General features: G+C 69.5%; 11 protein-coding genes and 1 long non-coding RNA gene across 20 annotated transcripts in view; 5 read left to right on the forward strand and 7 right to left on the reverse strand.

Moving 5' to 3' along the window:
- Nucleotides 1-23,285: 23,285 nt before the first annotated feature.
- OLFM2 (olfactomedin 2) lies at nucleotides 23,286-94,178 on the reverse strand. Of its 2 annotated transcripts, none has more exons than XM_075902506.1 (6): nucleotides 93,963-94,178; nucleotides 49,219-49,368; nucleotides 45,432-45,587; nucleotides 40,433-40,652; nucleotides 26,578-26,684; nucleotides 23,286-24,172 (listed from the first exon to the last, which is right to left on the reverse strand). In XM_075902506.1, exons 1-6 carry the CDS (start codon nucleotides 94,017-94,019, stop codon nucleotides 23,495-23,497), a joined length of 1,368 nt encoding a protein of 455 aa, XP_075758621.1. In that variant the 5' UTR covers nucleotides 94,020-94,178; the 3' UTR covers nucleotides 23,286-23,494. The 2 variants fall into 2 exon arrangements, with proteins under 2 accessions (XP_075758621.1, XP_075758620.1); XM_075902505.1 differs by lacking the exon at nucleotides 93,963-94,178 and adding an exon at nucleotides 85,340-85,764.
- A 10,590-nt stretch (nucleotides 94,179-104,768) lies between these two features.
- LOC142818972 (collagen alpha-3(V) chain-like) lies at nucleotides 104,769-127,715 on the reverse strand. The gene is made up of 16 exons (XM_075902507.1): nucleotides 127,620-127,715; nucleotides 123,751-123,804; nucleotides 120,894-120,947; nucleotides 119,401-119,454; nucleotides 119,172-119,279; nucleotides 118,936-118,989; nucleotides 118,747-118,800; nucleotides 117,505-117,612; nucleotides 116,138-116,191; nucleotides 112,764-112,799; nucleotides 112,243-112,296; nucleotides 111,944-112,157; nucleotides 109,728-109,840; nucleotides 109,488-109,556; nucleotides 107,182-107,418; nucleotides 104,769-105,667 (listed from the first exon to the last, which is right to left on the reverse strand). Exons 5-16 carry the CDS (start codon nucleotides 119,244-119,246, stop codon nucleotides 105,521-105,523), a joined length of 1,215 nt encoding a protein of 404 aa, XP_075758622.1. The 5' UTR covers nucleotides 119,247-119,279; nucleotides 119,401-119,454; nucleotides 120,894-120,947; nucleotides 123,751-123,804; nucleotides 127,620-127,715; the 3' UTR covers nucleotides 104,769-105,520.
- A 1,315-nt stretch (nucleotides 127,716-129,030) lies between these two features.
- LOC102458630 (uncharacterized) lies at nucleotides 129,031-159,940 on the reverse strand. Its single transcript, XM_075903390.1, has 21 exons — nucleotides 159,376-159,940; nucleotides 158,799-158,843; nucleotides 156,694-156,747; nucleotides 146,007-146,051; nucleotides 145,715-145,768; nucleotides 144,514-144,567; nucleotides 144,381-144,434; nucleotides 143,199-143,306; nucleotides 141,432-141,521; nucleotides 141,301-141,354; nucleotides 140,989-141,096; nucleotides 138,811-138,918; nucleotides 138,023-138,076; nucleotides 137,817-137,870; nucleotides 137,392-137,499; nucleotides 135,298-135,351; nucleotides 133,124-133,177; nucleotides 132,917-132,970; nucleotides 130,348-130,401; nucleotides 129,524-129,637; nucleotides 129,031-129,045 (listed from the first exon to the last, which is right to left on the reverse strand). Exons 8-21 carry the CDS (start codon nucleotides 143,280-143,282, stop codon nucleotides 129,031-129,033), a joined length of 1,005 nt encoding a protein of 334 aa, XP_075759505.1. The 5' UTR covers nucleotides 143,283-143,306; nucleotides 144,381-144,434; nucleotides 144,514-144,567; nucleotides 145,715-145,768; nucleotides 146,007-146,051; nucleotides 156,694-156,747; nucleotides 158,799-158,843; nucleotides 159,376-159,940.
- A 4,449-nt stretch (nucleotides 159,941-164,389) lies between these two features.
- Nucleotides 164,390-204,642, reverse strand: LOC142818973 (collagen alpha-1(XI) chain-like). Of its 2 annotated transcripts, XM_075902508.1 has the most exons (30): nucleotides 204,420-204,642; nucleotides 200,013-200,180; nucleotides 198,735-198,948; nucleotides 198,444-198,606; nucleotides 196,606-196,728; nucleotides 196,109-196,246; nucleotides 194,252-194,383; nucleotides 193,852-194,172; nucleotides 190,910-190,957; nucleotides 190,562-190,603; nucleotides 190,338-190,400; nucleotides 190,150-190,224; nucleotides 189,087-189,170; nucleotides 188,260-188,316; nucleotides 186,380-186,433; nucleotides 185,831-185,884; nucleotides 180,077-180,130; nucleotides 179,499-179,552; nucleotides 178,807-178,860; nucleotides 178,686-178,730; nucleotides 177,711-177,764; nucleotides 177,590-177,634; nucleotides 176,331-176,384; nucleotides 175,443-175,487; nucleotides 169,109-169,162; nucleotides 168,766-168,810; nucleotides 167,724-167,777; nucleotides 167,433-167,477; nucleotides 165,877-165,930; nucleotides 164,390-164,612 (listed from the first exon to the last, which is right to left on the reverse strand). In XM_075902508.1, the coding sequence occupies exons 1-30, from the start codon at nucleotides 204,508-204,510 to the stop codon at nucleotides 164,499-164,501; spliced, it is 2,598 nt and encodes an 865-aa protein (XP_075758623.1). In that variant the 5' UTR covers nucleotides 204,511-204,642; the 3' UTR covers nucleotides 164,390-164,498. The 2 variants fall into 2 exon arrangements, with proteins under 2 accessions (XP_075758623.1, XP_075758624.1); XM_075902509.1 differs by lacking the exon at nucleotides 196,109-196,246 and having other exon boundaries at nucleotides 164,391-164,612.
- A 3,872-nt stretch (nucleotides 204,643-208,514) lies between these two features.
- Nucleotides 208,515-227,212, forward strand: RDH8 (retinol dehydrogenase 8). Its single transcript, XM_075902510.1, is given in 7 exon segments — nucleotides 208,515-208,746; nucleotides 211,712-211,873; nucleotides 213,024-213,203; nucleotides 214,322-214,415; nucleotides 225,509-225,692; nucleotides 226,599-226,632; nucleotides 226,635-227,212. Coding segments are annotated over 7 exon segments (948 nt in total). The 5' UTR covers nucleotides 208,515-208,640; the 3' UTR covers nucleotides 226,823-227,212.
- A 5,572-nt stretch (nucleotides 227,213-232,784) lies between these two features.
- On the forward strand, nucleotides 232,785-238,042 carry SHFL (shiftless antiviral inhibitor of ribosomal frameshifting). 2 transcript variants are annotated; one of them, XM_075902513.1, is made up of 9 exons: nucleotides 232,789-233,124; nucleotides 234,495-234,636; nucleotides 234,735-234,784; nucleotides 234,986-235,030; nucleotides 235,213-235,251; nucleotides 236,710-236,865; nucleotides 236,932-237,035; nucleotides 237,116-237,264; nucleotides 237,465-238,042. In XM_075902513.1, exons 1-9 carry the CDS (start codon nucleotides 233,098-233,100, stop codon nucleotides 237,665-237,667), a joined length of 915 nt encoding a protein of 304 aa, XP_075758628.1. In that variant the 5' UTR covers nucleotides 232,789-233,097; the 3' UTR covers nucleotides 237,668-238,042. The 2 variants fall into 2 exon arrangements, with proteins under 2 accessions (XP_075758629.1, XP_075758628.1); XM_075902514.1 differs by lacking the exon at nucleotides 234,495-234,636 and having other exon boundaries at nucleotides 232,785-233,124.
- A 248-nt stretch (nucleotides 238,043-238,290) lies between these two features.
- LOC142818977 (uncharacterized) lies at nucleotides 238,291-238,695 on the forward strand. Its single transcript, XR_012896672.1, has 2 exons — nucleotides 238,291-238,369; nucleotides 238,445-238,695. It is a non-coding gene; the product is annotated as an uncharacterized LOC142818977 (long non-coding RNA).
- Nucleotides 238,380-245,977, reverse strand: ANGPTL6 (angiopoietin like 6). 2 transcript variants are annotated; one of them, XM_075902511.1, is made up of 7 exons: nucleotides 245,798-245,976; nucleotides 245,433-245,499; nucleotides 242,276-242,865; nucleotides 240,650-240,785; nucleotides 239,973-240,166; nucleotides 238,814-239,090; nucleotides 238,380-238,712 (listed from the first exon to the last, which is right to left on the reverse strand). In XM_075902511.1, exons 3-7 carry the CDS (start codon nucleotides 242,852-242,854, stop codon nucleotides 238,519-238,521), a joined length of 1,380 nt encoding a protein of 459 aa, XP_075758626.1. In that variant the 5' UTR covers nucleotides 242,855-242,865; nucleotides 245,433-245,499; nucleotides 245,798-245,976; the 3' UTR covers nucleotides 238,380-238,518. The 2 variants fall into 2 exon arrangements, with proteins under 2 accessions (XP_075758626.1, XP_075758627.1); XM_075902512.1 differs by lacking the exon at nucleotides 245,433-245,499 and having other exon boundaries at nucleotides 245,798-245,977.
- A 2,420-nt stretch (nucleotides 245,978-248,397) lies between these two features.
- PPAN (peter pan homolog) lies at nucleotides 248,398-255,805 on the forward strand. Of its 3 annotated transcripts, none has more exons than XM_075902518.1 (12): nucleotides 248,398-248,577; nucleotides 251,017-251,187; nucleotides 251,276-251,377; nucleotides 251,799-251,849; nucleotides 252,091-252,261; nucleotides 252,349-252,425; nucleotides 252,892-252,999; nucleotides 253,268-253,391; nucleotides 254,229-254,307; nucleotides 254,382-254,511; nucleotides 254,591-254,751; nucleotides 255,354-255,805. In XM_075902518.1, exons 1-12 carry the CDS (start codon nucleotides 248,560-248,562, stop codon nucleotides 255,728-255,730), a joined length of 1,569 nt encoding a protein of 522 aa, XP_075758633.1. In that variant the 5' UTR covers nucleotides 248,398-248,559; the 3' UTR covers nucleotides 255,731-255,805. The 3 variants fall into 3 exon arrangements, with proteins under 3 accessions (XP_075758633.1, XP_075758632.1, XP_075758631.1); XM_075902517.1 differs by lacking the exon at nucleotides 248,398-248,577 and adding an exon at nucleotides 250,321-250,473; XM_075902516.1 differs by lacking the exon at nucleotides 248,398-248,577 and adding an exon at nucleotides 250,321-250,473 and having other exon boundaries at nucleotides 251,022-251,187.
- A 105-nt stretch (nucleotides 255,806-255,910) lies between these two features.
- On the forward strand, nucleotides 255,911-258,974 carry P2RY11 (purinergic receptor P2Y11). The gene is made up of 2 exons (XM_014570856.2): nucleotides 255,911-256,042; nucleotides 257,950-258,974. Exon 2 carries the CDS (start codon nucleotides 257,951-257,953, stop codon nucleotides 258,905-258,907), a length of 957 nt encoding a protein of 318 aa, XP_014426342.2. The 5' UTR covers nucleotides 255,911-256,042; nucleotide 257,950; the 3' UTR covers nucleotides 258,908-258,974.
- A 221-nt stretch (nucleotides 258,975-259,195) lies between these two features.
- Nucleotides 259,196-264,361, reverse strand: EIF3G (eukaryotic translation initiation factor 3 subunit G). The gene is made up of 11 exons (XM_075902519.1): nucleotides 264,203-264,361; nucleotides 263,770-263,816; nucleotides 263,128-263,247; nucleotides 262,958-263,046; nucleotides 262,303-262,362; nucleotides 261,921-262,025; nucleotides 261,538-261,727; nucleotides 260,078-260,185; nucleotides 259,581-259,717; nucleotides 259,388-259,494; nucleotides 259,196-259,288 (listed from the first exon to the last, which is right to left on the reverse strand). The coding sequence occupies exons 1-11, from the start codon at nucleotides 264,220-264,222 to the stop codon at nucleotides 259,273-259,275; spliced, it is 999 nt and encodes a 332-aa protein (XP_075758634.1). The 5' UTR covers nucleotides 264,223-264,361; the 3' UTR covers nucleotides 259,196-259,272.
- Nucleotides 264,362-266,959: 2,598 nt separating this feature from the next.
- The window catches only part of DNMT1 (DNA methyltransferase 1), a 29,059-nt gene continuing 27,642 nt past the window's right edge, over nucleotides 266,960-268,376 (reverse strand). For all 3 annotated transcript variants that reach the window (XM_075902523.1, XM_075902521.1, XM_075902520.1), the window contains exons 31-34: nucleotides 268,303-268,376; nucleotides 268,071-268,187; nucleotides 267,713-267,803; nucleotides 266,960-267,308 (exon numbers count right to left, since the gene is read on the reverse strand). The exon at nucleotides 268,303-268,376 is cut by the window's right edge and continues 90 nt beyond it. In XM_075902523.1, coding sequence (XP_075758638.1) covers nucleotides 267,271-267,308; nucleotides 267,713-267,803; nucleotides 268,071-268,187; nucleotides 268,303-268,376 — 320 coding nt within the window. In that variant the 3' untranslated portion in view covers nucleotides 266,960-267,270. The remainder of the gene's footprint in view (nucleotides 267,309-267,712; nucleotides 267,804-268,070; nucleotides 268,188-268,302) is intronic.

A 268,376-nucleotide genomic window follows, 5' to 3' on the forward strand; every position in this document is an offset into this window, starting at 1 on the left:
TTTCTACTGGTGGTGCACATCCTCAGATGCCTCCGTGCACATAACACATTCTATTCCACACATGTATGGGAAAGATTAGCGGGAGCATCGGCCCTGATCCCGGCTGGGCCCCTGTATCGTGCGCCCGTGCCCCATTGCACCAGGTGCAGCGCAGCATCCCGACAGAATGGGGGACCCAACCGACCCTGAGCGGGCGGAAGCAGGGGTGGGTACCTGCACTCCGGTTCAGGCCAGTCTCTTCCTCCTTCAGTGCCGCTCCATGGGGCGGGGGCAGGGGCCATGAAAACCCTGCACGGAGCTACCTAACAGAGCTGCCTCTAGGCACCGACGGGCGCAGAGCACCGGCAGGATGGACGCCTCGGGCCCAGCGATGGCGCCCAGGCGAAGAGGGGCCGGGGTGCAGAAGAAATCCCCAGAAAGCCCACACCCCACAGAGCACAGGGCCCCCAGCCTCTGCCCCACAGCACCCCTCAGCCCAGGCATTAAATACTGCAGGAGCCAGAATTAGAAGCGTTGCAGTTTACTGACTGGGCTGGCGCACTGCACGGCTATTTATCAGCCGCCCCTTCAGCCAAAGCGCTGAGCAAGTAATTACTATTCTGAGTCACTGACCCAACCAAGCACTGGCAGCCGGGGAGGGGGAGGGCGAGGGGGAGGGGGCGAAACGGGGTTGGTACCAGTTCTGAATTCTCTAAACGTTGGGAATCAAATGGAATTCCAGGTTAGGCCTTGGCCAGGAAGCCCCCAACCGTGTCCTTAGCAAAACGCCAGCAGGAGCCCGGGGCTCGGCCGTCTGCGCCAAGACAAGCAGCCCCCCAACACCAGGCTGCACAATGGCTCCTTGGCCTCAATCGGCATTTTCTGGCAAAAAAATAAAAGCGCTTTGGCCGAGACTTTGCCCAGCTGTAGCTCCGGCACGTGAGCGGGGCTCTGCGAGGGCAGGGCATTTGGACCAGGCTGCGCAATGCTCGCGCTCACGAGCACAACGGATCCTCCCTACACAGAACACTCCCGGGACCCCAGGGCCGTGCGCTCTGCACGCGGGGGGGGCCTGGAGCCGGCGGGGCCGTGCGCTCTGCACGCGGGGGGGGCCAGGAACCGGCGGGGCCGTGCGCTCTGCACGCAGGGGGCCTGGAACCGGCGGGGCCGTGCGCTCTGCACGCAGGGGGGCCTGGAACCGGCGGGGCCTTTGCGCTCTGCACGCGGGGGGGCCTGGAACCGGCGGGGCCTTTGCGCTCTGCACGCGGGGGGGCCTGGAACCGGCGGGGCCTTTGCGCTCTGCACGCGGGGGGGGGGGGGCAGGAACCGGCGGGGCCGTGCGCTCTGCACGCGGGGGGGGGGGCAGGAACCGGCGGGGCCGTGCGCTCTGCACGCGGGGGGGGGGGGGACTGGAACCGGCGGGGCCGTGCGCTCTGCACGCGGGGGGGGGGGGGGGGGACTGGAACCGGCGGGGCCGTGCGCTCTGCACGCGGGGGGGGGGGGGGGACTGGAACCGGCGGGGCCGTGCGCTCTGCACGCGGGGGGGGGGGGGGGGGGACTGGAACCGGCGGGGCCGTGCGCTCTGCACGCGGGGGGGGCCCGGATCCTCAGGGGCTGTGGCGTAGTGGGGGTACCTGGCTGGTTTCTATGCTGCTGGCTCTGGGGTAACCCCACTGGCTGCAGTTGGTACCACGACCCAGCAAAACAGGATGAGTCATTATGCAAAGGGTCTCTCAACCTGTCTGACCAGCCACCCCCCATGGAGAGGAACAAAGGAAGGTGGATGCTGCCCTGGCTGGGGGGCAGGGCTGGAAGGGGGTTAGTTAGTTCCTGGCTGGAAGGCAGGGAATAAGGAGCTGGGGAGGGGGCTGGGACTCCCCTATCTCAAGGGGGGCACTGAGGCCTCTTAGCCCCAGTTCCTGTAACCAGATTACATCTGTGCTGGAGGAGCAATAAACCACCCTCAATTCCACTGGCTGGTGCAGTCTGTTTGTACCATTTCGGGGTGCAGGAGAGGGGAACCCCCAACGTGCCGTCACAGGGGCCACCGGCAGGATGTTCTCAGGGAATCAGCGCCACTGACGGCGTTTGTCGCTTGTCTCTAGCGCCGGGGCAATGGCCCGACGTGCTGCATTAGCTCAGGCAGCGGATCCGCCCCTCCAGGTCTTTGCTTCGTCGCCAGCCCCCCGCTCGCCCCTGCCCCAGTTGCTGGGCTGGCGGCCTCCTGAGAGAGCCAGGACCAAGGAGCCAGAGGGCGGGGGCGGGTTAAGTGGGGCCAAGGCTAAGGGTGCGTGGTGCCTCGGGGGAAGGGCCCTGCTCCCAGGGGCCGGCTGCCCTCCTGGGGCCCAGCCTGTGGGGCCCACCGGGAGCCGACACCCCGGCAGCGGCCTGGCAAACGGGGAGCCCCGTGTAGTCACTGTGGACGAGGGCCGGGGACCCCGATGTGGGGATTCGCTGGGGGGCCGGGAGCGGCTGCTGTGCCCAGCGTTTCGGGGCGGGGGACGGGGGCGCTGCTGGGCTCCGTGCGGGCCGGGGCCAGTCCCGCAGCCCCGGGCAGGCGACACAAGGAGGGGCCCAGGGAGCCGCTGCCGCCCCCGGCGTGCATGGGGGGTAATCAGCCCCCGCCGGCTTGGGACAGCCGCTCCGGCAGGGCCCCGGGAGCCTGCCCGCCCCGGCGAGTCCAGGGGCCGGGTCTGTCTGACCCGGTGCAACGCTGCTAATTAGCGCCCTGCGCCCCTCCCAGCCAGGCCGCCGGCTCGCGCTTGTCCGCATCACTAATTGCCTGCCGCTAACCAGCCTTTCCCGCCCCATGGCCGTGGGTGGGGGGCAGAGCGCCGGGTCCGCGCGTGGCCGGGGGACCTGTCCCGCCGGGCCCGTTCCGTGTGCACAGCGGGAGCGAGCCCTCGGGGACTCGCCCCCGCCAGGAGCTGGCTCCCAAGCGCCCCCCCCCCGGGCTCCTTCCCACGCACGGAGACGCGCAGGGGCCTGGGACCCCCGGAACTGGGTCCTGCGGGTACCGCGCCCGGCGCCGGGCCAGAGGCAGGACGGAGCCGCTCGCGCCCTGTCTCAGGAGAGGCCGCAGGGTGCCGAGAAACGCCCCTTCCCAGCGGCTCGTTAGCACCCCCGGCCCAGCCCCACGCAGCCCGGGGGGGCGGCTCCGGCCGGGTCTTGGGTTCGAGCCTTTAGGGGTTCAGCCCCCCCCATGTAGAAGTTGAACCGAACCCGGGATCTCAGGACCCGGCAGGAGAAAAGACGAACACGCCCCAGCGGCCACGCGGCCTGTGCTTTGTGGCACCTGTCCCACGCAGCTAGCGGCACTCGCTGCCCCCCACGGGGTCTCCCCTGCCAGCCTGGCTGCCTCGCGGGCCGTGTGGCTGGTAGCAGGGGGAGTGTGTGTGTGTGTGTTGGTAGCGGGGAGCAGAGCGCATGTATGTGCATGTGACGGCGCGTTGGGGGGTCCCCCGTCTCCTGCACCCCGAAATGGCACAAACAGACTGCACCAGCCGGTGGAATAGAGGAAGTTTATTGCCTCTCCAGGATACAGCACAGCACAGATGTAATCTGGTCACAGAGCTGGGCTAGGATGCCTCAGGCCCCCTTGAGATGGGGGAGACTGGGCCCCTAAACTCCAGCCCCTTCCCTAGGCTGTCTCCTCCATGCTCCCAGCCAGCAACTCACAAACTCTCTTCCAGCCCTGCCCCCCAGCCAGGGCAGCATCCACCTTCCTTTGTTCCTCTCCATGGGGGGTGTCTGGCCACTGGTTTGCATAGTGACTCATCCTGTTGTGCTGGGTCGTGGTACCCACGGCAGCCAGTGGGGGTTACCCCAGAGCCAGCAGCATAGAAACCAGCCAGGGACCCCCACTACGTCACAGTGCATCCGTGCTGTGTGTGCGCATGTGTGCTGTGTGCATGTGCGTGTGCATTTGCTGTGTGTGCACATGTGTGTGCATCCTTGTATGTGTGTGTGCTGTGCATGTATGAATTCTCTGTGTGTATGCTGTGTGTACATGTGTGCGTATGAGTGTATGTGGATGTGTGTGTACACGTGTGTGCAGAATGCTCTGCATCTGTGTGCATGCATGTGTGCGTGTGCATGTTCTGTGTTTGCGCGTGTGTATGTGCGTGCGCACGTTTGTGCGTGCAGCACCCCAGTGCTGCACTGGCAGCAGGCGTCTGAGCTCAGCAAGTTCGCGGTTGATGGATTGGAACATCCGCTCTTGCCCCCTTGGCCCGGAGCCGCAGGACAGACGGGAGCGGGACGATCTGTCACCCGCTCTCTGATGAGCTCCACGTCCATATTTAATCTGTTTGGCTGTTCTGCAATATATTAGGCCGGGCAACTTGGCCATAAAACACGCCTGGGCCATGCGCCTCACTGGCTTGGGAAATTACATCCGAGCGCTGTTCCAGCCGCGTCGCAGGCGAGCCCATTGCGGATTCTCCCCCAACCCTTTTCATTCTTGGAAGGCTGGGTGGGAAGGGCCCTGACCGGGAAGCGGGACGGGGCCTGTCGATCACTTACGAGAAGGGGCGGGCTCCTACAGCCAAGCAGGGCCCGAGCGCGTTCCTCAGGCCAACCACAGCAAAAAAAACACTTTGGGAAGATTTTTTAAACTCCGTTTTAACTTCGTTCATTAACAGCCACCATGAATTGTGGATTGGGTTAATTTCCAAACGCTGCTGTGACATGGGGATGGGCCCAGGGACCCTGGCGCCGCGTGGAAACGTGACGATTTTATTACCCTGACGTAATTCATTAAAGATGAAGGGAAATTGTTTTGCCTTTGCCGGACGGCTTTGTCAGGCACCCTCAGCAAAGATCGTTATTCCTCGGGACAGTCCCGTCTCCCAGCCTCCCCGGGACGGCGCAGACCTCCAGCCTCTCTCGGCTGCCTGGGCCTGGCCGTGGTTCGCAGACACGCTGCCTGGCCGACTCCTGCCGGGGCCGCTCCGCCCGAAGGGCCTCTCCAGGGCAGGGCATCTGTGCGGGTGGGCTGGGCTGGGCATTCCCAGCTGACCCTGGTGTGAGGAAGGGGGGAGTTTGGGGATTCGGGGGGGTTGCACACAGGGGGGTCGGTGCCCAGCAGTTACTGGTTCAATGTGACAAGGGGGGGGGTTGTGGTTTCAGGGAACAGCCCAGAGTCGGAGCCGGGGTGTCTGGGCCCTGGTGCCCCCCCCCACCCGGCTCAGAGGACACGGCCGGGTCTGGCCAGACACAGACAAGGGGCTGCAGGGGGGACCCCGGCAACCGGCCCAGCTGACCCCAGCGAGGGGGGAACATTGGACGGGGAGGGGGCGAGAGGAGGGGCCGGGCGACCCTCTTACCTGGGGAGAAGACACTGGCCGGGGGAGGGGCTGTGGCTGGGGGTATTGGAGGCTCTGCCGGGCGACGGGGGCTGTTTTGGGCACTGAGGGCAGGGCAGGCAGGACTCAGCTGGCTGCGGGGGGGCTGACGTGGGGCTGGGGGGGGGCCCAGGTCGACTGGCCTGAGGGTCCTTTGCTGTTCAAAGCTCCATAACCCTCCTGCTTGGTGCTGGCTGGGAGTCGCTCTGGCTGGGGAGCAGGGGGGCGCTAGGCCCTCTGGGAGGGGAGGCCCCGGGGGCCAGAGGGAGGGGACCCTGAGGGGCTCACAGTGGAGGAGGCGGCTGGAGGCCCTGAGAGGCGCCGTCCCGGAGGTGGAGGGGTGGCCCCCCCAGGTGAGGGGGGCCCCCAAGAGAGGGTCACCCCACTGGAGCAGACTCCCCAGGAAGGGGCTGTCTCACTGCCAATGGAGGGGGCTCCCCGGGAAGGGGGTCCCTGGAGAGGGGGGTGCCACCCAGGAGCCGAGGGGCCACGTGTGGGCACCACCTGTGAGCCGGGACACCTGGCAATGAGGGGTAGCCTGGCCCTGGCCGACTGGGTTGTAGACCCTCCTCTGCTGGTGCCCTGCGGGACATGGGGTCCGGCCTGAGACCTCTGCACAAGGAGGGGCAGATCCCTGCACCCCTCTTACTGCTGCAGGGAGCAGCGCTGGCGAGAGAGCTGGGGGGCGGGGGCCAAGCCCGCAGGCTGCAGCCCAGCTGCTCGCCCGGGGCTGGACGTGCCGGGTGGCCAGCGGGACGGTCCCTGGCCTGGCAGAGCAGGGTCTAGTCGGGTCTCTGACCTGCGGGGAGACCCCTGGCAAACTCCCCCCGGGCTCGGTTGGCTCCCCTGCCTGGCTCGGGTCTGGCGCGGCGGCCGAGTGGCCCAGAGGGACTGGCGGATCTGCGCGGGGCGAGGGGGGCACCGGCGTTGCCCTGGCCCGACGCCTGAAGCACGTTCCCTTGTTCCTCGCGCCCGAACCATTCTCCCGGCGACGGGCCCTGCATCCCGACCAGGCAGCGGGGAGGCTGGGAGCCAAGCGGCCGCGGGTCGGGGGGGGAGCTGTTTTGGGGAGAGGGGGGTCTCTGCAGCCAGGCGCTGACTCAGGTGCCGCTCGCCAGCCCTCCCAGCCTCCGTGCTCCGGTCTCAGGCCCAGGGCGCTCGGTGCCGGGCAGGCGGGGCCACACCCCTCCCCTTTGCCACCTCACGGACGAGAGGCAGACGGGCCCAGAAGGGCAGGGCGGTGGCCATTCCCCACTGGCGTGCCAGGTGCACGCAGAAGGCCCGGTTGAGCGGGGGGGCACCTTGCTCGGGGGCAGCAGCCAGCGCTCATATGACGACCAAATGGCCACAAACCCAGGCTCGGGTCAGGGCTCGGGGCTGGGAAAGGCCCATTCCCGCGGGCAGCCACTCGCAGGCGCGCTCGCCCCAGCCAGACCTCCCTGCCCCGGGCTGCCACACGGCTGGGCTGAGCCTGCCTGGGGGCGCGAGCCCCGGCCCTGGCTATGGGGAAGTGCGCAGCTCTGTCCTGGGAAGGGCCCCTCGCAGGCAGTCCCAGGGCTCAGCCCCCTGCGCGCGTGGCTCCGCGTTGAGGGTTTCCGCACGCACATCGCCTGGGGACACCAGCAGGCGCCACGGCGCTGCCTGTCAGGACAGCATCCCCAGCACAAGAGCCCCCCGGGAAAGGCTGACGCTTCTCGGAGCCCAGCGGGAGATCAGCTGCAGCGGGGAGAGCATCACAGCCAATACACTGAGCCATGGGGGGGTGACATCCATAGGGACAGTCGGCGTGTGTGTGTAAGCGCTGAGTGATGACACTGTGTCTGTGTGTGTGAGCACCGTTGGGGGGGTGACTGTGTGTGTGTGTGTGTGAGACATCCATGGGGACAGTCAGGGTGTGTGTGTGTGTAAGTGCCATAGGGCTCACAGTGTGTGTGTGTGTGTGTGTGTGTGTGTGACATCCATGGGGACAGTCAGGGTGTGTGTGTGTAAGTGCCATAGGGCTCACAGTGCGTGCGTGTGTGTGTGTGTGTGTGACATCCATGGGGACAGTCAGGGTGTGTGTGTGTAAGTGCCATAGGGCTCACAGTGCGTGTGTGTGTGTGTGACATCCATGGGAACAGCCGGCGTGTGTGTATGCGCCATTGGGGTGACAGTGTGTGTGTGTGTGTGTGTGTGTGAGAGTCATCCATGGGGACAGTTGGGCTGTGTGTGTGTGTGTGTGAGTAATACATGGGGACAGTTGGGCTGTGTGTGTGTGTGTGTGTGTGTAAGCACCGTACGGGTAACAGTGCGTGCGTGTGTGTGTGCGTGTGCGCGCGCGTTGGCTCCAAACCCATCAGTGGGGCAGGTACGCGGCGGCACAGATCTGCTCGGCTGGGTCATGCGCGCAGCCGGGCGTCGCGGGAGGGGCTGGAGCTAATTGCTGGGTTTAGCTAAGGGCCCCGGCGCTCTCCCCGGCCCCTAGGCCTGCCCGGGCTGACCAGTCCTTCCCGCGACTGGTGGCCGGGGCCCTAAGGAGCACGCCGAGGCCGGGGGCAGCCTGGCGAGTGACTGACAGACCCTCTGGGGCCATGGCCTGTCGCTCAGGGCCCCGCTTCAGAGGTGGCAGTTCCGGGTGCTGGCGCGCCCGGCTCCCTGCCGTAAACAAGCCGCAATTACCCGGCTGGCAGGCAGCTTGGGAGGGGAGGGCCGGTCCCTGGCGGGCCGTGAAGGAAGCAGCGGCTGCAACCGCCACACGCTCTGCTGTAAACGGGATTAGTGCTGGGCCCAGCTGTGACGGGCCGGGCCAGTCTGGGCACCGCTGAGGGCGTCCGCTCAGGGCGAATTGCTCGAATCCGGGCTCCTCACACCCCCCCGACTGGTGACCTCTCCACACAGGCCACAAACCAGTCCCACAGAGCGCTTCAGCAGCCTGCCTGAAGCCTCCCGAGCAAAACCCCTCCGACACCCCAGCAATATCCGTGCCCCAGATGGCCCCGGGCCTGTACACAGGTGGGGGGTCCTAGCACCCAATCCCACCTCCCCCGAACAAGTTCTGTCTGGTTCCAAGAAACCAGCCACAGATCCCTGGTCAATTTACCCTCTGGACCTTACCCACAAATCACGCTGGGCCAATCCTTTAGAATCTAAAACTAAAGGTTTATTATTACAAGAAAGAAAAGCCTGAGAGTGAGGTTATTAAAGTACAGTACGTTACATGCACCGAATCTCCCAGTCCTCGATGCAGGCTCTAGCAGAGATGTCGCAGCTGCTGGTTTAAAAGTTCTTATTGCACATCCTGCGATCAGGATGGGTTCACAGGTCTTCCGGGCTCTTCAATCCCTGCAGTGCTGCCTCTGGGATGAAGTGCTGAGCTGAAGACAAAATGGCATCGACCACATGGCCTCTTTATACCCCCTTCCTGGCCTCTTCCTGTATGCAGCAAGTCACCTGGTCAGAGGCCAATCTCTATGTTCCCTGCTGGATGCCCTCAGGTGACAAATCCCATTCTTTAGGTGTGTCTTTGGCCCATCAAGTGCCATTGTCCCACAGGGCCTGGCTACTCAGCCTGTCCATAGCCATGCTTAACCACATTCACAGAAATATTCAGCTTCCACACAGATTACAGATTCCTACCTACACACACAGACATTATACACTCACATAAACAGTGTACACAGGATCAGAAAACAACAAGCTCCCATTCAATACCCCACATGGCTCCCTTTTATACCAATTTCTGGGGCCAACACCCCCACCTAGGGGTGCAGCAGCGATCTGGCTGCTTCCCTCCACTTCGGTAATGTGACACCAGCGCTGGCGGGCGCAGAGGCAGATCCGGCGCTGCTTGCTGATGAAGCCAGGTGTTAACGGGCTGGGATTCCAGCCGGGCTCCCGGCCCGCGTCACACGAGCACTGGACCGAGTTGGCCAAGTCCCCAGCCCAGGCTGCCCAGTGTGTGCGCTGCAGCGGGGCAGGGAGGGAACGCGGCGCTGGCGATGTGGGTGCCCTGCTGCAGGGGGGCTGTTACCACAGGCCCACAGGTGCCCGGGAGGGTGATGTGCAGCGACACCGTCTCTGCCCCACGGTTCGAGCAGCAGCAGCTAAAGGGAGCGACGGGCTGGCTGCATTCGACAGGGGAACCGTCCTGCCGTGTCCCAGGCCTGCGCACGGGCTGCCAGCTCCTCCGTCGTGACTGGTGAAACGTGCAACATAGTGCGGGGCCCAGAGGCCAGCAGGTGGCTCCTTTGGGCTCTGGCCACATCCCAGCCTCACTCACGGGTGCCCATCCAGGGCTGGGGGAATCACCAGGCAGCCCGGGCTCCGCCAGGCCCCAGAGATGTGGGGGGTCGCCCCTGTGCAAAGCCCCAGTGCAGCGCAGGAGGGCAGCTGGGAAGGAACAGCCGGGGCGCTGTGCTTGCTGGGTGTGTCGGGCGGTCGCCACCTGCGTCCTCGTCTGGAAAACCAGGGCCCAGGAGCGAGCGGGGGCCGGTTGGCCGGTTACTGGCAAGGCAGATGGGTGCTGGGCGTCCGGTTACCCGGTCACACCCTTAGTACTCATTAGCAATCCTGCGTGCACACGTATGGACACCACCAGGGCGTACGTATTGTGCATGTATGCGTGACCCCCCCCAAAGGCACACTGGGGACACACCCACATACATTGTGTGCACACAGGGACACACAACCACACAGGGGACACACCTCCCACTCGTGCATATACACACACATTGTGTGCACCCGGGGACACATGCCTGTGCACACACCCACACGTGCACAGAGGGGACACACTATATGCATTGTGTGCACACAGGAAACACGCGTGCACACCCGCACAACGGACACACCCACATTGTGTGCACATGAGGAGACACACATGCACACCCATACACTAGGGACACACCCACATTCCGTGCACACGGGGAGACACGCATGCACACCCATACACTAGGGACACACCCACATTGAGTGCACACGGGGAGACACGCATGCTCATCCATACACTAGGGACACACCCACACTGCGTGCACACGGGGAGACATGCATGCTCATCCATACACTAGGGACACACCCACACTGCGTGCACACGGGGAGACATGCATGGTCATCCATACACTAGGGACACACCCACACTGTGTGCACACGGGGAGACATGCATGCTCATCCATACACTACGGACACATCCACATTGAGTGCACACGGGGAGACATGCATGCACACCTATACACTAGGGACACACCCACACCGCGTGCACACGGGGAGACATGCATGCACACCCATACACTAGGGACACACCCACACTGCGTGCACACGGGGAGACACACCCACACTGCGTGCACATGGGAACACACGCACGCACACGGGGGAGCCCCTCTCCTGCATGGTGCTTTGCAATCACCAGCTTGCTCAGAGCAGCCGTTTCCTCTCCCCCGGGCTCGCAGGTACCAGATTCCAGCTCCCTGGAACTGAAGAGCAGCTGCTGCGGCTGCAGCCAGATTCGGATTAATATTCATGCCCACAGCTTGTTTAGCTCCTGCAATTACCGAGCGAGGGAGTTTCGGCTGGGGCCTAATTGCTAAACAACTGTCTGGGGGCGGCTTGTTTACCGTGCGGCCCGGGAGCAGGTGCCGATGGCGTTTGGAATCTGCCCTCCCCCGAGCAGGCTGCAGCGGCTCGCCGGGCTCCGGGCGCGGGGCCGGACAGGGAGCACGTTCGCCCTGCAAACCCTGCAGCCTGGCAGCCCCGTCCCCGGCAGGACGCAGAGTCCGTACGGGCCAGGAGCCCTGGGGCTGGGGGGCACGCCCCCCGCCTGGTAGATCTCGCTTGCCCCCGTGCGCCTCCCTCGGCCGCCCATCCCATCCCATCCCCCGGCGCCTCGCTCCACAGAGCCACTCGCCGGCCTTACGTTCTGGCTGGGTAGCCGTGGCCCTGCTGATGGGCGCTGAGGCGGTGGGGGACAGGCGCCGGGTTTGGACCACACAGCAGGGACACGGACCATTGCGTGACAGCGATGCCCAGGCGTCGAGTGCGGCCTCCAAGTGCTGGCAGCCGCGCCAGGCCCTTCGCACGGGACAGAGGCCAGGGAGCGCCGGGAGGGATTTTCAAAGGCCTCCGGGCCACTCTCAGAATCTCACCTCGCCTGTGCGCAGGCCAGCGCTTCCTGCATTTCCCGGGCAGAGCCACAGCCGCAAAGCCCGTGTCCTGCAGCGCCCAGAGCCACAGCCGCAGAGCCCGTGTCCTGCAGGGCCCAGACCCGCAGCCGCAGAGCCCGTGTCCTGCAGGGCCCAGACCCGCAGCCGCAGAGCCCGTGTCCTGCAGGGCCCAGACCCGCAGCCGCAGAGCCCGTGTCCTGCAGCGCCCAGACCCGCAGCCGCAGAGCCCGTGTCCTGCAGCGTCCAGACCCGCAGCCGCAGAGCCCGTGTCCTGCAGCGCCCCAGACCCACAGCCGCAGAGCCCGTGTCCTGCAGCGCCCCAGACCCACAGCCGCAAAGCCCGTGTCCTGCAGCGCCCAGACCCACAGCCGCAGAGCCCGTGTCCTGCAGGGCCCAGACCCGCAGCCGCAGAGCCCGTGTCCTGCAGGGCCCAGACCCGCAGCCGCAAAGCCCGTGTCCTGCAGCGCCCAGACCCGCAGCCGCAGAGCCCGTGTCCTGCAGCGTCCAGACCCGCAACCGCAGAGCCCGTGTCCTGCAGCGCCCCAGACCCACAGCCGCAAAGCCCGTGTCCTGCAGCGCCCAGACCCACAGTCGCAGAGCCCGTGTCCTGCAGCGCCCCAGACCCGCAGCCGCAAAGCCCGTGTCCTGCAGGGCCCAGACCCGCAGCCGCAGAGCCCGTGTCCTGCAGGGCCCAGACCCGCAGCCGCAGAGCCCGTGTCCTGCAGGGCCCAGACCCGCAGCCGCAGAGCCCGTGTCCTGCAGCGCCCAGACCCGCAGCCGCAGAGCCCGTGTCCTGCAGCGTCCAGACCCGCAACCGCAGAGCCCGTGTCCTGCAGCGCCCCAGACCCGCAGCCGCAAAGCCCGTGTCCTGCAGCGCCCCAGACCCACAGCCGCAAAGCCCGTGTCCTGCAGCGCCCCAGACCTGCAGCCGCAGAGCCCGTGTCCTGCAGCGCCCCAGACCCACAGCCGCAAAGCCCGTGTCCTGCAGCGCCCAGACCCACAGTCGCAGAGCCCGTGTCCTGCAGCGCCCCAGACCTGCAGCGCTCCAGACCCGCAGCCGCAAAGCCCGTGTCCTGCAGCGCCCAGACCCGCAGCTGCAGAGCCCGTGTCCTGCAGCGCCCCAGACCCGCAGCCACAAAGCCCGTGTCCTGCAGCGCCCCAGACCTGCAGCGCCCCAGACCCGCAGCCACAAAGCCCGTGTCCTTCAGCGCCCCAGACCCGCAGCCGCAAAGCCCGTGTCCTGCAGCGCCCAGACCCGCAGCCGCAAAGCCCGTGTCCTGCAGCGCCCCAGACCTGCAGCGCCCCAGACCCGCAGCCGCAGAGCCCGTGTCCTGCAGCGCCCCAGACCTGCAGCGCCCAGACCCGCAGCTGCAGAGCCCGTGTCCTGCAGCGCCCAGACCCGCAGCCGCAAAGCCCGTGTCCTGCAGCGCCCAGACCCGCAGCCGCAGAGCCCGTGTCCTGCAGGGCCCAGACCCGCAGCCGCAGAGCCCGTGTCCTGCAGTGCCCCAGACCCGCAGCCGCAGAGCCCGTGTCCTGCAGCGCCCCAGACCTGCAGCGCCCAGACCCGCAGCTGCAGAGCCCGTGTCCTGCAGCGCCCAGACCCGCAGCCGCAGAGCCCGTGTCCTGCAGCCCCCAGACCCGCAGCCGCAGAGCCCGTGTCCTGCAACGCCCAGACCCGCAGCCGCAGAGCCCGTGTCCTGCAGCGCCCCAGACCCGCAGCCGCAGAGCCCGTGTCCTGCAGCGCCCCAGACCCGCAGCCGCAAAGCCCGTGTCCTGCAGCGCCCAGACCCGCAGCCGCAAAGCCCGTGTCCTGCAGCGCCCAGACCCGCAGCCGCAAAGCCCGTGTCCTGCAGCGCCCAGACCCGCAGCCGCAAAGCCCGTGTCCTGCAGCGCCCAGACCCGCAGCCGCAGAGCCCGTGTCCTGCAGCGCCCAGACCCGCAGCCGCAGAGCCCGTGTTCTGCAGCGCCCCAGACCCGCAGCCGCAAAGCCCGTGTCCTGCAGCGCCCAGACCCGCAGCCGCAGAGCCCGTGTCCTGCAGCGCCCGAGACCCGCAGCCGCAAAGCCCGTGTCCTGCAGCGCCCAGACCCGCAGCCGCAAAGCCCGTGTCCTGCAGCGCCCAGACCCGCAGCCGCAAAGCCCGTGTCCTGCAGCGCCCAGACCCGCAGCCGCAGAGCCCGTGTCCTGCAGCACCCAGACCCGCAGCCGCAGAACCCGTGTCCTGCAGCGCCCAGACCCGCAGCCGCAAAGCCCGTGTCCTGCAGCGTCCAGACCCGCAGCCGCAGAGCCCGTGTCCTGCAGCGCCCCAGACCCGCAGCCGCAAAGCCCGTGTCCTGCAGCGCCCAGACCTGCAGCCGCAAAGCCCGTGTCCTGCAGCGCCCAGACCCGCAGCCGCAGAGCCCGTGTCCTGCAGCACCCAGACCCGCAGCCGCAGAACCCGTGTCCTGCAGCGCCCAGACCCGCAGCCGCAAAGCCCGTGTCCTGCAGCGTCCAGACCCGCAGCCGCAGAGCCCGTGTCCTGCAGCGCCCCAGACCCGCAGCCGCAAAGCCCGTGTCCTGCAGCGTCCAGACCCACAGCCGCAAAGCCCGTGTCCTGCAGCGCCCAGACCCGCAGCCGCGAAGCCCGTGTCCTGCAGCGCCCCAGACCCGCAGCCGCAGAGCCCGTGTCCTGCAGCGCCCAGATCCGCAGCCACAAAGCCGCTGTCCTGCATCGTCTGCTCCCAGCTGCGTGTCCAGACTGTGGGGGATGTTTGACGGCCCAAAGCCCCAGGAAGAAGTGACAGACACAGTCTGGCTCCCGCCCCCGCCCCTGCCCCGCCGTCTGTAAGGACGGTTTCCCCCAGACGGTGTTTCTCTCGCTCGCTGTCGCCCGCCCACGCACTCCTGGCAGCAAGTCAAACTCCCTGCCGCCAGGGAACCCAGCCCTGGTGAGAACGGAGCCAGCGTCAGGGGCCTCGGCGGGTTCTGTGCTCGCAGGTGGGCAGGGGCAGCCCGGGACAGCTGAGCTAGGATAGCAGGGGGCACAGGCAGCTTGGGCCGGGCCCTTCCCGCACCCACGTTAACCCTTTCCCTGCCCCGAGTGCGCACACCACAGCGGGGGCTGATCATGGTCCTTGTGTTTAGAATAGCTTCTCTCCCCTTCCTCCGCCTGCTGCAGCCCAGAGCTTTGACCTGTGCCGCCCCGGAGCGCGCGGCGTCGAGGGGCGCCCCCTTCCTCCCTGCCGTCCCGGAGCGCGCGGCGTCGAGGGGCGCTCCCTGCCCCCTGCCGTCCCGGAGCGCGCGGTGTCGAGGAGCGCTCCCTGCCCCCAGCCGTCCTGGAGCGCGCGGCATCGAGGGGCGCTCCCTGCCCCCTGCCGTCCCGGAGCGCGCGGCCTCAAGGGTCTCTCCCTGCCCCCTGCCGTCCTGGAGCGCGCGGCATCGAGGGGCGCTCCCTGCCCCCTGCCGTCCCGGAGCGCGCGGCCTCAAGGGTCTCTCCCTGCCCCCTGCCGTCCCGGAGCGCGCGGCGTCGAGGGTCTCTCCCTGCCCCCTGCCGTCCCGGAGCGCGCGGCGTCGAGGGTCTCTCCCTGCCCCCTGCCGTCCCGGAGCGCGCGGCGTCGAGGGGCGCTCCCTGCCCCCTGCCGTCCCGGAGCGCGCGGCGTCGAGGGTCTCTCCCTGCCCCCTGCCGTCCCAGAGCGCGCGGCGTCGAGGGGCGCTCCCTGCCCCCTGCCGTCCCGGAGCGCGCGGTGTCGAGGGTCTCTCCCTGCCCCCTGCCGTCCCAGAGCGCGCGGCGTCGAGGGGCGCTCCCTGCCCCCTGCCGTCCCGGAGCGCGCGGTGTCGAGGGGCGCCCGCTACCCCCTGCCGTCCCGGAGTGCGTGGCATCGAGGGTCTCTCCCTGCCCCTTGCCGTCCTGGAGTGCGTGGCATCGAGGGTCTCTCCCTGCCCCCTGCCGTCCTGGAGTGCGTGGCATCGAGGGGCGCCCCCTACCCCCTGCCATCCCAGAGCGCGCGGCGTCGAGGGTCTCTCCTGCCCCCTGCCGTCCCGGAGTGCGTGGCATCGAGGGTCTCTCCCTGACCCCCCAGCCCCCAAGACCCAGCCCCCCTAGCGCAGCCCCCGAGACCCAGCCCCCCCAGTGCAGTCCCCCAGCCCCTGAGACCCAGCCCCCGAGACCCAGCCCCCCCAGCGCAGCCCCCGAGACCCAGCCCCCGAGACCCAGCCCCTCCAGCGCAGCCCCCGAGACCCAGCCCCCGAGACCCAGCCCCTCCAGCGCAGCCCCCGAGACCCAGCCCCCGAGACCCAGCCCCTCCAGCGCAGCCCCCGAGACCCAGCCCCCGAGACCCAGCCCCTCCAGCGCAGCCCCCGAGACCCAGCCCCCGAGACCCAGCCCCCCCAGCGCAGCCCCCGAGACCCAGCCCCCGAGACCCAGCCCCCCCAGTGCAGCCCCCGAGACCCAGGCCCCCGAGACCCAGCCCCCCCAGCCCCCGAAACCCAGCCCCCCGAGCGCAGCCCCTTCCAGCCCCCCCGCCCTGCAAGCAGCCAGAGCAGCCCCTGTTGCTCGGAAGGGACCCAGACCTGCTGGGCTCCCCCCCCCCCTCGAGTCTGGGCCAGGTTGGCGATTCCCCAGCCGCCCCCCCACCGCTAATTGTTTTGTCAATAATTAACCCTTTGCCTGGAATGATTCCCAGCCCCCGGCCTGGCAGCGGCAGGAGAATCCATCGCCCTTGACAAGCCAGCTCCTGGCCCCCGGGCTGCATCGCACCGACCGGGCAAAGTGCCCTTCCCTCACAGCGCCCAGCACCCCAAGCACCCGAGGAGGCACGAGAGCGAACCCGGCCTGGCCAGGAGCCAGGAGCCCCCCAGCCCGGTCAGCGCGGCCCCTTCGCTTTGTGGCTTTGGCATTTATCCCGCTGGGCCTCGTGCTGGGGGCCTTTGGCGCTGGACGAATGACCTTCTGCGACCCCTGGCGCCGTCCCTGCCCCCCGCTCGCCCTGCAGCCCCCGGCGCCGTCCCTGCCCCCCGCTCGCCCCGCACCCCCCGGCGCCGTCCCTGCCCCCCGCTCGCCCCGCACCCCCCGGCGCCGGCCGTCCCTGCCCCCGCTCGCCCCGCACCCCCCGGCGCCGTCCCTGCCCCCCGCTCGCCCCGCACCCCCCGGCGCCGGCCGTCCCTGCCCCCGCTCGCCCTGCAGCCCCCGGCGCCGTCCCTGCCCCCCGCTCGCCCTGCGGCCCCCGGCGCCGTCCCTGCCCCCCGCTCGCCCTGCGGCCCCCGGCGCCGTCCCTGCCCCCCGCTCGCCCCGCACCCCCCGGCGCCGTCCCTGCCCCCCGCTCGCCCCGCACCCCCCGGCGCCGTCCCTGCCCTCGCTCGCCCCGCACCCCCCGGCGCCGTCCCTGCCCCCCGCTCGCCCCGCACCCCCCGGCGCCGTCCCTGCCCCCCGCTCGCCCTGCACCCCCCGGCGCCATCGCTGTGCCTCGCTGGTGGAGCCCTGTCCAGCTGCTGAGTGGCAGCGACCCTGTTCGGCTGCAGACGTTTGCAGCAGTCGCAGTCTCATGAGCAGCTGTCCCAAAGCTGCGTATGGCGCCACACAGCAGCGAATCATAGAATAATAGGACTGGAAGGGACCTCGAGAGGTCATCGAGTCCAGCCCCCCGCCCTCAAGGCAGGACCAAGCTCCATCTACACCATCCCTGACAGATGTCTATCTAACCTGTTCTTAAATATCTCCAGAGAGGGAGATTCCACCACCTCCCTTGGCAATTTATTCCAATATTTGACCACCCTGACAGTTAGGAATTTTTTCCTAATGTCCAATCTAAACCTCCCCTGCTGCACTTTAAGCCCATTACTCCTTGTCCTGTCCTCAGAAACCAAGAGGAACAAATTTTCTCCTTCCTCCTTGTGACACCCTTTTAGATATTTGAAAACCGCTATCATGTCCCCCCTTAATCTTCTTTTTTCCAAACTAAACAAGCCCAGTTCATGAAGCCTGGCTTCATAGGTCATGTTCTCTAGACCTTTAATCATTCTTGTCGCTCTTCTCTGTACCCTTTCCAATTTCTCCACATCTTTCTTGAAATGTGGCGCCCAGAACTGGACACAGTACTCCAGCTGAGGCCTAACTAGTGCAGAGTAGAGCGGCAGAATGACTTCACGAGTTTTGCTTACAACACACCTGTTGATACAACCTAGAATCATATTTGCTTTTTTTGCAACAGCATCACACTGTTGACTCATATTCAACTTGTGGTCCACTATGACCCCTAGATCCCTTTCCGCCATGCTCCTTCCTAGACAGTCGCTTCCCATCTTGTATGTATGGAACTGATTGTTCCTTCCTAAGTGGAGCACTTTGCATTTCTCTTTATTAAACCTCATCCTGTTTACCTCTGACCATTTCCCTAACTTGCTAAGGTCATTTTGAATTATGTCCCTATCCTCCAAAGAAGTTGCAACCCCACCCAGTTTGGTATCATCTGCAAACTTAATAAGCGTACTCTCTATCCCAATATCTACATCATTGATGAAGATATTGAACAGTACGGGTCCCAAAACAGACCCTTGCGGAACTCCACTTGTTATCCCTTTCCAGCAGGATTTAGAACCGTTAACAACAACTCTCTGACTACGGTTATCCAGCCAATTATGCACCCACCTTATCGTGGCCCTATCTAAGTTATATTTGCCTAGTTTATCAATAAGAATATCATGCGAGACCGTATCAAATGCCTTACTAAAGTCTAGGTATATGACATCCACCGCTTCTCCCTTATCCACAAGGCTCGTTATCCTATCAAAGAAAGCTATCAGATTAGTTTGGCATGACTTGTTCTTCACAAACCCATGCTGGCTATTCCCTATCACTTTATTACCTTCCAAGTGTTTGCATATGATTTCCTTGATTACCTGCTCCATTATCTTCCCTGGGACAGACGTTAAACTGACCGGTCTGTAGTTTCCTGGGCAAGGGGTCAGGGAGGGGCCGGGCGCGCGGTACTGGAACGCCGGGCCGGGCCGAGAGGGAGGGGCCGGGCGCGCGGCGCTGGAACGCCGGGCCGGGCCGAGAGGGAGGGGCCCTGGCTCCGTGGCCCCGCAGGATTATGGCTGCAATCATGCCTCACTGCGCCGGAGCCGGTGCCTTTCACACCCTGCGCGCGGAGGGAGCTCTCTGCTGCGCTCAGACGCGGGCAGGGGGCAGGCCCGGGCGCCACTCCCCCCGAGAGTCTTTTAGCTGCACAGGGATCCCACCTGGTCCCACTGCGCGTCACTGGTGCGTTCCAGTCGCGCCAGAAGTCCCGGTCGCAGGCCAGCCCTCGCCGCGTGGGCCCCTCTGCCCAGAATACGACAATTAGGACAAGCAGCGAGGGGCTCAAATTGCAGCCAGGGAGGTTGAGGTTGGACACTAGGAAAAGCTCCCTGCCTGTCGGGTGGGAAACACCGCAGTAAACGGCCCAGGGAGGTCGTGGGACCTCCCTCACCGGAGAGATTTACAAGGTTAGACAGACACCCGTCAGGGATGATCTAGTCCAGGGGTGGGCAATAATTTTGGTGGGGGGGCCACTCCAAGATTTTGGAAAGTGATCAAAGGCCGCACTTTTCTGGGCAGGGGGTGCAGGGTCTAGGGTGGTGCAGAAGGGTGCGTGGGGTAAGGGACTGGGGTGCAGGAGGCAGTGTGGGGTCTGAGAGGCAGTGTGGATGGAGGAGGGTTGTGACCTGGGTCAGGGGATTGGGGTGCAGGGTCAGGGAGGAGGTGTGGGTGCAGAAGAGGATTCTGGCCTGGGGGAGGGGATCTAGGAGGAGGTGCAAAGTCTGGGAGGGAGCTGTGACCTGGGAGAAAGGCAAAAGGGGGTTCAGGCTGCAGAGGGTTTGGATGGTGACCTGGGGGAAGGGATTGGGGTGCAGGGTCTGGGAGGGGTAGGGGGGTACAGAGGGTTTGGATGGTGACCTGGGGGAGGGGATTGGGGTGCAGGGTCTGGGAAGGGCATGGGGGTACAGGGGGTTTGGATGGTGACCTGGGGGAGGGGATTGGGGTGCAGGGTCTGGGAGGGGCAGGGGGGTGCAGAGGGTTTGGATGGTGACCTGGGGGAGGGGATTGGGGTGCAGGGTCTGGGAGGGGCAGGGGGGTACAGGGGGTTTGGATGGTGACCTGGGGGAGGGGATTGGGGTGCAGGGTCTGGGAGGGGCAGGGGGGTACAGGGGGTTTGGATGGTGACCTGGGGGAGGGGATTGGGGTGCAGGGTCTGGGAGGGGCATGGGGGTACAGGGGGTTTGGATGGTGACCTGGGGGAGGGGATTGGGGTGCAGGGTCTGGGAGGGGCAGGGGGGTGCAGAGGGTTTGGATGGTGACCTGGGGGAGGGGATTGGGGTGCAGGGTCTGGGAGGGGCAGGGGGGTACAGGGGGTTTGGATGGTGACCTGGGGGAGGGGATTGGGGTGCAGGGTCTGGGAGGGGCAGGGGGGTGCAGAGGGTTTGGATGGTGACCTGGGGGAGGGGATTGGGGTGCAGGGTCTGGGAGGGGCAGGGGGGTACAGGGGGTTTGGATGGTGACCTGGGGGAGGGGATTGGGGTGCAGGGTCTGGGAGGGGTAGGGGGGTACAGAGGGTTTGGATGGTGACCTGGGGGAGGGGATTGGGGTGCAGGGTCTGGGAGGGGCAGGGGGTACAGGGGGTTTGGATGGTGACCTGGGGGAGGGGATTGGGGTGCAGGGTCTGGGAGGGGCAGGGGGTGCAGAGGGTTTGGATGGTGACCTGAGGGTGGGGATTGGGGTGCAGGGTCTGGGAGGGGCAGGGGGGGTGCAGAGGGTTTGGATGGTGACCTGGGGGAAGGGATTGGGGTGCAGGGTCTGGGAGGGGTAGGGGGGTACAGAGGGTTTGGATGGTGACCTGGGGGAGGGGATTGGGGTGCAGGGTCTGGGAGGGGCATGGGGGTACAGGGGGTTTGGATGGTGACCTGGGGGAGGGGATTGGGGTGCAGGGTGTGGGAGGGGCAGGGGGGTACAGAGGGTTTGGATGGTGACCTGGGGGAGGGGATTGGGGTGCAGGGTCTGGGAGGGGCAGGGGAGTGCAGAGGGTTTGGATGGTGACCTGGGGGAGGGGATTGGGGTGCAGGGTCTGGGAGGGGCAGGGGGGTACAGGGGGTTTGGATGGTGACCTGGGGGAGGGGATTGGGGTGCAGGGTCTGGGAGGGGCATGGGGGTACAGGGGGTTTGGATGGTGACCTGGGGGAGGGGATTGGGGTGCAGGGTCTGGGAGGGGCAGGGGGGTACAGGGGTTTGGATGGTGACCTGGGGGAGGGGATTGGGGTGCAGGGTCTGGGAGGGGCAGGGGGGTACAGAGGGTTTGGATGGTGACCTGGGGGAGGGGATTGGGGTGCAGGGTCTGGGAGGGGCAGGGGGGTGCAGAGGGTTTGGATGGTGACCTGGGGGAAGGGATTGGGGTGCAGGGTCTGGGAGGGGTAGGGGGGTACAGAGGGTTTGGATGGTGACCTGGGGGAGGGGATTGGGGTGCAGGGTCTGGGAGGGGCAGGGGGTGCAGAGGGTTTGGATGGTGACCTGAGGGAGGGGATTGGGGTGCAGGGTCTGGGAGGGGCAGGGGGGTACAGGGGGTTTGGATGGTGACCTTGGGGAGGGGATTGGGGTGCAGGGTCTGGGAGGGGCAGGGGGTACAGGGGGTTTGGATGGTGACCTGAGGGAGGGGATTGGGGTGCAGGGTCTGGGAGGGGCAGGGGGTGCAGAGGGTTTGGATGGTGACCTGAGGGAGGGGATTGGGGTGCAGGGTCTGGGAGGGGCAGGGGGGTACAGGGGGTTTGGATGGTGACCTGGGGGAGGGGATTGGGGTGCAGGGTCTGGGAGGGGCAGGGGGTACAGGGGGTTTGGATGGTGACCTGGGGGAGGGGATTGGGGTGCAGGGTCTGGGAAGGGCATGGGGGTACAGGGGGTTTGGATGGTGACCTGAGGGAGGGGATTGGGGTGCAGGGTCTGGGAGGGGCAGGGGGGTACAGGGGGTTTGGATGGTGACCTGGGGGAGGGGATTGGGGTGCAGGGTCTGGGAGGGGCATGGGGGTACAGGGGGTTTGGATGGTGACCTGGGGGAGGGGATTGGGGTGCAGGGTCTGGGAGGGGCAGGGGGGTGCAGAGGGCTTGGATGGTGACCTGGGGGAGGGGATTGGGGTGCAGGGTCTGGGAGGGGCATGGGGGTACAGAGGGTTTGGATGGTGACCTGGGGGAGGGGATTGGGGTGCAGGGTCTGGGAGGGGCAGGGGGTGCAGAGGGTTTGGATGGTGACCTGGGGGAGGGGATTGGGGTGCAGGGTCTGGGAGGGGCAGGGGGTACAGGGGGTTTGGATGGTGACCTGGGGGAGGGGATTGGGGTGCAGGGTCTGGGAGGGGTAGGGGGGTACAGAGGGTTTGGATGGTGACCTGGGGGAAGGGATTGGGGTGCAGGGTCTGGGAGGGGCAGGGGGGTACAGGGGGTTTGGATGGTGACCTGAGGGAGGGCGTTGGGGTGCAGGAGGGGCAGGGGTGCCAGAGGCAGGCCCTGTGTGACGTAGTGGGGGTACCTGGCTGGTTTCTATGCTGCTGGCTCTGGGGTAACCCCACTGGCTGCCGTTGGTACCACAACCCAGCAAAACAGGATGAGTCATTATGCAAAGGGTCTCTCAACCTGTCTGACCAGCCACCCCCCATGGGGAGGAACAAAGGAAGGTGGATGCTGCCCTGGCTGGGGGGCAGGGCTGGAGGGGAGTGAGTTAGTTTTCTGTCTGGGAGCATGGAGGAAGCAGCCTCAGCAACAGGCTGGGGGGGGGGGGGTTTAGAGCGGCGCGGCCAGGACGGGAAGGAGAAGGGTTTAGAAGCCCAGACCCCCCCATATCAAGCGGGGCTGAGGCATCCTAGGCCTGCCCTGTAACCTGGTGACATCTGTGCTGTGCAATAAACCACCTCTGTTCTACTGGCTGGTGGGGTCTGTTTGTGCCATTTCGGGGGTGCAGGAGGCGGGGGCCCCAACGCGCCGTCACAGCCTGGCTGGGAGAAGTTTGCCTAAGTGTCTCCCGGCCAGCAGCCCTGCAGCACCCCAAGGCAGGCCGGGCTCCCTGCCTGCTGCAGCCCCAGACACTTAGAGCTGCCGGCTGCTCCCTCCACATGGTTCTCAGCTCTGGTGGGGGGAGAGGCTTGTGCTGCCCCCATCGCCCAAGCCAATCTCTCAGCTCCTATTGGCTGGTTGTTTCCAGCCAATAGGAGCTGAGAGATTGGCTAGGGTACATTGCTATTGGCCAGTTGTTTCTGGCCAATAGGAGCTGAGGATTGGGCTGGGGGCGGGGAGATCAGAGCAGAGAGCCGGGGGACTGGGCTCTAAACCCGGCAGCTGTGTGCTTGAGGGTCCCGGCAGGGCGGTCTGCGGCTGGGGCTGCCCACGGGCCGTATTTTGCCCTGCCCTGATCTAGCCGGTGCTGGGTCCTGCCGTGAGGGCAGGGGCTGGACTTGGCCTCTCCCAGTCCTAGTGTCTGAGTCACTAGTTCCCGTCTGGCCCAGCGCAGCCACAAGCAAGGGCTCTGGGCGAGGCCGGGGTGAAGGGAGGAGACAGCTGCCAGCCGTGGGGCCGCCTTGGCAGAGGGAGGCTGGCCCTGGCCGGCAGCGGAGCTGGGCAGCATTTTACCATCGGTCGTGCCTAACGCTCGCTGCCTGTCTCATTTGCCACAGTCCAGCTGCGGGTATTTTCTCTCTGCACTTTCCCACCGACCACTACTCCAGCGCTCGCCGCTATTTCCGGATTTCACGTCGGCTGCCCGCTTTCTGCCTCTGCCACCCGCTGGGACAGACGCAGTTCTATCCGCCCGGCAGAGACGGGAAGGAGAAGGCACAGGCACCACCCACTGTCAGATCATTTTTATTTGCCACCAAAATCAAATCAAATCCAGTAAGTGACCTTGGTCCAACGAAAGCAGACGAGCTCCATGCGCCACGTGAGCCACAGGAAGAGAGCGAACACAAAGGCCTTGCCCTGGGCCCCGCTTCCTAGACAGATCGGTGGATCCCGACGTGTAAAAAAGAAAGAGCCAAGGCCGAGTCCGGCAGCGGTGTCACACCTCGCCCGAGGTCTTTATGACGTGGAAGAGGGTGACGTTGTACACCACCTGGTGGCCATTGTTCCAGGTGTACAGCACCCGCTCCCGCGGGTTGTAGTCCAGCATGGAGATGTGGGAGTACTGGTTGTGGAAGGGGATGTCCGTGTACTCGTAGCTGGAAGTGTTGGTGTAGTAGGCAAAGTAGATCTTGGCCCCGGCTAGGTGGGAGTTTGTGACGTAGAGGGTGCCACAGATCATGAAGGACTCGCCGGCGCTGCGCTTGGGGTAGCCGGTGTCCCAGCTGCGCAGGATCTCCAGCGTCTGCGGGTCCACCCGGCTCACCACGATGTTGCCGGCGTTCTGGTTGGTGGTGTAGACGGCCCACAGCCCGTTCTCGTCCACCATGAAGTCGATGTCGGAGAAGCCGCCCCAGGAGTAGGGGAAGGTGTTGTTGTAGCCGGCGCTGGCCAGGCTGCGCTGCACCAGCACGCTGCGCGAGCGGAAGTGGTACTTCACCGCGATGTTGCTCTGGTACTTGTTGTAGTAGAGGGAGCCGTTGAAGACCACGTGGCCCGTGCCGGCCCAGGGGTGCGGCAGCAGGTGCTGCACAAAGTTCTGGCCCGTGACGAAGTCGTTCAGGGTGCGGAATTCCAGCACGCGGCGTCCCTTGTAGTAACCGTCCATGTACCACACCTGCTGGGAGAACAGCCACGCGGTCAGCGGGCCGCAGGTCCCAGGGGAGCCACCCCCGTGTGGGGCCGGGCCTGTGCCCCCCAACCCCTGGACCTGAGCCCCCCAAGCCCTCACCCCCGTGTGGGGCCGGGCCTGTGCCCCCCAACCCCTGGATCTGAGCCCCCCAAGCCCTCACCCCCGTGTGGGGCCGGGCCTGTGCCCCCCAATCCCTGGACCTGAGCCCCCCAAGCCCTCACCCCCGTGTGGGGCTGGGCCTGCACCCCCCAACCCCTCACCCCCGTGTGGGGCCGGGCCTGTGCCCCCCAACCCCTAGACCTGAGTCCCCCCAAGCCCTCACCCCCGTGTGGGGCTGGGCCTGCGCCCCCCAACCCCTCACCCCCGTGTGGGGCCGGGCCTGTGCCCCCCAACCCCTAGACCTGAGCCCCCCAAGCCCTCACCCCCGTGTGGGGCCGGGCCTGCACCCCCCAAGCCCTCACCCCCGTGTGGGGCCGGGCCTGCGCCCCCCAACCCCTGGACCTGAGTCCCCCCAAGCCCTCACCCCCATGTGGGGCTAGGCCTGCGCCCCCCAACTCCTCACCCCCGTGTGGGGCCGGGCCTGTGCCCCCCAACCCCTGGACCTGAGTCCCCCCAAGCCCTCACCCCTGTGTGGGGCCGGGCCTGCGCCCCCCAACCCCTCACCCCCGTGTGGGGCTAGGCCTGCACCCCCCAACTCCTCACCCCCGTGTGGGGCTAGGCCTGCGCCCCCCAACTCCTCACCCCCGTGTGAGGATAGGCCTGTGCCCCCCCAACTCCTCACCCCCGTGTGAGGATAGGCCTGCGCCTCCCCCAACTCCTAGGCCTGCGCCCCCCAAGCCCTCACCCCTGTGTGGGGCCGGGCCTGGGCTCCCCAAGCCCTCACCCCTGTGTGGGGCCGGGCCTGGGCCCCCCAACCCCTCACCCCCATGTGGAGCCGGGCCTGGGCCCCTCAACCCCTCACCCCTGTTTGGGGCTAGGCCTGCGCCCCCCCAACTCCTAGGCCTGCGCCCCCCAGCCCCTCACCCCTGTGTGGGGCTGGGCCTGGGCTCCCCAACCCCTTGCCCCCATGTGGATTCCCAACCCCTTGCCCCCATGTGGGGCCAGACCTATGCCTCCCAACCATTCTCCCTCATGTGGGCCAGGCCTGGGCCCCCCAGCCTCTTGCCCCATGCGGGGCCAGCGGAAGGCCTGCCCCCCATCTGCATAATGCCAGGGAGCAGCCGGGCAAAATGCTTTGAATTGCGGAGCATGGCGTGTCCCCCGTTCCACAGCGCCGGCTCCCCACGTCCCCAGCCCTGCCCCCGGCAGCCAGCCCCTAGCGGAAGTCCTGGAGCCCAGGGCAGGCTGAGCCAGCCGAGAGCCCCGCGGGACGTGGCCGCCGGCCTGTCAAACCGGCTGAAACCTTTATGCCCTCGCCAGTGTCTGTTCCCAGGGGCCTGCCCGCTTGGTGGGGCTGCCGACGGCTCCGAGCTGGGGCGGAAGCAGGAGGGAGATGGACGGACACCGGCTCTGGGACCGGCATCCCCGCAGGGCAGGGATGGGAAAGGTTAACCCGCAGCCAGTGGGGTGGAGCCAGGCCTTGGGGCCAGCTGGGTCTGAGCCCTTCGGACCAGGCGTGGCCCGCGCTCCGCTGCGCCCCAGGACTTGCTGCACCCCGCAGTGTGGGCGGGACGTGCCATAGAAGGCTAAGGAGAGACGTGGGACTGGCCCCAGGATCCTCTGCACCAGCTCGGTCTCCCCCGCAGCTCCCCGGCAGAAACGCGGCGCTTGCGGCAGGCCCGGAGCCGGCGCCGCGCACGTGGCGGGAAACATGGCACGGCCACGGTCGCCTCCCGCGAGCGCCAGGCTCTGCCGGAGGAACGTGCTGCGCCCCGCCAGGCGGCACCGTGTTTCACCAGCCCCTCCCCTTGGCCCACCGGGGCTGCCCAGCGAGCACTCGCTGCCTTCCCGCCGCGCTTGCCGGGCCCGGGTGCCGGACTGCGGAGCTGGCCTGGCGACGCTAAACGCCGCCCTGCAGACTGCGTCCTCTGCCCGCAGCGTCCCGGGGCCGGGCTGACCCCACTGGCCTGGCTCTGGCTCCACACGGCTGCTGCCCGGAAGTGGGACCAGCAGCTGTCGGCGGCCGAGAGCGGCCAGGCTCTCAGACGCGCCCGCCCGGCAGAGTCGAGCTGACGGCTGAGCCCTGGGCAACCGGGGACGCCAGGAGCGGAGGCGCCTTGTCCCAGGCCCCCTGCCCTGCGGCTCCGGGCTGGCACCCAATGTGCCCGGAACGGCTCGAGGCCTGGGGCGAGTCCGTGCGTTTCCAAGCTGAAGCCAGCAGGGGAGAGGAGCTCTGGAAAGGTAGAGCAGCCCCCCAAGTCCTCCCAGCCCCCCCCGGCCCCAGCACTCACCCTGCTGTCAGCGCTGGGAGCCATGGTGTCCGTCATCCACGATCCGAAGCGGGATCCCGAGGCCCGGATGGTGATGGGGTTACTGACGCCCGTCAGCCTCCCACAGCCTGCAGCAGGACAGAGAACGGCTCCAGGGGCCCACAGCCTGCAGCAGGACAGAGAACGGCTCCAGGGGAGAACCCAGCCCACGCAGGCACGGCAAGCGCAGGGGCAGAGACCCCCCTCGTGACCAGCAGCAAGCGCAGGGGCAGAGACCCCCCTCGTGACCAGCAGCAAGCGCAGGGGCAGTGACCCCCCCTCGTCACCAGCGACAAGCGCAGGGGCAGAGACCCCCCCTCGTGACCAGCAGCAAGCGCAGGGGCAGAGACCCCCCTCGTCACCAGCGGCAAGCGCAGGGGCAGAGACCCCCCTCGTCACCAGCGGCAAGCGCAGGGGCAGAGACCCCCCCTCGTGACCAGCAGCAAGCGCAGGGGCAGAGACCCCCCTCGTCACCAGCGGCAAGCGCAGGGGCAGAGACCCCCCTCGTCACCAGCGGCAAGCGCAGGGGCAGAGACCCCCCCTCGTCACCAGCGGCAAGCGCAGGGGCAGAGACCCCCCTCGTCACCAGCAGCAAGCGCAGGGGCAGAGACCCCCCTCGTCACCAGCAGCAAGCGCAGGGGCAGAGACCCCCCTCGTCACCAGCGGCAAGCGCAGGGGCACAGACCCCCCCTCGTCACCAGCGGCAAGCGCAGGGGCAGAGACCCCCCCTCGTGACCAGCGGCAAGCGCAGGGGCAGAGACCCCCCCTCGTGACCAGCGGCAAGCGCAGGGGCAGAGACCCCCCCTCGTGACCAGCGGCAAGCGCAGGGGCAGAGACCCCCCCTCGTGACCAGCGGCAAGCGCAGGGGCAGAGACCCCCCTCGTGACCAGCGGCAAGCGCAGGGGCAGAGACCCCCCCTCGTGACCAGCAGCAAGCGCAGGGGCAGCGACCCACCTCGTGACCAGCGGCAAGCGCAGGGGCAGAGACCCCCCCTCGTGACCAGCGGCAAGCGCAGGGGCAGAGACCCCCCTCGTGACCAGCGGCAAGCGCAGGGGCAGAGACCCCCCTCGTGACCAGCAGCAAGCGCAGGGGCAGAGACCCCCCTCGTCACCAGCAGCAAGCGCAGGGGCAGAGACCCCCCTCGTGACCAGCAGCAAGCGCAGGGGCAGAGACCCCCCTCGTCACCAGCAGCAAGCGCAGGGGCAGAGACCCCCCTCGTCACCAGCAGCAAGCGCAGGGGCAGAGACCCCCCCTCGTCACCAGCGGCAAGCGCAGGGGCAGAGACCCCCCCTCGTGACCAGCGGCAAGCGCAGGGGCAGAGACCCCCCCTCGTGTCCAGCGGCAAGCGCAGGGGCAGAGACCCCCCCTCGTCACCAGCAGCAAGCGCAGGGGCAGAGACCCCCCCTCGTCACCAGCGGCAAGCGCAGGGGCAGAGACCCCCCTCGTCACCAGCGGCAAGCGCAGGGGCAGAGACCCCCCCTCGTCACCAGCGGCAAGCGCAGGGGCAGAGACCCCCCCTCGTCACCAGCAGCAAGCGCAGGGGCAGAGACCCCCCTCGTGACCAGCGGCAAGCGCAGGGGCAGAGACCCCCCTCGTGACCAGCGGCAAGCGCAGGGGCAGAGACCCCCCCTCGTGACCAGCAGCAAGCGCAGGGGCAGAGACCCCCCCTCGTGACCAGCGGCAAGCGCAGGGGCAGAGACCCCCCCTCGTCACCAGCAGCAAGCGCAGGGGCAGAGACCCCCCTCGTGACCAGCGGCAAGCGCAGGGGCAGAGACCCCCCCTCGTCACCAGCAGCAAGCGCAGGGGCAGAGACCCCCCTCGTGACCAGCGGCAAGCGCAGGGGCAGAGACCCCCCCTCGTGACCAGCGGCAAGCGCAGGGGCAGAGACCCCCCCTCGTGACCAGCGGCAAGCGCAGGGGCAGAGACCCCCCCTCGTGACCAGCAGCAAGCGCAGGGGCAGAGACCCCCCCTCGTGACCAGCGGCAAGCGCAGGGGCAGAGACCCCCCCTCGTGACCAGCGGCAAGCGCAGGGGCAGAGACCCCCCTCGTCACCAGCGGCAAGCGCAGGGGCAGAGACCCCCCTCGTCACCAGCAGCAAGCGCAGGGGCAGAGACCCCCCCTCGTCACCAGCAGCAAGCGCAGGGGCAGAGACCCCCCTCGTGACCAGCGGCAAGCGCAGGGGCAGAGACCCCCCTCGTCACCAGCGGCAAGCGCAGGGGCAGAGACCCCCCCTCGTCACCAGCGGCAAGCGCAGGGGCAGAGACCCCCCCTCGTGACCAGCAGCAAGCGCAGGGGCAGAGACCCCCCCTCGTGACCAGCGACAAGCGCAGGGGCAGAGACCCCCCCTCGTGACCAGCGACAAGCGCAGGGGCAGAGACCCCCCCTCGTGACCAGCGGCAAGCGCAGGGGCAGAGACCCCCCTCGTCACCAGCAGCAAGCGCAGGGGCAGAGACCCCCCCTCGTCACCAGCGGCAAGCGCAGGGGCAGAGACCCCCCCTCGTCACCAGCAGCAAGCGCAGGGGCAGAGACCCCCCCTCGTCACCAGCGGCAAGCGCAGGGGCAGAGACCCCCCTCGTGACCAGCGGCAAGCGCAGGGGCAGAGACCCCCCTCGTGACCAGCGGCAAGCGCAGGGGCAGAGACCCCCCTCGTGACCAGCGGCAAGCGCAGAGGCAGAGACCCCCCCTCGTGACCAGCGGCAAGCGCAGGGGCAGAGACCCCCCTCGTCACCAGCAGCAAGCGCAGGGGCAGAGACCCCCCCTCGTCACCAGCAGCAAGCGCAGGGGCAGAGACCCCCCCTCGTGACCAGCGGCAAGCGCAGGGGCAGAGACCCCCCCTCGTCACCAGCGGCAAGCGCAGGGGCAGAGACCCCCCCTCGTGACCAGCGGCAAGCGCAGGGGCAGAGACCCCCCCTCGTGACCAGCGGCAAGCGCAGGGGCAGAGACCCCCCCTCGTGACCAGCGGCAAGCGCAGGGGCAGAGACCCCCCCTCGTCACCAGCGGCAAGCGCAGGGGCAGAGACCCCCCCTCGTCACCAGCGGCAAGCGCAGGGGCAGAGACCCCCCCTCGTGACCAGCGGCAAGCGCAGGGGCAGAGACCCCCCTCGTCACCAGCGGCAAGCGCAGGGGCAGAGACCCCCCCTCGTGACCAGCGGCAAGCGCAGGGGCAGAGACCCCCCCTCGTGTCCAGCGGCAAGCGCAGGGGCAGAGACCCCCCCTCGTCACCAGCGACAAGCGCAGGGGCAGAGACCCCCCCTCGTGACCAGCGACAAGCGCAGGGGCAGAGACCCCCCCTCGTGACCAGCGGCAAGCGCAGGGGCAGACACCCCCCTCGTGACCAGCGGCAAGCGCAGGGGCAGAGACCCCCCTCGTCACCAGCGGCAAGCGCAGGGGCAGAGACCCCCCTCGTCACCAGCGGCAAGCGCACGGGCAGAGACCCCCCCCTCGTGACCAGCGGCAAGCGCAGGGGCAGAGACCCCCCCTCGTGACCAGCGGCAAGCGCAGGGGCAGAGACCCCCCCTCGTCACCAGCAGCAAGCGCAGGGGGAGAGACCCCCCCTCGTCACCAGCAGCAAGCGCAGGGGCAGCGACCCCCCTCGTGACCAGCGGCAAGCGCAGGGGCAGAGACCCCCCTCGTCACCAGCAGCAAGCGCAGGGGCAGAGACCCCCCCTCGTGACCAGCGGCAAGCGCAGGGGCAGAGACCCCCCCTCGTGACCAGCAGCAAGCGCAGGGGCAGAGACCCCCCCTCGTGACCAGCAGCAAGCGCAGGGGCAGAGACCCCCCCTCGTGACCAGCGACAAGCGCAGGGGCAGAGACCCCCCCTCGTGACCAGCGACAAGCGCAGGGGCAGAGACCCCCCTCGTGACCAGCAGCAAGCGCAGGGGCAGAGACCCCCCCTCGTGACCAGCAGCAAGCGCAGGGGCAGAGACCCCCCCTCGTGACCAGCAGCAAGCGCAGGGGCAGAGACCCCCCCTCGTGACCAGCAGCAAGCGCAGGGGCAGAGACCCCCCCTCGTCACCAGCGGCAAGCGCAGGGGCAGAGACCCCCCCTCGTGACCAGCGACAAGCGCAGGGGCAGAGACCCCCCCTCGTGACCAGCAGCAAGCGCAGGGGCAGAGACCCCCCCTCGTGACCAGCGGCAAGCACAGGGGCAGAGACCCCCCCTCGTCACCGGCAGCAAGCGCAGGGGCAGAGACCCCCCCTCGTCACCAGCAGCAAGCGCAGGGGCAGAGACCCCCCTCGTCACCAGCAGCAAGCGCAGGGGCAGAGACCCCCCTCGTGACCAGCAGCAAGCGCAGGGGCAGAGACCCCCCTCGTGACCAGCGGCAAGCGCAGGGGCAGAGACCCCCCCTCGTGACCAGCAGCAAGCGCAGGGGCAGAGACCCCCCCTCGTGACCAGCGGCAAGCGCAGGGGCAGAGACCCCCCCTCGTGACCAGCGGCAAGCGCAGGGGCAGAGACCCCCCCTCGTCACCAGCAGCAAGCGCAGGGGCAGAGACCCCCCTCGTCACCAGCAGCAAGCGCAGAGGCAGAGACCCCCCCTCGTGACCAGCGACAAGCGCAGGGGCAGAGACCCCCCTCGTGACCAGCGGCAAGCGCAGGGGCAGAGACCCCCCCTCGTGACCAGCAGCAAGCGCAGGGGCAGAGACCCCCCCTCGTGACCAGCGGCAAGCACAGGGGCAGAGACCCCCCCTCGTGACCAGCGACAAGCGCAGGGGCAGAGACCCCCCCTCGTGACCAGCGACAAGCGCAGGGGCAGAGACCCCCCCTCGTGACCAGCGGCAAGCGCAGGGGCAGACACCCCCCTCGTGACCAGCGGCAAGCGCAGGGGCAGAGACCCCCCTCGTCACCAGCGGCAAGCGCAGGGGCAGAGACCCCCCTCGTCACCAGCGGCAAGCGCACGGGCAGAGACCCCCCCTCGTGACCAGCGGCAAGCGCAGGGGCAGAGACCCCCCCTCGTGACCAGCGGCAAGCGCAGGGGCAGAGACCCCCCCTCGTCACCAGCAGCAAGCGCAGGGGGAGAGACCCCCCCTCGTCACCAGCAGCAAGCGCAGGGGCAGCGACCCCCCTCGTGACCAGCGGCAAGCGCAGGGGCAGAGACCCCCCTCGTCACCAGCAGCAAGCGCAGGGGCAGAGACCCCCCCTCGTGACCAGCGGCAAGCGCAGGGGCAGAGACCCCCCCTCGTGACCAGCAGCAAGCGCAGGGGCAGAGACCCCCCCTCGTGACCAGCAGCAAGCGCAGGGGCAGAGACCCCCCCTCGTGACCAGCGACAAGCGCAGGGGCAGAGACCCCCCCTCGTGACCAGCGACAAGCGCAGGGGCAGAGACCCCCCTCGTGACCAGCAGCAAGCGCAGGGGCAGAGACCCCCCCTCGTGACCAGCAGCAAGCGCAGGGGCAGAGACCCCCCCTCGTGACCAGCAGCAAGCGCAGGGGCAGAGACCCCCCCTCGTGACCAGCGGCAAGCGCAGGGGCAGAGACCCCCCCTCGTCACCAGCGGCAAGCGCAGGGGCAGAGACCCCCCCTCGTGACCAGCGACAAGCGCAGGGGCAGAGACCCCCCCTCGTGACCAGCAGCAAGCGCAGGGGCAGAGACCCCCCCTCGTGACCAGCGGCAAGCACAGGGGCAGAGACCCCCCCTCGTCACCGGCAGCAAGCGCAGGGGCAGAGACCCCCCCTCGTCACCAGCAGCAAGCGCAGGGGCAGAGACCCCCCTCGTCACCAGCAGCAAGCGCAGGGGCAGAGACCCCCCTCGTGACCAGCAGCAAGCGCAGGGGCAGAGACCCCCCTCGTGACCAGCGGCAAGCGCAGGGGCAGAGACCCCCCCTCGTGACCAGCAGCAAGCGCAGGGGCAGAGACCCCCCCTCGTGACCAGCGGCAAGCGCAGGGGCAGAGACCCCCCCTCGTGACCAGCGGCAAGCGCAGGGGCAGAGACCCCCCCTCGTCACCAGCAGCAAGCGCAGGGGCAGAGACCCCCCTCGTCACCAGCAGCAAGCGCAGAGGCAGAGACCCCCCCTCGTGACCAGCGACAAGCGCAGGGGCAGAGACCCCCCTCGTGACCAGCGGCAAGCGCAGGGGCAGAGACCCCCCCTCGTGACCAGCAGCAAGCGCAGGGGCAGAGACCCCCCCTCGTGACCAGCGGCAAGCACAGGGGCAGAGACCCCCCCTCGTGACCAGCAGCAAGCGCAGGGGCAGAGACCCCCCCTCGTGACCAGCGACAAGCGCAGGGGCAGAGACCCCCCCTCGTCACCGGCAGCAAGCGCAGGGGCAGAGACCCCCCCCTCGTCACCAGCAGCAAGCGCAGGGGCAGAGACCCCCCTCGTCACCAGCAGCAAGCGCAGGGGCAGAGACCCCCCTCGTGACCAGCAGCAAGCGCAGGGGCAGAGACCCCCCCTCGTCACCAGCAGCAAGCGCAGGGGCAGAGACCCCCCTCGTCACCAGCAGCAAGCGCAGGGGCAGAGACCCCCCTCGTGACCAGCGGCAAGCGCAGGGGCAGAGACCCCCCCTCGTGACCAGCGGCAAGCGCAGGGGCAGAGACCCCCCCTCGTGACCAGCGGCAAGCGCAGGGGCAGAGACCCCCCTCGTCACCAGCAGCAAGCGCAGGGACAGAGACCCCCCCTCGTGACCAGCAGCAAGCGCAGGGGCAGAGACCCCCCCTCGTGACCAGCGACAAGCGCAGGGGCAGAGACCCCCCCTCGTCACCGGCAGCAAGCGCAGGGGCAGAGACCCCCCCTCGTCACCGGCAGCAAGCGCAGGGGCAGAGACCCCCCTCGTCACCAGCGGCAAGCGCAGGGGCAGAGACCCCCCTCGTGACCAGCGGCAAGCGCAGGGGCAGAGACCCCCCCTCGTGACCAGCGGCAAGCGCAGGGGCAGAGACCCCCCCTCGTGACCAGCGGCAAGCGCAGGGACAGAGACCCCCCTCGTCACCAGCAGCAAGCGCAGGGACAGAGACCCCCCCTTCGTGACCAGCAGCAAGCGCAGGGGCAGAGACCCCCCCTCGTGACCAGCGACAAGCGCAGGGGCAGAGACCCCCCCTCGTCACCGGCAGCAAGCGCAGGGGCAGAGACCCCCCCTCGTCACCGGCAGCAAGCGCAGGGGCAGAGACCCCCCTCGTCACCAGCGGCAAGCGCAGGGGCAGAGACCCCCCTCGTGACCAGCGGCAAGCGCAGGGGCAGAGACCCCCCCTCGTGACCAGCGGCAAGCGCAGGGGCAGAGACCCCCCCTCGTGACCAGCGGCAAGCGCAGGGGCAGAGACCCCCCTCGTCACCAGCGGCAAGCGCAGGGACAGAGACCCCCCCTCGTGACCAGCGGCAAGCGCAGGGGCAGAGACCCCCCCTCGTGACCAGCGACAAGCGCAGGGGCAGAGACCCCCCCTCGTCACCGGCAGCAAGCGCAGGGCAGAGACCCCCCCTCGTGACCAGCGGCAAGCGCAGGGGCAGAGACCCCCCCTCGTGACCAGCGGCAAGCGCAGGGGCAGAGACCCCCCCTCGTGACCAGCGGCAAGCGCAGGGGCAGAGACCCCCTCGTCACCAGCGGCAAGCGCAGGGGCAGAGACCCCCCTCGTGACCAGCGGCAAGCGCAGGGGCAGAGACCCCCCCTCGTGACCAGCGGCAAGCGCAGGGGCAGAGACCCCCCCTCGTGACCAGCGGCAAGCGCAGGGGCAGAGACCCCCCCTCGTCACCAGCAGCAAGCGCAGGGGCAGAGACCCCCCTCGTCACCAGCAGCAAGCGCAGAGGCAGAGACCCCCCCTCGTGACCAGCGACAAGCGCAGGGGCAGAGACCCCCCTCGTGACCAGCGGCAAGCGCAGGGGCAGAGACCCCCCCTCGTGACCAGCGGCAAGCGCAGGGGCAGAGACCCCCCCTCGTGACCAGCGGCAAGCACAGGGGCAGAGACCCCCCCTCGTGACCAGCAGCAAGCGCAGGGGCAGAGACCCCCCCTCGTGACCAGCGACAAGCGCAGGGGCAGAGACCCCCCCTCGTCACCGGCAGCAAGCGCAGGGGCAGAGACCCCCCCTCGTCACCAGCAGCAAGCGCAGGGGCAGAGACCCCCCTCGTCACCAGCAGCAAGCGCAGGGGCAGAGACCCCCCTCGTGACCAGCAGCAAGCGCAGGGGCAGAGACCCCCCCTCGTGACCAGCGACAAGCGCAGGGGCAGAGACCCCCCCTCGTCACCGGCAGCAAGCGCAGGGGCAGAGACCCCCCCTCGTCACCGGCAGCAAGCGCAGGGGCAGAGACCCCCCTCGTCACCAGCGGCAAGCGCAGGGGCAGAGACCCCCCTCGTGACCAGCAGCAAGCGCAGGGGCAGAGACCCCCCTCGTCACCAGCAGCAAGCGCAGGGGCAGAGACCCCCCTCGTCACCAGCGGCAAGCGCAGGGGCAGAGACCCCCCCTCGTGACCAGCGGCAAGCGCAGGGGCAGAGACCCCCCCTCGTGACCAGCGGCAAGCGCAGGGGCAGAGACCCCCCCTCGTGACCAGCGGCAAGCGCAGGGGCAGAGACCCCCCCTCGTGACCAGCGACAAGCGCAGGGGCAGAGACCCCCCCTCGTCACCGGCAGCAAGCGCAGGGGCAGAGACCCCCCCTCGTCACCGGCAGCAAGCGCAGGGGCAGAGACCCCCCTCGTCACCAGCGGCAAGCGCAGGGGCAGAGACCCCCCTCGTGACCAGCGGCAAGCGCAGGGGCAGAGACCCCCCCTCGTGACCAGCGGCAAGCGCAGGGGCAGAGACCCCCCCTCGTCACCAGCGGCAAGCGCAGGGGCAGAGACCCCCCCCTCGTGACCAGCGGCAAGCGCAGGGGCAGAGACCCCCCCCTCGTGACCAGCGGCAAGCGCAGGGGCAGAGACCCCCCTCGTCACCAGCAGCAAGCGCAGGGGCAGAGACCCCCCTCGTCACCAGCAGCAAGCGCAGAGGCAGAGACCCCCCCTCGTGACCAGCGACAAGCGCAGGGGCAGAGACCCCCCTCGTGACCAGCGGCAAGCGCAGGGGCAGAGACCCCCCCTCGTGACCAGCAGCAAGCGCAGGGGCAGAGACCCCCCCTCGTGACCAGCGGCAAGCACAGGGGCAGAGACCCCCCCTCGTGACCAGCAGCAAGCGCAGGGGCAGAGACCCCCCCTCGTGACCAGCGACAAGCGCAGGGGCAGAGACCCCCCCTCGTCACCGGCAGCAAGCGCAGGGGCAGAGACCCCCCCTCGTCACCAGCAGCAAGCGCAGGGGCAGAGACCCCCCTCGTCACCAGCAGCAAGCGCAGGGGCAGAGACCCCCCTCGTGACCAGCAGCAAGCGCAGGGGCAGAGACCCCCCTCGTGACCAGCGGCAAGCGCAGGGGCAGAGACCCCCCCTCGTGACCAGCAGCAAGCGCAGGGGCAGAGACCCCCCTCGTGACCAGCGGCAAGCGCAGGGGCAGAGACCCCCCCTCGTGACCAGCAGCAAGCGCAGGGGCAGAGACCCCCCCTCGTCACCAGCAGCAAGCGCAGGGGCAGAGACCCCCCTCGTCACCAGCAGCAAGCGCAGGGGCAGAGACCCCCCTCGTGACCAGCAGCAAGCGCAGGGGCAGAGACCCCCCCTCGTCACCAGCAGCAAGCGCAGGGGCAGAGACCCCCCTCGTCACCAGCAGCAAGCGCAGGGGCAGAGACCCCCCTCGTGACCAGCGGCAAGCGCAGGGGCAGAGACCCCCCCTCGTGACCAGCGGCAAGCGCAGGGGCAGAGACCCCCCCTCGTGACCAGCGGCAAGCGCAGGGGCAGAGACCCCCCTCGTCACCAGCAGCAAGCGCAGGGACAGAGACCCCCCCTCGTGACCAGCAGCAAGCGCAGGGGCAGAGACCCCCCCTCGTGACCAGCGACAAGCGCAGGGGCAGAGACCCCCCCTCGTCACCGGCAGCAAGCGCAGGGGCAGAGACCCCCCCTCGTCACCGGCAGCAAGCGCAGGGGCAGAGACCCCCCTCGTCACCAGCGGCAAGCGCAGGGGCAGAGACCCCCCTCGTGACCAGCGGCAAGCGCAGGGGCAGAGACCCCCCCTCGTGACCAGCGGCAAGCGCAGGGGCAGAGACCCCCCCTCGTGACCAGCGGCAAGCGCAGGGGCAGAGACCCCCCCTCGTGACCAGCGGCAAGCGCAGGGGCAGAGACCCCCCTCGTGACCAGCAGCAAGCGCAGGGGCAGAGACCCCCCCTCGTGACCAGCAGCAAGCGCAGGGGCAGAGACCCCCCCTCGTGACCAGCGGCAAGCGCAGGGGCAGAGACCCCCCTCGTGACCAGCGGCAAGCGCAGGGGCAGAGACCCCCCCTCGTGACCAGCGGCAAGCGCAGGGGCAGAGACCCCCCTCGTCACCAGCGGCAAGCGCAGGGGCAGAGACCCCCCCTCGTGACCAGCGGCAAGCGCAGGGGCAGAGACCCCCCTCGTGACCAGCGGCAAGCGCAGGGGCAGAGACCCCCCCTCGTCACCAGCAGCAAGCGCAGGGGCAGAGACCCCCCTCGTGACCAGCGGCAAGCGCAGGGGCAGAGACCCCCCTCGTGACCAGCGGCAAGCGCAGGGGCAGAGACCCCCCTCGTGACCAGCGGCAAGCGCAGGGGCAGAGACCCCCCCTCGTCACCAGCGGCAAGCGCAGGGGCAGAGACCCCCCCTCGTGACCAGCGGCAAGCGCAGGGGCAGAGACCCCCCCCTCGTCACCAGCGGCAAGCGCAGGGGCAGAGACCCCCCCTCGTGACCAGCAGCAAGCGCAGGGGCAGAGACCCCCCTCGTGACCAGCAGCAAGCGCAGGGGCAGAGACCCCCCCTCGTGACCAGCGGCAAGCGCAGGGGCAGAGACCCCCCCTCGTGACCAGCGGCAAGCGCAGGGGCAGAGACCCCCCCTCGTGTCCAGCGGCAAGCGCAGGGGCAGAGACCCCCCCTCGTCACCAGCGGCAAGCGCAGGGGCAGAGACCCCCCTCGTCACCAGCGGCAAGCGCAGGGGCAGAGACCCCCCCTCGTCACCAGCGGCAAGCGCAGGGGCAGAGACCCCCCTCGTCACCAGCGGCAAGCGCAGGGGCAGAGACCCCCCCTCGTCACCAGCGGCAAGCGCAGGGGCAGAGACCCCCCCTCGTGACCAGCGGCAAGCGCAGGGGCAGAGACCCCCCTCGTGACCAGCGGCAAGCGCAGGGGCAGAGACCCCCCCTCGTCACCAGCGGCAAGCGCAGGGGCAGAGACCCCCCTCGTGACCAGCAGCAAGCGCAGGGGCAGAGACCCCCCCTCGTCACCAGCAGCAAGCGCAGGGGCAGAGACCCCCCTCGTGACCAGCAGCAAGCGCAGGGGCAGAGACCCCCCTCGTGACCAGCAGCAAGCGCAGGGGCAGAGACCCCCCCTCGTGACCAGCGACAAGCGCAGGGGCAGAGACCCCCCCTCGTCACCAGCAGCAAGCGCAGGGGCAGAGACCCCCCCTCGTCACCAGCGGCAAGCGCAGGGGCAGAGACCCCCCTCGTCACCAGCAGCAAGCGCAGGGGCAGAGACCCCCCCTCGTCACCAGCAGCAAGCGCAGGGGCAGAGACCCCCCCTCGTCACCAGCAGCAAGCGCAGGGGCAGAGACCCCCCTCGTCACCAGCAGCAAGCGCAGGGGCAGAGACCCCCCCTCGTGACCAGCGGCAAGCGCAGGGGCAGAGACCCCCCCTCGTGACCAGCAGCAAGCGCAGGGGCAGAGACCCCCCCTCGTCACCAGCAGCAAGCGCAGGGGCAGAGACCCCCCCTCGTGACCAGCAGCAAGCGCAGGGGCAGAGACCCCCCCTCGTGACCAGCAGCAAGCGCAGGGGCAGAGACCCCCCTCGTCACCAGCAGCAAGCGCAGGGGCAGAGACCCCCCCTCATGACCAGCAGCAAGCGCAGGGGCAGAGACCCCCCTCGTGACCAGCGGCAAGCGCAGGGGCAGAGACCCCCCTCATGACCAGCAGCAAGCGCAGGGGCAGAGACCCCCCCTCGTGACCAGCGGCAAGCGCAGAGGCAGAGACCCCCCTCATGACCAGCAGCAAGCGCAGGGGCAGAGACCCCCCCTCGTGACCAGCGACAAGCGCAGGGGCAGAGACCCCCCCTCGTCACCAGCAGCAAGCGCAGGGGCAGAGACCCCCCTCGTCACCAGCAGCAAGCGCAGGGGCAGAGACCCCCCCTCGTGACCAGCAGCAAGCGCAGGGGCAGAGACCCCCCCTCGTCACCAGCAGCAAGCGCAGGGGCAGAGACCCCCCCTCGTGACCAGCAGCAAGCGCAGGGGCAGAGACCCCCCCTCGTCACCAGCAGCAAGCGCAGGGGCAGAGACCCCCCTCGTGACCAGCAGCAAGCGCAGGGGCAGAGACCCCCCCTCGTCACCAGCAGCAAGCGCAGGGGGAGAGACCCCCCTCGTGACCAGCAGCAAGCGCAGGGGCAGAGACCCCCCTCGTGACCAGCGGCAAGCGCAGGGGCAGAGACCCCCCTCGTGACCAGCGGCAAGCGCAGGGGCAGAGACCCCCCTCATGACCAGCAGCAAGCGCAGGGGCAGAGACCCCCCCTCGTGACCAGCAGCAAGCGCAGGGGCAGAGACCCCCCCTCGTGACCAGCGGCAAGCGCAGAGGCAGAGACCCCCCTCGTGACCAGCGACAAGCGCAGGGGCAGAGACCCCCCTCGTGACCAGCGGCAAGCGCAGGGGCAGAGACCCCCCTCGTGACCAGCAGCAAGCGCAGGGGCAGAGACCCCCCTCGTGACCAGCGGCAAGCGCAGGGGCAGAGACCCCCCCTCGTGACCAGCAGCAAGCGCAGGGGCAGAGACCCCCCCTCGTCACCAGCGGCAAGCGCAGGGGCAGAGACCCCCCCTCGTGACCAGCAGCAAGCGCAGGGGCAGAGACCCCCCCTCGTCACCAGCGGCAAGCGCAGGGGCAGAGACCCCCCCTCGTGACCAGCGGCAAGCGCAGGGGCAGAGACCCCCCCTCGTGACCAGCGGCAAGCGCAGGGGCAGAGACCCCCCTCGTGACCAGCGGCAAGCGCAGGGGCAGAGACCCCCCCTCGTCACCAGCAGCAAGCGCAGAGGCAGAGACCCCCCTCGTGACCAGCGACAAGCGCAGGGGCAGAGACCCCCCTCGTGACCAGCGGCAAGCGCAGGGGCAGAGACCCCCCTCGTGACCAGCAGCAAGCGCAGGGGCAGAGACCCCCCTCGTCACCAGCGGCAAGCGCAGGGGCAGAGACCCCCCCTCGTCACCAGCGGCAAGCGCAGGGGCAGAGACCCCCCTCATGACCAGCAGCAAGCGCAGGGGCAGAGACCCCCCTCATGACCAGCAGCAAGCGCAGGGGCAGAGACCCCCCTCTCTCTTAGCAAAGGGATGGCCAGAGAAACGGGACGGGAAGGTGGCACGTCCGAAGGCAGGAAGAGGGAAACGCGTTTTCCGCGAGCCGGCGGAACTCCCTGCCACAAGGTGTCACGCACACAAGAGCGGAGCAAGGTTCACAGCTCGACTGAAGCTCCCTGCAGTGCAGCCTGTCCACGAACACCCAGGGGCTCAGGGAGGCCAGACCCCCTCCTGGGACCTGGATGGAGGGGTTTCCCTGAGGGTGGGAGACTCAAACCTCCATCACCTTCCTCAGCAGCGGGGCTGCACCTCCACCTGCCCCCCAGCCAGGAGTCCTGGCACCCATCCCCTGCTCTAACCTCCCAGCGCCTCGCCCCCAGAGTGGGGGCTGGAACCCCCGTCCCTGCGCTGACCCCTAACTCCATTGCTCTCTGTGCAGACCTGCAGGGAGGGAGACGAGCCGGAGCACGGAGGAACCCGCACCCCCAGGCGTGGGACAGGCCCTTCCTGGGGCTTTCGGCAGGGGGCTCTGGGGCGGGGGCGCTGGCCAGGCTGGGCCCGGTGTGTGTGTGTGTGTGCTCCATACCCAGTTTCTGCAGACAGCCGTGTAAACGGGCCTCCAGGACCAGCACCCGCTGCTGCAGCTCCTCATAGTCATACGCGCCCATCTCCTCCTGGATGGCCAGCAGGCGCCCCGAGGCGTTCCTCACCTCCGCCTTCAGCTGCACCACCAGCCGCGCGTCCGCCCTGTACTGCTCCAGCACCGGCGCCAGCGGCAGCAGCTCCGCCATCTTCTCCTTCAGCTCCTGCAACGGGCCGCACGCGGGAGGGGCCATGACTCCGGACTGAGCCAGAGCCGCTCCCTGGCCCCTTGGGATGGGACCCCCAGACACTGGCCCGGCTGGGCAACCCCCCCCCCAGACACTGGCCCTGCTGGGCACCCCCCCCCAGACACTGGCCCGGCTGGGCACCCCCCCGCCCTTCCCCCCAGACACTGGCCCGGCTGGGCACCCCCCCCCCGCCCTCCCCCCCAGACACTGGCCCTGCTGGGCAACCCCCCCCCAGACACTGGCCCGGCTGGGCACCCCCCCCCCGCCCTCCCCCCCAGACACTGGCCCTGCTGGGCAACCCCCCCGCCCTCCCCCCCAGACACTGGCCCTGCTGGGCAACCCCCCCCCCCAGACACTGGCCCGGCTGGGCACCCCCCCCCCAGACACTGGCCCGGCTGGGCACCCCCCCCGCCCTCCCCCCCAGACACTGGCCCTGCTGGGCAACCCCCCCCCCAGACACTGGCCCTGCTGGGCACCCCCCTGCCCTCCCCCCCAAGACACTGGCCCTGCTGGGCAACCCCCCCCCCAGACACTGGCCCTGCTGGGCAACCCCCCCCCAGACACTGGCCCGGCTGGGCAACCCCCCCCCCAGACACTGGCCCGGCTGGGCAACCCCCCCCCCGCCCTCCCCCCCAGACACTGGCCCTGCTGGGCACCCCCCCGCCCTCCCCCCCAGACACTGGCCCTGCTGGGCACCCCCCCGCCCTCCCCCCCCAGACACTGGCCCTGCTGGGCAACCCCCGCCTTCCCCCCCCAGACACTGGCCCTGCTGGGCAACCCCCCCCAGACACTGGCCCTGCTGGGCAACCCCCCCCGCCCTCCCCCCCCAGACACTGGCCCTGCTGGGCAACCCCCCCCAGACACTGGCCCTGCTGGGCAACCCCCACCCAGACACTGGCCCGGCTGGGCAACCCCCCCCCGCCCTCCCCCCCAGACACTGGCCCTGCTGGGCACCCCCCGCCTTCCCCCCAGACACTGGCCCTGCTGGGCGGGACCCCCCACCCTCCCCCTCAGACACTGGCCCTGCTGGGCACCCCCCCCCGCCCTCCCCTCCAGACACTGGCCCTGCTGGGCAACCCCCCCCCGCCCTCCCCCCCAGACACTGGCCCTGCTGGGCACCCCCCGCCTTCCCCCCCCAGACACTGGCCCTGCTGGGCAACCCCCCCCCGCCCTCCCCCCCAGACACTGGCCCTGCTGGGCACCCCCCCCCCGCCCTCCCTCCCAGACACTGGCCCTGCTGGACAACCCCCCCCCGCCCTCCCCCCCAGACACTGGCCCTGCTGGGCAACCCGCCCCCCTGCCCTCCCCCCCCAGACACTGGCCCTGCTGGGCACCCCCCCCCGCCCTCCCCCCTCAGACACTGGCCCTGCTGGGCAACCCCCCCGCCCTCCCCCCCAGACACTGGCCCTGCTGGGCACCCCCCCAATACACACACAGACACTGGCCCTGCTGGGCACCCCCCCAACACACACACAGACACTGGCCGTGCTGGGCACCCCCCCAACACACACACAGACACTGGCCCTGCTGGGCAACCCCCCCCGCCCTCCCTCCCAGACACTGGCCCTGCTGGGCACCCCGCGCCCTCCCCCCCAGACACTGGCCCTGCTGGGCACCCCCCCCCCAACACACACAGTCACTGGCCCTACTGGGCACCCCCCCCCCCAACACACACAGACACTGGCCCTGCTGGGTACCCCCCCGCCCTCCCCCCCAGACACTGGCCCTGCTGGGTACCCCCCCCCCAACACACACAGACACTGGCCCTGCTGGGTACCCCCCCGCCCTCCCCCCCAGACACTGGCCCTACTGGGCACCCCCCCCCCAACACACACAGTCACTGGCCCTGCTGGGTACCCCCCCCAACACACACAGACACTGGCCCTGCTGGGTACCCCCCCGCCCTCCCCCCCAGACACTGGCCCTGCTGGGCAGCCCCCCGAACACACACACAGACACTGGCCCTGCTGGGCAGCCCCCCAACACACACACAGACACTGGCCCTGCTGGGCACCCCCCCAACACACACACAGACACTGGCCCTGCTGGGCACCCCCCCAACACACACACAGACACTGGCCCTGCTGGGCACCCCCCCAACACACACACAGACACTGGCCCTGCTGGGCACCCCCCCAACACACACACAGACACTGGCCCTGCTGGGCAGCCCCCCAACACACACACAGACACTGGCCCTGCTGGGCACCCCCCCAACACACACACAGACACTGGCCCTGCTGGGCACCCCCCCAACACACACACAGACACTGGCCCTGCTGGGCAGCCCCCCAACACACACACAGACACTGGCCCTGCTGGGCACCCCCCCAACACACACACAGACACTGGCCCTGCTGGGCACCCCCCCAACACACACAGACACTGGCCCTGCTGGGCACCCCCCCAACACACACAGACACTGGCCCTGCTGGGCACCCCCCCAACACACACAGACACTGGCCCTGCTGGGCACCCCCCCAACACACACAGACACTGGCCCTGCTGGGCACCCCCCCCAACACACACACAGACACTGGCCCTGCTGGGCACCCCCCCAACACACACACAGACACTGGCCCTGCTGGGTACCCCCCCCCCAACACACACAGACACTGGCCCTGCTGGGTACCCCCCCCCCCAACACACACAGACACTGGCCCTGCTGGGCACCCCCCCAACACACACACACAGACACTGGCCTTGCTGGGCACCCCCCCCCCCAACACACACAGACACTGGCCCTGCTGGGCACCCCCCTGCCCTTCCCCCCAGACACTGGCCCTGCTGGGCACCCCCCCAACGCACACAGACACTGGCCCTGCTGGGTACCCCCCTGCCCTTCCCCCGACACTGGCCCTGCTGGGCACCCCCCCAACGCACACAGACACTGGCCCTGCTGGGCACCCCCCCAACACACACACAGACACTGGCCCTGCTGGGTACCCCCCTGCCCTTCCCCCGACACTGGCCCTGCTGGGCACCCCCCCAACGCACACACAGACACAGACACGGACCCAACCCGCCTGCCTCTACTTCCTGGCCAAGGTCCCTTCAAGTCTCAGGAATTTCCACATTGCTCCTTCGAGAGAGGGATGCAAATGCCGACAAACAGAATTGCAAGTGACCTGGTGCCCAGGTCTGGGAGGGGCTCTGCAGCGGCGCCCGGAGGTCCTGCGCAACAGCATCCGGCCAGACCTGGCCGACCCCGGGGGGTGAAGCGGCTTTGCCGCAGCCCGCTCTCGATTCCTGCAGCGAGCCCTGCGAGGGGGGACGGCCCGCCCCTCCCCAAACCCTCCGGCTCCTCATCCCTGGGCCCCCAGCCGGCCGCAGGATCTGCCTTCCAACGCACCTAGGCCATCTGCACACGCGCGTGCTCCACAGGGACGTTCCCTCCCCCTCGTGTCCCGCCCCGACACCAGGTGGCTTCAGACCTATGGGGGGGCTCCGGGGGGCCAGCGTGTATTGCCCCCTATCGGGGACAGCAGTTGGTGGCTCCTCCACGGAGCCGGGAGCACGGGCGTGTACCGGGCGCGCTTCCCCCCATCCCGGACACCTGCCCCTTCTGCGGCGGGAGGAAAACCTGGCGCACACGTGTCTGGAATGCACCAGGCGGCAGCCCCTGTTCTGGCTCCTCCAGAGCCTCTTCCTGAGGTCCTGGCTGCACTTCCCCCCTCCCCTTCCTATAGACGCACCCCCCATCCCTGCCCCACAGCCGCGGCACCTCGGCAGCCTCCTCCTTAAAACGACGGGGACTTTTCAGTTTAGAAAAGAGGAGACTGAGGGGGATATGATAGAGGTCTATAAAATCATGAGTGGTGTGGAGAGGGGCATAAAGAAAAGTTATTTATTAGTTCCCATAATAGAAGAACTAGAGGACACCAAATGAAATTAATGGGGAGCAGGTTTAAAACTAATAAAAGAAAGTTCTTCACACAGCGTGTTGTCAACCTGTGGAACTCCTTGCCAGAGGAGGCGGTGAAGGCTAGGACTATAACATAGTTTAAAGAGAAGCTGGATAAATTCATGGAGGTTAGGTCCATAAAAGGCTATTAGCCAGGGGATAAAATGGTGTCCTTGGCCTCTGTTTGTCAGAGGCTGGAGAGGGATGGCAGGAGACAATCATGGTCTTCGGTCCACCCTCTCTGGGGCACCTGGTGCTGGCCACTGTCGGTAGACAGGATACTGGGCTAGATGGACCTTTGGTCTGACCCACTATGGCCGTTCTTATGTTCTTATGCCTCCCTTCCCCTCCGTGCCCCGGCCTCCTCCCCCCGTCTCTCAGCGCCCGCCCAGTGCCCGAGGCTCCCCGCCTGGAACTGAGCACAGGGCTGCAGCACCACAGCCTCGGGCCAGGCAGCTCTGTGGCAAGAGAGGAGCTGAGACCAGGCCTCTGGGAGCCCTTTGGGCGGGGAGGCTCGCACGGGGTCTGCGGGGAGCATCACCGAGGCCTGGGCACCCCTTCCGGCCGCTGCCCACGCCCGCGCCCGCGCCCACGCCCACGCCCTCGGCCGCGCCCACGCCCTCGCCCTCGGCCACGCCCACACCTTCGCCCTCGCCCACGCCCTCGCCCGCGCCCTTGCCCACGCCCACGCCCTCGCCCTCGCCCACGCCCTCGCCCACGCCCTCGCCCACGCCCACGCCCACGCCCTCGCCCACGCCCATGCCGGGCCTCCCTGTGCTCCGGATGCTCCTGGCCTATCTCAGCTCCCGCCCTCCGGCCTGCCAGGGACGGGGCGGGGGCGGGGGCCGTACCTGGAAGCTTTTCGTGTTCAGGCTCCTCTGGCTTTCGGCAGCCACCCTCAGCCGGGCGTCCAGCCCCCTGAGCAGGGACTCGGTGTTGCGCACGTACTGCAGGTCCCGGTAGGTCCGCAGGTCCAGCACCTCCATGGACTGGGACAGGTTCTGCACCTGCAGGGGCGAGGGGGGGGTGAGAGCTCGGCCCCCTGCCCCCGGGGAGGCAGTGCCAGGAAGGCGAGGGCTGCGCCCCTCTGGGGCACACGGCACCGGGACCCCCGCCAGGCGTTTCGCCCGACCTGCAGGCAGCCGGCGCTCGAGTTCTGCCGCAGGCCACTGACAGACAGCATCAGCGCCCATAGCCCGGCCCCACAGCATCAGCCCCCCCCCAGCCCCCCAGCACAGCATCAGCGCCTATGGCCCATAGCCCGGCCCGGCCCCCCAGCATCAGCACCTACAGCCCCCCCAGCATCAGCGCCCCCCTCATCCACAGCCCGGCCCCGCCCAGCCCCCCAGCACAGCATCAGCGCCTATGGCCCATAGCCCGGCCCGGCCCCCCAGCATCAGCACCTACAGCCCCCCCAGCATCAGCCCCCCCCATCCACAGCCCGGCCCCGCCCAGCCCCCCAGCACAGCATCAGCGCCTATGGCCCATAGCCCGGCCCAGCCCCCCAGCATCAGCACCTACAGCCCCCCCAGCATCAGCCCCCCCCATCCACAGCCCGGCCCCGCCCAGCCCCCCAGCACAGCATCAGCGCCTATGGCCCATAGCCCGGCCCAGCCCCACAGCATCAGCACCTACAGCCCCCCCAGCATCAGCCCCCCCCATCCACAGCCCGGCCCCGCCCAGCCCCCCAGCACAGCATCAGCGCCTATGGCCCATAGCCCGGCCCAGCCCCACAGCATCAGCACCTACAGCCTCCCCAGCATCAGCCCCCCCCATCCACAGCCCGGCCCCGCCCAGCCCCCCAGCACAGCATCAGCGCCTATGGCCCATAGCCCGGCCCAGCCCCACAGCATCAGCACCTACAGCCCCCCCAGCATCAGCCCCCCCCATCCACAGCCCGGCCCCGCCCAGCCCCCCAGCACAGCATCAGCGCCTACGGCCCATAACCTGGCCCGCCCCCCCCCCCGGCCCGCTGGACATTCTGGGGTTCGGGGGCAAGTTGCTCGCCTTGGGCAGGGGCTGGTTGGCTCTGGGTCAGGCCGTGCCCAGCACGACAGACTGGCACCACCAGCTGCCACTGCCGCAGCAATCACCAGGGGAACCAACCGGCCCCCCAGCCCCCGGCCCCTCAACCCCATCTCGCTGCCAGATGGACTCACACCCCAACCCTGCACACGTCCCCTCCCCGCCAGCCCCCACCCTGCTGGCGCCAGCGTGGCCATAAATCCAGGGGCCTGCCCTGCCCCGAGCCGTCACCGATCCGCAGGGCTCGACAAGCAATACAGTCCGGTCGCCCGTGGCGAGTCGATTGTAACCCGAAGAGCCGGGTTCGGGCGCCGGACAGCGCGGCTGGCGAGCGGGTTCGGCGAGCCCTGCCGATCCGGTCTCTGTGACGGAGTTGGGTACCTTGCTGGTTGCTATGCTGGGCAGTGGGTTGTGAGTGACCTCCACTGGCTGCAGCAGGGCCCAGCAGGGCAGGGGATGAGTCATTATGCAAGGGGGCTCGGAACCTGTCTGACGAGTTACCTCCCAGGGAGCGGAACAATGGGAAGAAGGGGAGTGGAGCCCTGGCTGGGGGCAGGGCTGGAAGTGAGGGAGTTTGGTTTCTGGCTGGTATCATGGAGGAAGCAGCCTAGGCAACGGGCTGGGATTTAGGGGCCCAGGCTCCCCCATCTCCAGGGGGGCTGAGGCATCCTAGGCCTGCCCTGGAACCAGATGACATCTGTGCTGTATCCTGGAGAAGCAATAAACTCCCTCCATTCTACTGGCTGGGGGAGTCTGTCCGTGCCATTACGGGGGTGCAGGAGACGGGAAAACCCCAACGCGCCGTCACACCGGGATTAACTGCATTCAAATGAGCGGGGGATTTGCTGCTCAGCCTGCGACCTCATTTGCATGTCATTAGCGGCGGGAAGGGAACTCCTGCCTGGCTCCCCCTCCCCCGCTGGGGCTGCCAGTTCCAAGAGGTGCCCAGGCTGGAGAGAACCCGCTGCCCACCAGGCGCTGGGGAGGTGGGTGCTAAGGACACCCAGCGATGGGACATGTGCCTGGCAGTGCCACGCCAGCCCAGTGCCCAGGGCAGGTGGCTGCAGCTGGCACCAGCTGCCGGAGAGAGCCAGCGGGCCCGGCTTACCTTTTCCATCAGCTGCCGGAGAGAGCCAGCGGGCCCGGCTTACCTTTTCCACCAGCTGCCGGAGAGAGCCAGCGGGCCCGGCTTACCTTTTCCACCAGCTGCCGGAGAGAGCCAGCGGGCCCGGCTTACCTTTTCCATCAGCTGCCGGAGAGAGCCAGCGGGCCCGGCTTACCTTTTCCACCAGCTGCCGGAGAGAGCCAGCGGGCCCGGCTTACCTTTTCCACCAGCTGCCGGACAGAGCCAGCGGGCCCGGCTTACCTTTTCCACCAGCTGCCGGACAGAGCCAGCGGGCCCGGCTTACCTTTTCCATCAGCTGCCGGAGAGAGCCAGCGGGCCCGGCTTACCTTTTCCACCAGCTGCCGGAGAGAGCCAGCGGGCCCGGCTTACCTTTTCCATCAGCTGCCGGAGAGAGCCAGCGGGCCCGGCTTACCTTTTCCACCAGCTGCCGGAGAGAGCCAGCGGGCCCGGCTTACCTTTTCCACCAGCTGCCGGAGAGAGCCAGCGGGCCCGGCTTACCTTTTCCACCAGCTGCCGGAGAGAGCCAGCGGGCCCGGCTTACCTTTTCCACCAGCTGCCGGAGAGAGCCAGCGGGCCCGGCTTACCTTTTCCATCAGCTGCCGGAGAGAGCCAGCGGGCCCGGCTTACCTTTTCCACCAGCTGCCGGAGAGAGCCAGCGGGCCCGGCTTACCTTTTCCACCAGCTGCCGGAGAGAGCCAGCGGGCCCGGCTTACCCTTTCCACCAGCTGCCGGAGAGAGCCAGCGGGCCCGGCTTATCTTTTCCATCAGCTGCCGGAGAGAGCCAGCGGGCCCGGCTTACCTTTTCCACCAGCTGCCGGAGAGAGCCAGCGGGCCCGGCTTATCTTTTCCATCAGCTGCCGGAGAGAGCCAGCGGGCCCGGCTTACCTTTTCCACCAGCTGCCGGAGAGAGCCAGCGGGCCCGGCTTACCTTTTCCACCAGCTGCCGGAGAGAGCCAGCGGGCCCGGCTTACCTTTTCCACCAGCTGCCGGAGAGAGCCAGCGGGCCCGGCTTACCTTTTCCATCAGCTGCCGGAGAGAGCCAGCGGGCCCGGCTTACCTTTTCCATCAGCTGCCGGACAGAGCCAGCGGGCCCGGCTTACCTTTTCCATCAGCTGCCGGAGAGAGCCAGCGGGCCCGGCTTACCTTTTCCACCAGCTGCCGGAGAGAGCCAGCGGGCCCGGCTTACCTTTTCCATCAGCTGCCGGAGAGAGCCAGCGGGCCCGGCTTACCTTTTCCACCAGCTGCCGGAGAGAGCCAGCGGGCCCGGCTTACCTTTTCCATCAGCTGCCGGAGAGAGCCAGCGGGCCCGGCTTACCTTTTCCACCAGCTGCCGGAGAGAGCCAGCGGGCCCGGCTTACCTTTTCCACCAGCTGCCGGAGAGAGCCAGCGGGCCCGGCTTACCTTTTCCACCAGCTGCCGGAGAGAGCCAGCGGGCCCGGCTTACCTTTTCCACCAGCTGCCGGAGAGAGCCAGCGGGCCCGGCTTACCTTTTCCATCAGCTGCCGGAGCTGGCGGCTGCGCAGGTCGCGGGAGCAGGAGCCCTGCACGGGGATGACGGCCGTGCAGAGGCATTTGCCGTCAGGGGCCTGGGCCGAGGTGTACACTTGCCAGCCGTCGTCGGGGCTTTGGAAGAGTGTCTGCAACAGAGAGGGAGGGAGGGAGGGAGGGAGGACTCGTCAGCCTGGGCCCTGCCGTGGAACCGGGCCCCGCAGGACGCTGGCTAACCGCAAGGGGCTACTGGCAAGGACCTGGGGGTGTTGCACTCAGGGTCTGTGCCACGGCCCCGTGGGTTACCCCACATTCGCCGAGTGACCCCACCTGGCCGTGGGGAAGGGGCGTTACCCCAAGAGAAGCCGCAGACGCCTTGGGCAACCGGCTCCTGGCCCCTCGCCTGCTTCCCCAGCGCAGCGGGTTCCACCCAACACGGGCCAGGGGCAGCCCGGGCACCAGGCCAGAGTTGGGGCTCCGCTCCAGCAGCCCCCCGGGCAAGCCGGATTCTTCCCTGGCCCCTTTGCACCGGCGGGTTTTCCTGTGCCCTGCCCGCCCTTTCCGGGCGAGGGGCCAGGTGCAAATTCACCGATCGCGCCCAGCACCGGCACAGGCTGGCAAAGCGGCACCATCTGTCGTGATGGCACATTCCCCGCCTGGCAGACGCCCGTGCGACAGTTGTGGGCGTGGGGTGTCGGTGTAAATATTTATCCGTGCAAGTGCAGAGACCTCTAACGTGCGAACCCGCCCACGCTCCGTGCTGCAGGGCTGTGCGGGGGCAGGGGCAGGGCGAGCTGATTACCTACCAGGGTCACGCAGCGAGAGGGGCCCGAGCCAGGGAGAGCGCCAGGGCCCGGCCTTGCACGAGGGGCTTGGGGAGATGCAAAAGGTGCCTGAGTCCTGCCCCACCCCCTCCCTCCCGCCAGCCTGCAGGATGCCTGCAAAGCCGGGCCAGGGCCAGGGCCAGGGCCAGGGCCAGGGCCAGGGCCATGCATCCCGGAGCAGCAGCAGCTACATGGAGAAAGCTCCTTAAACAGCAGGATTCCAATTACAGATCGGCCACCCCCGACTGCCGCTGCTCGCTGGCCCCTGGGGCTCGTACTTGGCCCCGCCACTGGCAAACACCTGGCAGCTGCGCCTACCGGCGGGCTGCAGCTCCCCCGCACAACTCTCGCACGGCTCTACCGGCACCGGGGCAGGGAGCAGCTCCCCCGCACGGCTCTCACACGGCTCTACCGGCACCAGGGCAGGGAGCAGCTCCCCCGCACGGCTCTCACACGGCTCTACCGGCACCGGGGCAGGGAGCAGCTCCCCCGCACGGCTCTCGCACGGCTCTACCGGCACCGGGGCAGGGAGCAGCTCCTCCGCACAACTCTCGCACGGCTCTACCGGCACCGGGGCAGGGAGCAGCTCCTCCGCACAACTCTCGCACGGCTCTACCGGCACCGGGGCAGGGAGCAGCTCCCCCGCACGGCTCTCACACGGCTCTACCGGCACCGGGGCAGGGAGCAGCTCCCCCGCACGGCTCTCACACGGCTCTACCGGCACCGGGGCAGGGAGCAGCTCCCCCGCACGGCTCTCACACGGCTCTACCGGCACCGGGGCAGGGAGCAGCTCCCCCGCACGGCTCTCACACGGCTCTACCGGCACCGGGGCAGGGAGCAGCTCCCCCGCACGGCTCTCACACGGCTCTACCGGCACCGGGGCAGGGAGCAGCTCCTCCGCACAACTCTCGCACGGCTCTACCGGCACCGGGGCAGGGAGCAGCTCCTCCGCACAACTCTCGCACGGCTCTACCGGCACCGGGGCAGGGAGCGGCTCCCCCACACGACTCTTGCACGGCTCCCCCGGCCCCGGGGCAGGGAGTGGCTCCCCCACACGGCTCTCGCACGGCTCCCCCGGCACTGGGGCAGGGAGCGGCTCCCCCACACGACTCTTGCACGGCTCCCCCGGCACTGGGGCAGGGAGCAGCTCCCCCGGCACTGGGGCAGGGAGCGGCTCCCCCGCACGGCTCTTGCACGGCTCCCCCAGCACCAGGGCAGGGAGCGGCTCCCCCATATGGCTCCAGCGGCATCTGGGCAGAGAACAGCTCCCCCGGCTGAATACGAGCCATGGATCTGCCTGCACCCTGACGGCTCTGCTGCCCAAAGCCCCTGGAGCTGAACGAAGCCTTTCCCTGTGCCCAGAGCCCTGCCAACCCACAGCCAGGAAAAGCGTCGTGGCCCACGGAACCTGGCCTGTTGTGGGCTCTTAGGCTGGTCTGCACTACCCGGGGTTTCTCAGGCTCGAGGACCCGACCCCAAAGGGGGCTCCCAAGGCTGGACTGGGGGCTGCAATATTGCCACCCTCACTTCTGTGCTGCTGCCTGCGGAGCTGGGCGGCTGCTGGCTGCGAGCCCAGCTCTGAAGGCAGCACCCACCAGCAGCAGCGCAGAAGCCAGGATGGCCAAGCCGTGCCAGGCTGTCCCTACTTCTGTGCTGCCACGGACGGCAGCTCTGCCTCCAGACGGGGGTCCTGGACGGCAGCCGCCGCTCCCCAGCTGCCCGGCTCCGCAGGCAGCGCCTGCCACTAGCTGCAGCACAAAAATAAGGAAAGCGGCGGCCACAACCCCCCCCCACAATAACCACACAACGTGCCCCCCATAACCACACCCCCAATATCCATATAACCCCCCCAATAACCACACAATGCTCCCCAACAATCACACAACCTCCCCCAATAACCACACCCCCAATATCCATATAACCCCCCAATAACCACACAATGCTCCCCAATAATCACACAACCTCCCCCCAATAACCACACCCCCAATATCCATATAACCCCCCAATAACCACACAATGCTCCCCAACAATCACACAACCTCCCCCCAATAACCACACCCCCAATATCCATATAACCCCCCAATAACCACACAATGCTCCCCAATAATCACACAACCTCCCCCCAATAACCACACCCCCAATATCCATATAACCCCCCAATAACCACACAATGCTCCCCAATAATCACACAACCTCCCCCCAATAACCACACCCCCAATATCCATATAACCCCCCAATAACCACACAATGCTCCCCAACAATCACACAACCTCCCCCCAATAACCACACCCCCAATATCCATATAACCCCCCAATAACCACACAATGCTCCCCAATAATCACACAACATCCCCCAATAACCACACCCCCAATATCCATATAACCCCCCAATAACCACACAATGCTCCCCAACAATCACACAACCTCCCCCAATAACCACACCCCCAATATCCATATAACCCCCCAATAACCACACAATGCTCCCCAATAATCACACAACCTCCCCCAATAACCACACCCCCAATATCCATATAACCCCCCAATAACCACACAATGCTCCCCAATAATCACACAACATCCCCCAATAACCACACCCCCAATATCCATATAACCCCCCAATAACCACACAATGCTCCCCAATAATCACACAACCTCCCCCCAATAACCACACCCCCAATATCCATATAACCCCCCAATAACCACACAATGCTCCCCAACAATCACACAACCTCCCCCAATAACCACACCCCCAATATCCATATAACCCCCCAATAACCACACAATGCTCCCCAATAATCACACAACCTCCCCCAATAACCACACCCCCAATATCCATATAACCCTCCAATAACCACACAATGCTCCCCAATAATCACACAACATCCCCCAATAACCACACCCCCAATATCCATATAACCCCCCACAATAACCACAATGCTCCCCAATAATCACACAACATCCCCCAATAACCACACCCCCAATATCCATATAACTCCCCACAATAACCACACAACGTGCCCCCAATAACCACACCCCCAATATCCATATAACCCCCCACAATAACCACAATGCTCCCCAATAATCACACAACATCCCCCAATAACCACACCCCCAATATCCATATAACTCCCCACAATAACCACACATCGTGCCCCCAATAACCACACCCCCAATATCCATAACCCCCCACAATAATCACACAACATCCCCCAATAACCACACCCCCAATATCCATATAACTCCCCACAATAACCACACATCGTGCCCCCAATAACCACACCCCCAATATCCATATAACCCCCCCAATAACCACACAACGTGCCCCCAATAACCACACCCCCAATATCCATATAACCTCCCCAATAACCACACAACGTGCCCCCAATAACCACACCCCCAATATCCATACAACCCCCCCAATAGCCAAACAACCCCCTCACAATAACCACACAACAACCCCCCCCACACACACCTCCTTTTTGGGTCAGGACCCCTGCAATTACAGCCCTTGAAACGTCACATCGGACAAACCGAAATCACGACATTTGTGATTGCTAAGCCCCTAGGACAGTGGAACTGACCCATGGACGTGGATTTGGTCGGGTCCCGCCACTGCTCTTCTGCCAGCTGGCTCAGGGCTGGCAGCCAAGAGCTGGCCAATATTCCAGGAAGAATCCTGGGGAAGTTATGGCCTGGAATTAAGAACGCAAGAGCGGCCAGACGGGGTCAGAGCAAAGGTCCATCTGGCCCAGCGGCCAGGCTGCCCACAGTGGCCAGTGCCCCAGAGGGAGGGAACAGAGCAGGGAATCCTCCCCTGTTGCCCATTCCCAGCTTCTGGCAATCAGAGGCTAGGGACACTATCCCTGCCCAGCCTGGCTAGTAGCCTTTGAGGGACCTTACCTCCAGGAATCTATCTCGCTCTTTTTGAACCCTGTCATAGTCCTGGCCCTCACAACATCCTCCGGCAAGGAGTTCCACAGGTTGACTGCGCTGTGTGATGGAATACTGCCTTTTCCTTGTATTAAACCTGCTCCCTATTAATTTCATTGGCTGACCCCTAGTGCTCATGTTATGAGAACGAGTAAATAACTTTTCCTTATTCACTTTCTCCACCCCAGCTATGAGTTTACAGACCTCTGTCATATCCCCCCTTAGTCGTCTCTTTTCTTAGCTGAAAAGTCCCGGTCTTTTAAATCTCTCTCCATATAGGACCCCTTACAGACCCCTCAGCATTTTGTTGCCCTTTTCTGAATTTTTTCCAGTGCCAAGAGATCTTTTTTGAGAGGAGGAGACCACATCTGTCTGCAGTATTCAAGCTGCGGGTGTGCCATGGACTTACACAGAGGCAGGAAGCTAGTCTCTGTCTTATTCTCTATCCCTTTCCCAATGATTCTAGCATTCAGGTTGCTTTATGCCTACCGCTGCACACGGAGTGGATGTTTTCAGAGAACTATCCCCAATGACTCTGAGGTCTCTTTCTTTAGTGATAACAGCTCATTTAGTCCTCATCAGTAGATATTTATAGTTGGGGGGATGTTTTCCATTGTGCAGTACTTTGCATTTATCAGCATTGAATTTCATCTGCCATTTTGTTGCGAGATCCCTTTGTAGCTCTTCACAGTCTGCCTGGGATTTAACTTTTCAAGTAATTTTGTATCATCTGCAAATGTTGCCACCTCACTGTTTACTTCGTTCTCCAGATCTTTTATGAATGTGCTGAATAGGATGGGTCCCAGTATGGTCCTTTGGGGTCTCCACTAGTTACCTCTCTCGAGGCTGAAAACTGACCATTTATTCCTACCCTTTGTTTCCTGTCCTTTAAGCAGTTATCAGCCTCATTCCACGAGGAGTACCGGTACTTGGAATTAGGATCTCTAATTCGAACTCCCTACTCTGTGCCGCATGTAGCCGCGGGCACGGAGTTCGGACTAAGGGGGATTTAAAAATGGCGGCGCCTGGGAACATGCAAATGAAGCCCGGGATATTTAAATTCCAGGCTTCATTTGCAACTCTGGTTGCCCTAATTACCCTACCTAGCTGGAACTAATGAGCTAGTGTAGATATACCCGAGCAGATTAGTAAGGCCTGATTTCCCTTTACAGAACCCATGTCGACTTTTCCCCAACAAATTACGTTCATCTCTGTCTGACAATTCTGTTCTTGACAGTCGTTTTAACCAGACTGCTCAATGCTGAAGTTGGTCTTTGTGACGGATCAGGTGGGGTCTGGGCACAGCCGAGGGCGTCCGCTCAGGGCGAATTACTCACACTCGGGGCTCCGTACAGCCCCAGACTGGAGACCTTCCCAAACAGGCCACACACCAGTCCCACCGAGCGCTCCAGCTGCCTGCCTGGCCAGCCAGAAGCCTCATGAACAAACCCCTCTGACACCTCAGCTCTCCCTGTGCCCCAATCAGCCCTGGCCTAACACACAGGTGAGGGGCTATAGAACCCGACCTCACCTTCCCCGAACGGGTTCTCTGGTCCCAAGAAACCAGCCACAGGTCCCAGTCAATTTACACTCTGGACCTTACCCACAAACCACGCTGAGCCAATCCGTTACAACCTAACATCTAAAGGTTTATTATTAAAAGAAAGAAAAGCCTGAGAGTGAGCTTGTTAAAGGCTCATACATGACACGCATCGAATCACCAAGTCTCAATACAGGCTCTAGCAGAGATGTTATAGCTGCTGGCTTAAAAGTCTCTGGTTACATCCTATGTCAGGATGGGTCCAGGGTTCTTTCTGGCTCGTGGTTCCCTGCAAGGCTGCCTCTGGGATCAAGAGCTGAGCAGAAGACAAGATGGAGGGTGCCACATGGCCCTTATATCCCTCCTGGTCACACGGCCCATTGACCTCTCCTTGTGTCCCAAGTCAGTCCCTTCCTGAGGTGCGTTTTGGCACCTGGAGATCCATTGTCCCCTTGCTAACTAGCATAGCCACCAGCTGAGCTTTCCTTGCCTATTGCTCGGCCACAGACAGAGAATTTTCCAGCCTCCACAGAGTCCATGTTTCTAACTCCACACACAGACATTATACAAGTACACAAATAGCACACCCAGAATCAGGAGAACAGCAGCTTTCATGGGACCCCTCACATGGCCCCTTTGTACAGACTTTTGGGGCAAACACCCCCAGGGGTGCAGCAGTGACCTGGCTGCTCCCTTAACATCCAGTAACGTGACAGTCGGAGTGGCCTGTAATGGCCAGGGTCACCTCTAGAGCCCTTTTGAAAGACTGGCATCACATTAGCTACCTGCCAGGCCTTTGATACGAAGCTGGTTGAAAGGCAGGTTACAAGCCATTAGGAGCTCTGCAATTCCCCATTTGAGTTCTTCCAGGACTTTGGGTGATGCCGTCTGGCCCCGGTGACTTGCTACCGTAAGTATCAGTTTGTGCCAAAACCTCCTCCAATGACGCCTCAATCGGGACAAGTCCTCAGATTTGTCACCTAAAAAATGGGCTTCGCTCTGACCTGCTGCTCCAGGCACATGCTGACCTCTGACCCCAGCTGGGGGGGGGCTTCCACCGAGTGCAGGTTACCCCACTGAACTTCATGCCCTTTCCTTGCCGGCAGCAGAGCCCAGACTGCGCTGAGCCCCTCGGCTGAACCTCTGCTCCCCGCATCTCTAGGCTCCTCCTCCTTGTTCTGGGCTCCCGGCCACCCTGGGACATTTCCTCAGCTGTCAGCAGCCCACGGCTACTCCCCGTGGCCGCTTGTGGGCAGAGATGTGAGAGCCCCTTCCTCCCCGCCTGCCTGATTTGGTCAGCCACAAGCCGCCTCTCTGCACTGAGCCACGGAACAATTCCTGGGTAATTCAAATCACCAGCTGCTGCTGCACGGGGCCAGGCAGCGAGAACTGCCCCGTTCCCTGCACCGCGCTGGGCGCTGCTTGCCCTGCACACGGCAGCGTTACCCACGTTCATCAGAGCGACAAGACGGGGCCAGACCAACGGCCCATCCAGCCCAGCGTCCTGGCTGCCACAGGGAATCCTCAGCTGATCCCTTCCTCCCCTGTCACCCACCTGCAGAGAGAAAGAGGCCAGGGACACCGTTCCTACCCATCCTGGCCAGTAGCCACTGATGGGCCTAACCTCCATGAATCTAGCTAGCTCTTTTCTGAACCCTGGTAAAGTCCTGGCCTTTCCCACATCCTCTGGCGAGGAGTTCCACAGGTTTTGCACTGAGAGAAGAAAAACTTCCTTTGGTTTGTTTTCAACCTGCTGCCTGTTCATTTCATTTGGTTCTTATATTGTGGGAATAAGTAAAGAACTTTTCCTTAGTCACTTTTTCCATACCAGTCATGATTGCATAGACCTCTCTCATATCCCCCTTTGTCTCCTTTCTAAGCTGAAAAGCCCAAGTCTTCTTAATCTCTCTCCACATGGCGCCCACTCCTACCCCCGCATCAGGTCTCTTGCCCTTTTCTGAAACTTTTCCAACGCCAAGATCTTTTCTGAGATGAGGCGACCACGTCTGGACGCAGGATTCGCGTCGTGGGCGTCCCATGGGTTTATACAGAGGCGGTAAGATATTCTCTGTCTTATTCCAGCCCTTCCCTAAGGACTCCTAGCATTGTTGGCTCGTCTGACGGCCACTGCCCACGGACTGGACGTTTTCAGAGAACTATCCACAATGGCTCCAAGATCTCGCTCTTTCCAAATTGGTCCCCATCCTATTTCGCGTGGGAAGGGACTGGCCGGGCGCGGCGCAGGCTCTCCAAGCGCCAGCCCCGGGGATAGAAATCAGCAGGCAAGGAGGGGAGGGGAACCCTCTTGGAACAGCCAGAGAATTCCCACCGCCATGCCCTGCGCAGGGGCTAGCTCAGCCCTGCCTCCGCCGCCGGACCTGGCTGGAAATCAGCCCCGCACCCCCGCCAAGCAATGCTGGGACGAGCACCAATGGGATTCGACCCTGGGCTGAGCCAGCGCCACGCAATCAGCTCTCCTGCCCTCTGCTGCAGCACGGCCGGGCGGCGCACGGGCCAGGCGCTGGGCTGGGGTGCAGGAGACCCGGGTCCCCTCTGCACTGTGAACCTCAGGGCCAGGGCCATCGCTCCCCCGGCCGCACAGCGCCCAGCCTGATGGGGCCCCAGTCTCGGCCGCAGCCCAGGGTTCGAGGTGCCCTCACCAGCTAGCGATGGGCACGGCGCGAGCGGGGCTTTGACGGCAGCCCTGTCTGCCCCACCCCCGGCCGGGCGCGGCAGCAGGAACAAGCCAAGGGGTTTGCTTGTTCTCTGCGCCTGGACCGCCAGGGCTGGGCCCGGCCCCAGAATACGGGAGAGAGATTCCAACCCAGGGGAGCCGTTCTGTTTCCCACCCACCCGGCCCGTCTCTCGCCCGGGCGCCTCCCGGCTGGCTCCTGATGGCTCTGCAGTGTCACGTTGGATTGTGAGGGGAGCAGCCGGGTCACTGCTGCACCCATGGGGGGTGTTCGCCCCAAAAGTGGTACAAAGGGGCCATGGGAGGGGTCAAACAAAAGCTACTTTCTTCTGATTCTGTATCCGCTCTTCATAGATCTGTGTAATGTGTGTGGTTAGGGATCTGTATGGAGACTGGAAGTCTCTCTAAATGTGCTCGAGAATTGGGCAGAGCCCGGCCTATGGACATGCTAATCAGCGAGGCCCTGTGGGACAATGGCTCTCAATGGGCCAAGGACACACCTAAGGAATGAGGGCGGACACCTGAGGGCTGCCAGCAGGGAACACAGGGATAGGCCGCTGGCCAGGTGACCTGCTGCAGCCAAGAAGAGACCAGGAAGGAGGGATAAAGAGGCCATGTGGTCGACTCCATCTCGGTCCTCAGCTCAGCACTTCATCCCAGAGGCAGCACTGCAGGGATCGAAGAGCCGGAAAGACCTGTGAACCCATCCTGATCTAGGTTGTGCAACAAGGACTTTTAAACCAGCAGCTGTAACATCTCTGCTAGAGCCTGCATCGAGGACTGGGAGATTCGGTGCATGTAATGTAGGATCCTTTAACAACCTTACTCTCAGGCTTTGCTTTATTGTGATAATAAACCTTTACACGGTAGATGCTAAAGGATTGGCTCAGCGTGATTAGTGGGTAGGGTCCAGGGATCTGTGGCTGGTTTCTTTGAACCGGACAGAACTTGTTCGGGGTAGGTGAGATTGGGTTCTAAGACCGCTCACCTGTGTATGAGGCCCGGGGCCATCTGGGGCACAGATATTGCTGGAGTATCAGAGGGGTTTTGCTCGTGAGGCTTCAGGCAGGCAGCTGAAGCGCTCTGTGGGACTGGTTTGTGGCTTGTTTGGAGAGGTCACCAGTCTGGGGGCTGTAAGGAGCCCCGAATTTGAGCAATTCGCCCTGAGCGGATGCCCTCAGCTGTGCCCAGAACCGGCCCGGTCCGTCACACGGAGTCAGGCGCCGTATTGGGCAGCTCTGCTGGGCTGGGCATTGGCTCCCTTCACCCAGAGCAGGGGCAGCTGTGGGACCAGGGCCCACCCCGCACAGACACCGACCCCCCGTGGACGTGCCCACTTCAGTTCCAAGCAGGCCTCTTGGCCAGGGCCCGGCCAGCACCCACACTGCTGGGCCAACGCCATGGCTGGCAACGGAAGAGCCGTTCCGGGACACCGGCTGAGGGCTTGGGGGGCTCTACCCCCGAAGTCAGACCCGAGGGCTAGGCACAGAGCGCTTCACTGCAGCCCAGCCAGCAGGCAGGGCAAGGAGGGTCATTACGGTCCATCGAGGTGCACAAGATGGCCCCCGGCACAGCCAGGCCCTGCCGCCCACAGGCAGGAAGAAAGGGTGGGAAAGCAGAGGGCGAATGAGCCGTGTCCCCCAGGGGTGTGACCTGCCACGGCCCCACTCCCCCCACCCACCCGCCAGCGAGGGGGCAGCCCTCGCAGCGGACACAGCAGCTCAAGGCAGACGCCAGAGCTCCAAGGGGCTCTCTCAACCCCAGGGCAGCTGGAGTCGCCCTGAGAGGGGCAGGCTGATGCGCACGGCAGAGCACGCGCACAGAAGGGTGGGGTGCAGAGCAGCGCAACCCACCAGGGAGCCGTGGGGAGGTCTCTGGAAGCACCTGCCCCGCGTGCAGCGGCACGCCAACGAGCTGAGAGAATACTGGGACGCGTTAGCTAAGGGGCCAGACGAGCCTACAGCCGCCCCGAAATCCACGGGCAGCCACAGACTGAACCCTGCTTGGCCCATCCCCCAACGCAGCGACCGGGAGAGGAAAAGGCTCCGGAACGGGGGCAGAAACGACGAGGGGCGGGAACGGGTCCTGCAGGTGGAGCGACCGGGACAGTTCAGCTGCCCACGGGGGGCCAGGCCAGAGTGGGAACCTTGGGTCAGGAGGCGCCAGTTACCCCTTCTCAATGCGGGGACTAGGAGTCGCTCCAGGAAACACAAAGGCAGCAGAAAAGTATCCCCTCACCGGCAGCCTGTGGAACTCCCGGCCACTGGACGGCGCGAGCCAAAACTCCCCCAGGGCTCAGGACAGAGCCAGGTCAGCACGTGGAGAACAGGCCCCTCCATGGGGCCAAGGGGGTGGGGACCCAGCCCCACGTTCTGCGCGTCCCTCGCCTCTGCCAGAAGCTGGGAAAGGCGACTCAGGGTTTGCCTCCCTCCATGTGCCTGGCCCGGCCACTGTGGGCAGCCAGGACACGGGGCGAGATGGGCCTTGGGTTTGGCCCTCTGTGGGGAAGGGGGGAGTTTGGGGGGCTCAAAGGGGGGGTGCTGCACACAGGGGGGTCGGTGCCCAGCAGTTACTGGTTCAATGTGACAAGGGGGGGGGGTTGTGGTTTCAGGGAACAGCCCAGAGTTGGAGCCGGGGTGTCTGGGCCCTGGTGCCCCCCCCCCCCTGCTCAGAGGACACGGCTGGTTCTGGCCAGACACAGACAAGGGGCTGCAGGGGGGACCCCGGCAACCGGCCCAGCTGACCCCAGCGAGGGGGGAACATTGGACGGGGAGGGGGCGAGAGGAGGGGCCGGGCGACCCTCTTACCTGGGGAGAAGACACTGGGGGGGAGGGGCTGTTGGGGGGGTGTTGGAGGCTCTGCCGGGAGACGGGGGCTGTTTTGGGGGGCAGGGCAGGCAGGACTCAGCTGGCTGCAGGGGGGCTGACGTGGGGCTGGGGGGGGGCCCAGGTCGACCGGCCTGAGGGTCCGTTGCTGCTCAAAGCTCCATAACCCTCCTGCTTGGTGCTGGCTGGGAGTCGCTCTGGCTGGGGAGCAGGGGGGCGCTAGGCCCTCTGGGAGGGGAGGCCCCGGGGGCCGGGGGAGGGGACCCTGAGGGGCTCACAGCAGAGGCAGGCGGCTGGAGGCCCTGAGAGGCGCCGTCCCGGAGGCGGAGGGGGGCCCCCTGAGAGAGGGTCACTGCACTGGAGCGTACTCCCCGGGAAGGGGCTGTCTCACTGGGGGGGAGGGGCCCAGGAGCCGAGGGGCCACGTGTGGGCACCACCTGTGAGCCGTGACACCCTCCTCGTGTTCTTAGGTGGAGCCCAGATGTATCCCCCCCACGTAGCCCACTAGGCCTCACTCCCCTCCCAGAGCCCAGGCAGAGTCCGACGGGGTCTCCCCTCCTATGCAGAGCGAGTGGCAAAGAAAAGCCCCGGAAAACGTTAAAGCTAACGATGTCCTTAAGCGACTTGCCACGGCGCCTCGCAGGCCAGCGGAGCCGAGGGGCTCATCTTCCCTTCGTTTCCTTTCTGCATAGCAGAAATAGACACAGGGCCCGGCCGGCTACCAAGGCTAATCATCGACCAAAGCGCTAGAGCTCTGGCGCCTGCGTAGCCCCTGGAATCTCCTCCCAAATCGGGCGCCCGACCGCGACACGGAGCTGGACAGGACCGGCCCCGAGACAAGCGGCTGCAAACCAAACCGGCCCGGCTGCGTTACTCCTCCTTCCCGCCCTTGCAGGGATAACGCCCCCGGTCGCTCGCGGCCTCGTCCCTGCGCTGTCTCGCCGGGCGCCGGCGCATCGCTGGGCGCCGGCGCGTTTCCGGCCCCACGACGTTCACCTGCTCCCGTGACAGGTGGGTTAATCTGACCTGCGACCATCAGACGCACTTGTCAGGAAAGCCAGCGGCGTGCTGCCTGTCCAGTCCTCGCACTGACACGCGCCGCCGGGCCCCCGAGGGACGCGCCGCCGCCGGGCCCCCGAGAGACGCGCCGCCGCCGGGCCCCCGAGGGACGCGCCGCCGCCGGGCCCCCGAGGGACGTGCCACCGCCGGGCCCCCGAGGGACGTGCCGCAACCTCTCTGATGGACGCGCCGCCGGGCCCCCGAGGGACGCGCCGCCGGGCCCCCGAGGGACGTGCCGCCACCTCTCTGATGGACGCGCCACCGGGCCCCCGAGGGACGTGCCGCCGCCTCTCTGAGGGACACGCCGCAAGGCCCCCGAGGGACGTGCCGCCGCCTCTCTGAGGGACGCGCCGCAAGGCCCCCGAGGGACGTGCCGCCGCCTCTCTGAGGGACGCGCCGCCGGGCCCCCGAGGGACGCGCCGCCGCCTCTCTGAGGGACGCGCCGCCGGGCCCCCGAGGGACGCGCCGCCGCCTCTCTGAAGGACGCGCCGCCGGGCCCCCGAGGGACGCGCCGCCGGGCCCCCGAGGGACGCGCCGCCGCCTCTCTGAGGGACGCGCCGCCGGGCCCCCGAGGGACGCGCCGCCGCCTCTCTGAGGGACGCGCCGCCAGGCCCCCGAGGGACGTGCCGCCACCTCTCTGAGGGACGCGCCGCCGGGCCCCCGAGGGACGTGCCGCCACCTCTCTGAGGGACGCGCCGCCCGGCCCCCGAGGGACGTGCCGCCACCTCTCTGACGGACGCGCCGCCGGGCCCCCGAGGGACGCGCCGCCACCTCTCTGAGGGACGCGCCGCCGGGCCCCCGAGGGACGCGCCGCCACCTCTCTGACGGACGCGCCGCCGGGCCCCCGAGGGACGCGCCGCCACCTCTCTGAGGGACGCGCCGCCGGGCCCCCGAGGGACGCGCCGCCACCTCTCTGACGGACGCGCCGCCGGGCCCCCGAGGGACGTGCCGCCACCTCTCTGACAGACGCGCCGCCGGGCCCCCGAGGGACGCGCCGCCACCTCTCTGACAGACGCGCCGCCGGGCCCCCGAGGGACGTGCCGCCACCTCTCTGACAGACGCGCCGCCGGGCCCCCGAGGGACGTGCCGCCACCTCTCTGAGGGACGCGCCACCGGGCCCCCGAGGGACGTGCCGCCATCTCTCTGAAGGACGCGCCACAGCTGGGCCCCCGAGGGACGCGCCGCCACCTCTCTGACGGACGCGCTGCCGGGCCCCCGAGGGACGTGCCGCCACCTCTCTGAGGGACGCGCCGCCGGGCCCCCGAGGGACGCGCCGCCACCTCTCTGACAGACGCGCCGCCGGGCCCCCGAGGGACGCGCCTCCACCTCTCTGACAGACGCGCCGCCGGGCCCCCGAGGTACGTGCCGCCACCTCTCTGAGGGACGCGCTGCCGGGCCCCCGAGGGACGTGCCGCCACCTCTCTGACAGACGCGCCGCCGGGCCCCCGAGGGACGTGCCGCCACCTCTCTGAGGGACGCGCCGCCGGGCCCCCGAGGGACGCGCCGCCGCCTCTCTGACAGACGCGCCACCGGGCCTCGTGGGAGGCTGGAGCCCCGACGGCAAACAGGGGCCGTCGCCCTCACTCCCCGGTGCCGGGCGATGCTCACGGAGCGCGGCAGGTGGCCCCACTGCTCCTGAGCCCCGGGTGTGTGCTTTGCACCTGCCCTAGGGACGCTGGGGGGACCCGGCCTGGCCGATGCGGGTTACCCACCCAGCCAACCGGCCACCGAGGGCTGAGAGCAGAACCCAGCAGGCAGCACCGAGTCCAGGCCTCACCCTGCTCTAGCCACTAGATCCCACTGCCCTGGAGCTGGCCCTGCCCAGCCAGAGGGGCCACGGTGCCATCTCCATCACAGCTCTGGGCCAGGTCCCCGTGTGACCCTGGCTGAGTCCCAGAGGCCGGGCTGGAGTGGGACGTGGCGGGGGCTGAGCTCTCTCGTGGTCCCTGCATGCACCCGGGTGGCTTTGTTGTGCTGTGAGAGATTCTACTGCCCTGAGCTGTTCTGCAGTGGTGCCGTGTGCCTGCCTCAGTTTCCCCAGGCACTGCAGCGCTGTCTGCATGAGGAGGGGGAGGCCGGGCAGGACTCACTGGGGCAGGATGGTCAGTCGCTCACGTCCTGAGGCGCAGGTGACAGGAGATGCACCCTGGGCCTGGAAGCAGGACAAAGTAGGAGGAGGGGCTGCCGGGGGGCTGGGAGCAGCGGCCGTGTTAGTTTCTCAGCTGGCTGGGGGAGAAGGGAGCCTCGCTGCTTGGGGGGGGGCCCTCCCCAAGATGGAGCCTCGCTGCTTGGGGGGGGCCCTCCCCAAGATGGAGCCTCGCTGCTTGGGGGGGGCCCTCCCCAAGATGGAGCCTCGCTGCTTGGGGGGGGGCCCTCCCCAAGATGGAGCCTCGCTGCTTGTGGGGGGCCCCTCCCCAAGATGGAGCCTCGCTGCTTGTGGGGGGCCCCTCCCCAAGATGGAGCCTCGCTGCTTGGGGGGGCCCCTCCCCAAGATGGAGCCTCGCTGCTTGGGGGGGGGCCCCTCCCCAAGATGGAGCCTCGCTGCTTGGGGGGGCCCCTCCCCAAGATGGAGCCTCACTGCTTGGGGGGGGCCCTCCCCAAGATGGAGCCTCACTGCTTGGGGGGCCCCCCTCCCCAAGATGGAGCCTCGCTGCTTGGGGGGCCCCCCTCCCCAAGATGGAGCCTCGCTGCTTGGGGGGGGCCCTCCCCAAGATGGAGCCTCACTGCTTGGGGGGCCCCCCTCCCCAAGATGGAGCCTCGCTGCTTGGGGGGCCCCCCTCCCCAAGATGGAGCCTCGCTGCTTGGGGGGGGGCCCCTTCCCAAGATGGAGCCTCGCTGCTTGGGGGGGGGCCCTCCCCAAGATGGAGCCTCACTGCTTGGGGGGCCCCCTCCCCAAGATGGAGCCTCGCTGCTTGGGGGGGGCCCTCCCCAAGATGGAGCCTCGCTGCTTGTGGGGCCCCCTCCCCAAGATGGAGCCTCGCTGCTTGTGGGGCCCCCTCCCCAAGATGGAGCCTCGCTGCTTGGGGGGGCCCCCCTCCCCAAGATGGAGCCTCGCTGCTTGGGGGGCCCCCCTCCCCAAGATGGAGCCTCGCTGCTTGGGGGGCCCCCCTCCCCAAGATGGAGCCTCGCTGCTTGGGGGGCCCCCTCCCCAAGATGGAGCCTCGCTGCTTGGGGGGGGCCCTCCCCAAGATGGAGCCTCGCTGCTTGGGGGGGCCCCTCCTCAAGATGGAGCCTCGCTGCTTGGGGGCCCCCTCCCCAAGATGGAGCCTCACTGCTTGGGGGGCCCCCTCCCCAAGATGGAGCCTCGCTGCTTGGGGGGGCCCCTCCTCAAGATGGAGCCTCGCTGCTTGGGGGGCCCCCCTCCCCAAGATGGAGCCTCACTGCTTGGGGGGCCCCCTCCCCAAGATGGAGCCTCGCTGCTTGGGGGGCCCCCTCCCCAAGATGGAGCCTCGCTGCTTGGGGGGGCCCCTCCCCAAGATGGAGCCTCGCTGCTTGGGGGGGCCCCTCCCCAAGATGGAGCCTCGCTGCTTGGGGGGGCCCCTCCCCAAGATGGAGCCTCGCTGCTTGGGGGGGGCCCTCCCCAAGATGGAGCCTCGCTGCTTGGGGGGGCCCCTCCCCAAGATGGAGCCTCGCTGCTTGGGGGGGGCCCTCCCCAAGATGGAGCCTCGCTGCTTGGGGGGGGCCCTCCCCAAGATGGAGCCTCGCTGCTTGTGGGGGGGCCCCTCCCCAAGATGGAGCCTCACTGCTTGGGGGGCCCCCTCCTCAAGATGGAGCCTCACTGCTTGGGGGGGCCCCTCCCCAAGATGGAGCCTCACTGCTTGGGGGGGCCCCTCCCCAAGATGGAGCCTCGCTGCTGGGGGGGCCCCTCCCCAAGATGGATTGTCCTGGCGGCTCCTGGTTCCTGAGCTGCACTGTGGCCCTGTCAACGAACAACCCTTCCGCTCTACCTGCCGCCGGAGAATCACGCCTGGCTGAGGTGGGGGTGCAGGCCCGGGGGGCTGGTGCTGAGCCCCTGGACACCCCCCCGTGTGCTCTGGGGGTGCTGCAAAGGGAGTGGGCAGCACGGACAGACTGAGCTCTGCAGCAGCAGGGCTCCACCTTCCCGGGACGCCAGCGGCTCTCCCCCGCTCACCCAGCGGCCGCGCGGCTCGGCTCCTTGCGGGACGGGTGGGCAAGGAGCTGCACACAGGCCCTGCCCCGCCCGGCTCCGAGCCGCTCCGGGGCGATTAACCCCCGCGGCACAGCCGGCCTGCAGAGCCGGGAACGGCAGGAGCAGCGACTGCTCCTCCGCACACGCAGGCAGCAGGCAGGGCCCCTGCTCGCCGACTCTCTGGAGCAGCAGCAGAGCACAAGGGGCCCCTGCCCGAGTCACGTCACCAGGGTGCGCTGGCAGCTTCCCTGCAAAAACGCCTCCCCCAGCACGGGAGAGAAAACCTCCTAGCCCCAGTTCCTGGAACCAGATTCCATCTGTGCTGGGCTGTATCCTGGAGAGGCAATAAACCCCCTCTGTGCTACCGGCTGGTGGAGCCTGTCCCTGCCACTATGGGGGTGCAGGAGACGTAGAAATCCCAACGCGCCGTCACACAGACGCAGGCCTGTGCTGCAGCACCCGTGATTCCCAGGGGAACCCCTCAAGGGGCAGCCTCCTTAGGTGTCACAGCTCCCTGGGTCCAGATCTTAGGCCCCTCCGCTTCCCAGGACCCCCTCCCATGGTCCGCAGGGGAACCCCCTCCTGGGGGGGACACACCCCCTTTTGAGGATCACACTCGGGTCAGATCGTAGACACCTCTGCTTCCTGGAACCGCTTCTCACTGCCTCCAGTGCACCTAGCTCTCGCAAACCCTCCTTGTTTCTACTGCACCTCAGCGAGTTACCGACGGATGCTCCATCCCACCGCTGCCACCACTGCCTTGGGCTCTGCACCCCCATCCGCAGCCAGACGTGACTCTCAGCTGGCCAGTAGAGCAGAAGGGTTATTTGTTGACACAGCGTAGCTCAAATTTCTTGTTACAGGAACCAGGAGCCGTCATTACAAGGGGGACGCCCCCTCCCCTCAGGCCAGCTAGGCTCCCTTCTCCCCCAGCCAGCACAAAAACTAACTCACACACCCCGCAAAGGGTCTCAGCCCCCCACGCAGCCCTGCCTCCCGCGCTGTCCTGCTTCCAGGCCCAGGGTGTTATTTGCTGCCACCCAGTCCTCAGGACGTGAGCGACTGACCACAGCGCTGCAGCGCCCGGGGAAACTGAGGCAGGCACACACACGGAGCCACTGCAGAACCACACAGGGCAGTAGAATCGCAACCAGCACAACAAAGCCACCAAGTGATACAAACCAGAGTGAACACAGCAATGAACCCGTCACACCTTGGTCTGCAGGCACCCGGAACCCGCAGCGGAGCCAGCTCCACCCCGCCCTGCCCCACACACAGAGCCTGATGTGAGGGGACTGCCGCCAAGTCCCTCTGGGCCGGGGAAAGCAGCCTCGGCAGCCGGGCAAGGCCTGAGCCCAGAGCCGGGCGTGTGGGAGGGAGCATCCCCCTTGCACAGACGCCCCCTCCCACACGTGGGGCGTTCTCCTGGCCCCCAGCCAGGAACAGCGCCCCACGATCCCATGTCCCATTGAACCCCAGGGCGGGCAGAGCCCTCGGGAGCCACCGAGTCCACCCCCCGGCCCTGCTGCTCTCAAATCCCACATTAGAACTAACCCTGGAACTTTCCCTTGCAACGAACCCCGTTGCCAGCGGTGTCCACATATTTATCCTGGAGACACCCTCGCTGGACCTAACCGAGTCGGTTACACGATCAAGGGCTCATGTTCCCGTATGGCCAGCAAGGTGATCGGTGCCATCGGGGGCCAGCAATGCCCCTCTGCCGTGTGTATTGGACAAGCCAGAGAGTGAATGCTCACAAATCAGACATCCCCACCCAGAAAAGCCTGTTAGCCTAAAACCTGACAACGTGCGTCGTCCTACAAAGAGACCTTAACGCCGGATTAGAGACGCTTCCGAACTCCTTTTTATGCTAAAATTCGACATGTTGCCAATGGGCCTTAACTGAGATGCTAATTCCCTTACCCGTTACAAAGAGCCTCCCCGCCCTTTGACATTTGTAGTAACTCCAGATAAGCCACTTCATTGACGCTTACAATAAGCAATTTCCTCCCCCTCTCGCCCCCACCTTCTATGCTCTGGATCGGATTCATGACTTCCTCCTTGTATCCCTCTGCTCGCAATGGCTGTGCCTGTTCCCTTCCACAATCCGACCTGAGCAAGTGGGTCTGTCACCTAATAAACCGTCTTGTTAGTCTTTAAAGCGCGACACGACTTCTTTTTGTTTTACTCAAACCCTCCCTCACTCTTCTGGTCTGCAGACTGACCAAGCCCACGTCCCCCAGCCTCTCGCGTAGGTCGTGTGCTCCAGCCCCCTCAGCATTTTGGTCGCCCTCCGCTGGACCCCCCAATGCATCCACATCCTTTGGGTAGCGGGGGCCCAGAACTGGCCACAATACTCCAGATGTGGCCTCACCAAAGGCCCAGCACTCATCGGGCCAGGCCCCCAGGCCATAGAGGATGCCCAGGGCAGCTGGCAGCAGACGGGTCTCCTGCTGCCCAGCCGGGTGCCCTGCCCCCCTCCCCGCCTCACGGGAAACCGCTGCTCCACCCAGGCAGCCACGGGAACTCACTTCGTCAGCCTAGTTCGGGTGAGGGCACCATGTAAATACGTGGGGCCAGACCCCTCCCTCTGCTGCCCTTGCACTAGTGCAGAGGGTGCGTGTGCCTTGCACTAGTGCGAGAGGCAGCACAAGGCAGCTGAGAATCTGTCCGAGCTCAGGATGGTGCACTCTTGGGCACGGGGGTGAGACGGCCTGTTGCGGCCACTTCCACAGCATCACCTCGGCACGAGCCAGCTTTTCACGAGGGCTGCCCGCGGCACTGGGAGCGACGCTCACAAGCACCCGCCGGGAAGAGAGGGGCGGTTCCGCGTGGCACGCGCCAGCCCAGAGCCACAGGCGGACGTGACTGAGCACGTGGCGGCTGTGGGGGACGCAGGGCGGGTTTACGGGGGGGGCAGCAGGCGCTTGGGCTCCTGGAGAGCCAGCTGGGCCCTGGGGATGCTGCAAAGGGAGGGCTGCAGGCCCACAGCTGAACAACGTCGCTGGCAACCTTCCGACCAGCGCGGGAGCCACCGTCAGAGTCCTGCACGGACCAGCGCCGCCAGCGGGACGGGAGGGACGGGGGGGGGACCCAGCGCCGCCAGCGGGACGGGAGGGACGGAGGGGGGGACCCAGCGCCGCCAGCGGGACGGGAGGGACGGGGGGGGGACCCAGCGCCGCCAGCGGGACGGGAGGGACGGGGGGGGACCCAGCGCCGCCAGCGGGACGGGAGGGACGGAGGGGGGGGACCCAGCGCCGCCAGCGGGACGGGAGGGACGGAGGGGGGGGGACCCAGCGCCGCCAGCGGGACGGGAGGGACGGGGGGGGGGACCCAGCGCCGCCAGCGGGACGGGAGGGACGGGGGGGGGGGACCCAGCGCCGCCAGCGGGACGGGAGGGACGGGGGGGGGACCCAGCGCCGCCAGCGGGACGGGAGGGACGGAGGGGGGGGGGGACCCAGCGCCGCCAGCGGGACAGGAGGGACGGAGGGGGGGGGGACCCAGCGCCGCCAGTGGGACGGGAGGGACGGGGGGGGGACCCAGCGCCGCCAGCGGGACGGGAGGGACGGGGGGGGGACCCAGCGCCGCCAGCGGGACGGGAGGGACGGGGGGGGGACCCAGCGCCGCCAGCGGGACCGGAGGGACGGGGAGGGGACCCAGCGCCGCCAGCGGGACCGGAGGGACGGGGGGGGGGACCCAGCGCCGCCAGCGGGACGGGAGGGACGGGGGGGGGGGGGACCCAGCGCCTCCAGCGGGACGGGAGGGACGGGGGGGGGGGGACCCAGCGCCGCCAGTGGGACGGGAGGGACGGGGGGGGGGGACCCAGCGCCGCCAGCGGGACGGGAGGGACGGGGGGGGGGGACCCAGCGCCGCCAGCGGGACGGGAGGGACGGGGGGGGGACCCAGCGCCGCCAGCGGGACGGGAGGGACGGGGGGGACCCAGCGCCGCCAGCGGGACGGGAGGGACGGAGGGGGGGACCCAGCGCCGCCAGCGGGACGGGAGGGACGGGGGGGGGGACCCAGCGCCGCCAGCGGGACGGGAGGGACGGGGGGGGGGACCCAGCGCCGCCAGCGGGACGGGAGGGACGGGGGGGGGACCCAGCGCCGCCAGCGGGAGGGGAGGGACGGAGGGGGGGGACCCAGCGCCGCCAGCGGGACGGGAGGGACGGGGGGGGGGACCCAGCGCCGCCAGCGGGACCGGAGGGACGGGGGGGGGACCCAGCGCCGCCAGCGGGACCGGAGGGACGGGGGGGGGACCCAGCGCCGCCAGCGGGACCGGAGGGACGGGGGGGGGACCCAGCGCCGCCAGCGGGACCGGAGGGACGGGGGGGGGACCCAGCGCCTCCAGCGGGACGGGAGGGACGGGGGGGGGGACCCAGCGCTGCCAGCGGGACGGGAGGGACGGGGGGGGGGACCCAGCGCCGCCAGCGGGACGGGAGGGACGGGGGGGGACCCAGCGCCGCCAGCGGGACGGGAGGGACGGGGGGGGACCCAGCGCCGCCAGCGGGACGGGAGGGACGGAGGGGGGGACCCAGCGCCGCCAGCGGGACGGGAGGGACGGGGGGGGGACCCAGCGCCGCCAGCGGGACGGGAGGGACGGGGGGGGGACCCAGCGCCGCCAGCGGGACGGGAGGGACGGGGGGGGGACCCAGCGCCGCCAGCGGGACGGGAGGGACGGGGGGGGGACCCAGCGCCGCCAGCGGGACGGGAGGGACGGAGGGGGGGGACCCAGCGCCGCCAGCGGGACGGGAGGGACGGAGGGGGGGGACCCAGCGCCGCCAGCGGGACGGGAGGGACGGAGGGGGGGGACCCAGCGCCGCCAGCGGGACGGGAGGGACGGAGGGGGGGGACCCAGCGCCGCCAGCGGGACGGGAGGGACGGAGGGGGGGACCCAGCGCCGCCAGCGGGACGGGAGGGACGGAGGGGGGGGACCCAGCGCCGCCAGCGGGACGGGAGGGGGGACCCAGCGCCGCCAGCGGGACGGGAGGGACGGGGGGGGACCCAGCGCCGCCAGCGGGACGGGAGGGACGGGGGGGGGACCCAGCGCCGCCAGCGGGACGGGAGGGACGGGGGGGGGACCCAGCGCCGCCAGCGGGAGGGGAGGGACGGGGGGGGGGACCCAGCGCCGCCAGCGGGACGGGAGGGACGGGGGGGGGACCCAGCGCCGCCAGCAGGACGGGAGGGACGGGGGGGGGACCCAGCGCCGCCAGCAGGACGGGAGGGATGGAGGGGGGGGACCCAGCGCCGCCAGCGGGACGGGAGGGACGGGGGGGGGGACCCAGCGCCGCCAGCGGGACGGGAGGGACGGGGGGGGGACCCAGCGCCGCCAGCGGGACGGGAGGGACGGGGGGGGGGGACCCAGCGCCGCCAGCGGGACGGGAGGGACGGGGGGGGGGGACCCAGCGCCGCCAGCGGGACGGGAGGGACGGGGGGGGGGACCCAGCGCCGCCAGCAGGACGGGAGGGAGGGGGGGGGGACCCAGCGCCGCCAGCGGGACCGGAGGGACGGGGGGGGGGACCCAGCGCCGCCAGCGGGACGGGAGGGACGGGGGGGGACCCAGCGCCGCCAGCGGGACGGGAGGGACGGGGGGGGGACCCAGCGCCGCCAGCGGGACGGGAGGGACGGGGGGGGGACCCAGCGCCGCCAGCGGGACGGGAGGGACGGGGGGGGGACCCAGCGCCGCCAGCGGGACGGGAGGGACGGGGGGGACCCAGCGCCGCCAGCGGGATGGGAGGGACAGGGGAGGGACCCAGCGCCGCCAGCGGGACGGGAGGGACGGGGGGGGGACCCAGCGCCGCCAGCGGGACGGGAGGGACGGGGGGGGGGGGGACCCAGCGCCGCCAGCGGGACGGGAGGGACGGGGGGGGGGGGACCCAGCGCCGCCAGCAGGACGGGAGGGAGGGGGGGGGGGACCCAGCGCCGCCAGCGGGACCGGAGGGACGGGGGGGGGGACCCAGCGCCGCCAGCGGGACGGGAGGGACGGGGGGGGACCCAGCGCCGCCAGCGGGACGGGAGGACGGGGGGGGGACCCAGCGCCGCCAGCGGGACGGGAGGGAGGGGGGGGGGACCCAGCGCCGCCAGCGGGACGGGAGGGACGGGGGGGGACCCAGCGCCGCCAGCGGGACGGGAGGGACGGGGGGGACCCAGCGCCGCCAGCGGGACGGGAGGGAGGGGGGGGGGACCCAGCGCCGCCAGCGGGACCGGAGGGACGGGGGGGGGGACCCAGCGCCGCCAGCGGGACGGGAGGGACGGGGGGGGGACCCAGCGCCGCCAGCGGGACGGGAGGGACGGGGGGGGGACCCAGCGCCGCCAGCGGACGGGAGGGACGGGGGGGGACCCAGCGCCGCCAGCGGGACGGGAGGGACGGGGGGGGGGACCCAGCGCCGCCAGCGGGACGGGAGGGACGGGGGGGGACCCAGCGCCGCCAGCGGGACGGGAGGGACGGGGGGGACCCAGCGCCGCCAGCGGGACGGGAGGGACGGAGGGGGGGGACCCAGCGCCGCCAGCGGGACGGGAGGGACGGAGGGGGGGGACCCAGCGCCACCAGCGGGACGGGAGGGACGGAGGGGGGGGGACCCAGCGCCGCCAGCGGGACGGGAGGGACGGGGGGGGGGGACCCAGCGCCGCCAGCGGGACGGGAGGGACGGGGGGGGGTCCCAGCGCCTCCAGCGGGACGGGAGGGACGGGGGGGGACCCAGCGCCGCCAGCGGGACGGGAGGGACGGGAGGGGGACCCAGCGCCGCCAGCGGGACGGGAGGGACGGGGGGGGGGGACCCAGCGCCGCCAGCGGGGGGGGGGGGACCCAGCGCCGCCAGCGGGACGGGAGGGACGGGGGGGGGGACCCAGCGCCGCCAGCGGGACGGGAGGGACGGGGGGGGACCCAGCGCCGCCAGCGGGACGGGAGGGACGGGGGGGGACCCAGCGCCTCCAGCGGGACGGGAGGGACGGGGGGGGGGGACCCAGCGCCGCCAGCGGGAGGGGAGGGACGGGGGGGGACCCAGCGCCTCCAGCGGGACGGGAGGGACGGGGGGGGGGGACCCAGCGCCGCCAGCGGGACGGGAGGGACGGGAGGGGGACCCAGCGCCGCCAGCGGGACGGGAGGGACGGGGGGGGGGACCCAGCCCAGCGGGGGGGGGGGGGGACCCCAGCGCCGCCAGCGGGACGGGAGGGACGGGGGGGGACCCAGCGCCGCCAGCGGGACGGGAGGGACGGGGGGGACCCCAGCGCCGCCAGCGGGACCGGAGGGACGGGGGGGGACCCAGTGCCGCCAGCGGGACGGGAGGGACGGGGGGGGGACCCAGCGCCGCCAGCGGGACGGGAGGGACGGGGGGGGACCCAGCGCCGCCAGCGGGACCAGAGGGACGGGGGGGGGGACCCAGCACCGCCAGCGGGACCAGAGGGACGGGGGGGGGACCCAGCACCGCCAGCGGGACGGGAGGGACGGGGGGGACCCAGCGCCGCCAGCGGGACGGGAGGGACGGGGGGGGGGGACCCAGCGCCGCCAGCGGGACGGGAGGGACGGGGGGGGACCCAGCGCCGCCAGCGGGACGGGAGGGACGGGGGGGGGACCCAGCGCCGCCAGCGGGACGGGAGGGACGGGGGGGGGGACCCAGCGCCGCCAGCGGGACGGGAGGGACGGAGGGGGGGGACCCAGCGCCGCCAGCGGGACGGGAGGGACGGGAGGGGGGACCCAGCGCCGCCAGCGGGACGGGAGGGACGGGGGGGGGACCCAGCGCCGCCAGCGGGACGGGAGGGACGGGAGGGGGACCCAGCGCCGCCAGCGGGACGGGAGGGGGGGGGGGACCCAGCGCCGCCAGCGGGACGGGAGGGGGGGGGGGGGACCCAGCGCCTCCAGCGGGACGGGAGGGGGACCCAGCGCCGCCAGCGGGAGGGGAGGGACGGGGGGGGACCCAGCGCCTCCAGCGGGACGGGAGGGACGGGGGGGGGGACCCAGCGCCGCCAGCGGGACGGGAGGGACGGGGGGGGGGACCCAGCGCCGCCAGCGGGAGGGGAGGGACGGGGGGGGACCCAGCGCCTCCAGCGGGACGGGAGGGACGGGGGGGGGGACCCAGCGCCGCCAGCGGGAGGGGAGGGACGGGGGGGGACCCAGCGCCTCCAGCGGGACGGGAGGGACGGGGGGGGGGGACCCAGCGCCGCCAGCGGGACGGGAGGGACGGGAGGGGGACCCAGCGCCGCCAGCGGGACGGGAGGGACGGGGGGGGGGACCCAGCGCCGCCAGCGGGGGGGGGGGGACCCAGCGCCGCCAGCGGGACGGGAGGGACGGGGGGGGACCCAGCGCCGCCAGCGGGACGGGAGGGACGGGGGGGACCCCAGCGCCGCCAGCGGGACCGGAGGGACGGGGGGGGACCCAGTGCCGCCAGCGGGACGGGAGGGACGGGGGGGGAACCCAGCGCCGCCAGCGGGACGGGAGGGACGGGGGGGGACCCAGCGCCGCCAGCGGGACCAGAGGGACGGGGGGGGGGGACCCAGCACCGCCAGCGGGACCAGAGGGACGGGGGGGGGACCCAGCACCGCCAGCGGGACGGGAGGGACGGGGGGGGACCCAGCGCCGCCAGCGGGACGGGAGGGACGGGGGGGGGGGACCCAGCGCCGCCAGCGGGACGGGAGGGACGGGGGGGGACCCAGCGCCGCCAGCGGGACGGGAGGGACGGGGGGGGGACCCAGCGCCGCCAGCGGGACGGGAGGGACGGGGGGGGGACCCAGCGCCGCCAGCGGGACGGGAGGGACGGAGGGGGGGGACCCAGCGCCGCCAGCGGGACGGGAGGGACGGAGGGGGGACCCAGCGCCGCCAGCGGGACGGGAGGGACGGGGGGGGGACCCAGCGCCGCCAGCGGGACGGGAGGGACGGGAGGGGGACCCAGCGCCGCCAGCGGGACGGGAGGGGGGGGGGGGACCCAGCGCCTCCAGCGGGACGGGAGGGGGACCCAGCGCCGCCAGCGGGAGGGGAGGGACGGGGGGGGACCCAGCGCCTCCAGCGGGACGGGAGGGACGGGGGGGGGGGACCCAGCGCCGCCAGCGGGACGGGAGGGACGGGGGGGGGGGACCCAGCGCCGCCAGCGGGAGGGGAGGGACGGGGGGGGACCCAGCGCCTCCAGCGGGACGGGAGGGACGGGGGGGGGACCCAGCGCCGCCAGCGGGACGGGAGGGACGGGGGGGGACCCAGCGCCGCCAGCGGGACGGGAGGGACGGGGGGGGGACCCACCGCCGCCAGCGGGACGGGAGGGACGGGGGGGGACCCAGCGCCGCCAGCGGGACGGGAGGGACGGAGGGGGGGGACCCAGCGCCGCCAGCGGGACGGGAGGGACGGAGGGGGGACCCAGCGCCGCCAGCGGGACGGGAGGGACGGGGGGGGGACCCAGCGCCGCCAGCGGGACGGGAGGGACGGGGGGGGGACCCAGCGCCGCCAGCGGGACGGGAGGGACGGGAGGGGGACCCAGCGCCGCCAGCGGGACGGGAGGGGGGGGGGGACCCAGCGCCGCCAGCGGGACGGGAGGGGGGGGGGGACCCAGCGCCTCCAGCGGGACGGGAGGGGGACCCAGCGCCGCCAGCGGGACGGGAGGGACGGGGGGGGACCCAGCGCCGCCAGCGGGACGGGAGGGACGGGGGGGGGACCCAGCGCCGCCAGCGGGACCGGAGGGACGGGGGGGGGACCCAGCGCCGCCAGCGGGAGGGGAGGGACGGGGGGGGACCCAGCGCCTCCAGCGGGACGGGAGGGACGGGGGGGGGGACCCAGCGCCGCCAGCGGGACGGGAGGGACGGGGGGGGGGGACCCAGCGCCGCCAGCGGGAAGGGAGGGACAGGGGGGGGGACCCAGCGCCGCCAGCGGGACGGGAGGGACGGGGGGGGGACCCAGCGCCGCCAGCGGGACGGGAGGGACGGGGGGGGGACCCAGCGCCGCCAGCGGGACGGGAGGGACGGGGGGGGGACCCAGCGCCGCCAGCGGGACGGGAGGGACGGGGGGGACCCAGCGCCGCCAGCGGGACGGGAGGGACGGGGGGGGGGGACCCAGCGCCGCCAGCGGGACGGGAGGGACGGGGGGGGACCCAGCGCCGCCAGCGGGATGGGAGGGACGGGGGGGGACCCAGCGCCGCCAGCGGGACGGGAGGGACGGGGGGGGACCCAGCGCCGCCAGCGGGACCGGAGGGACGGGGGGGGGACCCAGCGCCGCCAGCGGGAGGGGAGGGACGGGGGGGGGACCCAGCGCCTCCAGCGGGACGGGAGGGACGGGGGGGGGGACCCAGCGCCGCCAGCGGGACGGGAGGGACGGGGGGGGGGACCCAGCGCCGCCAGCGGGAAGGAGGAACAGGGGGGGGGACCCAGCGCCGCCAGCGGGACGGGAGGGACGGGGGGGGGGGACCCAGCGCCGCCAGCGGGACGGGAGGGACGGGGGGGGGGGGACCCAGCGCCGCCAGCGGGAAGGGAGGGACGGGGGGGGGACCCAGCGCCGCCAGCGGGACGGGAGGACGGGGGGGGACCCAGCGCCGCCAGCGGGACGGGAGGGACGGGGGGGGGACCCAGCGCCGCCAGCGGGACGGGAGGGACGGTGGGGGGGACCCAGCGCCGCCAGCGGGACGGGAGGGACGGGGGGGGACCCAGCGCCGCCAGCGGGACGGGAGGGACGGGGGGGGGGACCCAGCGCCGCCAGCGGGACGGGAGGGACGGGGGGGGACCCAGCGCCGCCAGCGGGATGGGAGGGACGGGGGGGGACCCAGCGCCGCCAGCGGGACGGGAGGGACGGGGGGGGACCCAGCGCCGCCAGCGGGACCGGAGGGACGGGGGGGGGGGACCCAGCGCCGCCAGCGGGAGGGGAGGGACGGGGGGGGACCCAGCGCCTCCAGCGGGACGGGAGGGACGGGGGGGGGACCCAGCGCCGCCAGCGGGACGGGAGGGACGGGGGGGGGGGACCCAGCGCCGCCAGCGGGAAGGGAGGAACAGGGGGGGGACCCAGCGCCGCCAGCGGGACGGGAGGGACGGGGGGGGGGGACCCAGCGCCGCCAGCGGGACGGGAGGGACGGGGGGGGGGACCCAGCGCCGCCAGCGGGAAGGGAGGGACGGGGGGGGGACCCAGCGCCGCCAGCGGGACGGGAGGGACGGGGGGGGACCCAGCGCCGCCAGCGGGACGGGAGGGACGGGGGGGGGGGGACCCAGCGCCGCCAGCGGGACGGGAGGGACGGGGGGGGGGACCCAGCGCCGCCAGCGGTCCGGGAGGGACGGGGGGGGACCCCAGCGCCGCCAGCGGGACGGGAGGGACGGGGGGGGGGGGGACCCAGCGCCGCCAGCGGGACGGGAGGGACGGGGAGGGGACCCAGCGCCGCCAGCGGGACCAGAGGGACGGGGGGGGGACCCAGCACCCGCCAGCGGGACGGGAGGGACGGGGGGGGACCCAGCGCCGCCAGCGGGACGGGAGGGACGGGGGGGGGACCCAGCGCCGCCAGCGGGACGGGAGGGACGGAGGGGGGGGGACCCAGCGCCGCCAGCGGGACGGGAGGGACGGGGGGGGGGACCCAGCGCCGCCAGCGGGAGGGGAGGGACGGGGGGGGACCCAGCGCCGCCAGCGTGACGGGAGGGACGGGAGGGGGACCCAGCGCCGCCAGCGGGACGGGAGGGACGGGGGGGGGACCCAGCGCCGCCAGCGGGACGGGAGGGACGGGGGGGGGACCCAGCGCCGCCAGCGGGACGGGAGGGACGGGGGGGGGGACCCAGCGCCGCCAGCGGGGACGGGAGGGACGGGGGGGGGACCCAGCGCCGCCAGCGGGACGGGAGGGACGGGGCGGGGGACCCAGCGCCGCCAGCGGGACGGGAGGGACGGGGCGGGGACCCAGCGCCGCCAGCGGGACGGGAGGGACGGGGGGGGGGGACCCAGTGCCGCCCAGCGGGACGGGAGGGACGGGGGGGGACCCAGCGCCGCCAGCGGGACGGGAGGGACGGGGGGGGACCCCACCCCCACCCCCACCCCCACCCCCCACCCACAGTCCCTGAGGGAGGCAGCGGCAGAGCCGGGAATCAAACGAGGTTTCAAGCCAGGGGAGGCTCTGATCACATGGTCACGTCTGGCCGTAGAGACTTTGCCCAGCGTCTCCCACGTGCCAGGGCCGGCCCCTGAACCCGTCCCACCCGTGTCTTAGCCCCCTTGACTCCCCCTGCTTCCTGCTCTGGACTCTCAGACGGTGCCAAACGCTGCTAAGCAGCTGCCAGGGTCCGCCCCAGAGCTGGCTGCACCTCAGCGGTGGCCGGAGCTCTCCCGAAAGAGGCCTGCGCCCCGGGGAGCCAGCACGGCCGTGGGAACACACCCCGCCGGGGTTCCACTGCTGGTGCCGCTGCGCTGAGCCAGGTCTGACCCAACATGAAGCCAGGAATGAGACACGGCCCTCAGGCCTCCTGGGCTTTCTGCCCTGCTCTTTGCCTCAGTTTCCCCCAGGCTGTGTCTTCAGACTGTGAGCTTTTGGGGGCGGGGTCTCTGCAGCCCCCGTCCGCAGCCAGACGTGACTCTCCGCTGGCCAGCAGAACGGAAGGGTTACTGGTTCTCCGAGACACAGCGCGGCGCAGGAGCCAGGGCAGAGCCTTAGACCCCTTGGGGGGGAGGGTTCACAGGCCCCTGAGCCCCCCTGCCCTGGGCTTAGTCTGCTCCCTCCATGCTTCCCCCAGCCACCGGGCCCTGAGCCCCCAGGGGGCGAGACACTGACACACTTCCCCAGAGAGTCCTGCCTGGCCCCTCCCCCCTCATGCAGAGAGAGCTGCAAAGGGGGACCCCCCACCCCCACACACTACAGCAGTGACTGTAACCCCCACTACATCACACCCCCCAACCAGCGTCACTGGGATCTCCACAAACCGCCAGCTCCTGCGCTGAAGCGCCCAAGACGGGCTGTGCCCAGGATCTGCGCACAGAGGGGGGCCGCTACCCCCCCCCAGGGCCCCGCTCTGCCCCAGCTGCCCGGCTTCGCAATCGAGGTATTGCCGGGCGGAAGGGGGAGCCTGCAGGCTTTGCACAGCAGGAGCAGGCAGCTGCTCCTAGGGAAAGGCAGGCGCTGCCCAGGGACCCCCGCATCAGCTCTTCGGGGGGGAGGAAAATCTGCTGCAGGAGCAGGAGCCAGCTGTGCTGCGAGGTCTCGGCAGGGAAGCAGCCTGGCGCAGAGGCAGGACACCTGAGAGGTGAGGGGCCCTACGGCCGCCTTGCCCGTGTGCCCAGACAGCAGCGCTCCAAAGGCAGGAGCTGCAGCAGCTCCGGGAAGCGGGAATCACAGAGGCCTTTGCAGACAAGGCTCAGGATGCGGAGAACCTCCCCTGCCAGGCTCTGCACCTGGGGTGGCCCTAGCGGGGTTCCTGGCTTCTCTGAGCTCTGCCACCGACACTGTCTCTGGCCGTGGGCGAGTCACTCGACCTCTGTGCATGGAGGGCTCGGGATGAAGGTGCCTAAGCTACCAGGGCAGCAGGAACTGGGCTCCTAAATCTCCTCCACAGGCTCCTCTGGAAATCCCAGCCCCACAGCCCATCTCTGGGGGTCTCTGCCCCCCTGGGACAGGCAGGGCAGCAGCACAGAGCTCGGAGGAGCCGCTGGCCAGGGACCCCGCTGCCTGGCTTGCCTGACTACTGCCCCTGGATCTGGCCTCGCTGTCGGGCCCCCCTGCCAGTCCCCCGTGGGCTGGAGCACACGAAGTCGACGAGCCTGGGAGTGTGTGGAGCCTTTCTTCGCTGGTCGGGGCCACGCAGCGAGGGGTGAGCAGCCCCCGACTGCTCTTCCTGTGGCTCAGGGCCCCGGCCTAAACATTCGGAGCTAGGGGCCCGTGTGACGCAGTGGGGGGCTGTCTACCTGTAACCCGGTGCTCCCACCTGGCTGTGCGGCTCCCAGCGACTCTCCCCACATGCGGATTGGCCAGAGACCCCTAAGTCTCAGCCTGAGCAGGTAACAAGCCTGTTCCCAGAGAAAGAGATGGAGGAAGGGAGGCGGGGACGGCCCCAGGCTGGGGGCAGGGCCTGGGGGCAGGGTCGGTCTCGGCTGGGCCACGAGGAGTGAGGATGTTTTGGACCAAGGAAGGGGGTGAAGCCCCCCCCCAAGAGATCTGTGGCTCTGCCCCGGCTCCGGTGCTAACATTGTTCCGGCGCTGCGCTGGGCCTCTGAGCAGCAATAAAACCTTCCGCTCTACTGGCCGGCGGAGAGTCACATCTGGATGCAGCTGGGGGTGCAGGGTTGGGGGCTCCTCGTGCCGTCACAGCCTGTCATGCCAGGATAGGCCCCTCGGGCCGGGCGCCCCCAGACCCACGGCGACCGAGACGGGCCCCTCGGGCCGGGCGCCCCCAGACCCACGGCGACCGAGACGGGCCCCTCGGGCCGGGCGCCCCCAGACACACGGCGACCGAGACGGGCCCCTCGGGCCGGGCGCCCCCAGACACACGGCGACCGAGACGGGCCCCTCGGGCCGGGCGCCCCCAGACACACGGCGACCGAGACGGGCCCCTCGGGCCGGGCGCCCCCAGACACACGGCGACCGAGACGGGCCCCTCGGGCCGGGGGCCCCCAGACACACGGCGACCGAGACGGGCCCCTCGGGCCGGGGGCCCCCAGACACACGGCGACCGAGACGGGCCCCTTGGGCCGGGCACCCCCAGACACAGCGACCGAGACGGGCCCCTCGGGCCGGGGGCCCCCAGACACACGGCGACCGAGACGGGCCCCTCGGGCCGGGCGCCCCCAGACACACGGCGACCGAGACGGGCCCCTCGGGCCGGGGGCCCCCAGACACACGGCGACCGAGACGGGCCCCTCGGACCGGGCGCCCCCAGACACACGGCGACCGAGACGGGCCCCTCGGGCCCGGGCGCCCCCAGACACACGGCGACCGAGACGGGCCCCTCGGGCCGGGGGCCCCCAGACACACGGCGACCGAGACGGGCCCCTCGGGCCGGGCGCCCCCAGACACACGGTGACCGAGACGGGCCCCTCGGGCCGGGCGCCCCCAGACCCACGGCGACCGAGACGGGCCCCTCGGGCCGGGCGCCCCCAGACACACGGCGACCGAGACGGGCCCCTCGGGCCGGGCGCCCCCAGACACACGGCGACCGAGACGGGCCCCTCGGGCCGGGCGCCCCCAGACCCACGGCGACCGAGACGGGCCCCTCGGACCGGGCGCCCCCAGACACACGGCGACCGAGACAGGCCCCTCGGGCCGGGCGCCCCCAGACCCACGGCGACCGAGACGGGCCCCTCGGACCGGGCGCCCCCAGACACACGGCGACCGAGACAGGCCCCTCGGGCCGGGCACCCCCAGACACAGTGACCGAGACGGGCCCCTCGGGCCGGGGGCCCCCAGACACACGGCGACCGAGACGGGCCCCTTGGGCCGGGCACCCCCAGACACACGGCGACCCCGAGACGGGCCCCTCGGGCCGGGCACCCCCAGACACATGGCAGGGAGGGGAGCTGTCCAGAGCACCAGGTGCTGAAATGCCGACAGCCACCCAGCTGGCGCCGCTGCTCATGCAGGGCAGCACGGGACCAGCTCCCGCTCCGGGCAGAATCTGCGGTGGGGGGAATGTCTCTGTGAGTGGCTGCTCTGGGGTCTAGGGAGGGGGAATCTCCCCCTGGTCCCCTTGCTCCTGGTGCTTGCCCCCCCCCCAGGCAACCTGCCACTGGGGGAGCGGGGACTAGGCCTCGTTCCCCAAGGGGGACAGCGCTCGGTGAGGGGCACAGCCAGCAGTGAGGGCTTTGGGGACGGACAGAGGCAGCGGGACGAACAGACAGCAAGCAGGGCCTGTTGGCCCCCCGCTCTGCTGCCTGCTAGCGTGGCACAGCCCAGCGCGGTGCCCAGTCGGGTCTGAGCCGCGAGCGGGGCTGGCAGCTGCCTGTGGGCCCGGTTTGGGCTCGGCTCCGGCGGCCGGGGCACGGACCCGCACTGGACGCACAACCCAGGAGTCCTGCAGGCTGGCGACCGGCCCCAGCCTGTGCCAGACAGAACGACCTTCACCTGCCCTGCTGAGCCGACGCCCCCAGCTCCCCATCTGCCACCTGCAGGGCGACGCCTCCCACTTGGGGTCAGCCCCCCCACCCAATGGGGGGCCCAATCGCACCGGCACAGCCCCCCCCCCGACCAGACCAGCCGCTCGCACCGGCACAGTCCCCCCCGCCCCCCCCATTGCACCAGCTGCTCGCACTGGCACAGTCCCCCCGCCCCCCCCATTGCACCAGCCGCTCGCACCAGCACAGCCCCCCCCACACCAGACCAGCTGCTCGCACCGGCACAGCCCCCCCCACCAGACCAGCTGCTCGCACCAGCACAGCCCCCCCCCCCGTACCAGACCAGCCACTCGCACCGGCACAGCCCCCCCCCGTACCAGACCAGCCGCTCGCACCGGCACAGCCCCCCCCCGTACCAGACCAGCCACTTGCACCGGCACAGCCCCCCCCCCGTACCAGACCAGCTGCTCGCACTGGCACAGCCCCCCCCACCAGACCAGCCACTCGCACCGGCACAGCCCCCCCCCCGTACCAGACCAGCCACTCGCACCGGCACAGCCCCCCCCCTCGTACCAGACCAGCCACTCGCACCGGCACAGGCCCCCCCCCCCACTAGATGGAGCAGGCAGCTTGCACCAGAGACACAAAACCGCAAGGGAGGGCTGGGGTCTGGCAGGGGGGGCCCTAGCGAGAGGGGTCCCTGGAGGAAGCTCTTCCAATCCCTCCCCCCCCCCCCGGCCAGCCCAGAGCACTTTGCTCTCCCGGCTGTACTCTGCTCCCAGCCCCCCAGGCCAGCCCCTTAAGGGCGCTGCCCCCTCCCCCACACTCACTAGCATGGGGGTGGGGGACTCAGAAGGGTCTGGACCCACCTGGCTTCACACCAGCCACTTCCCATGTTGCTCAGACCCACGCAGAGGCAGGGCCACTGTCTTTCCCCCAGCAGCGGCGCCCGGCCCCTGGAAATGTAACGCAGGGCGCCCGGGGGCACAGATCCCACCCCCCGCAGCTCGCCCAGCTCAGCTCCACGCTGGGGGGGCCCTGCAGGCTGCAGGGGGTGGGGTCTGGGAGACACGTTCCCCAGCTGACACGTTCCAGACGCAGTAGCTGAGTGTGCGGGGGGGGGGCGGGTCCTGACACCCGGTGCGGGAGGGTGGGCGAGCCAAGGCAGCCCCAGCTCACCGCAAGGAGGCCCCAAGACGCACGGGCAGAGGGCAGGGCCGGTGGCTGAGCCCAGGGCTGCCCCGAGGGGCCGGTGGCCAGCAGGCAGGCAGGACTGGGGCGGAATTGGCTGGGACAGGAGCCACAGGGCCCAGCTGCCATGCTCGGAGGGGGGGCAGGCAATTACGGGGCCCCATGGGCCCTGCCCCGAGCCTGCTGCCCAGCCTGGGGGGCAGCGCAGCAGAGTCACTGGGGGGGGCTATTGCGCACTCGGCTCCTGCAGCAGCCGGCTCCCGGAGGGGCTGCAGGGACACAGGCACCGTCCCGCTGGCTCCCCTGCAGCAGCCCCTCGCCTGGTCTCCCGCGGGGCCGCGCCGGCTGCCCGGGGGTGGGGGCTGCAGGGACACAGGCACCGTCCTGCTGGCTCCCCTGCAGCAGCCCCTCGCCTGGTCTCCCGCGGGGCCGCGCCGGCTGCCCGGGGGTGGGGGCTGCAGGGACACTCTCTCCACCTTGCCACAGGCACAGGAGGGTCTGAAGGGAACCGGAGCCGAACGGGCCCAGAGGTCTCAGCGCTCGCAGGGACCGACGGGCGAGAACGCTGCTGCCGACACCCCCGGGGACCCGCAGCAAAGCACTCGGCTGCTCTCAGGCCCCCGCCCGGCTCAGTCCCAGCCCCCTGCTCGAGGGCTCTGTGCCAGGGGCAGGCAGATGGAGCAGAGCAGCTGGGACCCCCTTCCCCGGCAGGGGGCGGGGAGAGAGGTGGGGGGGGAATCGCCCATTGGAGTCCCTGCGCGAGCGGCTGGACCCAGACACTGACTCCCTCGTGCCAGCCTGGACAGACACACAGACACAGTCACAAAGAGACACGGCAGTTCCTGACAGCCGCCTGGCAGGGTGCGTGGGGACACACAGACCCCCCCCCCCACAGACAGACAGCTGGATACGGGCAGTGCCTGACTGGGGCCGGCTGGACACACAGACCCCCCCCCCCCCCCCCCCGCAGACAGACAGCTGGATACGGGCAGTGCCTGACTGGGGCCGGCCGGACACACAGACCCCCCCGCCCCCCACAGACAGACAGCTGGATACGGGCAGTGCCTGACTGGGGCCGGCTGGACACACAGACCCCCCCCCCCGCAGACAGACAGCTGGATACGGGCAGTGCCTGACTGGGGCCGGCTGGACACACAGACCCCCCCCCCCCCCCAGACAGACAGCTGGATACGGGCAGTGCCTGACTGGGGCCGGCTGGACACACAGACCCCCCCGCCCCCCCCCGCAGACAGACAGCTGGATACGGGCAGTGCCTGACTGGGGCCGGCTGGACACACAGACCCCCCCCCCCCCCCCGCAGACAGACAGCTGGATACGGGCAGTGCCTGACTGGGGCCGGCTGGACACACAGACCCCCCCCCCCCGCAGACAGACAGCTGGATACGGGCAGTGCCTGACTGGGGCCGGCTGGACACACAGACCCCCCCCCCCGCAGACAGACAGCTGGATACGGGCAGTGCCTGACTGGGGCCGGCTGGACACACAGACACCCCCTGCCCCCCACAGACAGACAGCTGGATACGGGCAGTGCCTGACTGGGGCCGGCTGGACACACAGACCCCCCCCCCCCCCCGCAGACAGACAGCTGGATACGGGCAGTGCCTGACTGGGGCCGGCCGGACACACAGACCCCCTCCCCCCGCAGACGGACGGACGCGGCCAGTCGCCGGTTCGCGGGCCCGGCCGGACACACAGACCCCCCCCCCCCCCGCAGACAGACGGACGGACGCGGCCAGTCCCCGGTTCGCGGGCCCGGCCGGACACACAGACCCCCCCCCCCCCCGCAGACAGACGGACGGACGCGGCCAGTCCCCGGTTCGCGGGCCCGGCCGGACACACAGACCCCCCCCCCCCCGCCCCGCAGACAGACGGACGGACGCGGCCAGTCCCCGGTTCGCGGGCCCGGCCGGACTCACGATTTTCTCGGAGGTACCGGCTCGGGGCCCCGCGGTGCCGTTCAGCCCCACCAGGGAGGGCAGCGTCTGCGACATCCAGTTGGTGACCATGGCCATGGTGCTGAGCACGGCGCCGATCTTGAGCAGCGGCAGGGTCATGTCGGCCCGGCCTCATCCCCCCGCGGGGCGCCAGCTGCTTCCGCGCCCCGGGCTGAGCCGAGAGAGCCGCGCTCCGCGCCCCGCGCCCGCCCTTATAAAGCGCCCGGCTGGAGCGCAGCCCGGCTCCGCGCGTCCCGTCCCTGCCCGCCGTGACGCAGCCGGGGCGGGGCAGCCGCGGCCCGGGGAGCCCCCGGCAGAGCCCTGGGCGCGGGCGCGGGCGCGGCGGAGCCAGCTCCCGGCCCGGCCCGGAGCCCCCCCGCTCCTCGGCCCGCATCGCGGGCAGGAAACGGCCCCGCTCGCTCGGGACCCCCCCGGCAGGCTCCCCGCCCCGCCTGTCCCACGGCCCGGGGCTCCCCGCCCGACTCGGAGCAGAGGCAGCGGCTTCACGAAGCGCCCAGACGCCACCGTGCTGGGCACCGGAGCAAAGCCAAAGACCAGAGCAGGCCACCTGCCCAGAGACCTGCCCCCCAGCCCCGCTGGTTCCCCTCGCTCCCACCCTGCCCCCAGCCCCGCTGGTTCCCCTCGCACCCACCCTGCCCCCAGCCCCGCTGGTTCCCCTCGCACCCACCCTGCCCCCAGCCCCGCTGGTTCCCCTCGCACCCACCCTGCAGCCCCTGCCCCCCAGCCCTGCCTGTGCCCCCCCCACCCCCGGGTGACCGGGAGTCACGGCGCAGGACAGGTGGGCCAAGTGCCCGAGGCCCTGCCCCTCCCCACTCCAGACGGTGGCCCGGGTGTGACACTTGCCCCCAGGGCTGCAGCTCAGAGGCAATGGGCCCTTTCCTACACCCCCTCTGCTGCCCCCTGCTGGCCACACACACACACACCCCGCCTCAGTTTCCCACCAAAGGGGGGGCAGCCAGAGCCGCTCCCTCCTCATGCTTCAAGGGCTCAGGAGTCTGAGCACCAGCCCCACTGCCCTAACCACTAGACGCCACTCTCCTCCCACACCCAGGACAGAAACCAGGCCTCTGGAACACGGCAAGACCAGAACTCGGCCCACAGGAAAGGGGGTTCGTTCAGTTCACATGCCTGGAACGTTTCTAATGGAAGCACGTGGCAGGGATGAATGTGTAGGTAACCCACCTCTCCCAGGCCCCATACGGAGACCCAGATGGGCCCCTCGGGCCAGGCGCCCCCAGACACAGCAACCGAGACGGGCCCCTCGGGCCAGGCGCCCCCAGACACAGCAACCGAGACGGGCCCCTCGGGCCGGGCGCCCCCAGACACAGCAACCGAGACGGGCCCCTCGGGCCGGGCGCCCCCAGACACACGGCGACCGAGACGGGCCCCTCGGGCCGGGCGCCCCCAGACACACGGCGACCGAGACGGGCCCCTCGGGCCAGGCGCCCCCAGACACAGCAACCGAGACGGGCCCCTCGGGCCGGGCGCCCCCAGACACAGCGACCGAGACGGGCCCCTCGGGCCGGGCGCCCCCAGACACAGCGACCGAGACGGGCCCCTCGGGCCGGGCGCCCCCAGACACACGGCGACCGAGACGGGCCCCTCGGGCCGGGCGCCCCCAGACACACGGCGACCGAGACGGGCCCCTGGGGCCGGGCGCCCCCAGACACACGGCGACCGAGACGGGCCCCTGGGGCCGGGCGCCCCCAGACACGGCGACCGAGACGGGCCCCTCGGGCCGGGCGCCCCCAGACACACGGCGACCGAGACGGGCCCCTCGGGCCGGGCGCCCCCAGACACACGGCGACCGAGACGGGCCCCTCGGGCCAGGTGCCCCCAGACACACGGCGACCAAGACGGGCCCCTCGGGCCGGGCGCCCCCAGACACACGGCGACCGAGATGGGCCCCTCGGGCCGGGCGCCCCCAGACACGGCGACCGAGACGGGCCCCTCGGGCCAGGCGCCCCCAGACACAGCAACCGAGACGGGCCCCTCGGGCCGGGCGCCCCCAGACACACAGCGACTGAGACGGGCCCCTCGGGCCGGGCGCCCCCAGACACAGCGACCGAGACGGGCCCCTCGGGCCGGGCGCCCCCAGACACAGCGACCGAGACGGGCCCCTCGGGCCGGGCGCCCCCAGACCCACGGCGACCGAGACGGGCCCCTCGGGCCGGGCGCCCCCAGACACACGGCGACCGAGACGGGCCCCTCGGGCCGGGCGCCCCCAGACACAGTGACCGAGACGGGCCCCTCGGGCCGGGCGCCCCCAGACACAGCGACCGAGACGGGCCCCTGGGGCCGGGCGCCCCCAGACACAGCGACCGAGACGGGCCCCTCGGGCCAGGCGCCCCCAGACACACAGCGACCGAGACGGGCCCCTCGGGCCGGGCGCCCCCAGACACAGCGACCGAGACGGGCCCCTCGGGCCGGGCGCCCCCAGACACAGCGACCGAGACGGGCCCCTCGGGCCGGGCGCCCCCAGACACACGGCGACCGAGACGGGCCCCTCGGGCCAGGCGCCCCCAGACACACGGCGACCGAGACGGGCCCCTCGGGCCGGGCGCCCCCAGACACAGCGACCGAGACGGGCCCCTCGGGCCGGGGGCCCCCAGACACAGCGACCGAGACGGGCCCCTCGGGCCGGGCGCCCCCAGACACACAGCGACCGAGACGGGCCCCTCGGGCCGGGCGCCCCCAGACACAGCGACCGAGACGGGCCCCTCGGGCCGGGCGCCCCCAGACACACAGCGACTGAGACGGGCCCCTCGGGCCGGGGGCCCCCAGACACAGCGACCGAGACGGGCCCCTCGGGCCGGGCGCCCCCAGACACACGGCGACCGAGACGGGCCCCTCGGGCCGGGCGCCCCCAGACACAGCGACCGAGACGGGCCCCTCGGGCCGGGCGCCCCCAGACACAGCGACCGAGACGGGCCCCTCGGGCCGGGGGCCCCCAGACACAGCGACCGAGACGGGCCCGTCAGAGCCTTGGTCCAGCACAATTGGCTGAATGGGGGCTTCCAGGTGCCTGGAGGGGCTGTGAGGGTTCCAGGGGCTGGGAGGACCCATGGGGCCGAGGGCCACTTGCTGCACATCCTTCCCGGGACCCAGCTGGGCCAGGTTGGCTCCTGTGCTGGGTGTCAGGCTTCCAGACCAGGCTGGCTGGCCAGTCCTGCAGTGCCACCTTGTGGGGCCTAGCAGTCACTGCATGCACAGTGTCCTGGCTCAGCCCATCTAGCCCGGTATCCCGGCTCCGACAGGGACCCCACCACTGGCGCAGGGCACCTGGAGCCCTGCAGGATGCGCCCGTGGGATTCCTGGCCCCGGGGCAGCTCCCTGGGAGTTAGGGGGCAGGATACAGGGAAGCTCTGGCTCGGGCAGGCCTCTTGGGCCCCTCAGTGCTCCAACTAGGGATGTTCTCGTTAGCCACGGAAACCACCGGCCCTGGCCATTTTCTCAACCCTGCCAGCTCTCAGGTGCACAGAGACCCAGCTCTTCGGGGCAGGGCCCAACTCGTGCACCCACTCAGGGCTCCTGGGCACTCCCATAGCACCAAGAAATAACACTCCTGAGCTAGTCCCCGTGGCACAGCACACACAGCACGCCCCACGACTTCCCCCGAGCCAGTCCCCGTGGCACGGCGCAGCCCCACGACTTCCCCCGAGCCAGTCCCCGTGGCACGGCGCAGCCCCACGACTTCCCCCGAGCCAGTCCCCGTGGCACGGCGCAGCCCCACGACTTCCCCCGAGCCAGTCCCCGTGGCACGGCGCAGCCCCACGACCTCCCCCGAGCCAGTCCCCGTGGCACGGCGCAGCCCCACGACCTCCCCCGAGCCAGTCCCCGTGGCACGGCGCAGCCCCACGACCTCCCCCGAACCAGTCCCCGTGGCACGGCGCAGCCCCACGACCTCCCCTGAACCAGTCCCCGTGGCATGGCACGGCACGGCCCACGACCTCCCGAGCCAGTCCCCGTGGCACGGCATGGCCCACGACTGCCCCTGAGCCTGAGCCAGTCCCTGCGGCACAGCACGGCCCACGACCTCCCGAGCCAGTTCCCGTGGCACGGCATGGCCCACGACCTCTCCTGGGCCAGTCCCCGTGGCACGGCGCAGCCCCACAACCTTCCCTGAGCCAGTCCCTGCAGCACGGATGGGCCCCACAGCCTCCCCTCTCTCGTTTGGAGCCTTCCAGCCTGTGACGTAGTGGGGGGGCCTTGCTGGGCTGTGGCGACCTCTGCTGTCTGGAGCAAGACCCGGCAGGGAAGGGGGGAGTCATTATGCAAAGGGGGCTCCAAACTGGTCTGACCAGCCACCCCCCATGGGGAGGAACAAAGGGAGGGGGATGCCGCCCCTGGCTGGGGGCAGGGCTGGAGGAGAGGGAGTTAGTTTCTGTCTGGGAGCATGGAGGACGCAGCCTCAGCAACAGGCTGGGGGGTTTAGAAGCCGAGACCCCCCTCCCCCATCTCAAGGGGGGCGGAGGCATCCTAGGCCTGCCCTGTAACCTGATGACATCTGTGCTGGGCTGTACCCTGGAGAGGCAATAAACCACCTCTATTCTACTGGCTGGGGGAGTCTGTTCGTGCCCTTTCGGGGGGGCAGGAGGCGGGGGGCCCCAACACACCGTCACACTAGCCTGAGCCAGTCCCTGCGGCACAGATGGGCCCCACAACCTCCCCTCTCTCGTTTGGAGCCTTCCAGCCTCACCAGCCAACCGGCCTCAGTCTTTGTCCTCCATGCAAATCTCTTTGCCAGGCATGGAGCAGGGACCCCGGCTCAGGGTCCTCCAGGGGTGGGCCCAGGCTAGGCTGTGGCAGGGCCCGGGGCCGCTGTGGGCCGAGGAACAGGCAGGGTGGGCACAGCCCCTCCTCCAGGGCTCCGGGCCCCAGTCAGACCCCCCACGGGGTGAGAGGGACCCAGTGTCTCCTGGCTCCTGCCAGCCCCTCCCCTGTGCCCCCGGGGCCAGCAGCCTGCCCTGTCTAACCCTCCTCATGTGGGTGCACGGGGCCCAGCTGCTGTGGGAGGCTCCTGGGACTGGCACCAGGAGGGTTGGACACGTGGGGGGGAGGCTCAAACCCAGGGGCCCCAGGACTGTCCTCTCTCTCCTGGCACCACACCAGGCTGCCGGCCCAGGGCACTGCCCCCGGCATGGCTGGCAGCAGCACCTGAGACCCTGAGATTGGGCGTCCCAGCGCCAGGGACGGGCACCACAGCCACTCGCGGGGTCTCCTCTCGTGTGCCCGCCCACTAACCACGGGAGTCCGCACGTCCCCTGCTGTTCAGGCCGGCTCACGGTGCAGCGCTGGGAAATGGCGCAGCCCGAAGGAGAGAATTGGCAGGGCGGTTCCCAGGGCAGAGGAGAGTCGGACACGCCCACGTGGAGGCCAGAGCCGGAGTGGGAGAAAGGCGCCATCAGGAGCCAGAGCAGGGCCTGGCATCCCAGCGGCTGATCTAGATAGAACGCGAGGGCAACAAGGTCGCCTGTTCCGCACGGTGCACCATGAGCCGGCGGAACTCCCTGCCTCAATGTAAGGGGACTGTTACCCCTTACTAAAACTCTGTGGGAGTTTTTTGGTTTACCAGCTTCAGAAGGGGAAGGGTTCATGAGACTGACAGACCCCAGAGACAATGGAAAGCAGTCAACACTCCAGCTCAGCCTGACTGACAGGTTGTAAGTGGGGATTGTTCTGGCTCTGTCTCTGAACAAACAAGCTGTGTGCAGAAGAGGTCCTGCAAAGACAGAGAGCTGAAAGAGGAGTACAAGAAGAAGTCCTGCAGCGACAGAACCAGACACAGACAGGCCAAGCAGTGCAGACCCTGTGTTGAGCAGCAGACTGGCAGTGCTCAGAAAGCCAAAAGGAACAGAGAAGCAACACAAGGAGCTGGAACTGGCCAAGCAGCACAGCCTGCAGCTGGATGTGGTGAGCTACTGGGACCTGCAAAGTGTGGGGAAAGGCTCTGGACTGGGAGAGGGGTCTGGCCACTTAGAGACTGAGGCTGTGCGGTCACTGCCAGTGCAAGCGTGTCCAGCCTGCAGCCCCTTGCAGCACATCCAGGGCTTCTAAGGAAGAGACTGTGAACTGTCCTTACACTCTGCAGACTGCTGTGTTGATGTCCCTGTGCTACAGAGCTGGGCTGTGTGTTCTCATTGAACCATTCTCATTGTTTCTTATTCTATTCTCTTTAATCAGTTGATGTTTAATAAATTGTATTTGCTTTGAACCTTATGAAGTGATCACTGGGCCAAGAAGGCCTGCACAGACCCGGACCGGGATCCCCCCCCTCGCCGCACAGACCCGGACCGGGATCCCCCCCCTCGCCGCACAGACCCGGACCGGGATCCCCCCCCCTCGCCGCACAGACCCGGACCGGGGTCCCCCCCCTCGCCGCACAGACCCGGACCGGGGTCCCCCCCCTCGCCTGCACAGACCCGGACCGGGATCCCCCCCCTCGCCTGCACAGACCCGGACCGGGATCCCCCCCTCGCCTCACAGACCCGGACCGGGATCCCCCCCCCTCGCCTCACAGACCCGGACCGGGATCCCCCCCCCTCGCCTGCACAGACCCGGACCGGGATCCCCCCCCCCCCTCGCCGCACAGACCCGGACCGGGGTCCCCCCCCCTCGCCGCACAGACCCGGACCGGGATCCCCCCCCTCGCCGCACAGACCCGGACCGGGGTCCCCCCCCCCTCGCCTCACAGACCCGGACCGGGGTCCCCCCCCTCGCCGCACAGACCCGGACCGGGATCCCCCCCCCTCGCCGCACAGACCCGGACCGGGATCCCCCCCCCTCGCCGCTCAGACCCGGACCGGGATCCCCCCCCTCGCCGCACAGACCCGGACCGGGATCCCCCCCTCTCGCCGCACAGACCCGGACCGGGATCCCCCCCCCTCGCCGCACAGACCCGGACCGGGATCCCCCCCCTCGCCGCACAGACCCGGACCGGGGTCCCCCCCTCGCCTCACAGACCCGGACCGGGATCCCCCCCTCGCCTCACAGACCCGGACCGGGATCCCCCCCCTCGCCGCACAGACCCGGACCGGGATCCCCCCCCCTCGCCGCACAGACCCGGACCGGGATCCCCCCCCCTCGCCGCTCAGACCCGGACCGGGATCCCCCCCCCTCGCCGCACAGACCCGGACCGGGATCCCCCCCCCTCGCCTGCACAGACCCGGACCGGGATCCCCCCGCCACACACACACACCACACAGACCCAGACGGGGTCCCCCCTCCCATTGCCACACAGCCCCGGACTGGGGCAGGAAGGGGGGTGGGGGAAGAGTTGGGGCCCAGGGCTCCCCGGGAACAGACCCGTGCACTGGGACGGACGGACTGTGAACTCAGGGTGGCCACTGGCCGCAGCCACGCTCCTCCGGCGCCAGGCCAAGTGGCACGGACGCCGCGGTAACCGTCCGGCTGTTCTCGGCACTGTCCGCGCCCCCCACGCTGCAGCCCGGGACTGACTGGGCGAGGAGCGGCCCTAGGCCAGCTCTGGGACCTGAGGGCAGGCAGGGGAGCCCCGGGACCTCCCCGGAGGATGAGCAGGACCCCAAGAGGCTGGCTCCCTGAAGGGGCTCCAGCGCTTGGCTGCGACACTCGGCGACAGAGACGGGGCCCCGCGGGGCCAGGCGCTGCCCGGGCACAGGGAGGCGGCTCCCCACAGGCTGGGGGATGGGCCCGGGAGAACTAAGGGACTCACCCAGGGTCCCTGCCCTCCCCACCCAGCCGGCTGCGGGGCAGACGGGTCCCTGCTCTGGGGTCGAGGGGGGCTGAGGACAATGGAGCTAGGCCTGGGGCGGGGTCCTGAGCCCAGGGGGCTCCGCGGCTGCAGAAGGAGCCTGGCGCTGGCCTGGGCCCTGCCCTCGGAGCATGTCCCCAACCAGCCCAGAGCCGGCAGGCGAGCGCCGGGCACCACTGCGCATGGCATTGTGGGTAAGCCAGCCACCTAGCCTCAGACAACACCCGGCCTGGCCATCCTCAGCCTTGGGAAACGGGGGAGGAACCTGCGGACCCCTGGGGGGCACAGCTGCCAACTCTGCCCCCAGATTTCCCCCTTTGTGACGGCACCAGGCAGGAAGTGCCTGTCACTGGTATGAAGCGAATGTGTGCCTCAGTTTCCCTCTGTACTCTGCATTGCCCGCAGTGGGCCCAGGCGCTGCTGGGTCACGGGACTGTCTGCGAGGGCTGAATGGGGCACTAAGGACACCCCCCGGGGCTCGGAGGTGGGCACGGGCGTGTCCGCCAGCCCTGGGGGGCACGGAAGGGTCTGGGTCACGTGGCCAGCGGCAGGAGGGAGCCCGGAGTCCTGCTGGGTGGGGCTGCCGGGAGAGGCGCAGCCCCCACCCCGAGTGCCCCCCGGGAGTCCCCAGACACCCGCTTGCAGGCTCCGGGTCCCCCTCGCGCCAGGGCCCGGTGCCCGGCAGGGTCGCGGCTCATGGGCAGAGCCGGGCGCAGAGGGGTCCCCGCCCGCCCCCCACCCCAAGAGCCCGCGGGATCCCAGCTCTCCTGGGACCGGCCCGGCGGCAGGGGACGCCCCCCGGCCCCGCCCCCGCCCCCGCCCCGCCCCGCCCCGCTCTGCCCGCGCCCCTACCTGGGCTGCCCGGGACCCGGCCACCACCAGCAGGCACAGGCTGGGCAGGAGGCGCATGGTGCAGACGCGGCGCCCGGGCCGGGCCGCTCCGGCTCCCCCCGCCAGCCGCTCCCCGCAGCCCGGCTGCCCCGGCGGGGACCCTCCGCCTCGCGCGGGGCCGGGCCGCCGGCCGGGGTCGCTGCGCGCCGCTTGCGCCGCGCACCCCGGGGCTGCGCCGAGCAGGGAGCGTGCGCGGGCGGGGAGGGGCCGCCTAGACCCATTGGCCCAGGCGGGCCGCGCCACCGGCACCTGCCGCGGGCGGGGCGCCAGGACTCCTGGTCCCCCCCCCCCCCCCCGGCTCTGGGTGGGGAGCAGGGGCTAGTGGGCAGGGCAGGGACTGGCGGGTCCCATGGGGGAGGGGCTTGAGTCTTCTCTCCCTCCCTGCACGGCTGTGTCCTCTGGGGCTTCCCTCGGGCTGCCCCCCCCCCCGGTGTCCCTCGGCCAGGCGGCCCGGCTCAGCCCCTGCAGGGGGTGGCTCCACCCAGGGCCTGTCCTAGGCCAGCGGTGGTAGCACGGGGAAGACGCCCTGTGTCTCTGCCAAGATTTGAATTGCCCCAGCCCCCCTGGGAGTGCGCCCTGCACCCCTCCCCCATCTCCATGCAGAGCCAGGCCTGGGCCTCATGCCCTGTGGCGAGGGCCGTTGCCGGTGCCCGCCCCGGAGAGCCCAGCTGGGTGCCTGTGCCAGGGAGAAAGGCCTCAGGCTGGGTGGGCACTGCCAGGCCAGCGTCTCTCGGGGCCCCCGGCAGCAGGGCGGCCCGTCCATATAGTGAAGCAGGCGGGCGCCGATTGCAGGGTTCGCCCAGGGCGCCAGTCTAGGGCCGCCCCTGCGCACTGGGGCAAGTGGAAAGTTGTCCTGGGGCTGCCTATCCCACCGCTGCCTCCAGCAGGGCTCCACCCGGCGGGGCTGGGCGCTGCCAGGTTGGAGGTGGCCCTGGGGTGCTCCTCAGAGGAGCAGAAGCCCTGTGCCCCATGAGTCCCTGCTCTGCAGGGGCATGAACCGCCCCAGCCTGGTATGAGGCTGCAGGCACATGCTGCTCCACGTGACTGGCCGGGACCCTCAGTGCCCCCGGGTCTCGGCAGCTATGTCAGTCGGCCGCCTCCAGCGGGTCCTCCCCTGCACACACAAATAGAGCCTGGAAACCCCACGTAGCCCCGGGCACCTCACCAGACAGAACTCCCCACTCGCAGGCCTGGCGTGTGGGGCTTGGACACATGGACAGCTTTGTGCCGGGGGTGGGAGCACAGCTAGTGGGACCAGCTCCCCAGCTGTCAGGAACAGCCTGGCCCTCTGCCCCCTCCATGCTCTGAGCCATCCCCCCAACCCCTCACTGCCCGATGGCCGCGAGCTTTTCCCTACTGCCGTCCAAGCAGGGAGCCAGTCTCACCCCCGTGCTCTCCCCTGCCCATGGCAGGCCCAACCCCAGCTTAGTCATCCCGGCCAGGGCTCCTCAAACTGGGACTTAAAACCTCTAGGGATGGAGATTCCCCTCTCCCCAGGGAACCCAGCCCAGGGCTTCCCACCCGCCTGGGGAAACAGCTTTTCCTAATCTCCACCCTAGACCTGCCCCACTGCAGCTTGAGCCCATTGCGTCTTGTTCAGCCACCTGCCCCCCTGAGACCAGCCTCTCCCAGCCTCTTTGGACCCCCGTCAGGGAGCTGAAGGCTGCTCTCAAATCCCCCTCGCTCTGCTCTTCTGCAGACTGACCAAACCCAAATCCCTCTGCCGCTCCTCGTCCGTCATGTGCTCCAGCCCCCGACTGACTCATCCTTGTTGCCCTCCCTGGACCCTCTCCAGTGTGTCCACATCCTTCCCTGGGGGGGCGCAGAACCGGACACAACACTCCAGAGGTGCTCAAGGGGACTGGTCACTTCTCTAGACTTCTCCTAGGACTCCTCCACTGCGGTGTGTTTGCTGGGCGAAGTGGGCCCGGTGAGGCCTTGTGACGTGGTGGGGGGGAACTTGCTGGTTTCTATGGGTCTGTGGTAACCCCACTGGCTGCCGCCGGTACCACGGCCCAGCAGGACAGGGACGGGGCATGATGCAAAGAGGCCCTCTCAACGGTCCGACCAGCTACCCCCCATGGAGAGGAACAAAGGAAGGTGGATGCTGCCCTGGCTGGGGGCAGGGCTGGAGGAGAGTGAGTTAGTTCCTGTCTGGAAAGCAGGGGAGAAGGAGCTGGGGAGGGGGCTGGGACTCCCCCAAATCAAGGGGGGCACTGAGGCCTCTTAGCCCCAGTTCCAGTAACCTGGTGACATCTGTGCTGTATCGTGAGGAGCAATAAACTCCCTCCATTCTACTGGCTGGGGGAGTCTGTTCGTGCCATTTCGGGGAGCAGGAGGCGGGGACCCCCAACGTGCCGTCACAGGTGTCTGTTGAAAGCCGGGGCTCTCCTTGTGCCCCTCACGTGCCCTTGGATGCGTGTGCCGCCTCCCGGGAACCGGCTCTGGGCTGGTACATCAGCTATTTGCTGCTCAGAGGTATCGGCAGGCGCCGCCCAGCCCTGGGAGGGTGGTGACTCGGTGCCTGGCAGCACTAGACTGACCATGGCCCTTAAGTGTTGCCGCTCCGCGGCGGAGGAATTCTGCGCCAGACCGGCAGGGCCCTGGGGCCAGGCCTGAGAAGGACGCTCAGGGACAGACTCCGGTTTGGGAGGCACCTTTGCAGAGAACAATGGGATTCCCCCCACGGGCAGGGGGACAGACAGGGCCCCGGGGGATCCTCCACCTTGGTCTTCACTCCGGCTCCTGACTTCACAAGCAGCTTTGCTGTGAGCTGAGCCCGGAAGGGTCCGTGGACCCACCGTGGCAGGGGACGGACCCCAGAGACTTATACGCCAGCTGCCTGCACCAGGAACATGGGGACTGTGGTGAGTCGTGCTTTCTGGAACCATCCTACTCGCAACGCTTTCTGTCTCTCTTCTTAACCCTTTCCATTTTAGATGCTAAAGGACCCAGCGAGCTCTATGGGGTAAGATCCAAGGTACACATTGGCCTGGGACTGTGGCTGGTCCTTTGGGACCTGTTCAGAGGTGGGGGATGGGTTAGAACCTCTCCCCTGTGTAAGGGGGGCTGGGGGGGCACAGGGAACCATAGAACACTTGGACTGGAAGGGACCTCGAGGGGCGTCGAGTCCAGCCCCCCGCCCCCATGGCCGGACCCAGGACTGTCTAGACCAGCATTTCTCAAACTGTGGGTCCCGACCCCCTGGGGGGTCATGAACAACTTAGAGGGGGATCGTGATATCAAAAGTTTGAGATGATAGCCATTTATCCAACCTGCTCTTCAGTATCTCCAGAGACGGGGATTCCACAACCTCCCTGGGCAATTTATCCCAGTGTTTAACTACCCTGACAGGCAGCAACTTTTTCCTAATGTCCAACCTAAACCTCCCTGGCTGCAGTTTAAGCCCATTGCTTCTTGTTTATCCCCAGAGACCAGGAGGAAGGATTTTTCTCCCTCCTCCTTGTGACCCCCTTTTAGATACCTGAAAACCCCTGTCATGTCCCCTCTCAGTCTTCTCCTTTCCTAACTACACAAGCCCAGTTCTTTCAGTCTCCCTCCTAGCTCCTGTTCTCCAGACCTTTCCTCATTCTTGTTCTTCTCTGGGCCCTCTCCAATTTCTCCATCTTTCTTGAAATGTGGTGCCCAGAACTGGACCCAATCCTCCAACTGAGGCCTGCCCAGCGCAGAGCAGAGCGGAAGAACGACTCCTCGTGTCTGGCTCACAACACGCCCGTCCATGCAGCCCAGAACCATGTTTGCTTTTTTTGCAACAGCATCACACTGCTGACTCACACTGGGGTGTCGGAGGGGAGGTGGGGGATGGGTTATCACTTCTCCTCTGTGTAAGGGGGGCTGGGGGGCACAGGGAGCACTGGGGTGGGGGAGCGGAGGTGGGGGATGGGTTATAACCTCTCCCCAGTGTAAGGGAGGCTGGGGGGCACAGGGAGCGCTGGGGTGTCTGAGGGGAGGTGGGGGATGGGTTATGACCTCTCCCCTGTATAAGGAGGAGCTGGGGGGCATAGGGAGCACTGGGGTGTCTGAGGGGAGGTGGGGGATGGGTTATAACCTCTCCCCTGTGTAAGGGGGGCTGGGGGGCATAGGGAGCACTGGGGTGTGTGAGGGGAGGTGGGGGATGGGTTATAACCTCTCCCCTGTGTAAGGGGGGCTGGGGGGCACAGGGAGCACTGGGGGGTCTGAGGGGAGGTGGGGGATGGGTTATAACCTCTCCCATGTGTAAGGGAGGCTGGGGGGCACAGGGAGCACTGGGGTGGGGGAGGGGAGGTGGGGGATGGGTTATCACCTCTCCCCTGTGTAAGGGGGGCTGGGGGCACAGGGAGCACTGGGGTGGGGGAGGGGAGGTGGGGGATGGGTTATAACCTCTCGCCTGTGTAAGGGGGGCTGGGGGCACAGGGAGCACTGGGGTGGGGGAGGGGAGGTGGGGGATGGGTTATCACCTCTCCCCTGTGTAAGGGAGGCTGGGGGGCACAGGGAGCACTGGGGTGGGGGAGGGGAGGTGGGGGATGGGTTATCACCTCTCCCCTGTGTAAGGGGGGCTGGGGGCACAGGGAGCACTGGGGTGGGGGAGGGGAGGTGGGGGATGGGTTATAACCTCTCGCCTGTGTAAGGGGGGCTGGGGGCACAGGGAGCACTGGGGTGTCTGAGGGGAGGTGGGGGATGGGTTATAACCTCTCCCCTGTGAAAGGGAGTTGGGGGGGCACAAGGAACACTGGGGTGTCTGAGGGGAGGTGGGGGATGGGTTATAACCTCTCCCCTGTGTAAGGGGGGCTGGGGGGCACAGGGAGCACTGGGCTGTGTGAGGGGAGGTGGGGCATGGGTTATAACCTCTCCCCTGTGTGAGGTGGGGCTGGGGGGCACAGGGAACACTGGGGTGTCTGAGGGGAGGTGGGGGATGGGTTATAACCTCTCCCCTGTGTAAGGGGGGCTGGGGGGCACAGGGAGCACTGGGGTGGGGGAGGGGAGGTGGGGGATGGGTTATCACCTCTCCCCTGTGTAAGGGGAGCTGGGGGGCACAGGGAGCACTGGGGTGTGTGAGGGGAGGTGGGGGATGGGTTATAACCTCTCCCCTGTGTAAGGGAGGCTGGGGGGCACAGGGAGCACTGGGGTGGGGGAGGGGAGGTGGGGGATGGGTTATCACCTCTCCCCTGTGTAAGGGGGGCTGGGGGGCACAGGGAGCACTGGGGGGTCTGAGGGGAGGTGGGGGATGGGTTATCACCTCTCCCATGTGTAAGGGAGGCTGGGGGGCACAGGGAGCACTGGGGTGGGGGAGGGGAGGTGGGGGATGGGTTATCACCTCTCCCCTGTGTAAGGGGGGCTGGGGGGCACAGGGAGCACTGGGGTGTGTGAGGGGAGGTGGGGGATGGGTTATAACCTCTCCCCTGTGTAAGGGGGGCTGGGGGGCACAGGGAGCACTGGGGTGGGGGAGGGGAGGTGGGGGATGGGTTATCACCTCTCCCCTGTGTAAGGGGGGCTGGGGGCACAGGGAGCACTGGGGTGGGGGAGGGGAGGTGGGGGATGGGTTATAACCTCTCGCCTGTGTAAGGGGGGCTGGGGGCACAGGGAGCACTGGGGTGGGGGAGGGGAGGTGGGGGATGGGTTATAACCTCTCGCCTGTGTAAGGGGGGCTGGGGGCACAGGGAGCACTGGGGTGGGGGAGGGGAGGTGGGGGATGGGTTATCACCTCTCCCCTGTGTAAGGGGGGCTGGGGGCACAGGGAGCACTGGGGTGGGGGAGGGGAGGTGGGGGATGGGTTATCACCTCTCCCCTGTGTAAGGGGGGCTGGGGGCACAGGGAGCACTGGGGTGGGGGAGGGGAGGTGGGGGATGGGTTATCACCTCTCCCCTGTGTAAGGGGTCTGGGGGCACAGGGAGCCCTGGGGGGGTCCGAGGGGATTTGCTGGGGAGGCTCCTTGCAGGCCAGGGGGCAGCCGAGGTGCTCGGTGGGGGGGGGGGGGGTTGGTGCTGTGAGTAGCCTGGTTCTGAGCGATTTACCCTGAGTTGACCCTCTCGGCAGTGCCCCTAGGACCCCCCCGGGGCAAACAGTGACCCTGCCCCCCCTCGGCCGCAGGGCTCAGCACGGGCCCCCACCTCTTCCCCCCTCCTGCCAGCGCCGCCCCCCCAGGGACAACTGCCTGCTCCCCCACGTGGGGCGGGAGTGGGGCCGGTTGGCAGGGAGCAGCAATTAGCCCTAATTACAGCGTGTCGACCCCTCTGCCCAGCAAACGCTGTGTGACGGGGGAGCCAGCTCTGGGGGGGGACAGGCAGCGCCAGAGGCCTCTCCCCTCAGCACGCCCCCCGACATGCATCCCACAGAGCTGCCCGAGCCCCACACCCAGGCCTGGCCCCCTCAGACCACCGGGGATCCAGCAGCAACTGCCCGCAGGAACCACACTTCGGACAGTGGGTCGGGAGTGAGGGGCGCTGGCAGGGCTGGGGGGCAGGGGCTGTGGGGTGGGAATGAGGGGCGCTGGCAGGGCTGGGGGGTTACAGGGGGAGTGAGGGGCGCTGGCAGGGTTGGAGGGTTACTGGTGGGGAGTGAGGGGCGCTGGCAGGGCTGGGGGGTTACAGGTGGGAGTGAGGGCTGGGGGGCAGGGCTGGGGGGTTACAGGTGGGAGTGAGGGCTGGGGGGCAGGGCTGGGGGGTTACAGGGGGGAGTGAGGGGCGCTGGCAGAGCTGGGGGGTTACAGGTGGGAGTGAGGGCTGGGGGGCAGGGCTGGGGGTTACAGGTGGGGAGTGAGGGCTGGGGGGCAGGGCTGGTGGGGTTACAGGGGGGAGTGAGGGCTGGGGGGCAGGGCTGGTGGGGTTACAGGGGGGAGTGAGGGCTGGGGGGCAGGGCTGGGGGGTTACAGGGGGAGTGAGGGCTGGGGGGCAGGGCTGGGGGGTTACAGGTGGGGAGTGAGGGCTGGGGGGCACGGCTGGTGGGGTTACAGGGGGGAGTGAGGGCTGGGGGGCAGGGCTGGGCGGTTACAGGGGGGAGTGAGGGGTGCTGGCAGGGCTGGTGGGGTTACAGGGGGGAGTGAGGGCTGGGGGCCAGGGCTGGGGGCTTACAGGGGGGAGTGAGGGCTGGGGGGCAGGGCTGGGGGAGTTACAGGGGGAGTGAGGGCTGGGGGGCAGGGCTGGGGGAGTTACAGGGGGGAGTGAGGGCTGGGGGGCAGGGCTGGGGGGTTACAGGTGGGGAGTGAGGGGTGCTGGCAGGGCTGGGGGGTTACAGGTGGGGAGTGAGGGCTGGGGGGCAGGGCTGGGGGGTTACAGGTGGGGAGTGAGGGCTGGGGGCAGGGCTGGGGGGGTTACAGGTGGGGAGTGAGGGCTGGGGGCAGGGCTGGGGGGGTTACAGGGGGGAGTGAGGGCTGGGGGGCAGGGCTGGGGGGTTACAGGGGAGAGTGAGGGGCGCTGGCAGGTCTGGGGGGTTACAGGGGGGAGTGAGGGCTGGGGGCAGGGCTGGTGGGGTTACAGGGGGAGTGAGGGCTGGGGGGCAGGGCTGGCGGGTTACAGGGGGGAGTGAGGGGCGCTGGCAGGTCTGGGGGGTTACAGGTGGGGAGTGAGGGCTGGGGGGCAGGGCTGGGGGTTACAGGGGAGAATGAGGGCTGGGGGGCAGGGCTGGGGGGGTTACAGGGGGGAGTGAGGGCTGGGGGGCAGGGCTGGGGGGTTACAGGGGGGAGTGAGGGCTGGGGGGCAGGGCTGGGGGGTTACAGGGGGCAGTGAGGGCTGGGGGCAGGGCTGAGGGGTTACAGGGGAGAGTGAGGGGTGCTGGCAGGGCTGGGGGGTTACAGGGGGGAGTGAGGGCTGGGGGCAGGGCTGGGGGGTTACAGGGGGGAGTGAGGGCTGGGGGGCAGGGCTGGGAGGGTTACAGGGGGGAATGAGGGCTGGGGGGCAGGGCTGGGGGGTTACAGGTGGGGAGTGAGGGCTGGGGGGCAGGGCTGGGGGGGTTACAGGGGGGAGTGAGGGCTGGGGGGCAGGGCTGGGGGGTTACAGGGGAGAGTGAGGGGCGCTGGCAGGGCTGGGGGTTACAGGGGGGAGTGAGGGCTGGGGGGCAGGGCTGGGAGGTTACAGGGGGGAGTGAGGGCTGGAGGCAGGGCTGGGGGTTACAGGGGGGAGTGAGGGCTGGGGGGCAGGGCTGGGGGGTTACAGGGGGGAGTGAGGGCTGGGGGGCAGGGCTGGGGGGGTAACAGGGGGGAGTGAGGGCTGGGGGGCAGGGCTGGGGGGTTACAGGGGGAGTGAGGGCTGGGGGGCAGGGCTGGGGGGTTACAGGGGGGAGTGAGGGCTGGGGGACAGGGCTGGGGGGTTACAGGGGAGAGTGAGGGGCGCTGGCAGGGCTGGGGGATTCCAGGGGGGAGTGAGGGCTGGGGGGCAGGGCTGGGGGGTTACAGGGGGGAGTGAGGGCTGGGGGGCAGGGCTGGGGGGTTACAGGGGAGAGTGAGGGGCGCTGGCAGGGCTGGGGGGTTCCAGGGGGGAATGAGGGCTGGGGGGCAGGGCTGGGGGGTTACAGGGGAGAGTGAGGGCTGGGGGCAGGGCTGGGGGGTTACAGGGGAGAGTGAGGGGCGCTGGCAGGGCTGGGGGGTTCCAGGGGGGAGTGAGGGCTGGGGGGCAGGGCTGGGGGGTTACAGGGGGGAGTGAGGGCTGGGGGGCAGGTGTGCCGTAGTGGGGGTACTTGCTGGGATGTGGTGACCCCTGCTGTCTGGAGCAAGACCCAGCAGGGAAAACCTCACTATGCAAAGGTGTCTCCAAACCTGTTGAACCAGTGGCCAGACACCCCCATGGAGAGGAACAAAGGAAGGTGGATGCTGCCCTGGCTGGGGGTATAAGGAGGTGGGGAGGGGGCTGGGACTCCCCTATCTCAAGGGGGGGCACTGAGGCCTCTTAGCCCCAGTTCCTGTAACCAGATTACATCTGTGCTGCGCTGTGCTGGAGGAGCAATAAACCACCCTCAATTCCACTGGCTGGTGCAGTCTGTTGGTGCCATTTCGGGGTGCAGGAGACGGGGAACCCCCAACGCGCCGTCACAGCAGGGCTGGGGGGTTACAGGGGAGAGTGAGGGCTGGGGGCAGGGCTGGGGGGCTACGGGGGGAGTGAGGGCTGGGGGCAGGGCTGGGGTGCTACGGGGGGAGTGAGGGCTGGGGGGCAGGGCTGGGGGCTACGGGGGGAGTGAGGGCTGGGGGGGCAGAGCTGAGGGGGTCTCCTGGGCATAGGATGTGGGGGGGGGGGGCTGCTGCTATGCAGCAGGCAGGCCATGGTTGCCATGGCTACAGCAGCTGCTGAGCCTGTTGTCATGGAGATGGGAGCTCCCACACGTCATGTCGCCCCCCCTTGGGGAGGCAGGGAGGGGCCGCGGGGGGGGAGGGTGCCTCTGGCACAGATGTAGCTGCTGGAGAAGCCCCAGGACAGGACCAGTTCAGAGACCAGTGCGGAGGGGGGGGGGAGCTGGTCTCCATCACCCCCACTGTGAGCACCCCACAGATTCCCCCCGCTCCCCCTGTGGGTGAGATCTGTGGAGATGTGGGAGACAGGAGCTTTGCAGGCACAGAGAGGCATGGGGTGTGGGGCACAGATGCGGGGGCAGGTGGGCACAGAGGTGTGGGGCAGGGGACACACAGAGGCGTGGGGCAGGGGACACACAGAGGCGTGGGGCAGGGGACACACAGAGGCGCGGTGCAGGGGACACAGAGGCGTGGGGCAGGGGACACAGAGGCGCGGTGCAGGGGACACAGAGGCGTGGGGCAGGGGACACACACAGGCGTGGGGCAGGACACACAGAGGCGGGGGCAGGACACACACAGAGCGGTGGGGCAGGGGACACACAGAGGCGTGGGGCAGGACTCACAGAGGCATGGGGCAGGACACACAGAGGCGCGGGGCAGGACACACAGAGGCGCGGGGCAGGGGACACACAGAGGCGTGGGGCAGGGACGCAGAGAGCTATGGGGTACAGAGGCGCGGGGCAGGGGACGCAGAGAGCTATGGAGTACAGAGGCGCGGGGCAGGGGACACAGAGAGCCGTGGGGTACAGAGGCGCGGGGCAGGGGACACACACAGGCATGGGGCAGGGACACAGAGAGCCGTGGGGTACAGAGGCGCGGGGCAGGGGACACAGAGAGCCATGGGGTACAGAGGCGTGGGGCAGGAGACACACAGAGAGCCGTGGGGTACAGAGGCGTGGGGCAGGGGACACACAGAGAGCCGTGGGGTACAGAGGCGCGGGGCAGGGGACACAGAGAGCCGTGGGGCACAGAGGCGCGGGGCAGGGGACACAGAGCCGTGGGGCACAGAGGCGCGGGGCAGGGGACACAGAGCCGTGGGGTACAGAGGCGCGGGGCAGGGGACACAGAGCCGTGGGGTACAGAGGCGTGGGGCAGGGGACACAGAGAGCCGTGGGGCACAGAGGCGCGGGGCAGGACACACAGAGAGCCGTGGGGCACAGAGGCGTGGGGCAGGGGACACACAGAGCCGTGGGGTACAGAGGCGTGGGGCAGGGGACACAGAGCCGTGGGGCACAGAGGCGTGGGGCAGGGGACACACAGAGAGCCGTGGGGCACAGAGGCGCGGGGCAGGGGACACACAGAGAGCCGTGGGGCACAGAGGCGTGGGGCAGGGGACACACAGAGAGCCGTGGGGCACAGAGGCGTGGGGCAGGGGACACACAGAGCCGTGGGGCAGAGAGGCGCGGGGCAGGGGACACACAGAGCCGTGGGGCACAGAGGCGTGGGGCAGGGGACACAGAGCCGTGGGCACAGAGGCGCGGGGCACACTGAGATTTCAGACAGTTCGGTTTATGACTGGACAGTGTCCGCGCTGCTTTGTGATGCCGAGACGTGGCCAAAACCAGCTATGGGGCCCGGGGTGTGGGGGGGGCAAGGTTGCATCTCCCCCACCCCCATGCTGCACTCAGACACTTGCCCCACCGCACTCCCCCCTGCCAGCTGGGGGCCAGGGCCCGCGGGGAGTCGTTGGGTCTAACGGGCCCCACAGCTTGGGGGCTCGAGCGTCACTCTGGACCTGACATGGGGTGCCCAGAGCTCCACCCTGGTTACAGGGGTCTCGGTCCCCCCAGTCCCTGGAGATGCCCACGTGGACGGACAGTCTGGCAGCCGGGTGAGCTGGCCAGGTCTCCCCGTGGTGCCACGTGGGGCGGGACCCTGATGCCCCAATCAAGCCTCTTGCCAGGGCATCATGGGGCCCATGGGGGGCTGCGTGGCCCCCAGGGCCCATCCCCCCAGCTGGGCATCGGGGGCCGTGGGGGGCTGCGTGGCCGGGGGCGGAGTCCAGTGTGTTGCTAGCGGAGGCTCCTGCAGGATCCTAGCACCATGGGGGTCCGTCCGCGCCCGGCTCCCCGTTCAGTCCACAGAGGCACCCGCCTGCCTGCCCCAAGCCACGCCGGGGCTGCAGCATCACTAGGCCTGGGGGCCACAGGGCTCCCCGGCTCAGGGACAGTGGCAGGGGCTGGGGCACTGGGCCCTGGAGCCACCCCCAGTCTGGAGCGGGCCCCCCGGGATCTCCCCCGGCCCCTCAGCCCACGAAGCAGACAGGGCCCAGCTCAAAGCCAAACTTCTGGTGGGCGGCTCCGAAGTCCGGGACGGCCACGTCCACCAGCGGCAGCTGCTCCAGCCGCGACGTCGTCACCTCCAGCACCGTGCGAGCCTGGCCCTGCCGCAGCTGCCGAGACACCGGGGGGTCAGGGCTGGAGAGTGGCCACGGGGACTGTCCAAAAACCACGCGGCCCTCGAGAAGTGTCCGTGTGGCCGGGGCTGGTGCCTGGCACAGCCAGTCTCTGGCTGTGACCGAGCGGCGTGTCCACGCCTAGGTGCGTGCCTCAGTTTCCCCACATGCTGCTTCTTCAACAGCCGCTGGGAGAGGAAGGTGGGCGTGGCAGGGGACCGGGGGGACTCACCTAGCAGCCAGGACAATGGGCTGCAGAGACAGGCCCCCAGTGCGCTGCCCATCTGGGGGGCACAAAGGGTGGACGAGGGGGGGACAAGAGGGCCCCAGGTGCCCTGGTTACCTGGCCGGCAGACACAAGCTGGGGGAGGGGCTGCTTGGGGGGATCGGAGGCTGGGCTGGAGGGAGAGGGCTGCGGGGGGGCAGGCAGAGCCCCCCCCCCCCCGGCTGCAGGGGAGACTCAGATGGGTTGGGGGGGCCAGGCCGACAGGCTGGGTTCAAAGCCAATAAACCCCCTGGGTGACTGGCTGGAGACCAGGGCTGCTCTGGGAGGGGCCCCGGGCAAGGGGACTCCCCAAGGGCCCACGGCAGAGACAGGCGGCTGGGGGCTCAGAGGGGCCGTCCCAGGGCTGAGCCCCGAGGGAGGGGCCCCCGAGAAGGGGCTGTCGCACTGCAGGGGGCTGTCCCAGAGACTGTCCGGGCCAGTGTAGACATACCCTCAGTTCTGATCCTAGGCCTGTGGGGCAGGAGCTGTGGGGCGCGTGGGGCCCTGTGGCCAGGCTGTGGGGCAGGAGCAGTGGGGCAGGAGCAGGGCTGCGTGGCCAGGCTCAGGGGAGGAGCAGTGGGTCAGGAACAGGAGTGCTTGGCCAGGCTGTGGAGCAGGCGGGGCCGTGGGGCCAGGCTGTGGGGCAGGAGCAATGGGGCAGGAGCAGGCTGCATGGCCAGGCTCAGGGGAGGAGCAGTGGGTCAGGAACAGGAGTGCTTGGCCAGGCTGTGGGGCAGGAGCTGTGGGGCACGCGGGGGTGCATGGCCAGGCTGTGGAGCAGGCGGGGCCGTGGGGCCAGGCTGTGGGGCAGGAGCAGGGCTGCGTGGCCAGGCTCAGGGGAGGAGCAGTGGGTCAGGAACAGGAGTGCTTGGGCAGGCTGTGGGCAGGAGCTGTGGGGCACGCGGGGGTGCTTGGCCAGGCTGTGGAGCAGGCGGGGCCGTGGGGCCAGGCTGTGGGGCAGGAGCAATGGGGCAGGAGCAGGGCTGCATGGCCAGGCTCAGGGGAGGAGCAGTGGGTCAGGAACAGGAGTGCTTGGCCAGGCTGTGGGGCAGGAGCTGTGGGGCACGCGGGGGTGCATGGCCAGGCTGTGGAGCAGGCGGGGCCGTGGGGCCAGGCTGTGGGGCAGGAGCAGTGGGGCAGGAGCAGGGCTGCGTGGCCAGGCTCAGAGGAGGAGCAGTGGGTCAGGAACAGGAGTGCTTGGGCAGGCTGTGGGGCAGGAGCAGTGGGGCACGCGGGGCCGGCTCACCTGGCAGCTGTCGTGGAGGGCGCGGACGGGCGCCGCGGTGTGGTTGTGTCCCAGCTCCTCGCCGTTGGCGCCGCGGAGCCGCAGGGCCTGGGCGTAGCTGGCGGCGCCGGCGTGGTACCAGGCGGCCACGTGCTGGCAGGTCAGCGTGAAGGTCTGGCGGGCGCCCGCGCTCAGCAGCCGCAGGAAGGTGAGTTGGGTCACGCCCAGCGGGGTCCCGGCCGTGTCCACGTAGGAGAACTGGGCGGGGCAGAACCAGGCACTGGAGCCAGGGACCTCCTGCCCCCCACGTCCCCCCAGAGACCCGTGTCATCCCAAAGCAGCCCCCCTCCAGCTCCCCCCCAGAGCTCCTTGGCTCCCCAAAACAGCCCCCCTCCAGCTCCCCCCCAGAGCCCCGTGTCATCCCAAAACAGCCCCCCTCCAGCTCCCCCCCAGAGCCCCTTGGCTCCCCAAAACAGCCCCCCTCCAGTTCCCCCCCAGAGCCCCGTGTCATCCCAAAGCAGCCCCCCTCCAGCTCCCCCCAGAGCCCCTTGGCTCCCCAAAACAGCCCCCCTCCAGTTCCCCCCCAGAGCCCCTTGGCTCCCCAAAACAGCCCCCCTCCAGCTCCCCCCCAGAGCCCCTTGGCTCCCCCAAAACAGCCCCCCTCCAGGTCCCCCCCAGAGCCCCGTGTCATCCCAAAACAGCCCCCCTCCAGCTCCCTCCCAGAGCCCCGTGTCATCCCAAAACAGCCCCCCTCCAACTCCCCCCCAGAGCCCCTTGGCTCCCCAAAACAGCCCCCCTCCAGCTCCCCCCCAGAGCCCCTTGGCTCCCCAAAACAGCCCCCCTCCAGCTCCCCCCCAGAGCCCCTTGGCTCCCCAAAACAGCCCCCCTCCAGCTCCCCCCCAGAACCCCGTGTCATCCCAAAACAGCCCCCCTCCAGCTCCCCCCCAGAGCCCCTTGGCTCCCCAAAACAGCCCCCCTCCAGCTCCCCCCCAGAGCCCGTGTCATCCCAAAACAGCCCCCCTCCAACTCCCCCCAGAGCCCCTTGGCTCCCCAAAACAGACCCCCTCCAGCTCCCCCCCAGAGCCCCTTGGCTCCCCAAAACAGACCCCCTCCAGCTCCCCCCCAGAGCCCCTTGGCTCCCCAAAACAGACCCCCTCCACCTCCCCCCCAGAGCCCCTTGGCTCCCCAAAACAGCCCCCCTCCAGCTCCCCCCCAGAGCCCCTTGGCTCCCCAAAACAGCCCCCCTCCAGCTCCCCCCCAGAGCCCCGTGTCATCCCAAAACAGACCCCCTCCAGCTCCCTCCCAGAGCCCCGTGTCATCCCAAAACAGACCCCCTCCACCTCCCCCCCAGAGCCCCGTGTCATCCCAAAACAGCCCCCCTCCAGTTCCCCCCAGAGCCCCGTGTCACCCCAAAACAGCCCCCCTCCAGCTCCCCCCCAGAGCCCCGTGTCACCCCAAAGCAGCCCCCCTCCAGCTCCCCCCAGAGCCCCGTGTCATCCCAAAACAGCCCCCCTCCAGCTCCCCCCAGAGCCCCGTGTCATCCCAAAACAGCCCCCCTCCAGCTCCCCCCCGAGCCCCGTGTCACCCCAAAACAGCCCCCCTCCAGCTCCCCCCCAGAGCCCCGTGTCATCCCAAAACAGACCCCTCCAGCTCCCCCCCAGAGCCCCTTGGCTCCCCAAAACAGACCCCCTCCAGCTCCCCCCCAGAGCCCCTTGGCTCCCCAAAACAGCCCCCCTCCAGCTCCTCCCCAGAGCCCCGTGTCATCCCAAAACAGCCCCCCTCCAGCTCCCCGCCAGAGCCCCGTGTCATCCCAAAAACAGCCCCCCTCCAGCGCCCCCCCAGAGCCCCGTGTCATCCCAAAACAGCCCCCCTCCAGCTCCCCCCCAGAGCCCCGTGTCATCCCAAAACAGCCCCCCTCCAGCTCCCCCCCAGAGCCCCTTGGCTCCCCAAAACAGCCCCCCTCCAGCTCCCCCCCAGAGCCCCGTGTCATCCCAAAACAGCCCCCCTCCAGCGCCCCCCAGAGCCCCGTGTCATCCCAAAACAGCCCCCCTCCAACTCCCCCCCAGAGTCCCTTGGCTCCCCAAAACAGCCCCCCTCCAGCTCCCCCCCAGAGCCCCTTGGCTCCCCAAAACAGCCCCCCTCCAGTTGCCCCCCAGAGTCCCTTGTCATCCCAAAACAGCCCCCATCCAGCTCCCCCCCCCAGTGCCCTGTGTCATCCCAAAACAGCCCCCCTCCAGTTCCCCCCCCAGAGCCCCTTGGCTCCCCAAAACAGCCCCCCTCCAGCTCCCCCACCTGAGAGCCATGACAGCCCCCTCCCCCGCTCCTACCTTCCTGCCCCTCCTGAAGGTGCTGTACCAGCTCCCCGGCGTCTCCTTGCTCCAGGCAGCCAGGCGCACCTGGGGGGCGAGAGGGGTTGTGCCACATGGGAAGGAGCAGAGAGGTCTGCCTGTGCCCCTCACCCCGACCCGCTGCCCCCCCAGCCCCGCCCGTGCCCCTCAACCCGACCCGCTGCCCCCCCAGCCCCGCCCGTGCCCCTCACCCCGACCCTCTGCCCCAGCCCCACTCACACTCTTGAATTTCTCGTCCGGGAACAGGCAGGTTTCGCCACCTGCCGTGAAGTTGCAGAAAACCTTGATGGCGTCGCGGGCGCAGCCCTGGTTGGGGTCGATCCAATACTCACCTGGGGTGGGGGGAGAGGTTGGGAGGGGAGCCTGGCACCCCAATACCCCCATCCTCCGACTCCAGCACCAGCCCCCCTTTCCAGAGCCCCTGGCACCCCAATACCCCCATCCCCCGACTCCAGCACCAGCCCCCCTTTCCAGAGCCCCTGGCACCCCAATACCCCATCCCCCAGCCCCAGCCCCCCTTTCCAGAGCCCCTGGCACCCCAATACCCCCATCCCCCATCTCCAGCACCAGCCCCCCTTTCCAGAGCCCCTGGCACCCCAATACCCCATCCCCCATCTCCCAGCCCCAGCCCCCCTTTCCAGAGCCCCTGGCACCCCAATACCCCCATCCCCCATCTCCCAGCACCAGCCCCCCTTTCCAGAGCCCCTGGCACCCCAATACCCCCATGCCCCATCTCCCAGCACCAGCCCCCCTTTCCAGAGCCCTGGCACCCCAATACCCCCATCCCCCGTCTCCCAGCACCAGCCCCCCTTTCCAGAGCCCCTGGCACCCCAATACCCCCATCCCCCGTCTCCAGCACCAGCCCCCCTTTCCAGAGCCCCTGGCACCCCAATACCCCCATCCCCCGTCTCCCAGCACCAGCCCCCCTTTCCAGAGCCCCTGGCACCCCAATACCCCCATCCCCGTCTCCAGCACCAGCCCCCCTTTCCAGAGCCCCTGGCACCCCAATACCCCCGTCCCCCAGCACCAGCCCCCCTTTCCAGAGCCCCTGGCACCCCAATACCCCCATCTCCCAGCACCAGCCCCCCTTTCCAGAGCCCCTGGCACCCCAATACCCCCATCCCCCGTCTCCCAGCACCAGCCCCCCTTTCCAGAGCCCCTGGCACCCCAATACCCCCATCCCCCATCTCCCAGCACCAGCCCCCTTTCCAGAGCCCCTGGCACCCCAATACCCCCATCCCCCGTCTCCCAGCACCAGCCCCCCTTTCCAGAGCCCCTGGCACCCCAATACCCCCATCCCCCATCTCCCAGCACCAGCCCCCCTTTCCAGAGCCCCTGGCACCCCAATACCCCCATCCCCCGTCTCCCAGCACCAGCCCCCCTTTCCAGAGCCCCTGGCACCCCAATACCCCCATCCCCCGTCTCCCAGCACCAGCCCCCTTTCCAGAGCCCCTGGCACCCCAATACCCCCATCCCCTGACTCCAGCCCCTCCCCTAGCCCGCAGGGAGGGATGTTACAGATCGTGGAGGAAGCTCATCAGTTCGTATGGGTTCCGGGGGGGCCGGCGGCCGGCCGGGGGGCAGGTGGGAGCCTGTAAACGCCAGCTCCTCTTGCCGACCAGGGGAGCTTGCCTGCCGCCCTGTGCTGCTGCCGCTGAGAAAGAGGGGGCCCTGCGGGGTCGCAGCAGCCCCTGTCTGGGGGGCAGGGTCTGAGCGCCCGGCCCCGGCGCGAGCCGGAACTGAGCCCGCTAGCAAGTGGACTGGTGGGGGGCGGGGGCTCTAGAGCATTTGCCTCTAAGCGTCTCGACTCCACGATGACACCCCCAATTCCAGGAGCCCAGCACCCCTCCCCTCTGGGCTCTGGGGTCCCGGGGCCCCTCCCCTCTGGGCTCTGGGGTTCCAGCACCCCTCCCCTCTGTGCTCTGGGGTTCCAGCGCCCCTCCCCTCTGGACTCTGGGGTTCCAGCGCCCCTCCCCTCTGGGCTCTGGGGTCCCAGCGCCCCTCCCCTCTGGGCTCTGGGGTTCCAGCGCCCCTCCCCTCTGGGCTCTGGGGTCCCAGCGCCCCTCCCCTCTGGGCTCTGGGGTCCCAGCGCCCCTCCCCTCTGGACTCTGGGGTCCCAGCGCCCCTCCCCTCTGGGCTCTGGGGTCCCAGCGCCCCTCCCCTCTGGGCTCTGGGGTCCCGGGGCCCCTCCCCTCTGGGCTCTGGGGTCCCAGCGCCCCTCCCCTCTGGGCTCTGGGGTTCCAGCGCCCCTCCCCTCTGGGCTCTGGGGTCCCAGCGCCCCTCCCCTCTGGGCTCTGGGGTTCCAGCACCCCTCCCCTCTGTGCTCTGGGGTCCCAGCGCCCCTCCCCTCTGGGCTCTGGGGTTCCAGCGCCCCTCCCCTCTCGGCTCTGGGGTCCAGCGCCCCCCCCAGCTCTGGGGTCCCGGGGCAGGCTCACCGTCGGGGAAGTGGGGGTGACACAGGTGCAGCTCCTTGCAGATGTGGGCGGGACTCTCGGGGGTGCCCAGGGGGCGTCTCAGCTGTTCGATCTCGGTGCGCAGGGAGCTGAGCGAAGCGAACACCTCCTCCAGGCCCCCCTCGTCCTCCTCCGCCGCCCGGCGTCTCCTCTGGCCTCCCCCTAGGGGCTGCGGCTCCCCCTCTGCCGGGTGGCCCTGGACAGAGACGGGCTGTGAGGGGAAAGGGCGGAACCGGGGCCCCTCCCTCCTCCCCCAACCCCTCCTGCCTCCCATCACTCACCGGTGGCCCTGGTGGTCCAGGGGGTCCCGTGTCCCCTCTGGGGCCCAGAGCGCCCTGCAGAGGAAGGGCAGAAGAGCAGAGCACGGAGTCGCCCAGCCGCACCCCTCCCCTTCCCCACAGGCCCCCCCCAGCCCCCTTCCCCCCCGCAGCCCCTCCCCTCCCCTCCCCTCTTGTGAAGACCAGGACCTTAACAGGGTCCCAAAGGAGCTAGGGCCATGCGTGGAGGTGCAGCCCCTCGCTGGCTGCTGGCCATGCGGGGTCCCTGGCCTCAGTCTGCCAGACGCCGGGACTGGGCCCCAGGGCAGGAACCACGTGATGGTTCCCCCCCCCCCGTGGGCAGCCAGGGTCCTGAGCCGGCTGGGCCCCTGCTCTGAGCCCGCCTGGCCACCGGGCTGTTTTTAGGAGTCAGGACTCCTGGGTTCTCTCCTGGCTCTGTGGGGCAGGGTGGGGGGGAGGCTCACCATACAGGCAGCTTTCCTGGGACCCTCCCGCTCCCCCCCCGCCCTGCCCTGGGTGCTCACCGGTGACCCCTTGGAGCCCTTCTGGCCCAGCGGCCCCTGGGGAGAGAAAAGGGGGTGAACAGTCGGGAGGCCTGGGGGGTCCCAGAGCCAGGGCAGGGGTGGGCAGGTCCCCTGTCTCTGCCGCCCCGTCCCTGAGACAGACGCACGTGCGGATAAATCCCTGGAATTTTATCATGCTCATAGAACTTGGTATTAAGATCTCGTCCTTGTCGATCTGTCTCTGTTCAGTGTCTTAGAGAATCTCCGGAACGTTTCTCCTAAGATACATAGATCTTGGGAGGAAACCTGTCTCTGAGCTCTGCCCGTCCCTGAGAATGGGGAACGGAAGGGGAGCCCCTCCAGCAGCAGAGGGGTGGGAGCCAGACCCAAGCCAATCCCTGCAAAGTGAGCTCGTTAAGACTGGACAGACAGACGCCTGGGGAGTCCAGCAGCAAGTGCCGCCCTTGGAAGCTCTCTCTGGAGCAGCGTGAGGAAAGGCCCCTTGATGACTAGCTGGCTGCACGAGAGGGAGAAATAGGAGGCGTCTTGCAGAGGGACCCCGGGTTTTCCTCTTGACAACATGGGAGCATGGATCCGGATCGGCTCCACCCCTCCCCCACCTAACTCACCTGGCCAGTGCAGTGAGGGGGAGCAACTTTTGGTAACAAGATGGAGTGTGCGTGTGCGTGTGCGTGCGTGTGCGTGTGCGTGTGCATGTGTCATGTGCAAATGATCAGTATTGATTATTCTATGTGTGATCAGTAAATGGGGCGTGTTGCCTTATCCCTCTGAAAACGATCCCGAGTGCTTCTTTTAAGTACAACACACGGACCGACCTGGCTGTATGGCACCAGCAGCTGCAGTGTTCCTCTGATTCCTCCCAGGTGCGGGAGAAAATGTGTTCTGTGCACCGACGCCTGTGCAAACGTGCACCACCAGTGCAAACAAACCCCCGAGCTCCTGGCGCCCTGCTAATCCGCTGGGTGGCATGTGCAGCTCTCCTGGGTGGCTGCACAAGCGCCCAGCTGACAGGGACACTGCCGGGGTGGGGGGCAGTGACAGCAGGATATGCCTCCAGCCTGGGGTGCAGGGGTGGGTGAGGGACCCCGGGGTACATAAGGGGTGGGTGAGGTGCCCTAGGGTGTGTAGGGGGTGGGCGAGGGGTCCTATGGTGCATGGGGGGTGAGGGGTCCTGGGTCACGTAGGGGGTGGGCAAGGGGCCCTGGAATGCGTAGAGGGTGGGCGAGGGGCCCCGGGGCGTATAGGGGTTGGGCGAGGGGTCCCATGGTGCATGGGGGTGAGGGGCCCCAGGGTACGTAGGGGGTGGGCGAGGGGGTCCCATGGTGCATGGAGGGTGAGGGGCCCCAGGTTACATAGGGGGTGGGCGAGGGGCCCTGGAGTGCGTAGAGGGTGGGCGAGGGGCCCCGGGGCGTATAGGGGTTGGGCGAGGGGTCCCATGGTGCATGGGAGGTGAGGGGCCCCAGGGTACGTAGGGGTTGGGCGAGGGGTCCCATGGTGCATGGGGGGTGAGGGGCCCCAGGGTACGTAGGGGGTGGGCGAGGGGCCCCGGGGCGTATAGGGGGTGGGCGAGGGGTCCCATGGTGCATGGGGGGCGAGGGGCCCCAGGGTACGTAGGGGGTGGGCGAGGGGCCCTGGAGTGTGTAGAGGGTGGGCGAGGGGCCCTGGGGTGTATAGGGGTTGGGTGAGGGGTCCCATGGTGCATGGGAGGTGAGGGGCCCCAGGGTACGTAGGGGGTGGGCGAGGGGTCCCATGGTGCATGGGGGGTGAGGGGCCCCAGGGTACGGAGGGGGTGGGCGAGGGGCCCTGGAGTGCGTAGAGGGTGGGCAAGGGGCCCCGGGGCGTATAGGGGTTGGGCGAGGGGTCCCATGGTGCATGGGGGGTGAGGGGCCCCAGGATACGTAGGGGGTGGGCGAGGGGCCCCGGGGCGTATAGGGGGTGGGCGAGGGGTCCCATGGTGCATGGGAGGTGAGGGGCCCCAGGGTACGTAGGGGGTGGGCGAGGGGTCCCATGGTGCACGGGGGGTGAGGGGCCCCAGGGTACGTAGGGGTTGGGCGAGGGGTCCCATGGTGCATGGGGGGTGAGGGGCCCCAGGGTACGGAGGGGGTGGGCGAGGGGCCCTGGAGTGCGTAGAGGTGTGGCGAGGGGCCCCGGGGCGTATAGGGGTTGGGCGAGGGGTCCCATGGTGCACGGGGGGTGAGGGGCCCCAGGGTACGTAGGGGGTGGGCGAGGGGTCCCATGGTGCACGGGGGGTGAGGGGCCCCAGGGTACGTAGGGGTTGGGCGAGGGGTCCCATGGTGCACGGGGGGTGAGGGGCCCCAGGGTACGTAGGGGGTGGGCGAGGGGTCCCATGGTGCACGGGGGGTGAGGGGCCCCAGGGTACGTAGGGGTTGGGCGAGGGGTCCCATGGTGCACGGGGGGTGAGGGGCCCCAGGGTACGTAGGGGGGTGGGCGAGGGGTCCCATGGTGCACGGGGGGTGAGGGGCCCCAGGGTACGTAGGGGTTGGGCGAGGGGTCCCATGGTGCACGGGGGGTGAGGGGCCCCAGGGTACGTAGGGGGTGGGCGAGGGGTCCCATGGTGCACGGGGGGTGAGGGGCCCCAGGGTACATAGGGGGTGGGCGAGGGGCCCCGGGGTACATAGGGGCTGTGCTGTAGTGCTGGTACCTTGCTGGGTGCTGTGCTGGGCGGTGGGCTGCGGGTGACTCCGCTGGCGGCTGTTTGCAGCAGACCCAGCAGGGCAGGGGCTGAGTCACTAGACTGGGGGCTCCCGGCCTGTCCCACCAGTCGCCTCCAGGAGAGACACAAAGGGGGAGGGCAGGGGAGGGGAGGGAGGGGAGGGAGGGAGGGAAGGGGACCGGAGGGGAGGGAGGGGAGGGGAGGGGAGGGGAGGGAGGGAGGGGAGGGAGGGGAGGGGAGGAGACGGGAGGGCAGGGGAGGGGAGGGAGCGGAGGGGAGGAGATGGGAGGGCAGGGGAGGGGAGGGAGGGAGGGGAGGGGAGGGGAGGGCAGCCCCTGGCCGGGGGCAGGGCTGGAAGGGACGGTTTGGTTAGTTCTGGCTGGGATCATGGAGGAAGCAGCCTAGGCAACGGGCTGGGATTTAGGGGCCCAGGCTCCCCCATCTCAAGGGGGCTGAGGCGTCCTAGGCCTGGCCTGGAACCAGATTCCATCTGTGCTGGGCTGTACCCTGGAGAAGCGATAAACCCCCCTGTTCTACCGGCTGGGGGGGTCTGTTCCTGCCATTCGGGGTGCAGGAGGCGGGGCCCACGTGCTGCCACAGGGGGCAAGCGAAGGGCTCTGAGGTGTGCAGGGGGCAAGGGGCCTTGGTATCTCTGGGCCAGGCCTGGGTTGATGATGTCAGCAGCCCCCCCAATACTAACCGCAAGCCCTGGGGATCCGGGAGGCCCTGGGGGTCCAATGGGGCCAGTCAAGCCCTGCGGGGAAGGGACATGTCAGCTCTGCTCCCCTGTCCCCCCTACCCCTCACCCCCGCCTGCCCCCTGCCTCCCATATAGCCCCCTCACCTGTGCCCCGGCCCCCTCACAGCCCCCTGCCCCCCTGCCCCCACATCTCCCCCCTTAGCCCCCAGCCCCCTCACAGCCCCCTGCCCCCCTGTCCCCACATCTCCCCCCTTAGCCCCCAGCCCCCTCACAGCCCCCTGCCTGAGCCCCCTGCCTGAGCCCCCTGCCCCCACATCTCCCCCCTTAGCCCCCGGCCCCCTCACAGCCCCCTGCCTGAGCCCCCTGCCCCCACATCTCCCCCCTTAGCCCCCAGCCCCCTCACAGCCCCCTGCCTGAGCCCCCTGCCTGAGCGCCCTGCCCCCCTGCCCCCACATCTCCCCCCTTAGCCCCCAGCCCCCTCACAGCCCTCTGCCTGAGCCCCCTGCCTGAGCCCCCTGCCCCCTGCCCCCACATCTCCCCCCTTAGCCCCCAGCCCCCTCACAGCCCCCTGCCTGAGCCCCCTGCCTGAGCCCCCTGCCCCCTGCCCCCACATCTCCCCCCTTAGCCCCTGGCCCCCTCACAGCCCTCTGCCTGAGCCCCCTGCCCCCACATCTCCCCCCTTAGCCCCCGGCCCCCTCACAGCCCCCTGCCTGAGCCCCCTGCCTGAGCCCCCTGCCCCCACATCTCCCCCCCTTAGCCCCAGGCCCCCTCACAGCCCCCTGCCTGAGCCCCCTGCCCCCCTGCCCCCACATCTCCCCCCTTAGCCCCCGGCCCCCTCACAGCCCCCTGCCTGAGCCCCCTGCCTGAGCCCCTGCCCCCACATCTCCCCCCTGAGCCCCCGGCCCTGAGCCCCCTGCCCCCACATCTCCCCCGTTAGCTCCTGGCCCCCTCACAGCCCCCTGCCTGAGCCCCCTGCCCCCACATCTCCCCCCTTAGCCCCTGGCCCCCTCACAGCCCCCTGCCTGAGCCCCCTGCCTCCACATCTCCCCCCTGAGCCCCCGGCCCCCTCACAGCCCCCTGCCTGAGCCCCCTGCCCCCACATCTCCCCCCTTAGCTCCTGGCCCCCTCACAGCCCCCTGCCTGAGCCCCCTGCCCCCCTGCCCCCACATCTCCCCCCTTAGCCCCTGGCCCCCTCACAGCCCCCTGCCTGAGCCCCCTGCCCCCACATCTCCCCCGTTAGCTCCTGGCCCCCTCACAGCCCCCTGCCTGAGCCCCCTGCCTCCAACAGAGCCCCCACTCAAGCCCCCTGCCACCCATTCAGCCCCCCCCCACTCTCCCATCCCGCCTGCCTCACCCCCGCTTACTCACTGGGTCTCCTTTGGGGCCCTGGGGCCCCTTGGTTGCCAGGCAGCCCCTGGTCGCCCTTCTCCCCCAGCTCTCCTGGGGGCCGATCAGTCCGATGAGCCCGGCGTGGCCCTGGGGGCGCAGGGTTTAGCTGGGGGGCGCCCTGCCCAGGCCACTCGGCCAAACGCTCCAAGCGCAGACCCGGGAGGTGCCCCGGGGGGATGGTGCCAGCACACGAGCCGGGCCCCCCCAAGGCAGGGCAGGGACCCAACTACACCCCCCCCCCGCCAGCCCCCCATGAGGGCAGGAGGGGGCTCGTGCTGGGGTGGATCCCGTGGGGAAGGGGGGAGTTTGGGGGTTCAGAGGGGGGGTGCTGCACACAGGGGGGGTCGGTGCCCAGCAGTTACTGGTTCAATGTGGGGGGGGGGTTGTGGTTTCAGGGAACAGCCCAGAGTCGGAGCCGGGGTGTCTGGGCCCTGGTGCCCCCCCCCCCCCCTGCTCAGAGGACACGGCCGGTTCTGGCCAGACACAGACAAGGGGCTGCAGGGGGGACCCCGGCAACCGGCCCAGCTGACCCCAGCGAGGGGGGAACATTGGACAGGGGGGGGCGGAGAGGAGGGGCCGGGCGACCCTCTTACCTGGGGAGAAGACAATGGCGGGGGAGGGGCTGTTGCGGGGGTGTTGGAGGCTCTGCCGGGCGACGGGGGCTGTTTTGGGGGGCAGGGCAGGCAGGACTCAGCTGGCTGTGGGGGGGCTGACATGGGGCTGGAGGGGGGGGGGCCAGGTCGACCGGCCTAAGGGTCCGGTGCTGCTTAAAGCTCCATAACCCTCCTGTTTGGGGCTGGCTGGGAGTCGCTCTGGCTGGGGAGCAGGGGGGCGCTAGGCCCTCTGGGAGGGGGCCCCGGGGGCCAGAGGGAGGGGGCCCCGGGGGCTCACAGTGGAGGAGGCGGCTGGAGGCCCTGAGAGGCGCCGTCCCGGAGGCGGAGGGGGGCCCCCCCAGGTGAGAGGGGCCCCCGAGAGAGGGTCACCCCACTGGAGTGGCCCCCGGGAAGGGGCTGTCTCACTGCCAATGGAGGGGGCTCCCCGGGAAGGGGGTCCCACCCAGGAGCCGAGGGGCCACGTGTGGGCACCACCTGTGAGCCGGGACAGATCCCAGGGGCCGGGGGCAGGGGGCAGGGGCAAGCCAAGGAGAGGCTTGGGGGCAATTCCTAGGCTGGGGGAGGGGAAGGTGGGGGGGCACCCCCCGCCCATTGGGGCCTCACTCACCTTGTCGCCCTTGTAGCCGGGGTCGCCCTTGAGGCCGGGCAAACCTGTGGGGCCCTGCAAGAGACTGGGGGTCATTTTTCCTGGGTGCTGATCCCTGCCCCTCCCGGCCCCTGGCCCTGCCCCTGCCCCCCAGCCCTGCCCCTCCCGGCCCCCAACCCCCGGACCTGGCCAGGCCTGGAGCTCACTCACCATGGGGCCTGGTGGCCCCGCCTGCCCCGGGGCCCCCAGCAGCCCCTGCTCCCCCTGGGGAGGAAACAGAGAATTATGAGAGTGCAACGTGGAGCCGACGTGAGTCCCCCAAAATGCCAAGTGCCCCCCCGGCCTCCCCAGGCATCACCACTGTCAGACAGGGTCTCCCACAGCCAACGTGTCTCCCGCCCCTGCTCACCCCCCCGCCCCCTGCCCCTCCATTGTGCCCCACTCACGGCTGGGCCAGGGATCCCTCGCAGACCTTCTGAGCCAGGCCGGCCAGGGGGGCCCTGCACCCCCACAGGGCCCATCTTCCCGGGGGGTCCCTCCGGGCCAGGCTCGCCCTGGGCAAGGGGAGAAGGGGCCACGTCAGAGCCCGGGCTCTGGGCAGGGCCCCCAGGGGCGGCTTCGCTCTTGCTGGGAGGGGGCTGGCAGCGCCCACGAGGTGCTGGGGGGTCCCCTTACCTTGGTGCCCGTCTCACCCGGCCGACCCTCGCGCCCGGCTGGCCCCACCGCACCCTGAACGGAGACAGGGGAGTGAGTCACCGTCGCCCCCCCACTGCGGCCCCCCGAAACCCCGCTGCTTCCCCCCGCCCCATCGCCCGCTGCGGCCCCCCCCGCCCCATCCCCCGCTGCTTCCCCTCACCCCATCCCCCGCTGCAGCCCCCCCGGCCCATCCCCCGCTGCTTCCCCCCGCCCCATCCCCCGCTGCGGCCCCCCCACCCTATCCCCCACTGCAGCCCCCCGGCCCATCCCCCGCTGCTTCCCCCCGCCCCATCGCCCGCTGCGGCCCCCCGAAACCCCGCTGCTTCCCCCCGCCCCATCGCCCGCTGCGGCCCCCCGAAACCCCGCTGCTTCCCCCGCCCCATCGCCCGCTGCGGCCCCCCGAAACCCCGCTGCTTCCCTCCGCCCCATCCCCCACTGCAGCCCCCCAGCCTCATCCCCCGCTGCTTCCCCCCGCCCCATCGCCCGCTGCGGCCCCCCCCCACCCCATCGCCCGCTGCTTCCCCCCGCCCCATCGCCCGCTGCGGCCCCCTCCACCCCATCGCCCGCTGCTTCCCCCCCCACCCCATCCCCCGCTGCTTCCCCCCGCCTCATCCCCCGCTGCGGCCCCCCGCCCCATCCCCCGCTGCAGCCCCCCAGCCTCATCCCCCGCTGCTTCCCCTCGCCCCATCCCCCGCTGCAGCCCCCCCACCCTGCCCTCCGCTGCTGCTCCCCCACTGCGGCCCCCAGCCTCATCCCCCGCTGCGGCCCCCCCAACCATACCCCCCGCTGCCATCCCCCCTACTCCCTGCTGCCGCCCCCCCCACAGCGGCCCCCAGTCTCATCTCCCACTATGGCCCCTCCGCCCCATCCCCCACTGCGGCCCCCTGCCTCATCCCCCGCTGCGGCCCCCCCCAACCATACCCCTCGCTGCCATCCCCCCTACTCCCTGCTGCCGCCCCCCCCACGGTGGCCCCCTGCCTCATCCCCCGCTGTGGCCCCCCATCCCCTGCTTCAGCCCCCTGCTCCATCCCCTGCTATGGCCCCCCCATACCCGCGCTGTGGCCCCCCCACCCCATCCCTCACTGCGGCCCCCCCGCCCCATCCCCCGCTGCAGCCCCCCCCCACTGCAGCCCTTCATGTGGCTGTGTTGCTACCAGTGATTCCCACCGACTCCCCCACACGTGGGTTGGCCCAGACACCTGGTCCCAGCCTGGGCAGGGAACAAGGCTCGTGGGGGGGCGGCCACGGCCCCTGGCTGGGGGCAGGGCCTGGGAGCTGGGGGAGCATGAGGGGAGCAGACTAAGTCCAGGAGAAGGGGGATTCAGGGGCCCCGTGGACCCTTCCCCCGGGGGCGAGGCTGCCCTGTCTGGAGCCAGTGAACCGGCCGGCGGGTCACAGCGAGCAGGGGCCCCCGACGCGCCGCCACGGGGAGCGAGACCCTGAGCCCCCCTCCCCGACTGGCCCCCACTTACCCTCTTGCCGGGGGCGCCAGGGGGACCCGGCTCCCCGGAGGCGCCGGCTGGCCCCTGCACAAACACACAGTCAGTAGGGCTGGGTTTGGGCGCGGGGCCCCCCCACTTCGAGAAAGGGGCTTCGCCCCCCCGAGGGACTCTGGCCACAGCCCCCACAGCCTGTTACTGGCCACACTGCAGAGACCAGCCCAGAACTGGAGCCGCGGCCCCGCTCAGGGGACAGGCCGGGTCTGGCCAGAGGGACCCTGGGACCGGCCCAGCTGGCTCCAGTGAGGAGGGAGGGGCCCAGGTGACCCTGTAACTCCCGAGAGAGGGTCGCCCCACGAGTGGAGCCCCCCCCGGGAAGGGCCGTCGCCCCACGAGTGGAGCCCCCCCCCGGGAAGAGCCGTCGCCCCACGAGTGGAGCCCCCCCCCGGGAAGGGCCGTCGCCCCATGAGTGGAGCCCCCCCCGGGAAGGGCCGTCGCCCCACGAGTGGAGCCCCCCCCCGGGAAGGGCCGTCGCCCCACGAGTGGAGCCCCCCCCCGGGAAGGGCCGTCGCCCCACGAGTGGAGCCCCCCCCGGGAAGGGCCGTCGCCCCACGAGTGGAGCCCCCCCCCGGGAAGGGCCGTCGCGCTGGAGTGGAGCCCCCCCGGGAAGGGCCGTCGCACTGGAGTGGAGCCCCCCCCCCCGGGAAGGGCCGTCGCGCTGGAGTGGAGCCCCCCCCCCCCGGGAAGGGCCGTCGCGCTGGAGTGGAGCCCCCCCCCCCCGGGAAGGGCCGTCGCGCTGGAGTGGAGCCCCCCCCCCCGGGAAGGGCCGTCACGCTGGAGTGGAGCCCCCCCCCCCCGGGAAGGGCCGTCGCGCTGGAGTGGAGCCCCCCCCCCAGGAAGGGCCGTCGCGCTGGAGTGGAGCCCCCCCCCCCCGGGAAGGGCCGTCGCGCTGGAGTGGAGCCCCCCCCCCCCGGGAAGGGCCGTCACGCTGGAGTGGAGCCCCCCCCCCCCCGGGAAGGGCCGTCACGCTGGAGTGGAGCCCCCCCCCCCCCGGGAAGGGCCGTCGCGCTGGAGTGGAGCCCCCCCCCCAGGAAGGGCCGTCGCGCTGGAGTGGAGCCCCCCCCCCGGGAAGGGCCGTCGCCCCACGAGTGGAGCCCCCCCCCGGGAAGGGCCGTCGCGCTGGAGTGGAGCCCCCCCCCCGGGAAGGGCCGTCGCGCTGGAGTGGAGCCCCCCCCCCCCGGGAAGGGCCGTCGCGCTGGAGTGGAGCCCCCCCCCCGGGAAGGGCCGTCGCGCTGGAGTGGAGCCCCCCCCCCCGGGAAGGGCCGTCGCGCTGGAGTGGAGCCCCCCCCCCCCGGGAAGGGCCGTCGACCCACGAGTGGAGCCCCCCCCCCCGGGAAGGGCCGTCGCGCTGGAGTGGAGCCCCCCCCCCCGGGAAGGGCCGTCGCACTGGAGTGGAGCCCCCCCCCGGGAAGGGCCGTCGCGCTGGAGTGGAGCCCCCCCCCCCGGGAAGGGCCGTCGCGCTGGAGTGGAGCCCCCCCCCGGGAAGGGCCGTCGCGCTGGAGTGGAGCCCCCCCCCGGAAGGGCCGTCGCGCTGGAGTGGAGCCCCCCCCCCCCCCGGGAAGGGCCGTCGTGCTGGAGTGGAGCCCCCCCCCCGGGAAGGGCCGTCGTGCTGGAGTGGAGCCCCCCCCCCCGGGAAGGGCCGTCGCGCTGGAGTGGAGCCCCCCCCCCCCCGGGAAGGGCCGTCGCGCTGGAGTGGAGCCCCCCCCCCCGGGAAGGGCCGTCGCGCTGGAGTGGAGCCCCCCCCCCCCCCGGGAAGGGCCGTCGCGCTGGAGTGGAGCCCCCCCCCCGGGAAGGGCCGTCGCGCTGGAGTGGAGCCCCCCCCCGGGAAGGGCCGTCGCGCTGGAGTGGAGCCCCCCCCCCCCGGGAAGGGCCGTCGCGCTGGAGTGGAGCCCCCCCCCCGGGAAGGGCCGTCGTGCTGGAGTGGAGCCCCCCCCCCCGGGAAGGGCCGTCGCGCTGGAGTGGAGCCCCCCCCCCGGGAAGGGCCGTCGCACTGGAGTGGAGCCCCCCCCCCCGGGAAGGGCCGTCGCACTGGAGTGGAGCCCCCCCCCCCGGGAAGGGCCGTCGCGCTGGAGTGGAGCCCCCCCCCGGGAAGGGCCGTCACGCTGGAGTGGAGCCCCCCCCCCGGGAAGGGCCGTCGCGCTGGAGTGGAGCCCCCCCCCGGGAAGGGCCGTCACACTGGAGTGGAGCCCCCCCCCCGGGAAGGGCCGTCACGCTGGAGTGGAGCCCCCCCCCCGGGAAGGGCCGTCGCGCTGGAGTGGAGCCCCCCCCCGGGAAGGGCCGTCACGCTGGAGTGGAGCCCCCCCCCCGGGAAGGGCCGTCGCGCTGGAGTGGAGCCCCCCCCCCGGGAAGGGCCGTCGCGCTGGAGTGGAGCCCCCCCCCGGGAAGGGCCGTCGCGCTGGAGTGGAGCCCCCCCCCGGGAAGGGCCGTCGCCCCACGAGTGGAGCCCCCCACCCCCGGGAAGGGCCGTCGCCCCACGAGTGGAGCCCCCCCCCGGGAAGGGCCGTCGCGCTGGAGTGGAGCCCCCCCCCCCCGGGAAGGGCCGTCTCGCGGCCACACTGGAGGGCTCCGACGGGCCGAGCGTGGCCCCCCCAGGAGCAGTGACAGGCAGGGCCCGGGGGCTGAATTCCGGGGTTCACAAGGCTCCGCCCACAGCCCAGGGCTGGCCAGCGCCTCACGTGCCCACCAGGGGGCCGGCTCCAGGAGCAGGGCCAGAGCCGGGGGGGGGGGGGGGGGCGGGATCTGTGACCCCCCCCACTTGTTGGCATCTCCCCAGTGCCTCCCCCTTAAGGGTCTGCACCCGCCCCGGACAGGCCCTGCTGGCAGCACTCACCGGCAGGCCGGGGTCCCCGCCGTCCCCCTCCTCTCCTGGGCCGCCGGCCAGGCCCTGCGCACAGCCGCGGGGTTACTGCTCTGCCATCCGGAGCCCCTGCCCCGCCGTCCCCCTCCTGCCCTGGGCCGCCGGCCAGGCCCTGCCCCGCCATCCCCCTCCTCCCCTGGGCCGCCGGCCAGGCCCTGCCCCGCCGTCCCCCTCCTCCCCTGGGCCGCCGGCCAGGCCCTGCCCCGCCGTCCCCCTCCTCCCCTGGGCCGCCGGCCAGGCCCTGCCCCGCCGTCCCCCTCCTCGCCTGGGCCGCCGGCCAGGCCCTGCCCCGCCGTCCCCCTCCTCCCCTGGGCCGCCGGCCAGGCCCTGCCCCGCCGTCCCCCTCCTCCCCTGGGCCGCCGGCCAGGCCCTGCCCCGCCGTCCCCCTCCTGCCCTGGGCCGCCGGCCAGGCCCTGCCCCGCCGTCCCCCTCCTCCCCTGGGCCGCCGGCCAGGCCCTGCCCCGCCGTCCCCCTCCTCCCCTGGGCCGCCGGCCAGGCCCTGCCCCGCCGTCCCCCTCCTCCCCTGGGCCGCCGGCCAGGCCCTGCCCCGCCGTCCCCCTCCTCCCCTGGGCCGCCGGCCAGGCCCTGCCCCGCCGTCCCCCTCCACCCCTGGGCCGCCGGCCAGGCCCTGCCCCGCCGTCCCCCTCCTCCCCTGGGCCGCCGGCCAGGCCCTGCCCCCCGCCGTCCCCCTCCTCCCCTGGGCCGCCGGCCAGGCCCTGCCCCGCCGTCCCCCTCCTCCCCTGGGCCGCCGGCCAGGCCCTGCCCCGCCGTCCCCCTCCTCCCCTGGGCCGCCGGCCAGGCCCTGCCCCCGCCGTCCCCCTCCTCCCCTGGGCCGCCGGCCAGGCCCTGCCCCGCCATCCCCCTCCACCCCTGGGCCGCCGGCCAGGCCCTGTGCACAGCCGCCGGGTTAGTGCCCGTCCCTGCCGTCCCCGTGACGAACCGAATCTCTGAACAACTCAACCTGGTCCGGGAACACGGTTGGGCACCCAGCGTGCGGCGCGGTGCCAGGCCTAGAACCCGGGAGTCCCGGCACCCAGCCTCTGCTCTAACCACTGGCCCCCACTGCCCTCCGCTCCCCAAATGACAGCAAGAACCCGGGAGACCTGGCCCCCAGCCCCCCTGCTCTAACCACTGGTCCCCACTCCCCTCCCCTCCCTGAATGACAGCAAGAACCTGGGAGACCTGGCCCCCAGCGCCCCTGCTCTAACCACTGGCCCCCACTCCCCTCCCCTGCCTTCCCCTCCCTGAACGACAGCAAGAACCCGGGAGTCATAGACTCATAGAGCTGGAAGAGACCTCAGGAGGTCAAGTCCAGCCCCCTGCTCTAGGCAGGACCAATCCCAACTAAATCAACCCGGCCAGGGCCTTGTCAAGCCGAGACTGAAACACCTCTAGGGATGGAGACTCCACTACTTCCCTAGGGAACCCATCCCAGTGCTTCACCACCCTCCTAGGGAAAGAGTTTTTCCTAATATCCAACCTGGACCTCTCCCACCACAACTTGAGCCCATTGCTCCTTGTTCTGCATCCGTCACCACTGAGAACAGCCTCTCTCCAGCCTCTTTGGAACCTCCCTTCAGGAAGTTGAAGGCTGCTCTCAAATCCCCCCTCACTCTTCTGCAGACTAAATAAGCCCAGATCCCTCAGCCTCTCCTTGTAGGTCCTGTGCTCCAGCCCCCTAATCATTTTGGTTGCCTTCCGCTGGGCCCTCTCCAATGCGTCCGCATCCTTTCTATAGTGGGGGGCCCAGAACTGGACACAATACTCCAGATGTGGCCTCACCAGAGCCGAATAAAGGGGAATAATCACTTCTCTAGATTGCTGGCAATGCTCCTCCTAATGCAGCCTAATATGCCATTAGCCTTCTTGGCTACAAGGGCGCCTGTTGACTCATGTCCAGCTTCTCATCCCCTGTAACCCCCAGGTCCTTTTCTGCAGAACTGCTACTTAGCTGGTTGGTCCCCAGCCTGTATCAATTCTTGGGATTCTTCCGTCCCAAGGGCAGGACTCTGCACTTGTCCTTGTTGAACCTCATCAGATTTCTTGTGGCCCAATCCTCCAATTTGTCTAAGTCATTCTGGACCCTATCTCTGCCCTCAAGCGTATCTACCTCTCCCCCCAGCTTAGTGTCATCCGCAAACGTGCTGAGCGTGCAATCCATCCCCTCATCCAGGTCATTAATAAAGATATTGAACAGAACCAGTCCTAGAACTGAACCTTGGGGCACTCCGCTAGAAACTGACCGACCGACGGCCATCCTGACATCGAGCCGTTGATCCCTACCCGTTGGGCCCGACAGTCTATCCAGCTTTTTATCCATCTTACCGTCCATTTATCCAATCCACATTCCCTTAACTTGCTGGCAAGACTATTGTGGGAGACGTATCAAAGGCCTTGCTAAGGTCAAGGTCTATCACATCCACGGACTTTCCCACGTCCACAGAGCCAGTTACCTCATCAGAGAAGCTAATCAGGTTGGTCAGGTACGACTTGCCCTTGGTGAATCCCTGCTGACTAACCTGATCACTTTCCTCAATATGGATTCCTTAAGGATCCCTTCCATGATTTTTCCAGGAACCGAGGTAAGACTGACCGGCCTATAGTTCCCTGGATCGTCCCTTCCTTCCCTCTTTTGAAGATGGGCACTACGTTTGCCTTTTTCCAGTCATCCGGGATCTCTCCCGATCTCCACAACACCCAGCCCCTGCTCTAACCACTGGCTCCCACTCCCCTCCCTCCCCGAATGACAGCAAGAACCCGGGAATCCCGGCACCCAGCCCTGCTCTAACCACTGGCCCCCACTGCCCTCCCCTCCCTGAATGACAGCAAGAACCCGGGAGACCCAGCCCCCAGCCCCCCTGCTCTAACCACTGGCCCCCACTCCCCTCCCCTCCCCGAATGACAGCAAGAACCTGGGAGACCCGGCCCCAGCCCCCCTGCTCTAACCAATGGCCCCCACTCCCCTCCCCTCCCCTAATGACAGCAAGAACCCGGGAGACCCGGCCCCCAGCCCCTTGCTCTAACCACTGGCCCCCACTCCCCTCCCCTCCCCTCCCCTAATGACAGCAAGAACCCGGGAGACCGGCCCCCAGCCCCTTGCTCTAACCACTGGCCCCCACTCCCCTCCCTCCCCTAATGACAGCAAGAACCCGGGAGACCGGCCCCCAGCCCCCCTGCTCTAACCACTGGCCCCCACTGCCCTCCCCTCCCCTCCCCGAATGACAGCAAGAACCCGGGAGACCCGGCCCCCAGCCCCTTGCTCTAACCACTGGTCCCCACTCCCCTTTCCTCCCCTCCCCTCCCCTAATGACAGCAAGAACCCGGGAGACCCGGCCCCCCAGCCCCTTGCTCTAACCACTGGTCCCCACTCCCCTTTCCTCCCCTCCCCTCCCCTAATGACAGCAAGAACCCGGGAGACCCGGCCCCCAGCCCCTTGCTCTAACCACTGGCCCCCACTGCCCTCCCCTCCCTGAATGACAGCAAGAACCCGGGAGACCCGGCCCCCAGCCCCTTGCTCTAACCACTGGCCCCCACTGCCCTCCCCTCCCTGAATGACAGCAAGAACCCGGGAGACCCAGCCCCCAGCCCCTGCTCTAACCACTGGCCCTGTTTACCACTGTGGGCTGCATCTGTCCCGGCCGCGGGGTACCACACGGCACTGAGCTGACGGCGGCCGCTGGCCCAGACCCACTGCACTAGCTCCCATGCCCCTCCCAGAGCCGGGGTGAGGAACTGGGTCCCCCAGCCTGGCTGGGCTGGCGCTGCCACGGGGCAGGCACACTCGTCGGGGAGGTGCAGGGCCCAGGTCCAGCCTCGGCCGGGTGGGAGAGCAGGGTACTCACCGGCACGCCAGGGTCCCCGGCGGGGCCTGGGTCACCAGGGAAGCCGACGGGGCCCTGCAGGGAGAAAGGAGCCGTGTGCGCAAGAGCAGAGCCTGAGGGCCCTGGGAGGGGGGCTGGGAGGGGGCAGGGCCCTGGCTGGGGGGGCTGGGAGGGGGCAGGGCCCAGGCTGGGGGAGCAGAGATGGGGGCAGGGCCCTGGCTGGGGGGGCTAGGAGGGGGGGCAGGGCCCAGGCTGGGGGGGCTGGGAGGGGGCAGGGCCCAGGCTGGGGGAGCAGAGATGGGGGCAGGGCCCTGGCTGGGGGGGCTGGGAGGGGGCAGGGCCCAGGCTGGGGGAGCAAAGATGGGGGCAGGGCCCTGGCTGGGGGGGCTAGGAGGGGGGCAGGGCCCAGGCTGGGGGGGCTGGGAGGGGGCAGGGCCCGGGCTGGGGGAGCAGAGATGAGGGCAGGGCCCTGGCTGGGAGGGGGGCAGGGCCCTGGCTGGGGGGCTGGGAGGGGGCAGGGCCCGGGCTGGGGGAGCAGAGATGGGGCAGGGCCCTGGCTGGGAGGGGGGCAGGGCCCAGGCTGGGGGGGCTGGGAGGGGGCAGGCCCGGGCTGGGGGAGCAGAGATGGGGGCAGGGCCCGGGCTGGGAGGGGGGCAGGGCCCGGGCTGGGGGGCTGGGAGGGGGCAGGGCCCGGGCTGGGGGGTGGGGCTGGGGGGAGCAGAGATGGGGGCAGGGCCCGGGCTGGGAGGGGCAGGGCCCGGGCTGGGGGGGGCTGGGAGGGGAGCAAGGCCCGGGCTGGGGGGGGGCAGGGCCCGGGCTGGGGGGCTGGGAGGGGGGCAGGGCCCGGGCTGGGGGGGCTGGGGGGAGCAGAGATGGGGGCAGGGCCCGGGCTGGGAGGGGGCAGGGCCCGGGCTGGGGGGGCTGGAGGGGGGCAGGGCCCGGGCTGGGGGGGGGCAGGGCCGGGCTGGGGGGCTGGGAGGGGGGCAGGGCCCAGGCTGGGGGGGGGCAGGGCCCGGGCTCTGGGCCCCCCTTCCCGGGCTGGACTGCACTCACTGCTCTGGTCCCCTGGCTGACCAGTCTGTGCCGCGCTGGGTCCCTAGGACCCCAAGACCCGTCCCGTGCTCGTGCCGGCTGGGAGCCCCCCGGCTGCGGAGGGGGGCGGGGCCCACGGTGTCTGTGAGCCAGACTGAGCCGGGCCGGGGGTCCCTGGGCGCCAAGGACACTGGCCAGGCCTCCCCAGGCCCTTTCTGGGGCTCAGCCCTGCCCCAGAGGCAGGCTGGCGCGGCGCCCGACACAGGCCAGTGCAGGAGGGCAAAGACACCCCCGAGAGCCGGGGGGAGCAGCTGCCCGGGAGCCCGGCTACAGCCCACAGGGAGGCTGCTGGGCCCTGGGCTGGGGGGCTGCCGCGGGATCTCTTTGGGCGCTGCCCTGGCTACAGAGGTGGAGTCTGCGCCCCAGGGCCCCGTGCAGGGAGTGCAAATGTCAGTGCCCCCTGCCCCCAGGACTCGGGTCCCTGGCTACAGCTCAGGCCCGAAGAGGGAGGGTCCCTTTGTGTTCGGGTGTGAGCCCACGTGGGTCTGTTTTGCTATGAACACTGTGTGTGCCCTCAGTTTCCCATGTGTGGCACCAAAGGGAGTGTTGTGGGGGGTTGCTCCAGCTGCCTGCACATGTGCCTGCCAGTCCCCTCGTACCCTGAGCCCCAGTGGGGGATACGACGGGTGACCCTGGGCCCCAGAGGCAGACAAAGGCCAGGGGAGGAGCCTGCCCCTAGCCCCGATGCCCTGTTCCCCAGGCCCCATGCCATGCCCCCCCAGCTCTGTAGGCCATGCCCCCCGGCCCCATGCCCTGCCCCCAGCCCCACAGGCCCCATGCCCTGCCCCCCCAACCCCACAGGACCCATGCCCCTGCCCCCCCAGCCCCGCTGCACTCACCAGGTTGCCTTTTGGCTCCATCCTCTCCTGGGGGCCCTCTCTTGCCAGGAGCCCCAGCAGCGCCCGATGGCCCGGACTCTCCTTCTCCCCCACGTCTCCTTTCACACCCTGCAGGGAGACACGGGTGCCAGGGCTGCTTGGAGCCTGCCCCTTGGCAGCAGGTCCCCACCCCACGGCAGCCCCAGTGCGGACACAGGATGACCAGGCGTTAACCTGTAGGCCTACCTGCCTGTGACGTAGTGGGGGTACCTGGCTGGTTTCTATGCTGCTGGCTCTGTGGTAACCCCACTGGCTGCTGCCGGTACCACGGCCCAGCAGGGCAGGGGGTGAGTCACTAGGCAAAGGGGGCTCTCAACCGGTCTGACCTGCTACCCCCCCATGGAGAGGAACAAAGGAAGGGGATGCTGCCCGGGCTGGGGGGCAGGGCTGGAGGAGAGGGAGTTAGTGTCTGTCTGGGATCATGGAGGAAGCAGCCTCAGCAACAGGCTGGGATTTAGGAGCCCAGACTCCCCCCCCATCTCAAGGGGGGCTGAGGCATCCTAGGCCTGCCCTGGAACCAGCTGACATCTGGGCTGTACCCTGGAGAGGCAATAAACTCCCCCTGTGCTACCGGCTGGTGGGGTCTGTTCGTGCCGCTACGGGGGTGCAGGAGGCGGGGACCCCAACGCGCCGTCACCCTGCCGCAGGAGGGAGCTGGCCAGGCTGCCACAGATCATGCGCTCAGCTGAGTGCTCAGTGTGCTGCCGGGTCCCATCCCTGCTCCCCGCTGCTGTGCCCAAGCGTAGAGACCCCCCGGCCCACCTGTGCGCAGAACTTACCCGCCGGCCTGGCTCCCCTGGGGCTCCGGGGTCTCCTGCCTCGCCCGGCTCCCCCTGCATGGCAGAGAAGAGCAGAGCAAGCCTGTGAGGAAGCAGGGGTTGTCTTCGCTGTTCGCTCCTGGGATTTCTACTGGCCTGGCCCCATGGGTGCGTGCCTCAGTTTCCCCGAGCACTGCCCCGTGCCGGATAGAGGTTCCGGGCGTGACTCTCTCTGCAGGAGGCTGCCCCAGCTCAGCCGGTTCACACTGGCCCAGGCTCACAGTGACCTGAGCCCAGGAGGGGGTGCGACCGGTGACCCCTTGTGCAGGGAAGCTGGGCATGGCGGAGGGGGGCTGCCTGCAGGGCTGGGGATCAATTGCTGGCGGGGGCGGGGGGGTGACTCTCTCCAGCCTGAGGACGAGGGGGCAGGGCCTGGGGACTCCCCACCCTGGCTGGCCCAGGCAGAGGCCACCGCCCTGCTAGGCCGGGGGGAGCCAGAGGCAAGGCCAGGGGCAGGATGTAGAGGGGTAATATCTGCAGGGATACCATGTGTGACTCGGTTTCCCCACATGCTGTACTGGCTCCCCCCTCAGATGCTACTTTTTCCCTCTTGGGTGGGGTAAAAGGGAGGCGGATTGGACCCTCCCCCACCTGTCTGGGCTCGCAGGGTGTGCTATGCACAACGGTTCTGGACAGCACAGCTGGACTGGGGAGGGGCCCTGTCTGGAGCTGGGACTGGGATGGCACCCCTGGGAGGGCTCTAGGACAGGGGAGGGGGCACAGGGGAACTGGGGGAGGGCACGGGGGCTGGGCGGGTGCAGGGGAGGGGGCCCTGGGGCAGCGGGGGAGGGCAGGGGGGCCGGCAGGGGGGCTGGGCGGGTGCAGGGGAGGGGGCCCTGGGGCAGCGGGGGAGAGCAGGGGGGGCCCGGCAGGGGGGCTGGGCGGGTGCAGGGGAGGGGGCCCTGGGGCAGCGGAGGAGGGCAGGGGGGCCTGGCAGGGGGCCTGGGCGGGTGCAGGGGAGGGGGCCCCTGGGGCAGCGGGGGGAGAGCAGGGGGGGCCCGCAGGGGGGCTGGGCGGGTGCAGGGGAGGGGGCCTGGGGCAGCGGGGGAGGGCAGGGGGGCCGGCAGGGGGGCTGGGCGGGTGCAGGGCAGGGGGGCCCTGGGGCAGCGGGGTGAGGGCAGGGGGGCCCGGCAGGGGGGCTGGGCGGGTGCAGGGGAGGGGGCCCTGGGGCAGCGGGGGAGGGCAGGGGGGCCCGGCAGGGGGGCTGGGCGGGTGCAGGGGAGGGGGCCCTGGGGCAGTGGGGGAGGGCAGGGGGGCCTGGCAGGGGGGCTGGGCGGGTGCAGGGGAGGGGGCCCTGGGGCAGCGGAGGAGGGCAGGGGGGCCAGGCAGGGGGGCTGGGTGGGTGCAGGGGAGGGGGCCCTGGGGCAGCGGAGGCGGGCAGGGAGGCTGTATGGGTGATGGGGAGGAGGCCCTGGGGCAGCGGGGGAGGGCAGGGAGGCTGTACGGGTGCAGGGGAGGGGGCCCTGGGGCAGTGGGGGAGGGCAGGGGGGTCGGGCGAGTGCAGGGGAGGGGGCCCTGGGGCAGCGGGGGAGGGCAGGGGGGTCGGGCGGGTGCAGGGGAGGGGGCCCTGGGGCAGTGGGGGAGGGCAGGGGGGGCTGGGCGGGTGCAGGGGAGGGGGCCCTGGGGCAGGGGGGCCAGGCAGGGGGGTCGGGCGGGTGCAGGGGAGAGGGCCCTGGGGCAGCGGAGGAGGGCAGGGGGGCCAGGCAGGGGGGTCGGGCGGGTGCAGGGGAGAGGGCCCTGGGGCAGCGGAGGAGGGCAGGGGGGCCAGGCAGGGGGGTCGGGCGGGTGCAGGGGAGGGGGCCCTGGGGCAGGGGGGCCAGGCAGGGGGGCTGGGCGGGTGCAGGGGAGGGGGCCCTGGGGCAGGGGGGCCGGGCGTGTGCAGGGGAGGGGGCCCTGGGGCAGGGGGGCCAGGCAGGGGGGCGGGGCGGGTGCAGGGGAGGGGGCCCTGGGGCAGCGGGGGAGGGCAGGGGGGGCTGGGCGGGTGCAGGGGAGGGGGCCCTGGGGCAGGGGGGTCGGGCGGGTGCAGGGGAGGGGGCCCTGGGGCAGCGGGGGAGGGCAGGGGGGGCTGGGCGGGTGCAGGGGAGGGGGCCCTGGGGCAGGGGGGTCGGGCGGGTGCAGGGGAGAGGGCCCTGGGGCAGGGGGGGTCGGGCGGATGCAGGGGAGGGGGCCCTGGGGCAGCGGGGGAGGGCAGGGGGGGCTGGGCGGGTGCAGGGGAGGGGGCCATGGGGCAGTGGGGGAGGGCGGGGGGGGCTGGGCGGGTGCAGGGGAGGGGGCCCTGGGGCAGGGGGGTCGGGCGGATGCAGGGGAGGGGGCCCTGGGGCAGCGGAGGAGGGCAGGGGGGCCAGGCAGGGGGGCCAGGCGGGTGCAGGGGAGGGGGCCCTGGGGCAGGGGGGTCGGGCGGATGCAGGGGAGGGGGCCCTGGGGCAGCGGAGGAGGGCAGGGGGGACACGTGCAGGGGGCATTGCTGGGAGTGGGCAGGGAAGTGGCTCCGAGGGGCGAAGCTGCGTGTCGTCCTGCGCCCCCCACTCACCTTGTCCCCGACGGCGCCCGGCTGCCCCGCTCCACCGGGCATCCCCAGAGGGCCCTAGGCACACAGGGGTGGGGGTCACTCGCTGCTCAGCACCTTGGGAGTCGCGCCCCTTCCCCCACGGGAGCGCAGGGAGGGGGCTCGCCCACCAGCCTCTTCCCCCAGACGCCTCCCCCCGCATGGGCGCCCCTGGAGCAGACAGGCACTTACATCGCCGCCAGCAGGGCCCTGCGCCCCACGGGGTCCGGCAGCGCCAGGGGGGCCCTGCAGAGAAGGGGAAGGAGCCGTTAGAGCCGGGTGCGCAGGCACCGAAGGGACAGTCCCTGGCGTGGGGGGCAGGAGGGAGTTGCCAAGGGGCTGCCTGCTGGGGGGCACGCGGTGTCTCAGGGGTTACTGGTGTAACGGGGGGGTTGGTTGTTCCGGGGCCCAGCACAGACCTGGGCCCGGCAGACCCAGCTCAGAGGGCACGGCCGGGTCTGGCCAGTGGGGGCCAAGGGGCTGCCGAGAGACCCCGGGGCCAGTCCCAGCCGGGGGGCTAAGGGCAGAGAAGGGGGGGCAGGCGCCCTGGTTACCTGACCAGCAGACACAAGTTGGGGGAGGGGCTGCTAGGGGGGATCGGAGACTGGGCTGGACGGGGCAGGCAGAGCCCCCTGGCTGCAGGGGAGACGTTCGGGGCTGGGCGGGGGGCAGACCGACAGGCCTGAGAGTTGCTGGGCTGGGTTCAAAGCGTGAGACACCCTCTGCCCTGGCTGGGAGTCGCTCTGGGCCGGAGACCAGGGCTGCTCTGGGAGGGGCCCCAGGCGAGGGGACTCCCCAAGGGCCCACGGCAGAGACAGGCGGCTGGGGGCTCAGAGGGGCTGAACCCCCAGGAGAGAGTGTGGGGATAACAGATCAATGTATTGAAAATGATTCCCCCAAATGGAAGTGACTCCCCAGAATTTGTTCCCCACAACTTAAAGTGTTTAGATTTATTATTAATTCTTCTTATTATTATTAGTTAAGATCGTTAAATGTTTGGATTTATTATTATTATTGCCCCTTTAGAATAGAATGTGTTAGGTCATGGAACTTAGAACTGTTAAGAATATAACCCTATGTAGCCAGAAACAGCCCCCCGGGCAGGCTCAGGCTTGTGCGAGGGGCTGCTTGAAATAACTTTGTCTTAGAACCCTACATAGAAAACTTGGAGCAGAATAAGATTTTCCCCCACTCTCTCCCCCCACTCTGTAATCAACTGCCCAGTTGAATGAACGAGGTGTGAATGAGCAACACTTGGGAGCCCAGCACCTCCAGAGAGCTACAGCAGTTGAAAAGGGGGTGGAAGCCAGACCCAGGGTATCAATGGGCTGAAGAAAGGGGAGCAGACAGACTGACGGCCTTGGGGATTAGGAGCAGGCACCTTCTCTGGAAAACCCCCTCTCTGCAGCACAAAGGGACCAAGGGACACAGACCCAGAGTTTGAATCTGGGATCTATTTGCATAAGAGGGAAGCTGCTAGAAAAGTGAGGTGTCTTGCAGAGGACTCCAGGTTTCGTCTAGTCACCATCGGAGCATCGATCCGGATCAAGCCCGGCTCTACCCCTCCCCCATCTAACGCACTGGCCAGTGAAGTTAAGGGGAGCAACTTGTTGGTAACAACAGCAAGACAGAGTGTGCTTGTGCATGTGTGAGTGAGTGAGTGAGTGTGAGTGAGTGAGTGTGAGTGAGTGTGTGTGGTGTGAGTGTGTGTGTGAGTGTGTGAGTGAGTGCGTGTGAGTGTGTGTGTGTGACATATATATATATATATATATATCAGATGCATATGATAACTGTTAATTATTCTATGTGTGATCAGTAAATGGGGCGTGTTGCCTTATCCCCCTGAAAAAGATCCCGAGTGCTTCTTTTAAGTACAAGTGGCCCCCGAGAAGGGGCTGTCTCACTGTTGGGGGTTCCACCCGGGACCATAGGGGCCAGTGTGGGAACAACCTGTGAGAGCATGACAGGGCAGGGGGGTGTCCTCACGCAGCACACAGTCAACCTGTGGAACTCCTCGCCACAGGATGTTGTGAAGCCCAGGACTTTAACAGGGTCCAAAAAAACCCCTAAAGAAGTTCATGGAGGCAAGGTCCCTGAACACTTCTTAGCCAGGCTGGCCGGGCGGGGGTCCCTGGCCTCTGCCGGACGCTGGGACTGGGCCATAGGGGACATGGTGGTTCCCTGCTCTGCTCCCTCCCTCTGGGGCACTGGGCACTGGCCACTGTGGGCAGCCAGGACACGGGACTGGATGGACCTTTGGTCTGACCCCACCTGGCCGCTTGGACGGGACCTGAGAGAGGGGGTGAGGGGGGGCGGGGGGGCTGAGGGCTTGAGGCAGGAGGAGGGGAGGGGCAGGGAGTTCCTACCATGGGGCCAACATCTCCACTCTCGCCTTTGTCGCCCTGTGGGCCCGGCATGCCCTGCACAGAACCGGGGGGGGGACGGTTAATAGGGGTGCAGGCCCTGCCAGTCCCTCCTGGATATGGGGCTCACAGGCCTGCCCCCCCACTGCTCTGCTAACGGAGGCCCCCCGGCAGCCCCCTGCTAGCCCAGCACTGTTCCTCCGACCCTAGCTCTGCCCATGCCCTTCCCTCCCCACCCCAGCCCCTGCCAGCCCGGCCCTGCCCCCCCAGCCAGCGCCCTTCCCTCCCCACCCCCAGCCCCTGCCAGCCCGGCCCTGCCCCCCCAGCCAGCGCCCCTCCCTCCCCATCCACAGCCCCTGCCAGCCCGGCCCTGCCCCCCCAGCCAGCGCCCCTCCCTCCCCATCCACAGCCCCTGCCAGCCCAGCCCTGCCCCCCCAGCCAGCGCCCTTCCCTCCCCACCCCCAGCCCCTGCCAGCCCGGCCCTGCCCCCCCAGCCAGCGCCCCTTCCTCCCCACCCCCAGCCCCTGCCAGCCCGGCCTTGCCCCCCCAGCCAGCGCCCCTCCCTCCTCACCCCCAGCCCCTGCCAGCCCGGCCCTGCCCCCCCAGCCAGCGCCCCTCCCTCCCCACCCCCAGCCCCTGCCAGCCCGGCCCTGCCCCCCCAGCCAGCGCCCCTCCCTCCCCACCCCCAGCCCCTGCCAGCCCGGCCCTGCCCCCCCAGCCAGCGCCCCTCCCTCCCCACCCCCAGCCCCTGCCAGCCCGGCCCTGCCCCCCCACCCAGCGCCCCTCCCTCCCCACCCCCAGCCCCTGCCAGCCCGGCCCTGCCCCCCCAGCCAGCGCCCTTCCCTCCCCCCCCCAGCCCCTGCCAGCCCGGCCCTGCCCCCCCACCCAGCGCCCCTCCCTCCCCCCCCCAGCCCCTGCCAGCCCGGCCCTGCCCCCCCAGCCAGCGCCCCTCCCTCCCCACCCCCAGCCCCTGCCAGCCCGGCCCTGCCCCCCCAGCCAGCGCCCCTCCCTCCCCACCCCCAGCCCCTGCCAGCCCGGCCCTGCCCCCCCAGCCAGCGCCCTTCCCTCCCCACCCCCAGCCCCTGCCAGCCCGGCCCTGCCCCCCCAGCCAGCGCCCTTCCCTCCCCACCCCCAGCCCCTGCCAGCCCGGCCCTGCCCCCCCAGCCAGCGCCCCTCCCTCCCCACCCCCAGCCCCTGCCAGCCCGGCCCTGCCCTGCCCCCCCAGCCAGCGCCCCTCCCTCCCCACCCCCAGCCCCTGCCAGCCCGGCCCTGCCCTGCCCCCCCAGCCAGCGCCCCTCCCTCCCCACCCCCAGCCCCTGCCAGCCCGGCCCTGCCCTGCCCCCCCAGCCAGCGCCCCTCCCTCCCCACCCCCAGCCCCTGCCAGCCCGGCCCTGCCCCCCCCAGCCAGCACCCCTCCCTCCCCACCCCCAGCCCCTGCCAGCCCGGCCCTGCCCCCCCAGCCAGCGCCCCTCTCTCCCCACCCCCAGCCCCTGCCAGCCCGGCCCTGCCCCCCCAGCCAGCGCCCCTCCCTCCCCACCCCCAGCCCCTGCCAGCCCGGCCCTGCCCCCCCAGCCAGCGACCCTCTCTCCCCACCCCCAGCCCCTGCCAGCCCGGCCCTGCCCCCCCAGCCAGCGCCCCTCCCTCCCCACCCCCAGCCCCTGCCAGCCCGGCCCTGCCCCCCCAGCCAGCGCCCCTCCCTCCCCACCCCCAGCCCCTGCCAGCCCGGCCCTGCCCCCCCAGCCAGCGCCCCTCCCTCCCCACCCCCAGCCCCTGCCAGCCCGGCCCTGCCCCCCCAGCCAGCGCCCTTCCCTCCCCACCCCCAGCCCCTGCCAGCCCGGCCCTGCCCCCCCAGCCAGCGCTCCTCCCTCCCCACCCCCAGCCCCTGCCAGCCCGGCCCTGCTCCCCCAGCCAGCGCCCCTCCCTCCCCACCCCCAGCCCCTGCCAGCCCGGCCCTGCCCCCCCAGCCAGCGCCCCTCCCTCCCCACCCCCAGCCCCTGCCAGCCCGGCCCTGCCCCCCCCAGCCAGCGCCCCTCCCTCCCCACCCCCAGCCCCTGCCAGCCCGGCCCTGCCCCCCCCCCAGCCAGCGCCCCTCCCTACCTGCAATCCAGCAGGGCCGCTCAGGCCAGGGAATCCCCGTGCCCCCTCGTCTCCCTTCTGTCCAAACATCCCCTGCTGCCCACGTCGGCCGGGCTCCCCATCCACTCCCTGCAGGGCCCAAGGGTTTGGGGTCAGCACCCCCAGCTGCAGAGCCACCCTCCCCACCCCCCATCCCTGGGACACAGGCCGACCCCCCCATCCCAGGGGACATGCAGCTCCAGGGGGTGAGGCAGCTCCAGGGGCCCATACAGATCCGAGGGGTCAGGAGGCCCCAGAGGGTCAGGCGGCTCCGGGGGGGGTCAGGCAGCTCAGGGAGGGCATACAGCCCCCAGGCCCAGCCAGACTCAGGGCAGTGGGGGGCACTGGCCAGGGATGGGGGGGTGGAAAGAGCAGATGGGGTGTCACTGGGCTCCCTAGATACTCACCGCGGAGCCAGGGTGCCCGACGGGTCCCTGGATACCGGTGGGTCCTGGCGGGCCCTGGGGAGAGGACAGTCAGAGCTGGGGCAAAAGCAGCCCCCCCACCCCGCCCCACTGTTCACCCCTCAGCATCTCCCAAGCCCCCACATTACACCCCTGCCTGCCCCCTCCTCAGACACCCCCATTCCCCCCGCACATGCCCCGGCACTTACCGCCTCACCCTTGTCCCCCTTGCTCCCCTTCTGGCCAGGGCCCCCCATTTCCCCCTGCAAAGGCAAAGAGACCTCATAAGCCGCACCAGGGGCACCCCAGGGCAACCCCCTGTTGCCAGGGGAACCATCCCTCAGGAACCGGCTATCGCCATAGCAACTAGTCCCAGGTAACCCGCCATCACCAGGGGAACCGTCTCCCAGGAACCAGCCATCGCCATAGCAACTAGCTCCAGGTAACCCGCCATCGCCAGAGGAACCGTCCCCCAGGAACCGGCCATCGCCATAGCAACTAGCCCCAGGTAACCCGCCATCACCAGGGGAACCGTCCCCCAGGAACTGGCCATCGCCATAGCAACTAGCCCCAGGTAACCCGCCATCGCCAGGGGAACCGTCCCCCAGGAACCGGCCATCGCCATAGCCCCAGATAGCCCTGCCCGTGGCAGCCGTAGGCATGGAAAGTGGGTGTTTGCAGAGGCAGCTGTAGCACCCCCAGGTTTTGCACCTGGGTTCCCCACACTGGGGACTGGACCTGTCGCTGGCTCCTCCCGCCCCAGGTCCTGTCCTCTGGGTGGCCCCCGGGGGTCCTGCTGGCCCCATGTTTCCGCCCGGCCCTCGGGGTCCTGCCGCCAGTCCCGGGCTCTGCAGCTGGAGGGGGCAGAGCCATTCACAGCAACGGGGCCCAATCCCAGCAGGAATAAGGGGGGGGCGCAGCTCAGCCCCCCCCCCAGAATAGCTCCAGCTCGGTGCGAGGCCTCAGGACAGGCAGACGCTGCTGCCCATCTCCCCACCTTGTCACCGTCCTCGCCGCCGGGGCCCGGGGGCCCAGCTGGGCCTGGCAGGCCCCCGGGGCCTTGGATCCCGTCGTGCCCGGCCGGCCCCGTCGGGCCCCTCTCCCCCTGTGGGAAGAAATGGGAGCCACTGAGAGCAGGGTCAGCGGCTGGGCAGAGACGGCCCCCCCGTGGCGGCATGGCGGGGCCCGCCTCCGGCACCCCCGGAATGGCCCCAACAGACGGGATCTGGTTCCAGGGCAGGCCTGGGATGCCTCAGCCCCCTGGAGATGGGGGGCTGGGCCCCTAAACCCCAGCCGCTTCCCTAGGCTGCCTCCTCCACGACCCCAGCCAGAAACCAAACTCTCCTCCAGCCCTGCCCCAGCCAGGGGCTGATCCCCCCCCCCCCCCCCGGGCGCTGAGCCGGGGTGTCTGGTTAATCCACATTGGGAGTCGGTGAGAATCTCCCCTCCCAGCGCAGGGGACCCCGGTCACAGAGCAGACAGCCCCCCCACCCGCACACTGACCCCCCCCACATGGTGCACAGACCAACCCTCCTCCCATTTTACACCCCCACTCCCAGGGGAAACAGACTGACCCCCCCAGGGGAAACAGACTGACCCCCCCGAGGGAAACAGCCTGACCCCCCTGGGGCACAGACCGACCCCCCCGAGGGAAACAGCCTGACCCCCCCAGGGGAAACAGACTGACCCCCCCAGGGGAAACAGACTGACCCCCCCGGGGCACAGACTGACCCCCCCGGGGCACAGACCGACCCCCCCCAGGGGAAACAGACTGACCCTCCCCCCGTGGCACAGACCGACCCCTCCAGGGGAAACAGACTGACCCCCCCCCCCGGGGCACAGACCGACCCCCCCGAGGGAAACAGCCTGACCCCCCCGGGGCACAGACCGACCCCCCCAGGGGAAACAGACTGACCCCCCCCCGGGGCACAGACCGACCCCCCCCGAGGGAAACAGACTGACCCCCCCCCGGGGCACAGACCGACCCCCCCAGGGGAAACAGACTGACCCCCCCGGGGCACAGACTGACCCCCCCGAGGGAAACAGACTGACCCCCCCGGGGCACAGACCGACCCCCCCGGGGAAACAGACTGACCCTCCCCCCGTGGCACAGACCGACCCCTCCAGGGGAAACAGACCGACCCCCCCGAGGGAAACAGACTGACCCCCCCCCGGGGCACAGACCGACCCCCCCGGGGGAAACAGACTGACCCCCCCCCGGGGCACAGACCGACCCCCCTGTGACAGCGCGTTGGGGGTTCCCCGTCTCCTGCACCCCGAAATGGCACAAACAGACTGCACCAGCCAGTGGAATTGAGGGTGGTTTATTGCTCCTCCAGCCCAGCGCAGCACAGATGGAATCTGGTTACAGGAACTGGGCTAGGATGCCTCAGGCCCCCTTGAGATGGGGGAGACTGGGCCCCTAAACTCCAGCCCCTTCCCCTAGGCTCTCCTCCATGCCCTCCGACAGCCAGCAACCAACCCCCTAACTTCCAGCCCTGCCCCCGCAGTCAGGGCAGCATCCACCTTCCTTTGTTCCTCTCCATGGGGGGTGTCTGGCCACTGGTTCAACAAGTTTGGCCTTACCTCTGCCTAGCGAGGTTTTCCCTGCTGGGTCTTGCTCCAGACAGCAGGGGTCACCACAGCCCAGCAAGTACCCCCACTACGTCACACCCCCCCCCCCCGAGGGAAACAGCCTGACCCCCCCCGGGGCACAGACCGACCCCCCTGAGGGAAACAGACTGACCCCCCCGGGGCACAGACCGACCCCCCCGGGGGAAACAGCCTGACCCCCCCCCGGGGCACAGACCGACCCCCTTGGGGGAAACAGACTGACCCTCCCCCCGGGGCACAGACCGACCCCCCCAGGGGAAACAGACTGACCCCCCCCCCCCCGGGGCACAGACCGACCCCACCAGGGGAAACAGACTGACCCCCCCAGGGGAAACAGATTGATCCCCCCCGGGGCACAGACCGACCCCCCCCGGGGGAAACAGACTGACCCCCCCAGGGGAAACAGACTGACCCCCCCGGGGCACAGACTGACCCCCCTGGGGCAGAGACCAACCCCCCCAGGGCACAGACCAACCTCAGAGAGGCCCAGCCCCCAATGCTCTCACTGCCCCCCCCAAGTCACAGCCTCAGAGTGGCCCCAGCAGGAGCAGCCCGCACTTACCGGGGCCCCCTTCTCCCCAGCGGGGCCGGGGGGGCCCTGCTCCCCTCCATGGCCTGGCAGCCCGATGCCTCCAGCTGCCCCCGAGGGGCCTCGCTCACCAGGGGCGCCCTGGAGAGAAGTGCACATGTGTTGGGGGGGCCATGCCCCCAGCGCCCTATGGAAACCCCCCACCCTCCAACCCACCCATCACCCCCGAGACCCCTCTAGCCCCTCCCCCATCCCACAAGCCTTCCAAAGGCCCCCAGCTATTCCCAAGCCCCCTTCCCTTCAGGTCCCATGCGGGTTCTCCCCCCCCTGGGGCCAGCTACTCACCGTGGGGCCGGGGGGACCTGGGGGCCCTTCCCTGCCCTTCAGGCCGGCGGGCCCCTGTGGAGAAGACAAGGTGGGAGCGTTACAGCCGGCCCCTGCCAGCCCCCCCCCCCCCCGCCCCCCGCTACACTCACCGTCTGGCCGGGCGGGGCCCTGGCACCAGGGAACCCTGGGAGGCCGGGGGGGCCGTTCTTCCCAGGCAGGCCGGCTGGGCCGGGGTCACCCTAGGGGACAGAGGGTTAGCAGTGAGTGGGGACCCCTCCCCCATTCCCCGTGCCTTGGGGCAGGGCCCCGGTGGTATGGGGAGCAGTGGGGGGGCTGCAGGCCGAGCAGGATGTGGGGGCCAGGAGCAGGTGCTGGGCACACGCAGAGTGGGAGGACGGTACCGGTGTTTGCGGGGGGGGGGGGGGGCAGCTGCTTCCAGGGCATCATGGCCCTTGGCCTGGGGCCTCCAGTGCAGCAGGAGGGGGGGGGGGGCTGCCCTCGGGGCGCGTCCTCCTGCCTTTAGCCAGTTAGTCTGTGGCCAGGAACCGAGCCTGCAGGGCAGAGCTAAGGGTAGGACCCAGGAGTCCAGGCAACCCCCGCTCTAACCACTAGGCCCCACTGCCCTCCCAGAGCCAGGGAGAGGACCCAGGAGTCTGGCCTCTGAGCAATCCCCAGACCCCCGCCCCCCCGCTCTAACCACTAGGCCCCACTGCCCTCCCAGAGCCACGGAGAGGATCCAGGAGTCTGGCCTCTGAGCAATCCCCAGACCCCCGCCCCCCCGCTCTAACCACTAGGCCCCACTGCCCTCCCAGAGCCAGGGAGAGGACCCAGGAGTCTGGCCTCTGAGCAATCCCCAGACCCCCGCCCCCCCCACTCTAACCACTAGGCCCCACTGCCCTCCCAGAGCCACGGAGAGGACCCAGGAGTCTGGCCTCTGAGCAATCCCCAGACCCCCGCCCCCCCGCTCTAACCACTAGGCCCCACTGCCCTCCCAGAGCCAGGGAGAGGACCCAGGAGTCTGGCCTCTGAGCAATCCCCAGACCCCCGCCCCCCCCGCTCTAACCACTGGACCCCACTGCCCTCCCAGAGCCAGGGAGAGGACCCAGGAGTCTGGCCTCTGAGCAATCCCCAGACCCCCGCCCCCCCGCTCTAACCACTAGGCCCCACTGCCCTCCCAGAGCCAGGGAGAGGACCCAGGAGTCCAGGCAACCCCCCACTCTAACCACTGGACCCCACTGCCCTCCCAGAGCCAGGGAGAGGACCCAGGAGTCTGGCCTCTGAGCAATCCCCAGACCCCCGCCCCCCCGCTCTAACCACTGGACCCCACTGCCCTCCCAGAGCCACGGAGAGGACCCAGGAGTCTGGCCTCTGAGCAATCCCCAGACCCCCGCCCCCCTGCTCTAACCAGTAGGCCCCACTGCCCTCCCAGAGCCAGGGAGAGGACCCAGGAGTGTGGCCTCTGAGCAATCCCCAGACCCCCCGCCCCCCCACTCTAACCACTAGGCCCCACTGCCCTCCCAGAGCCAGGGAGAGGACCCAGGAGTCTGGCCTCTGAGCAATCCCCAGACCCCCGCCCCCCCGCTCTAACCACTAGGCCCCGCTGCCCTCCCAGAGCCAGGGAGAGGACCCAGGAGTCTGGCCTCTGAGCAATCCCCAGACCCCCGCCCCCCCACTCTAACCACTAGGCCCCACTGCCCTCCCAGAGCCAGGGAGAGGACCCAGGAGTCTGGCCTCTGAGCAATCCCCAGACCCCCGCCCCCCCGCTCTAACCACTAGGCCCCACTGCCCTCCCAGAGCCAGGGAGAGGCCCCAGGGGTCCAAGCTCCCAGCCCTGGGTGAGGCCTGCTGGCAGTGCTGCCTGTGCAGGCATTGGGGGTGCACACAAACACCCCGCATTCCCTGCACATGGTACTTACCTTGGCGCCTTCCCGGCCAGCAGCCCCTGGGAGGCCCTGCTCCCCAGGGGGTCCGGGGGAGCCTGGATGCCCCCTCTCTCCCATGGGGCCCGTCTCGCCCGAGTTACCCTGAAGGGCAGAGAAGGGGCAGCAATGAGGGGGGCAGGATGGGCTGCCCCCCATGTGAGGCTTGCTGGGTCCTGCAAGAGAAGGGGGCAGAGGAGGCAGGCTCTCCCCTTGTGAGGGTGTATGGGAGTCTGGCTGCTCTGCGTGAATGCTGGGCATGCCTCAGTTTCCCTGTGTGTGGCACCAATGTCCCGGTGGTAGGAACCGGGGGGTGTTTGCTGAGGGTAGGGTCGGTGCCCTTCGTATCCTGAGCCGGGCAGGGGAGGGGGGCACCAGGGGACCCTGGGCCCGACAAAGGCCAGGGGAGGGGGCAGGCAGCTGGGAGCAGGTCAGTCTTGGCCGGTGGGGTTTAGGGGAGGGGCAGAGCCAGGGAAACTGAGGCCCACCCAGCTCCCCAGATGTACCTGACTGAGGGTCTGTCTACACTACCCCGCTAGTTCGAACGAGGAGGGTAATGTAGGCATACCGCACTTGCAAATGAAGCCCAGGATTTGAATTTCCCGGGCTTCATTTGCATAAGCGGGGCTCCGCCATTTTTAAAACCCCGCTGGTTCGAACCCCGTGCAGCGTGGCTACACGGGGCTCGAACTAGGTAGTTCGGACTAGGCTTCCTATTCCTACCGGTGCACCTCGTGGAATGAGGCACCTCGTGGAATGAGGAGTCTCGGTAGTTCGAACTAGCAGGGTAGTGTAGACAGACCCTGACTGCTCCTGTCACCACGGCCCAACCCAGCTCACACACCTGCGGCTCCAGGCGCTGGGTGGGCCCAGAGGCTGCCGAGTTGGGGCGCAGGCCCTGTGGCTGCCCCGGGAGCCCCCCACATGGGGATGGGGGCTGAGTGCTCCAAGGGCAGTGCCACGAGGCCTCTTGGCCCCTGCCACAGGCTGCCCAGAGTCCTGCCTGGCTCCCTCCCGGGTAGCGCCAGAGCCTGGCCCTGGCACCCCGACACCCCCACGCAGCGGCTGCCGGGGCTTGGACCTACAGACACCCCAGGGAGCACAGCACCCGCTGCAGGGCAAGCCTGTGCCATGCCCCCGGGGGGACGGGGACCCATCGCGGACCGGGGGCTCACTCACCTGGGGTCCCACCACCCCTGTGGGGCCAGGGGGGCCGTTCTTGCCGTGGTATCCCTGCGGAGAGAAGGGGTGAGCGACGGCCAGCTGTGACGGGCCCCACTGGGGCAGCGACGGGGCACGGGGGGGTACTCACCGGCTCCCCACGCTGTCCTGGGTGTCCGGGCAACCCGTCCTTCCCGACAGGGCCCTGCCAAGGCTCAGAGTCAGGGGCTGCGGGCGCCTACCAGCCGGTTCCCCCGGGCAGCCCCACATGCCTCCCTGCCCCCCCCAAGACTGGCCGGGTTCCCCCCAGGCTGCCCCACACACCTCCCTGCCCCCCCCAAGACTGGCCGGGTTCCCCCCAGGCTGCCCCACACGCCTCCCTGCCCCTCCCAAGACTGGCCGGGTTCCCCCCAGGCTGCCCCACACGCCTCCCTGCCCCCCCAGTGACTGGCCAGGTTCCCTCCGGGCAGCCCCACACACCTCCCTGCCCCCCCAAGACTGGCCGGGTTCCCCCAGGCTGCCCCACACACCTCCCTGCCCCCCCCAAGACTGGCCGGGTTCCCCCCAGGCTGCCCCACACGCCTCCCTGCCCCTCCCAAGACTGGCCGGGTTCCCCCCAGGCTGCCCCACACGCCTCCCTGCCCCCCCAGTGACTGGCCGGGTTCCCTCCGGGCAGCCCTACACACGTCCCTGCCCCCCCAAGACTGGCCAGGTTCCCCCCAGGCTGCCCCACACACCTCCCTGCCCCCCCCAAGACTGGCCGGGTTCCCCCCAGGCTGCCCCACACGCCTCCCTGCCCCTCCCAAGACTGGCCGGGTTCCCCCCAGGCTGCCCCACACGCCTCCCTGCCCCCCCAGTGACTGGCCGGGTTCCCTCCGGGCAGCCCTACACACGTCCCTGCCCCCCCAAGACTGGCCAGGTTCCCCCCAGGCTGCCCCACACGCCTCCCTGCCCCCCCAGTGACTGGCCGGGTTCCCTCCGGGCAGCCCTACACACGTCCCTGCCCCCCCAAGACTGGCCAGGTTCCCCCCAGGCTGCCCCACACTCCTCCTTGCCCCCCCATGACTGTCCGGGTTCCCTCCGGGCAGCCCTACACACTTCCCTGCCCCCCCAGTGACTGGCCGGGTTCCCCCCATGCAGCCGCACACTCCTCCTTGCCCCCCCATGACTGTCCGGGTTCCCCCCGGGCAGCCCCACACACTTCCCTGCCCCCCCAGTGACTGGCCGGATTCTCCCCCACCCCAGGCAGCCCCAGGACTGTCACACACCAACCGGCCAGTGACTGGTGTGGGGGGGAACCTGGCTTGGGTGGTCCCAAGGGTGCTGAGCCCTCTACTCTGGTGGGTACTTACCAGTGGCCCCTTTGGGCCTGGGAAACCATTGGGGCCTTGTGGCCCCTGGGGGCCCTGTGAGAGCAGGAGAGATCAGCTGTGAGCACAAGGGAAATAGCATCCTGACACCCCCCCAATTCCCTTCCCCCACCCCTCCAGGGGCCCGATACCCCTTCCTCGGCCCCAGAGGCCCTGCGCCCTTCCCCCACCCCTCCAGGGGCTCTATACCACTCCTCCCCCAGGTGCTGTCCCCCAGGACACGGGGCCTATGGTGGACCCCATGGCACAGACACAGTCTGGAAACTGGACTTACCTTCTCCCCCCCGGCCCCAGGGGCCCCATCATGGCCGGCGTCGCCCTGCGGACACAGAATTGGGCTGAGAGCGACCAGACTCTCCTGGGCACCCGCGCCAGAGCATGCGTCAGCCGCCCGGGGACCCCAGCCAGGCCAGGGCAGCAGGGGCTAGCATCGGGTGGGTGTGGGCTGAGAGGTGGGGGCTGGGCACCCAGGGGTGAGGCGAGGGGGGTGCTGGGCAGGAGGCACCGCGGAGGTGCCAGGTCAGGAGGATGCGGCGCTGGGGGACTGATGTCGCATCGGGGTTTCCTGCCTCCTGCACCCCCGTAATGGCATGAACAGACTCCACCAGCTGGCAGAATAGAGGAGTTTATTGCTTCTCCAGGGTCTGTCTACACTACAGCGCTATTTCAAATTGACTTCATTCAAAATAGTTCATTCGAATGAAGCTAATTCGAAATAACACATCTAGACACAAAAACTATTTCGAAATAGCAAGTCCACACTGAGTGGACCCTGAACCGAAGTTAAAGCTGGCTGGAACCAGTGCCGTCAGGGCATCAGGTCGGGACTTAGTGTATGGGGCTGCTGCCTGAGGCTAACTGAGCTCTGTGCTTAAAGGGACCCTACTCCCGCCCCGGACAGACAGTTCTCAGGGTTCCCAGCTTGCTTGTCTACCTCGATGAGGAACAGCAAAGCAGTCCTGTCTTGGAGTGCCCTGAGTGCCCACACTCGGGACACCACAGCACTCGGCCACATGGAGCCAGAGCTGTCCCTGGGCACGCCGGTGTGTCTCGTGGGGTCATTGCCCTCAGCCTGGCTGCACTTGCTGCAGGCTGCCATCTGGGGATCCGTCAGGGGGCTGTCAAGATCCAGGAGGCCCTGAGAGAGAGCGTCCACCCCAAGGAACCCTCAGAGCCTCCCTGGTCCTCCCCACCGGGGGCTCGTGCCCCATTCCTCCCTCACGTCCTTCCACTTACCCCTCCCTAGCCCCCCTTCCTGATGTCAAATAAAATACACGTGTGTTCAAAAATAGAAACTGGGTTTATTGAACAAAACTGGGGGGGTGAATCTCTGGGGAGACTGGGAACAGGAGGTGGGAGAGGGGAAGAGAGAGGGTGAGAGAGGGGAGGGAGAAACCTGGGAGGAGGTGTAGGGATAACATATTAATGTATTGAAAATGATTCCCCCAAATGGAAGTGACTCCCCAGAATTTGTTCCCCACAACTTAAAGTGTTTAGATTTATTATTAATTCTTCTTCTTATTATTATTATTGTGACGGCACGTTGGGGGTTCCCCGTCTCCTGCACCCCGAAATGGCACAAACAGACTGTACCAGCCAGTGGAATTGAGGGTGGTTTATTGCTCCTCCAGCACAGCGCAGCACAGATGTAATCTGGTTACAGGAACTGGGCTAGGATGCCTCAGGCCCCCTTGAGATGGGGGAGACTGGGCCCCTAAAACTCCAGCTCCTCTCCCTAGGCTGTCTCATCCATCCTCACAGACAGCCACCAACCAACTAACCCACTTCCAGCCCTGCCCCCCAGCCAGGGCAGCATCCACCTTCCTTTGTTCCTCTCCATGGGGGGTGTCTGGCCACTGGTTCAACAAGTTTGGCCTTACCTCTGCCTAGTGAGGTTTTCCCTGCTGGGTCTTGCTCCAGACAGCAGAGGTCACCACATCCCAGCAAGTACCCCCACTTCGTCACAGTTCTCTCCCCTCCGAGAGTGAACTGAGCAGGGTCACTCCGCTCGTGACCTGGGGAAGTTCGGGCCCCTCGCTACGGGACAGCGCGTCGGCGATGATGTTGGCCTCCCCTTGACGTGGATCACTTCCATGTCGTAGTCCTGCAGGAGCAGGCTCCACCGCAGCACCTTGGCGTTCGTCCCTTTCATCTGGTGCAGCCAGGTCAGGGGGCAGTGGGCGGTGTCACCGTGAAACGCCGGCCAAACAGGTACGGCTGCAGCTTTTGCAGGGCCCACACCATGGCCAGGCATTCCCTCTCTACGGTCGCGTAGCTCCGCTCCCGGGGCAGCAGCTTCCTGCTCAGGTACACGATGGGGTGGCGTTCCCCTTTCTCGTCCGCCTGCATCAGCACCGCCCCCAGCCCGGTGTCCGAGGCGTCCGTAAACACGATAAAGGGCTTGTCGAAGTCTGGGTTTACCAACACTGGGGCCTTGGCCAGGGCTCCCTTCAGTGCACAGAGAGCCCTCTGGCACTGCTCCGTCCAGACCACCCTGTCGGGCCTCCCCTTCCTGCACAGCTCTGTGATCGGGGCAGCGATGGAGCTGAAGTTGGGCACAAACCTCCGGTAGTACCCCGCCATCCCAATGAAAGCCTGGACCTGCTTCTTGGTCTGGGGCACAGGCCAGTCCCGGATGGCCTCCACTTTGGCCGGCTCTGGCTTCAAGCAGCCGCTCCCCACCTTATGGCCCAGGTAGGACACTTCGGCCATTCCAACCTTGCACTTCCCAGCCTTTACGGTCAGCCCAGCCTCCCTCAGCCGATCCAGTACCTGGCTGACCTGGGCCACGTGGTCCTCCCAGGACTGGCTGAAGACGCAGATGTCATCGATGTACGCTAGGGCACAGTTCTCCATTCCCCTCAGCAGCTGGTCCACCAGGCGCTGGAAGGTGGCCGGCGCCCCTTTGAGGCCAAAGGGTAGGACCAGGAACTCATAGAGCCCCAGTGGCGTGATGAAAGCCGATTTCAGTCTGGCCTCCTGGTCTAGCGGCACCTGCCAGTAGCCCTTGGTTAGGTCCAGGGTGGTGAGATAGCGAGCTCCCCCCAGCTTGTCCAGGAGCTCATCGGGCCTTGGCATCGGGTAGGCGTCGGACACCGTGATGGCGTTGAGCTTCCGGTAGTCCACGCAGAACCGGATCGACCCGTCCTTCTTGGAAACCAGCACCACGGGAGAGGCCCAGGGGCTGGAGGACGGCTGGATCACCCCCAGGGCCAACATGTCCTGGACCTCTCTCTCCAGGTCCTGGGCTGTTTTCCCTGTGACCCTGAATGGGGAGCAGCGCACCGGGGGGTGAGTGCCCGTCTGCACCCGGTGGACAGCCAGGTTGGTGAGACCCGGCTTGTTGGAGAACAGCTGCTGGTGGGAGCGCAGCACCTCCCGGATCTCGGCCTGCTGGGCCGGGGTGAGCTGGTCCGAGAGGGAAATTGACTCCAGCGAAGAGTCCTCTCCGGTCCCAGGGAACAGGCCCACCAGGGGATCCTCCCCCTGCTCCTCCCAGGGCTTACACACGGCCAGCACCAAGTTCTCCCTGTCCCAGTACGGCTTCATCATGTTAACATGATATACCCGCTGGCCGCGCGTCCGGCCCGTCAGCTCCACCACGTAGTTCACCTCGTTCAGCTGCTTAACCACCTTGAAGGGGCCGTCCCAGGCGGCTTGCAGCTTGTTCTTCCGCACGGGGATCAGGACCATCACCTGGTCCCCGGTAGCGTAGGCGCGGGCCCGTGCATTGCGGTCGTACCAGACCTTCTGCTTCCTCTGGGCCCTGCTCAGGTTCTCTCTGGCCAGGCCCATGAGCTCGGCAAGTCTTTCCCGGAATGTCAGGACGTATTCCACGACCGGCTCACCCTCCGGGGAGACCTTCCCCTCCCACTCGTCTTTCAATAAGTCCAGGGGGCCCCTCACTCGCCTCCCATATAACAGCTCGAACGGCGAGAACCCCGTGGACTCCTGGGGCACTTCCCTGTACGCAAACAGCAGGTGGGGTAGGTACTTGTCCCAGTCCTGCGGGTGTTGGTGCATAAAGGTCCGTAGCATCTGCTTCAGAGTCCCATTGAACCTCTCCACCAGCCCGTTGGTCTGGGGGTGATACGCCGAGGCCCAGGTGTGTTGCACCCCACTCTTCTCCCACAAGCACCGGAGCAGGGCCGACATGAAGTTGGATCCCTGGTCCGTGAGAACCTCCTGGGGAAACCCCACCCTGCTGAAAATGGTCAGCAGTGCGTCTGCCACCGTGTCTGCCTCGATGGAGGGCAGGGCCACGGCCTCGGGGTAGCGGGTGGCGAAGTCCACCACCACCAGGATGTATTTCTTCTCCGTCCGGGTCGCTCTGCTGAAGGGCCCCACAATATCCATCGCCACCTTCTGGAAAGGCTCCTCTATGATGGGCAGGGGTCTCAATGCAGCTTTTCTCCTGTCTTGGGCCTTCCCCACCCGTTGGCAGGAGTCGCAGGACCGGCAGTACCGCTGGACAGCTGCAAACATCCCCGGCCAGTAGAAGTTTTGGAGCAGCCTCAGCCGCGTGCGCCGGATCCCCTGGTGTCCCGAGAACGGGATGTCATGGGCCAGGTGTAGCAGCTTGCGGCGATACCTTTGGGGAACCACCAGCTGCCGCTGGAGCCCCCACTTCCCTACCGTCCCGGGGGAAAGCCATTCCCGGTACAGAAATCCCCTCTCCCACCGGAACTTCTCCTGGCAATCTCCTCCTAGGGGTTGAGCTGCACCCAGGTCAGCCCGGTCCCTCAGGGCCTGCAGGGAGGGATCCGCTCGCACCTCCGCCTGGAATTCAGCGGCTGGGGCTGGGCCAGGGCCGTGGTTCCCCCCACTGCCTAGGTCCAACTCTAGGTCTGCTGGGACGGGGCCCTGGGCCCCCTGTTGGGGAACCTCCTCGAGTTCCGGGCCGCCAGCCCCTCGCTTGCTCTGGCTACGGGTGGTGACCAGCATCCTGTGGGGTCCGTCTGGCCACTCCTCTAGGTCACTCCCCATTAGCACGTCGGTGGGCAAGTGCGGGTGCACCCCCACTTCCTTGGAGCCCTCCTTGGCCTCCCATTTCAGATGCACCCTGGCTACGGGTACCTTAAAGGGGGTGCCGCCTATGCCCCTCAGAGTCAGCTGAGTGTCGGGTAGCATACGGTCTGGGGCCACTATGTCGGGCCGGGCCAGCGTCACCTCCGCCCCCGTGTCCCAGAAACCCGTCACCTTCCTGCCATCCACCTCCAGGGGTACGAGGCAGTCCCTCCGTAGGGGCCGCCCCGCCCCCACCCGGTGCACGGATAAATCTGTCTCCCGAGGGTCAGACCTCCCAGGGGAGGTGCACTGAGCATCCTTCCCCCCTCCCCGAGCGGAGGTTTGCCGGCCAGCCCCTGCCACTGGGGCAGCCTGCCCTTCCTCCCGCCCCAGCCAGTTAACCCTGGAACGTCCCAGGTCATGGGACCTGTTCTTGCGCCTGGTGCATTGAGCCCTCTTGTGGCCCCATTGCCCACAGCGATGGCAAGTTAGGTTCTGTGGGCCCATTCGGGTCGGCTCTGCCCGGGCCCTGGCTGGTTCTCTGGGGTATCGATGACTGGCCCTGGTCCCTGGGGCTCGCCTCGGAGGTGTCTCTCTCCGTTGCTCCGCCGAGAACTGGTCTCTGCGCGATTCTCTTTCTCTCCGGGACTCCCGTTCACCCCCGGACCGGCTCTCCATGAACTCATCCGCCAGTCTCCTGGCCTCCTGGGGGTTCTCTGGTCTCCGGTCCTTGAGCCACAGCCTCAGTTTGGGTGGGCACGCTTCATAGAACTGCTCCATCATGACCAGCTTGAGCAGCTCCTCTGCGGTCTGGGCTCCGACTCCCGAGACCCACTTGCGGCAGTATTGCGCCAGGCGGGAGGCCAGATCCACATAGGTCTCCCGTGGCCCTTTCTGTACCCCCCGGAACTTCTTCCTGTACAGCTCGGGGGTCAGCCCGAACTTGTGCAGCAGGGCCTCCTTGACTCGGTTGTAATCCCCTGGCTGTAGGTCCTCCAGCTGACTGAGCACTCCGGCCGCCTCCTGGTTCAGTGCAGGGATGAGCTCCTGCAGCCAGTCAGCTGGGGGGACCTGTTGCAGCCCACAGGCCCTCTCAAAGGAGCTGAGGAACCCGTCTATGTCGCCCACGTCCTTCAATTGGGCCTCCGTGAGCCTCTCCAAGCGCCTGGCATCCCCGGGACTCTGGGGCCCATCCACTCTTGGCGCAGCCGGGGCCCCGCAGGTTCTCCGCTCTGCCATGGCCAGCTCATGCTGTCGCTGCCTCTCTCGATCTTGGCGCTCCTTCTCTCGATCCTGTACTTCCAATTCCTTCATCCGCAGCTGGATCTCCAGCCGCCGCAGCTCCGCTGGGCTGGCCCCTGCCCTAGATGGGCTACGGCTTGCAGGCCTCCCGGGAGACGCTGTCTCATCTCTCCGGTGGGTTCCAGCGCTCCTCCCCCTCTCTGAGCCTGACACACTCTCAGGGGGGGTCTGGCTGCTTCCCCTGGGGACAAGATCCTGGCCCCGTGGCTGGTCATTCTCTTCCAGCTGGGTAATCAGCTGGGCCTTGGTTGCTTTCCGCACAGGCAAGCCCCTCTCTCTGCACAGCCCCACCAGCTCTGCCTTCAAGAGTCGGGCGTAGGCCATCTGCCCGCTGGGCCCCTTGGTGCAGACTCACCAGTCTAGTGCTGCAGCGCCCCACGATTCCCAGGAACCGCTTCGCTCTGTCTCCAGCACGCCTGGCTCCAGGGCTCTTGCTTCTACTGCGCCTTGTCGCTTGCCGCTGGGAGCTTCATCCACGGGGTGCAGTGCATCCCACCCCTGACACCAGTGTGACGGCGCGTTGGGGGTTCCCCGTCTCCTGCACCCCGAAATGGCACAAACAGACTGTACCAGCCAGTGGAATTGAGGGTGGTTTATTGCTCCTCCAGCACAGCGCAGCACAGATGTAGTCTGGTTACAGGAACTGGGCTAGGATGCCTCAGGCCCCCTTGAGATGGGGGAGACTGGGCCCCTAAACTCCAGCTCCTCTCCCTAGGCTGTCTCATCCATCCTCACAGACAGCCACCAACCAACTAACCCACTTCCAGCCCTGCCCCCCAGCCAGGGCCGCATTCACCTTCCTTTGTTCCTCTCCATGGGGGGTGTCTGGCCACTGGTTCAACCAGTTTGTCCTTACCTCTGTCTAGTGAGGTTTTCCCTGCTGGGTCTTGCTCCAGACAGCAGAGGTCACCACATCCCAGCAAGTACCCCCACTACGTCACAATTATTATTAGTTAAGATCGTTAAATGTTTGGATTTATTATTATTATTGCCCCTTTAGAATAGAATGTGTTAGGTCATGGAACTTAGAACTGTTAAGAATATAACCCTATGTAGCCAGAAACAGCCCCCCCCCCCTGCTCCAGGGCAGGCTCAGGCTTGTGCAAGGGGCTGCTTGAAATTGACATTGCAAAGATACATTGTAACGATGCATTGTCAAGCCACTAACTCTGCTCTGGGAGCCAAGCCCTGTAATTGACTAAGGGCCTTGTTACTTAATTGACCTGTTCTCTTTAAAACATTGTAACTTTACTCAGCACTGGGAGAATGTCTTGAGCAAAACCACCCAGAAACTTTTGTAACTACAACTTTTATTATTATACAAATACTGTCTGGGAAATATGAATTAGGGAATGTACGTAAGAGAGAGAGAGAGAGAGAGAGAGAGAGAGAGAGAGAGAGAGAGTGCTCCGACAATGAATGAATGGTTCTGAGAGGTGCCAGCCTGAGAATGCAGCAACAAAGGGCTGAAAAAGGCGTCAGGTGCCAGTGCAACCAAAAGGTGTCAAGTGGAGAAAACCAAGTACTGGAGATCCCCCCGATGAGATCACTGACGAGCACCTGGCAGCCACCCTGGACATCAGCATGATGCAGCAATTCCCATGGACTGGCATAGGAAGAAATTCCTATAAGAACTGGACTAAAAGACTATGGAGTCAGAGTCCAAGGTTCTGCTGCCAGCCCATCAGGAGCTTGAGAAGCGCATCTGATCAGGACTTCGCTCCCCACTCCCATCACTTGTGTACAGAATACCTGGCCAGTATTCGGTCACAAGCAACTTCCAGGCTGGGAACTATAACAATACACAGAACCTGGACGAATGGATGAATGAATGTTTCTATGTATAAGGGTTAAGTAGTTAAACAACGTTGTTTGCTTCTATCTTTTCTTTATTTTTGTATTATTATCTTTACAATAAGTGTGGCTTTTTGCCTTATCCCCCTCATAAGAGCCTGCTTGCTTTTATTGGTACAACAGAGGGAGCTGGAAGGGGGAAGCAAGGGGAAGAAGTGGGGGGGGAAGCTCAGGGCTCAGGGTTGGGGGTCTCGTCAGACCAACCTGACTTTCATGCTAACCTGCTCCTGGCCTTTGGAGGCCAGGCTGGCAGCTATCCTACCATAGACGGCTGTGTTCCTCCATCTAGGGCTGAGATCATGGAAGTTGGGGGCATCCCCCCTAAACCTGAATAAGGTCCATGATCTCCACCCTGGACCAGGAAGGCGCCCGCCTTCTCCAGCCCCTGTCAGGCTCCTGGGAGCTGGCAGACTGCTCCTGGGGAGCGGTGGAGGGCTGGCTGCCAGTGGCTTGCTGGCTCATGTTTTGGGGCCACTGGGTCAGGGGCCCCGGTGGCCACTGCTGGCTCTGGGCTGGCAGGCTTGGAGCTGGCACAGGCACTGCGGCCAGGGTCTACCCCTTTAATGGCTCCAGGGCTGGGGGAGAGGAGAGTAAGGGTACGTCTACACTGCATCCCTAGTTCGAACTAGGGATGCAAATGGAGACAATCGAACTAGTTAATGAAGTGGGGATTTAAATATCCCGCGCTCCATTAACATGATCTCGCCGGCGCGCTAGTTCGAATCACAGCTGATTCGAACCAGGAAGTGCGCGCCGGGACGCGTTAGTTCGGACTAAAGCCCTTAGTCCGAACTAATGTTACTCCTCAGAAAATGAGACATACCCTAAGTTTTCCTGGTTGTGCCCAGAGTGGCCACCAGGGCTCCCTGGGAAGGCTGGAGGCCCCCTGTTTCGAATTAAGTGTCTACACAGCACTTCATTCGAAATAGCTATTTCAGATTTGGCGTTACTCCTCGTGGAATGGGGCTTCCCAAATTCGAATTAAGCGCTCCGCCGTTTTGAATTAATTTCGAACTAGCCGTTTGCCTGTATAGACGCTATTGAAGTTAATTCGAAGTAACGGCTGTTACTTCGAATTAACGTTGCATTGTAGACACACCCCACGATACAGCACAACATAGATGCAATCTGGTTACAGGAACTGGGGCTAGGAGGCCTCAGGGCAGAATTAACGCTGTAGTGTAGACATACCCTGTTTAGGGTTGCCAGATGGTTTAACAAAAAAATACTGCACCCCTCCCCCACCAAAAAAAAACCCACCGGGAAAAAAAGTCTGTTGAGAAGAAAAAAAAAGGGGAGGAGACCAAAGCTGTTGAGCAAAAAAAAAAAGGGCGCGGAGCCTTTAAATAGCCCCACGCTCCTCACTCCCCCACCCCTCCCTAGACACGGAAGGGGAAATTGTCCCTGCCGGGCTTCCGACCGAGGGAAACAGGAAACACCGGACAGTTCGTCTCGGTATTTTCTGGGGGTTTCCGGACGGGGACCCGAATAACAGACAGTCCGGGCGAAAGCCGGACACCTGGCCACCCTACATGTGATTCCTACTCCTGGCCTGTGTTGCTCTGTTGTAACCCCGTGTGTGTGCCTCAGTTTCCCTGGGCCAGTGCCCAGCGAGGGATGGGAATAGTGGGTGTGGCTCTCACTGAGGGGGGCTGTGTGAGGAAGTGGGGAGCTTTGGGGGCTCAAAGGGGTTACATACAGGGGGGCTCGGATGTTGCTGGTTGAATGTGACAAGGGGGGGAGTTTGTTGTTGCAGAGACCAGCCCAGAACTGGAGCCGCGGGGACTGTGCCCTCGGCCCCGCTCAGGGGACACGTCCGGTCCTGTCCAGACGCCAGACAAGGGGCTGCAGAGGGGGACCCTGGGCCCAGCGAGGGGGGAACATTGGACGGGAAGGGGGGTGGAGAGGAGGGGCCGGGCGACCCTCTTACCTGGGGAGAAGACAGTGGCCGGGGGAGGGGCTGTTGCGGGTGACACTGGAGGCTCTGCTGGGAGCCGGGGGCTGTTTGGGGGGCAGAGCAGGGCAGGCAGGACTCAGCCGGCTGCAGGGAGGCTGACGTGGGGGCCGGGGGCCCAGGCCGACTGGCCCGAGGGATCCTGGGCTGCATTCAAAGCTCCATAGCCTCCTGGAGTCGCTCTGGGCCGGGGAAGGGGGCGGCGCTGCCCCTCTGGGAGGGGAGGCCCCGGGGTTCGGGGGAGGGGACCCCCCAAGGGGCTCACGGCGGAGGTGGCGGCTGGAGGCCCTGAGAGGCGCCGTCCCGGAAGTGGAGGGGAGGCCACCCCGGGGAGAGCGGGCCCCCAGGACAGGGTCACCACACTGGGGGGGAGAGCCGTGCCAGGCTGCCCCATCTCAGCACGTACAGCCAGCGTGGGGGAGCAGCCAGGTGGCCCCTTGCCTGGGAATCTGGCCCAGGGAGGGGCGGGGCTGCCTGCAGGCTGGGGCTGTGAGGGGGGCAGGGCGCCGGCTCTGGGCCCCCTCCCCAAGTCGGATTGTCCTGATGGCCCCAGCCGTGTCCCCGTCCCCGAAAGCCCTTGTGACTCCCCCGCACGCTGTGACTACAGGCCAATGGGGGTGACAGGGTGTCGGGCTGGGTGCCCCCGAGTGGTGCCAGGTGAGACCCGGCTGGCAGCCGCTGACACGGACAGGCGGACAGATAGATGGACAGGTGGACAGGCGGACAGACAGATGGACAGGCGGACAGGCAACAGACAGACAGGCGGACAGATGACAGGCGGACAGGCGGACAGACAACAGGTGCGCGGGCAGGGCGGGGGCTGCTCCGCCGGACGCTGAGGTACCTTTGGGCCCGGCTTCCCTGTCGCTCCAATCTGGCCTCGCTCCCCTTGCAGGCCCTGGGCGAAGAAGGGAGGTGGATGAGCCGGTGCCATGCGAGGTGGGGGGGGAACAGAGGGGGCATCGTGGCCTCCTCAGTACTGGGCCGGTCACTGGGGTGTGGGGGTAAAGGGCTCGGTCAGTCACTGGGGCATGGGGGGAACCCCAGAGGGTAGTAACTGGGGTGTGTGTGGGGGGGTTACTGGGGCTGGTCACTAGGGTGTGTCGGGGGCTCTCTGGGGCATGGGGGGGGTCACTGGGGCCGGTCTCTGGGGTGTGGGGGGGTCACTGGGGCATGGGTGGGGTCTCGGGCCGGTCACTGGGGCATGGGAGGGTCACTGGGGCCGGTCACTGGGGCGTGGGGGGATCTCTGGGGCCGGTCTCTGGGGCGTGGGGGGATCTCTGGGGCCGGTCTCTGGGGCGTGGGGGGGTCACTGGGGCCGGTCACTGGGGTGTGGGGGGGTCTCTGGGGCCGGTCTCTGGGGTGTGGGGGGGGTCTCTGGGGCCGGTCTCTGGGGTGTGGAGGGGTCTCTGGGGCCAGTCTCTGGGGTGTGGCGGGGGTCACTGGGGCCGGTCACTGGGGTGTGGGGGGGGTCTCTGGGGCCGGTCTCTGGGGTGTGGAGGGGTCTCTGGGGCCGGTCTCTGGGGCGTGGGGGGGTCACTGGGGCCGGTCACTGGGGTGTGGGGGGGTCTCTGGGGCCGGTCTCTGGGGTGTGGCGGGGGTCACTGGGGCCGGTCTCTGGGGTGTGGAGGGGTCTCTGGGGCCGGTCTCTGGGGCGTGGGGGGGTCACTGGGGCCGGTCACTGGGGTGTGGGGGGGTCTCTGGGGCCGGTCTCTGGGGTGTGGCGGGGGTCACTGGGGCCGGTCACTGGGGTGTGGGGGGGTCTCTGGGGCCGGTCTCTGGGGTGTGGCGGGGGTCACTGGGGCCGGTCACTGGGGTGTGGGGGGGTCTCTGGGGCCAGTCTCTGGGGTGTGGCGGGGGTCACTGGGGCCGGTCTCTGAGGCATGGGGGGGTCACTGGGGCCGGTCTCTGGAGTGTGGGGGGGTCACTGGGGCCAGTCTCTGAGGCATGGGGGGGTCACTGGGGCCGGTCTCTGGAGTGTGGGGGGGTCACTGGGGCATGGGTGGGGTCTCTGGGACCGGTCACTGGGGCATGGGGGGGTCACTGGGGCCGGTCTCTGGAGTGTGGGGGGGTCACTGGGGCATGGGTGGGGTCTCTGCGACCGGTCACTGGGGTATGGGGGTGTCACTGGGGCCGGTCTCTGGAGTGTGGGGGGGTCACTGGGGCATGGGTGGGGTCTCTGGGACTGGTCACTGGGGCGTGGGGGGGTCACTGGGGCCGGTCTCTGGGGCGTGGGGGGATCTCTGGGGCCGGTCTCTGGAGTGTGGCGGGGGTCACTGGGGCATGGGTGGGGTCTCTGGGACCGGTCACTGGGGCGTGGGGGGGTCACTGGGGCCGGTCTCTGGAGTGTGGGGGGGTCACTGGGGCATGGGTGGGGTCTCTGGGACCAGTCACTGGGGCGTGGGGGGGTCACTGGGGCCGGTCTCTGGAGTGTGGGGGGGTCACTGGGGCGTGGGGGGGTCACTGGGGCCGGTCTCTGGGGCGTGGGGGGATCTCTGGGGCCGGTCTCTGGGGCGTGGGGGGGTCACTGGGGCCGGTCTCTGGAGTGTGGGGGGGTCACTGGGGCATGGGTGGGGTCTCTGGGACCAGTCTCTGGGGCGTGGGGGGGTCACTGGGGCCGGTCACTGGGGCGTGGGGGGGTCACTGGGGCCGGTCTCTGGAGTGTGGGGGGGTCACTGGGGCGTGGGGGGGTCACTGGGGCCGGTCTCTGGGGCGTGGGGCGATCTCTGGGACCGGTCACTGGGGCGTGGGGGGGGTCACTGGGGCCGGTCACTGGGGCGTGGGGGGGTCACTGGGGCCGGTCTCTGGAGTGTGGGGGGGTCACTGGGGCGTGGGGGGGTCACTGGGGCCGGTCTCTGGGGCGTGGGGGCATCAGGGCTGTCACTGGAGGGCAGAGCAGGGTCTGTGGCTTGTCCCTGGTGCTGGGGGGCGGGGGAGGGGGCTGCTCACCGGAGGTCCCCGCTGTCCAGTCTGCCCGGCCTGGCCGGCTTTGCCCTGCGAGGGGAAAAGGCGATGGCGGTGTGAGCACTGCTCTGCCCACGGGCGCCCACCCCGCATGCCCCAGGGCCAGCACCCAAAGCCCCTGCCCACCTGGGAATCTTGTATTGATACCAAGCCGGAACGTGCCTCAGTTTCCCCGATGTGCTGCTGCCTGGCAGGGTGGGTGAGGGGGTGTCAGTCCCAGAGGCATCTGCCTGGGACGTGGTGCCTGGAGCTCCTGGGGGTGCAGGAGGCTGCAGGCCCAGAGCTCTGGCAGCAGGGACATGGGGTTGCCCCAGAGGAACTGGGGACCCCAGGGGCCTGGCCCAGGATCGGGCCTTCCCAAGGCTGCTGTGGAGCAGGGCAAAGGTGGCATTTCTCTCCAAGCAACCTCAAGCCAGGGGCCTGAACTGGGGGGGGGGGGGGGGGGGGGGAGACTGGCCAAGTGTGGGACCCACAGGGCTGCGACTCAGGGCTCAGGCCAGATCCCTGGGTGCTCCGTGCCTCAGTGTCCCCGGCTGCCGGCGCGGGGTCCCCACTCACTCACCCTCTTGCCTTTCTCCCCTGCGAGGCCCGGGGGGCCCAGGAAGCCGCTGGAGCCCTGCGGAAGAGCACAGGGCAGTGAGGTTATGGCTGCGACAGGAAGGTGCCCCCGGGTCGAGGTTTGCAGCAGCCCCTGGAGCAAGAGGCCAAGCCAGGGGTGGGGGGAAAGCGGAGGCTTCGCTGGGTCTGTCTGTGCCGCCTGAGGGCACAGGCTGCGTCTGTGACCCCGGAGCAGCCGGCCGGCCCATCGGGGAAGGCTGCTCGGCCGCCTGGCCCAGCGCAGACCAGCCGACGGGCAATGGAGCCAGGAGGCAGCAGCCACCCGAACGGCCTTTCCCGGGGGCCCTGCGCCCGCCTGCGGAGCCCTGAGTCCTGCAGCCCCACACGCCGGCCGGGTGCTGGGGCGTCTCCGGCGTGGCCGGGATCGCCAGGGCCCTGCGCTGGCCTCGGTCTCCCCTCCTCTCCGGGGGGGCCTGCAGAATAGGACGGCTGCCCGTCCTGTGCCGGCCGGGACTCCCAAGGCTGGACTCAAAGCAGCAGCGTATCCCCCCCACGCCCACCCCCGCGGGGCGGCTTTGAGTCTTTAACAACGCGGAGCCAGGACGAATCTGGCTTGGCTTGGGCACTGCCCCCCCCCCCGAGAGATAAACTCCCACCCTTTTCTGAATCACGGTGGAGATTTCAGATTCTACAGCAGGGGTGGGGAACCCGGCTTGCCTGGATCCAGCCCCCGCACTGGGGCTCCAGCCCCTCCCTCTCTCCCCTGCTCTCTCGCCACGGGGCTGGAATGCGGGGGGGGGTCTTTCTCCTCGCTCAGGGGGCCCCTCCGCGAGGGGTTGGGGTTTTTTGCTTCTCATGCGTGTCCAGGCCCCCGACCCATAAAAAGGTTCCCCACCCCTGTTCCACAGGCTTGGCCTCGCGAGCTCTTTGGAGTAAGATCTGAGGTACAGATTGACCTGGGACTGTGGCTGGTCCTTTGGGACTGGGGGAACCAGTTCAGAGTTGGGGAGATGGGTTTATAACCCCTCACCTGTGTAACAAACAAAAGGAAGCTTTTCTTCACTCACTGCACAACCTGTGGAACTCCTTGCCAGAGGATGTGGTGAAGGCTAGGACTTTAAGGGTCTGTCTACACTAGCCTCCTAGTTGGAACTAGGGAGGCTAATGTCAGCATTCGAAGTTGCAAAGGAAGCCCGTGATTTAAATATCCCGGGCTTTATTTGCATGTTCCCAGGCGCTGCCATTTTTAAATCCCCCTTAGTCCGAACTCCATGCCCGTGGCTACACGCGGCACGGAGTAGGTAGTTCAAATTAGGATCTCTACTTCGAACTACCGGTACACCTCGTTCCACTGGAGCACTGGGGGTAGGAGGGGTTTATAAATCTCACTCGTGCACGGAGCAGCGCTGGCTGTCGCACGGGGAGCGCTGGGGGTGGGAGGCGTTTATAAATCTCACCCATGCGAGGAGCAGCGCTGGCTGTCGCACGGGGAGCGCTGGGGATGGGAGGCGTTTATAAATCTCACCCGTGCGAGGAGCAGCGCTGGCTGTCGCACAGGGAGCGCTGGGGGTGGGAGGCATTTATAACCTCTCACCCGTGCGAGGAGCAGCGCTGGCTGTCGCACGGGGAGCACTCGGGGTGGGAGGGGTTTATAAATCTCACCCGTGCGAGGAGCAGTGCTGGCTGTCGCACGGGGAGCGCTGGGGGTGGGAGGCGTTTATAAATCTCATCCGTGCGAGGAACAGCGCTGGCTGTCGCACGGGGAGCGCTCGGGGTGGGAGACGTTTATAACCTCTCACCCGTGCGAGGAGCAGCGCTGGCTGTCGCACGGGGAGCGCTCGGGATGGGAGGCATTTATAACCTCTCACCCGTGCGAGGAGCAGAGCTGGCTGTCGCACAGGGAGCGCTCGGGGTGGGAGGGGTTTATAAATCTCACCCGGGCAAGGAGCGGTGCTGGCTGTCGCACAGTGAGCGCTCGGGGTGGGAGGGGTTTATAACCTCTCACCCGTACGAGGAGCAGCGCTGGCTGTCGCACAGGGAGAGCTCGGGGTGGGAGGGGTTTATAACCTCTCACCCGTGCGAGGAGCAGCGCTGGCTGTCGCACGGGGAGCGCTGGGGGTGGGAGGCATTTATAACCTCTCACCCGTGCGAGGAGCAGCGCTGGCTGTCGCACGGGGAGCGCTGGGGGTGGGAGGCGTTTATAACCTCTCACCCGTACGAGGAGCAGCGCTGGCTGTCACACGGGGAGCGCTCGGGGTGGGAGGGGTTTATAAATCTCACCCGTACGAGGAGCAGAGCTGGCTGTCGCACGGGGAGCGCTCGGGGTGGGAGGGGTTTATAACCTCTCACCCGTGCGAGGAGCAGCTCTGGCTGTCGCACGGGGAACGCTGGGGGTGGGAGGCATTTATAACCTCTCACCCGTGCGAGGAGCAGCGCTGGCTGTCGCACGGGGAGCGCTGGGGGTGGGAGGCATTTATAACCTCTCACCCGTGCGAGGAGCAGCGCTGGCTGTCGCACGGGGAGCGCTCGGGGTGGGAGGGGTTTATAAATCTCACCCGTGCGAGGAGCAGCGCTGGCTGTTGCACAGGGAGCGCTCGGGGTGGGAGGGGTTTATAACCTCTAACCCGTACGAGGAGCAGCGCTGGCTGTCGCACGGGGAGCGCTCAGGGTGGGAGGGGTTTATAACCTCTCACCCGTGCGAGGAGCAGCGCTGGCTGTCGCACGGGGAGCGCTCGGGGTGGGAGGGGTTTATAACCTCTCACCCGTGCGAGGAGCAGCGCTGGCTGTCGCACGGGGAGCGCTGGGGGTGGGAGGCGTTTATAACCTCTCACCCGTGCGAGGAGCAGCGCTGGCTGTCGCACGGGGAGCGCTGGGGGTGGGAGGGGTTTATAACCTCTCACCCGTACGAGGAGCAGCGCTGGCTGTCGCACGGGGAGCGCTCGGGGTGGGAGGGGTTTATAACCTCTCACCCGTACGAGGAGCAGCGCTGGCTGTCGCACGGGGAGCGCTCGGGGTGGGAGGGGTTTATAACCTCTCACCCGTACGAGGAGCAGCGCTGGCTGTCGCACGGGGAGCGCTGGGGGTGGGAGGCGTTTATAACCTCTCACCCGTGCGAGGAGCAGCTCTGGCTGTCGCACGGGGAGCGCTGGGGATGGGAGGCGTTTATAACCTCTCACCCGTGCGAGGAGCAGCTCTGGCTGTCGCACGGGGAGCGCTGGGGATGGGAGGCGTTTATAACCTCTCACCCGTACGAGGAGCAGTGCTGGCTGTCGCACGGGGAGCACTCGGGGTGGGAGGGGTTTATAAATCTCACCCGTGCGAGGAGCAGTGCTGGCTGTCGCACGGGGAGCGCTGGGGGTGGGAGGCGTTTATAAATCTCACCCGTGCGAGGAACAGCGCTGGCTGTCGCACGGGGAGCGCTCGGGATGGGAGGCATTTATAACCTCTCACCCGTGCGAGGAGCAGAGCTGGCTGTCGCACAGGGAGCGCTCGGGGTGGGAGGGGTTTATAAATCTCACCCGGGCAAGGAGCGGTGCTGGCTGTCGCACAGTGAGCGCTCGGGGTGGGAGGGGTTTATAACCTCTCACCCGTACGAGGAGCAGCGCTGGCTGTCGCACAGGGAGAGCTCGGGGTGGGAGGGGTTTATAACCTCTCACCCGTGCGAGGAGCAGCGCTGGCTGTCGCACGGGGAGCGCTGGGGGTGGGAGGAGTTTATAACCTCTCACCCGTGCGAGGAGCAGCGCTGGCTGTCGCACGGGGAGCGCTGGGGTTGGGAGGCGTTTATAACCTCTCACCCGTGCGAGGAGCAGCGCTGGCTGTCGCACGGGGAGCGCTGGGGGTGGGAGGCGTTTATAACCTCTCACCCGTACGAGGAGCAGCGCTGGCTGTCACACGGGGAGCGCTCGGGGTGGGAGGGGTTTATAAATCTCACCCGTACGAGGAGCAGGCACGGGGAGCGCTCGGGGTGGGAGGGGTTTATAACCTCTCACCCGTACGAGGAGCAGCGCTGGCTGTCGCACAGTGAGCGCTCGGGGTGGGAGGGGTTTATAACCTCTCACCCGTGCGAGGAGCAGAGCTGGCTGTCGCACAGGGAGCGCTCGGGGTGGGAGGGGTTTATAAATCTCACCCGGGCAAGGAGCGGTGCTGGCTGTCGCACAGTGAGCGCTCGGGGTGGGAGGGGTTATAACCTCTCACCCGTACGAGGAGCAGCGCTGGCTGTCGCACAGTGAGCGCTCGGGGGTGGGAGGGGTTTATAACCTCTCACCCGTGCGAGGAGCAGCGCTGGCTGTCGCACAGTGAGCGCTCGGGGGTGGGAGGGGGTTTATAACCTCTCACCCGTGCGAGGAGCAGCGCTGGCTGTCGCACAGTGAGTGCTCGGGGTGGGAGGGGTTTATAACCTCTCACCCGTGCGAGGAGCAGCGCTGGCTGTCGCACAGGGAGAGCTCGGGGTGGGAGGGGTTTATAACCTCTCACCCGTGCGAGGAGCAGCGCTGGCTGTCGCACGGGGAGCGCTGAGGGTGGGAGGGGTTTATAACCTCTCACCCGTGCGAGGAGCAGCGCTGGCTGTCGCACGGGGAGCGCTCGGGGTGGGAGGGGTTTATAACCTCTCACCCGTGCGAGGAGCAGCGCTGGCTGTCGCACGGGGAAGCGGCTCGGGGTGGGAGGGGTTTATAACCTCTCACCTGTGCGAGGAGCAGCGCTGGCTGTCGCACGGGGAGCGCTGAGGGTGGGAGGGGTTTATAACCTCTCACCCGTGCGAGGAGCGGTGCTTGCACGGAGAACACAGAGAGTGGGAGGGACTCACTCTCGTGACTCCTCGCTGGCCGGCTGCCGTGCTCCATGTGCCGGGTCTGGTGCTTACAATGAAGGGCCCGCAGGCCGGGGCTGTACGCAGCCCGGTTTTGAGCAATTCGCCCTCCAGCGCCCCTCCCAGCGCTGCCCCAGACACCCCCATGTTACAGCCAGCTGGGGGGTGCTGGGAGCCCAGCCCCCCACTTACCTTGGGGCCCCTGGCGCCCGGGATACCCTGGCAGGCCTGGCACGCCCAGCTTGCCCTGCAAGGAGAGACGGGGAGCTGAGAGGCAGCCGTGCCCGGAGCCAGCCACGCGGCCGAGCAGGGGGCCACACTCACCTTCTCCCCCCGGGGGGCCGGAGGTGCCCGTCTCCCCCACGGGGCCCAGCTGGCCCTTCAGTCCCTCGGGGCCGTTCCTCCCCCCGCGGCCCCAGCGGCCCCGCGTCGCCCTGCAACAGAGACACGCCCCACGGGGCCAGGGTACCGCAGCAGGCAGAGCGGGCTGGAGCCCCCTACTGGGACCCCCCAGAGCCCCTCCCCCTCCTGCCCCCCAGAACTCCTACCCCACCCAGGGCACCGTCCCTCCCCTCCCCCTCACTCCCCCCCAGAGCCCCTGCCCCCACCCGGGGCACCGTCCCTCCCCTATGACCCTCCCCTCCCCCTCACTCCCCCCCAGAGCCCCTGCCCCCACCTGGGGCACCGTCCCTCCCCTGTGACCCTCCCCTCCCCCTCACTCCCCCCCAGAGCCCCTGCCCCCACCCAGGGCACCGTCCCTCCCTGTGACCCTCCCCTCCCCCTCACTCCCCCCCAGAGCCCCTGCCCCCACCCAGGGCACCGTCCCTCCCCTGTGACCCTCCCCTCCCCCTCACTCCCCCCCAGAGCCCCTGCCCCCACCCAGGGCACCGTCCCTCCCCTGTGACCCTCCCCTCCCCCTCTTACTCCCACCCAGAGCTCCTGCCCCCACCCGGGGCACCGTCCCTCCCCTGTGACCCTCCCCTCCCCCTCACTCCCCCCCAGAGCCCCTGCCCCCACCCAGGGCCAGCACGTCCCTCCCCTGTGACCCTCCCCTCCCCCTCTTACTCCCACCCAGAGCTCCTGCCCCCACCCGGGGCACACGTCCCTCCCCCTGTGACCCTCCCCTCCCCCTCACTCCCCCCCAGAGCCCCTGCCCCCACCCAGGGCACCGTCCCTCCCCTGTGACCCTCCCCTCCCCCTCACTCCCCCCCAGAGCTCCTCCTCTTCTGTCCCCAGAGCCCCTCCCCTCCCCCCACCCAGGTTTCATCACCGTCCCACCCCTGTGACTCTGCCCCCATTGTCCAGCTCTGCCAGACCCTGCCAACAGGAAATGCCCCACAATCCGCAGTGAAATGTGGGGCAACGGTCCCCTCAGCAACCAGCCATCACCCCCTCGGGCCCCCTCACCCGCTCGGGCCCCCCGCACCCCCTCGCGCCCCCTCACCCCCTCGGGCCCCCCTCACCCCCTCGGGCCCCTCACCCCCTCGGGCCCCCCGCACCCCCTCGGGCCCCTCACCCCCTCGGGCCCCCCTCACCCGCTCCGGCCCCTCACCCCCTCGGGCCCCCCTCACCCCCTCGGGCCCCTCACCCCCTCGGGCCCCCCGCACCCCCTCGGGCCCCTCACCCCCTCGGGCCCCCCTCACCCGCTCCGGCCCCTCACCCCCTCGGGCCCCCCTCACCCCCTCGGGCCCCACTCACCCTGTCGCCCTTGTGGCCCATGTCACCCTTGAGGCCGGGGAATCCGTCTTCTCCCTGGACAGAGACGCAGCCCCTGGAGCTCTGCCCCGAGACCCACGTAGGGACGCCCAAAGGTCTCGAGCATCTTCCCCCCCAGCCCCGCCGGTGCCCCTCACTCCGCCCCCCTGCCCCTGCCCCCAGCGCCCCTCACTCCGCCCCCCTGCCCCTGCCCCCAGTGCCCCTCACTCCGCCCCCCTGCCCCTGTCCCCCAGCGCCCCTCACTCCGCCCCCCTGCCCCTGCCCCCCAGTGCCCCTCACTCTGCCCCCCTGCCCCTGCCCCCCAGTAACCCTCACTCCGCCCCCCAGCCCCGCCGGTGCCCCTCACTCCGCCCCCCTGCCCCTGCCCCCCAGTAACCCTCACTCCGCCCCCCTGCCCCTGCCCCCCAGTGCCCCTCACTCCGCCCCCTGCCCCCCAGCGCCCCTCACTCCGCCCCCCCAGCCCTACTCCCCAGTGCCCCTCACTCCGCCCCCCTGCCCCCCAGTGCCCCTCACACCGCCCCCCTGCCCCTGCCCCCCAGCACCCCTCACACCGCCCCCCTGCCCCTGCCCCCCAGCACCCCTCACTCCGCCCCCCCAGCCCTACTCCCCAGTGCCCCTCACACCGCCCCCCTGCCTCTGCCCCCAGTGCCCCTCACACCGCCCCCCTGCCCCTGCCCCCCAGCACCCCTCACTCCGCCCCCCCAGCCCTACTCCCCAGTGCCCCTCACTCCGCCCCCCTGCCCCCCAGTGCCCCTCACACCGCCCCCCTGCCCCTGCCCCCAGTGCCCCTCACACCGCCCCCCTGCCCCTGCCCCCCAGCACCCCTCACTCCGCCCCCCAGCCCTACTCCCCAGTGCCCCTCACACCGCCCCCCTGCCCCTGCCCCCAGTGCCCCTCACACCGCCCCCATGCCCCTGCCCCCCAGCACCCCTCACTCCGCCCCCCCCAGCCCTACTCCCCAGTGCCCCTCACTCCGCCCCCCCTGCCCCTGCCCCCCAGCACCCCTCACTCCGCCCCCCCAGCCCTACTCCCCAGTGCCCCTCACTCCGCCCCCCTGCCCCCCAGCGCTCCTCACTCCGCCCCCCCAGCCCTACTCCCCAGCGCCCCTCAATCTGCCCCCCTGCCCCCAGCACCCCTCACTCTGCCCCCCTGCCCCTGCCCCCCAGCGCCCCTCACTCCGACCCCCTGCCCCGCCCCCCCAGCGCCCCTCACTCCGCCCCCTGCCTCCCAGCGCCTCACTCCGACCCCCAGCCCTACTCCCCAGCACCCCTCACTCTGCCCCCCTGCCCCTGCCCCCCAGCGCCCCTCACTCCGCCCTCCTGCCCCTGCCCCCCAGCACCTCACTCCGACCCCCAGCCCTACTCCCCAGCACCCCTCACTCTGCCCCCCTGCCCCCCAGCGCCCCTCACTCCGCCCCCCTGCCCCTGCCCCCCAGCGCCCCTCACTCCAACCCCCCAGACCTGCAGTGGGACATTTTCCATCACTTCATCATCTGGCAGGTCCCAGCTGGTCCCTCCCCTCCCCCGCCCCTTTCTTACCTTCTCCCCTTTGCTTCCCTTCAGGCCTCTGGCTCCAAAGGCCCCCTGGGGAGACACGAGGGGGGATCAGAGCAGGGCTCTGGGCAGGGGGGCAGCAGAGACCCCCAGGTGCAGGATGGGATCCAGGCTGGTGTCAGGCGGGGACCTGCGCATGGGGGGGGGCTCCGGGGCACATGGGGGGCAGGGCACAGTGGGAAACGTGGGCCCAGGAGGGTGGTGGGGGGCTCTGACCCTGCCATGGGGCTGGCCTGACTGGCGGTGCAGGCATCAGGCGTTCGGGGTGGTACCCACCTTGACCCCACGGGGGCCCGGGTAGCCAACGGGTCCCACGGTGCCGGCTGGGCCCTAGGGAGAAAGCGCATCAGACTCCCCAGCCCTGCGCCCCACAGCCCCCGTGGCCCAAGGCGTGGGGCTGTCTGGTGCCCCAGAGGCAGCCCTGCCCCGCCCCATACGTGCCCCTGTGACATCGCTGTGACGTAGTGGGGGGGCCTTGCTAGGGCTGTGGCCACCTCTGCTGTCTGGTCATTATGCAAAGGGGGCTCCAAACTGGTCTGACCAGCCACCCCCCATGGGGAGGAACAAAGGGAGGTGGATGCTGCCCCTGGCTGGGGGCAGGGCTGGAGGAGAGTGAGTTAGTTTCTGTCTGGGAGCATGGAGGAAGCAGCCTCAGCAACAGGCTGGGGGGTTTAGAAGCCGAGACCCCCCCCCATATCAAGGGGGGGCGGAGGCATCCTAGGCCTGCCCTGTAACCTGATGACATCTGTGCTGGGCTGTATCCTGGAGAAGCAATAAACCACCTCTATTCTACTGGCTGGGGGAGTCTGTTCGTGCCCTTACGGGGGTGCAGGAGGCGGGGAACCCCAACGCGCCGTCACAGTAGTGTTGGTACCTTGCTGGGGCTGTGAGCGACCCCCACTGGCTGCTGGCTGTAGCGAGGCCCAGCAGGGCAGGGGGTGAGTCATTATGCAAAGGGGGCGCCAAACCTGTCTGACCAGCTACCCCCCATGGGAAGGAACAAAGGAAGGGGGATGCTGCCCTGGCTGGGGGCCGGGCTGGAAGACTGGGTTAGTCTCTGGCTGGGATCATGAAGGAAGCAGCCTAGGCAACAGGCTGGGGTTTAGGAGCCCAGACCCCCCCCCCCATCTCCAGGGGGGCTGAGGCATCCTAGGCCTGGGCCTGTAACCAGATTCCATCTGTGCTGTGCTGTACCCTGGAGAAGCAATAAACCCCCTCTGTGCTACTGGCCGGGGGAGTCTGTCCGTGCCACTCCGGGGTGCAGGAGGCGGGAACCCCAACGCGCCGTCACCCCCCCCCCATTCCCCTGGGTCTGTACCTGGAGCCCTTTCTCCCCTGCCGGTCCCTCTCGGCCTGGGTGACCCTGCAAGGAAGCAAGACACGGGCTGGGAACGTGGTGCCAGGCCAGGCCCCCGGCCCCACTGGCTGCAGGGAGGGGTGACTGCCGGAGACAAGCCCGAGGGCGTGCCGGGGGGGCTGGGGATGGCCTGCTGCGAGGGGTGGCTGCAGGGGGAGGCGTGCTGGGGGGAGGGGAAGGACATGCCGGGGGAGTGCTCTGGGGAGACAGGCTCGGGGGGGACCTGCCTCCCCTTCATGGCAACCGGCTCTCTGGGTGGGTCTCCGGCCCCCACCCCCCACAGCCCGACATCCCTGGTACTTACGGGGGGCCCGTCGGCCCCGGCCACGCCCTGGATGCCCTGCTTTCCCGGCGAGCCCTGTGCAGAGAAAGGCACGTCAGACCCTGCCCCCCACGGGGCTCAGCCATGCAGGGCCCAGCCCCGGAGCCGCAGGGCCCCCGACTGCTGGGCACGGCTTGAGGAGCTGGGGAGTTTGGGGGGGCTCAGTGCCCGGGCGTTACTGGCTGATGAGCCGAGGGGAGGGAGTTGGTCGTTGCAGGGAACAGCCCAGAACTGGAGCGCTCGGAGGACACGGCTGGGTCCGGCCAGACGCCAGACAAGGGGCGCGGAGGGGAGACCCCGCGAGGGGAGAACAGTCGGGAGGAGGGGGAGGGGGAGGGGGAGCCGGAGAAGAGGGGCCAGGACCTGATGAGGTCTCTTCTGCCCTGGGACCCTAAGGGTCTGTGACCCTGTCACGGAGAGACCCTGGCCGGGGGGGGCTGTTGCTGGGGTACTGGGGACTCGGGGGGTCTGTGACCCTGTCACGGAGAGACCCTGGCCGGGGGGGGCTGTTGCTGGGGTACTGGGGACTTGGGGGGTCTGTGACCCTGTCACGGAGAGACCCTGGCCGGGGGGGGCTGTTGCTGGGGTATTGGGGACTCGGGGGGTCTGTGACCCTGTCACGGGAGGGACCCTGGCCGGGGGGGGGCTGTTGCTGGGGACTCGGGGGGTCTGTGACTCTGTCACGGGAGAGACCCTGGCCGGGGGGGGGGGGCTGTTGCTGGGGTACTGGGGACTCGGGGGGTCTGTGATCCTGTCACGGGAGGGACCCTGGCCGGGGGGGGCTGTTGCTGGGGACTCGGGGGGTCTGATGTGGACGGGGGCAGAGCGGGCAGAACCCCCGGGTGGCAGGGGAGGCTCAGACGTGCAGGGCTGGGGGCAGGGGCCCAGGCCGACTGGCTGGAGGGATCCTTTGCTGCCATCAGAGCTCCATAGTCCCCCTGTTTGGGGCTGGCCGGGAGGGGCTCTAGGCCCTCTGGGAGGGGACCCCTGGGGGGCTCACGGCGGAGGCCCTGAGAGGCAGAGAGGTGGCCCCCCAGGGGAGAGGGGCCCCCCGAGAGAGGGTCCCCCCCAGGAAGGGGCTGTCTCTGCCGCTGGGCTGGGGGGCCCCCGGGAAGGGGCTGCCGCACTGGGGGGGCTGCGTGTGGGCGCGCCCTGTGAGCCGTGGCACCCTGCTTCCAGGCTGCACCTCCCCTCTGCGCCAGGCCCCGGGTGGAACCTCTGGCGGAGTCTGGGGTGACACCTGCGCAAATGCCCCGGGGCCCAGGAGTGGGACCCCTGGAGGTAACCAGGGACACCCCCGGCGCAGACCAGAGGAACCCCAGAGACAGGCGGACACCCCAGAGCGAGACACAAGCTAGAGACGAGGCCGGGCGCCTGACAACAGCCCGGGGAGGGCTGGGTGGGGGTCACAGGCGGCTCCCGTTGGCCTCAAGCGACAGCAGCGACTGGCCCTGCAGCGCCTGGGGACCCACCAAGGTGCAGCCGGTGCTGGGAGCGGCAAAACCCCCAGACTCCCCGGGAAGTGACGTGTCTAAAGGGGCGTTTGCCAAGAGACTCGCCTGGGTCCTGCAGGCCGGGCCTCCGAGGAGCCTCGAACCGCGACCCAAAGACCTCGCTTGTGCTCAGTCTGGCTTGGCCAATAACGGTACAGTCTGTGTGTGTCTGTGTCTGTGCGTGTGCACATGTGTGTGTGTCTGTGTGTCTGTGTGTGTGCATGTGCACATGTGTGTGTGTCTGTGTGTTTGTGTGTGTGCATGTGCACATGTGTGTGTCTGTGTGTTTGTGCGTGTGCACATGTGAGTGTGTCTGTGTGTTTGTGTGTGTGCATGTGCATATGTGTGTGTCTGTGTGTGTGTGTGCATGTGCACATGTGTGTGTCTGTGTGTTTGTGTGTGTGCATGTGCACATGTGCGTGTGTCTGTGTGTTTGTGTGTGTGCATGTGCACATGTGCGTGTCTGTGTGTTTGTGTGTGTGCACATGGTATTGGCAGGCTCACTACTGGTCTATCCAGCTATGTAGACTCTCTTCTCAAACCCTTCGTAACCAATGCCCCCAGCTATCTCCGAGACACTACTGACTTCCTAAGGAAACTACAAAACATCGATAACCTCCCCAATAACACCATCCTGGCCACCATGGATGTAGAAGCTCTAGACACCAACATCCCACATGAAGACGGATTACAAGCAATTAGAAACACTATCCCAGAGGACACCACTGCCAACCTGATAGCAGACCTATGTAACTTTGTTCTCACCCACAATTATTTCCAGTTTGAGAACAACTTATACCTCCAGATCAGCGGCACAGCCATGGGTACACGCATGGCCCCACAGTATGCTAACATCTTTATGGCTGACTTAAAACGACGTTTCCTCAGCTCCCGTCCCCTTTCACCCCTCCTCTACCTACGGTACATCGATGACATCTTTATGATCTGGACGCATGGCCAAGAAACACTGGAGACATTCCAGAGAGATTTCAACAACCTACACTCCACCATCAACCTCAGCCTGGACCATTCTACACGAGGGATCCACTTCCTGGACACCACAGTACAAATCAACAATGGAAAATTAGACACCACTCTCTACAGAAAACCCACCGACTCATACAGTTACCTACATGCATCCAGCTCCCATCCAGAACACACCACACGATCCATCGTCTATAGCCAAGCCCTTCGATACAACCGCATCTGCTCTAACCCCACTGACAGAGACCAGAAGCTTCAGGATCTCTACCAAGCATTTATAAATCTCAACTACCCACCCAGAGAAATAAAAAAGCAAATTGAAAGAGCCAGACGAATACCTAGAAACCATCTACTACAAGACAGACCCAAGAAAACCAACAATAGAACACCACTTGTCATCACCTACAGCCCCCAACTTAAACCTGTCCAACACATTATCAATAAACTACAGCCTATACTGGAACAGGATACCATACTCCAAGAGGCTCTGGGAGACAGACCCATAGTCTCCTATAGACAACCACCTAACCTCAAGATGATTCTTACCAACCACCACAGGACATACCACACTAATACCAACCCTGGTACCTTCCCTTGCAACAAACCCCGTTGCCAGCTTTGTCCACATATTCATTCTGCTGATACCATTATTGGACCTAACCAAGTGAGTTATAAGATCAAGAACACATATTCCTGCGCATCCAGAAATATAATCTATGCTATCGTGTGCCGAAAGTGTCCGTCTGCTATGTACATTGGACAAACATCTCAGACACTTCGCCAAAGGATTAATGCCCACAAAACAGATATCAGACAAGATCACAAAGAGAAAACAGTTTCTTGCCACTTTAACCAGAAAGGACACTCTCTCAATGACTTGACCACCTGCATTCTGCTACAAAGACCTTTTACATCTGCACTTGAAAGGGAATCCTCTGAACTGTCATTCATGTTAAAATTCGACATTCTCCGGGAAGGAATGAACAAACACTCAAACTTTCTCACCCATTACCAAGACAGTTTCCCCAATTATCACCTCTAATACCATTAACTCACAAACATCCCACTCTCCCCACCTCTAATATCATCAATTCACAGACACTTACCTTCCTTCCTCCCCCTTCCCACCCCCCCGCATCCCCCTCCTGTTCTGCAATGTGATTTGTCCTTTTCATAGGTGTTCTTTTGTTTAATTGTATCCTTTGGTATATATGGTTGTGACTACTTTCTTCCACTATTTGATCTGAGGAAGTGGGTCTGGCCCACGAAAGCTCATCATCTAATAAACCATCTTGTTAGTCTTTAAAGTGCTACATTGTCCTGCATTTTGCTTCTGTCTCTGTGTGTGTCTATATGTGCATGTGCACGTGTGTGTCTGTGTGTGTCTCTGTGTCTGTATGTGTATCTGTGTGTGCATGTGTGACATAGTGCGGGTACCTTGCTGGTTGCTGGCTTGGGCTGTGGGTGACCCCCACTGGCTGCTGCCTGTACCACGGCCCAGCCGAGTAGCTGATGGGACCGGGAGGTCACCTGTCCGACCAGTGATCTCCCAGGGAGAGGAACAAAGGGAGGAAGGCGGAGGGCAGCCCCTGGCTGGGGGCAGGGCTGGAAGTGAGGGAGTTTGGTTTCTGGCTGGGATCATGGAGGAGGCAGCCTAGGCAACGGGCTGGGATTTAGGGGCCCAGGCTCCCCCATCTCAAGGGGGCTGAGGCGTCCTAGGCCTGGCCTGGAACCAGATTCCATCTGTGCTGTGCTGTACCCTGGAGAAGCAATAAACCACCTCTGTGCTACCGGCTGGGGGGTCTGTTCATGCCATTTCGGGGGTGCAGGAGGCGGGGGACCCCAACGCGCCGTCACAGCCTGTGCGCATGTGTGTGCCTCTGTGTGTCTGTGTGTGCCTGTGCGTGTGTGCAGGTGTGTGTGTCTGTGCGTGTGTGCATGTCTGTGTCTGTGCGTGTGTGTGCATGTCTGTGTCTGTGCGTGTGTGTCTGTGCCTGTGCATGCGTGCAGGTGTGTGTGTCTGTGCATGTGTGCATGTCTGTGTCTGTGCGTGTGTGTGCATGTCTGTGTCTGTGCGTGTGTGTCTGTGCCTGTGCGTGTGTGCAGGTGTGTGTGTCTGTGCATGTGTGCAGGTGTGTGCCTGTGCGTGTGTGTCTGTGCATGCGTGTGTGCAGGTGTGTGCCTGTGCGTGTGTGTGCATGTCTGTGTCTGTGCGTGTGTGCAGGTGTGTGCCTGTGCGTGTGTGTCTGTGCATGCGTGTGTGCAGGTGTGTGCCTGTGCGTGTGTGTGCATGTCTGTGTCTGTGCGTGTGTGCAGGTGTGTGTGTCTGTGCCTGTGCGTGTGCCTGTGCGTGTGTGTGCATGTCTGTCTGTGCAGGTGTGTGTGTCTGTGCGTGTGTGCAGGTGTGTGTCTGTGCATGTCTGTGTCTGTGCGTGTGTGTCTGTGCATGCGTGTGTGTGCATGTCTGTGCCTGTGCGTGTGTGTCTGTGCCTGTGCGTGTGTGCAGGTGTGTGTGTCTGTGCGTGTGTGTGCATGTCTGTGTCTGTGCGTGTGTGTCTGTGCCTGTGCGTGTGTGCAGGAGTGTGTCTGTGCGTGCGTGTGTGTGCCTGTCTATGTCTGTGCGTGTGTGTCTGTGCCTGTGCGTGTGTGCAGGTGTGTGCCTGTGCGTGTGTGTCTGTGCATGCGTGTGTGCAGGTGTGTGCCTGTGCGTGTGTGTGCATGTCTGTGTCTGTGCGTGTGTGCAGGTGTGTGTGTCTGTGCCTGTGCGTGTGCCTGTGCGTGTGTGTGCATGTCTGTCTGTGCAGGTGTGTGTGTCTGTGCGTGTGTGCAGGTGTGTGTCTGTGCATGTCTGTGTCTGTGCGTGTGTGTCTGTGCATGCGTGTGTGTGCATGTCTGTGCCTGTGCGTGTGTGTCTGTGCCTGTGCGTGTGTGCAGGTGTGTGTGTCTGTGCGTGTGTGTGCATGTCTGTGTCTGTGCGTGTGTGTCTGTGCCTGTGCGTGTGTGCAGGAGTGTGTCTGTGCGTGCGTGTGTGTGCCTGTCTATGTCTGTGCGTGTGTGTCTGTGCCTGTGCGTGTGTGCAGGTGTGTGCCTGTGCGTGTGTGTCTGTGCATGCGTGTGTGCAGGTGTGTGCCTGTGCGTGTGTGTGCATGTCTGTGTCTGTGCGTGTGTGCAGGTGTGTGTGTCTGTGCCTGTGCGTGTGCCTGTGCGTGTGTGTATGTCTGTGTCTGTGCGTGTGTGTGCATGTCTGTGTCTGTGCGTGTGTGTCTGTGCCTGTGCGTGTGTGCAGGTGTGTGTCTGTGCGTGTGTGTGTGTGCATGTCTGTGTCTGTGCGTGTGTGTCTGTGCATGCGTGTGTGTGCATGTCTGTGCCTGTGCGTGTGTGTCTGTACCTGTGCGTGTGTGCAGGTGTGTGTGTCTGTGCGTGTGTGTGCATGTCTGTGTCTGTGCGTGTGTGTCTGTGCCTGTGCGTGTGTGCAGGAGTGTGTCTGTGCATGCGTGTGTGTGCCTGTCTATGTCTGTGCGTGTGTGTCTGTGCCTGTGCGTGTGTGCAGGAGTGTGTCTGTGCGTGCGTGTGTGTGCCTGTCTATGTCTGTGCATGTGTGTCTGTGCCTGTGCGTGTGTGCAGGTGTGTGTCTGTGCGTGCGTGTGTGTGCATGTCTGTGTCTGTGTGTGTGTGTCTGCGCATGTGTGTACCTCTTATGAGCATAACACCCCTAGCCACGAGAGCCCTCCCCCAGCACTGGCTGCCCTGCTGGCCACCACCCCACCAGGGGCTCTATGCCCCCAATCTCGTGGCAGGACCAGCTGGGGGCCACTCCCCCATCCTAGCCCCACACTCACCTTCTCGCCCGGCATCCCCACGGGCCCCTGGGGCCCAGGCAGGCCCTGGCAGAGAACAGAGACGTGTCACAGGGGGGAGGCGAACAGACCCCGTGAGGAAGTGGGGAGTTTGGGGTGCAGAGGGGGCTGCGTGCGGGGGGGGCTCAGTGCCCGGGCGTTACTGGCTAACGTGAGGGGGGAGGGAGTTGGTTGTTGCAGAGAACAGCCCAGAACTGGAGCCGGCGCCCGCTCCCAGACGAGAGACAAGGGGCTACGGAGGGGGACCCTGGCGACCGTGGATGGAGGGGAGGGGAGAGGGGCCCAGGTGACCCTGTTACCTGCAGAGACACTGGCTGGGGAGGGGCTGTTGCTGGGGGTGCTGGGGGCTCTGCTGGCAGATGGGGCTGATTGGGATGGGGGGCAGAGCAGGCAGAGCCCCCCAGGCTGCAGACGTGGGGGCCCGGGGGGGGGCCAGGCCGACTCGCCGGAGGGATCCTTTGCCGGGTTCCGAGCTCCATAACCCCTCCTGCTGGGCGCCGGCCGGGAATCGCCCCTTTGGGATGGGGGCCCCGGGGGGCTCACGGTGGAGGCAGGCCCGTCCCGGAGGTGGGGGGTGGACCCCCAGGTGAGAGGGGGCCCCCCACAAGAGGGTCGCCGCACTGGGGGGGGGTCCTGCCCAGGGACCGACAGGCCGAGTGTGGGCACTACCTGTGAGCCCTGACCCCCCCATGCTCTGGGCCCCAAACCCCCAGCCCCGCCCCAACACCTCCCCCGGACACCAGCCCCCCACATCCCACACACCAGGCCACAGCCCCCCCCTCCGAGAGACGGGGCCGGCCAGCGAACTGCCTGCGGGTCCGGCCTCCCCCCTGGACCCACGTTCGGCCCCGGGGCCGGCACCAGACGTACCTGGGGTCCCGGGGTCCCCTGCTGCCCAGGGGGGCCTGACTCCCCCTGGATCCCCTGGGAAGAGAGCAGCACCGGTGAGACGGGCACAGCCCCCCCGCCCCTCCTGCCGCCAGGGTCGGGGGCTTCTCGGCCAATGGGGGCAGAGAGACCTGGCCCGGCACAGGGCATCCGGCTGGGAACCACCACTGGCAGCCCCCACCTGAGCCAGGCCCCCCCTGCCTGCCCCCCTGCCTGCCCCCCACCCGCCCCCCCGTGCCCTACCCCCTCCGCAGCCCCCCACCCCCCTCCGCAGCCCCCACCTGAGCCAGGCCCCCCCTGCCTGCCCCCCACCCACCCCCCCGTGCCCTACCCCCTCCGCAGCCCCCACCTGAGCCAGGCCCCCCCCTGCCTGCCCCCCACCCGCCCCCCCCGTGCCCTACCCCCTCCGCAGCCCCCACCTGCCCCCCCGCTCCCTACCCCCTCCGCAGCCCCCACCTGCCCCCCCGCTCCCTACCCCCTCCGCAGCCCCCCACCCCCCTCCGCAGCCCACACCTGAGCCAGGCCCCCCCTGCCTGCCCCCCACCCACCCCCCCCGTGCCCTACCCCCTCCGCAGCCCCCACCTGAGCCAGGCCCCCCCTGCCTGCCCCCCACCCGCCCCCCCCGTGCCCTACCCCCTCCGCAGCCCCCACCTGCCCCCCCGCTCCCTACCCCCTCCGCAGCCCCCACCTGAGCCAGGCCCCCCCTGCCTGCCCCCCACCTGCCCCCCCGTGCCCTACCCCCTCCACAGCCCCCACCTGCCCCCCCGCTCCCTACCCCCTCCGCAGCCCCCCACCCCCCTCCGCAGCCCCCACCTGAGCCAGGCCCCCCCTGCCTGCCCCCCACCCGCCCCCCCGTGCCCTACCCCCTCCGCAGCCCCCACCTGCCCCCCCGCTCCCTACCCCCTCCGCAGCCCCCCACCCCCCTCCGCAGCCCCCACCTCAGCCAGGCCCCCCCTGCCTGCCCCCCACCCGCCCCCCCGTGCCCTACCCCCTCCACAGCCCCCACCTGCCCCCCCGCTCCCTACCCCCTCCGCAGCCCCCCCACCCCCCTCCGCAGCCCCCACCTGACCCCAGCTCCCTACCCCCTCCGCAGCCCCCCCGCCCCCCTCCACAGCCCCCACCTGACCCCAGCTCCCTACCCCCTCCGCAGCCAACCCACCCCCCTCCACAGCCCCATACATCCCCTCCCTCCCCCCCAGCTCCCCAGCACAGGCCCCGGGGTCTGCCCCGCCTGTTCTCACCGTGTTGCCCTTGGGCCCGGGGGTGCCATCCATGCCGCTGATGCCCTGCAGGGGAAGGGGGGACCGTTAGTGGGGGGCAGCACAGGCGGGGGAGGGGGGCTCACACAGACAGGGCTCCTACCGGCTGTCCTGGGGCACCGCTGGGGCCGCGGGAGCCAACCAAGCCTCGTACACCCTGCGGCCGAAGAGAGAGAGAGGTCAGCCTGCCCCACACGCCACGCCCTCCCCTCCCCCGGCCCCCCAGCCCGGCAGGGAACCCGGGAGTCCTGCCCCCCCCCGACACCCCAGGCTGGCAGGGAACCCGGGAGTCCTGCCCCCCCCCCCGAGCCAGGCAGGGAACCCGGGAGTCCTGCCCCCCCCCGACACCCCAGGCTGGCAGGGAACCCGGGAGTCCTGCCCCCCCCCCCCGAGCCAGGCAGGGAACCCGGGAGTCCTGCCCCCCCCCCGAGCCAGGCAGGGAACCCGGGAGTCCTGCCCCCCCCCCGAGCCAGGCAGGGAACCCGGGAGTCCTGCCCCCCCCCCCGAGCCAGGCAGGGAACCCGGGAGTCCTGCCCCCCCCGACACCCCAGGCTGGCAGGGAACCCGGGAGTCCTGCCCCCCCCCCCCCGAGCCAGGCAGGGAACCCGGGAGTCCTGCCCCCCCCCCGAGCCAGGCAGGGAACCCGGGAGTCCTGCCCCCCCCCCGAGCCAGGCAGGGAACCCGGGAGTCCTGCCCCCCCCCCGAGCCAGGCAGGGAACCCGGGAGTCCTGCCCCCCCCCCCCGAGCCAGGCAGGGAACCCGGGAGTCCTGCCCCCCCCCCCCCGAGCCAGGCAGGGAACCCGGGAGTCCTGCCCCCCCCCCAGAGCCAGGCAGGGAACCCGGGAGTCCTGCCCCCCCCCCCGAGCCAGGCAGGGAACCCGGGAGTCCTGCCCCCCCCCCCCCGAGCCAGGCAGGGAACCCGGGAGTCCTGCCCCCCCCTCCGAGCCAGGCAGGGAACCCGGGAGTCCTGCCCCCCCCCGAGCCAGGCAGGGAACCCGGGAGTCCTGCCCCCCCCCCCCGAGCCAGGCAGGGAACCCGGGAGTCCTGCCCCCCCCCGTTTGCCACTGGGGATACTCACGGGCTCCCCGGGCTGCCCCCTGGGTCCTGGCGGGCCGCTGGCGCCCTAGGGGAGAGAGCGCAGAGTGACGGGGGCACTGGGCCAGCAGCGCCCAGCCCCCTGCCCTGCCCGGGGCTCTTACCTTGGCTCCGCTCTCTCCGGGGGGCCCTGCTGGCCCCAGCTTTCCCACGTCCCCCTGCAGGACAGAGGGGAGAGGTGAGGCCTGTGGGGCCGGGTGTCGGGTCCTGGTGTGCACATGGGGGGGGGGTCGCGCTCACACCCGCCCGTGGGGTTCGGCCGGGGGGGGGGTCGTGCTCACACCCGCCCGTGGGGTTCGGCCGGGGGGGGTCGCGCTCACACCCGCCCGTGGGGTTCGGCTGGGGGGGGGGGGTCGCGCTCACACCCGCCCGTGGGGTTCGGCCGGGGGGGTCGCGCTCACACCCGCCCGTGGGGTTCGGCCGGGGGGGGTCGCGCTCACAGGGTTCGGCCGGGGGGGGGGGTCACGCTCACACCCGCCCGTGGGGTTCGGCCGGGGGGGGTCGCGCTCACACCCGCCCGTGGGGTTCGGCCGGGGGGGGTCGCGCTCACACCCGCCCGTGGGGTTCGGCCGGGGGGGGTCGCGCTCACACCCGCCCGTGGGGTTCGGCCGGGGGGGGGGGTCGCGCTCACACCCGCCCGTGGGGTTCGGCCGGGGGGGGTCGCGCTCACACCCGCCCGTGGGGTTCGGCCGGGGGGGGGTCGCGCTCACACCCGCCCGTGGGGTTCGGCCGGGGGGGGGTCGCGCTCACACCCGCCCGTGGGATTCGGCCGGGGGGGGGTCGTGCTCACACTTACCTTGTGACCCTTCTCGCCCGGTAGCCCCGGCAGCCCATCGAAGCCCCTTTCTCCCTGCGGGGGGGCAGCATTAGCCGTGCCGGCTTGGTGGGGTGTGGGGCAGGGACCGGGCCCAGCCCACGGCATAAGGGGGCCACAGGTGGCGCTGCCCCACCCCACAGGGCTCAGGTCTTGCCACAATTGCTCAGCCAGCCCTTTTCCCACCCTCTTCCCTCTTCCCCCTCCTCCCCCGCCCCCTCGTTCCCCTCCTCCCCCTGCCCCCTCGTCCCCCCACCCCCTATTCCCTCTTCCATTCGCCCCTTCCCTCTTCCCCCTCCTCCTCCTCCCACCCCTCGTCCCCCCCTCCCCTGCCCCCTCGTCCCCACTTCTGCCCTCCCGTCAGCCCCTACCGCAACCAGCTCCGCCTGCAAACCCTCTCGGCTGCACAGGACCTAGGTGCCTCTTCATCTCAGAGAAGGAAACTGAGGCAACCAAGGGCTGGGGTGCCCCCAGCTGGATGCCTGGCCCCACCCTCCCGAGCCGCCAGCTGCTCCCCTGGCCCAGCCTCCCCCCCCAGGGACCTCAGTCCAGCCACAGACCTTGGGTCCGGTGTCGCCTGGGAGGCCTCGGACCCCGTCTGCCCCAGAGCGTCCCTGCAAAACACAGGACGGGGGTGATCTGGGGGGGGCGCTGGAGGCCCGGGGAGCCCTGGGGTGTCTGCAGGGACTGAGGCAGCCTGGGGGCCGAGCCACCAGCTCACAGGAACAGAACGAAGCACCGAGCTCTCGGGGCACCTGGGGCCACAGGGGGGCCAGGGGAAGGGCTGGGGCAGTAGCTGAGGAGCTGCACTGTTCAGTAAAGGGGGGCGCATGGGGCAGGCTGGGGAGGGCACAGAGCGAGGTGCCGGCAGGGGGCGCTGTGGGATATTGGGGGGTGCATGGGGCAGGCTGGGGAGGACACAGAGCGAGGTGCCGGCAGGGGGCGCTGTGGGATATTGGGGGGCACATGGGGCAGGCTGGGGAGGGCACAGAGCGAGGTGCCGGCAGGGGGCGCTGTGGGATATTGGGGGGCGCATGGGGCAGGCTGGGGAGGGCACAGAGCGAGGTGCCGGCAGGGGGCGCTGTGGGATATTGGGGGGCACATGGGGCAGGCTGGGGAGGGCACAGAGCGAGGTGCCGGCAGGGGGCGCTGTGGGATATTGGGGGGTGCATGGGGCAGGCTGGGGAGGGCACAGAGCGAGGTGCCATCAGGGGGCGCTGTGGGATATTGGGGGGCGCATGGGGCAGGTTGGGGAGGGCACAGAGCGAGGTGCCGGCAGGGGGCGCTGTGGGATATTGGGGGGCGCTGTGGGATATTGGGGGGCACATGGGGCAGGCTGGGGAGGGCACAGAGCGAGGTGCCGGCAGGGGGCGCTGTGGGATATTGGGGGGCACATGGGGCAGGCTGGGGAGGGCACAGAGCGAGGTGCCAGCAGGGGGCACTGTGGGATATTGGGGGGCACATGGGGCAGGCTGAGGAGGGCACAGAGCAAGGTGCCAGCAGGGGGCGCTGTGGGATACTGGGGGGTGCATGGGGCAGGCCGGGGAGGGCACAGAGCGAAGTGCCGGCAGGGGGCGCTGTGGGATATTGGGGGGCGCTGTGGGATATTGGGGGGCACATGGGGCAGGCTGGGGAGGGCACAGAGCGAGGTGCCGGCAGGGGGCGCTGTGGGATATTGGGGGGTGCATGGGGCAGGCTGGGGAGGACACAGAGCGAGGTGCCGGCAGGGGGCGCTGTGGGATATTGGGGGGTGCATGGGGCAGGCTGGGGAGGACACAGAGCGAGGTGCCGGCAGGGGGCGCTGTGGGATATTGGGGGGCACATGGGGCAGGCTGGGGAGGGCACAGAGCGAGGTGCCGGCAGGGGGCGCTGTGGGATATTGGGGGGCGCATGGGGCAGGCTGGGGAGGGCACAGAGCGAGGTGCCGGCAGGGGGCGCTGTGGGATATTGGGGGGCACATGGGGCAGGCTGGGGAGGGCACAGAGCGAGGTGCCGGCAGGGGGCGCTGTGGGATATTGGGGGGTGCATGGGGCAGGCTGGGGAGGGCACAGAGCGAGGTGCCAGCAGGGGGCGCTGTGGGATATTGGGGGGCGCATGGGGCAGGTTGGGGAGGGCACAGAGCGAGGTGCCGGCAGGGGGCACTGTGGGATATTGGGGGGCGCTGTGGGATATTGGGGGGCACATGGGGCAGGCTGGGGAGGGCACAGAGCGAGGTGCCGGCAGGGGGCGCTGTGGGATATTGGGGGGCACATGGGGCAGGCTGGGGAGGGCACAGAGCGAGGTGCCAGCAGGGGGCACTGTGGGATATTGGGGGGCACATGGGGCAGGCTGAGGAGGGCACAGAGCAAGGTGCCAGCAGGGGGCGCTGTGGGATACTGGGGGGTGCATGGGGCAGGCCGGGGAGGGCACAGAGCGAGGTGCCAGCAGGGGGCACTGTGGGATATTGGGGGGCGCATGGGGCAGGCTGGGGAGGGCACAGAGCGAGGTGCCAGCAGGGGGCGCTGTGGCATACTGGGGGGTGCATGGGGCAGGCCGGGGAGGGCACAGAGCGAGGTGCCAGCAGGGGGCGCTGTGGGATACTGAGGGGCGCAGGGGGCAGACGGAGGGCACAGAGCGAGGTGCCGGCAGGGGGCGCTGTGGGATATTGGGGGGGCGCATGGGGCAGGCTGGGGAGAGCACAGAGCGAGGTGCTAGCAGGGGGCGCTGTGGGATATTGGGGGGCACATGGGGCAGGCTGGGGAGGGCACAGAGCGAGGTGCCAGCAGGGGGCGCTGTGGCATACTGAGGGGCGCAAGGGGCAGACTGAGGGCACAGAGCGAGGTGCCAGCAGGGGGCGCTGTGGGATACTGGGGGGCGCAGGGGGCAGACGGGGGGCACAGAGCGAGGTGCCAGCAGGGGGCGCTGTGGCATACTGGGAGGCACATGGGGCAGGCAGGTGGGGGGCACAGAGCGAGGTGCCGGCAGGGGGCGCTGTGGGATACTGAGGGGTGCAGGGGACAGACGGGGGGCACAGAGCGAGGTGCCAGCAGGGGGCGCTGTGGGATACTGAGGGGCGCAGGGGGCAGGCGGGGGGCACAGAGCGAGGTGCCGGCAGGGGGCGCTGTGGGATACTGGGGGGCGCAGAGGGCAGACGGGGGGCACAGAGCGAGGTGCCGGCAGGGGGCGCTGTGGGATACTGGGGGGCGCAGGGGGCAGACGGGGGGCACAGAGCGAGGTGCCGGCAGGGGGCGCTGTGGGATACTGGGGGGCGCAGGGGGCAGACGGGGGGCACAGAGCGAGGTGCCAGCAGGGGGCGCTGTGGCATACTGAGGGGCGCAGGGGGCAGGCGGGGGGCACAGAGCGAGGTGCCGGCAGGGGGCGCTGTGGCATACTGGGGGGCACATGGGGCAGGCAGGCGGGGGGCACAGAGCGAGGTGCCGGCAGGGGGCGCTGTGGCATACTGAGGCGTGGAGGGGGCAGACGGGGGGCACAGAGCGAGGTGCCAGCAGGGGGCGCTGTGGCATACTGGGGGGTGCAGGGGGCAGACGGGGGGCACAGAGCGAGGTGCCGGCAGGGGGCGCTGTGGCATACTGGGGGGTGCAGGGGGCAGACGGGGGGCACAGAGCGAGGTGCCGGCAGGGGGCGCTGTGGCATACTGAGGCGTGGAGGGGGCAGACGGGGGGCACAGAGCGAGGTGCCAGCAGGGGGCGCTGTGGGATACTGAGGGGTGCAGGGGGCAGGCGGGGGGCACAGAGCGAGGTGCCGGCAGGGGGCGCTGTGGCATACTGGGGGGTGCAGGGGGCAGACGGGGGGCACAGAGCGAGGTGCCAGCAGGGGGCGCTGTGGGATACTGAGGGGTGCAGGGGGCAGGCGGGGGGCACAGAGCGAGGTGCCGGCAGGGGGCGCTGTGGGATACTGGGGGGCGCAGGGGGCAGGCGGGGGGCACAGAGCGAGGTGCCGGCAGGGGGCGCTGTGGGATACTGGGGGGTGCAGGGGGCAGACGGGGGGCACAGAGCGAGGTGCCGGCAGGGGGCGCTGTCGGATACTGGGGGGCGCAGGGGGCAGACGGGGGGCACAGAGCGAGGTGCCGGCAGGGGGCGCTGTGGCATACTGAGGGGTGCAGGGGGCAGGTGGGGGGCACAGAGCGAGGTGCCGGCAGGGGGCGCTGTGGCATACTGAGGGGTGCAGGGGGCAGGTGGGGGGCACAGAGCGAGGTGCCGGCAGGGGGCGCTGTGGGATACTGAGGGGTGCAGGGGGCAGGCGGGGGGCACAGAGCGAGGTGCCGGCAGGGGGCGCTGTGGCATACTGGGGGGTGCAGGGGGCAGGCGGGGGGCACAGAGCGAGGTGCCGGCAGGGGGCGCTGTGGGATACTGAGGGGTGCAGGGGGCAGGTGGGGGGCACAGAGCGAGGTGCCGGCAGGGGGCGCTGTGGCATACTGGGGGGTGCAGGGGGCAGGCGGGGGGCACAGAGCGAGGTGCCGGCAGGGGGCGCTGTGGCATACTGGGGGGTGCAGGGGGCAGGCGGGGGGCACAGAGCGAGGTGCCGGCAGGGGGCGCTGTGGCATACTGGGGGGCGCAGGGGGCAGGCGGGGGGCACAGAGCGAGGTGCCGGCAGGGGGCGCTGTGGGATACTGGGGGGTGCAGGGGGCAGGTGGGGGGCACAGAGCGAGGTGCCGGCAGGGGGCGCTGTGGGATACTGGGGGGCGCAGGGGGCAGACGGGGGGCACAGAGCGAGGTGCCGGCAGGGGGCGCTGTGGCATACTGAGGGGTGCAGGGGGCAGGTGGGGGGCACAGAGCGAGGTGCCGGCAGGGGGCGCTGTGGCATACTGAGGGGTGCAGGGGGCAGGTGGGGGGCACAGAGCGAGGTGCCGGCAGGGGGCGCTGTGGGATACTGAGGGGTGCAGGGGGCAGGTGGGGGGCACAGAGCGAGGTGCCGGCAGGGGGCGCTGTGGGATACTGAGGGGTGCAGGGGGCAGGTGGGGGGCACAGAGCGAGGTGCCGGCAGGGGGCGCTGTGGCATACTGGGGGGCGCAGGGGGCAGGCGGGGGGCACAGAGCGAGGTGCCGGCAGGGGGCGCTGTGGCATACTGGGGGGCGCAGGGGGCAGACGGGGGGCACAGAGCGAGGTGCCAGCAGGGGGCAGGTGGGGGGCACAGAGCGAGGTGCCGGCAGGGGGCGCTGTGGCATACTGGGGGGCGCAGGGGGCAGGCGGGGGGCACAGAGCGAGGTGCCAGCAGGGGGCAGGTGGGGGGCACAGAGCGAGGTGCCGGCAGGGGGCGCTGTGGCATACTGGGGGGCGCAGGGGGCAGGCGGGGGGCACAGAGCGAGGTGCCAGCAGGGGGCAGGCGGGGGGCACAGAGCGAGGTGCCAGCAGGGGGCAGGCGGGGGGCACAGAGCGAGGTGCCGGCAGGGGGCGCTGTGGCATACTGAGGGGTGCAGGGGGCAGGTGGGGGGCACAGAGCGAGGTGCCGGCAGGGGGCGCTGTGGGATACTGAGGGGTGCAGGGGGCAGGTGGGGGGCACAGAGCGAGGTGCCGGCAGGGGGCGCTGTGGGATACTGAGGGGTGCAGGGGGCAGGTGGGGGGCACAGAGCGAGGTGCCGGCAGGGGGCGCTGTGGCATACTGGGGGGCGCAGGGGGCAGGCGGGGGGCACAGAGCGAGGTGCCGGCAGGGGGCGCTGTGGCATACTGGGGGGCGCAGGGGGCAGACGGGGGGCACAGAGCGAGGTGCCAGCAGGGGGCAGGTGGGGGGCACAGAGCGAGGTGCCGGCAGGGGGCGCTGTGGCATACTGGGGGGCGCAGGGGGCAGGCGGGGGGCACAGAGCGAGGTGCCAGCAGGGGGCAGGTGGGGGGCACAGAGCGAGGTGCCGGCAGGGGGCGCTGTGGCATACTGGGGGGCGCAGGGGGCAGGCGGGGGGCACAGAGCGAGGTGCCAGCAGGGGGCAGGCGGGGGGCACAGAGCGAGGTGCCAGCAGGGGGCAGGCGGGGGGCACAGAGCGAGGTGCCGGCAGGGGGCGCTGTGGGATACTGCGGGGTGCGGGGGGCACAGAGCGAGGTGCCAGCAGGGGGCAGGCGGGGGGCACAGAGCAAGGTGCCGGCAGGGGGCGCTGTGGCATACTGGGGGGCGCAGGGGGCAGGCGGGGGGCACAGAGCGAGGTGCCGGCAGGGGGCGCTGTGGGATACTGGGGGGTGCAGGGGGCAGACGGGGGGCACAGAGCGGGCTGCGGGGACCAGGGACCCGGCCCTGGTTTCACTGCCCTGGGCAGGGCACTCCGGTGCCAGGCACCTCGGGCCAGGTGGGGAGCCGCCCGCAGGGACCCCCCCAGTAGCCGCACTCACCCGTTTGCCCCCTTTGCCCGGCAGGCCTGGTGGGCCCTGCATCCCCGACGGACCCTGCAGGGAAGAGAGGGGCTGAAATCTCCACTGGCCCCCCCCAGCCCCCTCCAGGCCCCACACGCCCCACCCTGTCCCCTCCACTGGGCCCCCAACCTCTCCCACCTCCACCCCACTGGGCCCCATGCTGCCCCCCCAGCCCCAGCACTGACCCCCTGTGCCAAAGGGGCGGTTGAGTCCCCCTGTTAGGTCGCCCGTGAGTTCAACTGGCCCATAGTAACCCCATGTGTGCCTCGGTTTCCCTGGGCACTGCTCTGGGACTCAGATGGGGGGGTTCAGGGGTAGAAGGCCCTGGGTCTCCCCGAGATGGAACAGGGGCTCAGCGCTTCCAGGTCAGGGCCAGGGCCTTGGGAAGGCTACAGCTGGCTGGGCACAGGGGCCGTGTGCAGCCCAGCTCCCCTGCAACGGCTCCTGCCCCACGGCGCAGGCAGCTCCTGGGTTCCCCTGTGACGGCCCCTGCCCCAAGCTGTAGGCAGCCCCGGGAGCTCCGCTCACCTGCGGCCCCACATCTCCGGCATCCCCTTTCAGGCCCGGGTTCCCTGGGAGACCCTACAAAAAACAAAGGAGAAAATCCTCAGGTGGGGAGGTGGCCCACAGGTCAGAGTCACACATGGGACAAAGGTCACGACCCGGCCCTGCCCCTCAGGCCGGCCCCTTCTGGCCCCACTGCTGGCTGCCACCATCTCTGGGGTGACCATGAGCCGGTCCCAGCCCATGTGGCTTGGCCCCTACCTGGCCCCAGGCCCCACAGTGAGCCCGGTCCCAGGGGGCCTGCCTGGGGCACCCTCATGCACTCTCCCGCTTCGGTACCCCACACATGGCTGGTTCTCACAGTCCCCAGACTGCCCCCCATGTGTTCCCCCCGTACTCCCACACGTGGCTGGTCCCTCGCACGCCCCAGACTGCCCCCCTGTGCGTTCCCCCCGTAATCCCACACGTGGCTGGTCCCTCGCACGCCCCAGACTGCCCCCCTGTGCGTTCCCCCCGTAATCCCACACGTGGCTGGTCCCTCGCACGCCCCAGACTGCCCCCACCATGTGTTCCTCCCGTACTCCCACACGTGGCTGGTCCCTCGCACGCCCCAGACTGCCCCCCCATGCGTTCCCCCCGTAATCCCACACGTGGCTGGTCCTCACAGTCCCCAGACTGCCCCCCTCGTGCATTCCCCCCGTAATCCCACACGTGGCTGGTCCTCACAGTCCCCAGACTGCCCCCCCATGTGTTCCCCCCGTAATCCCACACGTGACTGGTCCCTCGCACGCCCCAGACTGCCCCTCTCGTGCATTCCCCCCGTACTCCCACACGTGGCTGGTCCCTCGCACGCCCCAGACTGCCCCCCCATGCGTTCCCCCCGTACTCCCACACGTGGCTGGTCCCTCGCACGCCCCAGACTGCCCCCCCATGTGTTCCCCCCGTACTCCCACACGTGGCTGGTCCCTCACATGCCCCAGACTGCCCCCCTCGTGCGTTCCCCCCGTACTCCCACACGTGGCTGGTCCCTCGCACGCCCCAGACTGCCCCCCCGTGCGTTCCCCCCGTACTCCCACACGTGGCTGGTCCCTCACATGCCCCAGACTGCCCCCCTCGTGCGTTCCCCCCGTACTCCCACACGTGGCTGGTCCCTCACATGCCCCAGACTGCCCCCCTCGTGCGTTCCCCCCGTACTCCCACACGTGGCTGGTCCCTCGCACGCCCCAGACTGCCCCCCCGTGCGTTCCCCCCGTAATCCCACATGTGGCTGGTCCCTCACATGCCCCAGACTGCCCCCCTCGTGCATTCCCCCCGTACTGCCACACGTGGCTGGTCCCTCACATGCCCCAGACTGCCCCCCCGTGCGTTCCCCCCGTACTCCCACACGTGGCTGGTCCCTCGCACGCCCCAGACTGCCCCCCCATGTGTTCCCCCCGTACTCCCACACGTGGCTGGTCCCTCACATGCCCCAGACTGCCCCCCCGTGCGTTCCCCCCGTACTCCCACACGTGGCTGGTCCCTCACATGCCCCAGACTGCCCCCCTCGTGCGTTCCCCCCCTACTCCCACACGAGGCTGGTCCCTCACATGTCCCAGACTGCCCCCCTCGTGCGTTCCCCCCCTACTCCCACACGAGGCTGGTCCCTCACATGTCCCAGACTGCCCCCCTCGTGCGTTCCCCCCCTACTCCCACACGAGGCTGGTCCCTCACATGTCCCAGACTGCCCCCCTCGTGCGTTCCCCCCCTACTCCCACACGAGGCTGGTCCCTCACATGTCCCAGACTGCCCCCCTCGTGCGTTCCCCCCCTACTCCCACACGAGGCTGGTCCCTCACATGTCCCAGACTGCCCCCCTCGTGCGTTCCCCCCCTACTCCCACACGAGGCTGTCCGCCCCCCAACTCACCAGGGGACCTGGCCGGCCCGTCAAGCCCATAGGGCCTGGGGGTCCCCTCATGGAGAGCTGGAAGAAAAGGAGACAGGTTAGGCTGGCACAGACTGCATGGGGGGGGGGGCTTTTAGTCTTTTAGCCCCCTGGTGTGTGGGAGTTCTACTGTCCTGCAGTGACCCCCGTGGGCGTGCCTCAGTTTCCCTGGGTGCTGCACCAATCCTTAGATGGGGATAGAGAGTTTGGGTGTGACTGCCACTGAGGGAGGCTGGCCCAGGTGCCCCCCACACACATGTAAACACACACACACACAAATGTGTAAACACGCACACACGCACACACACACGCACACGCACACATGCACACATGTAAACACACACACACACAAATGTGTAAACACGCACACACGCACGCACGCACACACGCACGCGCACACACGCACGCACACACACACACACATGTAAACACACACACACACAAATGTGTAAACACGCACACACACACGCACACACGCACACACACTGGCTCGCAACCCGAGCCCAGGAGGGGGTGGCTGGGTGACACCCTTGGCCTGCGAAGCAGGGCACAGGCGGGAGGAGGGGCTGGCTGGAAGTGGGAAGTGGGGAGTGGGTCAGTTTGGGCTGGCTTGGGGAGTGGGCGGGTCAGGGCCCTGGCTTGGGGGGCAGGAAGGGAGGGGTCTGGGCCCCTCTCCCCACTTCGGGTCCCTGGGGACCAAGAACCCTCCTGTGCCCCCTGCTGGTTGGGAACCCCCCCTGGCTGCGGTGGGGGGGGGCAGAGCCCAGGGATGGGGGGGATCCCAGTGTGGGCGCAACCCCCGGCCTCACCTTGGCCTGCTGCAGGACGGCCTGCGCCTGGGCCTCCTGGAACGACACGGCGGGGCCCTGGGGCTGCTCCCCGCCGAGCTGGAACTGGGGGGGGGCACCCGTCAGCAATAGGAAAGGGAGCAGCTGGCCCCCCCGGCACCAGCCCCCCCCGCAGAGCAGGGTCCTGCCCGCCCCCCTGGCCTCCCCTCCAGACACCCCTCCATAGAGCAGGGTCCTGCCCACCCCCACCCCCAGGCACCAGCCCCCCCGCAGAGCAGGGTCCTGCCCGCCCCCCTGGCCTCCCCTCCAGACACCCCTCCATAGAGCAGGGTCCTGCCCACCCCCACCCCCAGGCACCAGCCCCCCAGCAGAGCAGGGTCCTGCCCGCCCCCCTGGCCTCCCCTCCAGACACCCCTCCATAGAGCAGGGTCCTGCCCACCCCCACCCCCAGGCACCAGCCCCCCCGCAGAGCAGGGTCCTGCCCACCCCCACCCCCAGGCACCAGCCCCCCAGCAGAGCAGGGTCCTGCCCGCCCCCCCGGGACCAGCCCCCCCGCAGAGCAGGGTCCTGCCCACCCCCCCGGCACCAGCCCCCCCGCAGAGCAGGGTCCTGCCCACCCCCCTGGCCTCCCCTCCAGACACCCCTCCATAGAGCAGGGTCCTGCCCACCCCCACCCCCAGGCACCAGCCCCCCCGCAGAGCAGGGTCCTGCCCACCCCCACCCCCCGGCACCAGCCCCCCCGCAGAGCAGGGTCCTGCCCGCCCCCCCGGCACCAGCCCCCCCGCAGAGCAGGGTCCTGCCCGCCCCCCCGGCACCAGCCCCCCCGCAGAGCAGGGTCCTGCCCGCCCCCCCGACACCAGCCCCCCCCGCAGAGCAGGGTCCTGCCCGCCCCCCCGGCACCAGCCCCCCCCGCAGAGCAGGGTCCTGCCCGCCCCCCCGGGACCAGCCCCCCCGCAGAGCAGGGTCCTGCCCGCCCCCCCGGCACCAGCCCCCCCAGCAGAGCAGGGTCCTGCCCGCCCCCCTCTGGTGTCAATGCTCAGCCCTGCAGGACCCCCCCCCCCCCCACTATCCTGGCCCGACCTACCGGCAGCATGATCATGGTCCCTGGAGGGCCCCGGCCCCCGTCGGCTCCTGGCAGCCCCGGCCACCCCACGGGGCCCTGCAGAGGAGGGAGGGAGCCCGTCAATCAGGGCGAGGCAGGCAGGGACCCGCAGCCCCTGGGGCAGGCAGCATGCCAGCCATTCCTGAGCCCCTCCCCCCGCGCCTGCTCACCTGCTCGCCAGGGTCCCCCGGCAGCCCCACCGGCCCCGCCGGCCCCCGGGGGCCCATCTCGCCCTGGGAGAGACACAGAGGAGCCTCAGTCACTGCGGCGACCCCCCAGCCCCCGCCACGCTCCCGCTCCGTCCCCTCCTCACTGGCTGCCCCCACTGGGACCCCCCGGCACCCGCCCCAGGCCAGCCGCGCTCACTGAGGGGCCCCAGGCGCGGGGTCCTTACCGCTGGGCCCGGGCCTCCCGGCGGCCCCTCGAACTGCCGGCCCTAGGAGGAGAGAGCCAGTTAGACCGGGGCTCAGCCCCCCCCCAGAGCCCCCCGCGCCCCCCCCGCCTCCACACTGTGACCCCCCGGCCCTGCTGCCGTGGGCGAGAGGGTGCCCGCTCCCCAGGGCCGGCCAGCCTGGGCCAGGGGGGCCTGGGCTCGGAACCCCCCCTTCCCTTTGGCCAGGGCCCAATCCCAGTCCCCCCGACCCTCCAGGCTCGGCTGGCGGATGAGGGCCCCCGGGAGCCATGCACCCTGCGGGTCGCTCTGCCCTGGGCCATGGCGCCGCCCGAGGCTGCGGGTACTCACAGGCTCAAAGGCGCCCGGCTCCCCCTTCTCGCCCTTCTCGCCGGCTTCCTGCAATGGACGGGGGGGGGCAGGGTGTCACGGGGCCGCAAACAGCCGCCCCCCCCCGCCAGGCGCAGCAGCCCCCCGTGCAGGGAGCTCTGCCCCTCGGCCTTACCACGCTGGAGAGCACAAGCCCTCTTCCCCTGGCGCTGGGCCGCGCTACCGCCCCTGAGCTCTGTCTTGTGGTACTGCCCGTGGGCACCGCCCTGTAATACTGCCCGTGGGCACCGTCCCGTAATACTGCCCCTGGGCTCTGTCTTGTGGTACTGCCCGTGGGCACCGTCCCGTAATACTGCCCGTGGGCACCGTCCCGTAATACTGCCCCTGGGCACTGTCTTGTGGTACTGCCCGTGGGCACCGTCCCGTAATACTGCCCGTGGGCACCGTCCCGTAATACTGCCCCTGGGCACTGTCTTGTGGTACTGCCCGTGGGCACCGTCCTGTAATACTGCCCGTGGGCACCGTCCTGTAATACTGCCCCTGGGCTCTGTCTTGTGGTACTGCCCGTGGGCACCGTCCTGTAATACTGCCCGTGGGCACCGTCCCGTAATACTGCCCCTGGGCACTGTCTTGTGGTACTGCCCGTGGGCACCGTCCTGTAATACTGCCCGTGGGCACCGTCCCGTAATACTGCCCCTGGGCACTGTCTTGTGGTACTGCCCGTGGGCACCGTCCTGTAATACTGCCCCTGGGCTCTGTCTTGTGGTACTGCCCGTGGGCACCGTCCTGTAATACTGCCCGTGGGCACCGTCCCGTAATACTGCCCCTGGGCACCGTCCCGTAATACTGCCCGTGGGCACCGTCCTGTAATACTGCCCCTGGGCACCGTCCCGTAATACTGTGCCTGGGCACCATCCCGTAATACTGCCCGTGGGCGCCGTCCTGTAATACTGCCCCTGGGCACCGTCCTGTAATACTGCGCCTGGGCACCGTCCCGTAATACTGCCCGTGGGCACCGTCCTGTAATACTGCCCCTGGGCACCGTCCCGTAATACTGCCTCTGGGCACCGTCCTGTAATACTGCCCGTGGGCACCGTCCTGTAATACTGCGCCTGGGCACCGTCCCGTAATACTGCCCCTGGGCACCGTCCCGTAATACTGCCCGTGGGCACCGTCCTGTAATACTGCCCCTGGGCACCGTCCTGTAATACTGCGCCTGGGCACCGTCCCGTAATACTGCCCCTGGGCACCATCCTGTAATACTGCCCCTGGGCACCATCCTGTAATACTGCCCGTGGGCACCGTCCCGTAATACTGCCCCTGGGCACCATCCTGTAATACTGCCCCTGGGCGCCGTCCTGTAATACTGCCCCTGGGCACCATCCTGTAATACTGCCCGTGGGCACCGTCCCGTAATACTGCCCCTGGGCAGCATCCTGTAATACTGCCCCTGGGCGCCGTCCTGTAATACTGCCCCTGGGCACCGTCCCGTAATACTGCCCCTGGGCACCATCCTGTAATACTGCCCCTGGGCGCCGTCCTGTAATACTGCCCCTGGGCACCATCCTGTAATACTGCCCCTGGGCACCGTCCCGTAATACTGCCCCTGGGCACCATCCTGTAATACTGCCCCTGGGCGCCGTCCTGTAATACTGCCCCTGGGCACCGTCCCGTAATACTGCCCCTGGGCGCCGTCCCGTAATACTGCCCCTGGGCGCCGTCCTGTAATACTGCCCGTGGGCGCCGTCCTGTAATACTGCCCCGGGCACCGTCCTGTAATACTGCCCCTGGGCACCATCCTGTAATACTGCCCCTGGGCACCATCCTGTAATACTGCCCCTGGGCACCGTCCTGTAATACTGCCCGTGGGCACCGTCCCGTAATACTGCCCGTGGGCACCATCCTGTAATACTGCCCCTGGGCACCGTCCTGTAATACTGCCCCTGGGCACCGTCCTGTAATACTGCCCGTGGGCGCCGTCCCGCGCTACTGCCCCTGGACGCCAGACCTCTAGCTTGGTGAGGGCCTGATTCTGGGCTGCAGCTGGTCACAGGGTTGCACGGGGCTTGTATTCGCTCTGTTCACTCATGTGTGCGTGCCTCAGTTTCCCTGGACACTGCCTGGTGCCGGCTGGGGATCCCAGACGTGACTCACTGCAGGAGGCTGCCCCAGCCCAGTCGGTCCACACTGGCCCAGGGGAAGCTGGGCATGGCGGGGGCAGGGCTGGACCCAGCTGCTGGGGCTGTCAGTGACTCTCGCTGGCTTGAGGGGTAGGGGGGCCGGGGGGGGGCAGGGCCTGGGCCCCTCTCCCCAGGATGGGTCCCTGGGAACCAAGAATCCTCCCGTGCCCCCTGCCCGCTGGGAGCCCCTCTGGCTGCCGGGGGGCAGGGCCCAGGGACTACACACCCCTCGGTGACAGCAGGGGTCTGGCCAGTGGGGGCCAAGGGGCCCTGTCCAGCGAGTCTCAGCTGGGGGGGCCAAAGGCAGAGAAGAGGGGGCGCAGGTGTCCTGGTTACCTGGCCGGCAGACACAAGCTGGGGGAGGGGCTGCTTGGGGGGATCGGAGGCTGGGCTGGAGGGAGAGGGCTGTGGGGGGGCAGGCAGAGCCCCCCCCTGGCTGCAGGGGAGACTCAGATGGGTTGGGGGGGCCAGGCCGACAGGCTGGGTTCAAAGCCAATAAACCCCCTGGGTGACTGGCTGGAGACCAGGGCTGCTCTGGGAGGGGCCCCGGGCAAGGGGACTCCCCAAGGGCCCACGGCAGAGACAGGCGGCTGGGGGCTCAGAGGGGCCGTCCCAGGGCTGAGCCCCGAGGGAGGGGCCCCCGAGAAGGGGCTGTCGCACTGCAGGGGTCCCCCCGGGCATCACACTGCCCAACCGTGGGGTACAGCCTGGGGGTCCCTGACACCGTGTCCCCTCCCAGGTGCTTCCGTTCCCACCCGGCACCCTGGCACCCCGGGCGCGTACCCAGGCAGCCTGGCTCCGGGACTCCCACGGCTCCCTGGCCTCGTGCTCCTCCTCCGGGGGCTCCCCGTGGTCCTGCTCCTCGTCCGGCCCCGGGCCGGGGGGCTCCCCGTGGTCCTGCTCCTCGACCGGCCCCGGGCCGGGGGGCTCCCCGTAGTCTTGCTCCTCATCCGGCCCCGGGCTGGGGGGCTCCCCGTGGTCCTGCTCCTCGACCGGCCCCGGGCCGGGGGGCTCCCCGTGGTCCTGCTCCTCGACCGGCCCCAGGGCGGCTGCGTGGGACTCAGAGGCTCCCTCCGTGCCAACCACATGCTGCTCTGGCAGGCTCTGCGGGCGAGATTAGCTGGGGGTCAGTGGGGTGTGTGGGGCTGAGCTGTGCCCCCCCACAGCCCTCCGGCCGGGGTACCTCGTAGGCCTCGGTGAGGGTCAGGCTGATGGCCATGGTGCTGGCAGGGGCTGTCGCAGGCAGCGGGGCGACGGGCTCCTCCCCAGATGGGGTCGCCTCTAGTGCCGGGGCCGCGTGGTTCAGGGCCTCCTCCTTGAGGGGCAGTGGAGAGAAACGGGGTGTTAGGGGTGCCCCACGCTGGGCCCAGGTGCCAGGAGGGGAGGGACTGGCAGGGGGCGGCGAGCGGGGGGGCTGAGAGACAGTGAGGGGGTGGGAGGCAGGTGGTTGGGGGCAGCAGAGGAACTGATGCAGCAAGGGGGCTGGGTGCAGGGGGGCTGGGCTGGGGAAGAGAGGGGCTGTCTGGGAGGCAGAGGGGGGCTGGAGGGCAGGGAAGGAGGGGGGTGAGGCATTGAGGGAGGGAGGGAGGGGGTTGGGGGCAGTGTGGGAGTGGGGCTGGGGACAATGAATCTCAGCTGCAGGGGCCGGGGGGGGGGCGGGACCCCGAGATGGCAGCAGCCGGCGGCTCCGGGAGCCAGGGCAGGAATCCACCCACCCCCCCCCGCCGCCCGCCAGCCAAGCGTGACTCATGGCTCCAGTTCCACTCCCAGCTGGAGCCTTGGCCCGGATCCCGGGCGAGGGGTCGATCCCGCCCCGTCCCGCCCAACGCCAGGGCCTGCCCACTCCCCTCCCGGTCCTGGGGGGCAGGACCCCAGAGGAGTCTGGAGAGAGCCCCCGCCCCCGGCTCCCCGTCCTGCCCCCCCAGACCCCCCCCGCCCCCGGCTCTCCGTCCTGCCCGGTTCCCTGCCCCCCAGGCCCCCCCGCCCCCAGCTCCCCGTTCTGCCCGGTTCCCTGCCCCCCAGGCCCCCCCGCCCCCGGCTCTCCGTCCTGCCCGGTTCCCTGCCCCCCAGGCCCCCCCGCCCCCAGCTCCCCGTTCTGCCCGGTTCCCTGCCCCCCCAGACCCTCCCGCCCCCGGCTCTCCGTCCTGCCCGGTTCCCTGCCCCCCAGGCCTCCCCGCCCCCAGCTCCCCGTTCTGCCCGGTTCCCTGCCCCCCCAGGCCTCCCCGCCCCCGGCTCTCCGTCCTGCCCGGTTCCCTGCCCCCCAGGCCCCCCCGCCCCCAGCTCCCCGTCCTGCCTGGTTCCCTACCCCCCCAGGCTCCCCGTCCTGCCCGGTTCCCTGCCCCCCCAGGCTCCCCCCACCCCTGGCTCCCTGCTCCACCCAGCAGCAGCTCCATCCCCAGCAGGTGTCGGGGGCAGTCAGGAGCCAGCTGGGCGGGATGCACAGGCCTGTGCGGGAGGGGCTGTCCCAGGCCCTGCAGCTGCCCTGACTCCCCCCACCCAGGGCTCAGCGGGGGCCCAAAGCTGAGTCCTCTCCCAGTGCAGGGCCCAGGCGTGGAGGTGGCTGCGGTGCCTAGCGGGAGGGCTGGGCTGGAGCAGAGATGGGGTGGGGGTGGCGGGGGCAGGGGCCAGCGGGGCTACGGCAGGTGCTGAGGGCTGCGGCGGGGGCAGGGGGCTGAGGCACATGCTGGGGGCAGCAGGCCCTGGCCGAGGCGGGTGCAGGGGGCGGCGGGTGCAGGGGGCGGCGGGGGTTGGGGCAGCGGGGGCTGGGGGTGGCGGGTGCAGGGGGCGGCGGGGGTTGGGGCAGCGGGGGCTGGGGGTGGCGGGTGCAGGGGGCGGCGGGCCCCGGCCGAGGCGGGTGCTCCGGGCGGCGGGTGCAGGGGGCGGCGGGCCCCGGCCGAGGCGGGTGCCTGGGGCCTGCACCCAGGAAGGGCCCCCAGCAGCGAGCGGCGGCGGCAAGCGGGTCGGGCAGAGCTGGGTTAGGCGGCGGCGGAAGGCGGCGGAAGGCGGCGGCGGCCGGGCAGCGGCGGGGTCGTGGCGCTACCTGGCCCGGCCCGGGGGTGGCCGTCGCGTCCCGCCGCTCCGTCAGATCCTTCTTCCTTTTCTTCTTGCCCTGGCCCCGGCGCTTGCCCTTCCCTTTGCCCCGCCTGCGGGCGGGAGCGGCGGGGGGCTCCGGCCCGCTCTGCAGGGGTGGGGCGGGGCGGGGCGGCCGGAGGGCGGGGAGAGACAGAGAGGGGCATGAGAGAGCCACACGCGCCCACGGCCCCCGGCTGGGGCGGGCACTCCGGGCACGGGGCGCAAGAGCCCATGTCTGGGGCCCCTGGGCCCGTCCCTGCCCAGCTGTGCCCTAGTGCTCTCGGGGGCGGGGCTCATCGCGAGCCGCGGGACCCCTCTGGCCAGGACGGGGGCGGCTCCCAGGGCCCGTTCCCAGGCCCCACCCGTGACTGATCCCAGCCCGGGCGGAGCCACCGATGCGGCTGGGCACCTCCTGGCAGGGGGGACGCCCCTGGCCCCAGCTCCACGGGCGGGGGGGGCACCTACCTCCTGGGGGTCCAGGCCCGGCAGCCCGTGGGGCAGCGGCTCCTCGCAGCCGGGCATGTGGTGCTGGCAGTAGCGCAGGGCCGCCCGCGGGTCCGGATCGATCAGCAGCTGCTGCACATCGCCCTGGGGGCCGGGACGAAAGGGGCTGAGCGGGGCCTGGGCCTGCTGGGGGTCCTGGCATGGGCCAGGCACAGCCCCCCTGCGCTCCCATGTCTGAGCCCCCCAGCCCAGCTCCCCGGCCCCCCCGGGCCTGGCCCCCCTGCGCTCCCATGTCTGAGCCCCCCACCCCAGCTCCCCGGCCCCCCCGGGCCTGCCCCCCTGCGCTCCCATGTCTGAGCCCCCCAGCCCAGCTCCCCGGCCCCCCCAGGCCTGGCCCCCCTGCGCTCCCATGTCTGAGCCCCCCAGCCCAGCTCCCCGGCCCCCCCGGGCCTGGCCCCCCTGCGCTCCCATGTCTGAGCCCCCCAGCCCAGCTCCCCGGCCCCCCCAGGCCTGGCCCCCCTGCGCTCCCATGTCTGAGCCCCCCAGCCCAGCTCCCCAGCCCTCCTGGGCCTGCCCCCCTGCGCTCCCATGTCTGAGCCCCCCAGCCCAGCTCCCCAGCCCTCCTGGGCCTGCCCCCCTGTGCTCCCATGTCCGAGCCCCCCAGACCAGCTCCCCGGCCCCCCCGGGCCTGGCCCCCCTGCGCTCCCATGTCCGAGCCCCCCAGCCCAGCTCCCCAGCCCTCCTGGGCCTGCCCCCCTGCGCTCCCATGTCCGAGCCCCCCAGCCCAGCTCCCCAGCCCTCCTGGGCCCAGGCCAGCCCTATGGCTGCAGCTGTGAGTAGCTGGCCAGGACTCGGCACAGGTGTTTCCGAAGAGGCAGCGTGATGGGGCTGGCATGGGGCCCAGGTGCTGCCCAAGCCAAAAGCCGCCTCCCCAGGGCCTTGCCGGCCTGCTGGCGCCTCCACGGGTGAGACCAGCCACAAGGCCGTGGTGATGGGCACAGCTCGCCGGGCAGGGGTTTGCGAGAATGGCACACGGGCCAGTAGCCCCCCATGGCTGCCCCCTAAGCCCCACATACCCAGATACCCCCAACCCCTCTCTCCTGCCCCCCACACCCAGCCCAAGCCACCCCGGCCCACTGCCTGGGGCAGCCCCCCATGCTGCCTGGCTCCCCGCAGGGCTTGGACCCAGCCGCAGCCGAGCGCACGTCCGTGGTGAGTCGTGAGAACGGGGGCCAGATGGGCGGGCGGGGGCTCCCTGGGAACATTCCTCCCAGCCTGGCCGCCCCCACGTTCCCAGGGAGATCGGCCTCTCCAGCTGGGCACGGCCAGCAGCCAGGCCGGGGCATCGGGGCCACGCCGGGGGGGGCCACGCCGGGGGGGGCCACGCCGGGGGGGGCCCCGGGTCAGCCCAGGTCACGCTGCTCCCCAGCCCCGCCCAGCTGCAGCTGTCAGAGAAAAGGAGCCCCCGGGGCAGGCAGCCCTGCCCCCCCCCGGGCCAGCGTCCAGTCCCCTTGGCCCCCCCGCTCCAGCCGCACCCTTGGGAGACAATGCAGCCTTGTCCCCAGCCGCCCCCGGCCTCACAGGGCCCTTCTCCGCGGCCCCTGACATTTGGCGCCGGCAGGAATGCGGGAGCGGCAGGGCCAGGGCAGCTCTCAGCACCTCCCGGGCACCCAGGGGGCTGCAGGGCACTGCCCTGCCCCTGCACCCACGGGGGACAGGGACCCCTGCATGGCTGATGGCAAACGCCCCACCCGCAGCAGCCCCCTGCCCGGCCCCAACTCACCCTGACCGGGCGGGAAGTGCCGTGCCAGGCAGGCCACCCCCCAGGCCGGCTCCCCCCGGCATGCTCAGCCCCCCACCTGGAACACCTCCTGGTCCAGCAGCCGGGCCCCCAGCAGGGTGATGCCCGCGGTGCTGACGATGGGCCGGGGCCCACGCTCCAGGGGCAGCGTCACAGGCTCCTCGCAATCCACCAGCAGCGACACGTTGGTGCCCTCCACGCTGAGCGCCACCCGGTGCCACCTGCGGGCGACAGCGTCACAGGGACAGGCCCAGCCGCCTGGGTCCCCGCCACGGCCCGGGGGGACACGGGGCTCCCCCGCGTCTACCTGGCCCGCCCGCCGGGCTGCCAACCCAGGCCTGGCACTCACTTCCCGTCGGCCAGGCTGACCCGGCTGAAGAGCGGGTATCTCTCCGGCGCCGGCCGCCCGGCCTGGTCCTCGTAGAGGAAGACGGGCGAGCGGCCGATCTCCACGCCCAGCTGCTGCACCCCACGCTCGTCGTACAGCGACAGCAGGAAGGCCTGGCTGCCCCGCCGGGCCCGCAGCGTCGTCAGGATGGAGAAATCCTCGGGGAAGGGGTTGTCTGGGGTGGGGGAAGACTCGGCGTGGGGCTCAGCCCCGGCCCTGTGCCCAGGGCGCCTGGGCCCTGCACCTGCCCACGTGGTGCCTCCCCAACTTAGCACCCCTGTGCAGTATCCCCCCTGCCCACAGCCCCACACAACCACCCTCTGCCCACGGCCCCACACAACCACCCCCTGCCCACAGCCCCTCTGCCCACGGCCCCTCTGCCTACGGCCCCACACAACCACCCCCTGCCCACAGCCCCACTGCCCACGGCCGCTCTGCCCACGGCCCCACACAACCACCCCCTGCCCACAGCCCCTCTGCCCACGGCCCCACACAACCACCCTCTGTCCACAGCCCCCCTGCCCACGGCCCCTCTGCCTACGGCCCCACACAACCACCCTCTGCCCACGGCCCCACACAACCACCCCCTGCCCACAGCCCCTCTGCCCACGGCCCCTCTGCCTACGGCCCCACACAACCACCCCCTGCCCACAGCCCCTCTGCCCACGGCCGCTCTGCCCACGGCCCCACACAACCACCCCCTGCCCACAGCCCCTCTGCCCACGGCCCCTCTGCCCACGGCCCCACACAACCACCCTCTGTCCACAGCCCCCCTGCCCACAGCCCCTCTGCCCACGGCCCCACACAACCACCCCCTGCCCACAGCCCCTCTGCCCACGGCCCCTCTGCCCACGGCCCCACACAACCATCCTCTGCCCACGGCCGCTCTGCCCACGGCCCCACACAACCACCCCCTGCCCACAGCCCCTCTGCCCACGGCCCCTCTGCCCACGGCCCCACACAACCACCCCCTGCCCACAGCCCCTCTGCCCACGGCCCCTATGCCCACGGCCCCACACAACCACCCTCTGCCCACAGCCCCTTTGCCCACGGCCCCTCTGCCCACAGCCCCACACAACCACCCTCTGCCCGCGGCCCCTCTGCCCACGGCCCCTCTGCCCACGGCCCCACACAACCACCCTCTGCCCACAGCCCCTCTGCCCACAGCCCCCCTGCCCACGGCTCCTAAGCCCCACTCTGCCACCCTCTGCCCACGCCAGGCCCTGCCTGCAGCCATACCGGGGAAGAGCTGGCGGGTGGGGGCGCTCAGCTGGGAGCCGTTCTGCAGACGGAAGGCGAAGTCGCTCTCCTTGGCCCCGCGCCGCTGGGGGCAGATGCCAGTCACAATGGAGACTCCGTCCCTGCTGTCCCACAGCCCCAGGGCCCGCAGCACGTCCACAGGCTCAGCTACGGTGCAAGGGGGGGCAGGGTCACCGTCCTGGGTCGCTCCCCCCTCCAGAACCCGCCTCACCCCCCACAATCCACCCCCAGCCTCGCCCAGTGCCTCAGCTTCCCCACCCTGGGGTGCTGCCCATGCCTGGCATGGGGGGCCAGCGCGGGGCCAGGCAGCTGTGTGGCCCCAAGACCCAGCCCCCACCCTCCGGCCCAGATCCCTTCCCTGACCCCCCAGCCCTCCCGCTCAGGCCAGGACTCATGCTGGGGACCAGTGGGGCCAGGCAGGCGCCTCTGGGGCTCATCCCCCCATGGGGCATAGATCCGCCCTGTCCCCACCTCCTGGGGGACCCCGCAGGGGTCACTTGTCCCCCCCAGTTTCCCACACCCCAGGCAATGGGATGAGGCCCCGCCCCCAGCAGCCCCACAGACGCGGCACCTCGGAGGTTAATCCCAGAGCAGGGGGAGGGGCGGGGGATTTCCAGGAGACACACAGGGGCCCCTCTGCCCTGGGGCAGCCCCTCCCCTCCCCACCGCCTGGCAGGGAGCTGCCTGGACAGGCTGGGGAGGGGCGAGCGGCGCCTGCACCCCACATCTGAGAGCAAGGCCCAGGCCGCTCCGTCTCCCAGGCCCTCTTGACCCCACTTGGTTCCCATTTCCTGCCGGGAGCTCCCGGGGGAGCCACCTCCATCTCCGGCCCCAGCGAGGGGGGCGGCGTCGCCCCCGGCTCGGCTCACAGGCTGCGGCGAGCTGGGGGCAAGGGGGCTGCCCCTCTTGGTGTCCTGGGAGCCATCCCCACCCCCGAGTCTCCTCCCCAGCCACAGGACGCGGGACAACCGATCAGGACCCCCCAGCAAAGACCCCCTCAGGCAGGGACAGGCCCAGGGCTGAGCTGGCAGTGGCTGGGGGTCGGGAGTGGGGGCACTGGCAGGGCTGGGGGGCAGGGGCTGGGGGTCAGGAGTGGGGGCACTGGCAGGGCTGGGGGGGTAGGAGCTGGGGGTCAGGAGTGGGGGCACTGGCAGTGCTGGGGGGCAGGGGCTGGGGGTCGGGAGTGGGGGCACTGGCAGGGATGGGGCACAGGGGCTGGGGGTTGGGAGAGGGGGGCACTGGCAAGGTTGGGGGCAGGGACTGGGGGTCAGGAGTGGGGGGCACTGGCAGGGCTGTGGAGCAGGGACTGGGGGTCAGAAGTGGGGGGCAGGGACTGGGGGTCAGGAGTGGGGGCACTGGCAGGGCTGGGGGGCAGGGGCTGGGGGTCGGGTGTATGAAAAAGTGGGGGATTTGTGGGGGTTGCCAAGGGGCTGCCTGCTGGGGGGCACTCGGTACCCGGGGGGTTACTGGTGTAACGAAGGGGGGGGAGTTGGTTGTTCCAGGTCCAGCACAGACCTGGGCCCCCTGGCCACTGGGGCCCCAGGCCCGGCAGACCCAGCTCGCAGGGCACGGCCGGGTCTGGCCAGTGGGGGCCAAAGGGCCGTGGAAAAAGGCCCCCAGGGCCAGTCCCAAGCGGGGGGCACAGGGCAGGGAGGGGAGAGAAGAGGGGGCCCAGGCGACCCGGGTATCTGTCCAGCAGACACAGGCCGGGGGAGGGGTTGCTGGGGGGATGGGAGGCTGGGCTGGAGGGAGGGGGCTGCGGGATGGGGGGCAGCCAGAGCCCCCTGGCTGCAGGGGAGACGTTCGGGGCTGGGCGGGGGGCAGACCGACAGGCCTGAGAGTTGCTGGGCTGGGTTCAAAGCGTGAGACACCCTCTGCCGCTGGCTGGGAGTCGCTCTGGGCCGGAGACCAGGGCTGCTCTGGGAGGGGCCCCAGGCGAGGGGACTCCCCAAGGGCCCACGGCAGAGACAGGTGGCTGGGGGCTCAGAGGGGCTGCCCCAGGGCTGAGCCCCGAGGGAGGGGCCCCCGAGAAGGGTCCAGACCCGGAGCCCACGGGAAGGGGCCTTGGCAGCCTCGTTCTCCGGCTCGGGGCCTGGCCCGGGTGGCACCATTGTGTGAATACAGCCTGGCCCTGGCTCCGGCCTGACCCCACCCCATCGCCTCGCGGTCCCCGTCCTCTGCCCGAGCACCCCGGGGTGGCAGGGCCCTGCCCATCAAAGCGCTGAACCCCAGAGGCACCAAGGAGCCAGCCCCGCCTGGGGCTTCACAGCCTGGCCCTGCGGTATTGCAGTGTCTGGCACACTGGACAGACGGACCAGCTCCCCAGACAGCCATGGGGAACAGACGGACAGACGACCCAGCTCCCCAGACAGCCACGGGGGACGGATGGACAGACGGCCCAGCTCCCAGACAGCCACGGGGGACGGACGGACAGACGGCCCAGCTCCCCAGACAGCCACGGGGGACGAACGGACAGACGGCCCAGCTCCCCCAGACAGCCATGGGGGACGGACGGACAGATGGCCCAGCTCCCCTGAAACAGCCGTGGGGGACGGACGGACAGACGGCCCAGCTCCCCTGAAACAGCCGTGGGGGACGGACGGACAGACGGCCCAGCTCCCCTGAAACAGCCACGGGGGACGGACGGACAGACAGCCCAGCTCCCCCAGACAGCCATGGGGGACGGACGGACAGATGGCCCAGCTCCCCTGAAACAGCCGTGGGGGACGGACGGACAGACGGCCCAGCTCCCCTGAAACAGCCGTGGGGGACGGACGGACAGACGGCCCAGCTCCCCTGAAACAGCCACGGGGGACGGACGGACAGACAGCCCAGCTCCCCCAGACAGCCATGGGGGACGGACGGACAGACGGCCCAGCTCCCCTGAAACAGCCGTGGGGGACGGACGGACAGACGGCCCAGCTCCCCCAGACAGCCGTGGGGGACGGACGGACAGACGGCCCAGCTCCCCCAGACAGCCGTGGGGGACGGACGGACAGACGGCCCAGCTCCCCAGACAGCCGTGGGGGACGGACGGATGGACAGACGGCCCAGCTCCCCAGACAGCCATGGGGGACAGACGGCCCAGCTCCCCCGACAGCCGTGGGGGACGGACGGACAGACGGCCCAGCTCCCCCGACAGCCGTGGGGGACGGACGGACAGACGGCCCAGCTCCCCCGACAGCCGTGGGGGACGGACGGACAGACGGCCCAGCTCCCCAGACAGCCGTGGGGGACGGACAGACAGACGGCCCAGCTCCCCCAGACAGCCGTGGGGGACGGACGGACGGCCCAGCTCCCCCAGACAGCCGTGGGGAAGGCTGGGGGCCTGGATGCAGGTGGTTTTGGGCAGGTCGTCCCCACAGAGTTGGACACCTGTCTGGCCCCTCCGGGGGGGTGTCAGGGAGAGACTGGGGCAGAGGAGCCCCCCATGCCAGGGCAGAGCCAAGCAGCTGAGGCCAGAGGTTCTGGCTGGTCCCATACCCGGGCTGGGCCCGGCCAACCAGGCTGCCCCCTTGCTCCAGGGCCGCTCCCTCCCTCAGGTGTGGGGGCAGGGCCCTCCTTAGTGCTCTGTCCATGGTGCTGAACCGGGCCCGGGCACCGGCCCCCTGTGCCCAGAGCCTGGGGACAGCAGAGAAATGAGTCTGGCCCCTCCTGGCCCCCAGCACCCTGAGCCCGGGGGGAGGCCAGCGTCTGGTCGAGCAGGGCCCCAGCCCCTGCTGCTCCTGCCCTGCCTGGCTCAGCCAGCACCCGGGAGGGAGCCCAGGGACCCAGCATGGTGGCGGGAGGGGATGGGCCCCTGGGGCCAGTCAGGGCTGCGCTGGGGCTGGACTGGGGGGCTGGGGCACAGAGGTGGGAGGGGGAGCTGGCTCGGCAGGGGGCAGGGGCCAGGCCTGCCCCGACCTCCCCCACCTGCCCACCCCTGTCACTTTCAATCAAAGCAAATTTTCTACGCCCCTGCCCCCCCCGGGCCAGGCAGAATTGTCCCTGCGCGATCGGGGCAGCCCAGCCGGGGGGGGCACCTGGGCGTGTGTCTGTGCCAGAGGGCGCCTGGCCCAGGCAAGGGGTCTGGTCTCCTGCGTCTGTGGTGGGGGCGGAGGACAGACTGTGCAGCCGGGGAAGGGGTGCAGAGCATGTGGGGGTGGGGTGTTTTGGGGGGGTGCAAGCAGGGGGATTCGGGGGGGTGCAGGAGTGGGGCACATGGGGTGCATGGGGAGAACCCCTAGTCCCCTACCCTGCCTCGCAGCCCCCACATGGGAGCTGCCTGGCTCTGCCCCCTTGGTGAGCTGCCCGCTGTGCCACGGCTGAGACACCCAGAGAGAGACCCCTGGAACCTCCCTGCTTCCCTGCTGGCGACACCGGCCAGGCCCTGAATCCCGCTGTTACCTGCCTGCACCCGGGGTGGGCCACGCAGCAGGGCCAGCAGGAGCAGGAGCGTGGCCCTCGCGGGCCCCTGTGCGCCCGGGCACCTCTCCATCCGCAGCGCTGACTCGGCCAAGCTCCCTGCCGCTCCAGCCTCCGATCCCGGGACCCGCTGCCTGGCCGTGTGCAGACTCACCCAGCCCTTTGGAGAGACTGTGAGCAGAGAGCCCTCCCCCGGCCTTCCCTCCTCCCCTCCCCCCGCTTCCCTCCTCCCCTGCCCTCCCCTCCCCTCCCCGCTCAGACTGCCTTCCCTACTCCCCTATGATGGGGTGGGCAAGAATTTTTGTAGGGGGGCCTCTTCACGCATTTTGGCAGTGGTCACAGGCTGCCCCCCACGGACCCTCTTTCCCACTGCTGCCCTCTGAGGAGAGACTAAAAAGCCAAGGACTTTGCAGCTTGGGAAAGAGGAGACGAGGGGGATAGGACAGAGGGCTATAATGTCATGGCCGGAGTAGAGAAAATGAATAAGGAAAAGTTAATTGACTTGTTCCCATAACTCAAAAACTAGGGGCCACCCAATGAAATTAATAGGCAGCTGGTTTAAAACAAACCAAAGGAAGTTTTTCTTCACCCCAGTGCACAGTCAACTTGTGGAACTCCTCGCCAGAGGACGCTGCGAAGGCCAGTAATGGTTCCGGGAAGAGCTGAATAAATCCAGGGGGGAAGGTCTATCCACGGCTCTTAGCCGGATGTGCCCAGGCTGGTGCCGAGAGGCGGGCGGGAGCAATGTGGCTGGCGCCCAGTGAGCTGGAGCCCAAGGGGGCTGGGGCAGAGATTGGGGTGAACCCAGGTGTCCTGCAGCCCCATCTGGGCCTGGCTCCTGACATCTCTCCTCAGCCCCCATCCTGCGTCCAGGGCTCAGGCCAAGAGGAGCTGGCTCTGGCAACACCTGAATCCCAGGGTTGGGAGTTTGACCCCTCAGCACTGTGAAGTGGGGGCCAGGCAACACCCCAGCCCCATGGACTGAGCCCACCAACCCCCCAGCAGGCCCCCTCCAGGCTGCTTGTCCCCTCTCCCCCATTGGGGCAGCCCCTCCCCACTGACATGGTTGAGGGTGGCTCCCCACATAGCCCCCCAAGGGCTGCACCCCTCCCCCACCTGCTCCCCACACTCCTGCCTCCCCCCAATTCTGGCTAACCCCACAGCCCCTCTATCTCTGCCCCGCCTCAACCTGCCCAGCTCCCCCAGCTCAGCCGGATGAATTAGCCCAGCCCCCCAGAGCCCTCACTCCGGCTCTGCCTTGACCACTAGGTCACACTGCCCCCCAACCTTCCCCTGTCCCACAGCCAGGCCCCAGCAGAGCAAAGGTTGGGGCCCATTGGTGCCCCCGGGGCTGCCCTCATCCCCACTGCCTTGATTCTGTCTGTCTGTCTGTCTGTCTGTCTGCCCGCCGGCAGCCCCTGGCCTCGGCACCAGCTGAGTCTTCCAGCCCCCCTGGGCTCCCTGAGGTTAGGAGGCCGTTTCCTTTCCCTCTTCAGGAGCCAGACGTGTGGGTGCCCCCAGCCCTGCCCGCGCCCCTCACCCCTGCCCCCAGCCCTGCCCCCAGCCCTGCCCGCGCCCCTCACCCCTGCCCCCAGCCCTACCAGCGCCCCTCACTCCTGCCCCCCAGCCCTGCCAGCGCCCCTCACTCCTGCCCCCCAGCCCTGCCCGTGCCCCTCACTCCTGCCCCCCAGCCCTGCCCGCGCCCCTCACTCCTGCCCCCCAGCCCTGCCCGCGCCCCTCACCCCTGCCCCCAGCCCTGCCCGCGCCCCTCACCCCTGCCCCCAGCCCTGCCCGCGCCCCTCACTCCTGCCCCCAGCCCTGCCCGCGCCCCTCACTCCTGCCCCCCAGCCCTGCCAGCGCTCCTCACTCCTGCCCCCCAGCCCTGCCCCCAGCCCTGCCAATACCCCTCACTCCTGCCCCCAGCCCTGCCAGCGCCCCTCACTCCTGCCCCCCAGCCCTGCCCCCAGCCCTGCCAATACCCCTCACCCCTGCCCCCCAGCCCTGCCCCCAGCCCTGCCCACGCCCCTCACCCCTGCCCCCCAGCCCTGCCCCCAGCCCTGCCAGCGCCCTTCACTCCTGCCCCCCAGCCCTGCCCCCAGCCCTGCCAGCGCCCCTCACCCCTGCCCCCAGCCCTGCCAGCGCCCCTCACTCCCGCCCCCCAGTCCTGCCAGCGCCCCTCACTCCCGCCCCCCGGCCCTGCCAGCGCCCCTCACCCCCGCCCCCCCCGGCCCTGCCAGCGCCCCTCACCCCCGCCCCCCGGCCCTGCCAGCGCCCCTCACTCCCGCCCCCCCGGCCCTAGCCCCCCCGGCCCTGCCAGCGCCCCTCACCCCCGCCCCCCGGCCCTGCCAGCGCCCCTCACTCCCGCCCCCCTGGCCCTAGCCCCCCCGGCCCTGCCAGCGCCCCTCACCCCCGCCCCCCGGCCCTGCCAGCGCCCCTCACCCCCGCCCCCCGGCGCTGCCGGCCCGGCCTGGGTCCCGCCCCGGCCCTGCAGCTGCTGTTCCGCTCCCGCCCTCCCCATTGCTCAGCGCGTGAGTCACCGCTGGGCTCCCCCCCCCCGGCAAATATTTACCGCGGTCTCTGCAGTAACGGGCCCCGGGCCCGGCCCGGCTGCGGCAGAGCCCGCGGGGACCCCCCCCGCCAGTTCCGCCCCCCCCCGGGCCCCCCATTTCCCCAGAGCAGCCCTGGGCCCCAGGCCACGAGCCCCCTTTACCCTCCTGCTGGAACTTGTCCCGCCCACATTCCTGGGGGGGGGCTCCCCGCACACCTGGCCAGCCCCCCGAGGGGCCCCTCCCCCTCCGCACCGGGCGGGGCGGGAATGGGACCCAGGAGTCCTGCCCCCCCCCCCGCCTGGGCCAGGGCCGAGGAGCTGCCTGTGGGGGGTGCCGGGGGTTCTCAGCCCTGCCCCCCAGCCCTTCATGGTGTGAGAGGGACCCTGGGGGGCAAGCATGGGGCAGGGACTCAGCCCGTGTCAGGCCGGGGGTCACAGGGGGGCGGGGGGGGCACTGGCCGTCCGGGGCAAGGGCTGAGCTGGGGGGGCCAGGCCAGCACGTGGGGGAGGCTGGTGTCCTCCCTCGCTCCCGCAGGCAACCTCGGCTAGGTACTGAGGAAACTAGGGAAACTGAGGCACGTACACGGGGTGTCGCCGGGGCTGGAGGAGTCACCAGGCCCTGCACACACCCCTCTCCCCCCGCCCCACCGCAGCCAGGTGGGGCTCCCAGCCCGTTCCCAGGGACCCAATGTGGCACATTCCGGGGAAAGGGGCTCAGAGCCCGGGCCCTGCCCCCCAAACCAGCCGAGACTGACCCACTCCAGGCTCCCGTCCCTGGCCCCAGCCACCCCCCCTCCCGCCTGTGTCCCCTGGTTGCACCTGCCCCCAGGGGCCTCGGCCAGTGTGTGCATGGGGGAGGGGTGGGGGCAGCCTCCCTCAGTGGCAATCCCAGGGTATGTCTACACTGCCACCCTAGAACTAAGGTGGCAGTGTAGACATACCCCCATTGAGGGAGGGGCCAGTGGCTGTGTGGGGTGGGGGTGGGGGTGAGAGGGGTGGGGGCCAGGGGCTGTGTGGGGTGGGTGTGGGGGTGAGAGGGGTGGGGGCCAGGGGCTGTGTGGGGTGGGGGTGGGGGTGAGAGGGGTGGGGGCCAGGGGCTGTGCAGGTGGGGGCAAGAGGGGTGAGGGCCAGGGGCTGTGCGGGTGGGGGCGAGAGGGGTGGGGGCCAGGGGCTGTGTGGGGTCGGGGTGAGAGGGGTGGGGGCTAGGGGCTGTGCGGGTGGGGGCGAGAGGGGTGGGGGCCAGGGGCTGTGTGGGTGGGGGCGAGAGGGGTGGGGGCCAGGGGCTGTGTGGGTGGGGGCGAGAGGGGTGGGGGCCAGGGGCTGTGCGGGTGGGGGCGAGAGGGATGGGGGTTAGGGGCTGTGTGGGTGGGGGCGAGAGGGGTGGGGGCCAGGGGCTGTGTGGGTGGGGGCGAGAGGGGTGGGGGCTAGGGGCTGTGCGGGTGGGGGCGAGAGGGATGGGGGCCAGGGGCTGTGTGGGTGGGGGCGAGAGGGGTGGGGGCCAGGGCCCTGGGGCCGAGGCAGCAGGCGGAAGGGGGCCAGGCCAGAACCCACCGTCCCTGCCCCGCCGGGCTCAGGGCTGCCAGGAGCGGCTGATCCCGGCCCCACGTGACGCCGGGTCTGATCCCCTCGGAGCCCTGGGGCCGTGCGGCTCAGCCATGGGCAGCGCGGCGCCGAGGACGGTGCTGGTCACCGGCTGCTCCTCGGGCATCGGGCTCCGAGTGGCCGTGCAGCTGGCGCAGGACCCTGGGCAGCGCTTCCAGGGTGAGGGTCCACGGAGCGGGGGGGCAGAACGGGGCGGGGGGGCAGAACGGGACGGGGGGCAGAACGGGGCAGGGGGGCAGAACGGGACGGGGGGCAGAACGGGGCAGGGGGGCAGAACGGGACGGGGGGCAGAACGGGGCAGGGGGGCAGAATGGGACGGGGGGCAGAATGGGGAAGGGGCTGCCCCTGGCTCCGGCTCTTTCCCCCATGGGGGGGTCCTGCAGTCCTGGCCCCGACACCCTCTGCTCCCAGCAAGGCCTGGCCTAGGGGCTGAATTGAGGCCCAGCCAGTGGGGGGACCTGCTGCCCCCAGCCAGTGCCCTGCCCCCCCCCCGGCCCCATCCCTGGGGATTAGCCGGCAGAGCCGATTGCGGGGCCACCAGGAGGGCACTTGTATAACACCCCCCCCCCCAGCCAGGGCATGACCCTCCCCCAGCTGCCCCACCCCCGCCCTGCTCAGAGCCAGGGGCCTGACCCCAGTGGCTGATTTGGGGCAGCTGCCTCTGTCTGGGGCTGAACCCCCCTCGTAGGCCCCTGTGACGTAGTGGGGGGGCCTTGCCGGGCTGTGGCGACCTCTGCTGTCTGGAGCAAGACCCAGCAGGGAAGGGGGAGTCATTATGCAAAGGGGGCTCCAAACCTGTCTGACCAGCCACCCCCCATGGGGAGGAACAAAGGGAGGTGGATGCTGCCCTGGCTGGGGGCAGGGCTGGAGGAGAGGTGGTTAGTTCCTGGCTGGAAAGCAGGGGAGAAGGAGCTGGGGGGGGGGGCTGGGACTCCCCTATCTCAAGGGGGCACTGAGGCCTCTTAGCCCCCAGTTCCTGTAACCAGATGACATCTGTGCTGGGCTGTATCGTGGAGGAGCAATGAACCACCCTCAATTCTACTGGCTGGGGGAGTCTGTTCGTGCCATTTCGGGGGTGCAGGAGACGGGGGATCCCAACGCACCGTCACAGCCCCACACGGAGCAATGGGGCTGAGCAGAGTTGAATGCATGGAGTAGCCCCCCAGCCAAACACAAAACAGAGAGCACACGCGGAGCGCACGTGGCCACATGCGGGCGCACGCGGAGCACACAGAACACACATGGACACGCGGAGCACACGTGGCCACACACGGAGCACACAGAACACACATGGACACGCGGAGCGCACATGGCCACATGCGGAGCACACAGAACACACATGGACACGCGGAGCGCACATGGCCACATGTGGGCGCACGCGGAGCACACAGAACACACGTGGACACGCGGAGCACACGCAGCCACATGCGGCCACTCGCGGAGCACACAGAACACACATGGACACGCGGAGCACACGCAGCCACACGCGGAGCACACAGAACACACATGGACACGCGGAGCACACGCAGCCACACGCGGAGCACACAGAACACACATGGACACGCGGAGCACACGCAGCCACATGCGGCCACACGCGGAGCACACAGAACACACATGGACACGCGGAGCACATGCAGCCACACGCGGAGCACACAGAACACACATGGACACACGGAGCACACGCAGCCACATGCGGCCACACGCGGAGCACACAGAACACACATGGACACGCGGAGCACACGCAGCCACACGCGGAGCACACAGAACACACATGGACACGCGGAGCACACGCAGCCACATGCGGCCACACGCGGAGCACACAGAACACACATGGACACATGGAGCACATGCAGCCACACGCAGCCACACGCGGAGCACACAGAACACACATGGACACGCCGAGCACACGCAGCCACACGCAGGGGCTCAGTCACTGGGGATTAGGCACCGTGACACCAAAGCCTCTTAGGGAGCGAGAATCCCGGCTTGACCCTTTAACCCTGTGACTCTGAGCCAGCCCCTCCCCCGCCGCTGCCAGGCCGGGGGGGGGGGCCAGGGCAGTAGCGGCCGTGCCGGGCGGGGGGGGGCGCTCAGGGCCGTGCTGGGCGGGGGGGCAGGGCAGGGCAGTAGCGGCCGTGCCGGGCGGGGGGGGCGCTCAGGGCCGTGCCAGGCGGGGGGGCCAGGGCAGTAGCGGCCGTGCCGGGCGGGGGGGGGCGCTCAGGGCCGTGCCAGGCGGGGGGGGCAGGGCAGTAGCGGCCGTGCCGGGCGGGGGGGGGGCCAGGGCAGTAGCGGCCGTGCCAGGCGGGGGGGGTGGGGCAGTAGCGGCCGTGCCGGGCGGGGGGGGGTGGGGCAGTAGCGGCCGTGCCAGGCGGGGGGGGTGGGGCAGTAGCGGCCGTGCCGGGCGGGGGGGGTGGGGCAGTAGCGGCCGTGCCAGGCGGGGGGGGGGCAGGGCAGTAGCGGCCGTGCCAGGCGGGGGGGGGGGCAGGGCAGTAGCGGCCGTGCCGGGCGGGGGGGGGGGCGCTCAGGGCCGTGCCGGATGGGGGGGGCGCTCAGGGCCGTGCCGGGCGGGGGGGGCGCTCAGGGCCGTGCCGGGCAGGGGGGGCGCTCAGGGCCGTGCCGGGCGGGGGGGGCGCTCAGGGCTGTGCCGGGCAGGGGGGGCAGGGCAGTAGCGGCCGTGCCGGGCGGGGGAGGCAGGGCAGTAGCGGCCGTGCCAGGCCGGGGGGGCAGGGCAGTAGCGGCCGTGCCGGGCGGGGGGGGCGCTCAGGGCTGTGCCGGGCGGGGGGGGGCAGGGCAGTAGGGGCCGTGCCGGGCGGGGGGGGGGGCGCTCAGGGCCGTGCCGGATGGGGGGGGCGCTCAGGGCCGTGCCGGATGGGGGGAGCGCTCAGGGCTGTGCCGGGCGGGGGGGGCAGGGCAGTAGGGGCCGTGCCGGGCGGGGGGGGCGCTCAGGGCTGTGCCGGGCAGGGGGGGGCGCTCAGGGCTGTGCCGGGCAGGGGGGGGCAGGGCAGTAGGGGCCGTGCCGGGCGGGGGGGTGGGGCAGTAGGGGCCGTGCCGGGCGGGGGGGGGCGCTCAGGGCCGTGGCTGGCCCCTGTGTTGCCCCGGCCCCTCAGCGCCGCTCCCCCTCCAGTCATTGCCACCATGCGGGACCTGCAGAAGAAGGAGATGCTGGAGCGGGCGGCGGGCACGGCCCTGGGCAGGACCCTGAGCATCCAGCGCCTGGACGTCTGCAGCGACGCCTCGGTGGCCGAGTGCCTGGGCAGCATCCCCGAGCGCCGGGTGGACGTGCTGGGTGAGGCTGGGCACAGCCAGGGGGCAGAGACGGGCCGGTGAGGGCCGAGCTGGGGGGCAAGGTCTGGCAGGGGCTCACCCGGGGGGGGTTGACAGGTGCTGAGCTGGGGGGGGAAGGGGCTGGAGGGGGCTCATCAGGGGGGAGGGTCCAGCGGAGGCTAAGCTGGGGGGACGGGGCCAGCGGGGGCTGAGCTGGGGGGGAGGGGGGCTGAGCTGGGGGGATTGGGCCAGCGGGGGCTGAGCTGGGGAGAAGGGGGGCTGAGCTGGGGGGATGGGGCCAGCGGGGGCTGAGCTGGGGGGGAGGGGGGGCTGAGCTGGGGGGATGGGGCCAGCGGGGGCTGAGCTGGGGGGGAGGGGGGGCTGAGCTGGGGGGACGGGGCCAGCGGGGGCTGAGCTGGGGGGGAGGGGGGCTGAGCTGGGGGGACGGGGCCAGCGGGGGCTGAGCTGGGGGGGAGGGGGGCTGAGCTGGGAGGATTGGGCCAGCAGGGGCTGAGCTGGGGGGACGGGGCCAGCGGGGGCGGAGCTGGGGGGACGGGGCCAGCGGGGGCTGAGCTGGGGGGGAGGGGGGCTGAGCTGGGGGGATTGGGCCAGCGGGGGCTGAGCTGGGGGGAAGGGAGGCTGAGCTGGGGGGATGGGGCCAGCGGGGGCTGAGCTGGGGGGGAGGGGGGGCTGAGCTGGGGGGACGGGGCCAGCGGGGGCTGAGCTGGGGGGGAGGGGGGCTGAGCTGGGGGGACGGGGCCAGCGGGGGCTGAGCTGGGGGGGAGGGGGGCTGAGCTGGGGGGATGGGGCCAGCGGGGGCTGAGCTGGGGGGGAGGGGGGGCTGAGCTGGGGGGACGGGGCCAGCGGGGGCTGAGCTGGGGGGGAGGGGGGCTGAGCTGGGGGGATGGGGCCAGCGGGGGCTGAGCTGGGGGGGAGGGGGGGCTGAGCTGGGGGGACGGGGCCAGCGGGGGCTGAGCTGGGGGGGAGGGGGGGCTGAGCTGGGGGGACGGGGCCAGCGGGGGCTGAGCTGGGGGGGAGGGGGGGCTGAGCTGGGGGGACGGGGCCAGCGGGGGCTGAGCTGGGGGGAGGGGGGCTGAGCTGGGGGGACGGGGCCAGGGGGGCTGTGCTCTCTGCCCCACGCCAGGCCAGGGGCTCTGAGCGTCTCCCCCCAGTGAACAACGCGGGCGTGGGGCAGATCGGGCCCATCGAGAGCATCAGCATCGCAGAGATGAAACGCGTCTTCGACACCAACTTCTTCGGCGCCGTGCGCATGGTGCAGGCCGTGCTGCCTGACATGAAGCAGCGCCAGAGTGGCCACATCGTGGTGATGAGCAGCGTGATGGGGCTGCAGGGTGAGGGGGATTGTGGGGAGCAGCAGGGTCCAGTGGGGGCTAGGGCAGAGGTTGGGGAGCAGGAGGGTCCAGTGGGGGTTGGGGGCAGAGGTTGGGGAGCAGGAGGGTCCAGTGGGGGTTGGGGCAGAGGTTGGGGAGCAGCAGGGTCCAGTGGGGGCTGGGGCAGAGGTTGGGGAGCAGCAGGGTCCAGTGGGGGTGGGGGCAGAGGTTGGGGAGCACCAGGGTCCAGTGGGGGTGGGGGCAGAGGTTGGGGAGCAGCAGGGTCCAGTGGGGGTTGGGGCAGAGGTTGGGGAGCAGCAGGGTCCAGTGGGGGCTGGGGCAGAGGTTGGGGAGCAGGAGGGTCCAGTGGGGGCTGGGGGCAGAGGTTGGGGAGCAGGAGGGTCCAGTGGGGGCTGGGGCAGAGGTTGGGGAGCAGGAGGGTCCAGTGGGGGCTGGGGGCAGAGGTTGGGGAGCAGGAGGGTCCAGTGGGGGCTGGGGCAGAGGTTGGGGAGCAGGAGGGTCCAGTGGGGGTTGGGGCAGAGGTTGGGGAGCAGCAGGGTCCAGTGGGGGTGGGGCAGAGGTTGGGGAGCACCAGGGTCCAGTGGGGGCTGGGGCAGAGGTTGGGGAGCAGGAGGGTCCAGTGGGGGCTGGGGGCAGAGGTTGGGGAGCACCAGGGTCCAGTGGGGGTTGGGGCAGAGGTTGGGGAGCAGCAGGGTCCAGTGGGGGTGGGGCAGAGGTTGGGGAGCAGCAGGGTCCAGTGGGGGCTGGGGGCAGAGGTTGGGGAGCAGCAGGGTCCAGTGGGGGCTGGGGCAGAGGTTGGGGAGCAGCAGGGTCCAGTGGGGGCTGGGGCAGAGGTTGGGGAGCAGCAGGGTCCAGTGGCGGCTGGGGCAGAGGTTGGGGAGCAGCAGGGTCCAGTGGGGGTTGGGGCAGAGGTTGGGGAGCAGCAGGGTCCAGTGGGGGCTGGGGCAGAGGTTGGGGAGCAGCAGGGTCCAGTGGGGCTGGGGCAGAGGTTGGGGAGCACTGGGGGGCAGTGGGGGCTGGGGCAGAGGTTGGGGAGCACTGGGGGGCAGTTAGCAGGGGAGGAGGGGACAATGCAGGGGCTGTGGACAGTAACAAATGGACCCCCGGTGACTCCGCAGGCATTGTATTTAATGACGTCTATGCCGCCTCCAAGTTCGCCATGGAGGGTTTCTGCGAGAGCCTGGCCGTGCAGCTCCTCCAGTTCCACGTCTTGTGAGTGCCAGTGGCCAGGAGGGGAGAGGGAGGGTGCCCGGGAGGGGAGTGTGGGGGGAGGGGAGTTTGGGGCTGAGCGTGGGTGGAGGGGTGCCCACACCTCTGTTACACTGGTGGCAGCGGTGGGATGGATTGCAGCCTGTGGACTGGGACGCAAGAGAAAGAAGGGGGCTTGCAAGAGCCAGGTGCACTGGAGGCCAGTGAGGAGCGGGTCCAGGAGGTGGAGGGGCCTACGGTGGAACCTGAGTATGATCCTCGGGGGGGCCGAAGGAGGGGTTCCCCGGCAGACTGGGGAGTGGTCCCAGAGGCGGAGGGGCCCACGGTGGAACCTGAGTGTGATCCTCGGGGGGGCCGAAGGAGGGGTTCCCCGGCAGACGGGGGGAGTGGTCCCAGAGGCGGAGGGGCCTACGGTGGAACCTGAGTATGATCCTCGGGGGGGCCGAAGGAGGGGTTCCCCGGCAGACTGGGGAGTGGTCCCAGAGGCGGAGGGGCCCACGGTGGAACCTGAGTGTGATCCTCGGGGGGGCCGAAGGAGGGGTTCCCCGGCAGACGGGGGGAGTGGTCCCAGAGGCGGAGGGGCCTACGGTGGAACCTGAGTGTGATCCTCGGGGGGGCCGAAGGAGGGGTTCCCCGGCAGACGGGGGGAGTGGTCCCAGAGGCGGAGGGGCCCACGGTGGAACCTGAGTGTGATCCTCGGGGGGGCCGAAGGAGGGGTTCCCCGGCAGACTGGGGAGTGGTCCCAGAGGCGGAGGGGCCCACGGTGGAACCTGAGTGTGATCCTCGGGGGGGCCGAAGGAGGGGTTCCCCAGCAGACGGGGGGAGTGGTCCCAGAGGCGGAGGGGCCTACGGTGGAACCTGGGTGTGATCCTCGGGGGGGCCGAAGGAGGGGTTCCCCGGCAGACTGGGGGGAGTGGTCCCAGAGGCGGAGGGGCCCACGGTGGAACCTGAGTGTGATCCTCGGGGGGGCCGAAGGAGGGGTTCCCCGGCAGACGGGGGGAGTGGTCCCAGAGGCGGAGGGGCCCACGGTGGAACCTGAGTGTGATCCTCGGGGGGGCCGAAGGAGGGGTTCCCCGGCAGACTGGGGGGAGTGGTCCCAGAGGCGGAGGGGCCCACGGTGGAACCTGAGTGTGATCCTCGGGGGGGCCGAAGGAGGGGTTCCCCGGCAGACGGGGGGAGTGGTCCCAGAGGCGGAGGGGCCTACGGTGGAACCTGAGTGTGATCCTTGGGGGGGCCGAAGGAGGGGTTCCCCGGCAGACTGGGGGGAGTGGTCCCAGAGGCGGAGGGGCCCACGGTGGAACCTGAGTGTGATCCTCGGGGGGGCCGAAGGAGGGGTTCCCCGGCAGACTGGGGGGAGTGGTCCCAGAGGCGGAGGGGCCTACGGTGGAACCTGAGTGTGATCCTCGGGGGGGCCGAAGGAGGGGTTCCCCGGCAGACTGGAGGAGTGGTCCCAGAGGCGGAGGGGCCCACGGTGGAACCTGAGTGTGATCCTCGGGGGGCCGAAGGAGGGGTTCCCCGGCAGACAGGGGAGTGGTCCCAGAGGCGGAGGGGCCTACGGTGAACCTGAGTGTGATCCTCGGGGGGCCGAAGGAGGGGTTCCCCGGCAGACTGGGGGGAGTGGTCCCAGAGGCGGAGGGGCCTACGGTGGAACCTGGGTGTGATCCTCGGGGGGGCCGAAGGAGGGGTTCTCCGGCAGACTGGAGGAGTGGTCCCAGAGGCGGAGGGGCCTACGGTGGAACCTGAGTGTGATCCTCGGGGGGGCCGAAGGAGGGGTTCCCTGGCAGACGGGGGGAGTGGTCCCAGAGGCGGAGGGGCCTACGGTGGAACCTGGGTGTGATCCTCGGGGGGGCCGAAGGAGGGGTTCCCCGGCAGACTGGGGGGAGTGGTCCCAGAGGCGGAGGGGCCCACGGTGGAACCTGAGTGTGATCCTCGGGGGGCCGAAGGAGGGGTTCCCCGGCAGACGGGGGGAGTGTTCCCAGAGGCGGAGGGGCCTACGGTGGAACCTGAGTGTGATCCTCGGGGGGCCGAAGGAGGGGTTCCCCGGCAGACGGGGGGAGTGGTCCCAGAGGCGGAGGGGCCCACGGTGGAACCTGAGTGTGATCCTCGGGGGGCCGAAGGAGGGGTTCCCCGGCAGACGGGGGGAGTGGTCCCAGAGGCGGAGGGGCCCACGGTGGAACCTGAGTGTGATCCTCGGGGGGGCCGAAGGAGGGGTTCCCCGGCAGACGGGGGGAGTGGTCCCAGAGGCGGAGGGGCCCACGGTGGAACCTGAGTGTGATCCTCGGGGGGCCGAAGGAGGGGTTCCCCGGCAGACTGGGGGGAGTGGTCCCAGAGGCGGAGGGGCCCACGGTGGAACCTGAGTGTGATCCTCGGGGGGCCGAAGGAGGGGTTCCCTGGCAGACTGGGGGGAGTGGTCCCAGAGGCGGAGGGGCCTACGGTGGAACCTGAGTGTGATCCTCGGGGGGGCCGAAGGAGGGGTTCCCCGGCAGACTGGGGGGAGTGGTCCCAGAGGCGGAGGGGCCTACGGTGGAACCTGAGTGTGATCCTCGGGGGGGCCGAAGGAGGGGTTCCCCGGCAGACTGGGGGGAGTGGTCCCAGAGGCGGAGGGGCCCACGGTGGAACCTGGGTGTGATCCTCGGGGGGCCGAAGGAGGGGTTCCCCGGCAGACTGGGGGAGTGGTCCCAGAGGCGGAGGGGCCTACGGTGGAACCTGAGTGTGATCCTCGGGGGGGCCGAAGGAGGGGTTCCCCGGCAGACTGGGGGGAGTGGTCCCAGAGGCGGAGGGGCCCACGGTGGAACCTGAGTGTGATCCTCGGGGGGGCCGAAGGAGGGGTTCCCCGGCAGACGGGGGGAGTGGTCCCAGAGGCGGAGGGGCCCACGGTGGAACCTGAGTATGATCCTCGGGGGGGCCGAAGGAGGGGTTCCCTGGCAGACTGGGGGGAGTGGTCCCAGAGGCGGAGGGGCCTACGGTGGAACCTGAGTGTGATCCTCGGGGGGCCGAAGGAGGGGTTCCCCGGCAGACGGGGGGAGTGGTCCCAGAGGCGGAGGGGCCCACGGTGGAACCTGAGTGTGATCCTCGGGGGGCCCGAAGGAGGGGTTCCCCGGCAGACGGGGGGAGTGGTCCCAGAGGCGGAGGGGCCTACGGTGGAACCTGAGTGTGATCCTCGGGGGGGCCGAAGGAGGGGTTCCCCGGCAGACGGGGGGAGTGGTCCCAGAGGCGGAGGGGCCTACGGTGAACCTGAGTGTGATCCTCGGGGGGGCCGAAGGAGGGGTTCCCCGGCAGACGGGGGGAGTGGTCCCAGAGGCGGAGGGGCCTACGGTGGAACCTGAGTGTGATCCTCGGGGGGGCCGAAGGAGGGGTTCCCCGGCAGACGGGGGGAGTGGTCCCAGAGGCGGAGGGGCCTACGGTGAACCTGAGTGTGATCCTCGGGGGGGCCGAAGGAGGGGTTCCCCGGCAGACGGGGGGAGTGGTCCCAGAGGCGGAGGGGCCTACGGTGGAACCTGAGTGTGATCCTCGGGGGGCCGAAGGAGGGGTTCCCCGGCAGACTGGGGGGAGTGGTCCCAGAGGCGGAGGGGCCTACGGTGGAACCTGAGTGTGATCCTCGGGGGGGCCGAAGGAGGGGTTCCCCGGCAGACTGGGGGGGAGTGGTCCCAGAGGCGGAGGGGCCTACGGTGGAACCTGAGTGTGATCCTCGGGGGGGCCGAAGGAGGGGTTCCCCGGCAGACTGGGGGGAGTGGTCCCAGAGGCGGAGGGGCCCACGGTGGAACCTGAGTGTGATCCTCGGGGGGCCGAAGGAGGGGTTCCCCGGCAGACTGGGGGGAGTGGTCCCAGAGGCGGAGGGGCCTACGGTGGAACCTGAGTGTGATCCTCGGGGGGCCGAAGGAGGGGTTCCCCGGCAGACGGGGGGAGTGGTCCCAGAGGCGGAGGGGCCCACGGTGGAACCTGAGTGTGATCCTCGGGGGGGCCGAAGGAGGGGTTCCCCAGCAGACGGGGGGAGTGGTCCCAGAGGCGGAGGGGCCCACGGTGGAACCTGAGTGTGATCCTCGGGGGGCCGAAGGAGGGGTTCCCCGGCAGACTGGGGGGAGTGGTCCCAGAGGCGGAGGGGCCTACGGTGGAACCTGAGTGTGATCCTCGGGGGGGCCGAAGGAGGGGTTCCCCGGCAGACTGGGGAGTGGTCCCAGAGGCGGAGGGGCCTACGGTGGAACCTGAGTGTGATCCTCGGGGGGGCCGAAGGAGGGGTTCCCCGGCAGACGGGGGGAGTGGTCCCAGAGGCGGAGGGGCCCACGGTGGAACCTGAGTGTGATCCTCGGGGGGGCCGAAGGAGGGGTTCCCCGGCAGACGGGGGGAGTGGTCCCAGAGGCGGAGGGGCCCACGGTGGAACCTGAGTGTGATCCTCGGGGGGCCGAAGGAGGGGTTCCCCGGCAGACGGGGGGAGTGGTCCCAGAGGCGGAGGGGCCTACGGTGGAACCTGAGTGTGATCCTCGGGGGGCCCGAAGGAGGGGTTCCCTGGCAGACTGGGGGGAGTGGTCCCAGAGGCGGAGGGGCCCACGGTGGAACCTGAGTGTGATCCTCGGGGGGGCCGAAGGAGGGGTTCCCCGGCAGACGGGGGGAGTGGTCCCAGAGGCGGAGGGGCCTACGGTGGAACCTGAGTGTGATCCTCGGGGGGGCCGAAGGAGGGGTTCCCCGGCAGACTGGGGGGAGTGGTCCCAGAGGCGGAGGGGCCTACGGTGGAACCTGAGTGTGATCCTCGGGGGGGCCGAAGGAGGGGTTCCCCGGCAGACGGGGGGAGTGGTCCCAGAGGCGGAGGGGCCCACGGTGGAACCTGAGTATGATCCTCGGGGGGGCCGAAGGAGGGGTTCCCTGGCAGACTGGGGGGAGTGGTCCCAGAGGCGGAGGGGCCTACGGTGGAACCTGAGTGTGATCCTCGGGGGGGCCGAAGGAGGGGTTCCCCGGCAGACTGGGGGGAGTGGTCCCAGAGGCGGAGGGGCCCACGGTGGAACCTGAGTATGATCCTCGGGGGGGCCGAAGGAGGGGTTCCCCGGCAGACGGGGGGAGTGGTCCCAGAGGCGGAGGGGCCCACGGTGGAACCTGAGTGTGATCCTCGGGGGGCCCGAAGGAGGGGTTCCCCGGCAGACGGGGGGAGTGGTCCCAGAGGCAGAGGGGCCTACGGTGGAACCTGAGTGTGATCCTCGGGGGGGCCGAAGGAGGGGTTCCCCGGCAGACGGGGGGAGTGGTCCCAGAGGCGGAGGGGCCTACGGTGAACCTGAGTGTGATCCTCGGGGGGGCCGAAGGAGGGGTTCCCCGGCAGACTGGGGGGAGTGGTCCCAGAGGCGGAGGGGCCTACGGTGGAACCTGAGTGTGATCCTCGGGGGGGCCGAAGGAGGGGTTCCCCGGCAGACTGGGGGAGTGGTCCCAGAGGCGGAGGGGCCTACGGTGGAACCTGAGTGTGATCCTCGGGGGGGCCGAAGGAGGGGTTCCCCGGCAGACGGGGGGAGTGGTCCCAGAGGCGGAGGGGCCTACGGTGGAACCTGAGTGTGATCCTCGGGGGGCCGAAGGAGGGGTTCCCCGGCAGACGGGGGGAGTGGTCCCAGAGGCGGAGGGGCCTACGGTGGAACCTGAGTGTGATCCTCGGGGGGGCCGAAGGAGGGGTTCCCCGGCAGACGGGGGGAGTGGTCCCAGAGGCGGAGGGGCCCACGGTGGAACCTGAGTGTGATCCTCGGGGGGGCCGAAGGAGGGGTTCCCCGGCAGACGGGGGGAGTGGTCCCAGAGGCGGAGGGGCCCACGGTGGAACCTGAGTGTGATCCTCGGGGGGCCGAAGGAGGGGTTCCCCGGCAGACGGGGGGAGTGGTCCCAGAGGCGGAGGGGCCCACGGTGGAACCTGAGTGTGATCCTCGGGGGGGCCGAAGGAGGGGTTCCCCGGCAGACGGGGGGAGTGGTCCCAGAGGCGGAGGGGCCTACGGTGGAACCTGAGTATGATCCTCGGGGGGGCCGAAGGAGGGGTTCCCCGGCAGACGGGGGGAGTGGTCCCAGAGGCGGAGGGGCCCACGGTGGAACCTGAGTGTGATCCTCGGGGGGCCGAAGGAGGGGTTCCCCGGCAGACGGGGGGAGTGGTCCCAGAGGCGGAGGGGCCTACGGTGGAACCTGAGTGTGATCCTCGGGGGGGCCGAAGGAGGGGTTCCCCGGCAGACTGGGGGAGTGGTCCCAGAGGCGGAGGGGCCTACGGTGGAACCTGAGTGTGATCCTCGGGGGGGCCGAAGGAGGGGTTCCCCGGCAGACTGGAGGAGTGGTCCCAGAGGCGGAGGGGCCTACGGTGGAACCTGAGTGTGATCCTCGGGGGGCCGAAGGAGGGGTTCCCTGGCAGACTGGGGGGAGTGGTCCCAGAGGCGGAGGGGCCTACGGTGGAACCTGAGTGTGATCCTCGGGGGGGCCGAAGGAGGGGTTCCCCGGCAGACGGGGGGAGTGGTCCCAGAGGCGGAGGGGCCCACGGTGGAACCTGAGTGTGATCCTCGGGGGGGCCGAAGGAGGGGTTCCCCGGCAGACGGGGGGAGTGGTCCCAGAGGCGGAGGGGCCCACGGTGGAACCTGAGTGTGATCCTCGGGGGGCTGAAGGAGGGGTTCCCCGGCAGACGGGGGGAGTGGTCCCAGAGGCGGAGGGGCCTACGGTGGAACCTGAGTGTGATCCTCGGGGGGGCCGAAGGAGGGGTTCCCCGGCAGACGGGGGGAGTGGTCCCAGAGGCGGAGGGGCCTACGGTGGAACCTGAGTGTGATCCTCGGGGGGCCGAAGGAGGGGTTCCCCGGCAGACGGGGGGAGTGGTCCCAGAGGCGGAGGGGCCTACGGTGGAACCTGAGTGTGATCCTCGGGGGGGCCGAAGGAGGGGTTCCCCGGCAGACGGGGGGAGTGGTCCCAGAGGCGGAGGGGCCCACGGTGGAACCTGAGTGTGATCCTCGGGGGGCCGAAGGAGGGGTTCCCCAGCAGACGGGGGGAGTGGTCCCAGAGGCGGAGGGGTCCACGGTGGAACCTGAGTGTGATCCTCGGGGGGCCGAAGGAGGGGTTCCCCAGCAGACGGGGGGAGTGGTCCCAGAGGCGGAGGGGCCTACGGTGGAACCTGAGTGTGATCCTCGGGGGGGCCGAAGGAGGGGTTCCCCGGCAGACTGGGGGGAGTGGTCCCAGAGGCGGAGGGGCCCACGGTGGAACCTGAGTGTGATCCTCGGGGGGCCGAAGGAGGGGTTCCCTGGCAGACTGGGGGGAGTGGTCCCAGAGGCGGAGGGGCCTACGGTGAACCTGAGTATGATCCTCGGGGGGGCCGAAGGAGGGGTTCCCCGGCAGACTGGGGGGAGTGGTCCCAGAGGCGGAGGGGCCTACGGTGGAACCTGAGTGTGATCCTCGGGGGGGCCGAAGGAGGGGTTCCCCGGCAGACGGGGGGAGTGGTCCCAGAGGCGGAGGGGCCTACGGTGGAACCTGAGTGTGATCCTCGGGGGGGCCGAAGGAGGGGTTCCCCGGCAGACTGGGGGGAGTGGTCCCAGAGGCGGAGGGGCCCACGGTGGAACCTGAGTGTGATCCTCGGGGGGGCCGAAGGAGGGGTTCCCCGGCAGACTGGGGGGAGTGGTCCCAGAGGCGGAGGGGCCTACGGTGGAACCTGAGTGTGATCCTCGGGGGGGCCGAAGGAGGGGTTCCCCAGCAGACTGGGAGGAGTGGTCCCAGAGGCGGAGGGGCCCACGGTGGAACCTGAGTGTGATCCTCGGGGGGGCCGAAGGAGGGGTTCCCCGGCAGACGGGGGGAGTGGTCCCAGAGGCGGAGGGGCCTACGGTGGAACCTGGGTGTGATCCTCGGGGGGGCCGAAGGAGGGGTTCCCCGGCAGACTGGGGGGAGTGGTCCCAGAGGCGGAGGGGCCCACGGTGGAACCTGGGTGTGATCCTCGGGGGGGCCGAAGGAGGGGTTCCCCGGCAGACTGGGGGGAGTGGTCCCAGAGGCGGAGGGGTCCACGGTGGAACCTGAGTGTGATCCTCGGGGGGGCCGAAGGAGGGGTTCCCCGGCAGACTGGGGGGAGTGGTCCCAGAGGCGGAGGGGCCTACGGTGGAACCTGAGTGTGATCCTCGGGGGGGCCGAAGGAGGGGTTCCCCAGCAGACGGGAGGAGTGGTCCCAGAGGCGGAGGGGCCCACGGTGGAACCTGAGTGTGATCCTCGGGGGGGCCGAAGGAGGGGTTCCCTGGCAGACTGGGGGGAGTGGTCCCAGAGGCGGAGGGGCCTACGGTGAACCTGAGTGTGATCCTCGGGGGGGCCGAAGGAGGGGTTCCCTGGCAGACTGTGGGGAGTGGTCCCAGAGGCGGAGGGGCCCACGGTGGAACCTGAGTGTGATCCTCGGGGGGCCGAAGGAGGGGTTCCCCGGCAGACTGGGGGGAGTGGTCCCAGAGGCGGAGGGGCCCACGGTGGAACCTGAGTGTGATCCTCGGGGGGCCGAAGGAGGGGTTCCCTGGCAGACGGGGGGAGTGGTCCCAGAGGCGGAGGGGCCCACGGTGGAACCTGAGTGTGATCCTCGGGGGGGCCGAAGGAGGGGTTCCCCGGCAGACGGGGGGAGTGGTCCCAGAGGCGGAGGGGCCCACGGTGGAACCTGAGTGTGATCCTCGGGGGGGCCGAAGGAGGGGTTCCCCGGCAGACTGGGGGGAGTGGTCCCAGAGGCGGAGGGGCCCACGGTGGAACCTGAGTATGATCCTCGGGGGGGCCGAAGGAGGGGTTCCCCGGCAGACTGGGGGGAGTGGTCCCAGAGGCGGAGGGGCCTACGGTGGAACCTGAGTGTGATCCTCGGGGGGGCCGAAGGAGGGGTTCCCCAGCAGACGGGAGGAGTGGTCCCAGAGGCGGAGGGGCCTACGGTGGAACCTGAGTGTGATCCTCGGGGGGCCGAAGGAGGGGTTCCCCAGCAGACGGGGGGAGTGGTCCCAGAGGCGGAGGGGCCTACGGTGGAACCTGAGTGTGATCCTCGGGGGGGCCGAAGGAGGGGTTCCCCAGCAGACGGGAGGAGTGGTCCCAGAGGCGGAGGGGCCCACGGTGGAACCTGAGTGTGATCCTCGGGGGGGCCGAAGGAGGGGTTCCCCGGCAGACGGGGGGAGTGGTCCCAGAGGCGGAGGGGCCTACGGTGGAACCTGAGTGTGATCCTCGGGGGGGCCGAAGGAGGGGTTCCCCGGCAGACGGGGGGAGTGGTCCCAGAGGCGGAGGGGCCCACGGTGGAACCTGAGTGTGATCCTCGGGGGGGCCGAAGGAGGGGTTCCCCGGCAGACGGGGGGAGTGGTCCCAGAGGCGGAGGGGCCTACGGTGGAACCTGGGTGTGATCCTCGGGGGGGCCGAAGGAGGGGTTCCCCGGCAGACGGGGGGAGTGGTCCCAGAGGCGGAGGGGCCCACGGTGGAACCTGAGTGTGATCCTCGGGGGGCCGAAGGAGGGGTTCCCCGGCAGACGGGGGGGAGTGGTCCCAGAGGCGGAGGGGCCCACGGTGGAACCTGAGTGTGATCCTCGGGGGGGCCGAAGGAGGGGTTCCCCGGCAGACTGGGGGAGTGGTCCCAGAGGCGGAGGGGCCTACGGTGGAACCTGAGTGTGATCCTCGGGGGGCCCGAAGGAGGGGTTCCCCGGCAGACGGGGGGGAGTGGTCCCAGAGGCGGAGGGGCCTACGGTGGAACCTGAGTGTGATCCTCGGGGGGGCCGAAGGAGGGGTTCCCCGGCAGACTGGGGGGAGTGGTCCCAGAGGCGGAGGGGCCCACGGTGGAACCTGAGTGTGATCCTCGGGGGGCCGAAGGAGGGGTTCCCCGGCAGACTGGGGGGAGTGGTCCCAGAGGCGGAGGGGCCTACGGTGGAACCTGAGTGTGATCCTCGGGGGGCCGAAGGAGGGGTTCCCCGGCAGACGGGGGGAGTGGTCCCAGAGGCGGAGGGGGCCGCGGTCTATCCCTGGGGGGGTTCACCCTTCAGGAGGCTGGCCCGCTGAGGGGTCTCCCTGGGAACCGCGGGGCGCTGCAGCTTCGGCCTGTGAGCCTGCACCCGGGGCCAGTGGGGAGGTGGCCGAGCCCCTCCCCTTCCGGGGGACGTCGTTGGCGGGGCCAGGAGACAGTTCTCTGCGCTCTCCCCGAGGCGTGACGGTGGCAATAGGAAGCCTGGTCCGAACTAGCTAGTTCGAGCCGCCTGGAGCCGCGGGCAGGGAGTCCGCACGAGCGGGGATTTCAAAATGGCGGCGCCCAGCGAGATGCAAATGAAGCCCGGGAAATTCAAATCCTACATTACCCTCCTAGTTCGAACTGGGGGGCTAGTGTAGACAGACCCTAGGAGGCCAGCCAGGACTCTGGGGCGGCGCCTCCCTGCTCTGAACACCCCGACGCCTGGGCAAGAAGCCTGTGGGGCTTCACCTTCCTGGGTCTGCCCCGTCCACGCAGCAAGTCCACCAGGCAGGTCTCCCGAGGCAGGCAGGGGGCCTGCGCCCCACCCCCAGCCAGCCAGACCCAGCCGCCGTGTGGAACAGCGGTGGCGGGGTGCAGCCCAGCGCTCATTAGCCCAGGAGACAGGAGCAGCCAGTCAAGGCGTCTCCGAGGGGGGGAGCCCCAGGCCCTGCCCCCCCGCCCCACAGCCAGGGGGCTCCCAGCCGGCAGGGAGAATAGGGGGGTTCCCAGGGACCCAGCACGGCACAAACTGGTCAGTACAGGGCCCAGGAGCAGCCAGCGCAGCCCAGCCTGGGGGGAGGGGCTCTGAGTCTGGCCCAGCCCCCCTCTCCCTGCCCCCCAAGCCAGCCCAGACTGACCAACTCTCAGCTCCTGGTCCCAGCCCCCAGCCAGCCCCTCCTCCTGCCTGTCTTGCTTCCCAGGCAAAGGGTGTCACCCGGCCACCCCTCCCAGGGGGGCCCAGAGGGAGGGGCTAGGGGTAGGGAGGCCCCCCAGTTGCTCCTCATGCCCAGCCGGAGAGCAGGGCTCCAGCCCCCAGCCTGGCAGGTCCTTGTGCAGGCGCCAGGCTGGCTGCTCGGTGGGCCCAGGCAACGCTGTGAACACGGAGCCCACCCTGGGATTGGCGCCCGCCTGCTCCCGGAGCCGAGAGCCGTGTGCTCGCAGCCCCTGACGCCGGCTCCCTGCAGCGTGTCCCTGGTGGAGCCGGGCCCGGTGAACACGGACTTCGAGCTGAAGCTGATGGCGGACGTGTCCCGCTCCGAGTTCCCTGGCACCGACCCGGCCACCCTGCGCTACTTCCGGGAGGTCTACGTGCCCGCCTCCCGCCAGATCTTCAGCACCATGGGGCAGAGCCCCGAGGCCGTGGCCAAGGTGGGTGTGGGGCTACCGGGGCACCCCCCAGTGTCTGCCCCAGCCTCTGCCTGCGGGCCTGCTGCTCCTGGTGACTCAGCTGCCAGGTGCGGGTCTGGCACGGGTGGGAGCTGGGCGAAGAGGCAGGGCGTGGGCGGGGCAGGGACCCTGGGGCTGGGCGCGGGCAGGGACGCTGCCTGGCGGGTGGGGCTCGCTGCAGTGGCAGGGTGGGCAGCTGAGCCAGGCGGGCGGGCGATTCAGCCCCACGGGCACTGAGGGCCCACAGTCGGGGGGGGGGGGGGGGGGGGGAACGACCTGCAATGCCGCGTCCAGCCACCGGGGGCATGAGAGGGTGGCACAGGTGGGGTCTGGGTGGGCCCGGGCAGATGGACAGATGGGGTGAGCAAGACAGACAGACAGACAGACAGACAGGGTGAGTGAGCCATAAGGACGGGCAGACGGACAGATGGGGGCATGAGCCATGAGGACAGACAGGTGGAGAGGAGAGCGAGCTGAGAGGATGGACAGACGGACGGGGGTGCGAGCCAAGAGAATGGACGGATGGGGGGGTGGCGAGCTGAGAGGATGGACAGACAGAGGGGAAGCAAGCTGTGAGGACAGACAGATGGACAGGGGAGCGAGCCAAGAGGACAGACAGACGGGCGGGGGAGCGAGCCAAGAGGACAGACAGACGGGCGGGGGAGCGAGCCGAGAGGACGGACAGACGGGCGGGGGAGCGAGCCAAGAGGACAGACAGACGGGCGGGGGAGCGAGCCGAGAGGACGGACAGACGGACGGGGGAGCGAGCCGAGAGGACGGACAGACGGGCGGGGAGCGAGCCGAGAGGACGGACAGACGGGCGGGGGAGCGAGCCGAGAGGACGGACAGACGGATGCTGCAGGGCACTGACCGCCCCCCCCCCCACAGGCTGTGGTGCAGGTGATTGGGGCGTCGCGTCCCCCTTCCGCACTCTCACCAACCCGCTGTACACGCCGCTGACGGCGCTGAAATACGCCGACCCCTCGGGGGAGCTCTCCGTGCGCACGTTCCACCGCCTGCTCTTCGACCACGGCGCGCTCTTCCACGCCAGCCTGCGGGCCCTGCGCTGCCTCACCTGCCAGTGCTGCCGCCGCCGCGTCGTCCCCGCCTGAGCCACGGCCCCGGCCCAAACCGCCGGCTCCAGCCGCTGTCCCGCGCCGCCGCCCCCTTCCTTCCACTGGCTCCCTCGCCTCCCGGCCGGCCGCTGCGCCGCAGAGCCGGCTGTGACATCGCTGGTCCCCACGACGCTCCCCCAGACCACCCTGGGCCCCCTGCACGGCCCCTGCGCATCCTGGGCCCCCTGCACGGCCCCTGCGCATCCTGGGCCCCCTGCACGGCCCCTGCGCATCCTGGGCCCCCCCTGCACGGCCCCTGCGCATCCTGGGCCCCCTGCACGGCCCCTGCGCATCCTGGGCCCCCTGCACGGCCCCTGCGCATCCTGGGCCCCCTGCACGGCCCCTGCGCATCCTGGGCCCCCCCTGCACGGCCCCTGCGCATCCTGGGCCCCCTGCACGGCCCCTGCGCATCCTGGGCCTCCTGCACGGCCCCTGCGCATCCTGGGCCCCCTGCACGGCCCCTGCGCATCCTGGGCCCCCCCTGCACGGCCCCTGCGCATCCTGGGCCCCCCTGCACGGCCCCTGCGCACCCTGGGCCCCCTGCACGGCCCCTGCGCATCCTGGGCCCCCCCTGCACGGCCCCTGCGCATCCTGGGCCCCCCTGCACGGCCCCTGCGCATCCTGGGCCCCCCCTGCACGGCCCCTGCGCATCCTGGGCCCCCCCTGCACGGCCCCTGCGCATCCTGGGCCCCCCTGCACGGCCCCTGCGCACCCTGGGCCCCCTGCACGGCCCCTGCGCATCCTGGGCCCCCCCTGCACGGCCCCTGCGCATCCTGGGCCCCCTGCACGGCCCCTGCGCATCCTGGGCCCCCCTGCACGGCCCTGCACACCCTGGGCCCCCTGCACGGCCCTGCGCATCCTGGGCCCCCTGCACGGCCCCCTGCACACCCTGGGCCCCCCTGCACGGCCCCTGCGCATCCTGGGCCCCCTGCACGGCCCTGCACACCCTGGGCCCCCTGCACGGCCCCTGCGCATCCTGGGCCCCCTGCACGGCCCCTGCGCATCCTGGGCCCCCTGCACGGCCCCTGCGCATCCTGGGCCCCCCCTGCACGGCCCCTGCACATCCTGGGCCCCCTGCAACGGCCCCTGCGCATCCTGGGCCCCCCCCTGCACGGCCCCTGCGCATCCTGGGCCCCCTGCACGGCCCCTGCGCATCCTGGGCCCCCCCTGCACGGCCCCTGCGCATCCTGGGCCCCCTGCACGGCCCCTGCGCATCCTGGGCCTCCTGCACGGCCCCTGCGCATCCTGGGCCCCCTGCACGGCCCCTGCGCATCCTGGGCCCCCCTGCACGGCCCCTGCGCATCCTGGGCCTCCTGCACGGCCCCTGCGCATCCTGGGCCCCCCCTGCACGGCCCCTGCGCATCCTGGGCCCCCCCTGCACGGCCCCTGCACATCCTGGGCCCCCCCTGCACGGCCCCTGCGCATCCTGGGCCCCCTGCACGGCCCCTGCGCATCCTGGGCCCCCCCTGCACAGCCCCTGCGCATCCTGGGCCCCCTGCACGGCCCCTGCGCATCCTGGGCCCCCTGCACGGCCCCTGCGCATCCTGGGCCCCCTGCACGGCCCCTGCGCATCCTGGGCCCCCTGCACGGCCCCTGCGCATCCTGGGCCCCCCTGCACGGCCCCTGCGCATCCTGGGCCCCCCCCTGCACGGCCCCTGCGCATCCTGGGCCCCCTGCACGGCCCCTGCGCATCCTGGGCCCCCCCTGCACGGCCCCTGCGCATCCTGGGCCCCCTGCACGGCCCCTGCACATCCTGGGCCCCCCCTGCACGGCCCCTGCGCATCCTGGGCCCCCCTGCACGGCCCCTGCGCATCCTGGGCCCCCCCTGCACGGCCCCTGCGCATCCTGGGCCCCCCCCTGCACGGCCCCTGCGCATCCTGGGCCCCCCCTGCACGGCCCCTGCGCATCCTGGGCCCTCTGCATGGCCCCTGCACATCCTGGGCCCCCCCTGCACGGCCCCTGCGCATCCTGGGCCCCCTGCACGGCCCCTGCGCATCCTGGGCCCCCCCTGCACGGCCCCTGCGCATCCTGGGCCCCCCCTGCACGGCCCCTGCGCATCCTGGCCCCCTGCACGGCCCCTGCGCATCCTGGGCCCCCCCTGCACGGCCCCTGCGCATCCTGGGCCCCCTGCACGGCCCCTGCGCATCCTGGGCCCCCTGCACGGCCCCTGCACACCCTGGGCCCCCTGCACGGCCCCTGCGCATCCTGGGCCCCCCCTGCACGGCCCCTGCACATCCTGGGCCCCCCCTGCACGGCCCCTGCGCATCCTGGGCCCCCCCTGCACGGCCCCTGCACATCCTGGGCCCCCCCTGCACGGCCCCTGCGCATCCTGGGCCCCCTGCACGGCCCCCTGCGCATCCTGGGCCCCCCCTGCACGGCCCCTGCGCATCCTGAGCCCCCCTGCACGGCCCCTGCGCCCAGACCACCCTGGGGCCCCCCTGCACGGCCCCTGCACATCCTGGGCCCCCCCTGCACAGCCCCTGCGCATCCTGAGCCCCCCTGCACGGCCCCTGCGCATCCTGGGCCCCCTGCACGGCCCCTGCGCATCCTGGGCCCCCCCTGCACGGCCCCTGCGCATCCTGGGCCCCCCCTGCACGGCCCCTGCGCATCCTGGGCCCCCTGCACGGCCCCCTGCGCATCCTGGGCCCCCCTGCACGGCCCCTGCGCATCCTGGGCCCCCTGCACGGCCCCTGCGCATCCTGGGCCCCCCCTGCACGGCCCCTGCGCATCCTGGGCCCCCCCCTGCACGGCCCCTGCGCATCCTGGGCCCCCCCTGCACAGCCCCTGCGCATCCTGAGCCCCCCTGCACGGCCCCTGCGCATCCTGGGCCCCCTGCACGGCCCCTGCGCATCCTGAGCCCCCCTGCACGGCCCCTGTGCCCAGACCACCCTGGGCCCCCTGCACATCCTGGGCCCCCCCTGCACGGCCCCTGAGCATCCTGAGCCCCCCCTGCACGGCCCCTGCGCATCCTGGGCCCCCCCTGCACGGCCCCTGCACATCCTGGGCCCCCCCTGCACGGCCCCTGCACATCCTGGGCCCCCCCTGCATGGCCCCTGCACATCCTGGGCCCCCCTGCACGGCCCCTGTGCCCAGACCACCCTGGGCGCCCTGCACGGCCCCTGTGCCCAGACCACCCTGGGCCCCCTGCACATCCTGGGCCCCCCCCTGCACAGCCCCTGCGCATCCTGAGCCCCCTTGGTCAGCCAGTCCCCGGACAGGGATGGCTCCCAGACTCACTCACACCACAGGGAAGACGGATAGACACAGAGACAAGACAGTCCTCAGTCCGGACAAAACATAGAAATAATTACCTGACCAGAGTCCTGATGTTAGATCCCGGGATCCCTACCAGAACAGAGCGGGAACCAACAGGTTCGATGGCGTAGACTTCGCTGTGGCTGTGTACCTTTCCGTTCTGGCGGAGGACCGCTCCGGCCAAATGCCCAGGTGCCGGCTCCCACGGTCATCCTGCAAGACGGTCAGGGATCACACAGCCTCAGCGAAGACGGTTGCCATCTCGGTAGAACCTCCAAATTGTCAAAGTCAGACAGGACTCACAGATTTGGCAGACTGCTCTGTTTATTTCAGCAAAGCTCTGCTAAAATGCATTCAGAAAATGTGAGCACCATACAAGGTTCAAACCCCTTGATTTTATACAGTCAAAAGGCCAAGTTAACAAGATCAAAGGGTGACAAAACTTCACATTATTAGTGTGGTTAAGTATCTTCATTTCAATATCAAGCACACAGCAATCTCCTGGCTATATCTCCCTGATTATCTGGAATTGCTTTCTGTCTAACACCTAATGTTCCTTTTCCTGTTAAACTCAGGCCCAAATTGGCTAGCACCTTGATCTGCATACCTACAATCAACATTAACATACTTTTCTTCTTCCTCTTGAAAGACAAACAGAATTCCTTCAACTTATTCAATTATTACAGTACAATTCATCTTTCTCTTACAGTATAATTCTTTCTACTTTCACACACGCTTCAAATATGCCTTCTGGGCCGGCGTTGCTGAGGGTGCAGAGGGAGTTGGCTGATGTGGAGCCATTGGCCATTAGCTTTGAAAACTCGTGGCAATCAAGGGAATCCCTGGGAAACTGGAGAAAGGCCAATGCAGAGCCCATCTTTATAAGAGGGAAGGAAGAGAATCCAGGGAACTACAGACCAGTCAGTCTCACCTCAGTCCCTGGGGAAATCATGGAGCAAGTTCTCAAGTTCAGCAGAAAAGGATCTGGGGAGGAGAGTGGAGGAGACACTGGATGTGAGTCAACAGGGTCCCTTGTAGCCGAGAAGGCTAACGCACATTGGGCTGGGTTAGGAGCATTGCCAGCCAATCTAGAGAAGTGATGAGTCCCCTTGATTTGGCTCTGGGGAAGCCACAGCTGGCGTGTTGCAGTTCTGGGCCCCCCACTACAGGAAGGATGCGGGCACATTGGAGAGAGCCAGAGAAGGGCAACCAAACTGCTGAGGAGCTGGAGCACATGGGCTAGGCTACGTCTACACTGCAGGATTCTTATTCAAAGAAAGAGGAGCAAGTCTTGTGCAAAAAGCCCCGTGTTCTTACGATTTACGGTACTTTTTTTGCACAAGAACGCACTTGTAGTGTGGACGTGCCGCAAGTTTTTGTGCAAAAACTCACCAGTGTAGACACAGCCTTAGAGCTGAGGCTGAGGGATTTGGGCTTATTGAGTCTGCCAAAGAGAAGAGTGAGGGGGGATTTGAGAGCAGCCTCCAGCTACCTGAAGGGGGGTCCCACAGAGGCTGGCGAGGGGCTGTCCTCAGTGGGGGCAGATGACAACAAGGAGCAATGGGCTCAAGTTGCAACGGGGGAGGTCTAGGTGGCTATTAGGAGATATTGTCTAGGAAGGCGGTAAAGCACTGGAATGGGTTGATGAGGGACATGGTGGAATCTCCATCCCTAGAGGTTTTTAATGCCCGACTTGACAAAGCCCTGGCTGGGACAATTTAGTTGGGGTTGACTCTGCTTTGAGCAGGGTGTTGGACTAAATGACCTTCTAAGGTCTCTTCCAACCCTGTTCTTCTACCTTGTGTCCTTTTGCTTCCTTTATCAATGTTTTACACTTGCTAACTTCTAATATCTATCTGTTACTCTAAACTTCTCCTTACTCCCATTTGTTATATATGATTCTTCATAGCCACTTTCACTACCCCTTAAGTTAGGGGTGGGGTTTGGTTGGTTTTGAACCAGTGTGACTTTCTGTCTTGACTCAATTTTTGGACATCTAGTAAAATGCTCTTAAGATGTTCCCAATTTTTCCATGTAAACCCTTTCTCCCAGTGAACTGGGTTCAGGGTGTTTTTTCCGGCTGAGTGGAACTGGGCCTTACTTGGCACAGAGGCGATCTTCTCTGCTCTGGACTTTATTCTGTTTGCATCTAACAAACACGTCCGTTAATCTGACCGGCTCCACTCGACCTCGGCCAGTCAGAATGGGAACCAAAGGCCAGCGCCCCAGCTGCTACCAAGCGCCCCAGCTCCATCAGGAGCAACACCCTTTCTGGGCCGGGCCTTCCTGCCAAGGCGCAGGAACAAGGAACCCGGCTCCGCAGGGGCTGCGTGTGGATGTCAGGGACACAGCCCCCGCCTGGCACAAAGAGGTGCCGCCCCTCGACGCCTCTGCACCCCTTTACACCAGCTGGGACCTGGCCAGCTGCATGGAGCCCTGTGGGCTGGGGGCTGGGGGCTCCCTGCGCCTGGCCTGCTTGCCAATAAGGCCGAAGCCCTTTGCAGTGAGGGCGCCGAGGCCTGGGGCGATGGGCCCGGCGGGAGAAGGGCCGGGCACTAGGGACTGGGGCTGCCCCTCCAGCGCCCAAAGAACCGGGGAGCTGGCTGGTCTGAGAACACTGCAGGGCGACCCAGGGCCAAACCGCTCCGCCCGGGCCCCTGCCCCTGCCCCTGCCCCTGTCCCCGTGGGGCGCAGCTCTGGGCTCGAGGCAGCTGATCACGGGGCAGACCCCAGGGCCCTGCGCTGACGGACCCCGGACGGGAGGTGCTGGCGGAGCAGGGAGGGACCTGGCCGCCCTGCTCCCTGCCGAGGGAGCCCCGCCCGCTGGGACGGGGCAGGGGCCGGAGCCTCCCCAGGTGCGTCCCCGCCCCGCGCCCTCCCCGGTCCCCTCGGGCCAGGGGCGCCCGGAGCTCGCTGCGCCCCGGGGGAGGAGCCGCCCGGCGGGCGAAAGCGAAAGCGGCCGGCGGGGCGGAGCGAGTCCGGGCGCAGGAGCCGACGCAGGGCGGGCGCCGGGGGCCATGGAGCACCGGAGAGCGGCGGTGGAGGTACGGGGCGGGGGGCGCCGCGGCAGAGGGGTGCGCCGGGGGGAGGGGCCATGGGGCAGAGGAGGGGGGCGGGGCGGGCGAGGGGAGGTTCCATGGGGCAGAGGAGGGGGGTGCTGAGACAGAGGAGGGGGCGGGGCGGGCGAGGGGAGGTTCCATGGGGCAGAGGAGGGGGGCGGGGCGGGCGAGGGGAGGTTCCATGGGGCAGAGGAGGGGGGTGCTGAGGCAGAGGAGGGGGGCGGGGCGGGCGAGGGGAGGTTCCATGGGGCAGAGGAGGGGGGTGCTGAGGCAGAGGAGGGGGGCGGGGCGGGCGAGGGGAGGTTCCATGGGGCAGAGGAGGGGGGTGCTGAGGCAGAGGAGGGGGGCGGGCGAGGGGAGGTTCCATGGGGCAGAGGGGGGTGCTGGGGCAGGGCCATGGGGCAGAGGAAGGGTGTGCCGGGGCGGGGCCATGGGGCAGATGGGGGGCAGCGCCAGGAGGGTAGGGACGAGCCCTGGAGCAGGACTTGGCTGCCCCACTTGCCTAGGGCATCGCCCCCCCCCCCCGCCTCTGCCAGGCCTAGAGCCGCCTGGGGCGCTGAGAGCCCAGCCGGGCGCATGGGCCCCACTGGTGAGCGGGTGGCCTGAGCAGCCAGCACTGGGCCAGGGCTCAAGGACTTTGGCCTCCTCCCTCCCTCCCTTCCCCGCCGGCCCCCCGGTGCTGGGAGCATGGGGGGGCGCTCGGCCCTGCTGGAGCCTCACGTGCCCGCCCGCCACGTCTTTGGACGGTCCCTGCCTGGGCCAGTGTGGGGCGCCCGCAGAGCTCCGGCTCTCTGGGGGAGTCCCCGGCTGGAGGGCGCCTGCCCCCCAGAATGGACCCGCGGGGCCGAGCTAAGAGCCCTGTGGGTCTGGCCCCCGGCCGTCCCAGCCAGGGGTTTGCGCAAGGCCCACTGGTTCCTGGCATGTGACGGAGCCGTTGTCCGGCTGGTGCTTCCGGGGCCCTCGGACTCTGGCCTGCGCTGGCCTGGGCAGGGAGCCTGTGACCACGGGCCCAGCCGGCAGAGCCAGCAGGCGCCTTGCGGATCCGCGGGGGGAGTCGTGAGCCCAGGCTGGCAGCCCGAGGGAGGTTTCAGGCCCCCCCATCCTGCTGGCATCTGCTCTGTCCTGCGGCATCTTTCCCGCCACATACCAGGGCAGGTGAGAGGTGGGAAGGGCCCAGAAACAGCCACCTCCCTGGGCCAGGCGGGGGGGCGGATGAACCCAGGCCCAGCCCCGGGGCCCCCCTTGTGCTCAGCAGACGGGCTCCTGGGCAGAGCCCCTCCCAGGGCTGAGCGGGGCCCTGCAGTGTCCCCGGGAGGCCGGGGGGGCCGGCTGTGTAAGGTGGGCTCGCCTGGCAGCTGGAGAAGAGCGTGCGGCGGCTGCGGGAGAAGTTCTATGGGCAGGTGAGCGTGGAGCAGGCCGTGCTGCTGATGGGTCGGTACTGCAACGACCACGCCATGGTCTGCAAGGTCATCGTGCTCTGCAGGGAGCAGCTGGAGGGTGAGTGCGGGCGCAGCCCGTGGGCCGGGGCGGGGGGCGAGATGCTGGGGCAGGCTGGGCGGAGAGGCTGGGGGTAACCAGGGTCTCTCCTGCCCTAGACATGGACCCTGAGGAGCGCCGGGCCCTGCAGCAGGACCCTGTGATGAAGGTAGGTCTCCGTTCTCAGCGGTGGGGGCATGGGGCTGTGCTGGGGGGCCCCAGCCGTCACCGTCACCGCCAGGCACGGCTCTGGGGTCCCTGCTCACGGCGGGAGGGCGGGTGTCTGCGCCTTGGGGTGCTGGGCTGCGGCTGGGTCACCCGGGTCTCGCTGAGCCTCCCTCTCCAGCCTGGTTCCTCTCGCTTCCCCTAGAGCGTGGTGGAGAAACTGAAGCAAGAAGAGGAGCAGCAGAAACAGGTGAGCGCGTCTGCCTGGGTACGTGTGCGTGGTCTGTGTCTGTCCCTGGCTGGAGGAGGGCGCCTGGCATTGGGGGAGGGGGTGCCCGCCTGTCCTGGCACGAGGTCCCAGCCCTGAGTGTCGTTATTCGTACACGTCTGGTTATTTGCATTCTCCTTTTATTGCTGTCCCTCCCTGTGCAGAAATCCAGCCAGGACTGTGAGAACGACCAGGACATCAAGGTGAGGGGGCCAGGCCCAAGGAGCGGAGCCTTAGCTCCCTGTTCCTGGCAGATCTTGCCCTCCGCAGCTCCCACAATGGCGAATAGAGACCCCCGGCCGAGCTCAGGGCCCCGTCGGGCTCGGCCCCCCCCCCCAGGACCCCAGCCAACATCAGGGCCCCGTCGGGTCGGGCCCCCCCCAGACCCCGGCTGAGCTCAGGGCCCCGTCTGGCCGGGCCCCCCCCAGACCCCGGCCGAGCTCAGGGCCCCGTCTGGCCGGGCCCCCCCCAGACCCCGGCCGAGCTCAGGGCCCCGTCTGGCCGGGCCCCCCCCAGACCCCGGCCGAGCTCAGGGCCCCGTCTGGCCGGGCCCCCCCCCAGACCCCGGCCGAGCTCAGGGCCCCGTCTGGCCGGGCCCCCCCCCAGACCCCGGCCGAGCTCAGGGCCCCGTCTGGCCGGGCCCCCCCCCCAGACCCCGGCCGAGCTCAGGGCCCCGTCTGGCCGGGCCCCCCCCCCAGACCCCAGCTGAGCTCAGGGCCCCGTCTGGCCGGGCCCCCCCCCCAGACCCCGGCCGAGCTCAGGGCCCCGTCTGGCCGGGCCCCCCCCCAGACCCCGGCCGAGCTCAGGGCCCCGTCTGGCCGGGCCCCCCCCCCAGACCCCGGCCGAGCTCAGGGCCCCGTCTGGCCGGGCCCCCCCCCAGACCCCGGCCGAGCTCAGGGCCCCGTCTGGCCGGGCCCCCCCCCCCAGACCCCGGCCGAGCTCAGGGCCCCGTCTGGCCGGGCCCCCCCCCAGACCCCAGCTGAGCTCAGGGCCCCGTCTGGCCGGGCCCCCCCCCCCAGACCCCGGCCGAGCTCAGGGCCCCGTCTGGCCGGGGCCCCCCCCAGACCCCGGCCGAGCTCAGGGCCCCGTCTGGCCGGGCCCCCCCCAGACCCCGGCCGAGCTCAGGGCCCCGTCTGGCCGGGCCCCCCCCAGAGCCCGGCCGAGCTCAGGGCCCCGTCTGGCCGGGCCCCCCCCCCAGACCCCGGCCGAGCTCAGAGCCTCGTCTGGCCGGGCCCCCCCCCCCCAGACCCCAGCCGAGCTCAGAGCCTCGTCTGGCCGGGCCCCCCCCCCCAGACCCCAGCTGAGCTCAGAGCCTCGTCGGGCCGGGCCCCCCCCCCCCCGGCCGAGCTCAGGGCCCCGTCTGGCCGGGCCCCCCCCCCAGACCCCGGCCGAGCTCAGGGCCCCGTCTGGCCGGGCCCCCCCCCAGACCCCGGCCGAGCTCAGGGCCTGTCGGGCCGGGCCCCCCCCCCCGGACCCCGGCCGAGCTCAGGGCCCCGTCGGGCTCGGCCCCCCCCCCAGACCCCGGCCGAGCTCAGGGCCTCGTCGGGCCGGGCCCCCTAGACCCCGGTCGACCCGAGGGAGCCTGTCCCTGGCCAGCTCGGTGAAGCAGGTGGGGGGAGGGCCAGGAGTCAGTGAGGAGAACACAGACGACCTCCCCCCAGGCCATAGCCCGGCAGCTGCGGGTGCTGCCCCTGACCGAGCGGAACCTGCGCATGTTGGACCACGCCAGCCACAACCTCCTGCCCTGGGCCGAGCGCCAGTTCGCCTGCCAGCCCTGCGACAGCGCCTGGTGGCGCCGGGTGCCCCAGCGGAAGCAGGTACGGCGGGGGGGAGAGGGGGGGGGGTGCCGGGGCCGGGCCGCTCACTCTCTGGCGCCCCCGCAGGTGTCCCGGTGCCGGCTGTGCAGGAGGCGCTACGACCCGGTGCCCTACGACAAGATGTGGGGCACGGCCGAGTTCCACTGCCCCTCCTGCAACCGCAGCTTCAGGTGAGGGGCCGGGGGCAGGGGGCGCCCAGGCAGCGCTGGGGGCGTCTGACTCACCCGCCCCCCCGCTCTCTCCCTGGCAGTGGCTCGGCGCAGATGGGCATGGCCTCCCCCTGCTTCATGTGTGGCACCCGCGTGCTGCCCAGCTGCATCCTCTCGCCGCGCCAGGCCCTCGGCCCCCGGAGCCGCAACCCCCACTCCTGCTACGCTGAGGACTGCTACAACCGCCGAGGTGGGGGGCTGGGAGCCAGGGCGCCCGGGTACCGCCCGGCTGGGGGAGGTGGGAGCCCAGACCCCCGGGTTCTATTCCAGCCTTTGCCATGGACTCCAGTCCCGCTCCGCGCCTCAGTTTCCCCTTTGGTAACGGGTGGGCAGCGGCCCATGAGCCCCAGCCGCTGCCGCGTGTGACGCTCTCCTCCCCTCCCCCCGCAGAGCCCCATGTGCCTGGCACCCACTGCGTGCACCCCCGCAGCCGCACCAGGAACCAGCTGCCCAAGGTGCTGTGTGCCAGCCTGGAGCACCACAGCACCGGCTCCACCGTGGCCACCTGCCTGAGCCAGGGCAGCCTGGCCCAGTGCAACCTGGACGAGCTGCTCCTGGACGACCTGGAGGAGAGCGAGGACTCCGGGGACTAGCCCCCCCCCCCGGCCCTGGGGCCCTGCTTGCACTTTCTCCTCCGCTGCGCCCTGGAGAGGGCTCTGCAACTCTGCCCTCCCCTCCGTGTATTCCTTGTACGGCTCGGGCCGCAGGACGCCGGGGGCCCCGCAGGGAGGCCTGGGGCCAGGGCTGGAGCCGGGATGCGGGGCTGAAGGGGGCGAGGCCGGCTGCCCCAGGACCAAGCCACGGCGGGTCGGGGGGACGTGCCCTCTGCAGCCCTGCCTGAGACGCTGGGCCTGCCCGTGTGCCCTGGGCAAAAGGGGATGATGCTCTGACCCCCGTGCCCAGCGCCGTGGCAACCGTTTCTTCCCAGCTGCCTTTTTAAACCGAGTGACAATAAAGACTTCGTGGCACCGGCCGTGTCCGGGCGCTGGGGCCGGCAAGGCCGGGGGCTCCGGGGGCCCTTCCCCGTGATGGCAGTTTTGCCCTCTGGGCTTTAGTGATGCTGTGGCCTGCCCAGCGTGTGGGAGGCTCCCGGGGCTCAGGCATCGGGGCAGGTGGCTCTGGGGGCTCAGGTGCTGCAGCAGGGGGCTGAGGCGGTGCAGGCATTGGATGACTGGGGGGCTCAGGCGACTCCGGGGGCTCAGGCGACTCCGGGGGCTCAGGCGACTCCGGGGGCTCAGGTGTCGGGGCGGGTGGCTCAGGCGACTCTGGGGGCTCAGGCGACTCCGGGGGCTCAGGTGTCGGGGCGGGTGGCTCAGGCGACTCTGGGGGCTCAGGCGACTCTGGGGGCTCAGGCGGCTCCGGGGGCTCAGGCGTCGGGGCGGGTGGCTCAGGCGACTCTGGGGGCTCAGGCGGCTCCGGGGGCTCAGGCGTCGGGGCGGGTGGCTCAGGCGTCGAGCACAGGCCGCACCATCATCAGCACCTTGCGCAGGGAGTAGGCGCCGCCGCGGAACTCGGCCCAGTAGACGCCGTCCTGGTAGCGGCTGCGGTAGTGCCCGCCTGCGTACCACACCCCGTTGAGGTTGGAGTGGGCGCAGGCGTTGTACCACCAGCCGCCCTTCTGGTACTGGGCGCAGCTCCCTGCAAGGGGGAGGGACACGGCGTCGGGGCCAGGAGGTGCTGGGGGCCGTGCCCCCCCGGCCCAGGAGCCCCCCTCCCCCCCAGAGCCGCCGGGCCCTTACCGGCGTAGGCGTCGTGGTCGCGGTCCCGCGTGCTGAAGGGGCGGCCGTCGTGCCAGGCCAGCGAGTCGCCGGCGCTGCCGCGGTACCGGCCCAGCCGCAGCCGGTAGGCGTCGCTCTCGGGCTCCAGGCGGAAGCGGTCGTAGTGGGCGTAGGCCTGGCGCCCTGCCCAGTCCTCCAGCAGCACCCGCAGCGCGTAGGGCCCCGGGCCCTGCCCCGTCACCCGCCGGGCGCTCTCCAGGCCCAGCCAGTGCTCGCCCGCCAGGGGCCCGAAGCCAAGCTGGGGGGACGGCAGTGAGGGGACAGTCACTGGCTGCTCAGGCCCTGCCCCAGGCTGGGGGCCCTGCGTGGGGCTGAGCCCTGCCCTGGCCCGGCGAGGTGGTGGCATTGCTCCCAGAGCCCCCCGGGGATGGATCCCACCAGGGGCTGCCCTGTGCCCCCCATGCCCTGTATCCCCAGGTGAATGCTCCCAGCCCCCCGGCCGTGTGCCCCCCTGACCACGCCCCTCCCTGGCCAGGTCCCCAAACCTCCCCCTGGCCGTGTGCCCCCCTGACCACGCCCCTCCCCGGCCAGGTCCCCAAACCTCCCCCCGGCCGTGTGCCCCCCCGACCACGCCCCTCCCTGGCCAGGTCCCCAAACCTCCCCCCGGCCGTGTGCCCCCCTGACCACGCCCCTCCCCGGCCAGGTCCCCAAACCTCCCCCCGGCCGTGTGCCCCCCGACCACGCCCCTCCCTGGCCAGGTCCCCAAACCTCCCCCCGGCCGTGTGCCCCCCTGACCACGCCCCTCCCCGGCCAGGTCCCCAAACCTCCCCCCGGCCGTGTGCCCCCCTGACCACGCCCCTCCCCGGCCAGGTCCCCAAACCTCCCCCCGGCCGTGTGCCCCCCTGACCACGCCCCTCCCCGGCCAGGTCCCCAAACCTCCCCCCGGCCGTGTGCCCCCCTGACCACGCCCCTCCCCGGCCAGGTCCCCAAACCTCCCCCCGGCCGTGTGCCCCCCTGACCACGCCCCTCCCCAGCCAGGTCCCCAAACCTCCCCCCGGCCGTGTGCCCCCCTGACCACGCCCCTCCCTGGCCAGGTCCCCAAACCTCCCCCCGGCCGTGTGCCAGAAGGCTAGGCCCCAAGCTTCTTCCAGACCCCCCCGGCCGTGTGCCCCCCCCATACCTTGTAGTGGTGCCAGGTGGTGAAGAAGTCGACGGAGCCGTCCTGGCGCCGCTGGATCACGGTCCAGCCCCCGCCCTCGTGCTCCTGCTCGCACCAGACCTGCAGGGACGGGCCCGAGCCCCCAGGCTGCACCACGTGGACCCCGCTGGTGGCGTGCCCAGCGCGCCGCGCCTCCAGGCAGTCGCGCCACGGCCCTGTGCCAGGGAGCCACGTCAGTCGCCCCTTGGCTCCCCGGACATCTCCCTGCCCCCCCACTAAAGGGGAGGGCTGCAGTCACCCCCCACTCGCTGGCCCCATGGCCCCGCTTTGGTCCCTGGGGCTGGGCTGGGGGAGGAGGGAGCCGAAGGGGAAGCCCGCAGGCCATCAGTGTGGGGAGAGATGGGCCTAGGCAGAGCCAAGTGGGGGAAGGCGGCAGGTTTGGGCGCGTGGGGGGGCTCCAAGGGGCCGGTCGGACGAGGGCTGCACTGTATCACTGCCAGGCTGGAAGGCCTGTGGTGAATCGTGGCTCCCCCCCCCCCGTGAATGTTCTGCCAGATCCTGAGGGGGGCACGTCCCAGCCCTGCAGAGGGAGGCCATGGGCCAGCCCCCCCCCCCGGCTGCAGGCAGCCAGCACGGGGCTCAGCCGAGAACAGGCCGAGGGGGCTGCAGCCCGCCCTCCCCCCAGCTCCCTGACTCACCGGAGGGCCCGGAGGGCAGGGTCGGGGGGGGCAGCTCCGTCTGGTCCATCTGCAGCTCGGCCGCAGCGTCGAAATACGCCCTGCTCTCGTTAGCAACGCCGGCCGCGCGGGGGGGCACAACCGGCACCAGAGGGGGCTGTGGGGAGACAAGGGGGGCCTGAGCCTGGCACCCCCATAGCGCCCTGCTGGGCCCCGCTGCCTGCCTGACCCCCCTGCCCCCCATCACCCCCTGCACCCCGCCCTGGGGGCCACCTGGCCGCCCACCTGCCTAACGAGACCCCCACACAGTGCTCATGGCTGCGGGGCACACGGGCCCCTCAGGGAGCCCGGCGGCTGGGGGGACACACGGGTCCCGCAGAGAGCCCGGCGGCTGGGGGGACACACGGGCCCCGCAGGGAGCCCGGCGGCTGGGGGGGACACACAGGCCCCGCAGGGAGCCCCGCGGCTGGGGGGGACACACGGGCCCCGCAGGGAGCCCGGCGGCTGGGGGGACACACGGGCCCCGCAGGGAGCCCGGCGGCTGGGGGGACACACGGGCCCCGCAGGGAGCCCCGCGGCTGGGGGGACACACGGGCCCCGCAGGGAGCCCGGCGGCTGGGGGGACACACGGGCCCCGCAGGGAGCCCCGCGGCTGGGGGGGACACACGGGCCCCGCAGGGAGCCCGGCGGCTGGGGGGACACACGGGCCCCGCAGGGAGCCCCGCGGCTGGGGGGACACACGGGCCCCGCAGGGAGCCCGGCGGCTGGGGAGACACACGGGCCCCGCAGGGAGCCCGGCGGCTGGGGGGACACACGGGCCCCGCAGGGAGCCCCGCGGCTGGGGGGACACACGGGCCCCGCAGGGAGCCCCGCGGCTGGGGGGACACACGGGCCCCGCAGGGAGCCCGGCGGCTGGGGGGACACACGGGCCCCGCAGGGAGCCCCGCGGCTGGGGGGACACACGGGCCCCGCAGGAAGCCCCGCGGCTGGGGGGACACACGGGCCCCGTAGGGAGCCCCGCGGCTGGGGGGACACACGGGCCCCGTAGGGAGCCCGGCGGCTGGGCTGCGTTAAGAAAGAGGCTTTAGGGGCTGCAGCCCTGGGCTATGGGGCTCGGCTGGAATTGCTTGGACCCTGCCACTCCCATTGGTCGGGAATCACAGCCAATGGGAGCTGCGGGGGGCGGGGCCTGCAGGTGAGCCCAGGGCAGCATGCAGCCACCTGTTCCCCCAAGAGCAAACGCGAACTGCTCCAGGTAGGTGCCTTGGACCCCAATGTGTGCCTCAGCCCTAAGCCCCTCCTGATCCTAGCTCCTGCCCCGACTCCACACCCCTAATCTCCTGCCCCCTCCTGCACTCCAAACCCTTGGCTCCAGTCTGAAGCCCCTTCCTATACCCCAGATGCCTCCTTGCCCCCCAGAACTCCTGTCCTCCCAGCCCTGAGCCCCCCACATTCTGAATCCCTCAGCCCCACCCCTGCCACAGATCATCCATGTGCAGAATGAATTTTGTTATGTGCACCCATATGCCACCCCACCTCCATGTCACGCACCATTTCTGCATCGTGCACCAAACCACAATAGTGCACGTAACAAAATGCGATCTGCACGTGCGCATAGCAAAGCGGGGTAGCCCTGCCAGGAGGTACCTGCGGGGGGGCTGGCCCGGTGCCCTGCTGGCACTGCCGCTCCAGCCGCTGGATGAGGGCGCTCTGGTTGTTGACGAGGGTGGCCAGCGCCTGGTAGCGCAGCTCCAGCTGCCGGTAGCCGGCGGCCAGGTGCAGCGCCTGGGCCGAGGCGTTGGCCACGCGCTCCTCGAGCTGGGCTAGCGAGCCAGGCCGGCGGCGTCGCTGCAGGATCTCATGCAGCAGCTGAGTGTAGAGCTGGCTCACGCGGGCGTTCATGGTGCGGCTCTCCTTGCGCAGGGCCTTGACCTCGCTCACCAGCGCCCCGTCCACCTCCACCAGGCCCCGGAGCCGCTGCAGCTCCGTCTGCTGCCGGCCCAGCGCCTCCTGCAGCGCCCGCGCCTCGCTGCGGTTGGGCCCGGGCGGCTCAGGGGTCACGCGCACGCTGCTCCAGCACACGGCCCCCGTGAACTTCTGCTGCGGCACGATGAAGGTGAAGGTGCACTTGGCCCCGGCGCGGGGCTCGGCCGCCTGGCCCCCCCGGCTCTGGGAATGCACCGGTCCCGCCAGGCTCAGCAGCAGGGCCATGTGCCAGGTGGCCATGGCACCGGGCTCTGGGGGGAGAATGCAGCTGGAAGCCGGCATGCCGGGGAGCGGGACCCATCTCGGCCACTGCCCTGCTGGCTGACTCAGTTTCCCCACCCACCCAGGGGTTCCCCTTGTGGCGGGGTTAACAGAAGAGGGGTCCAGGTGCAGTTCCACCGGAGCTCAGCCTGCTCCAGCCCCCCACGCCCTGTCCCAGGCCTGGCGCTGCGCTTATCACGGCCCCTAAACAACACCGACCCCACCCCCGTTCCCAGGCTGGCCTCAGGAGCAGAGCCCTGCTGGCGGACCCAGCACCACTGGGCAGGGGCGGAGAGGGGCCGACGGCAGCCCCTGGCTAGCTCCGGGCAGCGCCGAGAACTCAGCCCTGCCCCCGGCCCCAAGCACTGGGCCACCCCACTCTGCCCCGGGAAACCGGGCACAGCGCCAGCCGGGCCTTGCAGCCAAGCTGGGCCACTCCAGAGTGAAGGTGGGGACAGAGTCCTGGCTCCCTCCCGCTCTAACCACTAGTCCCCACTCCTCCGGCAGAGCTATGGACAGTCCTGGCTCCCTCCCGCTCTAACCACTAGCCCCCACTCCTCCGGCAGAGCTATGGACAGTCCTGGCTCCCTCCCGCTCTAACCACTAGCCCCCACTCCTCTGGCAGAGCTATGGACAGTCCTGGCTCCCTCCCGCTCTAACCACTAGTCCCCACTCCTCCGGCAGAGCTATGGACAGTCCTGGCTCCCTCCCGCTCTAACCACTAGTCCCCACTCCTCCGGCAAAGCTATGGACAGTCCTGGCTCCGTCCCGCTCTAACCACTAGTCCCCACTCCTCCGGCAGAGCTATGGACAATCCTGGCTCCCTCCCGCTCTAACCACTAGTCCCCACTCCTCCGGCAGAGCTATGGACAGTCCTGGCTCCCTCCCGCTCTAACCACTAGTCCCCACTCCTCCGGCAGAGCTATGGACAGTCCTGGCTCCCTCCCGCTCTAACCACTAGCCCCCACTCCTCCGGCAGAGCTATGGACAGTCCTGGCTCCCTCCCGCTCTAACCACTAGTCCCCACTCCTCCGGCAGAGCTATGGACAATCCTGGCTCCCTCCCGCTCTAACCACTAGTCCCCACTCCTCCGGCAGAGCTATGGACAGTCCTGGCTCCCTCCCGCTCTAACCACTAGTCCCCACTCCTCCGGCAGAGCTATGGACAGTCCTGGCTCCCTCCCGCTCTAACCACTAGCCCCCACTCCTCCGGCAGAGCTATGGACAGTCCTGGCTCCCTCCCGCTCTAACCACTAGTCCCCACTCCTCCGGCAGAGCTATGGACAGTCCTGGCTCCCTCCCGCTCTAACCACTAGCCCCCACTCCTCCGGCAGAGCTATGGACAGTCCTGGCTCCCTCCCGCTCTAACCACTAGTCCCCACTCCTCCGGCAGAGCTATGGACAGTCCTGGCTCCCTCCCGCTCTAACCACTAGCCCCCACTCCTCTGGCAGAGCTATGGACAGTCCTGGCTCCCTCCCGCTCTAACCACTAGCCCCCACTCCTCCGGCAGAGCTATGGACAGTCCTGGCTCCCTCCCGCTCTAACCACTAGCCCCCACTCCTCCGGCAGAGCTATGGACAGTCCTGGCTCCCTCCCGCTCTAACCACTAGCTCCCACTCCTCCGGCAGAGCTATGGACAGTCCTGGCTCCCTCCCGCTCTAACCACTAGTCCCCACTCCTCCGGCAGAGCTATGGACAATCCTGGCTCCCTCCCGCTCTAACCACTAGTCCCCACTCCTCTGGCAGAGCTATGGACAGTCCTGGCTCCCTCCCGCTCTAACCACTAGTCCCCACTCCTCCGGCAGAGCTATGGACAGGACTCAGGAGTCCTGGCTCCCAGCTGCACCCCCAGCACAGCGACCCTTCCCCGCCTGCTCCTGGCATGCAGAGGCTGCAGGCAGGGGCCACTCTCCCCCTTTGCCCACACATGCAGGGCCAGGAAGGGGAAAACAGCCCCCGTGCCAAACCCCAGCACGTCAGGTGACGATTCCAGCTGCCAGCGAAAGCGTTTCCCAGGCTGTTCATAGCCCCGTCGCAGGCACCCACCCACCCAGCGCCCAGCTTTGCCCTGGGGCCGATCCACAGGCCCGGAGCAGGGACCAGCCCTGCCTAACCCTCCAGCCGCCCGGCCCCACCACAGCCCCCGGAACTGGCTCCTGTCCAGAGCAGGGCAGCCCCGCTCCCGCGGCTCAGCAAGCCGGCTGCCCCCAGCTGCCAGGCCTGCCCACAGCACAGGGGGCCGGCGGGGGGCTGCCCCCCCGACGCTGAGACAGGCAGAGCAGGGGAAAGCCCCCAGCTCAGAGCTCGGCCGCACGTGCTGCTAACGGGCTGGGGGTGATGCTAGCAGGAGGGACCAGGGTGTTGCCTGGACCCCGCCGAGATCAGGGCACCGCCCAGACCCCAGAGCCCTCCACGGCCCCCTCAGGGAGCCAGGAATCGAACCCCTGCTGGCTGCGTGCCCGGGGGGCAGCCCCTTATGCCACGTGCAGCAGGCCCCCCCCCGCGTTTGCGGATCCCCATCAGAGGGACAGGCCTGGCCCCTGGGGCTGCCACTCACCAGTTCCTCCCCGCGGCTCTGCCCCTCGGCCGTGGGCGCGGTCGCTGCTGGTGCAGGCAGCCGGGCACTAAGCAGGAGACGCATTAGACGTGGGAGAGCCTGTCCCCAGCCAAGGGATGGGACCCAGGCGGCCTGGCTCCCAGCCCCCTCCCGCCCCTGCCCAGCCAGACCCACCCTGGCCCCTGACACTAAGCAGAGCTGGCCTGGGAATGCCTCTCCTGACCCCAGCGCCCAAGCCCAGCTGTAAATATTTATCCTGCTCATTCCTCTGCTCTGCGCCCGCTCGCCTCCTGCCCATGCAGCCCCGGGGCCGGTGCTCCCCGAACCGCCCCCCTCGGCACGTGCTCCCTGGCCCCCGGACCCACCTGGAGCCCGCCTGCCCCCTGGATGCAGTGTCAGGGCCGGCCAGTGGCACCGCCGGGAGTGGCAGCCCCAGCCCCTGGCAGGGGTGCGAGAGCAGTGACAGCGGCAGGCCCCAGCCGAGCGCCCGCCCGCTGCCTGCCTAGGAATGCTGCTCCCGGACAGGCAGGCGGCCAGGGACGGCTCCAGCTACTGCTCCCCGCCTCCTCCGCCTCCCCTCCCAGCGCAGAGCAGGGCCCAGCCCCGGCGGCTGGGCTGGCACCAGCGGGGAGCCGACTCCGGCTCCTGCCTTCAGCCCTGGCCGAGATCAGGCCCCCGGTGCCCGGCCCAGCGTGAAGCTGCCCCAGGCCCCTGCGGCTGGCCAGACACAGCCCCCAGCAGGGGCCCTGCCCACCCCCGGAGCAGCAGCCTAGGGGGCAGCGCCTCCCGCCCTAAGCCCTGGAGGGCAGGGGCTGGGAACGGCTGGCAGAGAGAGCGGCAGCAGCGCCAGGCACCTCTCCCGGCTGCAGTCTGAGTGGCCGTGGACAGCCTGCTCGAGAGGCACCCCGGGGACACGGGGGTCCCAGACCTGCCCTCACTGCGGCGGCCGAGGGCCAGGCCCGGTGGCGGGGACGTTCGTGAGGCTCAGGGCTGCCGGGGTCAGGGCAGCTCCAGGCAGGGGCACAAATGGATCCTGGGACAGGCTCTGAAAAGGGAGCCCAGGGCGAGCGACAGACGCTGCAGCCATTGCCCGGGGACGAGATGTCACCTCTAGAAGCTGGCAGCGGGGCACTGAGGAGCCTCCCAGCCCTCGGCTCCAGAAAGCATCACGGGCTCCCGGGGACACTGGGGTCCCACAAGCCCCGAGTGCTCAGCCACGGGATTCTGGGGAGCGGACGTCTCCGGCGCCCCGTGGGCTCAGCCGGTGGATGCTGGGGAGCGGACGTCTCCGGCGCCCCGTGGGCTCAGCCGGTGGATGCTGGGGAGCAGGTGGCTCTGGCGCCCCGAGTGCTCAGCCACGGGATTCTGGGGAGCGGACGTCTCCGGCGCCCCGTGGGCTCAGCCGGTGGATGCTGGGGAGCAGCGGCTCTGGCGCCCCGTGTGCTCAGCCACGGGATTCTGGGGAGCGGACGTCTCCGGCGCCCCGTGGGCTCAGCCGGTGGATGCTGGGGAGCAGCGGCTCTGGCGCCCCGTGTGCTCAGCCACGGGATTCTGGGGAGCGGACGTCTCCGGCGCCCCGTGGGCTCAGCCGGTGGATGCTGGGGAGCAGCGGCTCTGGCGCCCCGAGTGCTCAGCCACGGGATTCTGGGGAGCAGGCGGCTCTGACGCCCCGAGTGCTCAGCCACGGGATTCTGGGGAGCGGACGTCTCCGGCACCCCATGGGCTCAGCTGGCGGATGCTGGGGAGTAGGTGGCTCTGGCGCCCCGTGTGCTCGGCCGGCGGATGCTGGGGAGCAGCGGCTCTGGCGTCCCGTGGGCTCAGCCGAGGGATGCTGAGGAGTAGGTGGCTCTGGCGTCCCGTGGGCTCAGCCGAGGGATGCTGGGGAGTAGGTGGCTCCAGCGCCCCGTGGGCTCAGCCAATGGATATTGGGGAGCAGCGGCTCTGGCATCCCGTGCGCTCAGCCAATGGATATTGGGGAGCAGCGGCTCCGGCGTCCCGTGCGCTCAGCCATGGGGAGTAGGTGGCTCCGGCGCCCCGTGGGCTCAGCTGGCAGATGCTGGGGAGCGGGTGGCTCCGGCGCCCCGTGGGCTCCAACGGCTGATGCTGGGGAGTGGTCAGGCCCAGCCAGCCAGAGATTTGTAGCAACACTGGTGCAAAATGAGGCCTTGGTCCGAGGTTTGCGGGAAAGGCTCTTAGGCCGTTGTGGGCAGCAGCATGGGATCCCCTGGGCTGTGGGGGGCTCAGGTCAGGCCCCTGCTCGGCCTGGTTGAACCTTGGGCTCCTGCGTCCTGGGGGCTGAGCCCGCCCAGCTCTACTGGGTTTGAGCGCCTTGGCCTGTGCTCTCAGGGCAGCTCTCTGTGTGGGGCAGTGCCCCCTAAGCAAGATGAGGCCGAGCCTGGGTTGTACCCACAAAGCCAGCTGGTGTGTAGCACCCATGGCTGGGCTGAGAGCAGGGCCTATTGCGAGTGTGGGCACAGCCTGTCAGCCCGGGGGAGGCAGAGCACCGTGGGGCCAAGCCCCGGGCTGCGAGGGAGCCTGAGAACCACACGGATCCGGCAGCTGCTTCGCGCCAGGCCTCTGCCCAGCCTAGGGGTCAGTTAGCGGATGGAATAGTCGCTGCAACTTGAACTGACTATTCGATTAGTCCATAAGGGCGCCTCGGCCTTTGGAGCGAAAGTGCTGCAGGGAGCACGGGGCCAGTGGGGGACTCAGCTCCATGTGGCGCTGCCACTTTGAAACGCTGCAGGAGCATGGCCTTTAGCTCCACAAGGCGTTTCAAAGCAGCAGCGCCGCATAGAGCCCTGGATCAGCAGGGGAGGGACCCCAGGCTCCCCCTCCTCTTCCCCCCTTTCCGACAGCGGCAGCAAGGGGGGCGGGAGCGACTATGACGAGTGTGTCAACTGTCCAATAAGCATTTGGTTATCAGCTAGTCAAACAGCCGTTCCCTCCCTAGCCCAGCCCTGCAGGGCCTGGGAGCGGGGGCTGGCGCGCTGGGCGCACAACGGGCGCAGGAGTGCGGGGCAGACACCCCCCACTCTGCCTGGCAGCGGAGCCCAAAAGGCAAAGGGATCTTGCCACCCACACAGCGGCCCTGGGAGTTAGGGGAGCATGTACCAAGCCACCTGTGATGGGCTCTCCCGGCAGGGTGAGCATGGAGCAGGGAGCCCCTGGTAGGCCCCATGGTGCAGCGCTGGAGCTCAGGCAGGGCAAGCCCGGAGCCAAGCCGCCTCATTCCAGCACAGGGAAGGGCACAATCTGCTTTGAATTTCCTGGGCTTTGTAGCGCGGCCAAAGCACACTCGGAGCCGGGAGCTGGCCCAGCAGGGCGGAAAGCAGGTCGGAGGGCTGTGCTCCGGGAAGGGAGCGCAGAGCCCGGGAGCCACGCAGAGGGGGGCAGGTGGGAATGGGGGATGCAGAAGGGGTGCAATGGGGGTGGGGGGTGCAGGGAGGAATAGGGGATGCAGGGGGTGCAATGGGGGTAGGGGGTGCAAGGAGGAATAGGGGATGCAGGGGGTGCAATGGGGGTGGGGGGTGCAGGGAGGGGCAGGTGGGAATGGAGGGTGCAGCGGGATGCAATGGGGTGTGGGGGTGCAGGGAGGAATGGGGGATGCAGAAGGGGTGCAATGGGGTGTGGGGGTGCAGGGAGGGGCAGGTGGGAATGGAGGGTGCAGGGGAGTGCAATGGGGTGTGGGGGATGCAGGGAGGGGCAGGTGGGAATGGGGGGTGCAATGGAATGTGGGGGTGCAGGGAGGAATGGGGGATGCAGAAGGGGTGCAATAGGGTGTGGGGGGTGCAGGGAGGGGCAGGTGGCAATGGAGGGTGCAGGGGAGTGCAATGGGGTGTGGGGGATGCAGGGAGGGGCAGGTGGGAATGGGGGGTGCAATGGAATGTGGGGGTGCAGGGAGGAATGGGGGATGCAGAAGGGGTGCAATAGGGTGTGGGGGGTGCAGGGAGGGGCAGGTGGCAATGGAGGGTGCAGGGGAGTGCAATGGGGTGTGGGGGATGCAGGGAGGGGCAGGTGGGAATGGGGGGTGCAATGGAATGTGGGGGTGCAGGGAGGAATGGGGGATGCAGAAGGGGTGCAATGTGGTGTGGGGGGTGCAGGGAGGAATGGGGATGCAGAAGGGGTGCAATGGGGTGTGGGGGGTGCAGGGAGGAGCAGGTGGGAATGGAGGGTGCAGGGGAGTGCAATGGGGTGTGGGGGATGCAGGGAGGGGCAGGTGGGAATGGGGGGTGCAATGGAATGTGGGGGTGCAAGGAGGAATGGGGGATGCAGAAGGGGTGCAATGGAATGTGGGGGTGCAAGGAGGAATGGGGGATGCAGAAGGGGTGCAATGTGGTGTGGGGGGTGCAGGGAGGAATGGGGGATGCAGAAGGGGTGCAATGGGGTGTGGGAGGTGCAGGGAGGGGCAGGTGGGAATGGGGGGTGCAATGGAATGTGGGGGTGCAAGGAGGAATGGGGGATGCAGAAGGGGTGCAATGGGGTGTGGGGGGTGCAGGGAGGGGCAGGTGGGAATGGAGGGTGCAGGGGAGTGCAATGGGGTGTGGGGGATGCAGGGAGGGGCAGGTGGGAATGGGGGGTGCAATGGAATGTGGGGGTGCAAGGAGGAATGGGGGATGCAGAAGGGGTGCAATGGGGTGTGGGGGGTGCAGGGAGGGGCAGGTAGGAATGGAGGGTGCAGGGGGGTGCAACAGGTGTGGGGGTGCAGGGAGAAATGGGGGATACAGGGGGGTGCAACAGGGTGGGGGGCACAGGGGACAGGTGATAATGGAGGGTGCAGGGGGGTGCAATGGGGTGGGGGTGCAGGGAGGAATGGGGGATGCGGGGGGTGCAATGGGGTGGGGGGCAGGGGGGCACAGTGGTGGGTGTAGCAGGGTTCTATCTATAGGGTGCAAGGGGGGGGCACGCCCAGGGATTCCCCGCCCCGGAAGTACCCGGACGTTTTAAGGGGAGCACCGGCCGGAAGTGACCGGAGCGCTGAGGGAGCTGCACCGGAAGTGCTGCGTGCACGTGGGGAGGCAGCATGGGGCGGGCGAGCAAGGTGCGGGGCGGCTCGGGCCGCGCGGGGCGTTTGGGGGGGTGAGATTCAGGGCGGGGGGAGGGGCTCTGGGGGGGGGTGAGATCCAGGGCGGGGGGAGGGGGCTCGGGGGGGGGGTGAGATCCAGGGCGGGGGGAGGGGGCTCGGGGGGGGGGTGAGATCCAGGGCGGGGGGAGGGGCTCTGGGGGGTGAGATCCAGGGCGGGGGGAGGGGGCTCTGGGGGGGGTGAGATCCAGGGCGGGGGGAGGGGCTCTGGGGGGGGTGAGATCCAGGGCGGGGGGAGGGGGCTCGGGGGGGGGGGGTGAGATCCAGGGCGGGGGGAGGGGGCTCGGGGGGGGGGTGAGATCCAGGGCGGGGGGAGGGGGCTCGGGGGGGGGTGAGATCCAGGGCGGGGGGAGGGGGCTCTGGGGGGGGGTGAGATCCAGGGCGGGGGGAGGGGGCTCTGGGGGGGGGTGAGATCCAGGGCGGGGGGAGGGGGAGGACTCGGGGGGGCTGGGGGAGCCGGGGGGCTGGGGCTGCACTCACCCTGCCCCGCCCGCCCCGCAGAGCAGGAACCAGAAGCGGCAGCGGGCGGCCGCCCAGCAGCAGGCCCAGGAGCTGTTCGCCTCCGTCCCTCACTCCTTCGTCTTCCACCGCGGCCGAGCGGGCCGGAGCCTGCAGCAGCTGGTCCTGGACGTGCGGCGGGTCATGGAGCCGTTCACGGGCAGCGCCCTCCAGGTGAGCCCTGCCCGGCTGCGGGGCTGGCGGTGGCGGGGGCAGGGAGGAGCAGGACACGCGTGGGAGCCGGACTCTTGCTGTCTTCCAGGTGCGGAAGAAGAACTCGCTGAAGGACTTTGTGGCGGTGGCGGGGCCCTTGGGAGTGACGCACTTTCTGGTCTTCACCAAATCCCCCACCAGCGTCAACTTTGTAAGTGGGGCTCCAGCAGGCGCCTGTGGGGCTGGGCAGGACCCTGATTGCCCCAGCTCCGTGCTCTGCCAGGCTGGGACTCTCCTTGGGTTCAGTAAGGGGCAGGCGCTGCCCTGGGGCTGGGAGGGGTCTGCTGGAGTCGCTCTGTGCCCACCACCTTCCCCTACAGCCCGGCCCAGAGCATGGCCCTGGCCTGCCTGGTGCTGCATTTGGCTGGGCGCAGAGAGGCACGTGGGCAGGACCCGGTGCCGTTCCTCCCCTGGGGTCTGCAAGTGGGTCCGATGCAGCTGATGATGCAAATCGCACTGAGCACGCTCTGATGTCGCTTTCAAAGTAAACGCACTGATGCATCCGTCCTGCTGGGGGGGGCCCGCTGGTGCTGCCTCCCCCGGCCTCACTCCGGTGTGTGTCTCCCCTGCAGAAACTCTTCCGTCTCCCAGGAGGGCCAACGCTGACCTTCCAGGTCATGCAGGTGGGTGCTGGGGGTCCGGAGCTGCGTCCACCTCTGATAGTTTGGGATTTATTTAACCCTGTGGCCTTACAGCCCAGGCCTGCTAAACTGCTGTGGGTGTGCCTGGCCAGTGTCCGAGCTGGGCAGGGTGCCCCCATGCAGCGAACGAGCCGGGGATGCCCGGGGGGGTGAGCCCCAGCCCAGCTGGTCAGCACAGAGCAAACCGGCCGCCAGCGCCCAGCCCTGTTCGTCTGCCCTGCAGTACTCGCTCATCAGGGACGTGGTGTCCTCGCTGAAGCGCCACCGCATGCACGAGCAGCAGTTCACGCACCACCCGCTGCTGGTGCTCAACAACTTCGGCCTGCCGCAGATGCACGTCAAGCTCATGGCCACCATGTTCCAGAACATGTTCCCCTCCATCAACGTGCACAAGGTGCGTGGGGAGAGGCTGGGGGGCGGGAACCCCCCTCCCCCCTGAGTCTGGGGCTTCTCAGCGCTCACCTCATGGCTCTGCCCCCAGGTCAACCTGAACACCATCAAGCGGTGCTTGCTGATCACCTATGCCCCGGACAGCCAGCGCCTGGACTTCCGCCACTAGTAAGGGGCAGGGGGTGGGGGGCTCTGCCGGGCTGGATGCTCTGATGAGAGGTCAACCTGCTGATGGCTTGGTGATTTCCTCCTACAGTAAACGCTCTGACGCATCCGGGGGGGGCGGGGGCTCAGCAGACAGACACACGAGCAGCTCCTCCTCCTTCCCAGGTGTGGGCTGATCCCCGGGCTGGAGACGGCGTCTCGGGGCAGGCCCTGTGATGTACAGCGGCCCGTCCCTGCAGCTGTGTGGGGGTGGGCCCCGGGGCCTGGCTTGAGCCACGGCGGCAGGTGGGGACCCGCCAGCCCGGGAGCAGCAGCGCTGGGTTGGAATCACGTGGCCGTGGCCAGGCTGCCCCGGCTGGCAGAGCTGTTCAGTCCCATGTGCCCTTGAGCCCCACCCCCGGTCCTGCTCCCAGAGGCCCCTGCCTGCTGAGCATGGCCCCGGGCATGACCCGCCTGTCTCCTCCCCCAGCAGCGTGAAGGTGGTGCCCGTGGGCGCCAGCAAAGGCCTCAAGAAGCTGCTGCAGGAGAAGTTCCCCAACATGAGCCGGCTGCAGGACATCAGTGAGCTGCTGGCCAAGTGAGCGCGGGGCCCCGTGCGCCAGAGCCTGCCCGGGGGAGTCGGGAACTCGCAGCTGCGCCTAGCGTCTCAGCCCGGCCATGGCTCCCTCCGACAGGTCGCCCTGCATCGCCCGTGCCTGCTGCCGGCCTGGGGAGCAGCCTCCGAGGCTGCAGGGTGGGGTGGAGGCAGGTCTCCGGGTTTCTGCTCCCAACTGGGGCAGGGGAGCCTAGTGGGCAAAGCAGAGCTCGGCCCAGCTGTCCTGCCACTGGCTGGGTTTTCCCCGCAGGGACATTAACTTGTCGGAGAGCGAGGCCGAGCAGGACGGGAGCCACAACATCCTGGAGCTGCCTCAGGCCTACGCGGGCCGGGGGAACATGAAGGCCCAGCAGAGTGCAGTGCGCTTAACAGAGGTGTGCTGCAGGCGGGGGGGTGGGGGGCTCGGGGGTGGTGAGGGGGAGCTGGCGGGGTGGTGGGTGGGATGGGAGGGGGTGGTGGGGGGTGGGGTGGCTCAGAAGGGGGTGGTGGGGGGTGGGGTGGCTCAGGAGGAGGGGGAAGTGGGGGACGCGGGGGCTCGGTGACGGGAAGCTGGTGGGGTGGTGGGTGGGATGGGACGGGGGGCTCGGTAGGAAGGGGAGGTGGGGGACGCGGGGGCTCGGTGGCAGGGGGAGCTGGCGGGGTGGTGGGTGGGGTGGGACGGGGGGCTCGGTGGCAGGGGGAGCTGGCGGGGTGGGACAGGGGGCTCGGTGGCAGGGGGAGCTGGCGGGGGGCGGAGGGCTCGGTAGGAGGGGGAGGTGGGGGATGCGGGGGCTCGGCAGGGGGAGCTGGTGGGGTGGGACAGGGGGCTCGGTGGCAGGGGGAGTTGGTGGGGTGGGACAGGGGGCTCGGTGGCAGGGGGAGCTGGCGGGGTGGTGGGTGGGGTGGGACGGGGGGCTCGGTGGCAGGGGGAGCTGGCGGGGTGGGACAGGGGGCTCGGTGGCAGGGGGAGCTGGCGGGGTGGTGGGTGGGGTGGGACGGGGGGCTCGGTGGCAGGGGGAGCTGGCGGGGTGGGACAGGGGGCTCGGTGGCAGGGGGAGCTGGCGGGGTGGTGGGTGGGGTGGGACGGGGGGCTCGGTGGCAGGGGGAGCTGGCGGGCGGGTGCCACCTGTCGGGGTGTCTGAGCCATCAAGGAGCCACTAAGCGTTCTGCTCCGCCCCACGGGGAAGCTGGGTGGGGCTGGCCCGGCTGACGGCTTGTCCCCTCCCCGGCAGATCGGCCCCCGCATGACCCTGCAGCTGGTCAAGGTGGAAGAAGGGCTGGGCCAGGGCAGCGTGCTGTACCACAGCCTGGGTAAGTGCCCCTGCCCCACCCCTCTGCAGCCCTGGCCCCGGGCCCGGCCCCACTGAGCCTCTCCCCCCCCCCAGTTCACAAGACGGAGGAGGAGCTCCGGGCCGTGCTGGCCCGGCGGGAGCGGAGGCTGCAGCTCAAGGCCGCGCGGCGCCACAAGCAGGAGGCCGACGTGCAGCGCAAGAAGGAGCAGCGGGAGGCCCACAGGTGAGCGGGCTCCGGCCCGGGAGCGGTGCATGCTGGGAGCTGTAGTTCTCAGGGGGCCTGACGGCGCTGTGTCCCGCAGGACGCTGAGCCTGGCCGGGATGAAGAGGAAGCAGCAGCAGGGGGAGGACGGCGACAGCGAAGCGGAGGATCCTGGGATGCTGCAGGACCAGGACCCGGCTGACCAATCAGACGACGACGCGGAGTATTACCGCCAGGAAGTGGGCGAGGAGCCCGACGAGGGTGAGTCGGGCCCAGGCCAGCTGGTCCGGTCTCTGCGGGTGCAGCTGCCAACGGGCTCTGCCCGAGCCGGGCTGTGACTCTAGTTCAAAGTAAAGACTCGGCTGCCCCCGGCAGGGCCACCGGGACGGCGCTGGGCCCCGGCCCCCGGCAGGGCCACCGGGACGGCGCTGGGCCCCGGCCCCCGGCAGGGCCACCGGGACGGCGCTGGGCCCCGGCCCCCGGCAGGGCCACCGGGACGGCGCTGGGCCCCGGCCCCCGGCAGGGCCACCGGGACGGCGCTGGGCCCCGGCCCCCGGCAGGGCCACCGGGACGGCGCTGGGCCCCGGCCCCCGGCAGGGCCTCCGGGACGGCGCTGGGCCCCGGCCCCCGGCAGGGCTGTGTCTAATAGCTGCTACGGGAGTCCAGTTTCAGGCCTGGGTCCCGTCACCAGCCGGCCCTGCCCTCGGAGCCCCCTGGCACCTGATGCTTGGGGGGGGTCAAGTCCTCTGGTGGGTGCTTCTAGTAATCTGCCCAGGGTCCACCCCCTGTGCCCTCCAGCTGTCCTGGTTCTCACCCCCGGGCCTCTGCAGCCCCAGCTCATGACACTGCGTTTCCTCCCCCAGATCTGTTCCCCAAACGTGCCAAGAGAAAAGCAGGGCTCCTGCACTCCCCCCAGCCCAGGAAGAGACTGAGAACAGGGGAGCAGCCTGGCAGAGCCAGCCGCAAGGCGAAGCCTAGGCGATCCCCTGGCCAACCACGGAGGGGCAGGCGCCCCCCCCAGGCGACAGGGGACTCCCAGCGGCCGGGGGGCCCCAGACAGCAGCAAGGAACACGCGAACCGAAGCCGAAAGGCCCCAGGTCTCCGGGGCAGCAGGGACGTGCCCGAGGCCCGAGGGTCCTTGCCTCGAATTTCAGAAGGCTGGGGCAGCGGAGGAAGCAGGCGGCCCAGCAGAAGGGGACACGCCAGGGGCCCAGGGCCCCCAAGAAGGGGCGGCACTAGAGCCCTCCCGGACTCTGTCTTGGCTATAGACTGTGGGTGCCCTGTGCTGGCTGCAATACACCACTTGGCCCTGCCCTCTGTCTCCTGCTGAGCGAGGGGTTGCTGCATTCCCCGCCTCTGGGCGGGGCGCGATGGGTGCAGGGTTACCCCCCCGCAGGGCGGAAGCACAGTCTGAGCGCGGGCACACGCTGAGCCTTTCCTTGTGGTGTTGGGGAAGTGGTGGGGCAGCTTCTCCCTTCAGCCAGCCGCGGGCAGGAAGGAACCTCTGTCTGCTGTCCTGGGGCGAGCAGCACGGAGCCAGGGCCGTGCCAGGTGAGGGGGCACTTCTGGGCTCTCTGAGGCCTGAGACTTGGATTTTCCTGCCCGGGGCGGGTGCGCTGGCTGCCATGTGTGGGGGAGGGGGGGCGGGCAGGGTCTGTCCCAGAGGCCCTGGCACCCAGCAGCTGGGGGAGGAGACCCTAGAGCAGGATCCCAGGACTGGGGGGTAGGAACCATGCCCTGTGGGGTAAGGCTGATGGGGGAGGGGCGCTGCTCACAGGCACGGAGGCAGTGGGGAGGTGAGTGCAGCTATTGGGGGCTACCGGCCCTTGTCTGTTCAGTGTGCGGCATGGGGCTGCTGGCAGCACAGGCTGACCCCTCCCTGGGCCCCTGTGGGGGTGGGGAAGAAGTCAGCTTGTAACCCACAAGAGCCCCCTAAGCCCCAGCTCAGGGCTCTGTTGTAAATGGGGGAGGTGGCCCGGGGGGGGGGGGGGAAGGGACTTTCCACTGCGCTGGCTGCTGCAGTGAGTGCAGCTTTTGTGCAGGGGCCTGTGGGCAGGCGGCCTGGGCCTGTGGCTGCACTCGGCATGGCTGTGGCCCGGGGACCAGGCTGAGCACAGCCCAGGCTGCAGCCTGTGAACTCCCCCAGTTGTCACCTTGGGGCCTGGCCTGCAGCGGGTGAGAGCAGCTCAGCTCAGAGCCCCAGGGCGGGGGCGGAAGGTCAGTCCCGCAGGCAGGGAGGTCAGAACTGCTCACGGTATCCCACTGTACAACACTGCCCCCCAGCAGCAGGAAGCCTGGGGCCACGCTGCGGCCAGTGGGCAGCAACACTTCTCTGCAGCCTGGGCTGTTCCTCTTCTGTGTCCTGCGTGAGGGGCTGGCCTGGGGGCTGGCCACAGCCACACTCACGTCCTAAACAGCCGGTGGGCTCTACCGTGCCACCGGCTGCCTGGCTTCTGGAACCCCCAAGGCAGCCAGCACCTAGGCCACCCAGCAAGGCTAAATTGTGGGCACCATTCGGGGGGGGGGGGCATGGCTCAAGGCTGCTGAAGGGCCAGCTGCACCAGGCACATGGAGCCACATTCACCTAAGAGGCCTGAAGGCAACATCCTTCACATCAGCCCCTCTACAGGACAAGCTCAGTGGCACAGCCAGGCTGCGGCTAATTGGCATGATTTTCCGGAAATGCTTTTAACAGAAAAGTTTCTATTAAAAGCATTTGCGGAAAGTGTCCGTGCCAGTCTAGACGCGCTTTGTGCAAGAAAGCCTGATCGCCATTTTCACAACTGCGGCTTTTTTGCACAAAACAAATCTGCGCTGTCTACACCGGCCCTTTTGCGCAAAAGGACTTTGCCCGAACGGGAGCAGCACCGTATTTCCGCAAGAAGCCCTGATTTCAGACAGGACGTCAGGGCTGTTGCAGAAATTCAAGCCGCCAGTGTAGACAGCTGGCAAGATTTTCCAGAGAAGTGGCTGATTTTCCAGAAAAACTGACCCAGCCCCAGTGTAGTCGTCCCCCCCTTCCCCCCACACACACTGCTGGAGTTGGGAAGGCTCAGCAAAGGGTAACACAACAGGGTAGCTTTGTAGGCGACTGGTGCAGAGAAAGTTATTGAATCCTGCGTGGGACAGACTAGGTCACCAAATAGGCAACATGTTTAAAACACAAGGAATATTTCCTGCAGCAGTCACCTGCGGAACTCCCTGCCATGAGGCGTGAAGGGCAGGACTTGGAAAGGGTGCTGAATGGAGGCGAGGTCCCTCAATGGCAACTAGCGGGGGGGGGGAAATCCATGTGCCAGAGCCTGGGAATGACCCAGGGGGGGATCACTTGCTGGTTGCCTGCTCCGCTCCCGCCCTCTGGGGCACTGGGTGAGACGGGGCCGGGGGCTGGCCCCGTTAGCAGCAGAGGGGAGACAAAGGCTCCCTGCCTAACTCCAACCCCCCCTGCTTTGGCCCAGGATGAACTGCACAGAGGGGGCCATCCGTGACTTCCAGGAACGCTTGTGGCCCGTGCTGGCGGTGGAGTTCCTCCTGGCTGTGCCTGGCAATGCGCTGGCCATCTACCGCTTTGTGGCCCATGAGCGCGCCTGGCACTCGGGCATCGTGTACTCCTTCAACCTGGCCGTCAGCGGCCTGCTCTACGCCCTCTCCCTGCCCTTCCTGGCTGCCTACTACTACCCGCCCAAGCACTGGAGCCACGGCCTGGCCCTCTGCAAGCTCGAGCGCTTCCTCTTCACCTGCAACCTCTACGGCAGCATCTTCTTCCTCACCTGCATCAGCCTCAACCGCTACCTGGGCATCGTGCACCCCTTCCTGGTGCACGGGCGGCTGGAGCCGCGCCACGCCAAGCTGCTGAGCGCCGGCGGCTGGCTGCTGGTGGCCGTCCTGGCCGCCCCCACGCTGCACTTCTCGGAGCTGCGGCCCCAGGGGAACGAGACAGAGTGTCTGGGCAGTGCCAAACAGGAGCAGCTGCCCACCTACCAGCCCTACGGCCTCTTCCTGGCGGCCTTCGGCTGCGGGCTGCCCTTCCTGCTCACGCTCTGCTCCTACGCGGCCATCCTCCGCACCGTCTGCCGCAACCCCCACATCACCCGGCTGGAGAAGCGCAAGGTGGGGCGGCTGGTGAGCATGGGGCTGGCGCTCTACGCGGTGTCCTACCTGCCCTACCACGTCCTGCGCAACCTCAACCTGGACCGGCGCCGGAAGCTCTGCAGCCCTGACTCCGGCTCGCTCAACATCCACACGGCCTACCAGCTCAGCAAGGTCCTGGTCACCCTCAACATCTGCGCCCACCCGCTGCTCTACACTGCCCTGGCCAACAGCATGTGGGGCTGGTGCAGCGCCCGCCCCCGGCCGCCTGGGGCTGAGCCGCCCGAGCGCCAGGCTCAGGGACTAGCTGTGGCTAGTGCACGCTAGGCCCCGGGACGGCCCTGCCTGGGGGTGGGCTCCTGTCAGCTCAGTCATTAAAGCGAAGCATCAGCCAGCTGCTCCGAGTCGCCTGCTCTCTGGCCGCCTCCCCCGCAGCGGCTGGTTTCCTGTGCATGTGGCCCGCGCCGCTGCCTGTTCCCATCACGCCGCGAGCCAGCCGCCTGACACAAGCAGGGCACGGGGGCTCGCCCCCGCTTCCCGCCAGCTCACAGGGCCCTACCCAGCAGGCAGAGCAGGGTGGGAGGCCCCGGAGGAAATGAGTCTCCCACACGCCCGGCTGGGATGAATCTTTATTAGCGACCGAGTCCCCAAACGGTGTCAGCCCTTCCGGGAGCTGCAGGCAGGCGCCGGCCTCAGTTGGTGGAGGGTCTGTGTGGGCGAGAGGGGGGATTAGAATGGGAGGCCTGTACACGCACGCACACTGCATGCTCCCCCCGCCCCCGCGGGCAGCCCACACCCAGCACTCACTTGGCCCACTCCACGCTGAGGATCAGGTGGTCGTAGCCGAAGCCGGAGACGCCGGCTATGGCCCGGGCAGCATCCTCTCGGCGGTGGAAGCTGATGAAGGCGAAGCCCTGGGGAGGAAGCAGGAGGTGAGCTCGCTTCAGGCCCCAGGGAGCTGTGGGGGATAGCCTGGCTCTGCCCCTGCCCCAGCCCTCACCTTGGACTGTCCCGTGGTCTTGTCCTTGGCCAGGTAGATCCTGGAGATGGAGCCGAAGGGGCGGAACAGCTCCTGCAGGTCGGTTTCCCGCGTGTCCTCCGACAGGTTGGTGACCCGGATGGTGGCGTTGTCGTCGGCTGGGGAAAGGGGCCAGTCAGGGCAGTGGGAACAGCGCAGCACCAGGGACAGGCACCCCCAGGGGGTGCTACTGCTCCTGGGGCACATGGGGAGAGCCCTGCGTGTCCATGCAGGGCTCCCCCTACCTCCCATCGCCAGGTGGCACCAGCTCCCTCCTAAATCTCCCTGCAGGGGGGCCAAGAGGTGAGCACCACCCAGCGGAGACCCCACCCCTCCAGATGGGCCTCGGGGGGCTGCAGCAAACGCCAGCCTGTGGATCGGTGATGGAGCCGGCAGAGCGGCTCTGCTGCTGTGTCCCCGCAGGAGGGCGGCCCCTAGCCTAAGGGTGGGGAGCGGAAAGGTCCAGGCCTGCCACTTACCCCTGCGGTTGGGCTGCATGGACTCCCCCCGGCGGCTGGCTCCGTCACGCAGGCTGGGCGGGACGTATTTCCCCGTCTTGCTCGCCTGCGCCTGCACTGGCTCCGGCTCTGAGGGCAGGGAGTAGGGCTGAGAGCAGTGCCTGGACCCCAGCCACCCGCCAGGAACCGGCCAGCGGGAGCCCCCGCCCCCTCCCCAGAGACCGGCCGGCCCCACAGCCCACACCCCACGGGACCAGCTGGCCCCACAGCCACCACTGGGGAGCCCCCGCCCCAGATATGGGTCGGTCCCACAGCCCCCCCACCCCAAGGGACCGGCCAGCCCCACAGCCCACACCCCACGGGACCGGCCAGCCCCACAGCCACCACTGGGGAGCCCCCGCCCCCTCCCCAGAGACCGGCGAGCCCCACAGTCCTCCCCCACCCCCTCCCCAGAGACCGGCTCCCACATGGAGCCGCCACTGGGGAGCCCATGACCCTCAGAGCCACTGAAGCCAGCTGGCAGAGCAGCCCCCACGGCCCCGGGAAGCTCCCCTGCAAGCCTGGTGCCCGCTGGCTGGTCAGGCCATGCAGGACGAGCTGTCTGCACCGAAAGGACATTCCTAAGAAATGAGCTGAGGCAGCAAAGGGCCCCGCCCGGTCTGCAGGGGCAGAGCCCCAGGGCGGAGCAGGGCACGTGCAGCGAGGCAGCCGAAAGGGCAAAGGGGCCTGGCGCTGAAGCAGGGCTTGGCACCTGCCCCAAAGCAGCAGCAGCCTGCGGGCGGGGTGGCGTTCACTTTTCAGGGGTCTCCGGGACGGTGGAGGGGAGCAACGGGGACCCCTGGAGAGCCAGCCCTGACGGACAAAGGGCTCCTGGCGCTGGAGGCAGCTGCTCTCACATCCCAGTCTCCAGCAGACCAGTGTGTGACCAGACCTCGCTCAGCACGCCGGGCAGCCTGGACCCCGCAGACCCCTCTGGGCTACAGCGAGTGACTCCTGGCGGGCCGGGGCTGGGCTGGCAGAGTCGGGAGTTAGCTGGGTCAGGCAGCCTCTGCTCCGGCTGTGGCCTAGGGGTGACACGGGGTTCACGGCCTGGCTTCCCGGTGCCGGGTTTATGGCCCCGGCTGGCGCTCACACTGCCAGCGGGAGATGACTCACGAGCTGCCTGGGAAGAGGCAGAGCAGCCACGCCAGGGGTGGGCTAGTCAACGAGCTGGCAAGGCGGGTTAAGCTCTGGGTGCGGCCAGGCGGGCGGACTCAATTGCACCCAGACCCGGAGCAGCAGGGGCGCCTGGCACTGGGGGACCCAGTGGGAGCATACAGCAAGGCAGCACAGCCAGGTTCACTAAGCCTTCACATAGCCCCAGATCTCTGGACACAGCCCCCTGCCCATCTCCCACGCCTGGGGACCTGCCTTGCCCCCGCTGGCCAGCCCACAGTCAAGCCAGAGTGCCCCATTGTGCCCCCTGCCCTCCCCAGCCGCACCTCCTGGGAGCTTCTCCTTCTCGCCCGTAGACAGGCCCAGCTGCTCGGCCAGCTCCTTCTGCATGGGGCCCAGCGTGTCCTTGTAGGGGCAGCGCGTCGTCCAGTGGTCGCCCTTGCAGATCCGGCACGACACGATCTTCTGCCCCTTCAGCTTGTTCATGGGGTCCTCCTCCTCCTGGCAGTTCAGGTCCTACAGCAGAGGGGGAGCCCCGTCAGCCCCACGGCGCCCTCCTCGCCAGGGGCAGGGCCCCGGACTCCACCCCGGCGAGCCTGGACTCCCCCCGCCTCTTAGAGCAGCCCAGCTCCAACGCACGGGGGCAGGAGGGCCCATGGGTTGCTGTCAGAGCCCTGGGCCCCCCCGCCACTCCCCGCTCTGCCCTCACCTCCTTGCTGGTGATGAAGGTCATGAAGACGTCATCGCTCACGGTGGTCGTGGCCACGTTGGGGCCCGGAGCGTCGAACTCGGAGTTGCCGAATTTCTTCCAGTTCTGGGCAAGAGCCAATGAGCTGGTGGGGGAGGGGCTGAGGAGACCGTCCCCCCGTTCCCCACACGCACTCCCTGGGCCTTGCCGTCTCAGGCCCTGACACCAAGCGTCCTGCAGGCACGGGAGCCCCGGCTGACACCGGGACCCAGCTCTGCTGCCCAGCAGGTCAAGGGGCTCCCAGGGGAGCAGTGGGGTGGGACTAGGCTGGGGCACTTCCCAGCGCCCTGCACACACCTGTGATCCCACCCCCCGGCCAGCGGCCAGGGCCGAGCTCACTCACCTTCCGACGCGCCACAGCCTTAGAGGCCTTCCTGGTCTCAATGCGGAAGGTGCGGATGATCTGGGACATAAGCACAGAAGAGCAGCCCGGCGGGGTCAGACCAACGGCCCACCCAGCCCAGGGTCCGGGCTGCCGACAGCGGCCACTGCCAGACGCCCCAGCGGGACCGGACAGAGCCCTCCAGTGAGCCGCCCCCCTTGCCCATTCCCAGCCTCTGACAGAGGCCAGAGACTCCATTTCTAGCCACCCTGGCCCTTGGCTCTGGACTCAGCAGCCCCCTGGCTCTGCGAGCTCCTTTCGAGGCCTTTCCCGGCTGCTTTGGACTGACCACAGTACCAGTCGCTGAGAGCCCTGGGGTCAGGTGGGGTCACAGCTTGCCGGGGGGGGCCTGCCACCCCATGCTCCAGCTGCCATGCCTGCCTGCCGGGCCATGGGGCAGGAGGGCCACAGGGCGCGTGGGGGCTTCGGAGGGGGGTGAGTCCTAGCAGGGCCAGTCCTTGCGATTAGGAGAAAGTGGCCGAGAAGCGAAAGCAAATGAAGCCCCAGACTGGGGAGCCCCACTGCTCAGGGGCTGGGAAGGGCTTTGCAGACGCAGGATTCCAGCCGGGAGCCCAGGGAACTCTAGGGCCTGCTCTCCAGCGCCCCCCCCACTCACCTTCACTTTGCGCCCATCCTCCTCCTCCCGGTACTCTGTGATGGTTTTGATGTTCCCGTTGATTAGCTCCTTTGGGGACGGGAGAGGACCTACAGAGGGAAGGGGAAGCCGGTAAGAACTGTGAGACCAGGTGCTCCTGGCAGGGGGTCCTGCACCCCGGCGGCTCTTACCTCCCTTCAGCAGCTCAGCATCTGCGCTCAGGTCCACGCTCTGGGGGGTCACGGTCGGGGTCACGCTCAGCCCCCCACTCAGGGGCAGGTCCTTCAGCAGCTCGCTAGTGACGCATTTGTCTGGGAAGAGAAGCGAGGTCGCGGCACTGATCTAAGGATGGGAGGGGAAGGACGCCCCCTCCGCCCCGGGGCTGGGAGAGGCTGCAACCAGCCTGCCCCCCCCGGCACAGAGCAACCAGCCTGCCCCCCCCTCCTCAGACCATCCCCCCCCCGGCACAGAGCAACCAGCCTGCCCCCCCCCAGACCATCCCCCCCCCCGGCACAGAGCAACCAGCCTGCCCCCCCCCTCAGACCATCCCCCCCCCCCGGCACAGAGCAACCAGCCTGCCCCCCCCTCCTCAGACCATCCCCCCCCCGGCACAGAGCAACCAGCCTGCCCCCCCCTCCTCAGACCCCCCCCCCCCAGGAGGAAGCCCCAGGGCAGGGGACCCCCAGGCTCTGGCCCTGCAGCAGCTCAGCGCAGTCACCCGCGTCCCGGCAAGTGGGGGGGCCCGGCCCCCGGGAGCTGCAGGCTCGAACCCGGCCCCCAGCCGGGAGGGGCGGGGGGGTCCGGGGGGGTCCCGGCGCGCGGGGGCTTCTCACCATCGTCGCCTTCCTCCTCCACCTGGTCCGCCCAGCTGGGCTTCGAGCTGCGGGACAGAGACAGTCACAGAGCGGCCCCCCCGAGAGACCCCCGGCCCCGCCCCCTCCGGCCCCGAGAGCCCCCCGAGAGCCCCCCGGCCCCGCCCCCCGAGAGCCCCCTCGGCTCCCCCCGGCCCCGCCCCCGAGAGACCCCCGGCCCCGCCCCGGCCCCGCCCCCCGAGAGCCCCCCGGCCCCCCCCGCCCCCGCGCCCCCCGAGAGACCCCCGGCCCCGCCCCGGCCCCGCCCCCCGAGAGCCCCCCCGGCCCCGCCCCGGCCCCGCCCCCCGAGAGCCCCCCGGCTCCCCCCGCCCCCCGAGAGCCCCCCCGGCCCCCGAGATCCCCCCCCGGCCCCGCCCCCCGAGAGCCCCCCGGCCCCCTCGGCTCCGCCCCTCACTCGTAGTCCCCCGTGGGCATGGCGGCGACGGCAGGACTCAGCCTCGCTCCCTCTCTCGCGCGGGCCGGAAGCGGAAGCGCGCGGGGCAGCGAGTCGCGGCTAGAGCGGCCCCGTGGGCATGGCGGCGCGGGGCCTGCTGGGAGAGGGCGTGGCGCTGCAGTGCATGCCGGGAGCCGCACCTGGCCGGGAGCGGGGAGGGGCGGAGCTGGCGCGGTACATGCCGGGAGACGCACCTGCTGCGGGGCTGTAGCGGCGGCGCCCCCTGCTGGGCGGGGTCCGGGCTCCCGCAGGGCGCAGCGCTGGGACCCCCGGCCATAGCGCACATGGGGGGGGCGCTGGGACCCCCCGGCCATAGCGCACATGGGGGGACGCTGGGACCCCCCGGCCATAGCGCACATGGGGGGCGCTGGGACCCCCCGGCCATAGCGCACATGGGGGGACGCTGGGACCCCCCGGCCATAGCGCACATGGGGGGACGCTGGGACCCCCGGCCATAGCGCACGTGGGGGGACGCTGGGACCCCCCGGCCATAGCGCACATGGGGGGCGCTGGGACCCCCGGCCATAGCGCACGTGGGGGGACGCTGGGACCCCCCGGCCATAGCGCACATGGGGGGCGCTGGGACCCCCGGCCATAGCGCGGGGGGGGGCGCTGGGACCCCCGGCCATAGCGCACATGGGGGGACGCTGGGACCCCCGGCCATAGCGCACATGGGGGGGCGCTGGGACCCCCGGCCATAGCGCACGTGGGGGGACGCTGGGACCCCCCGGCCATAGCGCACATGGGGGGGCGCTGGGACCCCCCGGCCATAGCGCACATGGGGGGGGCGCTGGGACCCCCCGGCCATAGCGCACATGGGGGGTGCTGGGACCCCCCGGCCATAGCGCACATGGGGGGTGCTGGGACCCCCCGGCCATAGCGCACGTGGGGGGACGCTGGGACCCCCCGGCCATAGCGCACATGGGGGGTGCTGGGACCCCCCGGCCATAGCGCACATGGGGGGCGCTGGGACCCCCGGCCATAGCACACATGCGGGGCGCTGGGACCCCCGGCCATAGCGCACATGGGGAGACGCTGCGGCTCCAAGGCACAGCCTACTAGGCAGCACTGCTCCAGCAAGCCTGCCCCAAGGTTGGAAACGTCAAAGGGAACAGCTGGGAACCGCGGGGCAGGGGCCAGGCCTCTCCCAGGGATCTGCCCTGCTGCTGAGCAGAGTCCGGCCTGCGTGTTCTCCCCTCGCTGGGGCAGGGGCAGCACGGCCCCAGGGCACGGCCCTGGGTTGTGAGCCCACCTCATAGACCGTTGCCGCCCCCGCCCCCCATTTCCCACCCCTCGTAGACCCGTGGGGCAGAGTGAGGCGCCAGTAGGAAAGGGAGGCGTGCAGGCTCCAGTTACGCCATTATTAAGTGCTCAGATGGTCCTAAGTTGGACGGGGCTGCGAGTGGGTCAATTCAAACTGATCCGGACAGACTGGAGAAATTGTCTAAGCTACATCGGGTGAAGTTTAAGAAGGAGAAACGCCAAGTGCTCCACTTAGGGAGGAACAATCCGTGTCTCTCACACAATGGGAAGTGACTGTCTAGGAGAGTTCGGCAGAAAGGGAGCCAGGGGTCAGAGTGGACCACAAGCTAAATGAGTCAGCAGCCTGACACTGTTGTAAAAAAAGCCAACGTGACTGTGCACTACATGAAGAATGATGAACGGTCTGGGGAACATGACGGATGAAGGGAGGCTGAAGGAATTGGCTTCGTTTAGTTTGGAAAGGAGATTTGAGAGGGGACATGAGAGCGGTTCTCAGGTATCTAAAAGGGTGTCATGAGGACAGAGAAAACTTGTTCTCCTTGGCCTCTGAGGACAGGACAAGAAGCACTGGGCTTAAACGGCAGCAAGGGAGGTTCAGGCTGGACATTAGGAAAGTTCCCAACTGTCAGAGGGGGTCAAACACTGGAATAAGTTGCCGGGGGAGGGGGGGGGGGGAGTTGTGGAATCTCCATCGCTCGTGATACTTAAGAGCAGGTTGGACAGACCTCTATCAGGGATGGTCTAGACCAGGGCTACTCAACACGTGGGCCACGTGGCTGTGACGTAGTGGGGGTACCTGGCTGGTTTCTATGCTGCTGGCTCTGGGGTAACCCCACTGGCTGCAGTTGGTACCACGGCCCAGCAAACCAGGATGAGTCATTATGCAAAGAGGGTCTCTCAACCTGTCTGACCAGCCACCCCCCATGGAGAGGAACAAAGGAAGGTGGATGCTGCCCTGGCTGGGGGGCAGGGCTGGAGGAGAGGTGGTTAGTTCCTGGCTGGAAAGCAGGGGAGAAGGAGCTGGGGAGGGGGCTGGGACTCCCCTATCTCAAGGGGGGCACTGAGGCCTCCTAGCCCCAGTTCCTGTAACCAGATGACATCTGTGCTGGGCTGTATCGTGGAGAAGCAATAAACTCCCCGCAACCCTGTGGAAGGCCTGGCCAGCCCAGGCACAAGCAGCAGAACGCAGAGTCCATGGAAAGACGGAGGCTTCTGAGAAACTGGAGACCCCGGCACCCTCCGGAGACATCTCGCTGTTCACAGGCGTGCTGCATTCGGGCCCCTCCGGGAGCAGCATGGAGCCCAGCGCCGCAGCGGTACAGCCATGGCCTCGTGCCGGCTGGGGGGGCGAGCAGGATCAGGGGGAGCCTGCAGCGCAGCAGCTTCCAGTCGGCGCCTCACACACGGCGCAGCAACAGCCGCCAGGAAGGGGAAGCAGAAGCGTCCCCGAGGGGATAATTTACAGGCGAGATTTATTTGAAGAAATATTACAACATATAAAAACTACAGAGTATTAATTGCCACTCGCAGGAAGTGGCTGATTATTTTCAATGCATAATAAAAACATCGTCCTTAAAATCCAGAATGCGGTGGGGCACTGCACAGCCGATCACGAATGATTAGTAGTGACACTTGGACCATCACACACAGCTCCCGCGGCGCCAGGGAGACGAACACGGAGACAGACCTCGTCACGGCAGCAAGCCCAACGAGAACAGAACACACGAAAATCAGTGCATGGTTGAGTCCGAGGCCGGGGACTCGGGCTAGTCCGCCACTTCCATCTTGGCTGCTTTGCTGGGCTCTGCCAAGGGCCAAGAGGGTCAACGTCACCCCAGGTCCCACTTCAGCCTGGCCCCCCAGCAAGGCTGAGAGTTGGGAGCCACTAGCCAGTCTGGGCAGCAGGCGGCGCCGTAACACGAACACCCACAAGCCGCCCGCTTTGAGACCCTGGCGGGGCGGCCTCCGGGTGCCACTCAGCCAGCTGCTCAGGGACCTTTCTAAAGCTGCGGCCCTGCCGATCCTCCCCCAAGCCGGGCCGGGCGGGGGCGTCGAGCGTGGGCAGCAGGCGGCCAAGGGGGAGAACAGACGCCAGCCCACTAGCCGAGGACAGACCGCCGAGCCCGCAGGAGGGCAGCCCCACGGTTCCGTTTTCACGTTCCCTCAGCACAGGCACAGAGGCCCGGAGTCCGCCCGCCCCCGAGGTACCTGTGGCCTCCTCTTTCATTTTCGCCGACACGCACGCCTTGATCTCCAGCCCGATGGATTTGGCCAGCGGCGGAGGCACCGCGTTCCCGACCTGCCGAGAGAGGGGGGAGCTCACACGGGCCCAGATCCGGCCACGAGCTCCCAGTGCGATCACACCCGTGACCCTCTGAGCCAGCCCCTCTCCCCCCCGGGACCCTGCTTCCCAGCCGCCTCTCTGCCCCCTGCTGCTGAGGCGGGGCGCTGGCCCTCCACCACTCACCTGCTTAGCCCCCCGCCCAGGAGCCCTCCCCCGCCGTGAACCTAGGGGTGGCGCTGGGCTCGGCTCCTGCGCGCAGACGCCCCGCCCGGCGACACCCACCTGCCTGTGTTTGTCCAGCACGTTCCCGAAGAGCCTGTAGGTGTCAGGGAAGCCCTGCGACCGCGCGCACTCCCGCACGCTCACCACCCGGTGCTGCTCCGGGTGAAGCACCCGGCCCTGGTAAAGAGAGGCAGCTGTGGCCAAGGGCCCGCACAGGAGGCTCTCGCCCACAAGGCCACGCTGTGTGGCCGCCTCCCCGCCCCCCAGCCCCTGCCAGGTCGCGCTCACCCACCTGCTTGCCCATGGGCTCCGGGTTGGTGACGGTGGTGCTGAAGAAGCCGTCCCACTCCAGCCGGCCGTACAGCC

The sequence above is a fragment of the Pelodiscus sinensis genome, chromosome 19 (genome assembly GCF_049634645.1).
Source record: "Pelodiscus sinensis isolate JC-2024 chromosome 19, ASM4963464v1, whole genome shotgun sequence".
Classification (NCBI taxonomy): Eukaryota; Metazoa; Chordata; order Testudines; family Trionychidae; genus Pelodiscus; species Pelodiscus sinensis.

Coding starts and splice junctions, on each gene's coding strand:
- LOC142818972 (XM_075902507.1), bottom strand. CDS start 119,246: ATGGGCCCTGTGGGGGTGCAGGGCCCCCCTGGCCGGCCTGGCTCAGAA. Junction 118,990..119,171: donor GAGGGATCCCTGGCCCAGCC/GTGAGTGGGGCA, acceptor TTTCCTCCCCAG/GGGGAGCAGGGGCTGCTGGG. Junction 112,158..112,242: donor CTGGACCACCAGGGCCACCG/GTGAGTGATGGG, acceptor GTCTCTGTCCAG/GGCCACCCGGCAGAGGGGGA.
- PPAN (XM_075902518.1), top strand. Junction 251,850..252,090: donor TGACCTTCCAGGTCATGCAG/GTGGGTGCTGGG, acceptor TCTGCCCTGCAG/TACTCGCTCATCAGGGACGT. Junction 253,000..253,267: donor ATCAGTGAGCTGCTGGCCAA/GTGAGCGCGGGG, acceptor TTTTCCCCGCAG/GGACATTAACTTGTCGGAGA.
- SHFL (XM_075902513.1), top strand. CDS start 233,098: ATGGAGCACCGGAGAGCGGCGGTGGAG. Junction 235,252..236,709: donor AGAACGACCAGGACATCAAG/GTGAGGGGGCCA, acceptor ACCTCCCCCCAG/GCCATAGCCCGGCAGCTGCG. Junction 236,866..236,931: donor GGGTGCCCCAGCGGAAGCAG/GTACGGCGGGGG, acceptor GCGCCCCCGCAG/GTGTCCCGGTGCCGGCTGTG.
- ANGPTL6 (XM_075902512.1), bottom strand. CDS start 242,854: ATGGCCACCTGGCACATGGCCCTGCTGCTGAGCCTGGCGGGACCGGTG. Junction 240,786..242,275: donor CCGGGCCAGCCCCCCCGCAG/GTACCTCCTGGC, acceptor GTCTCCCCACAG/CCCCCTCTGGTGCCGGTTGT. Junction 240,167..240,649: donor CCTGCCCTCCGGGCCCTCCG/GTGAGTCAGGGA, acceptor TCCCTGGCACAG/GGCCGTGGCGCGACTGCCTG.
- EIF3G (XM_075902519.1), bottom strand. CDS start 264,222: ATGCCCACGGGGGACTACGA. Junction 263,248..263,769: donor GGAGGAGGAAGGCGACGATG/GTGAGAAGCCCC, acceptor TTCTCTTCCCAG/ACAAATGCGTCACTAGCGAG. Junction 259,718..260,077: donor CATGCAGCCCAACCGCAGGG/GTAAGTGGCAGG, acceptor CCCTTTCCCCAG/CCGACGACAACGCCACCATC.
- LOC142818973 (XM_075902508.1), bottom strand. CDS start 204,510: ATGGAGAGGTGCCCGGGCGCACAGGGGCCCGCGAGGGCCACGCTCCTG. Junction 198,949..200,012: donor CACCCGCCAGCTCTTCCCCG/GTATGGCTGCAG, acceptor CCCCCACCCCAG/ACAACCCCTTCCCCGAGGAT. Junction 178,731..178,806: donor CCGGAGAGAGCGGAGCCAAG/GTAAGAGCCCCG, acceptor TCTCTCCCCTAG/GGCGCCAGCGGCCCGCCAGG.
- OLFM2 (XM_075902505.1), bottom strand. CDS start 85,477: ATGACCCTGCCGCTGCTCAAGATCGGCGCCGTGCTCAGCACCATGGCC. Junction 26,685..40,432: donor CGGCTGTCTGCAGAAACTGG/GTATGGAGCACA, acceptor GTCCTGCTGCAG/GCTGTGGGAGGCTGACGGGC. Junction 24,173..26,577: donor CTCCCAGCGCTGACAGCAGG/GTGAGTGCTGGG, acceptor TTCTCCCAGCAG/GTGTGGTACATGGACGGTTA.
- LOC102458630 (XM_075903390.1), bottom strand. CDS start 143,282: ATGGGAGAGAGGGGGCATCCAGGCTCCCCCGGACCCCCTGGGGAGCAG. Junction 141,097..141,300: donor CAGGTCCCCCCGGCCCCACG/GTGAGTAGCTGG, acceptor ACTTCTCTCCAG/GGCGCCCCTGGTGAGCGAGG. Junction 138,919..140,988: donor CTGGGGAGAAGGGGGCCCCG/GTAAGTGCGGGC, acceptor TTCTTCCCACAG/GGGGAGAGGGGCCCGACGGG.
- P2RY11 (XM_014570856.2), top strand. CDS start 257,951: ATGAACTGCACAGAGGGGGCCATCCGTGACTTCCAGGAACGCTTGTGG.